Source organism: Patagioenas fasciata, chromosome 3 (genome assembly GCF_037038585.1).
Source record: "Patagioenas fasciata isolate bPatFas1 chromosome 3, bPatFas1.hap1, whole genome shotgun sequence".
Classification (NCBI taxonomy): domain Eukaryota; kingdom Metazoa; phylum Chordata; class Aves; order Columbiformes; family Columbidae; genus Patagioenas; species Patagioenas fasciata.
In genome coordinates, this window is record NC_092522.1 from 76,512,825 (window position 1) to 76,763,508 (window position 250,684).

General features: G+C 39.9%; 3 protein-coding genes and 1 long non-coding RNA gene across 8 annotated transcripts; 3 read left to right on the top strand and 1 right to left on the bottom strand.

The window, feature by feature from the left end:
• Window positions 1–467: 467 nt before the first annotated feature.
• LOC139827743 (uncharacterized) lies at window positions 468–3,552 on the top strand. The gene is made up of 3 exons (XR_011738663.1): window positions 468–793; window positions 1,104–1,249; window positions 3,204–3,552. It is a non-coding gene; the product is annotated as an uncharacterized lncRNA (long non-coding RNA).
• Window positions 3,553–114,366: 110,814 nt separating this feature from the next.
• LAMA4 (laminin subunit alpha 4) lies at window positions 114,367–214,546 on the top strand. Its single transcript, XM_065835805.2, has 38 exons — window positions 114,367–115,014; window positions 137,774–137,875; window positions 147,117–147,241; window positions 151,281–151,361; window positions 156,256–156,470; window positions 158,987–159,082; window positions 160,361–160,512; window positions 160,629–160,739; window positions 163,922–164,033; window positions 166,980–167,147; window positions 167,932–168,125; window positions 170,003–170,119; window positions 172,133–172,281; window positions 174,292–174,433; window positions 175,764–175,860; window positions 176,642–176,758; window positions 177,788–177,973; window positions 180,542–180,681; window positions 181,909–182,082; window positions 183,087–183,229; window positions 183,553–183,715; window positions 185,840–185,973; window positions 187,112–187,283; window positions 190,504–190,635; window positions 191,719–191,861; window positions 194,695–194,830; window positions 195,720–195,857; window positions 197,355–197,488; window positions 198,834–198,998; window positions 199,695–199,848; window positions 200,571–200,764; window positions 202,340–202,529; window positions 203,326–203,481; window positions 204,318–204,477; window positions 205,482–205,612; window positions 209,229–209,322; window positions 210,162–210,281; window positions 211,723–214,546. The coding sequence occupies exons 1-38, from the start codon at window positions 114,814–114,816 to the stop codon at window positions 211,866–211,868; spliced, it is 5,484 nt and encodes a 1,827-aa protein (XP_065691877.2). The 5' UTR covers window positions 114,367–114,813; the 3' UTR covers window positions 211,869–214,546.
• Window positions 214,547–220,027: 5,481 nt separating this feature from the next.
• TUBE1 (tubulin epsilon 1) lies at window positions 220,028–234,150 on the top strand. 5 transcript variants are annotated; one of them, XM_071806624.1, is made up of 13 exons: window positions 220,028–220,186; window positions 220,267–220,340; window positions 222,216–222,268; window positions 223,512–223,587; window positions 224,153–224,268; window positions 225,288–225,409; window positions 226,719–226,906; window positions 227,744–227,919; window positions 228,678–228,818; window positions 230,326–230,466; window positions 231,358–231,532; window positions 232,308–232,414; window positions 232,956–234,150. In XM_071806624.1, exons 1-13 carry the CDS (start codon window positions 220,162–220,164, stop codon window positions 232,981–232,983), a joined length of 1,422 nt encoding a protein of 473 aa, XP_071662725.1. In that variant the 5' UTR covers window positions 220,028–220,161; the 3' UTR covers window positions 232,984–234,150. The 5 variants fall into 5 exon arrangements, with proteins under 5 accessions (XP_071662725.1, XP_065691469.2, XP_071662726.1 ...); XM_065835397.2 differs by lacking the exon at window positions 232,308–232,414 and having other exon boundaries at window positions 220,034–220,186; window positions 223,512–223,569; XM_065835396.2 differs by lacking the exon at window positions 232,308–232,414 and having other exon boundaries at window positions 220,051–220,186.
• Window positions 234,151–234,293: 143 nt separating this feature from the next.
• Window positions 234,294–243,503, bottom strand: CCN6 (cellular communication network factor 6). Its single transcript, XM_065835401.2, has 5 exons — window positions 243,402–243,503; window positions 239,028–239,304; window positions 238,359–238,601; window positions 235,449–235,642; window positions 234,294–235,062 (listed from the first exon to the last, which is right to left on the bottom strand). The coding sequence occupies exons 1-5, from the start codon at window positions 243,462–243,464 to the stop codon at window positions 234,781–234,783; spliced, it is 1,059 nt and encodes a 352-aa protein (XP_065691473.2). The 5' UTR covers window positions 243,465–243,503; the 3' UTR covers window positions 234,294–234,780.
• Window positions 243,504–250,684: the final 7,181 nt, after the last annotated feature.

The window sequence follows — 250,684 nt, forward strand, 5'->3', positions numbered from 1 at the left end:
ATATCACACAAGCCTGGATACTCGTATGCTTTTGTCTCGGAGAGCTGTCAAGAAAATGAATTTATTAGCAGTTGTATCTCCCTTATGCACTGTAGTAAGAATGATGCAGTAAAAACAACTGAAAGATTAAACACACATGGAAGACATGGGAAGGTAGATGCAGAGTAATATAATTCCATGCTCTGTGTGAAGAGCAAGAAAAACCTGTTTACTGAGAGGTTTTGCAACTCTGACACTTCTCTTACATAGGCTTTTTTGCAACGTAACTATCTGTGTAATTCCCAGACTCATGCAAAACATTCACAAGTGCTAAAAATCTTTCAGTTTAAATAAACAATACACGTAAGGAAGGCTGAACAAAGCTTTATATGTATGGATCAGCATTTTTTTCAATTAATATGTGTTAACTATTGCTACAAAACTACTCCCAACTTCATTATTCTTTAATATCTACTGATCATTTTTACAGACTTTACTGTCTCTGGCCAGGGCTCTGCCAGCCAATCTAATCAGAAGATTCACTGACCAGCCATCCACATTGTGCCAAGGCAACAGTGTCAGATGCCTGTCTCGCATACTTTCCTTATTTTGTCAGCTTTCCATCTCATTCAGGAGAGCAAGGGCAACCTATTGATTGACTGATTTCATTTCCATTCTCCTGACATTCTTGCAGCGAAGATCAGGCACCCCCTCAGAAAGCAATTTGGAATTTTAACAAGACTTCAGAGAGAGACAAGCTCAAAACGACATGGACTTCTATCAGCAAACTGATCCCTGAATACTTCTGTCAACTGTAAGTGGAGGCAACATTTGAAATAGGGAAGAATGACCAGTTATTTTTTCAAGAAAAATGTAATCTTCATGGCCATTTCAAAAGCATTTTAGTGTAACCTAAAATGTTCAGCTGTGGGAAGGTTTGGGGAAAAAATAGTTTTTCTGAATACAGGTATAAGAAAAATGTGCTTTGTTAGTTTATAGAGTTTTTGACTGTATTGTGATTAATCAGATTTATGCTGCATATATAATATATGGCCTAGAGTTACAGTATAGGGGGAACCCGTTTAATAAAACACAGTGATTTTATTTATTTTTTTTTTTTTTAGTATTGCAAAATGATACTATTTTTACTGCAATATGCAACTGTGCCAATGGAAAATAGAAGGAAGAAAAAATATATTGTCTGGCACTGGTTGCCATAGCAACAAGCTGAAGTTCAAGGAGAAGTGGAGAATCTGAATTCTGTGGCAAGGTAATGAATTTAGCATCTACAGGAACAGAAATGGATTTACTGTCACAGCCTGTAAATCAACTGCAGGAAACCAACATGCAGGAGATATTTTGGAATGCTTTATATCTACTTCTGATGTATGAAAAGTGCATCAAAATTAGTTCTCACGGTTTTGTCTTTCATGGTCTTCCCTTTCTTTTCAGACTAATGCACTTTAAAACATACTCAATGAAGCTGATGTTTGTTATTGAGACAAAGGCAAAACTCTTGCAGTTTTCTCAGCAGCCCCCTGAAGTCAGGAGGCATCTCACTCCTACAAGAAAACTGTTTTAACACGCTCATTTTTCGCAATGCACCGGTGTTTCAAAGGTCAACCACAAGCTGCATCTTTGGGGAAAGGGAGAAAAAATTCTACTAAATGCAAAAAAATAAAAACAAAAACAAAAAACAAACCATACACATCATAACAATACATTACAGTTAATTATCTGTAAAATTATCTGTAATGGTCTTCATTCCCAGTGAATCATACCCATGTAGTTCAGATGTAGTTCTTCCAAAGTCAGTGAAGATAAAGCAGTGTAAAATCAGTGCGAGCAGAGAATATAGATCAAAATACACTAAAAAAAAAAAACAAGTGATTTCTTATTTGGATAGCTTCTGCATCAGACAAAGAAATGCATTCTGTCCCTGTTATTGTAGAGGATACATATAGAAGATCAATTACCTACATATATTCTCTTTGTCTACCAGCCATTCAATTGAATGCTTACTAAACATGGAATAACAGTTTAGGAGTTAAAACATTTCAGACAATTTTGTATAATTTGCTGATCTTAACCTATTTTTGTTCAAATCCTCACTTCCTTGTAGAGTAAAAGCATAATCATGGGTGACATAAATTTCCCTGGATGTGCATTTTTAACTTTCTCTGAACAAAATATTCTGAAAATTGTGAATTAAAACACTTAGTATCAGAGCTATTTTTTTAGCTTTCATTTTCGTTTAGATTGCAAATTCCAACAGATAAGCCCACCTTCAGCCATCTGAAAGAAAATAAATAGTATTTCCATTCAAACTGCCACATACTTTATTCTGTTTCTCCAGATTCCTGTTCCATTACACTGTGTAATTTTGGCTCATCAGTTGAATTTCAGTGAAATTCACTTTCTCTCAAGTGAAAAGTCTAAACTCACACTTAACTGTTGGGAGGCTTGAGCTTTAATGTAAATGGTTCCAAGTCTTTTGGTGATCTGTGGACATTTGGAATGAAGGGGGAAACACAAAGATACGAATTTCAAAAGCACTTCAGTGCTGGTTTGGAGATCTGTAGAATTCAAGATGTGTTAAATCTCATAGACACAGTTATTCTTTTCTTATTCTTCGGATAGAGATCTCTCAAAAACTTCAGGCTCCTTGTCCTTTTATAAATATTTGAATAGCTGGTAGCTTAAGCTTCAACTCTGTCATCTTTCATTTAAAACTGGAGTCCCTCTGGGCTATAGAACAGGACAGCATTGCCCATCATGTGCTTTGGTACACCGAGCAGGTTTATGCTCAGGAGTCCTTGGGAAGAAAGTCGCTTTGCTGTTGAGATGAATGACTCGAATAACAGCTTGAAGTTTGCAGGATTTCCTTACAAAAATCAGGCATTTGTTCGCCTCTAAAGAAGAGAGTCTTCTGATCCAAGAGAGATTGCTTGTATGCAATAATGCCATACCATGTTTCTGTGGATTTTGCCTGAAACTGTCAGTAAATAGGAAGATAGTAGGAAATAATTATTTCAATTACCACTCCTGCCGTGAATATAAGGCACTCTCTGAGAAATAGTGAGTGTTTTTAATTTACATGAGCTTCTCTCGGAGTGGAAGATAATAAATCAATACAAATAAAGGGACTTTGATTAGGGTTGAGGTTATGAAGTATTAATCACCAATAAAATCTGTTCCATCTTTCTTGCTGTCTCTTCACCTAGGTATGCTGTGAACCACTATAATAAACCCATCTGTACAAGCTGAAAAAAACAACCAGGTACATTTTTTTGTCAAGCCATTTTTCTGCAAGAGCCATTCTTGATGCAGATCACTGTATGGCTGTAGAAATTGGCTTGGATCAACTGCTGGAGTAGTTGAAAGGGTGGCAATATGTGCGATATTGTCACCAAACCCATTGTCACGTCAAATCGTAGCCTCAAGCAAAAGAGCAGAAGATCTGATTACGACCCAGATCTCATCAAGGCTGAGATTTCCAAGAAGTGTGGAGAAGGCTACATGCCTTCCTACAGCAGCTTTGTGAATCAACCCCAGGATATTCTTTACATATCTGTGACAATAAAAAAGAAATAGTTGCATCTGGTTTGGGGTGGAATTTTTTTTTAATTATGTACATTCCTATCAGTCTTAAGTGAAGGTTTTATCACTTTTTTTTTCTTGCTTCAGTTACCAAAGAAAAAGCCTTGTTTATAGAACCTAAAAGATATGTGACCTCTTCTCTGAAAAAATCTGTCTTTGACTAGCTCCATAACAGTTTCCACAGCTCATTAACTCTTCTGTGCAAATTTATTTATGAGCACAAACTATTCCCCCTCCCTATGAGTTCTCTCCAGAAAGTAGAGGAAGAGAGACCAACACTGGAAGGACTCATTGGATGAATGATTGGGGTCTATTTGCCATTTGCAGAAATATAACCTGCATGTTGTGCTGTCCTCATTCATCTGAGAAATATTCATTTGTGCTAGTAATTCCACTGAAGTAATTACTGTTTGAGGAGCCAGAGCACGTTACCTAGCCAATTCCCCTTGCAAGCCGCAATGCACAGCTGCAAAGCTCCAGAAGACCGCTGAAAGGCATCCTGAAACTTCATGCTAGTGGCAGGAGGAAAAGGGAGGACACCTGGCCCTTCTGGCATTGACTGAGGAATGACTGGTTATGTGCAGAGAGTGGGGAAGAGGGAGGAGAAACAGGATTACAGTCAGCTTGTTTATTCTTCCATTTAATCTTCAGTCACCTCTAAGGGATATTCATGATCTGTTGATTTTTTGAGCTGTTGAAGATGGTAAGGAAGCCATGAGTAACTAGTTTTCCTTGTTCCTTTAATGGATTCTGGATGTCAAAGAAAAAGTCTGCTTTCCTTGCTCCTTTCCACGGTTAATTCCTCTCCTCTGAAAGGAGTCTTCTCTACAAGCAGATCGGTTTATCTCCCTTTCCATCAAGAATGTTCCCACTACACAAACTAGTTAAGGCAGAGGTAGTTCAGCTGCATAAAACACAGTACTGTGGTCTGAAGCAGGAGCCAATCTTGCTCCTGAAGATCTCAAAGCCATGCACTTCTTGCCATGCCTGAAAGAGCAGAAGCAGACTGGAAAAGCTCAATGGAACTTTATCCCAGAAATCCCTTCTAAAAGCATCTGTCCACACCAAGTATGCTCTAAACTTCAGCAGAGCTGCACTAGCTTGGCAGAGCCACATCTCTGCAGAACTCATTATCAGCAGTACCACTTGTGACTAGTTAGGACTGCCTTATAATCACTCTTTTAGTTGTCAAGGACTGTACAGAACCATGGCATACAAGAAGGGGGTAGCGACCCAGAGAGATGGTAGATTCCCTGTCCCTTGAAACATTCAAGGCCAGGCTAGACAGACAGGACTCTGAGCAACCTGATCTAGTTGAATATGTCCCTGCTCATTGCAGCGGGGTTGGACTAGATGACCTTTAGAGGTCCCTTCCAACCCAAACTATTAATCTAATATTCTATGACCCCAGTGCTACCCCTGTGGGTTCAGTTCTTCCCAGAGAAACTGAAGAAGGTGATCCAAGACATGCTGTTCAGGTTGTAGAAAACCAACAATCAGAGAGGCAGATAACCCTGACCTACAGATTGGAGAATAAGGGATGGGAAATGTGTGCAGAGGTACGAAGCTGAACAGGCAGCTTCAGTGTTGTCGCTTCCTAACGTTTTAGTATATGGCTTTGAAATAGAACAGTCATTTTATCTAATTCATGTACACAAAGTAAATTGTTGAAGATAACAACACTGTTTGGTGGGGTTTTTTTTGTTTGCTTGGTTTTTTTCAAAGCATCTTCTGTCATAGTTTTAAACAGCATCTCTTAGAAAACAACAAAAATACACCTTAAAATGAGCTTCAACTTCCTAACTCCTGAACTATTGACAACCACATGTGATTCAATGAGAAAAGAGATCTCTGACCAGGTTCCCCCTGTAGAACTCTCTTGATGGTATAACCACTTGAAGCATCAAAAAACAGTAGTCCAGAGAATGACACTCTCATACAAACCCAAAGCAAGCCACGTAGTGAGCAGACTGGTTACATCAAATGATTAAACCATTGCATTAGAGGAGAAACAACACAAGATCCAGGGTATCTCAATCTCTACTTGACACAAAAAGCAAGAGCTATTAGTTTAAATCTACTGGCATAAATCTGGAGCACGTCTGCTTGCTTACTGCTCTATAGACTAATGGACTGCAGCTGTTACCATGTTCTAGGGGAGCCCTGGGCAGAGATCAGAGAGTATGTGTAGTCCCACCAGTACAGATGTTGTGTGCAGTCAGTTGAAACTCTGTCAAATACCTTGTAATCGCTAAAGTAATTAAACCTCATTACTGAAAGTAAACATAACCACCAAAGTTACTGCTCCTGAAGGAGTAACATTCCTCTTTCGTTCACACTGGAGCCAAAAGAGGTCATTAGGGCACAGATGAACTTCAGGCTGATGGGGGAGGACCGCTTGAAGAGAAAGTAGTTACAAGGGGGTAAATTTTACCAGTTTATAGAGTAGTGGCCTCAAAGTAGCTTAGCTCAAAGTCTTTTACTGTTAAACCAGAATTTCTCTGTGCTGTAACTCTTCGGCCAGTCCCACTGTTACTTAGTGAGAAAAGTGAGATATGAGGTGGCATTTTCTCACTGTACTAAACATGCTTTCATGAAAGAAAAAAAAGCCATTTAGGATAAAGACACATAAATCTAATCTGTCCATGTAGAGGTATACTAGTATATGTACACATATAAGTACATATAGGTTCATACATATGTATAAGTTTGTACTTTAAATCTACAACACATACAGAGAAAAATCTATGTATATATACATACATGTCTACATGTATCTATATCTATAATTATACCTATCCATACCTATATACACATCTTTATTTTATGCTACGTGCATAAAGGCCTATGTGTGAATGGACGTGTGTGGGTATGTACATAATGTGAGGTGTGTATCTAAGCTCGTATTGTGATCAACGGAGCTAGGACGAATGCCTAAACATAGCCGTCCATAATGACCTGAGATATCTGCTGGTATCCAAGACAACAGCACAGGTCTGGCAGATGTAACACAGGATCTCTGGGAGATTCATGACCTTGTGGATTGATCCTTCTGGAGGTCATAGACGATTATTTTCATGAGTCTCAAATGGCATCAGATGCATATGTTAGGCAACTAAATCCAGCTCCTAGTTGATTGATTCTTCAAAGCTGCTCAGCTGAGCTCAGAGCAAGTACCATTTATTCACCTGATGACTTCTTGAAACTCCATTGACTGTACTGACTAAATTGCCATTGATTGTTAAGGAAGCCTAGGGAGTCAGCATACATATTGACACTTGTATGAAAACAGTCTTAACCTGGAGCAGAATCCCAGCTGTTAATGCAGGTATGTGAATTCTATTGTAACTCTAACTTGGAAAAGGCTGTAATCATTTGCCCAGCTGCTGACACTGAAAACAGCAGAAGTGGAGACCACTTTAGCTTTGCAAAAACGGTGCCTGCTAAAGCTCTAAGAAGAAAAACAATTTCAGCTATTTTTACATGTTTTTCAGTGATTGACCAGTTACATACCTTGACTGATTTATGTTTACCTATTATAACATGCAGGCAAAAGACAATCATCTTGTCACAGCTGAATTTATCCCACTATTGCCCTATTCTGGATTACTAGTTCTTTCACATCTGTCACATTTTTCACATCACTATGCCTCAGAGAAAGGACCATTTTTGTTTCTAAGAGAAAATGAAGTGTTTTCTGAATACTTTGTTTATGGTAGTCAATGAAGTTGTTGACGTTTTCATATTGAATATTTTCTTGTATTCAAATTCCCTCCCAATCTCAGAAAGCGTTCTTTAAAAAAAAAAAAAAAAAAAAAGAAGAAAATTCAGCTGAAATCAGTTCATTTTAACCATTTATCAAATGTACCACTTAGCATTTGGTGTGGTTAATGCACTAACAGAGGTCAGGGATGCAGTGCCCCTACATCACCTGGAAATGCAGGGCCCAGTTTGGCAGCTGTTCCTGGTGGAAGCAATCCCCACTGCCCCAGAGGCCGGAGCACAGCGCACCTCTACAAGGAGACGTGAATTCCTAGTGCTGAAATGTCACTGTTGCATCTCTGGAATGAACATTTTGCACACTGCCATTTTGCTACTTGTAATATAAAAAGATATGCTATCAGTGCAGGCAGTTCTTTGTTCAAAAAGCAAACTTGAAAAATCACATAATCCTCATGTGATTAAGCTGAATCTGCTTTCATGATTCAACACTGCAAATTTCATACTTGCTAGTTACCTTGCATGGCTGAATCTGAACATTGTCACAGGTTTGTTATATGCTTTCTTTTGCAACAAGTAGCTGGTCAGTTGTGATATCAATCCTATCAATTTCTACCTTCTTTTAAAGTTTACCTTTAAGGACATAGATAAAATTAAGAATTGGTACAGTTTTTGCATTAAAAAGAGCATTATCATGCTATATTCTGCAAGGTAACACACTGAGAAATGCTGTGTGGCTGTTGACACTCTGGCAATGCTAATATCAGCAGCAGAGTCACAGCTGGAAGCCTGCCCAGATTTTCCATCAGGAGACAAGCCACGAGCTTGGTGGCACCTGTGGATCAGCAACACGTGCAGTCCTGTGTGAGACATTAATTTAGCAAACCAGGATGTTTTCATTTACTGTGTTTATCAGCTCTGTAGTTTGGCGTCACAGAGACAAGAACCGGGAGTAAGATAATGTGTTCAAGGAGAGTATCTACACAAATCAGCTACCAGAAATTCCTACTCTAAGGTGGGGGAGATCTCTTTCAGAGTGAATGATAACCAATTAGTAGTTTTTCTTTCCCAGTCACTGTGGTTTTTTTCCCTGCAGACAGAATTCCTTTATCTACTGGTAACTGCAAACTCAAGGATTTTTTCTACTGTAGAAACAGTGCTGGAAATAGATAGTTTAGTTGAATCACTGGATCACCTCAATGGCTGAGCAACAAAGAGAAAATTAAATAAATGCATGAATAATTAATTATCCCTTTCTTGGACTGCTATTTCAGCTTTTTTATTATTATTATATAAATTGAAAACCAAAACAAGTCATTACCCATACTTGCTCAGATGAGATATGCAAGTGGTCAGCAAAACACGAGGGAAAAGAGATTGTAAGTCATTTAATCAGTCCTTTCAGCATTTTTTTCTAAATATGTAGTTCCTCAGCAAACCACAGTTTCGCAATTGAATCACACTGAATTGAGATATTGCCCAAAAAGAGCAGCAGACATGAGGGAGGGTGACATAATCTTGTTTTAATCCATAGCCAGGGCCTTAGAGCTGAGTGCCACAGGCAAAGACTGTTTGCATCCCAGGTTAACAAAGGGCTTAGGGACTGTGAAATATTTAACTGCAAAATACACTGTACTTACAGATTATGTAAAAACATGTAATGTATGGAAATAGTGTCTGCTCCCTGCCTGCTAGTCTAGCTATCTGGTCACTTTTTCTTTTTAGATGAAGTATGGCATTATGATGCCTTGAATTCAGGTCATAAGTCAAAGCAAAGATTTTAGAGCAGTTAGTTACTATGCTCAAGAAAGGGGCTTGGTTTTAGAAGGAAAATATGGAAAAAGGACATGAGAGGGTCTTGCTGCTTATTTGGCCCTTGCCTTTCAGGCTGAGAGGGCTGGTAAGAACCTCTTTTGTAAGGCAATATCTTTTGAGGCTAAAGCATTGACACCTGCCCTCATCAAGGCCCGTGCTGTCCCTCTCTGCTGCATTGAAGAACGTTGACTGTCCACTCACGCTGCTTCATTTGTTTTCTCTGTACCCACTGAGAAGCCTCGAAATCTAAAGATCCCATTTAATTATTTTTAAATGATTGTTTTTTCTCCGTCTTTCAAAAAAAAAGTTATGAAAGCCTCTTTTAAAATTTGTTTGCATTCTACTTAACACATATAATAATCCTTCAATGTAAAAATCCTTATGTCTAAACTGTGAAAGGGATGTAAAATATCAAATCTCACTGATTTTAGTGAAAATTCAGACATCAAGCATTCAGGGTTTTTTTCTGTGCACCCTCTTAATATCTGCATGCTTGCACTCTAGAGCTGCTCCGGAGACAGGAAAAGCAGCACCAAATCTTGGAGGTGGGAAGCAGAGACATCGCAGAGAGTGCACCATATCCTCAAATCCCAGAACCTCAGCACTGTCCCTGGCCCATCTGCACGTCCCTCCTTAAAGTATTTTTCCCAAGCATCTCCTCTGGGAACCACACTCCTGCTGGCTGACTTGATTTGCAGCTGCAGAAACACAGTCCTGGGAAGGGGGTTTGGCAAGCAATCAGCTGCTGGGCCTTCCTGTTGTTGATTCCCAGGGTAGCCAAGTGGCTGTCCACAGTGACCTGAGTTGAATAGTCCATGAGCAGCATCTGTTCTCTCCTTCTGCAATCTGGAATACCCAGGGAAGAACAGGTAGGATAGAGGTGGCATGGGGAGGATTAGGGAAACCAAGTGGAGCAGATAGGCTCAGTTGCAGGCAGTGTTTGTAAAACTCATACGGTTGAGTCCCATCCTACATGCCCCGAAAGTAGGCCTGTACCTCACACACAGCATCATCACATGGTTTCTCTCTGTGACAACACAGAGGAGTCAGGATCTGCTGACTTGTTGTACTTTGAAGCTGGGGCTCACAGAGCAGAGTGGGTCGCTGATTTTTCAGGGATGCTGGGGATGAGCCACCTTGCATGTCTCCCATAGGTGACCTTCCAGGTGTTAGACTTCCCTTGGATCCCTTCCACTCTCATGTACCCATACCTGCTCCTGTCCTCACTGGTGTGTCCTGCTAGCATGGTCCCAGGCATAGGAAAACATTTTCTTTGAATGATCTGCCTGTGAATGCTGATTTCTACTTTTTTTTTTTTCAGAGAATGAGAGTAAAGCAAGGATGGCAAATGCAGGGGATTTCTCGCTGCATGTTGGAACACACTTAAGATATTTTTAGTCTCCCTAAAGATGAGCCACATTGTCAATTGGTTCGTTTGTTTAAAAAGTAGCAATAACAAAATCTCATTTGAGAAAGCAATTTGGCATCAAAATCTTAGAAAGCAGAAGGAGACAGAAGAAAATGCACCAGAACACGTTTCATCTTTCTCCATTGACTTCAGTGATTGCAGCAGCAATATCTGATTCTGATGTAGAGCTTTTTATCCACATAGCTAAAGCATCTCATGAAAATAGGTCCATACATAAAATGAAGTGACTTTCTCTTCTGGTGGTAGATGATTTAAAACGCAGGTGATTCCTATCCTAAGAAACCATTCCCTGGGACTCAGACAAACAGAAGTCAGTCTTGCCCACATCTCAATGAAACTGAAAACAACTTTGCCCAGATTGCCTAGCAAACCCATGCTGGGTTTTGTACAAGACCTGATTCATTTTGCCCCAAGTAATCAGGTATTGCAGTTGCCTATCATTGCCTGGCCAGGAAGTATGTGCTCAGTTATGCATTTGGAGCATTGTACAGATCTGAATATTTCTGTATTGAAAACAGACTTTCTTGTGATCTGAGGGGTGGACTGACCCTAGAAAAGTTGGGTGATCTTTATTTATACAGAAATATAGTAAGCTGCTTACCAGATGGACTTGTTTGCAAGCTTGCCCACTTCTGACACGAATCAATTAATTTACAGGGAGATTTTCTGGAAGCTAGTAAACCCCCCCAAAAAGAACCTATGTGATACCAGTACTGCCACCTTGTGTAGGCTCTGGCCACTGCCGGTGTTTCGTACAGGAGCTTCACATTTTAGTAGCACAGAGTAGCACAAGACTTATTAAGAAAGCAAATACTTCAAATGGTCGCACACTAACATGACACAAAGGATACTACTATCCTGTTACCTTTCCAGAGTCCATCTTTTGATCTAAACATATGCAGGGAAAGAAATACTCTTCAATCTGATTTATAAGTGGACTCTTATATTGTATAGCCACAATTTCAATGCTAAGTATTTGAAATGAAGGAATGAAACACTGCAGGAAAATGCAGAAGAAAAGGAGCTTTAGGGAGAGAGTGGTGCCCCTGGAGGAGAATGACCCAGGCAAAAGGAGCAGAAAGCTAAAGCAGCAGGCAAAATCACCAAGTAAATGTGTAAGAAAGATCAGCAAGCCCAAACCAAACAAAATATCATACAAAAAGGAAATTATAAAGGCTTAAAAATTGATTCATACTACTTCTTGTCACCTTGGGGGTCCTCCTAGGCATTGTTTTTTGCAATCGAGTAGCACCGTTATATCTTATTAGGAAATACTAACACCATCGTGTCTAAAAGCAGAGATGGTGAACAGACTGTTGATCTTCCAAATAAATGTCTGAAGACTTGTTTGCAGGGCTGAGCACTGCTGAGGGACGCAAGAGGGTTGTGTCATTGAGTGACCAGGGACATGCAATCCACATTGCTGCAAAGGTCTGTAACCCTCCCACCCTATCCCTGCCCTACACGCTCACAGGGGTGGGGAAAACCATGAACTCATTGAAGCAAGGCTTGCTGCCAGCCTGGCGCTCCCTGGAGTACTGCTAGAACAGTGTAATCCTTTGTTTTGAAGGGATCATACCAAAATTCAAGCAGGTATAATGAATTCAAGAAGTAGGGAGCATCAGACCATGTTAGTAGGATCGGTGAAAGCAGAAACCAAGGAATAAAAGAGCAATGAATGGATATTCAAAGTTTACAGAAGTTTGAGGGAAGACTGGAAAAACATGATAAAGGAAAGCCCTGGAAATGACCAGATACACAAAAAACATGAGACACATCAAAATTAGCAAAGCGAACTGTCTCACATTCTCCATGCTGACCAGTCTGACACCTCGACTCCAGCATTGCACAAATGCCTTAAGCATAGCTCTCTGAAATCCCAGCAGAAACCTGCAAACAGAGTGGAGTGAGTCAGTCCTCTGAAAAATTAAGATAAATTTACATTTATTCCACTTAACAGAGACATGTTTTCATCATGGGCTAACCTTTTCCATAAAATTTTGAATAACCGTCATCTTAGAAGAATTGTTTTTACTAGTTTTGAATGGAAAGATTGAATATTTTTTCAGAAAATGAATCCCTAAACCATAATTTCACGAAACCTATTTTGGATCTTGCCTCCCAAAACTTCATACAGGTTGTGCCTGGAACCTTCTCACCTTCTCTCTTTCCTTCTTTTGCTTCCTCCCTCCCGGTAACATTGCACACAGACAGCTGCCCTGCTATCTCTTGCCATCCATCAGTCAAACAGGAGTGACACAGTCTGGACAGAAGCTGCCTCCCACTGCAGCTACAAATGTAGTGCAATGATCTTGCTGGCTGTGAGAATGACAGCATAAAAAGAAAGAGTGAGAATCGTGACACCTGCAGTCATGCATAACATTCAGAAACCCGACAGTCACTATCCTGCATGTTCCTGGACAACAGCAAAAATGCTAGGGGAAGCCCACTGTTACCATGGGTTTAGCTTTCAAACATTCTTTTCATCCTGTCATTGTGGAACAAATTGTTTTCTCTTTTGCTTTGGGACTTTTTTTTCTTACTACATTCTGCATAATAATGATCCCCATTACTTCAGTTTTGATTGATTGATGTCTATATATCACAGCGCAGAATTTAATTTAAGCAAAGTAGTCACATTGTGTTTGTCAGTATAATACATAGGGACAAGGGTAACCACTTGGCAAGTCTTAAAGCAGGTTCTTTCAAAAATTTTGTTTTACCGTGCTTTTCTATGGAAATCAAGGGTAACATTTCATCAGATAATGCACGGAAAATAGAAACTTGAGTACAGAGAAAAACAGAGAGATCTACTAAATATAAGTGGTTTTGACCACAGTTCTTAAATTGTGTTCATCTATATTGTCTATGTGTCTGTCATTGCTGTTTAAGAATAAAAGAAAAAAAAAAAAAAAAAAAAACACTATTCTGGAAATATATGAAAAAACATGCTCCAAGTATAAACAAGTGTAATTCCTAAAATATGGAAGTGCTGTCCAGGGACATGTATTTGAATTACTCTTTGAAATTATAGAATTATTGGCATTGACATATTTATTGCAAATGCTTATTTGTTGAGTGCTATTTGACATGTAGAGTTCCAGTTCGGATCAATTTGTTCAACATTACTAATGTGTCCTGCATATACATTTCCTACAGAGCTCCTAGACCCACATAATGTGGCTGCATTGATGGGCAGCAGATTAAGGAAACAAGGTTAGTGTGATGCTAATTCCCAGTGTCTAAATAAATGACTTCAGCTTCAAGACATCAGATGAGATAACAGCCCAGCCAAATTACATCATGCTACAGTATATGTTAGGCTTTTCAGTTTAGGATATAAAAGGAAACAGATGAACATAGTAATGTAATCTAAAAATCTCTGAACATCTATCCTTTAAAAATTAAATTACTATCTCATTTTCCCATTAATCAGTATGCCATATCTCTTTCTGATCTTATAAATCAGATGTACAGTGAGGCACGTTTCCAGGTATCTCTAGCATGAACACTTTATTCTGTGGGAAATGCAGAAACATTTTTCTCTCCATCACAGTCTCTTTTTAGAGATACCCTCGCACTATGTGAAATTACTTTTGTTTGAATTAGACATGCCAGTGCAGGGTAACACAAACACTACAAGCATCTGCTGTGTAGGAGCTAAATCTGTTTGAACCATTGCGATCAAAAAAAGAAAGGTATCCTGTACAGGTCTCCATGACGTAAATTGGAAACATCTTTAGGGGCATATCTAAAAGCAAGAGCTTCACAAAGCCAGTGCAGACTGAAGTATAATATAAAGGATCTCTCACATTCTTTGTTGTTCCATCCAATGAGCTAAGACCACTACAAAAAGAAGTAAAATGGAATCATTAGAGTACCATGCTTGCAATATTTTTTCTTCTCTCTATCTCCAGTTCTCAGGCACCTTTTGTGCCTCCTCACACAATTTAAAACCCTATTAACACAAACAATTGCTGCAGCTTTATTCTAGGAGGATGGTGTGCGGCTGTGAAACAGCTGCTGCACCTGTATTATAATCAGCAAGCCAGTGGGCTGTGACTTAAGCCAGTCCCCTGAGAAAAGGGTTTGAGTGCGGGTCTGTATCCCACAGCTTCCAGCAGGAGCAACTGGAGCTCTGTGCCTCTGCAGCCAGGATGGAGAGTGCTTTGACCACTCTTCATCTTGCCTAATTTAGGTTGTCTGAAAGCGAAACATCTAGCCTGAAATCACTTTCCTAAATTTCTTCTATACCCAGCGGAGAAGGACAGACACCACCACAGGATACCTCACTTCATCCTAAAGTGGAGTTCTGCTACACCCGGCATAAAACACTCTTAGGAGGTTGTAAGTCTGACTATGGAGGAAGCTGAAGGATTGCCTCAGATTAAACCTCTAACCATTAAGAGAAGATGAGATATATCTTCTTCCCCCTGCTCAACTGACCCCCAGAATCTGCTCCTCCTGAATAGAAAAGTTATCTGCAAAGCAGTAGACTAAAAATAATTATAAATCTACTAGAACTGCAGAGCCTAATAGCTTCCATTAGTAAGACTTTATTGATTTACTCTAGCTAAGCCTTGGTGATATATGCCTGACTGAGAAATGGCATTGCATCACAGGGCTGTTTAAAAATCACTGTACGAGCATTATCTGTCAATCTGCCTTTTGTTTTCCTTTGGAATTACTTATTTATTTAGGCACTGCAAAACCCTGCCCCACGGATGGAAACACAGACTCCGAAGTCCAAGCCCACAAAACATGCCACAAAAGATGTCATAGTTTCCTGAAGTACTGTAGCCACATCAATGCAGTTCTGCCCTGAATTAATTTTCTCCATGGAAAACCAGGTCTTGTTAGGCAAAGAATAGTGGCAGACAGAAACAACTATTGTATATTTTGGATTGAGATAACATCTCTCTGTATTGCAGTGGATGGTTGTGCACACATAGCTCATGTTAGCTCTGGTATGAGTACGTTTTCCTTTATTGTAGTCCTTGCACTTGTCCTTTGAAAGCCAGGTTTTCGGGGGTGGGGGGGGAAGACAAAATAAAAACAAACAAAAATAAATAAAAACACAGAACTTGAGGACAAGCACTGCCATATTTATAGTCCTGCATTTCTCTTTATACATTGCTCGCTAGGAATACTGACATAAAATAACAAAATAGTGAAGAAAGGAACAGAAGAATTTTGGTAGTTCACAGCAAACACTTTCTGGGTTCAGTGATCTCACTGTGCTTAAACATGTGCTTTAGTTTTTAACAAACTATGCAAAACCAAATGCAGATTCACGGCAGGGAAAACAGATTAATGTTTCTACAAGAAGGCAGGGAGGCAAAAGAGAGGACAGGGAAGCAATGTGTTATGGCAAGCCAAGACATCACAAAAGCACTGCTGTATTACCTAGCTGCCAAATGTCACAAGGGAAAAGCCAAGGGGAGAGGCTGTTTATGGCCTATCAAGCCACCAAAAAGAAGTATAATTAGTGACAACTACAGAATTAATTGCTCTCCTTTTTCAGCCCCATGCTAGGCAGCACTGAATACATTGCTGTGACTGAGCAGACACAGGGCTAATGAAGAATAAATGTATCAGTGGTTGAAGTTTTTGAATAATCAACACTTCAGGAGTTCACACTTGGAGCCTGTGTTTATATGTGGTAGTTTTGTGACAGTAATTTCTATAGTTTCATTCAAAGTGTTCAGCCCAGATCTCCCAATATATTTGAGTATCTAACTCCTCTTATCATTCAAAAATCCATACTTCATGCCTCTACCTGTCTGCTCTAAGAAACCAAACAACATCCTGTGTGGATCTCTTAGAGGGCAAAGCCTAATTCTCCCTTTGCATAATGTGCATGCAACAGTTAATGAGAGCACAGGATTTGAAAAATACCAGGGAAAGGCACCAAGTGGTCGTTTGGCTCACAGAGCAAATCTTCCTGGCTTATGGACTCCATGTTTTGCAAATGTACACTGTCCAGTAGATTTGAAAAACAGCCCTTGATTTTGTACACTCTCCTGCTACTCACACAAATATTAGAGTAGCTTTGCAAAATGTTAAGCACCATATAGCCAAGAAAACAGTTTCTGAATTACCTCATCTGCTCTTGCTAAATTTCCTGCTTCACTGAAGCAAATATCCTTATTCCATGGGTGGTACCTATACACTGATCTACTGAAGTGGATCTTACTCTTTGAGGCTGAAGTAAAGGGTAGTACATCTGTACTCATGTTGCACTTTCATCAGGTGAAGGTTGCCACAGAAACAGCAGCATAAATATGCATACGACTTACTAATATTACCAGTTAATATACATAATAGTAAGGTCTAGTAAAGTAATAGTAAATCATGATATCAGGACATAATCAAACCTTACAGAGTTACCTCAGCCTTTGACACACAAATTTTAAATCCATAATTATATCCCACAGAACATCCTACAAATTAAAAAATCAACAGGCATGTGCATTATGCATGTCTGGGAAGGAGACCGAATTTCCCTTCAAGCCGTGCTAATGCTGCTCAGGTTCTGTTATTCAGATTGTGTTGTCTCTTAATGTTAGCAGCACAATTCTTTTGTGTTGGACTATAATATTTTTAACTTCTTTTGACTCTTTAGCCTCCTCTTCACCCTCGTTTCCATCTGTTATTCTGAGTTAGAATTGCCCTGGAGATGACAGAGGGAGGAACACAGCAGACTGGAGAGATGCTTCGCTGTTGGAAGCAGAGCTGTGCTGGCCCTGGAACTGTCACGCAGACTTCTGGCAGTGGCTCTGCCTGGCAGTGTTATTTAGCCACAGTTACATAGGCATTACATAGTCACAGTGACATAAGCATTACATAGACACAGTTAAATAGGTATTACATAGACACAGTTTTGGTGTTCAATCCATAGGCTAAAATAAAATAAAAACACTGATCCAAGAGTAGTCCAAGGGCAAAGAAGACTTGCTCCTGTGAAATGCTGAGAGAATCAAAATTCCAGTAGACAGGTTAGAATCATAAATGAAGTAAAAAAAAGATGGCGAAAAGGTCATTAATCACACCAAGAATTTGTATGAAACTGTTACCTCATGCTATTTCACAGAGATGAAGAGGATGAAGCTCAGCTGCTTTTGAATGAATACTTTCAATTTTTGGTGCATTTCTGTTATAAATTAGTAAAAAGGCTCGAGGAGTTCATCATTATGCTTGCTTCAAACTTAGTTTCATTCATCTGCCCTGAACTTCTTCACCAGAATGCAATTTCAAATTGTTTCAAAATCCTGAAATGGGGGAACTGAAGTCAAATCACAGCAAAAAGGTAAAGGTGTGAGTATCACTTTGGCAAATACCATGGATGACCTTTATTTTTTGTACATTTTGATTGAAGATGTATGTCATCTATGGATTTACTATTGTTCTTTCTAGAAAGCTTTTCAGTGCAAAAGAGTGTGTGTATCCAGATCTCTAGAAAATGCTCCCTGTGATTGTTTTCTTAGTCATTAGTTTAGCTGTGGATTCTTCATAATATACAAGTTTCTTCAGTCATTAATTTACAATACTTTCAAAAATGCGCAAAATGGATTCTTGCACGCAACTGCACCAATCATATGTCTTCTGAAAGATCAAAGATAATTTTACACAATAGGTTTGCAGCTAAATTGCTTCCCTTCGAAACTCATGTTTGTGTACTTCGCACTATTTTGATCAGTTTAAATACGATAGATAAAAATTTCCCTTTCTTCTCACTTTATGATCAGAGGGAAAAAATGCCCTTGAAAGAGGTGTAATTCAAGAGGTATTTAGACTGAACTACTAAGCAGCTAGAAATACAGATACAGACATGCTATAATTATAAACTAGAAATGATACATGAGTTATTTTTTACCTAAAACACAACCTAAATTCAAGAAGAAATGTTGTGTCTAAATATACACTTTATACATCCATAAAATGTAGCAAAATCTAAGTTCCTTGTCTGGATATGAATACTGCAGAAGTAATGAAGGGTTCTTATATAGCCTGCAGCATGCTGAATTCCAGTATTATTTTTTTTTCCTATGAGGAATATACCTTGACTTGGCAGTAAAGAGGTGTTTTTAACACCTGCTCTGAAACAAAGCCTACACACTATAAAATTAAAAGGTCATTTCTCAGCTGGAATTACAGTGGCATTTTTGGAAACTTAAAGAAGATCAGCTTGGGCCTTTTTCCAGAGCTCAGCAGCTCCTAGCCCATCCAGGCACCCACAATACTTTTTACCATCTTAGTAAGAGTTGTGGCTCTCAGCTCCTGAACACCTTTTTCTGCAGTTGCTGGTGAGAGCACCCATGACTACACAGTTTGGGGTAGAATTATTCCATCGATTGTATTGTAGAATATAAATAGACTTGTTAGCATGTGAAACCATCATGTCTTTGCAAATATACCTTAGTTCTGTTCTTCAGGGTGTGAAGGGATCTCAGCTGCTGTAAGGGAAACAAAAGGTGGAACCAGGTATTTCTAGAGGATATTTTTGAAGGCATTTTAAGGTAGGCACTAAGAGGAATGGAGGTTCAGAGGGGTTACAGGGAATTTCTGTAGGCACTAGCAATATGTGAATAGACTCAAGTCCATTTTGCACGCAGCAGTTCTTCCTGACTTTGTTATGAATTTCAAAGTGTAATGCTGTGCAGAGATGCCTTGCACAAGAGAAGGGGGAAGTGACGAGTGTTTTGACTGAGAGAAACTCTCTTTAAACTGCCCTGGACCTGCACAATTGTGAGCTGTACAGGTGTACTTATGTATGTCTACTTTGTTTGACACCACATTGTAAAGATGTAGCTCAGGCAAGAAGAAATGAAATGCCATCCAAAAAAAATACAGTAAATTTGCAAGCAATGAACACAGTCTTTTCCAAGTCTGGATGTTAGTGGTATTTCTCAGATTCATATTATATTTGGAATATATTGTCCAAACCTACCTAAATTTTATTTTTACAGCGGTCATGTGAGAAAGATTGAATGAGTTTTGGATTAATTTGCCTGCGTACTGATTGCCAAATGTGTCAGGCTTCTAGTTTTTCCTCGATATAAAATGTTTTATGGTTGAGAGAATACAGACGATTATTTTTCTTTTTGCTGTCTAACTGACTAATACAGAGTGGGAACATAGCATTTTTTTCTTTTATTTTTATAAAATTAAAAAGAAACACTGATGGTCTTTTTGGCATGTTTGTTTCTTTTAATGATATAAATTCCATTCAGTGCCAGTTAAATTCTGTGACCTCATATTATGTTTGAAGTACCTTCCCACTGCTAGTTAATAAAGCTCATGATGAAAGAGAAGTACTAGTCATATCTATTGTTATCATGGAAAAAGCGGGGGAACAATGACAAATAAAACCTCAGATATTATCAGTCGTAGTCTTTATTTTCCATCAATAGACCTGAATGACTCAATATATATGATCCTATGGGTGTCTGCCTATAATTCCACTTCCACCATCCTTTATTGCCATTGCTGGAAAATAGGGATTCACAACCTGAATCACAGATCCTAATTCAACACAGCAAGTAAACACATGTTAGAGAATTGGAGTGAGTCTTTCTTAAAAATGGCCCTTTACAAGAAAGTATGGGCTTAAGTCATGTGGCAAGCAGCAGGGCTGCATGCTTAAAATCAGACTTTTGCACAAAGTATGACAAAACTGATAAACTAGTGCCAAAGATCACAGCTCTCCTTACTTTTTGCCAGGCGTCCATGACACAAGAAACTTGATGTCCTAAATGACAGGGAAAGATTAAAGGTTACATCTCAATGGAACAGTTGTTCCAATCCATTTACAAAAAAAACACTTAAAAGTCAGTGACATTTTTCGAACATAATTTTTATTTCTGTTCTCAAATGAATGTAACATTGAAAGAATTTAGCAGAGAGCTAAGTTGTTATCTAACACATTTCTCTTTCTTGCACCGCCAAAAATTCTCTGTGAAGGAAGCAGCAGAGAAACATCTTCTGAAAATGTTCAGTCCCAACAACTCCAGGTTGTAGATGTGCTAAATATTAGTGAAATACTGAAAGAGTGCATGTGAGTTTTATTTTAGGAAATATAAATTGCAAATAAAATATATATGTTAGGATAAAATTGCAAAGCTTGAAAATACTCATAAAAGGAAGTGTGATAGCAACACCGGGTAACTGAAAAGGCACTGAATTTAGGTTCTCCCCAGCTCATTAATAATTCACAGATTATTTCTAACTAAGTGAGGAACTTGGAGCCATACAGGAGGAAGATACTTATTTGTCAAGTGGCTTGGATGGGTGTTTGTCAGCCAGCAGCCCAGCAGGGGTTGTGTTGCATATTTAGTCATGGGACACACTCTTTGTTCCTCAGCTGGAAAACTGACACTGTAATGGGTGTGAGGAATTTCAAAGAAAAAAGAAACACTCGCAAATTTTACCATTGCTTCAGTGGATGAAATGGGGATCCCTTACAGGGTTCAGTGCTGTTGGGCCTGGTTCATTTGCAACCTTTCCAGTCTCATCTCCCTGAAGCATCAGCCATTCAGCCTGTTCTGATCTTGTCAAAGTATCCGAGGTGGGAAAATAAATACAGGGAGAAAAATAATTCCTCATTCTGGATTTGACAAGAGTAACATGCTGCAGGCTAGTGATGAAAAATATGTATATCTCTCTCACATCCTAGGAAAACTTCTTTGTCAGTAAATTTGGTGGAACATTTTGACTAATGATGTAGTCGTGGCACAGGCACCCAGTAGCTTTAAGGAAAGGTTAGATGAACACAATGAACTGAGAACCACAGAGCATTTCTCTCCTCAATGCAAGGGGCTGGATCCAAGTAGTGCCTTGATCCTTTCAATCCCATCGTTGTTGATTTATCACTAAAAAGGCTTCCTGCCAGAGAGCTGACTGAAGTCCAGTTTTGTATGCAGAGGGAGCTGCAGGGACCAAGCTGTTATTATTCTATTATTGTCTAAGTAGCCTCTGTGTGTCAGTAGATATTTATAATCTGTTATGTTTTAGAATAAGTGTGTTATCTCCTAGAGAACAGCATGTTTGATATAATTCTAGTGGGATACATGAAACACAAGTTTCACATGAATGGCAGAGCCACCAGGGAAGGTACGTGACAAGTTGCGTTTGCTACGCTCAGTCTGTTCAGGAACACACTAGAGAAAATAACCAAACTGCCACCTTGATTGTATCTCTCCCCACTAACAAATTAAACAAAAAAAAAAAAAAAAGATGACATTAAATAAAGCCTTCTTGATGCCATGAATTGTGAGAAAACTACAGTGCCTGCACATGCATGTAAGTATTTGCAGTAGCAAAATCAAGACGGTTTAGTCAGTGCAGTGCCAGTTGCCCTATATAAATTTAATTTGGTCAGGATCACATAACACATTGAGCTGTCAAGAGAGCATAAAAACATCCCTTTTAGGTCATTTTCCTACAACACGAGATTTGCTTTGGCTTTCCACATGCACTGCCACATTCTCACTAGGAGTAAAATGTCATACAATGCACAGGAGAAAATTATCTGACTGTTTACAGCACAATCCAAGGAATGATAAACCTTGTGAAAAGTGAATCTTTCTCTTTCCTTCCTCACTCCTTCCCCCATATCCCTTACTTTTTCATGCCATGATATATATATGTAAGGCTTTTTTTTTTTCAAGCCATCTGTATATTTCCTCCAATAAACAAATGTGAGAACATGCTGTGTTGCTGGAAACACGATAATTAGCTTTGCTGCAATATGAGAGCCTGAGGTGATGCAGTGATAGATTAGGGCACACACACCACTTCCCTTTTCAGCATTCAGATGAGGAAATTATGAAATAAAATACTTCTTCATAGCTCTCTCATTGCAACCAGAGCTCTGTGCCTTTTACTGTACAGTGATGGTATATTTCCTTTTTCCTGCTGCTGAAATGAGTAGCTCCTAGGTGTTACAGTTGGAAATTTCTCTTGAAATGTTTCTATTTCAGTTAAAGCATGTTAACACTTTCAGATAAAGAGAGATAGACACAGCAGCGAGCAACAGCCGAATGTTCATCGGATATTTGAGCAAATGCTGAAGTGTTGTACCAGACCTACTTCAGTATCAGTTTTCTTGCAGGTCAGCAAAAGAACCAAAGACGAAGACAGCACTGAATCAAAACATACAGTTCAGACCAGCTGGAAGCCAAAAAAAGTAAAATAAAACACAGAAAAGAACAGAATGAGACATTTCTCCTTGTAGCTTTGATAGTGAAATGAAGTATCTTCTCTATCGTAGTTTTTTTAGCTTCTGCAGAGCTACCTTATTAAAACATATAACAATAAAGAGGTATGGGGCACTATTTTATTTTCTTGAAAGGTCTTGTTAGAGTCCTATTAAAATATTATTTATTATAACATAATATATATATGAGGGATCCACAAAGGCCTTTTCAGAGTGGAGATGGATGTGGATCAATTTTGGCTAACAAAATCAGTGTCATCATGCCATAGTCCAGAGATTGGGATAGTAAATTGCATAGGTCTAGCATGATAAATTCATTACACAATATCAGTATTTCCTAGGAATCCTAAAAGAACATGCACAAAATTACCTTCAGAGATTACTGACTCTCATGATACCTTCTCATCTCGTACCCAGGTAAAAATAGACCTAACAGTCAGTGTGGAGTTTTAGGAGATATGCAAACTGTTGGCTAATACAGAAAAGTTAAGAATTTCAGAGCACATTCACAGGATAAATTATTCAGCTTCTAAGAAAAGGTGTTGACCCTTCACTGAAGCCAACAGGTTTTGCACAGTGACACTCAAGTAAAATATAAACTGATTGAGATAAAGCCAAAGGTATAATCTCCATTATTCACTGACTTCTCAAAATGAAACATGCTGGACCACCCTCATGCCTTCTGTGGGGTGTTTCCTCACTCAAGAAGCACAAACTACACTTTTCTGTTTGCTTCATGGAGCTCTCACCAATTGAGTCTAGTCAACTTTGAAAACAAAGTAAGCCTTGTAATTTTATTGACTAAAATGTATGCATGGTTTGATATCAGCAGTGGTCTCCAAAGTGCTGTCTTTATACTTTTGAGAATGGTTAGGTTATGGTTTCACGACAAGCAATTAAAAAAAATATGTGTGCTCTGAATGGAATCTATTTGATCTCCAGTGAAAATATTTAAAAATATTTGCAAATCAAAGAAAATAAAAGAAACCTAAAAAACAAACAAAAAACTCATAAGCCTGGAATAAAATATATTTTGGAAGAATGCAGGGAAGAAGCTTGTTGCTAACTTCATTTCATTAGACTTTGGATATCATATCTGGCAGGTGTATGCTTTCCAGCACATACATCTTCTCCAGTAAGTATCCAGTGTAATCTCAGGGTACTTGTTGATCCCAGAGAACACACAGATGAGGTTCAATGGTCTTTCTGCATTATATATCCTCTTATACATATATGTCTTCTCAGTGCTTTCATGGTTTTTGAGAGGATGACGGGAAAGAGAAAAAGGTGAAAGGATATACCTTGGTTTTAAATTATCTTGTGAAATCTTTTTTTTTGATGGAAATTTTATATCCTTTATAATTTTTTCATTACAAACACGGGAGTGTGAAAGAAACTCACCCTACCCAGAGTGACATTCACATGGATGTTCCATCTACCATCAAGTCTCTCTCTTACACTAACTCAGTCTCCCTCTGTCACTCTGTCCTAGAACTGAGCACCCTTAGCAACAAATTTTTAAGTTAATATATTGCTGCAGACATTTCCATTTCCTTGCAGTGATATTCCTCATTAAGAAGGAAAAAAGAAAAAGATGTTGCAAGCTTTTTGAGCATCCCTTAAAAAGATGAAGCTGCATCTTTACTACTGAAAATATATTGTTATGTCATTCTGGAAAATAAGATGTTTCTTTCTTGGAGAAGGTTGTGAAGATGCAGTTTCATTTGTACATGCAGAAATCTTTCTGGAGCTGCTAGATTAAATTTATTCTTTTAGCCCAGGAGTTATATTCACAACGTTGTTGATACATGACTTGGCTGGTGCACAATACGGTAACCCTGACATGTTACACCTCTGCCTTTCACAAAATCAAAAACCATGGATTTTTTTACAAAATTAGATAGTTTCTGAAATACTTTAATATCTTCTGGTATGGGTTTTGTTATATTTTCTGGATTGAATGACAGCCCAATGGAGACCATTAAGTGTCTCATGGATAGTACTTTAGAATCATTTCTCCTTATTTCTATTCAAATCTGTTTCTCTGAGTCCTTCAAGTTGACAGGGAAGGACATGGTTGCAGCACATCTGTCAGGCCAGTTGCATGTCCCTACAACCAGAAACATTCATTTTGGTACAGATCTTTGCAAACCTGATTACTTCTTTCTGGCACTGTTAATACTGTTGTGCAACTGGTTTGATCCCCAAAAGTTTGCCAAGACACCTCTACTTGCTTAAGAAACCAAAGGTGGCCAGAAAATACTTCTTTATGCAACAGCACATGCCAAGATCCACCTTCAGCATAGGACATCACTCTTGACAAGTCAAATATTTACAAGCGTTGGGCAAAGAGTTTTCTTTTTCAGTGCTTTACTTAAGTTGTTTGGGACCACGTAAATGACTAGTCACTTTCTCATGCTTTTACCTAATGTACTCAGAGATATTTTTCTGCATTGTGTTGGTTTCTTCTCCTTTGTTGTTTTGCATTTAGTTTTGCATAGTGCTGATATTGGGGTGTCTGTGCTGTCATTATTACCAATGGTTTATCTCTGAGACTGCTCCCCTTCTGCTCTGCATTTACACATGAATTTTCAATTTGCTTTATCTGCCAACAACTTTTGACAGAGTTAGCGTGGGATGTCTAAGTATTTCTCATTTAAATACCTGCATTTTGCATCCATTTACTAACCTATCGTGAATCAGTTTCAAAATGTGTTAACTGCATGAGTCAGGCCATCAAAACACGCATCCATTGTTTCTGAAATTCTTTATTAGACTCACAAAATAGACACCTCTCTGACTGCTAGTTGAAAATACTTCTAGAATACTTTTAGCACTTTACATATACCCCCTTTATCTGCTCCACACATGGACAAACACTCTTGAATTAGGGAATATATTAAACTAAAAAATGTAAGAATCTAGCTGGGGTCTTTTTGCTTCATTCTATCACACACACGCTTTTCTCCACCCTTTTTTTTCCTTCTTTTATTCTTTTTTTAATTTAGTTTGGTTTAGTTTACTAACCCCATTAGACTAGCATAATTTATCCAGAGTTATCTAAAGCAAGGCCAGCCCACAGACAACTTCAGCTGTGCCTCCCTATATTCACTTAAAGAAATGTAGGTATCAAGACCTGCTCAACCAACCATGAAACAGGAGCCCTCTCTCTAGTGTGGGACAGCTCCTGCCACTGCTGTGGCCTGGGGGAAGAGAAGGGTGACAGCAAGAAGCCAGGCAGAGCCTTCTGCTCTGGCATGGAGAGACACAGAAGGACAGAAGGGTGAGGACAGCTCTGAAGTAACATGCAAGCTCTACTACATCTGCACATGTTGGCAGAAAGGGGCAATCACCACCTCAAAGAGTGACAGGTACACTGGCATCCAGCTCTCATTGCTGCTGACTTCTCCCTACTGTGAGCTAAAGCACATCCACTCACTGAATGCATCACCACCATCTGCTCAGGGACAAGAATGTGACATGTTGTTCAAACAGTCTGCTTCGATGAGATAATTTTTGTTTTCCTGCTTGCTTTGTTTTTAAATAGGCTTTTTGGTGAGGAGGGTTGGAGAAGATTGGAAATACTCATAGTTTCTGATTTCACAAATCTGCAAGAGCCAACTGACTTCTGATATCAGTCAGTGAAAGATGACAGCTAGACAACATCACGTCCCAAGATAACATCTTCATAGACCTTTCTCTATGTTCAGTATTCTTTCCTATCAAACCCTATCCATTGCTTTCCAAGCCAATGGCCCCCTGGAAAGCTTTTTGTGCCAGTCAGCTGGAATGTGGGTGTTAAAGCATTCTGTTTTCCTTCAGAGAATGCAACCTGCGTATGAGATTGGAGAGGGGAAGCGAAGCTGTCAAAGCAGAAATAGCTGAGCTGCTTTTCCATGGTTTGCAACAAAATCCTTCCCCTTGTGCTGCAGAGACCCCTGCCTGGGCTGGCTGGAAGAAGGACAGCCAGATGCTGCAGAGGACACTCAGGCATATACATGTCTGCTCTGTGTAGACTACAAATATTACTAATGCAGTTACTGCTTAGCTGCCAAGCTCTGCATCGCATGTAGCACATGCCCTAAAAAGCAGCCCATATACACAAAAGTATTTCCTAATGTCACCGGTAAAAATATTTACATGCAGTGGGTATCTGCATACATAAAAAGCAACATCAGTAAAACCTGGACAAATTCCTGAGAACCTCAGGCACAGGCAGACTGAAGAAAGGAAGCAGCTAAAGCACCAGTATAGGAAACGGGTGACCATGGCTTGGCTCCAACCTTAGTCACTGTCACCTTCCTCAGCTTGCAGCTTCAGTTGAACTCCATTTGGCCTGGGCCTCTGAAGAGCTAAGGAAAATAAGGGCAAAGTTTACCAGTTCATAAACATGAAAATATAAGAAGTGGCTAGAGCATATAATTTGGATCTTTTTAATCCATTGGAAATCTACCTTCTTCCTCTTTAATAGTGGCAATAATATTCAATTTCTACTAAATATGGCATATACACCTTATTTAAAATAAGTAATGCAAACTTGAACAGAAACAATTCTGTTACAAAAACTAAGCATAACCTAAAAATGAAGGTTTGTCTTCCTTTTCTATTTCAGCTTTCTGTCAAAACTATTCCATTGTATTCCGTATTTCACACTCCTAAAAGCTAAGCAGGGATGAAATATCCAGTGCTAGAACCTGGAAGACGTAAGGACAAACACAGCCCAATCCACAGAGGTTTACTCAGCCTGCTTGCTCCTGGTCTCAGTCCAGTCTCAGCTGCGCGGGGCAGCTAAAACATCAGCTGTGTCTTTCTGAAGTCACACTGACAGATCCCAAATCCCTGCATGGAGGGACTGACCCCTCATCCTTACTTGGATTGAAGGCACAGAGTTCCTCTTCCATTTCTTCCTCCTGTCATAACTACTGCAGGACAGGGCAGGTATCTATCCTCGCCACAAGTGCACCGAGGAGACATGTTACCAGAAGGAGAAAGACCAAAAAGAGTGTGTTCCTATCTCCATCGGGGAGCCCATCTCCTGGCCTAACACTCCTCCACCTCCTCCCCCACCCTTCCACATCCACTCAGTTTCTCCCACTTCCCTCCCATTCCACTCCCAACTGGAAAAGTGCTGATCACTCTTTCTCCCAAAGGGGCAGTGGCACCAATGGAGTGTGAAGGAAAGTAATATTAGGAAAATGTTAATGGAATTTAACTTCTTCTAATGCAATTTAGAGCTGGAAACAGTGAAACAAGCCTGAACGAAAGCTCTCTGCCAGCTCTCCATGAACAAGCAGCCAGTGCTCCCAGGAGCTCTGTTCAGGAACCAGTGTCCTAAGGACAGGAGAGAGGAGGGAGATGGAAAGGGTTTTGGAAAAGATTACAGCATGCACAGGAACTGACTTCCCGGCCTGAGAGCAGCGTTAACTGATGCCAAAGGAAGAAGTAATGAAAGGCATCTGTATTGACAGAAAGAGAAAGGAGCTGACAAAATGACATTCAGAATCTAACCCTGAGGAAAGTGTTTAATGAAAAGAACAAAAATATGTGCTGAGAGACCGAAAGGCCAGGAAGCCAAACTGGGAACGTCCAAATCCTCAGTACTCCCAGAGACTTTGGTAATGTTATTTACAGAAACGGGCGACATTAGCAACTTACATGAGATCTCTGTGAACATAAATGAAGTGCATTTGGCTCTATACATTGACAAGCCTAAGGTTGGAATTCAGATTAATAAAAAATATCAATGAGAAATACCTTTATAAATACTGCCAGAATTAACAGAAGGAGGTACATATGGAAAGAGAGACAATACTAAGGATTTGGTACTAGAGAGCACGTAATACTCGGTAAGTGATAACTAAAAAGCGAAGTGACTCTGAACTTGGTCATGCAAGCACCCTCAAGTGAAGATCCGCATGAAAAAATATTTTGGTAAACTCTTTTCTTTTCTTTTTAGGTTCTGTGACCATCAGAAGTCATGGACATATGTTATCTCAGATGATCTTTAGGAAAACACTTCTCTATAAGGCCAGTGTATGCCTTCAGTCAGTAACTAAAAGTACTTGTAAAATCAGGTGATTTCCCCTTGCCAGATTTTAATATCAGCCAGCTACCGAGAGGTAATAACTATAAATGCAGCACCACTCATAATTGCTGTAGTCTTTACAAAAGTAGTGGATCATATATACCAGACAATCCTTTCCTGTTGCAAGCTGTTGTAAGGGTAAGGTGTGGAGTTATTTCCCATGAAATGACAATACCTTCTGTGGTAGATTATCTACGTTTTGTAACCAGGGCTTGTGCTTTCAAAATTGAGTTGAAACATTAGAAGTAAAACTTTGAAAAAATAGTTGAAATACATATGCCATTGGATTAGATGCTCTTGAAGGTCTTTTCCAACCTTGAATGATTCCATAACTATTTTTGTTCATTTGGTTGGTTGGTTGGTTGTTTTCCCTGGGAGGAAGAGAAGCTGAAGACATTGATTTCTACCCCTAAATAAGTAACTGAGATACATGACAAGATTAACCCCTGAGCTCTTACTGAGACATATGAAGTCAGATTTACTGTGGCAGATACTGAATAGGAAAAGTTGATATAAGTCTAGAAGTTTATCAATGTTTGCATTTTTCTCTTTTCAGAGTCAGAAGATCAGTTTTTCCCTCCACACAGTGACAAGAAACTCAGCATCACAAGGTATTTCTTGGTAGAAAATCCTGTTTCCTTTGCCTCCCTTGCCACTGCCCAGAGGCAGCTGCACCAAGGCCTGTCATCTAAAGAGAGAAGAGGGGGACGGTTATAGCAGAAAACTGTGCTTTGTTGTCACCAAACAGGTGACAGGCAAACCAAACAGGATTCCAGTCTTCAGCTCGCGATTTTATGTAAATGCAGTGGTAAGTTATACTAACTCCGACAACCTATTCTGGTAGGGAATTTGATGACAGATATACACTGATATAGCTCAGGAGCCACCCCAAGTGACTACAGATATTTTGATTTTTTTCAAAATCAATTAAAATCACTTTAAACATCTTTGTCATTATTTTGGGCCTGATGGTAGTCTGTTCCATAAATTCCTTGCCGTAGGAACAACAATTTTTTGACATTCATAAATATCATTGCAAACATGCACTGAACATTCATTTATCATACTGTAGTAGTAGAAATATATGATTGGAAGCAAGATGAGCTGTAGTAACTTCTGAATAGGTTCCATGTTTTTACACTCCTTGTTTGTCGATTTACATCTGCTATACTGAAACTGGAATTTATTAAGGTAGATCAGGAACAAGATGTGGATTCATATTTCAGATTTTTGTGCCATTCTCCCATGTGAAACGAGAATACAAGTGTATAATTGGGGCCGATTATTCCCACCACTGCTTTCTTCGGTTTCACTGATTTCCCAACCAGCTGAGAAAATATTTTGTTGTGAAACATCTGGCTAAGGAATGCTGGAAGATCTGAAATGGCTAGTGCATCCTCTGAAGTAGACAGCTTTGAAGCAAAGTAACATAATTTCAAACAATTCCAATAGACTGAAAAATATTTAACAAAAATTCAGCAGAGACTATCCCAGATCCTTTAGCTATTGTCATAGACTTCTCTGAGTATGTTTCCCTGGCCCATGAAGATATGACTGGGACTGTGGAGATATTATGGGCATAAAAGTACAACCCCAGCAGAAAAGCTGTGAGGGGCTGTATGCTGGAGCAAAGAAGGAATTGTAAAAATAAAGGGAGGTGGAAAATCAAAAGCAAAGAAAATCTGTTTTGTCCAGCTTGCAGTTTTTCTCTTATGAGTGTTTCTCAGAGGTGAGAATTACCCAGGTCTAGCACGGTTACACCAAAACATGATAGAAAATTGTCAGAGAAGTAAAAAATAGTGACTTCTATACCACTTCTGTGTCTAAGTAAAAAATAAATCAATGAGAACAGAAAATAAGTAATTGAAGATAAGTCCAGAATTTATTTCATTAATGATAGTCTTGGGCCAAAAGTTAGGGCAGAATTCAGCCCAGCGCTTGACTGTACATATGATTACAGCATCATCATCCAGGGATGCCTGTTGAACTCCAGGTGTCTGAGCAGCCCCTTCCTGCCCTGTCCCTAGTTAATTGGGCCTGGCTGAAAGAGAGTATTCATCCTTTCTTGAACTCAAGATAGTGATTCTGATTGTTATTCAAATAAATAAATAAATTTTTTCTGTTGTTGTTCTAACACAGGTCCCATTAATAGGAAGGATCAATCATTGTAGTAACTGATCACGTAGAAGCACTTGCAATACAGTGGAATGATCACAGAAAAACTTCAAAGTCAACAAAGGAAGTAAAAAAACTGTCCTGTGAGGTTTCATGAGAGAATAGGTTAAGAAGGAAAAGGATTCCTGGAAAAGGGCACCAACATAAATTACACCACCAAGAAAGAAAGACATGAAATGTTGCAAGGAATTAACTTGGATAAGTGAGGTGTCCTTCGTGTATCCTAAACATCGCAAAAAGTATGAAGACAGGGGAAACAGGGTCAGATTACTAAAGACAAGATTAAAAGTGCAACATGTTGAGGCAAGAGTAGCATGTAGAGGCATGGAAGATGTTCTATTAATTGTCAAGTTTATAAATATGTTCACAGATAAGAGGAAGGGTGAAGAAGAGCTTGATCCACTAAGCAACTGATGTGACAAGTTATTGAGACATTGCTCCAAGAAGGTGTGAAAGTCATCTGCAATTGGATAGAGAGTATAATTAGTCCTAATAAACAAGAAAACACATCTCCCTTTGGTAGGGCAAGAATAGGTTAAAAAGCATTTTTAGAAGACATATTTTTTTCAAATTGACCAGTCTTGACACAATGTTGTCATAGAGAATATTAAACAGCTGGTTGATTGCATCTCCAAGTCATTAGCAGTTACGTTTGAAGAGTAATGGAAAAAGGTGAGATGTCTGAAAACCAGAAGAGCTCAGATATGACATCTACTTTCAAGGAAGAGGAAAAAAAAAAAAAAGGTAATCAGGGAACTACAGACATATCTAGTTAGTTTCTTTTCCAAGAAAAATAATTGAACACCTAAATGAATAAATTATTACAGGCATGTGAATGGAAGCAAAATTTTCAATAATAACTCATATGGATTTTTCAGAAGCAAATTCTGTCAAACCAATCTCATTTATTTATTTCACAGGACAACAGGTCTGGTAAAGGAGAAAAAATAGCTGTGATGTAACTTCACATTGGTTAGTAGTTTGACTACTTTATACAACTTTTTGCCTAAGCAGACTAGGGAAATAGAGCTGAAAAGCTTCATTCTGATGGTACTTTATACATTGAAGACTTAAATGTACAGTCAGCCATTGATGTGATCAAACCAAAGGGTCAAGGGACCAGTGGTTCTATCTCATCTATAAAAGTGGTCAGAGATGGATCCCTGGGGAAGAAAATGGAAAAAATACTGTAACGGTTTAACAGAGTATTTTCCTTGATTAAAAGAGCTTGTGGCTCAGGGATTGTCTAAGCAGAGAGTAACCTCTTTATACTTTTTCCTTGTGAACTGTTTGGTTGCTTTTCTGGACCAGCATGTTTTTATGATCCTCAAAGCATCCTGTGGCAGGAAATACTAGGAACTTAACTTTGCAGTGTATGGCAAACCATGTCCAGTTGTTTTGAATCTGATTCTTGCTATTTAATTTGATTTCCTCTAGTTCTTTTTTGGAAAAGAGAAAAAAAAAAATCTGTTTTCCCATTTTCTATGGTACTTGTGATATGACAGACCTCTACTGTGTGCCTGTTTAGCTACTCTTTTCCTATCTGAAGATTCCCAATAGGATTAGTTGGTTTTCACACAGAAGCTACTTCTGATCATCATCTCTCAAACTTCTCCAGTTGTCATGTACCTTTGTTTTGATGGGAGATTAAATCTACTCTCAGTGCATAGAAGTACTATCAGAATTTATGCTGTTCTGAAGAAAAGCTTTTGAGTCATTGTTAATCAGAAACCGAGCATGAGTCAAACAGGACCTGTTATTGCAGAGAAAGCAAACCCATACAATACGTATAAACAGAGATGTAGCTTGCAAATCATGTGAAGCTGTCTATCCATTCTGCTCTGTTGTGGTCAGGATGTAGCTGCAGCACTCCATGCAGCACTAGTCAATGGTATCAGTGATGGACAAAAACAAGAGGAAAATATGAATCTGCCTGACTAGACTGAGAAGAACTCAGTAAGAATTATTAGAGTCTACACAATTAAACAAGTTGGGAGGAAAGACTAGGGAAACTGCACTTGGTTTTACAACTAAGCATAAACCAGGAGATAGACAGGACAAAATGTCTTCAAACAGACATAGCAAGGAAGTATTTGTGTGTCCATTTCTGCGACAGGCAGGACAAGAGGTAACCCCCTTGCCTTAGAGCAAGGACAAGTCCAGAGACACTAGGAAAAGTTGGTGGGTTGTAAGGAAAATGAAGCTCTAGTGCCTGGAGAGGTTGTGGGACTCCATGAAGAAAGACCACAAGAATAAGGTTAGGCATATATTCATGAGAATAAGAAACCTGATCCTGCCCTGGGACAAGTGGATGGATGGAGAAGACAAGCACTTCAAATTCCTTCCATCTCTGGAGTTTTCTGAAGCCCTGAAAAGTAGGGAAATAAGAGAACAGCTGATAATACTTCAAAGTCTTTTTCTTTAAAACATAGCTAAATTACCTTTACATAAAGTTTGTCTGTCTTATGCAGCTAATGTGTTGAGAGTTTGTTTACATCTCAGCAAAGATCACTGAGAAACTTGCTAACTTAACTAGACACTTCCCATATTCCAGACAACAAAGCCAAATACAGTCTTTCAAGATAAGTAATATTGCTCCCCTTACAATTTGCTCTCTTGGAAGTCATTAATCTGGGTTAGATTATATATCTCATTCAGTACTATTTATAGGACTTTGTATGACTTGTGGTTTCTGCATATAACAATTGTAAATGATCCCACTCTGATATCATGGCTAGCAAAAACATCAGGCTTTGCAGAGAAGGCTCAAAAGCTCATCCTCAGATTTTCAGCTCATATCTGTTTCTAATAATGCATAATTGTTGTTATTGTTTAGGCACCAAAGAGATTAAGGAGTTTAGAGCTATCTAGTAAATCTGTTCATACTTTTATTTTTATCTTCCTCTCCTGACTTCAGTTTTCCCTGGGGAAATCTGATACAGGATACACATATGCTTTCTTTTTACTCTTCAGACTGCTCAGCAAATGAGTGTGGTTTGTTTGTTTTGTTTTTTCTACAAGATTCCCCACCCAGTGTACAATCCATTAATAACTTTTTTAACAAACACACACAAAAAAAAAGCTATTTTTGACACTTAAATCCAGCAGTTTCTACAGAGTAAGGATTAATAGTACAACCTATCTTAACATTTCTTTTTTAGAACTTGCAAGTCCTTGACTAGGGAACATTACAGCTTCATCCAGAAAATAAACACCCTTCGTTTTTATATAATATTTTATATATTCCAGTGTCAAGTAGTATTAAAAAGAAGCACTAGGTGATGTCACAAAGGGGTTAATGGTGTTTCTTGAGGAAAGTGTTGCTTGGGACTTTTCCCACAGCATTTTCCAGCAGTGACAAATCTGGAGGAAAGGGCATTCCTGTGGGATGAGGGAGGGGAGAGAAGAGAACAGAGGATAAAGACCAGGAGGCAGGAGAAGTGTCAGAAATGAGTCGAAGACTTTTCTGGTTAAGTGGCTACATGAATAGCAGTGGGAGTGTAAGCAAACCTGTCCACATGCCCACATAGCCTTATCTCTAGTGTACAACAATGACCCTGAGCAGCAGCATCTGTGCCCTATCACACCTGCCAGATTAACTGACAGATAGGAAACGTCTGGTTTTAATCCTGCTTTATCTGGTTCAGCATTTACTTGTAAGAATTTGTAAAACTGGTCGCAGTCCCTTCAGGCATATTTTTCTCTTCTGAAAAAACAATAGTGGGGGAAGCCTTTAACCTCCTCCTTGGATTTATCATCCTGACAAGCATATGTCAGTAAAGTGTTTGACTCCACACCAGCCAACATAGCGCCAGTAGCTGCCACTGATCCGGCTGAGATCCTCAGAAAGGATTGATGTGCTTTCCTCCTCAAGGTCCTGTGCAGGAGGGAGCTTGAGTTAAGCACAGATAAACACTATCTACCTTTTATTTTATTTTATTTTATTTTATTTTATTTTATTTTATTTTATTTTATTTGAGAAGGAAAGCGTCTACCCGTTTCTCAGCAGCTGATTTGCCTGGATTGATACACACCTCTACACCTGCCCCAACCTGCAGGCAGGACCAAATTGTAATGCCTGTGTAGACATATTCTTAATGAGATTTTCCAAAGTATGTTCTCATGACTTGCCCACTGTGCTTTGTAAGATAGGCTTAACATGCTCCACAGGTAAGGTAAGGTCTTAATGAGGTATGTGTGTATAGCTTTCACCCAGGAGTGAGAAAGCTAAAGGAGAAATTACCTGGCTGCTATTCAATTACACCACATCACTGTGAAACTCATCCATTACTCAGGATCCATTCAAAGCACCTTCAATTTTCATCAGATATTCACTGTACTTCATAAATGTTTGAACAATCAAACAGTCCTTAAAGGAAGGAGGGGAAGCTTATAAGACAAATACTCAAATTTTTAAAACAGCTTGCTACAGAGTTTTTTTGCAAGTACTAAAGGAAATGAGACTCTTTCTGTACCAGGAGATTATACTTTTGCTTTTCATGGTTAAATTTGAAATTAATGGCTCCAAGTAAACATCTGAACTTCGTATGGGTTTGTACTGAAAAAAACAAAATAAAAAAAAAAAATGAAGAATGAAATGTGGATTCATTTACACAATAAAGAACAAGTAAATTGTGCTCTTGCTAAAGGTTACAGGTTTGGACTACTGTGTGAATTTGGAATTATCAGCTTTTCACCACAAATAATATATTTTGAAAAATTAATTATATTATCAACAGTCGTGGAAACCAGCACTCTGTGCTCATAAGCAGTCTGGGCATGCATAGCAGCACCACAAATTTTCACAAATTGCTTGTACACTTCAAAACAGGATGCAAGCATCTGGCTCCATGGGACATGGCCAGACTGCTGAGGCAGATGTTGGCTTTTGAGGCCTGAAAACAATGGTGCCAGTCAAGCAACTCCCATTTGGAAGGATTTCTGTGAGAAGTCCTGAAAGCAGCCCTAAGGAGAAGGACTTGGATGTGTTGGTTGATGAGAAGCTCAACATGACCCGGCAATGTTCAGAAAGGCAACTGTGTCCTGGGATGCATAAGAAGAAGCTTGACCAGCAGGACGAGGGAGGTGGTTCTTCCCCTCTACTCCACTCTGGTGATACCCCAACTGGAGTACTGCATCCAGATGTGGGGCCCCAAACATAAGAAGGACATGGACCTGTTGGAGTGAGTCCAGAGGAGGGCCAAGAAGATGGCCAGGTCTGTAGCACCTCTCCTGTGATGACAGACTGAAAGAGTTGGGGTCCCCAAGGAGACCTTAAAGCAGCCTTCTGCTACCTAAAAGGAGTCTACAAGAAAGCTGAAGAAAGTCTTTTTTCTCAAGGGCATGTAGTGATGGGACACAGTGTAATGGCTTTAAACTAAAAGAAGCTAAATTTAGATTAGATGTAAGGAAGAAATTCTTCCCCATTTGGGTGGTAAGGCACTGGAACAGACTGCCCAGAGAAGCTGTAGATGCCCCATCCCTGGAAGTGTTCAAGGCCAGGTTGGATAGGGCTTTGAGCAACATGGTGTCCTTGCTTATGGCGGGGGGGTGAACTAGATTATCTTTAATGTCACTTCCAACCCAAACCATTCTACAATTCTAAGTCACATGGAAATACTGCTGAGAAATTTGCCCTTACAGGGATCAGAAAAGAAAAAGAAACAAAACTGACCCTCAACAATTTTTCAAAAGCTCTCCAAATTCCACTTTATGTCAAATAGTGACAATTTTCAACTCTATCCACCCACCAGTACTTTCTGTTTTTCAAAAGAGTGGAGGGAAGGGTGAGGGAGGCAAGGGTTGTTTCCCATTCGCATCACTAGCGAAAAAATATTCCTGCAACTTTTATTAGTATCATCTGTGCCTGCTGTATAACTCAAATGCAGATTCATCTCTTCCATTAAATTTAATTTACAAAGCTGCACTACGTCAACACACAAATGGAAGTGGGAGTGGACACTCAACAGCTCCCACATCATGGTATTTCCTGTAGCTACCAAACCTTTTTGAAGAAATTTCCCTGTAACAGTGCCCCAGTAAGCACTGCACTGGCCAAAGGAGTGCAGGAAGGAGATTCTTTACATGTCCAAATTTCTATACCTGTCCAAAAGGTGAAGCTACCTTCATCAGGGTTACTACAAGTGGATTAGTCAATGTGAACCATTGTGTCCCCTCCCCCCAACTCACCATTGATCTTCCAAAGCATATGAAAAAAAGTTTTCTCCAGTGCAATGGGCAACCTAAAAAAAAATTGAAAGATTAATCATTTCAAGACAAACAATATGTTTCGTTGCCCATAGAGGTACATATACCATTTTGTTCTCATAAAATTTAACATTTAAAAGCAATAAACAAGAGGAAAATTTCAAAATAGGATTATTGTCTCAAAAAGTTTTATTTGAAAAATTTTGAAATCAATATTTTCAAGCACCTTTTTCTTCCAGATTAGTCACCAAGTCCAAGCCAACACAATATATGTTACAATAAGTCTTCTAAAGTTCCTTTGCCTATTTTTCCATTCATATTAGCAACTATTTTACATTTTTTTCTGTGTTACCCTCGATAGATGAAGCATGTTCTTCAAGAAGATCTGTACTCTGGCCCCATCAATATCTACATTTTATACTGATGCTTTTAAGAAACTCCCAGTCAGGAATAAGTAGATTCTCTGATAAACAAAACGGAGACAGATGAAATTCTACCGTAATTTAGTGCCAATGCTTTCATTAACTTCAACACATTTAGAATTTCACCCATGACATTTCTCTCATTTCTGATGCATCAGTATATGCTTTTATCATTGGCTCCCTTCTCATCTGTTTTGTATTTTAGTCATTCACTGTACTTATTTTTATGCTTTTTGCTTAGAGATAGGTTGTGTGCCAGTAGTGTCTTTAGAGTCCTGTTGGAACCCTGAAGACATCAGGGCTAATGCATTTGCAGGGTGAGTCTTTGACCTGAAGGCAATTCAGAACGGGAAGCTCTTTTCATCTGTTGCTGTACAGCACTGAGTATTAAGGTTGCCAGATTTCATGAGGACTTGGTTACTACACAAGAATTCATCTACAATATCTACTCTGAACAGAAGAATAGTGCAACTCATAATGCATAACACATAGCACCTCACTAAACCGTCCAACGGGTAGTAATGATGTACAAAGAGCAGGGACTTACTCAAAGTGAGTTTATAGAATCATGGGATCATAGAATCATTTTAATTGGAAGAGACACTAAGGATCATTGATTCCAATCGTAACCTAACCCTGGAACTAAACCATGTCCCTAAGAACCTCATTTACACATAAACACTTCCGGGGACAGTGACTCAACCACTTCCCTGGGCAGCCTGTTCCAACACCTGACAACCCTTTCCGTGACGATTTTTTTCCTAATATCCAATCCGAACCTCCCCTGGTGCAACTTGAGGCCATTTTCTCTTGTCCTATCACTTGCTACTTGGGAGAAGAGATCAACACCCTCCACACTACAACCTCCTTTCAGGTAGTTGTAGACAGCAATAAGGTCTCCCCTCAGCCTCCTTTTCTCCAGGCTAAACAGCCCCAACTCCCTCAGCCATTCCTCATCAGACTTGTGCTCCAGGCCCCTCACCAGCTTTGTTGCCCTCCTCTGCACTCTCTCTAGTACCTCAATGTCTTTCTTGTAGTGAGGGGCGCAAAACTGAACACAGGATTCAAGGTGAGGCCTCAGCAGCACCAAGTACAGGGAGACGATCCCTTCCCTAGTCCTGCTGGCTACACTGTTCCTGATACAAGCCAGGATGATGTTGAACTTTTTAGCCATCTGGGCACACTGCTGGCTCATATTCAGCCAGCTGTCAACCAATACACCCAGATCCTTTTCCACCTGGCAGCTTTCCAGCCACTCTTCCCCAGTCGTGTAGTGATGCCTGGGGTTCTTGTGACCCAAATGCAGGACCCAGCACTTGACCTTGTTGAAATTCATACAATTGGCCTCAGCCCAATGATCCAGCCTGTCCAGATCCCTCTGTAGAACATTTTTACCCTCAAACAGATCAACACTCCCACCCAACTTGGTGTTGTCTGCAGACTTACTCAGGTTGCACTCAGTTCCCTCATCCAGATCATTGATAAAGATATTGAACTGAATGGGCACCCATACTGAGCCCTGGGGAACACCACTCGTGACCGGTCACCAACTGGATTTTACTCCGTTCGACACAACTCTTCAGGCCCGGCCATCCAGCCAGTTCCTTACCCAGCAAAGAGTATCCCACACGCTTACTGGGAATTCCTCATTCATGGGAAATACTTGCAGTTCCCCAGTCCCCATCACAAATGCGTATGATGTGTAACGCACAGTGCATTATGTGCCATTTTATCCAAATCCTCTACAAATTAGACTCCTTGCAGTATAGTATCCAACTTGTTAGCACAAATGGTCTGAATGCTTTTCAGTTATGTCGGTTGTCACTAGCATATTCTGCTGATAAAACTGTTCTGTGATAACAATTAACCACTTTAACTGTAAGATCAAACAAGCAAAAGGAAAGAACAGTTCTAGATCATCTAATGCTTATAAATCTTGCTATTGCTTTGCTTGCTTCTTCTTGCAACACTTTCTAAGTCGGCTCTCATTTTTCACTAGGAGACACCTACTTAATAGGTGTGTTTTCCTCTGCAATATTGAGCTTCAGTGTAAAATAGTTTCCCATTCACTTGTGATCTCCACCTGACACCTCAGCTCTGGCTGCCAGCAAGGCTCAGGTGCCAGGCTATGTACCAGAACATATTCTCACAGGGGCAGATGGGAGAGAAAGGGATCATCGAGTGTGATTTCAGAAGTTATTCTGTGTTTCTTTTAAAGCAAAGTAAATAATAGATTCAGTCATCATTTCAGGCTTGCCTATCTGAGACTTGACTGGTTCTCCAACGAGCAGGGGCTATAACCATTAAGAAAGAAGACAGTTTCATGTCTGTTGAACCTTGCCAAGGTTCAGTAGAGAGAAGCTTAATTAGTAGCAGTAGCAGGTCATTTTACTTTGATCAAGAGTTAATCTTACAGAAACATTTCACTGATTTCAGTGGAATGACTTGCTCCAATGAGGTGAAAAGGATTTGGTCCTAGAATTGTAAAACAGACTTAGATTGACAGACACTTCTGTATTTGCTTTCTGCCTTAATGAAAGCTAAATGATACTTTAATGAGATCACAACAGGGGCAGGTCCAGGGGGACTGGCATGTAGACAGCCAGCACAATTTATTTGTAAGGTTACTTGCCTTCAGATATCTACATATCCACCATACATTACGCAAACAGCAATGAATCTTGGCTCCACATGCTTGGCTCCATAAGAGATACTCTCAATTTTCAAAAGCCAGGAGGGAAAACACGTCTTCCACAAACTACTATTCCTCCTATGCCTGCCTTGTTGTAAAAGGACTGGTGTAATAACCTAATCTGAGACGCTTATTTTCTGGGGCCAGAGCACAATGAAATAAGCAAATCTAAGCTATTACATGGAAAGGTCAGGCATTCTCAATGAAACACGAAGCAAACAGAGGCCTGCCTGAGGACAGGGCAGACTGTAAAAACTTAGAGTGGCACATGGAAATTAAAATGCACCTGGATTCTGCACTCATCATGCACTGACATGGAGCAACTTGCTGAGGATCTCTTTTGGAACTTCTCCAAACAGATAACATACCTGAAAATCAGACAGTGTCAGAAACAAGGCATTCGGAAGCCATCTGCCTCAGTATAGTGATGATGCAGTGTAAAAACCAGTGCTACTGCAAATTAACTGCTTCTTACTGAGTTTGTCATAGTTCTGTACTGTTCTTTAGGGCCTGCTGTGGAAAAGCTGATTTGCCATCTCAGCTTTGCATCTTCTCTGACAAGATGATACCAGCCTGAAATGTGTGAGGAAAGCAAACCTCACCTGTATTCCACCTCTGCCCTGACATGTGTTTCCAGGGTTCATTTTCTCACTCCTACAAGTGAATTGACAAGACATAACCTGTGAATCAGCAGAAAATATGTTTAAAATACCAATAAATAACTAGATTTGAAGCCAAGGATTGGCACAGTGTGCTGGTTTGGAGGCTAATAGATGCCTCTTTCCCATATAGTCCCTTTTTCCTCTATCAAACCATGTCACTGCAAGTTCTCACAGGTTCTCTCTATCTGAACGGGCTAATATTTTATATGAACAGAGCCACCTCTCTTGGGATATGGAACCCTCAGTTCTGTCTGACATCTGTTTCTCAGTATGAATTTCCTCTGCCTTCGTATTTGGATATTTTCTTTAGATCTCCTATTTCATATCAAGCATAATGATCAGCTCCCTCTGAAAACCACTTCTCTCTTTCCAGCCGTTTAAAAGCATCAAGTTCACCACAACTGGTTACTTTCAATAACTCACAAAGAAAGCCCTTTCTCTGCCTATTAATTTTCCCATCAGCAACCTCTTCCTTTCCTCTGTTCTACTGGCTTCAAACCTGTAATTTGTCTCCATGCATCTCTTATTGGTAGGTGCTTTCTTACACAACTGGGTAAGATAGTCTGCTTGTAGCTTCAATATACTTTTTTTCTTTTCCTACTGAATCTTTTTCAGTCCTTCCAGTCTAAAACAGAAACTGATTTCTCATATGATTTTAGTAGATTTTTTTCCATTAATCAAATAAAAATTTTGAAGTAAAAAATGCCTATATAAAACTGTTGCAGGTCAGTAGAAAAATATATCTTATTTTCCATGGGGAAGAAAAAAAAAATAATGTAAGAAAAAACATCTATCTATGTATCTGGTTTTTGTCTTTTTTGTCTTCTCTGTTTTTGTTTTGTTTGTTTGTTTGTTTGTTTTTGTGGGGAAAAACTATTTTTTAAATTACTATTTCATACTTGATAATAGTCCATATCTTTTTAACAAAAGAAAAACACCTGAGATTGCCAAGACACAGCCATCCCCACCTCTCTATTTAGAGTTGCTGTGCCAGGCAATGGAGTGACAGTCCCCACAGTCTTACCTGCAAGTGCTGTTCAGCTCCTCACAGCTACCAGTGGGAGATGCCGCATAATTGTACAGATGTTTCTACTCACCTGTGTATTTTGCTCTTCTGTCCTGAAGCACCGAAGCTTTTTATAGCAGAGGTTGTGCTTTTTCTATGCATTTGAGCAATGTTTAACACACCAATAAAGCACATAGTTTGCTACATTTCAGAAGACGATAGGTTAACCTGACATTTTTTTGCAGTCAAAATTTCACTTTCACGTTCCCAACAAACACTTCTGTCACTGCAAAGATTGCCTTCATCCAAATCCCATGCCACTTGAGGAAAACACAGGGAAATCACATAGAAATAATAATGTAGTTTTCCTTACTAGGTAGCCTTTCAAATTTGTACCTTGCTTAAAACAAAGGGCAGAAGTTCATAGAATAACGCTTCCAGGCTTTACAGAGATGGGAAATTACACTGATGTGGCTCAGAAGATGCTGCACTCTAGGGCAAAGTGTGGACCACTGCATACACAAGCTTAGGACTTGCATTTACATCCCTGTTTCAGTACAGAGCTCGGTAATCACATTGTTCAGACTGAGACTTGATGACCAGATGGTCTGCTATGTCTATGACCCTCACAGTCCCTTTTTCCCACTACCCAAAACTAGCAGTTGCACTTTCCCATCTTCCGTGAGGAAAATGATGATGAACGAAAAAAAAGTCTACTAATTGATTCAGAAAATCTGAGTCTAGCCTGAGCTCCTGTAATGAGACTTATGAGTTGTTCTGTCTCAGCACTATGCTGTGTAGTAGTCAACACTCAAGTAAGCACATGGAGCTAGAGTACCATTGGCTAATTTAAATGGTAGAACCTACTTTGTATAAATGCATAATCTTTATTTTTTTACTCCATTTGAACATGAACTGTTCTGTCAGATCCAGAGTCAGTTTTGAGGAAAGGGAGGAAAAGCAAGCATTCCTGGTCACACCAGTAGGTATTGCCCTGGTTTTGGCTAGGATAGAGCGAATTTTCTTCCTAGTAGCTGGTATAGTGCTGTGGTTTGGATTTAGTATGAGAACAATGTTGATAAGACAATGATGTTTTAGTTGTTGCTAAGCAGTCAAGGACTTTTCAGCTCCTCACACCACCCCATAAGAATAGAGTATTTGGGAGGGGACACAGCCGGGACAGCTGACCCCAACTAACCAGAGGGGTATTCCATAGCATATGACATCATGCTCGGCACATAAAGATGGGGGAAGAAGGAAAAGGGGGACATTCTGAGTGCTGTCGTTTGTCTTCCCAAGTAACTGTTGCATGTGATGGAGCCCAGCTTTCCTGGTGATGGCTGAATAAACACTTGCCTGCCAATGGGAAGTAGTGATTGAATTCCTTGATTTGCTTTGCTTGCATGCATGGCTTTTGCTTCAACTATTAAACTGGCTCTATTTCAACCCACAAGATTTCTCACTTTTAGTCTTCTGATTCTCTTCCTATCACAGCTGGAGGGAGTGAGTGAGTGGTTGCATGATGCTTTGTTGCCAGCTGGGGTTAAACCACAAGAATTATCGTCCCACAACTGGATTATAGATACTGTTCTCATGAGTTTTAAGTAGGGAGCTTTCTGTATTTGTCACCTTTCTCTCACCTTACATTTGCTACTTCACATGCTTCTGTCCAACTTCTATCTGGCCTTGGGCTACAATGAGCCCAAGACCATGCATTTCTGAGTAGGGTCCTGGAACTGGCCCTTTTGCAAACCCCCTTCCCAAAACAATCATGTTTTCTTTTTTTCTTCCATTATAGTCCAAAAACATGGCCATTTCCCAAGCCAAACATCAATGCCAGCTTCCCTGTAATCTGCGAAACTTCCCTCCTTGTGGCAACAAATATACCCTACAGCATGATCCTCTCTCTCTCACTCTTCCAAAATCCTGCAAACACATTTTTTTCCCAAGATAAAACAGCACAATCCCACCAAGAACCACTCATTCCAGCCCTTGCATATTGGAGGTCTGTGGCCAAGGAGTCTGGTGGGACAAAGGCAACTTCATAGAATCATACAGAAATTTTGGCTGGAAAAGATCTTTAAGATCACCAAGTCCAGCCGTTAACCTCGCACTTCAATGCATTTGCCTCCCTGAAATGGTAGAATTCACATTAATGTCTAAATCTGTTCACAAAACCTACAAAGCTAGAAGTATACCTGATACTCCCTCTCTTTTTTTTTTTTTTTTCTCCCTAAAATTCCTGGGAGCTTCAGGTTTGTGGTATGAATACAGTATCCTTCTACACACTTTCCAGCAGATATCTTGCTTCTACCTATATAACCCAATAGAATTGCTGAGGAGAACAGTGACTCCTTCCATTTCTTCTAAATGAGATTCATAGAAAATATCTGCTATCAGACCCCAAGCTCTTACACTACTTCAAAAAGTAGATCTTCTTACAGCCTCTGCCTTGTTCAGTACCATGTACTCATCATAGCACTATGAACATGCCTTCTAACTGGCAGAAATTATCTGCTCAGGAAGTGAAGAGCAGACTCCTACGTCATTTTCAGCTCCCACTTGTTTCATATCTTCCAGAACTTGTTTCTGGTGCTCTTTCATTCGTTTCAGTACATATTGCATATTCCCTGCCAGGGCAGAAGCAGCACAGTCCTCTACATACGCATGTAGCACTCCCAGCCAGCTCTGAGCAGAATGTACACATTCGTTCTTCTCCATATGTCTCCTTGTCGTATTTGTTTTCACTGTGTAAGCAAATAATAACGAACTGTAAACCAAAGTGTCGACCAAAACATGGAGGTTCCTGCCATTCCTCTAAAAAGACCATATTGTTCCCATTCTATTTCCAGCTGAAAAGAGACACTCTAGTCTGTACTATATCCTACAGGTGGTAGGACACAAAACAGAATAAAAAAAGAAGTAATAAGATTTCTACTGAGTATTCAAGAATATTCCTTCTGAAACAGGAGAAAAATCTAGTTGAAATTACTTTCTATCAGTAGATGGGGCCAGAACTAGACAACATACCTCCAACTGTCTTCAGCTCTCAACTGAAAAACTAATCCAGGAGAAAACATATCTTTCCAAGTCTATAGCACTATTTTCACTTAAACAATCTTTCTTATCAATAAGCTGAGTTAACATTTTAGATTTAAACATGCTGAATGGCGGGAACATTTTTATGATCCCAGCTAGATACAGCTGCAATGTGGTCAGAGATGGGCAGTAGTGAATCATCCTGTGTCTATTGAATATCGCCTTGTACAAAATGAAAACATCCATGTTTTGTTTATGCACTCACTGTTAGCAGAAATACTGCAAAATAACTAGCTTTATGTTTAAGATATTGTGTTGTGGCCATTATTAATAAAATAAAAAAACACATGCTCTTCATGACCACAGCTGCACAAAATATTGGTGTGCAGATAACAAAGTTTACATCTCATTCAAAAATACCAAGCCCTTTTTTGTCGTTTTCTTTCTGTTTTCTTTTTTTCTATTTTGCTTTGATTGTATTTGCTCTGACATATTCTGGCTAATTTTTGTGCTTGTACCTGAATGGAATATAAAGTTACAAATACAACTGAATTATTTTTACAGGTATTACATGACAAGTACTGTATACTTGTTTTTAGCAACTATTTCAGAGAATTGTTCATCCACCTAATTCATTACCAGTGATATCACTCAAAAATCATTTCTAAGAAAAAAAATTAATGGGGGGCACTCTAAAATTGCATACAAATTGCAGCCACAATTGACGAAACATATATTTCAGAGACAGACTATATCTCTGGTTAAAATATACTCATAACTTCCATGATGTATGCTAGTAAATCAAACTCAGAAACGTGTGTGCTAGGATTCGAAATGCCTCCATGAATAAATCTATATTCTGTCTGTCTCCACAGTCTAGCTGCCTTTAAAAAATACTTCAGTGAGCTGAATTTATCTCCTTAGGATCAATTTGCTTAGGGGTTAAAGGCCTTTGCCACTGTATTGCAGCCACTGAAACAAGTCAGTGCATCCCACGCATTCATGAGCAGTGAATGAATGCAAGGAGGTGCCTAAGGGAAACAAAAACCTAGAAAGTTTTCTTTACATGTGATGTCATTGTACCCAGTTCTATCTAAACAGAATGGTAGATCTGCGAAACAAGACTTGATGGAGATTTCAAGATGCAAGTTTCTGATTTGTTATCTTATAAAATGATGTGCAGTCAAAGTATTTAGCTTAGTATACAAACTTTCACTAAGGTTAAAGGTTTCTGCATAGAAGATTTTGAGTTTGACCAACACACACATATTGTTGCTTTTCATTTAGTTAATTTTCATTAATAGATTGCAGATACGAGTGCCTTGAAAATCATATATAGTAAGTGCTTGCTAGCATGTTGAGGGAAATGATGATTAGTGGACAATCACTGCAAGCATATCAGAAGCATAAACTTACCAATAAAGGTGTGTCTTTGCTAAAATCAAAGCAGAAAGAAAGTTGATTTAGTCCTGCAAGCAGGTGGGGTCAAGTTTGTGCATGTAGCAGGCTGCTAAGAGCAGTGAAACAGTGACTGCTTATTTCTGCCAATGCTGGAGCCCCAGGAAGCCAAGCTGGCTGGGGTCTGTCCCTGCTCCATGCTGCTTCATCGAGGTAAGGTAGCCTGGAGCAACCAAGACAGGATGAGAAACCCTGCGGTCCCAGGGGGGAAGCATCTCTGCCTCCTCCTCACAGCTTCTAGCCTACACTTTGAAGAAATTTGGAGCCACATTTGGGATGGGACAATGGCTGTGAAAACAGCTGAAAAGATCAAAGAAAGCTCTAATGTCCCAAGTAATGTATATCTGTAGTCACTCTCGCATGACATTCATGTCAAGTCAGCCCATCTTTCCATTTGAAATAAACAATCTGTAGCGGTTCTCAACAGCAGCCAGACATCCCAGGAAAAGCCAAATGTCTTTTAGGTTTCATATTCCATCAGGCACTAAGGTTGGAAACACTTCTTAGCAGCACTGTGATAACAATCAGAATAACTCAGTTAATTACAGGGATTTAGAGAAAGACTGTCCAGCAGCTGACTCTTAACAGAACTAGGGTGTTTCATCAAAGGTAAGAGAGGCTATTTTGAGTACAGTTCTTTAAATACATAGAGTAACTCCCTGTTTGCAGTTAAATAGGCTCAGTGTAGTCATAAGCAGTAGCACAAGATTTAGGAATGGTTTTTGTGATGTTAATGAGAATTCATGACTCAGACACTCTGAGGGCCAGATAAAGTCCTGGCTGCCAGTGCCATGGTTTCTGGGACTGTACCTATACAGAGGTCCTCACTTTATACATGTCCAATGCGGCCTTAAGCACAAAGCTGCGTAACCTCAGTTTTCAGGGGTGAACATAGGTAAGAGGAGCTTGAGTTATCTGAAAAGTCTCTCTTTTTGTACCATTTCAAACCAAACCACCTGAGTCTCCAGTTGTCTGGGGAAATTGCAACTCCTGGACGTTCTGACAGATTCTTGAGCAAATGCCCAAGGAGTGAGGACATGTGTAAACAGTTGACTTAGACAAATGAGAATTAAGGAAAATCTCTTAATGAGGCATCATCGTTCACTTTAAATTCTGTACTGGAAAAGCATTTAGAAACTCAGCACTGCAGCTCAGCGAGGTCCACAGTGAATCATGTCTGACAAGTTTTATTTCTTTGCATAGCTTCTCCACACAGATCCTCACTTTCTCCAGTGTATTCATCATACTGAATGTTTTCTTTTTTGCCTTATACCTGATCCTATAGAGGAGCAATCCCTGCTTCATTGTCTTGTTCTGAATGCCTATGCTCTCTAGTTCAAATAAAAACACATTTATTCTTAGGTTTTGGGAAACATTGCACTGAATAAGTAAGCTCATTTTCCCTAAGTCACATAAGTCACATTTCCCCTATGATCATGGGAGCACAAAACTTGGTTTCTATGATCATTCATGCTCATAGAATTCAATCACAAAATTCTTGAAAGTAGCAAATACTAAACAAGTGGAGAAAAAGTCCCTATAAACTCTCATTTACTTTCAAAAAACTAGTGGCAGAAATGCCTTGTGCGACAACTTCCATCATAACATGAGTATTAATTACCAGAATTGAACATATTTTAATTGAATTTGCTTTTGACCATGACTGCGCCTTTATTATGTTCACCCAAACCTGTAAAATGAGAGTTTGTGTGAGTACATATAGGCCCTGTGAGCACAAAACTCTCATCCATGTGTTGCAAAAGCTGAGAGAAAACATTAACACATGTTGTGATGAACACAAGCAAAAATTTTCAGGTCTGGTTTTTAGTCATCTTTTTGACTACTGAGTTTCCATAGAGATACCAGCCTGTGCAAGACATTATGCTGTAGTCAAACTGTCACTAATTAATCTGGAAATGTTTGGGCTCCAGAATCTTCATTTAGAGGTTGAGACAATACAATAATTGACTGTAAGATTCTTAAATGTAATTCTTAAATGTATGTATCAGAAATTTACTGCTGTTCTGCACTTGTTAATTCAGTTCCTACTGAGAAAACAAGAAATATGTCTCTCCAGCAAGTCACTGCAAGGGAAAATCAAATACTTGGCTTATAAAACGGTGTCACTTATTGATTCCTCTCTGACTTGTCTTGATCTAATTTACTGTTCTGCATTCAGGTCTAACTGCCTTCAGACATTAAACATATTTATAGAAAAAGGAAGGCTACAGATTTTTCTTATCATTTGATTGCTTTAACTGCACATTAACAGATGAAGAGCAAAACAACCCCCACCCTGTGTGCATGTGAGGAAACAACCAATTGTGAGCTGCCTCTGGGCTCAGTGACCTAGAAATCAGGAATAAGGCTCATAAAAGTCAGATGCTGAAGAACAGCATCAGGGACAGCCTCATAAAGGGAAGGATAAATCATTTGACAAGGCCATAAGATGTAAGTGTTTCTGAAATTAAAAAAAGATAGCTCTTCAAAAATATTTTCTAGCTCAGTTTTTTTTCTGTCATTCTTGGCTCTTTGAACATTCTCAGAGAGCCCATCCTGTGCACAAAAACACAGTGAATGTCACGTTTTTCATTGCAGAATTAGGCATTTTGCATATCTCCTCCTAACTCATCTTCTTCCTTTCACACTACCAGCAGTTGTTAATGCACAAAATGCATGAGAAAATCAAGATTGTGGAAGTACACAGAAGAAAGACACTTCGTTGTTTTGATTCAAGACACCATAAGTGGTTCACAAGACAGTTTTCAATCAGTGAGAGTTTCAAGTATGGAAATGGACATACTCCTGTCAGAGACTCTGGAAAACAGAAAAACTAATTAATTTGAATATGAGCAACCAGATTTTAGCTTTCACATAAAATCCTGCTACTCTTAACCAGTTTTGTCCTCTAAGCTGGGTCAATGAGAGATGTTGTCCATAGCAAATGATCTATAGCAGCTGAACAATCATGAACCTCAATTAAACTAAAATAAAACAGAAAAATCATATCATTTTGGTTCGTAATTCAGAAAGATGCATTTCTACAAATACACAGGAAACCTGAGGAGATTGATTTGGAGTTTTGAGATAGTTAAAACTCTGACAAAGACTTCTTTCTAGGCAGGTTTGTCATTTTTGCAGGTGGGAGGTGTCTTGTGATTGCAAAATTTTACACTATTTTAGATGAAAGACCAAGAAAGAATGAAGTAAAGGAATTATGTCAATATGTTGTGTGGGTACTTACTGCTAATGGATTATCTCCTCACTGTAAATTGCTTAGACCTATTATGCATGGATCATCATTAGTACTGTTGAAATCCAAAAAATAATAGTTAATTGACAGGACACAAATGATGCGGTAATGACAACATCATTACTTGAAAAACAGAAAAGCTGAGCAGGCACACTTGATACTGTTTTAGATGTTTCACACACAGTGGTAGCGATGGTGCTCGTTACCAGAAACCCCAGGCATGACTCAAGACCCCACTGTGCTGAGTGCTGCACAAGCACAGAATAAAACAAATTAAGTCGTTCTCACACAGGAGGCAAATCATAGGAAAGACAGTTTTATATCAGATCTTAGCTACACACGTGTCTTTTACATCTGTGTGTGCAAAAAAATACAGGTAAGAAAAATCCAAGGATCTGATGCTTTCAGTTCTAACAGCTTAACAAACCAATTAGATAGGAGCAAATCTCGGTCTTCTGGCATTTTCTCTGTGTGATTCACATTTCTCACCAGCATGTGCTGCACTTAACCTGAAAGAATCAAGCACATTAGGCCATTTCTAAAATGCCCTCCATCATAGCTTTTTCCTGTGTGCTTTGTTTCTGTCCTACCCAGGACAACTTTACACCACAGGAGGTAAGTAGATAAAGGCTCTGGCAAGGTACTGGATAAAGGCTCCAGCTGTCCCAGGAGATTTGCTTTCTTCATCTTATATCACCTTCATCTGAGAAGGTCTCAACAACTGAAACACAACCAGCACTTGTCATCATTCACTGCCATCTTTGTGATTTACACTTTCATCTGCTTCATAGTTCAATTTTCATTTTCTGGAATTTTCTAATATAGACACTATCGTCTGTGAACAGGATGGAGTAGGAATGCAGCCCACAACCTGAACTTATGTCACCTTGCCTTGGCCATATCAAATTTAAATTAAATACATGAAAACAGGAGGAAATATGTAACAAGTGTACCTATATTCTCTTGTTTACAGTAGTTGTTTTAACTGTAACTGTTCTGCAGCTCATCCTGCAGTGTAGCTGTCTGCCATCAGTTCAGTGACGGTGGCTGAGAAGGAAAACTAAGAAGATCAGACCTGCCTCTCCAACCCAGTGCAGACAAGAAGTAGGTCTCTGGAAGGAAACCCAGAATTTCTCAGCTGACATATTGGCTTTGTAACTGGTAATGACATGAAGAACGAGGGGAAAGCAGGAGGGAGAAGTGGAAGAAGGGCCTTTTCTTCTTCACTTCTTTCTGCATCTCCTGGCTTCTGTAACATGACATACAGAACTGTTTCCATTTATTTCATGGAAGGGTTTGCCATGTCTTACTACTGTCTTGATCAAAATCAGCAAGTGTTCAGAGTTTTCAGAAGCAAATTGTTTCAGATTTTTCACCTTGTTTTGCGGACAAAAGAATCAAAACCATTAGAAAGGAGGTCAATAGGAGTTAAGTATGTAATCCGTTTAGGATTTAGCAAAGTCTGCACAGACCTTTTTGCATTTCTAGGCACCTAACTACCTCTGTAAAATGGACCCTGTACAGATTTCTGAAATTTTGGTGCTGAAGAGAATAAAACCATTGACTCACCGAGGTTTATTTCTCTGCTCCTGCAACTGTGGAAAATGTCCCAAGAGACTGGGATGTCTACTGGGTTACTGGGCGGAGAAGTCAAGCAGAGGAAAAGCCTACAGAGACTATGTTGTTTTCAGTGAAGAAGCTGAAGTGTTTCATTCTGCACTTGTAGGATAGCAGTGGCTGTAGAAGAGTATCATAATATAAGTGAAAGAAGGATTTTGTGAGAGATGCTTAAGAAATCAGATGCTGTCATCAGTTTTACTGATCTCACAGTGTCCTCAGATCTTTTCATAAGATGTTGGACTTGGTCAATGTATTAGAAGAAAATAAACATCTGGTCAAAATAATAGCAGTTTGCTATGTAAGAATTACTAAGGCACACTGCTGACAGCTGTTAAATGCAGATGGCACTATCATCACAGCTATGACAATATGACAGTAAGTTATGACAGTAGGTTAGCAGTTATGACAGCACAAATAGGCAAGAGTTTAATCACATTAAAGGAAATACTGGACGGAAAAAAAAAAAAAAGTAGTGATTCCAGGCCCAAGTGAAAACATTCCCACCTGTGTTCTAAAAAATAAAGTCACTTGTACAGACAAGTTAGCGAATAGAAATTATTCTAGTTGTGAAATGACAGCCCGCCCCCAGAGTGCTGGTAAAATCACAGCCCCTGAACCAAGGCACAGGTTGCTGCACAGGGTTATTGGGATCTGCTTTTTAAGTAATCAGAGCCATGGCTATTCCTGTTCTGCTGCTCCTCCCACTGGCTGACTTCCCTGTCTCTATGCTTGGCAGACAACTTCAGTCCACCCACAAAGCCTTGTGTTTTATCAGAGCTTAGCAGACGAAACCTCTGTAAACTAGTGGTTTGGGTTTTGTTGTTTTGGTTTTTTCGTAGGTTTTTATTTGGACGGAGTTCTAGCAGAGCTACAAATCCAAAGCTTGTGTTGGTGGGACACTGCAGCCTGGTGAAGGTCCACCAGCAGAAAGTCAGAGATTTGAGATTCCAGCCTGACTGCCATCCTTGTCTCTGAGGAGCTGCAGTTTACAACACACGAACAAAATGAGTCACTTGATAACTTCAGCTGCAGGTTACAAAATGATAGTCTGTGATGGTTCTTGTTCATGTGAGATTAAAATGTCAACCAGAAGAGGAAAATATTGCTAAAATGGGTATTTTCACTGTACACTGAAATTACCTTGAAGAGTGATTTATATTTCATTTCATCCTCCTCCCCTCCAACCCTCAAATAAATCAAGTTTCTGTTATTTAAAGCTGCTTTTAATGTTATATATGTAAAGTACACATAGAAAGTTCACTCTGCTTGTTTCTTGCACAGAGGTAAAGGCATATAATTCAACATACGCTTGACATTTTTGAATGAAAGACAACCCAGGCAGCTGAAACAGGTCAGAGAGGAATCACAATTATTTTGAGCAGCGCCTCCATAGCATCTGACTAAATGAGCATGGCTACCTTTAACAATATGTCTTTCTTTGCACTAATCTACCTAGAAAAACAATCCCGGCTTTTAGCTGGTCCCATAATGCTCTATATTTGACCACTGTTTGGGTCAAAGAGCAAAGATTAGGGTGAATGCAATATGAACACAAACTTGTAATTTGTTTGGTTCATTTTTGCTTTCTGCATGGAAACATTGAATGAAACTCTGTGGCCTGTCAGACCTTCCTTGTTCTCTGGAGATTTGCCATCATCTGTCTGATTACAGCTATGAAGTGAGAACAGGAGCCACAGTGGCCACTGCATGCCAGGGAAAACATCTCCCATCTTTTGACTTTGCTGGGAGCTCCAGGCTTTGCTATGGACCCAGGAGCTTCACCATTTGCCTGTTAAGAGAACAAGATTTTCTCTTTGATAGCAATCAACTCCTAATTTAGCCCAGACATATTTCTGCTTCTAAGTCCTTCTCAGAGGTTTGTGCTGCCTAATCATAACCAGGGTCTAGTGGCCAAAAGGTCCAAATTTCTATCATGTCAGCATAGCAATTTGACTTCAGGTTGCCCCTGATTGTGTTTAGGTTGAATGGCAACAAAATATTAGCAGCTGCTTATGCTTTGAAGTTGACATCCCTTGAAAAACACACTTTATAAATGGATAAAGGAACTATGTACCCCAATGCTGGTGACATTTCTTTTTTTCCATGTATATTGTATTTACAGCCTAATCAAAAAGACTACCCTCAGGCCATGCTTTGTCAGCACCTGTTCCTTCAGATATAAGTTCACCACAATAATAGTGAGTTAAAGCTCATGGGTAACACAGGGAACGGTCCTGGTAGAGTGAAAGGGTTTCATCTTCAACAAAGGAAACAGAGACACAAACATTTCTTTTGCTGCCAGCAACTAATCAGATAAACTTTCTAGTAATAAGTTTTGAAAGGAAAAACACTGTTTTAAAAGTTTGACAGAAAGCGAGGGCAAGCACAGCAGTTGAATTAGCCATCTACCTGTGTCTTTGTACAAAACTTCTACTGAACTTGAATGTTATTTGTCATTCCCGTCATTGTTAACTTCTGTATGGTGGGTTTGTATTTTTCCTATGAATATATGCATAAAATTGTCTTAATTAATGTTCATGTATATGTTTAGTACGGGAAGGGAGAGACTGTTTATACTGTATTTCTAATGCAGCTAAACCAAATCCGGGTATCTTTCAAACAGAAAAAAGAAATCAAACATTTTAGTCCCCAAAATTTTAGAAGTGTTTTGAGTAAACAAATTATGTGATCTTGAGGATTGCGGTCACAGGGCTACCCAAAAGTTGTTTGACACTTTTGCAAAAAATTATTCTTTTTGACATGGGAATCGACAAATAAATTTGGTCAACATTAGAAACACTTGTAAACATTTAACCAACTCTTTTAAGGCTGCAATAGTATGAACAGAAGAGAATTTCTCTGGGAGCCTGAAGAGTTCTATATATTCTGCTTCTTTAAAAATAATAATAAGAGCAAATTCTGTTTACTTAGACCCTTAATATTGAAAAAAGATTTGATATTAAAATTTTTAAAGCATTTAAGTGGCATGGGAAACTACTCAGATATCAAAAGCGAGATGGAGAGTTTTTGTCTTTTACAATTTTTTGTCTGAAACCCGCATGTATGTGTAAACTGTTTTGACTTGAGACTATACACAGATATTACCACTTACTAACTCCTATTTTTTTCCTTCTGCATCTTGCCAACAAAGTGCTTTACCTATGAGAGACACTGTGTAGTTCACACTGTGACATGAATTCAAAAAGCAGTGTTGCACTCTCTATAATTAAACATTTATTAAAGTTTTAATCCAAGTTAAAAGTAATACTTTATAAAATCTCATGCAAAACATCACATCTGAAAGAAATAATTCCTGTGCTGGCTTAATGGAAAAGAAAATATCTCATGTTAATTTAGTCATTAAGAAACTATTCAACAAGCTTAAAATATAAAAATGTTAATTTAAAATTAAATATTAAGTTAGTGTTTCCAGCATCTGGAGCACATTTAAAGACTGCAATGAGGCTAACCAAGTGAACAATTTAATTCCTTCTGTTATATTCAATGTGATTATGGATTTAAGAGGCAATAAATATATAGCTCACATTACCTGCATAAAACTGCTCTTTTCAGCTGGAGAAGAAAGTAATAAAGTTCAGAGTTACTCAGATGATGAAAAAGGAAAGGAACATATTCCTTTCATAATTCCCTAAAATGGACATGATAATCACTTTAAAACTTTTCTGGTTTTACCTGAGATGCATCTATTGCCTGGGAAAACACATAGTGCTATCATGAGGGGAAAAAAAATATACGTATTTTGTCCACATATTTGTAGAGGAGTCTTTTTAAAATAACCGTTGTTAAGACCATGATATAGAGTAATACGCATCAATACACTGCACACAACATTTCTAGGCAGAATTTGGAGATAGTTTAGTAAAAGCTTTAAACTTTACCTTGAGTCTTATTCCACTTTGTCATCCAATGTCAGGAATAAGTCAAAACCCAAGAACACACTAGGGGAAGGGGCACAGAGCAGGCCATGTGAGCCTGTGCCCCGTGGCGGCTGGGGCTCATTGTTGGGTCCCTTCCATGGGCCAGAGCAGAGCCAGAGCTGGGGACCCTTCCGAGCTTGCTCTGAAACCACCATGGCACTCAGCCGTAGTGACACGTGGGTTTTACTACTTCTCCGTAACTTCATTGTTCTTGATAGGCATCTGGCCCAAACGCACAGTTTGGTCTCTGTCTGACATCAAAAGCAAGAAATAAGGGCACGAGGGGACCGAAACAGAGCTATGATGACAAGCAGTTGCTTTAGGTTGGACAGATTGTGCAGGGTGGAAAGACTTGCTTCAGACTGCTGAAGCCATCAGCAGTATTTGATGGGGCTTCTCCTTGCTCTCCCTTATCTGCCACCTCCTAACTAGTAGGGCCAGTGGAGTAGCCAGGTCATGTGCAGGCATACAGCATTAACCCAATTCCATGTAAAATGGCACAACATTTATCTGCTTTTCTTAGTTGCCATCTGGTGAGTTTATTTGCTGCTCTCCAAGTCAGTGAGATTAAAAGGAGATAAGGCAATGTCTTGGTATTTTATCATTTTGCAATGGATCACTACACCACTGGCAAAGATAATAGTGTTCTGTTGCTTCTAGTCACGTCAGCCTTGTTAGATCACCATGTGTGGCCACTCTGCAGTTCTCTCATCTAATCAAAGCATCTTGTTCTGCCAAAACCAAGCTTTTCAGGCACAGAATCTGCTGTGGATCCACTCCTATTCTACCAAAGCCTCAGGAGTTGCTAAACAGCTCCCATCCTGCCTGGAGACTTCAAAATATTTATGTGTAGATAGGCCAACATACAAATATGGGCCAATAAATGGGAATCTATAAGCAAACAGTTTTGCACTAGTAGTTAATAGCATGTAACCAAGAGAACTGGCTGCAGGCCAGCCAACAGTCTAGAAAGAGGTCCTCTCTGATGTTATATCAAATCCTGGATCCAGACTGAGGTGCACACCATAGCCTTGTGCCCACCATATGCACAGAAATGACTCAGGCAGAGATCTGTCCTGTTCCCTCTCGCACTATCCCTGCTAAATTGCTTCCATAGGAAGGACTTGGACACCTGGATCAGAAAGGAGCCATGGCATATCCCAGCCATATCCCCAGTTCAGAGCATCAGGACAGTACGGTGAGCTCAAGCACGCTGTTGCCACACATTCTAGATGTAATCTCCTGGGCCACATCTGGAGCACCAAAAGAAAACTAATCATCTCTCAGATGTGCTGGATAAAGGAACCACCATTCCTGTCCTCAGAATGAAAGTCAATAAGGCAGTAGCTTGCACTCTGAGAGCACTAACAGTAAAGTCAACCAAATGTTTTAACTACCTTGAAGAGAATATGATAAATTTTCCAGCCCTTCAACTCTTTAACTTGGGAACATGTGTCTTCTTGAGGGGACAGCTCTTGTTCTCATTTCACAGGCTGTTCCTCAGTAACATTTTGAGTGGGACTCTATGAACCATATAAGGCAAAACATCAGGTCCTGCCTGGTCCTACATTTATAAACTAATATATATCGTTCTCAGGAATAATGTCCATCCTCGGAAGAAAGAGACTACAAATTTTTAAAGATAAAGTAGTATTTTAAAAGTGTTGATTTTTTTAACTGCTGTTTCCTTTCCTCTCTACCTCCTGAGGTATCCCAGAGAGCTACACATGGTTCAAGAAGATGGCACATTTCATCAAGAGAGGTGACAGAAATGAAAAACACACCTAGACTCTTCAGAGCTGCAGGGAAAAAAAAAAAAATCAAGCTCATTCCATAAATTTCCCTTCTAGAAGACACCTCTATTAAAATGCAGAAGTGAAGCCATGAAATATTGAGGAAAAGGCAATGAAATGTGGAGGTTACCATAAATTGAGGGATATAAAAATCTTGGAAATACATAGTGCGAGCAAAGTTCAAAACGTATTAATGCTTCTATTATGTTTTACTGTACATTACAAAGTCTGATTTGCAAAATGGACAATTCCGAACCTATTTCTGTGAAGGGCCTGAAGACTGTCCTGGTAAATACGATTCTCAGATATTATGGAAAATGGTTTGCACAGTAACAAATCTAATTTTACAAGTATTTAGTCAAACCCTGGTATAAAGATAGTAACAGTCATATGATCATTTCATTTGTCTGGATATATGGAAGTAAATAAATATTTGGAAGTTACTATTCCTTCAGAAAACCCAAGTACTGATGGAAACACTTGTTATTTTGTTTAAATTCTAAGACAGTACCACGAAGGGCAAAAATCAAATACATTATATTTGTTCAGGTTGTGCTCAAGCAATTCCCTCATCACAATTACCCCTCTCCAAGTTATCACTGAGGCTCATTGCGTGGGAACCATCCATGCAAGACTCATCCGTTCACGACAGTAAAAGCACAGGGAAACTCCAGGGTCTAAAATAGCCAGGGGCGGGCAGGCACCACTTTTGCTGTCAAGTCTGCGTTCTCCCCCACTAATAATCTCATGTAGCAATTAAACAGATTGATACCAAGCACTGTTACCAGTATGACAGCTAACCTTTCCTTTTACAATTACCTTCCATTTGCTTTTTGCATTACGTCTTCCCTTACACGATCTTACATTATTTCCCTGATAAAAGCATGACAAGTCATTGTTCAGAATTAGCCATTGTGCTATAAATCACAGATTTTATCTTTTCTGATATTTTGACTACCTGAGCCCTCCCTAAATAACATTTAAGATTTCTAATCTCCTGGTGACACAAATTTGTGAAATGTCAGTGTTTCCAACATTGGATCACATTGTGAGAGGGGTTGTCTTGATAGGGACTTGACCTCATCAGTCACTAAGGGTGTCAGCTAATGTTCCTCAGCATCGTTATTTCTATTTCATCTGAAATTCTGTGGTAACGAGTCCTTAAACACTGGCAGTGGGGAGGCAGAATAATGTAATTGGTAATTTTACAACTGTGCAAAATGGGATAAACTGTAGAGTATTTTAGGGGATATTCTGATCTCGGTGCACTGGGCTAAAGCAGAACTTTTGTTAACACAGGGGAACATAGAATGCATGGGGCTGAAAATGCAGCTTTTGCAGAACGCCACCATTCTCAGGTGAAAGCCACAGGGCACCAGAAAGACTTGAAAGCGGAAGACAGTGACATCCTCACTGGTGGCACTACTCAGTGTTGCAGTGGTGTCACCATGTCCTACTAGCAGGGCACAAGTCTACAGAGATCCCAGAGAGCAAGAGTTGTTGGCTTTTGGGCTAGGCTGCAAGGTTCCTACCTCCAAGCTCATCCCATTGTGCTCCTCCTCTGGAACTGTTAAATGAGGATGAGCTGTGAAGCTGAAGAAAATTTAGCTGTATCACACCAGCCAACTTCAACAGCAGTTGAACGTGAACCCATCACAAACCTACTGTTTCTAAATTCTGAGAGTATTTGTTATTTGTGTTTTCATGTTAAACAGCTTGCCAGTTGAGGTAGTCAAAATAGTTGTAATTTGTTTGACATAAAGTCAGTGAGGAGGAAATGCCATCAAAAAGGTTGTGTTTATGACATAAATGTCAAAACTGGAAAAATAATATTAGACATTTCCATAACAAAACCACAGTTTCCAGTTCTAACTGGTAGTGATTATATGCATGTAGTGTAAGCTCTTGAATCGTCTTCAATTAAAATAAACAAATAAATAGAAAAAAAAATCTAATTAGCATTAAATGTATTCCACAGATGTCCATTTAGGAATAATCATAGTGATGAGGCTATTAAATAGTCTCTTATGAACTCATTGATTCCAGATATATGAAATATGTTGACAAAGCATCGTTGTGAACTGAAATGTACTTTTCTGTTGTGTCCTTTTATCTGTTTATTGTGAATATTAGATGAAACAATAGATGTGAAATCTTTACCTCAAACCATGTAGCTAAGGAAATGTTTAATTATGTGGTGTTTTAGTTTGGACTTGCCTTATTGTGTCACTGTTAAAGCACCATACACCTTACTATTCATTAGTATTCATGCATTGTTATCTCTTAAGGTTTATGAATATTTCAGCAATGCTTTCTGAATGGCTGTTATAAATGAAGGTGATTGTGGGAGAAACATCTGTTCTGTTTTGGATGCCCTTGCTCAAGAAAGATATAGTCAAGATTAAAAAATCTCCAGATCGGCACAACTAAAACAGTTATTTAAGTTGCAATTACTTAGTCAAAAAAAAAAAAAAAAAGGCTATTCTGACCTATAAATGGGAGAATATTTGACACCCCTCTTCTCCTCTGAATGAACCGTCAAAACTCAGAGTAAAAGTATGAAATAAAAAATGGTGCAGTGCTTGAAAATAGGTCAGTGCAAGAATAACAGAATCACAGAATGTTAGGGATTGGAAGGGATCTCGAAAGATCATCTAGTCCAATCCCCCTGCTGGAGCAGGAACACCTAGATGAGGCTACACAGGAAGGCGTCCAGGCGGGTTTTGAATGTCTCTGGAGAAGGAGACTCCACAACCCCCCTGGGCAGCCTGTTCCAGTGCTCTGTTACGCTCACTGTGAAGAAGTTTCTTCTCATATTTAAGTGGAATCTCCTGTGTTCCAGTTTATACCCAGTGCCCCTTGTCCTACCATTGGTTGTAACCGAGAAGAGCCTGGCTCCATCCTCATGACACTCACTCTTTACATACTTATAAACATTAGTGAGGTCACCCCTCAGTCTCCTCTTCTCCAGACTAAAGAGACCTAGTTCCCTCAGCCCTTCCTCATAAGTCCCTGCACTGGACTCTCTCCAGCAGTTCCCTGTCCTTCTTGAACTGAGAGGCCCAGAAGTGGACACAATATTCCAGGTGTGGTCTCACCAGGGCAGAGCAGAGGGGCAGGAGAACCTCTCTCAACCTACTAACCACCCCCCTTCTAATACACCCCAGGATGCCATTGGCCTTCTTGGCCAGAAAGGCACAGCGCTGGCTCATGGTCATCCTGTTGTCCACCAGGACCCCCAGGTCCCTTTCCCCTACACTGCTCTCTAATACGTCATTCACCAACTTATACTGGAACCTGGGGTTGTTCCTGCCCAGATACAATACTCTACACTTTCCCTTGTTATATTTCATTAAACTTTTCCCCCGCCCAACTCTCCAGCCTATCCAGGTCTCGCTGGATGGCAGCACAGCCTTCCGGTGTGTCAGCCACTCCTCCCAGCTTGGTGTCATCAGCAAACTTGCTGACAATGCACTCTAGTCCCTCATCCAAATCATTGGTGAATATATTGAATAGTACTGGTCCCAATACTGACCCTTGCGGGACTACACTAGATACAGGCCTCCAACTAGACTCTGCCCCATTGACCACAACTCTCTGGCTTCTTTCCTTACGGAATTGTAAAGACTAGTGAGGCAAACCTGGAAACCCAGGTCCCTGTTCATAGAGAATTAACCCCTCCCTTACTTTTACTAAGTCTATTTGTGTGCTAGGCAGTAGGACCAGGCAAGACATTCTTGGAGAGGTAGTGTACATAGGATAGCAGATCTACACTTCCAGTTTCATAGTAAATCAATAGAGATGGGAAAATCACTTTTTCCTTTTTATTTCAGTTTTCTCCAGAGTGACTATTCATCATTATAATTAAGCAGTGCCCAGAGTCCAGGAACAAACCATTAGTAGACAAACAGTAACCAATAGCAGCATGTTCCAGGAAAAACAGGGAACTTTCAGATGTTCCTTGTCTCAGTTTGGAAGGAAAATCACAGCTTTCTGTGAGGGCTGCAGTGGAAAACCAGGACTCTGAAAGAATTTATCTGGCCTGAAGGTCACAAAGCAGTAAACTCAAAGAGGAGTGAATCAGAAGGGAAAAGAGTCAGGGCAGAAAAGAAAAAGCAGCTCAGCTAAGCAGGGGAAAATTTTGGATTTCCTACTGTACCTCAGCTGCAGTGCAATGTTTCAGACTTGCAGGACTTCTGTTTCTCTGACTATAAGATACTCTGTTTTGTGACACAGTTAAGGTCTTTTCTTCTGGTTACCTTATTTTCAAATTAGTTTAAGCAGCATATCTTACAGGTAAAGAAATCACACCCAGTTTCAAAGCCTGCAGAGCTGGTGTCAGGGCCATTAAACTGTGTCAAACAAAGTCAGACCTCATTGAAATTAAAGAACTCTATGAAAGATATTCTTGTGACTTTGCAGAGATTTCTCGCTGTTACTGTTTTGTTTCTTAAGCATAAGAACTAGTGATTTTCCTGGAAAATTCACAAGAGTGGTGATACTGTTGGTGATCCAAGGACTGCTGAAAGTTATCTGTGTTGCTTAATAGCAATTCTCCTTCTAAGACAACCAGTAGAAAGATTACAGTCAAAATTTGCTCTTAGTTTCTAAAAAAAGATGAAGGTCTCTGAAGTGCTAATGCCATACATTATAAAATCCTAAGCTAACTCTATAAAGAGAATTTGAAACAGGCATTAGCTGCAGGATCCTTGTTTCCCAAATCAACTACTCCAACTGATGACCTTCTTCAACAGTTCGCAGATGTGCAAACGTCCCTACAATGTTTTTTACAGTTCCAACCATTCAAGCCTCTCCTGAAGAAATAGCATCCAGTGAAAAAGAAAAATCCAGTCTTTTTGCTTGTTAATCTTTTGCCATTTCCAATGTGAAAGTCAGAGCCATGTCCTAAGTGGATGGTCATGACATGGACATCTATCCACCAGGAACATTTTCTCAACAACACCTTGAGGAGCACAGGGTAGCTTTTGCTGCACACATCACTTCCTGAAGGGATTTCTGATCTATTTCCCAACCAGCAGTCCCTGCAGAGACCTGTTTGACAACAGGCTTTTCCTCCTATTTAGTCATTCCTGAAAGAAAGCATACACTTTATTAAGTAGATCCTAAATTAATCTTCTCATCCTTTAATAGAAAGATCCTAAAGCAACCATCTTGTCTTATAACATAAAGAATCAAAATCTTCTTCTACACCTTCCAGTACAAAATGATCCAGGCTAGAGGGTGAACAGTCCATGCTGAATAACACCCCTGAAAAAAAATAATTGCTATTACTACATAGTTCCATACACAAATTCCTATATGTCAGTCACGTCTTTGCTTAAAAAGAAAAAAAAAAAGTGACTCTTTCAAGAGGATTAATAACACAATTACAATTTTTTAAATTTTCATTAAAAGATTTGTTAGCATCTCAGTTTATTGAAAACAATTGCTATTTTTTTCCCAGATTGCTATTCTAAGTAGCACTTTTAGTAATTAGATTTTTTCACATGTTTTAGAATTTTTGGTTTGGGATAATTAGAATATTCACCACATTAAGAGAAAGAAATGTCTGTCTCTTGGTTGAACAGAAAGAAAAGCCAGCCAACACAAAGATAACAAGATCTTGCTTTCATTTGAATTCCAGGTAATGCAAGCATGATATTACTCTACTGCTACTTGCCCAGGTGAAAAATTGGTAATAAACAGAAGAGACAATGTCCTGTACTTTCCTAGCATTTCTGTCACTTCATGTTCCATTTGAAAAACATAATTCTGAAAAAAACAACAACACTCGGTGTATTTGCTGAGGTCTTTTGGAAAATAACACTTGAGCTGCAACTTAGGGGGCTCAGGAAATCCTCTGGAATTTGAATACTGAAACCACGTTGGACAGTGGCTAACACTAGTTTTCCAAGTGTATCTCCAGATACTTATTTTATCTGATAATGTTTCAAATAGTTTTCAATGAAAAAATCTGACATTAGAAGACACCATAATGTAATTGTACAGCTACCGACTCCAGAAGTCCAGAAGTGTATCCATTTGCGTTCACAGAATTACAGAATGGGTGAGGCTGGATGGGATCTCTGCAGGTCATCTTGTCCAACTGTCCTGCTCAAACAGGGCCACCAAGAGCCACTTGACCAGGACTGTGTCCAGACTGTTTTCTAAGATCTCCAAGGATGGACACTCTGTAGTCTGCCTGGACAACCTGTGTCAGTTCTTTTTCACTCTCACAGTAAAAAGTGTTTCCTGATATTCAGAGGGAACCTCCTCTGTTTCAGTTTGTGCTCATTGCTTGGCCCATTGTCTCTGGGCACCATTGAAAAGATTCTGGTTCCATCCTTTTTCCACTCTCCCTTTAGGTATTTATATAAATGTGTAACGTCCTCCTGGGTCTTCTCTTTTCAAGGCTTAACAGTCCCAATTTTCTCAGCATCTTCTCCTAGAGGAGATGATCCAGTCAATCCATTGTCTTAGTGTCGCTCCACTGGGCTTTCCCTAGTAGCTTCATAATTAAGTGTTTTGATTGAAAAAAAAAAAAAAAAGCTTTTAATTTTAAAGTATCTAATTTGAGAATTTCTTGTTTTGCCAGTCCTTGTTAGCAAAGTAGTCCTACATTTATTTCCTGCCTCTCTTCTCCCTCCATCCTCCTTTTTCAGATGGTCCCTTGCACCAGCTGAAATTGATGAAACACATCACAACCTGGTAAGGAAACTTTTGTTTAATGTCATTATTTCTATACCAGATACTAGTTCAAATGTCAGAAAGTACCAAGAATGAGTACTAACATTTACCAAAAACAGAACTATGAGGATAAACAGCCAAAAAAAAAAAAAATCTGCATGGAAATTTTGAAGCAGCAATTCTATTATGAACATAAATCAAGGTGTGGGAGACAAAAACATGGGTGAAAACAATAATATCCTGGGATTGCCTTTTGCTGAAAGCTTCAGTTGTTGGAACGCAGGAGGCCTTCAGAGTCTCCTACCAGTGATTAAGCTGCTTAGATGGGAGACAGTTTCCTTTGCTGATTCAGCAGTATTGATCTACCGAGCAAAAGTGATGCTTCAGAGTGCGCTGCTCTGCAGAAGCCTCCTCCTTTCCTCCGCAGGGAGCAAGAGGTGCCCTCCCGCGTAATCTCAACGGCTCCCGACAATTACCGCTGGGAACAGGAGCGTGAGTAGAGGTAATTTATGTTATGCACTGCCATCTACTGTGTCTCTGCTCAAACTACGACTTGAAACTCAAGCCTGGAAAATGTGGAATTTCAAACAAAAGTGTCCCTGCATGTGATTCTCGTAGGGGACTGCATAAAGGTACTGAAAACAAATCCAGACCAATGCACAAATAAATACATGTGGCATATATGGCCACTAAAGGTCCCAAGTTGTGCACAGTGAAGGAGACTGCCCATATTTTTTCATTTTGAAAAATAAGGATTTGATGTGTATTATCACATTAACAACTGATATCATACATAAATAAACTAGAACAATCTTCAGTGTCATAACATGTTTGTAAGAATATATGGATGTCTTGCTGACTTTTATCCTATATTCAAATTTATGTTAACCCCCAAGAGTGAGTCTCAGAAAACCTGTCAGATATATTTGTTTATATTCCAGCTCAGAATCTCCCCAGGGCAGTAGCTATACTGTATTTATAGATAACCAGCTAGCTGAAAATCTGAAGGAGCTGGCCTTTTGAAGTGCTAATAGCAGAACACAAAGTGTTACGTGACAATAGCAGAGTGAGAAAATACATAGAATCAGCACAGTGCAGGACTTTGTGAAGGAAACATGAGATTTTTCCAGGAAACTTCAGGACTATCGGCAGCCCTGCCACAATCCTGACAGCTTAAGTAGAACAAGTCATGGCATCACATTCTTCTTTTGCAAAACAGGTACAATCCAGTGGTACCTTGGTGCATTACATTGTAGATCTCATTTGGAAAAAAAAAAAAAAAATATATATATATATATATATATATATATATAAGATCTGTTCATTTAAAAACAGGTCTGTTTTCTATTCAGGTACCGTATCCTCTCCATGCATACTAACATGCATTTATTCCATAACATGATCTACAGCCCCATCTGTTTTTGTTGTGGTTTTTCATTGTTGTTTTGGTTTGGGTTTTTTGTTTTGTTTTCCTCTTCACAGTATTTTTCTCGACTTCAACATTGTACTGCTATATAAAGAGGAAGAATTTCTACTGGAAACCAAAATTTCCTTACCCACACTATCTACTCTGCCTGATTCTAGAAGTTCTCAACCATTATTTTTGCTTCAGGGCAGGAAGGTGCTGAAAGTTGCTTCATCACAAGTCCACATTAGAGATTAATAACTACACATTCAGCAACACATGAAGTTAGAAAGAATTATAATTTTATGTTTATTCATGATTCTTTCTAATATCTCTTCATTATGCCTTGGTACCTTACTACCTGAAGTTTTCTACAGTTTTACATTACTTGCCACTCTTATCAGGGGTATAACTTAATAGAGGTGGGTTGTTCTTTCTTCCCTTCAGTGCAACTTCTATGACCCTGTATGCAATAATATTTCCTATGATTTTGGTGCTTTATCCAGATTGTGGCCCATGATGTTCTCACAATTAACCTGGAGAAATATGAACACATGAAACTACAATCCAAGACTGTAAAATGAACTGGCAAACCAGTTATATGCAGCTACTATCGGGGCGGAGTTATGTATCATACACAGTCCCATAAGATATATCTAGAGTCTGGTGAAACACAGGTTTTTCACAATTGCTCTAGGTGATGGAACAGAGAGTGGGCTTACCACACATGCAGTCATGGGAATACACTGCAAGATATATAGATAACTCAAAAGTATCATGACAAGATACACAGTCCAACAGAAATATAATATTATTCAAAGGAGATGTGCACAATTTGGTGTAGTTAAGTAAGGGCAGTCAGCTGCACAGGTGCTGGATGGTGGATGACTAAGCAGCAATTCTGAAGAAAAGGAGCTGGCGGTTACTATGGATCACGAGCTGAACATGAGTCAACAACATCATGTTACTGCAAAAAAAAAAAAAAGAGAAAAATCACACTGAGGTGAATAAATAGAAATGTAGTCTGCAGCACTGACAGGATCATCTCTCCATCCTACGCAGCAATGGTCAAACTTCAGCTGGAGAACTACACTGGGTGCTGCTCTTAAAGAAAATTTTGAATTTGTTGGTGAGAGTCCAGAGGAGACTGGTGATTGAATGAGGTCTGAAAAACAATCTGGGAGGAAGGAATGAGGGTATTTGACCTGTTCAGCCTGTAGCAGAGAAGACTGACAAGGAACATAAGAACAGCCTGCACATGTAAAACACTGCTTTTTAGAAGGGACAAATTTGTTCTTTGTACCCATGTTGGAGGAAACAGGAGGTAAGGGTATAAAATTTCAATGAGAAAGATTAACATTGCACGCTAAAAATTTATTTCTGACAGTAAAATAATGAAGTGTGGCAGAATTTTGGAGTCTCCATCCTCAGAGATCTTCAAAAATGCATTAGGCAAATCTCAGAGAGATGGCAGTGGTATAGCAGATGCTGATTTATTAGGTCAACATGACACTTTGAAGCTTCTTTGAGCCCTTCTCTGCAGTGGTAGCTCAAGAGAAAAGATCATTTCAAGAAAATAAATGATTGAGAAGTATTTGAAGATAACACTATCCATTAGTAAAAAATAGAAAACAAGAAAAAGTAAACAGTCACTCTCATCAGAGTGCAATCCTTTCAATATAATGGAGCATCAAACACTGCTTACCTTAGAAAGCTTTGCCTTGGAGAAACAGTGAGCAAAATTGAGCGGTTTTGTTGTTGTTGTTGTTAGGGTTGTTATCTGTGTTTGTGTGATTTGGTTTTTGTTTTGTTTGGGGAGTTGGTTGTTTGTTATTTTGTTTTTTAATTCAGGATGAGGCAAGCTGCCTCTGAGGGACGACTGGAGCACATGATAGACAAGGTGTGGCTCAGGGAACTGGGTCTGTGTAAGCCTGGAGAGAAGGGAGCTGTTGGATGACCTAACTGCAGCCTTTCTGTAGTTTAAGTGAGGTTATAGAGAAGATGGAGACACATGATTTAGAGGTACCTGACAAAAGCAACAAGCACAGGCTACAAGAAGGGAAAGGTTTCACAGTGATAGTGGTTAAGTGCAGCAACAGGTCCTGAGGAAAACTGTGAAATCTCCACCCTTCAAGATTTTCAACACTTGATCAAATGAGGCTGTGAGTCAGCAGGCAGTCTAAATGACTTCAAAATCCTGCAGGACTTTGGGAGGAACAGCTCGGTTTCCTCTGAGTTTTGCAGTTGTTTGGTTTAATTTATTTTGGTAAGGTAGGGGAGTGTTTGGTTTTTGATTGCTAAAGAAGAGCTCTGGTGTCAAGAACATCTCTCTCGTAATACAGGAGCTCTTACAATAGAGAGTTATACCAAATTACACAAAGCAAATCTACGCAAACACTAGCTGCAATCATATGCCAGCCAGGGGTTATATTGAAAGTACCTGCTGCAATGCACATGAAATGCTCCCTTATTTCTACCTCAGGTAGTAAGCAATCTTAGCAGTAATAACGTTTTTGCCTTTATCTGTAGAACTTGACACTGGAAAGAATCCACCACATGGGATTTTTCACTCCCTTCAGGTTGCTTGTTTGGGAGTTTTTTGGTTTTGTTCCTGATGGTTTGTTTTGTGAGTTTTTGGTTTGTGCGGGTTTTTTTGTTTCTTTTTTTAGTTTTGTTTGGGGTTTTTATTATTGGTTTGGTTTTGTTGGGGGGGGGGGGGGGGGGGCGTTTTCAGGGGAAGAGGTCTATTTTATCTTATTTACTGCTCTTCAAAATCTTTATCTTTAAAGAAATCTCTTTCTTGTACCCAGGGTATTCAATTCCATTGTGTGCATGCTGCATTCCTCGTTGTCCAGAGTTTCTTCTAAAGACCCAACAGCTGGCATTGATTTTTTTTCTTTTTTTAAGAGCATTGCAAAAATATTTCTTTGTGGGCTGGGGAAAGAACATATGTGAAGAATTAAATGAACTTTAGAAAAATATCCAAAAGCAGTGGTCGCCCAGTGCTGGCATCATACCAACCTTGACACTATCTCTTTAACTCATTGGCAAGCTGTTTGCAGGGATATTTCTGATATCATTTCCTTACATCCATTGCAAAATCCCTTTTTTATAAGGTGTAAGGTTCTATACTGTAGTTCTGGGAGCTATATTAAAGTATCTTGTTATAGTACAGAAACAACAAGGTAGCTAGAAATCTGGTGTGGAAGCTAAACACTTACAGCTTAGAAAAATTTCCAAAGGGATTCCACAGAGATTGTATTTCAATGGTTTAATGTATTGTGTATGTTTAGAAAAAAAAAAATCTGGTAAAGAATTCTGACAAGCATACCAAGCACTATGCCATAAGTGGGCTAAAGAAAAGAAAAATGGAAGTAGTTATGAAAAAGGCAAATTTCTCTGTATAAGCTTACCTCATAGCTGCCACAAGTCACCATCAAATACTATCTTGTACTCACATGTCTGGGCCCAGATTCAGCTCTCTTACCTGAGAGCTGTATAGTACATAGTCACTACAGACTGCTTTATACGAACAGAAAGAGAAGGGCAGCCTCATAGGATCATTTACTTTGAGTGGGATGAAGATGCACATAGATCAAGTATAGAAAGATCCAAGAGAGACACTAAGCTCCTGCTCTAACTGTTGAGTTAGATGCTGACGGGCAGTGAGAATAAACACAGCTAAGAGACCTATCTATTATACAACATACGGAACAGCCTTTAAGGAGAGGACATTCGTGTCTCAGTAAATGCAAACACTTGCATGAGCTAAGCTCTCAACCAGGTTTTAACCAAGCCTGAAGGATACAGTTCAGGTCTTCAAGATGCTGTAAATTAGTGACAAAGAGACACACTTTTTTGGGGTTTTTTTCCCTGTTAATAAGAGGGAGGAAAAATAAATTTAAAAAAAACTCCTCCCCAGACCCACAAAAATAAAATTTAAAAAAAAAATAAAATAAATAAATAAATAAATAAATAAATAAATAAATAAATAAATAGAAGTAGAAGCTAGGCACTTCTATACATTCAAATCAAGGCGCAAAGCAAAGGACAATAACTGTTTCCCTTTGGATTTCCAGCATCCTTCTTCAGCTGTCCAATTGTTTCAAATCTGAGAAAGAAAACCTTCCATTTATTTTTATAGTTACACTGATGCCTGGACTTTCTACAAAACCTCTCCTTTTATTGCCTTTGCATTCCAGCTGGATCTCATTAGTAAGGAATGATACCCCACAGGGCATGTCCCAGCAATGGGGATCCTTCCCTCACATAGCAGAGCCAGCTGCTCTCCTGCATCCTTCCCATGACGGGCATGCTGCCGACTGGGGACATGGTACTGAACTGTGACAACCTGCAAGAGCTACAGCTCACAGTTTTTTCACTGGCCTCGTTTAAAACATCCTCAGCATGGACACAGTACCTCTCTGAGGTAAAATGTGCTGCCAACTCACATAATAATCCTTTAGTTATTTTAGACTAAGAAGACAGACTCTGAAGAGCCTTTTTAGCACTGTTCATGTCTCTTTACACTGTAATTACTGTGTTGTATACCACAGAGCAACTGAAATTATGGAGATACCATCAGAGAAACTGAAAAAGAAATATCAAAGTATGCATTAAAAAAATACACTTGATAAATTTGCAAATAGACTTTCATAACTGTAACATTGGCGGTATTATGATTGTTGACTAATATTAGGCAGTATATGTTTATCCTGAGCAGTATGATCAGAACTAAATACAGCATTTTCTAGAAGGGAAAATAAAATGTGACCACAAAATACATCAGGACAGATTTATCCTGTTTTCAGAGAATGGTTTCAAAGAGGAAAGGCATCAACTTGCAATTGATTTTCCTCATACAGGCTGTTAACTGGTGGGAAACACAATTATTTGGTGTAGTTTGGTATGCAATGGAAGAAAACAAAGATAAGCCACAGACGAAACACACAGCTGGACAGACATCACTCTTGCTCAAGTCAAGATATTAAACCTGAGGGTCTGGGTCAGCAAGGTAGAAGACCAGGATCAGGCATGGCCATCATGAAGTTCAGGCAGGAGCAGCTTAAACACAGCTTCTAAGGCAAGGTGTGGGAAGCTGCCAACAAGATTTGTCTTGGATGAACCTGGACCACATCTGCAGCTGGCAGGCAGAATGCACACTGTACAAGCCTGCTGCAACTGCTGAAATCTCTGCTGTCACAGTAGACAGGGACAGACTGTAGGGATGAGCACAGCATATTGTAGAGGAAGATGAAGCACCTCAAGTTGCAGAATAAAGGTTTCCCAATGGCCAGATCTCAGTACAAATATATTTTGGATATATTTGAGCTAGCATTACTTCTTTTCCTTAGTTTCTTGTGCTTTAGCAAGAAATTACAGTATTCTCAGATACTGCAAGGAAGACTGCTCTGACGCTTTGAACAGCTGTGGAATATATCACACTGTTTTCACAAATGACTTGTCATGGCCTTTGCTCAGAAGATTTGCCAACTAGATTTTGCAATCTCATGGGTCTTTGATAGGTATCAAATCACATAAAAGCTTATCTCTGAGGAGCAGATGAGCCCTTTGATATCAGCCAGTTTATTACCTGATGTAGGATTTGTGGACTACTTCCACAAGGGTTCTCCTCTTTCCTTACTCTAAATGCATTTATATGTCTTTTAATATATAAAAGCTGGGACAAACTGCATAGAAAGTATTTTGCTGCTTCATCTTAGTGAAAAATTTTCAGTCGTCCAAGAATCCTTTTGTCAGTTCCCCAGATCCATCAAGAGGACACAGAGTTTCATCATGACTACTGCTCACCAGGAATCACAGAGTCACAGAATGTTAGGGATTGGAAGGGACCTCAAAAGATCAAGTAATCAAGTAATAACAAACTAATAGGACCAGAAAGTGACACAGAAAATGAGTTATGGAAAGTAAAATTGCTGAAATCTCACGAAAACAAACAAATTCAGTGCAACTCTTCTGCCCTTTGCTGGCCACAGCTTCCATGAAGGCAGAATGGAGGCTTGCATGTAAGAACTGCTTTAGATGATTTTTGAATTTTGGAAATATATTAAGTGTTCGCCCTGTTACTAGCTTTGTTTTGCTAGAGCCGCTGCTGAGTCCTTACCGAAATGTCACTCTTATTTTACTCTTGAATCGAGGGCCTTGCAACCCAGTGATCTCATCTTTCTCTTTGTTTGTCTACATAGTACACTAGCAGATTGGATCAACTGCAACAACTTCCATGTTACTCTTTAGGCTGCTGACAGGTACCACTTTGGTGCCTGTGCATGATAAACTATAGACTTGACAACAAAAGAAGACAAAAATCTCATAAAAGAGAGGGAGGTATTTCAGCAGCATGTCTGATATGACAGCAAGAAGCAAACAGACTCAACAGGCAATTTTCACAGGCTGCTGCTGGTGGGAGTCATCTCCCCAAGCTCTGAACACACAGAACACCAACATCTATGTCTGAGGCGGTCAGTAAGGCTCATACCCTGAAAAAGGTCTAGGTGCTTCCAGAGAGAATCTCAGCTGAATCAATTTACATACTGGGTTTAGGATTAGTTAAATTGCTGCAGTTCCTCAAGATCAGTCCCATTTCATATACCTGAAAACCTGTGCCCTTTTACATTGGTGTACTCTGTGAGCTGGTAGAGGATCCCAGTGCTCCTAAGCAACCCTTGAACTACCGCAGCCAGGACACCACTGTTTGAAACACAACCAGCATTTTGCACATCATGGACACCTTCCCCTAGTTTTCTCACTGCCAGACTCAAGCTGAGATTGCCTAATGCTAGGAACAGGATCATCTCCAGGCATGCCATCCGTGCTTATCAGAGGCATCTACCTTGTCTCTCTCTGGTAGCAAAGGCCTTCAAAACAAAAGCACACTCACAACTCACCCAGTACACAGTCAATTAAGTTGCAGGAATTATCAAAATCTCATATTTTCAGAGCTCATCTATCCATTCTAGCTCCCCACAGAGTCTGGTTCAAAGGTCCGCTCCTGATGGCATCAACCCCACAGACAGCTTTGACAGCCCATCTGAGCACAGCTCCCTTGCCAGCCCCTGGAGCTGTCAGCCCGCCGGGAGATGAGGGATGGAGAGAGGTTCGGTAGCACAGACAGGCACAGGCTGCATGTGAGGAGCTCACTTGCAGACACACATGCCCTCACGTCACAGTGCCCTTGCAGCAGCACATCAATCTCTTGTCCTGCTGTCAGAAATCCACTGTAATTTTTCTCTTAATTCTCACATCTTCACCCTCAAGATTAAGAAATCACTAGTGCTTGGGAATTAGCAGTTAAAGTCACAGAGAGTGTTCCTTAGCTAATGGTGAAGGCTGTCCCAGCAAGACCTTTTCCCTTCCCCAGGACTCTTGCCCTGTCCCCAGTTCCACAGATGCCACCTGCCCCTTCTCCTTCCTGAGGGAGGCAGGACCAAACCTGAAGGCCCCTCCACTCCAAGTTGAGTGCCTGTCAGTACCCTCCCGTGCTTGGACAGCACAGTCCCAGCCTCCTTCCTTGTGTGGATGGACCAAAGACACTGCAGAGGTATAGTCCATACACCCCACTAGTACCAGGATCTACCCACATAACTTGCTAGTGGACCACATGACTATCTAGCCCAACAATATCTGATAGTGCTTTTCTTTCATTTTCAGGCATCATTTCACCTTAATTACTATTCTATTATTTTATTAACAGCAGTAAACCACTTTGATAAAGTCACTTCACATAGTTTCTGTTTTGGCAAAATACTGAAGAAAAAGAAGTCATTAAAGGTTCAGAAGCATCAGCAATTCATGCCAGGGGAAAGTACTATTTCCTCACCTCCCAGTGACTGCCTTTCCCTTTCTGCTGGTGTCTGTTCTGTTATGGCAGACCAATACAGCCTTACACCTCAAGACAGTGCTGTTAGGACACCAGCCTACCTCCAGTTGCAGTAAAACCTAGTAGGCTAGGCTGCAAACTTCACAAGTTGAGCTGCTGGCCTGTAGCAGGATAGCTGCCTCTCCCACTACAGAGGCAACAGCTTCCAGCAAAGAGGCAGGGAAACAGGTAGGGGCCACACCACAACATTTTTAATAATCAGCCAGATTTAGCACAGCTGCCCTGGAAGTTAACAATGTAGAAAACTACAATGTCATTTTAGAAGATACTCAGAAACCACACATTACTACAACTGCCTTTAGTCCTCCTTCTGAAAATAACAACTAATTCAAAACTCCCCTCTAGCAAGCTATTTAAACAAGAGTTTTAATACTTCGCAAGATCTGGGTCACAATTCATGTGAGGTGCCTTTTAAGTTCACTGGTGGTAATTCTATGAAGACAAAAGCTCACACAACTCAGGGTTTGCAGCAGTGGTTCATCTGAGAGCTATAGATCTACAGTCACATACTAATTTTGCATTATGGGAGAGGGGGAAAGAACTCTTGACACTTGCTACTGCTAGGTCTAAGAAAAAAAATGTAAACTGATAGAAAGCCAAAGGAAACACAGATGGCTTCGGTTTAATATGATGCCATATTGCAATTTTAAAAGGTCTTGTGCTGGACTGTGTGACTTGCTTCACTTGGAAATGAAAACTTCTGGATTTCTCTAATTTCCTCTCCTCGAAGCTAATGGCAGCGAACGTTTGAAAGAAATTGCTCCTACTAAGCTTCACTCACTATTAAATTACAGACAATTTGCAATGCAGGTCAGAGCCATGGAAGGTTGTTTCCACGTAGATGTTAGATCTAACACCCAACCAAATGTTGAAAAACTACATCAACAAAATGTTGCAAAATTTATTTTTATTAATTTATCTATCCTTATTTTTTCTGGGGAAAAAAAGAATCTAAGTCCATGCAGAGTCTTTTCAAGGGGAACTAAATCCTTGTTAAAGGCATTCTGAGCTTGGGAAAGAAGAACAGATGAACAAACTTTCTAACAGGTGTTTCAGAACTGGTAGAAATATAAGAGCATTTGCCATGTTTGGAGATTTATGCTCCTGTGCTCTCTGCAAAGTACGCACATTATTTCTCCTGATCTTAGGCAGGATCCACAAGCCAGATTAAAATCTTAATGATGTTTTACTTATCTGTATCCCAGACTTCATAGCTACACTTAGCTACTGCCTGAGATATTGAAACTGCCTTCTCAATGCCTTCCCGTAAGATTTGTTCATGGAGAATATATGCTTGTCCCTAGCTGCTGGTGGTGTGTTTTGTACCTGACCCCTAGAAAGGTTTTTGTGTTCGTGACCCCTCTTCTGTTTTCCAAGGTCCAATCTGCAAGGCATTTTCAGAGTATGACCAGTCATTCGGGACATGCCTACAACACACAGGAGGTGCTGTTGACCACTCTTTCTATGGAGCAGCCCTGTTTATGAAGTACTGACACAAATCAAATAAAACTCTAATGCCTCTTTTGCAGTAGAGATTTTAATAAAAAACTGTTTCCTTATGTTATTCTTCACAAACTAGCAGATAGTTTTCTGCTAGTTATCTACTAGCTGTTCACAGTGCTTCTCAGTCTTCACTGGGTCACAAGCATGGAAATCCAGAGCTGAGTAGTCCTATATATCAGTATGAACTTGGGGCAACTGGTAAAAAAACACTTGAGGTTCGTGTTGAACAAAAAGTTGACCACATGTGTGTTGTGTGGGGTGTGTGTGTGCAGAGATCATAGAATTGTAGAATATCTTGAGCTGGAAGGGACCCACAAAAATCATTGAGTCCAACTCTCTGCTCCTCACAGGACCCCCTAATAATAAAGCATGTGAGTAAGATAGTCATCCAGACACTACTTGAACTCTGACAGGCTTGGTGCCATGGCCACTTCCCTGGGGAGCCTGTCCCAGTGACGGACGACTGTCTCGGTAAAGAACTTTTTCCTAATGTCTGAACTGAACTTCCCCATTTTCATGTGTCTTATCACTGGTCACCAGAGAGAGGAGATCAGCACCTCCTCCTCTGTTACCCCGTCCTGAGGAAGTTCTGGACAGCCATGAGGTCACCCCTCAGCCTTCTCTTCTCCAGGTTTAACAAACCAGGTGAACTTAGCCACTCCTTATAAGTCTTGCCATTGAGACCCTTCACCATCTTGGTCACACTCCTCTGAACACATGCTAATAGTTTGATGTCTTTGTTATATCGAGGTGCCCAAAACTGCATGCAGTACTTCAGATGGGGCTGCACCAGTGCAGTGTAGAGTGGCACAATCACCTCCTTCAACCAGCCAGCAGTGCTGTGCATTGGTTAGCTATGCTAGATGAAGTCTAACCACATACTGTTAGCAATACCATTAGCCAGTAGGTTGAGGCAAGCAATCCATCACCCACCTTCAGCACTTGTGAGAACTCCATCTGGACAACTTTTTTGCAGTTTGGGGCTCCTCTGTGCAAGAAAAACTTTGGTATACTGAGACAAACGCAGTGGAGGCCACCAACATGTTCAGAGGCTGGAACACCCAACAAATGAGAAGAGGCTGAGGGAGAGAGACCTGTTTTCCTGAGAAATACATTGTTTTGGGGAAACTTATTACAGTTTTTACTAACATACTAAGAAGGCGTAGAGAAGGCAGAGCCAGATTCTACTCAGAGATGCACCGGGATAGGACAAGAGACCATGGACACAAGTTGAAACATGGAAATTACAGATGTAGTGGAAAATTTTAAAGGAAACGCTATCTAAATTTTGAAAGAGATTGAGAGAGACTTGGCTTACTTTTTTATTCAGCAGTGAACATTTTGTAAAGATGGAACATCCTCAGCTGAAAACCATGCAGTAGGTCACCTTGGGATATGCAATCAAATCCTGCTTAAGAAAGATCTTCTGCAAAGTAATAAATCCTGTTCCAAATCAGACAGAGAAGGAACTTGAACTCATTACAGTGTCATAGGTGGGCTCTTTAATCCCCAAGGTAAAGGAGGAAGATTTTCTTAAAAGATCAAACATTTCTGTAGGAGACTACAGTAGAATATCAAGGAGACATGCAAAGCTTTGCTACAGTAATTTAAAGAGTAAAATTCATGCGGCATATCCTTTGAAATCAGGAGCAAAACTCAAGTACTAATAGAATTAGGGATGACTTTAAAAGTTACATTGGAGGTTTTATTGTTGAGACTTGGGAGGTTTGTACTTGTAGCACTAGTCATGGTTCTGGAGCATCAGGTTCAGGGTTGAAAGCTTCAGGCTGAGCACTGACACTGAGGGCTGATCTGAGATCAGCCAGACATTAAATCAGTGGAGACAGGCAGACTTCCTGCAAAATAATTCACAGGACAGTGATGTTGCTACTGTTCCTATTCATCCTATTTTGTAAGATTCCAGCCAAGCCAGCTTGGGCTGGGACAGCCCAGAGTTTTCTCCCAGCTCAGTCAGCTAGTGACTTGTCTGCCAGGTTAACGCTGACATTGACTGTCCAGATTTGCTGATAGCTGCAACACTGGGACATGTACTGACTCGGCATAGGTGACTTTAAATAAGAGGTCAAATCCTAACAAATTTTATTAAGACCTTGAAATCTCTCTGGAGGGCAACACCTACATTTGTGAATTTGTGTAAGATTTGTGGGAAAAATGAGATGCTGGTTTTTGAAGACATTTATGAAAGGTCATTAGGAATTTCAGTTATTGAGGAAGTAATTTGACTGCCGAAGTTTGAGAGCATTTCATCAGAGGCAAATAAAGAAGGAATATTCAACATTAGATTCAAATCAAATGAGACCATTTCACACAATAGGACTGCCATTTGACTGCACTCCTAAAGCACTGCTGTGGACAGCTCATCTGAGAGGAATGGCCATAAACCACTATTCACTGAAAAATCTCTGCACCGTGAAAACAAAAGAATGAGTTTTCACCCATAAATGAGAATCATTTGAGAGGCTCCTCAAAATGAAGAGAAGATGGTCTAACGTGGAGGTAACAATATTATGAAAACAACACAACACATTTGGAAAACATTTGCTGATCTGAGGCAGAGAAAGGAAGGGTTACAGTGGATTAACTATGATAAATCAGAACAAACTGGATGACCCGGTCCTCCACTAAATGAAAGAGAAAGATGGTAGCAGATGGCTTTGGGAAGGGCAATTCATTTAGTCCTTTTTTTTTTTTTTTTTATTTTAGACTTTCTGTTTCCATCTTCATTAAGAAAGTAAACTGGGCTCAGATGGCTGACACAATTAACATAAGTGATAATGTGGTAATGGCTCAGGCTAGAACAAAGACAAGTCAGAGATTACTTACCTTCCTTATATGAACAGCCGGTTCCCTTCCCACTATCTCAAGTATACTTAGGGACCTGAATGAATGAATCTTTGGACTTTTCAAAATTAATGGAGAAATGTAGAAGTTCCAGAACAATGCAACGGGCCCACTATAGTGCACATCTTTGAGAACGGGGGAAGGGCACCACACAAAAAAATTTACAATAGCTTCCTTAAATGCCATGCAAGGACAAGTACTGGAAAATATAAACAATCTTTTTCTGGCAATAGGGGGATAACTACCAAGTTGATATATATTTTTCAAGGCCAAACTGTGAAAAGCAAGAGAGTAGGAATACTCGGTAGTGACTGGCAAAAAAGGATGGATGTAATGAATAGTGTAGTAAGTGATTTTACATTTGCACACAGCCTGTACAGAAATACTGCGCATAATGCTGGTATCCATATTTTAGAAAGGATGGAGAAGAAAGGAGAGGGCTAAAAATTTAAAACGAATACAGTAATCTAAGAACTCAAAAAATTTTTTCTACTAAGAAAACTAAGACATTGAATCTATAGAGCTAACAAAATTGCCCCAGAAGACTGAGTTGGCTTGGTCACAGCAAGCACTTTCACAATGACAAATAGCATATTAAAGGGCCCTATGAACCAACAGGAAGGAAGGAATGAGAAGAATTAATAATTGGAAGTTAGATGATAAAATTTTCAGTTAGATAAAAAATGTTTCTAGGAAAGACTCACGATCCTTTCACATCTTCAAATCAAGACTAGTTAGCTCTGGAACTGCCACAATTTTAAAAAATGTAAAAGTATGCTGAAACTCAGTAACTGGTACAGGGAAAAGTATTTTCACTGTGTAATTTTCCCTTCCTTTTTACAGAGTCTCAAAATAAGCTAGAATTATTTAGATAGGAACTTCCTTCATATATGCAAACAAAAGCTTAATTAATTTAGCAAGCATTCGCTGTAAAATTTACTTGGAGATAGAGAATTCAACAACTAGAAAATTAAACAATAACATGAAGTTACCAAGGCATAAGTCAAAGCATCGTTTCTTTGTAAAATACTGTCTCAACACAGCTTTCTCCTCTTCCTCAAATGTTACACCAAATAGTCTTTCATGCCTCAAAACCAGAGTGTTTATGCTCCAAAATCACAAGCTTCATGAAAGGTTTTACACATACACTGAAATGGTTAACCTATTGATTCAGATAATGTTGTACTTGACTTGTAATACACTGGTACCAGTTGAAGGTTTGATGAAGTACAGTATTTCACAGAGTCAGAGTCACATTCTGTTTTTTCTACTGCTACACCAAAAGACAAGACCATAATATATACTAATCAGTGAACTTAAAATTATGCTTGTGGGTTGTATGTCATGATGGCATGGTAATGTTTGGCTTCTTCTGACAAAAGGCAGTGGTATACCATTCAGTTGTACAAGAACCTCATGTAAGCACACACCAGAAAGAATGACCGTGCCTGTGGCAATAAACTACCTGTATGTAAGGGAGGTCTGAACATGAAATGTGTGGCTGTCGGAACAGAGGACATTCCTTTGAGCCCAAAGGCACTAGTGGTATAGAAACATGTACCACATTAGGATATCCATGTGAGTAGAGAAGAGGCTCTCCTCCAACCTGCAAACACACACCATGATAGTGGTCCAGACTTTTAAAGCACTAGATGGTAATGTGAAAGAAAAAGCATAACAGGGATCTTGACAGAAACTAGGGTATGCATGTTTATGCTTTGTCACAGGACAACAAGAGAAAGTGCAATGCTTCCCTCACTGCTCTGCCTCCCTGCCTTAGGAGAAAACTGAGGAACCATCAAAGTAGGTGGGAAATAGAGTGCAGCCTGCACAGTCATGCACACAAATCCCTCTACAAGTCCTATACAGATTGTTTAGTCATTGTAAGCCTGAGCAGGCTTTAGATCGATAAAGTGAATGTCCAAGGTCATTGCCAATCTCCTGAGTGTTCCTCACCCCTAAGAGTGATGTGTGGTCTGAGGGTCATAAAGACTCCAAATAAAACTGTAAGGAGCTTGTAGGTTTAGGAAGTCCATATTCTAGTCCTAGTTCAGGCTTCAGTGTGTGCAGAAATAAAACATGAAGGAAAGAAGAAAAACATGAGGAAAGACAGTGGTGAATTCTGAATCATAGTGATTTCCAGGGTTTTAATTAACAGTAATAAGTTAATTAGACACATTAGAATGAAATTATGCCATTTATTTTGGGGATAATGTAATGAGTAGTTTATTTTAAAGTCTGAAAAGTTATGTAACTGATTTGACATACAAAATCAGTGAAGCAACTGAAGTATTTCCATGCAGAAGAGCAAACATCTTGTATTGTTTCTACTGGTTAGTTCTAGTAGCTCCACAACCACTTATCCCTGGTGTGCCAACACTTCGGCATGGAGAGAGATTATTTTCCTAAATTCAAATTCCAATTAGAAACAGTGAGTGGGTTTATTCTCTTTCCCTCCCTTTTCCCATTTCTTGGTCCTTCACACACCTGAGACATCCGTGTGTAGGTCAGCAGGGGGAGTTCAGCCTCAGAAATAACTCACTCTAGGTCCGCTGACATTCCCAAAGCAGAGCAGTCAGGAAAAAGGTAGTGTTGCACTGCATCCTATAAAACAAATGAAAGATGCTGTTAATCTATAGTACCTATTTATTGGTATTTTAGAAGCCAACTGTGTTTGTAGACCACAATGTCCTTCCTTCAGAGTTTGTGGAGAGGGAAAGAACCTAATCCAGCTCACACAGCAATGCAGACAGAGCCTTTGCTCTGAACTAGAGCAAGAGAAGGTTATTGCACTGTGGGAGCACCTCATGGGAGTGTATGCCTGACCTCCATAGAGATTACCACATGTCCAGATTTCCTTCAGTAAGGTCAGAAGAGCCTGGGATTTCTTGACAACCCACAGCTCCAGGCACACACATCTTAGACTGGGCAGCTAATCATCCAGAAATATCAGGTGGTTTATGGTATGTGTACAGGAGCCATAAAGCACCAAATTTTCGGTACGGTGTTGCACAGTCCCTCCCACAAAGCAGGTTGATGTGCTTGTGTTGCACAACCTGTAACCCTTGTACTCTCTCAAAGTCTCACATGTGCCACAGCACACAGTCTGCTGCTCAGGACCCCCCAGACAGAGGAAACTGTCTTCACTTCCCTCTCCCCCCCAGTAATTGGTGTGCTTTGGTATGAGTTACACCACAGATGGTAAATCATGTACATGCTGAAAACCCGCCTTCCTTCTGCCCAGAAGGGATGTTTCCAAGAAGCTGAGCATCTCTCCAGCTGCCAGATAGCCCTGGGGCTGCAGTCTCTGGGTGGATCTGTCACAAGGCTACACACTTGCTTATTTTCACCAAGTCTTCCAGTCTGTGCAGACTAACAGCTGCCTTCATGGCTCTTTCCAGCATGTTGCTGGAAGTACTGCTTTATTCCATTATGAGCATATTTAGAGCCATACTCATTCTTAGCAAAGGGTTTCCACTGGCTGCCTCAGGCAAAGTTAGCTCTTCCCATGTTAATACCATTACAGCTATCTAGCCAAGAGAGAAGGATAAGTGACAGTCTTCAAACGTGAGCTGGTGTGCAGAGACATAACCTTGAACCAGGGAGAAGAGATAGTGACAGTGAGATGCCATCTGAGTATCATTCTTTGTTCCTCTCTGCCCCCAGTTATCCCTTTCATGAAACCAGTAACATGCTTTAACCTGTCTTTGCAAAGTGCTTTTCACCCAGCTGAGAGGATGCTGTGGAAACCTTAATGGTATGGTTTGTCTGAAAGCACCTACACAGATCATATATCATTTGGGATAGTCTCAGATGAGCTAATATGGAAGACACAGATGACCCATTAAATTGCAGTGAGAGAGGAATGTATTAACGCTTTGACAGACTCCAGCAAACCTTCCTCAACAAGACTCTTGTTTAAACAATAAAGAAGCAGGTGTGAGCACAGGAGTTTGAGACTGAACATGATACAATAAAAATTATTTATTTTGAGCTGTGTGTCCAGTACAAAGAGTGGGAAAGAAAAGCTGAAATCCCGTTGTATTAGGGAGAGTGCTGTTGAGCAGCAAAGGGCATAAATTCAAAGTTATTAAAAAATATTAAGAATACACAGGCTGCAAAAATCTCTCATGACAGAACAGCTGATACAAAACTGTATTTATAACCTAACCACCATCACTTGCATGCCCCCTGTTCAAAATTGCCCATCTCCTCTTCCAAGGAAAGAGTGTAGGTACAGAACCAGCAGCAGAAGCAGAAAGATCAGCTCAGCAGGGAGAAATGGCAATCCATTATTAATTTGGTTGGGCTGTTGACCAGGTCAGAAAACAAGAGAGAAAATACAAAAGGAAAAAAGATCCTTAACACAAATGAAAAAAAAGAAAATATTTAGCAGTTGTCAATTGAAAATCTTCACACTTGCAGATGCAGTTTAAGGAGCTTAAAGAATCTATAGTGCAAATAAATTATTGACAGGTCCATATCTGGGAGCTCTTAAATGAAAACTCAACCCTCGATAGCATAGAAATTAAAGCATGCCAGATGTTACAGGGATTTGATATGGTTCAACAAGGGTGAGGATACAAATTTTTTAACTGCACCAGCTGGTACTGGAGGGTTTACAGTTTTTTATGTGACATATAATTGGTGAATGTAAGCACACAAGGGGCATGAACAAAACTTGTGAAAGACCAACAAAATGAGAACTCGTAAAAGGAGAACTTACAGAAATTTAAGTGTAAGGTGGTGTAATAAATTAAATGAACAGCAGAGGTCCTTGTTAAACTCCCTGCAGCCACAAAAAGATGAAGAAATGCAATTAAGGATCATTTATTTAGTTAGCCAGCAAGGAGTTTTAAAAGCTTTTCTGAATTGTAAAATCTTTTCAAATTATAGCACTTGTAATTAACTCCATCTCCTTTGAACTAAATAGAATATGGGCACTATAAATCTGTCCCCAGCCCACACATCTCTGCAGAAAAGGTCAGGCAGTGAATCTGAGCTGGAGCTTGTGAAGTGTGCGGGGAAGGACTGTTCTCCTGTCATGCTCTGAGGCCCATCCTTAAATCTATTGAGAAAACATTCACATGGATGCTTATATTTAAGCAGTTTTATTAATTAGTAGTGGCAGATATAAGGAATTTGCAACTTTAGATTCACACTTATGCTTTTCCAAAACAATACAAAAACACTTTATGGTGCTTATTATTTTGTGGTTTTGCCTTAGACATTCAAAAAGGGGGGGTAGTAAGGTGGCTGTACTTCAGAGTGGGCAGAGTTTTTCAGTTAGTAGCATTTAGGGCCAGTGGGTTTTGCTGAGGCATACTGCTGTGCAATGTCCTTCAAAAAGTACTTTAATTTAAACATAAAGGGGAAAAAAAAAAAAGAGCATATATTTGTTGGTACTACATAGACTATAATATATTCCATATGTCTACATTTCACGTATGTGCAGATAGATAATTTTTTCATGGGAAGGCATATGTAGGTATATATATTCCTGGCATAAAAGTGCATAAGCCTAGTACAGTACAGAAAACACAAGAAAATTACAGTAGAAGCATAATGAAATTATGCCAGCAGGCTGGAAACCTGCTGCCAGCCTACAGCACTTCACGTTCTGCAGCCTGCATTTTACTTAACTTCTTTGCCAAACTGTCACCATTCAATGTTCAAATTTTACATGCTGGCTGGTATGGCTTTAGGATTTATCCCTCTCAGTCTTTTCTGGGCCAATGAAAGAAACAAGTAACACTCACTCCTGGTAAATTTTGGCAACTTTTTCCACAAAATCCTAAATATCAGAGCACACACTTCACAGCTGGCATTGACAGCACAGCTTGTCTGGGATTGTTTTTCCTACTCAGTGAAAATCTGAACAAATTCAGCTAAGTTATAGACCTTTCAAAAATACAGTTTGCACATGTTCAATAGAAAATATGTTGACTTTTGCATTTCAATGTCATGGTTTTGTGTGCAGTGATTTCTATTATGCTGATACTCTGAAGGGCTAACTAGAAGCAGAGCCACAATATGCTGAGTGCTGTGAGTGGGATTCCTGCTCACAGCTGGATTAATCTGTACCTTAGACACCCACCCAAAGCTAGGCTGGACTCCCTCTAGAGTCAAAGGGAGAAAATACGTACCTCCAGAAGGTGATTTGCTCTACCTCACACAGGAGGAATCACTCCCTGAAGGTACCTGCCTCACCCTCTTGCCTACAGAAGTAGTCTCAGGGACCTGCCTCAAATCAAAGAACCATCTCTTTGACACCTAACAGAGGTGAGCTCAATCCATCTCGGAGAAGCAACGCTCTGCCAAGTCCCTTGTGTACATTTTGTCACTTCACATAATCGACGGTCAAAGGTGAGGCACCCAAACAAAACCAATCACTTTTTCTCCATTGCAGTCAATAGGATCACCCAGAGGCTTCTACCTCCCACCTGAGACAGCTGGTTTGAATTTCAGACTCAATGCTGTGATCATTCATGTTAGATGAAGTAGTGACCTCCCTTCATGTTTTTCTAGAGAATAAAAAAAAATATCATAATCACAACCATCTTTAAAAGTGGAAAACAGACGGCATATGTTCTCCTACTACTGTTGCAACTGCACTACAGTGTAGAAATGCATAAGATAGACTCACACCACCCAGAGAGGTAAAGCTCACAATACATTAACCATCAATTCAGTACACATGGCTGGACCCTACTAAGAACATGCATAAAAGGTCCATGGGTGGCAATGGGCTGTGGGGAGCTAGATACACCTGCAGTATGCTAAAGAGAGGCAATGGTCCTCACACAGCCTGGAAAGGCAGCTACCTTGGACAATGGTAATGGCACATTGCAAAAAGGTGCAGCTCTCTCAGCCTTTCTTACTAAACCTGATATAGGTGCTACAGCTGCATCAGCTCCACTGTGAACACTACATGCTTCAAAGCCCAATTAATCTTTACAAGTTCATCATCAGATACTCTTTATCACTGTAAACCATATGTTAAGAGTCAACCAAAGGTCAGGCTGGAAATTTGGAGCAGAACTCTTCTGCGTGCTAATACCCTCTTTTACAAGGCTGCATCTCCTTTGAGATTCAAATGTGTTTCAGGCAAAGTTCAGCCATACAGATAATACTAGGTATTTTTAGCAGTGTAATTTTTTTCTTTTGTTTTTCTTGTTAGGGGCAAAATATTAGGCCATATGTGACAGCCTAAGAAAGGCCAGGCTGATTCACATCAATGCCCCCAGTTCCAACCAGCAATGAGGCTGGAAATATATTGCCAGTAGGCATGCTTACACTGAGCACACGTGCACATGTGTACACAGTTGGACACAGATCAGACAGACATGCAGAGCACTCATACAAATGCAGACAAAACCAGTGACTTAATTCTATTCCCCTCTCTGGCTGAGCAGGATGGAGATCTGAGAGTGAGAATATATGTTTGTATATATGTGTATGTACACACAGATGCATACGCACAGATGAAGAGTCCCTCTCCCCAGAAAAGGTTAGAAAGCAATTTGGCAAGCAGACAGGACAGGCTACACTGATCCCTGCTATTTTCCCATACTTATTCCTCCCCAAATTACCTAAATCCTTCCCTGGTTCCTCCCTTAAACGTCCCATAATAAGTTCTCTACAATCCTGAAATGCTTTTCCCCAGCATGCCCCAATGTGTTCCAAGTCACTAATGTCCCTCTGTCCCAAAAGTACCCAGGCATTGACTCATCCTGATGGGCATCACACCTGGATGGTGAGGCTGAGGCTCTCCTGAGACAGCCCAGGGATGGACTGGACAGAGTGCCCTCTCCTCTGGGCCTGTAGCCTGGGTTCCCCTCTGCCTTCACCCCTGTGCTCATCTAGGCATATCATAGCTGGAGCTATCAGGGCTGAAGGTTCCTGCCATGAGCCTGGGAGGAGCCAGGGCAGGATGTTATTTGGGCTTCTCCCTCCTGCCATTACCACTCTGTGCCCCTTGGTGGGATTGCAAATGATCTTTTATTCAACAATTCTCATTTCCATTTCTAGGCCCCTTTTCCTTATGTCTTCACTGCTCTCTAAAACATCACCCTGACAGCTGTAAATTTCATAAGGATGTTATTCTCTGCTTTCCAGGTCAGGAAATTTAGAAGTGAGGAGCTAATCCTGACATCAGCCAACTAGATATCTTTTCCCATTTAATACATTGTTCCTTTTACAGCCTTTCTATAGCCAGCTAGCCAGATTTTGATCCACATGATGGTGTTCATACCACAGCTGGTTTGAACTGACTTTGAAATATGATCTAATACTTACAAAAATCCAATTACATTTCAGTTTACAGTCACTTTATTTATTGATGTGGTCATCCTGTCATTAAACAATACTGAGTTTACATGATAAAATGTGTATTTATAATTTTTTACTACTTTAAGGTCATGATCCATTATCATATTTTTCAAAGCATGTCATATGAAAGCATATGCTTATGTTTTCCTTTTTCCCCCCACGTAATGTTAACAGAAGACTTCTCTATTGAAACCATATTTGCACTTCTCATATCCTAGTCCCATATTCATTTCAAGGTGTAGTATGTCATTGGATAAAATGATCATCAGCTGATTCCCTAACAAAATGGTCTCCCAATCCATTCAGACACATTTATGCCTAACTTTGGCAAAGTGTGCAGACCTAGTCCTGAAAAACAGTTTCTCACATGAATTTGAGCACCCATTATTTCAGGCATAGGCTTCATGATGAACCATAGGTGATGATTTTACCAGACTTGCAGCAACTTTTGATAGGGACAAACAAGTTGAGACCACCTTTAGCAAGGACATTTTTGTGTAATTGAACAAGAAATAGTTACAAATTCATTTAACTTTCTTTTTGTTTAATATCATTCAAGAGAGAGAAGAAACATGTGAAGAGTTGGAGTGATATTACACAGGTTTTAAAATATGTGTCAGTGGCATCCTCAACATTCACATTTATCATGCCTAAGTCTAGAAAGTGTTTTATATTCACCCGCACCATATGCTTTCCAGTAGAGAAGTTATGGTGAACTGTCTTCCTGAAGTATCAGCCTCATTGATTACCCAGACAAAAGGAGATAGAATTCAGAACATCTCAAGTATAACTGCATCTCTAGTAAGCAAAAATATGTAACAAAAGGATGGCCATACTCCATCTTTCCTCTCTGTTTGCATATTCTAACTGTGGCCATTAATTCAGTCATTTGTGTTTTCTGCTTCCAAAAATTGTGTCACTCTGCTTTTATATTAAAACCTCACTTAGAAGATATCTTAAGTTTCAGAGTCCTCCCCTGACAATATGCAAATACAGTATTACTATGTGAAAACACCACCAGTGAGTTTTTAACCAGGAACACTTCAAAGAGGATGTAGAGCAAATATGTGAAAACAATTTCCAATTTATCATTGTTTTATGTAATCAAGTGATCGATTGGTTTCCAAGTGAAAAACTAAAGATTTTTGTTCTGCATTTAGTATGGATTTACCACCCCTATACCAATATATGTTCGGCTAACCAATCACATAGTGATTTATGGCCATTACACTTAAACGTCAGAAACTTGCCGTGTACGGTATGTGACCTAGAAAATTTCAGACAGCTTCCCATATAGATTTGTGGCAATCCTTCCAAATATTTTGGGATTATTGAGTTTGAGGAAAGATGAAAATTTCCTGTTTATCCCACACACTAAGGTTTTGCAGAAAAACTTCATCAGCAGCAAACAGTCTTCCTTTGGATTTTGGTTTTCTCTTTCAGAGGTAGATCCATTTTTATATGCAGTACCATTTTCCATACCCTCATTTATCCATGACTGTTTTAAATCACTTCAGTGCCTCCTTATTTAATGTGAGCAAGGATGCATGGTGTAATTTTTCCTGTTTCCAGGATGACTGCTGGAGTTTTCCCCCAGCTGGACCAACGGGAGATGACGCATCCAGCCCTTCCGGGAATTGAATCCCATCCACTGAAACATTTGACGCTCTTTGCCCCACATGTATGGTATTATCCAGACAGGGCTTTCTCCTGTAACTATAAAGCTGTCTGCTAAATCAAGGCAAAAAGGGTCTTCATACAAGCAACTGCATTTATTACCAAGGAGAATTACTCACAAAGGCAGAAAATTCAGTTTGCCTTGGTTTTGTTTTGGTTTGTTTGTAATTTTTGTCTGGTTTTGTTTTGGTTTGTCTTTTTTAAGCAGGTTGCACTGCCACAAACATCAACAACAAGAGCTGGATTTGAATTTCTCCTTACTGTGTCATTTTTTCATCCTTAAAAAATAACCATCTAACACATGTTTTCAAAGAGAACAGATTTTGGTTATGCCACACTGCCAGAGAAATGATGAGAGACTATATTTTCAACTAGATACCAGATAATTAAGGGGGGATAATTTATTTTAGCAAATGGCATCTCTCAAGCAACTAGACATTTATTAGTATAGCTCTTTTTACTGAGCATAATTGAATCAACAAGTCCCCATGTAAGCTTGCACAGCTGTACTGCTTTCCTGCAGTTTCAAATATTTTTATAATCTTGGGTGGAGCGTGGGATACCAGGTGCTTCAGTAACTAACTCTGGAAACAGCTGAATTTTTTTAAACTATGTTATACTCCCAAAGTGGAAATAAACATCTCTGCATTCCCATGACCAAAGAATCCTCTTTTATTCTTTACCAAGCAGCAATCAGAATACAGACTATTAAAGAAATAAAACGAAACAAAACACACTGCAGGGTAGGGGAGGGAATTTTTAATGTTTCCTGGAAATAAATAAGCTAACAATTCTTCCTTTCTTTTCCCTATGTGAATAGAAAGAATGCTGAATTTGAAATTTTTATCATACATCAGCTTCTCCCTTGATGTTAAAAAGAGACACAGGCATTTTAAAGCAAGTAAATATGCTTTCATTTTTAATTAGATCACTCTTCAAAAAGCTCAGTATTTTGGGGAGTGAGAGGAGGAGAAACAAATGAGAAATGGGGAGGGGGGGAAATGTTAAATGATTTTCAAGCTGTTTAAGTCTAAATGTTAATTACATATACCCAGATGGGTTGCAATACTAAATAATACACTGGTAAAGCCCCTCTAGAATTTGCTTTTCATTTCTTGTTAGTTTCTCAAGGATCTCACATTTAAAATAAATCAGTAGCTAAAAATGAAAGAAAAAGAACTGCTAGACACCAAACAGGCTTTTGCGCAGTGTGTGGTAGAAGGGATTACTGTGATGATGGAAGAGAAGATGACACCTTTGCTAACAACAACAAATCAAAGAAATTGAGAAGTGCTGTAAGCATTAGGAGTCAGCTGCCTCTTTGCTACTGGTTTGATTCCCCTCTCAGTAGTGACCACACTATCAGTGACTCCCAGAGTGCACCATGTAGACTCATGCCCATGAATCGTCCCTCGTGAGAAATTTTTGGCAACTCATATGTGACCAAAGCTCAGCTGTCAAAGGCTGGTCTAACAGCATCAAGCACACAAAGCTGTTGTGAGAGTGATGGAGTCATCCATAATTTCTTTTCACATTATTCTTACTGCTCATCTTTGACATTTTCTGTATTGATGCCAAGCAAGATCTCCCATTACAAGAACACACACTCCACCCAAGTCAGCATTTTACCCTGGCATGGGTGGCAGGTGAAGAAGGCAACACTTTCTGTCTGTACAGTAGCAGGCAAATGACCCCTCCTTGACGGATGACTTTGCTGGCTCCAGGATTTCACTCTCACACATTTGCTGCAGACAGCCAGACATCAGTTCGAACAACAGCTGTGCAGCCCCAGGCCAGCCCAGGAGGCAGTTTATGGCCTCATTTGGAGAAGCCGCCAGTCACTGCCATTCCAATTCTGTAGCTACCATCAGACCTCAGCCTTCCTCCACCTCCAGATACCCACAGCAAAATTAGTACTAATAGGCTGCCAAAACCAGAACCTCACAGACAACTGCCGTCAAAGCCAAGTGGTAGAAACTGCTGAAGGAGGCAAAGTTTTACACCATTCACTGCCAAAATCTGGATGCCTAATATCTAGGATTGGGAACATGGTCTTCATTTTCTGCCACCCCACAGAATTAGGGATCTCAGAATGCCAACCCCAAAAACCTATGCGCCCCTGCCGGGACAGGATGCCTACACAAGGGCTGTATGTGTGGTTTGCATTCAACAGTCTCAGAATAAGCAGGGAAAGAAAAAAGAGGAATCAGAGGCTATGGACCAGAAAGCAACTACGCAGCAGAGTCCCTGTCCCACTGGATCCCTAAAGTCATACACTGTCAGCGATTTCTCCTTTTGGCTTCATGTATCTTCCTTTGCCTTCTGTATAATCACACAGCACATTTGGGTATACAGCAGAGACCTGCAGTGCCATGCATGGGTAATGCCCCAGCAGGGTTGTGTGACCTTACTACTTACTCGGCACCTTGAGTCTGGCTCCCTCAGCATGTGTAGAAGATTACACCTCCTGCAAGAGAGAAGTTATAGAGTAATGGCTGTTTGTATTAACAGCTAAAAAACCAAAGCTCTGAGACTTTGCGTTGGCTCACATCAGCTTTTCCTCAATGTGTTCCCTTGTTGCTGAGAAAGTCAGCTTCTGTCACTGAGAAGTTGACTATACAAAGTCTTCAGTTCCAGGTTGTGGCCCAAGAGTAGCCACTCTAATTACTTTGGCTGTGATGCAAATGTAATGTCAAAAAGCCACATCCATCTCAATACCTCCTGTTCTTTAGTTCTGCCATTCTAGACATATGGCTGGCACATCTCTATGCCTTCACTGGGAAGTGTGTCCGAAGTCTGATTTATATCCAGAAAACTTGAAACAAATTAATTTTTCACCATTTATATTTTCTTAAGATTGCTTCACTCATTCATTTTTATCTTTATATGGCCTTGTTTTTTTTAATCAGAAGCTCAAAAGTATTTAGTCCCCATTCTTTTTCAGACCATGGTGGAACACTGCCTCAGTTAGTTGCCACAAGATACGTACTGTAGAACACAGAACTATTGAATTTCCATCTGTCTGTACATTTACCTTCCACCTCCATTAATAGTAACTTCCACCACTACTTCCTGTGGTCCGCTGATAGTTGTGGAACAGTAATATCTCCCTTACCCACAGGAAAGCAAGATTCGGGTGGGAAAAGGGCAAGCTTTCAACATCACCAGGAAGCTTATGTCAGCTTTAATCCAGAAGTAAAACAGCTGACAGAACAAGGAGAGTTTAATTTATAAATCCACTTAGATCTCTTCTGGGTCTGTTCACTCCTGGTTCTTTGCTGAGACGGCTGGACAGCTGGCATCAGTATTTGACCTTTTCCTAAATAGTTACAAAAATACTTATAGATTATAAATGTCATAGGATTCAGCTTCAGAGATGTTTCTAAATCCATCGCTGTTGTATTTACCAGCCTGGGATGTTTTGCAAACACCTCTGCCTATACAAAACACAGTTTAGTTGTATATGGGAACTGCCAGCTGTGAAGAACTCAGTGTGACTGAAGAGGTTTTCTTTACCAACGTAAGACTGATAAATATTCCAGTTAACCTTAGCACATATGATCTATACAGGTCACAGTAGTCACTAGCAGTCTTTTCCATTTACAGAAACCACATCTGCATCAGCCTATCCGTAATGCAATGGGTAGAATGTGAAATGAAATTCTCAGAAAAAACAACTCAGGTGTTCTCAAAACTTCACCTCTTGTGTGTTTTAGAACTTAAAAAGAAAAAGATTCAATATTGATTTTTTAATAAACATCCATCTTACTTTAAGTGAAAGATGTTATCTTTAACATGGGAAATGCACAGGCATGTGCTACATGAAAACACCTCTTTAAGACTGCAAAGTCAAATGTGAATTACCTGAACTTAGTGTATTTCAGCATATCTGTTAGGACACTGCTTCTAATTACAGAAGTGGATAACAAGCTTGTCTATGCTTGTCCAGTACACTAGAGGATGGTGTTCAGTTAATGAGCATCCCACTGATAATTTGTTTTCTCGTCATTATTCACTATCTGGGCCTCAGTTTCATGTACAGCATGCCGTTCATCTGTTCCTTTTCCCAATGGGTTTTTCCACAGGCTTGGCACAGCATCTCAGCAATTTATAAGCAACATCCTTACATGTTGTGGGAACATGGCTGTGTTTTACAATGACAAAGCTGAAACAGAGAGATAGCTACCAGAAAAGTACCTGCTAATTTTTCAACTCTTGCAACTGGAAAATAGTTGCATAAGTAAGTTTTAAATGAAGAAATCCTCTAAGAATCAAGAGGTATCAAATGTCACTGGCTGGTGGCAGCAGTCCTTTGACACATGGTATTGTGGAAGCAAAAAACAAGACAAGTTCAAAATGTGACTAGAAAAACTCAAGGAAGAAAAATCCATTGAGGACCATTTGATACAAAGATGACAACATTGGCTCAGAATATTGTTGAGCACTAATTTTTGGAGACTGGGAAAATACAACAGAGAAGTATTACTATGTGACAGTCTTATTCCTATATTTTTTTCCAAAATGTCTGCTATTGACAACTGCCAGAGACAGGAAACAGGGGGAGGTGGATTATTGGTCCTAGTCTGGCACAGCCATTCCTATTTCTGGTCTTATATAAAACCTGGTTTAAAAACTGTTATGAGTTTGGCCTAAGACTCCACATGGCTCCGTAGAGCAGTATGAACCTTCAGGAGGTTTTTAGCCTAACCAGTAGAAATACGTTTGGCAGGAGGTGGATGGTGTATTTCAAGATGTCACTTGACTTCAAAGAGGCAGCCAAATACTTCTGGTTGTTAAGGTCTTGGCCTAAATGATGTAGGTGACTAATTGACTTTGACTTTCAGAGCTGCTCAGTTTCCTCAGTGACACCTCTGCTTTTGAAAATACTAGGCTTTGGTTTCCTACATAATCCCATAAAAACACAGTAGCTTTCAACCACATAACTGAAAAATTAAACCAAAAAAGGTATACATGAAAATGTCAGCAACTCTTCATGCTACCTGAAAAATCTTTTCAGTACTCCTAAGAAAATAAAACCAATAGATCTAACATATGTAGCTTCTTTTAGGTAAGTCATCCTGATCTCAGATTTTTCCTGTCAGAAGTCACTAGATTTTATTATTATTATTATTTTTTATTTCTTTGTTTGTAGGCAGAAAAGACTTGACATCTAGTTATCAGCATCAATCACACAAGGAACTGAGAATCCATCACTACATGCTGGCAGAGTGATCTGTTGCCATTCTCTTTGAATGTCAGTGTGTTACCTTGTATTTAGGGAAAAATGATTTCGATGCTGTATCTCCTAGTCTGCTTTGAAGCATATATATTTAGGAAGAGCATCTGCATATTTCTTTGTCAGACACCCTTAGAACCTTTGAAGAACAAGGACATAAGTAAAATTTCCCACAAATAGCTCTCTATTCTCTGCAGATTTGTAAATACAATGCAATAAATGTCTGACTTGAAGTGAGAGAGGATTTTCTAAAGACTCAATGTTGTCTCTGTCACTGCTGAGAAACATCACTGTCAAAAGCATGTTGAAGGAAGGATTTGCTGGCTTTGAAAATAAGTTAGTCAAACAAGGTTTATAAGATTCAGAATAGGATTTCAGGTCTGAGAAGTCTCCATCCCAGAATAACCCCGTCCTGGGAGTGAAGAAAGGACAGTAAGGAGACAGTAAAGACAGTAAGTAGCAAGAACAGGAAAGGTCCCACATCCTGGGTAAGACCTTGGATGTGATTACTGCCTAATAGAGCCTTCTCTCCTTTCAAGAGTTCCATACTGTAGAAATCATTAAATAAGCATGGGCCTGAGGAAGCACAGAGACTTCACAGTTTGCTGGTTCTAACTTGTAGAACCCGTAGCAAGTCCAGTTCCTGATCACAAAGGGGAAAGCTAGGAAGAAGGCCTAAACCTAACATTTGGGTGTCCCAGATGAGTGCCCTGATCAGAATTTTGTTTGCTTAGATTGGTCTGAGTAAGGGAGAGAGATTTTGTAGAAAGAGTTTTGGAAAGTCGATTTCTTTTAGCTTTTGAAGAACTCTGAACTGTTTCTGTTTCATTTTTCCTCTGAATGATAGAAGTTAAGAAACCACAGGAAGTCTTGCAAGATGAGAGGAACACCCCCCTTCCACTGGCTTCCCCTATGCCAGATTTCCTCTTCTCTTCTGGGGTCCAGGAGAACATGACATGTCCATGCAGGTTTATACATGTAGAAACCTTTTTCTTGCCTGGAATTCTGATGCCTGGGCACACACACTCATGTTGGATCAGGTTTTGAGATTAATTATAACATAGTCTAGAATCTTTCACATAATTCACATAATTCCCCTCAGTTCAAGAAGGACAGGGAACTGTTGGAGAGAGTCCAGCGCAGGGCAACAAAGATGATCAAGGGAGTGGAGCATCTCCCTTATGAGGAAAGGCTGAGGGAGCTGGGTCTCTTTAGCCTGGAGAAGAGGAGACTGAGGGGTGACCTCATTAATGTTTACAAATATATAAAGGGTGAGTGACACGAGGATGGAGTCAGGCTCTTCTCAGTGACAACCAATGATAGGACAAGGGGTAATGGATTCATACTGGAACATAAGAGGTTTCACTTAAATTTGAGAAGGAACTTTTTCTCAATAAGGGTAACAGAGTACTGGAACAGGCTGCCCAGGGGGCTTGTGGAGTCTCCTACTCTTGAGACATTCAAAACCCACCTGGACACCTTCCTGTGTAACCTCATCTAGGTGTTCCTGCTCCAGCAGGGGGATTGGACTAGATGATCTTTCAAGGTCCCTTCCAAACTCTAACATTCTGTGATTCTGTGAATTTCCACCTGACAGGACTGATTAAGACTTGCCTTTCTCCATCACTAGGAAGAGTCTCACCTTCTCAAGTCATAGCCAGCAGACGTTTCATGTATATGGTTTTAGGACAAAGGGAAGAAAACAAGTGTCCTCAGCTGGGCACACTAATCCTCAAGGACTCATCGGCACCAGGAAAGTGAATGGGGCATGGACCCAGCCCCTGGAGCACAATCATTCATTCTCTTAAATGATTATAAGGGTTCCTGGTCCAATTTAGGCTCACTCGGCACATTTTGAAGGATAGCACAAGTTAAGGACTGTTTTCAATAAGCAGGTTTTATACATTCTCATTATTTAAGGGGAAAATACAAGTCAGTGAATGCAAACTCATTATTGTGCTACATTGCTTTAAGGATGGGACTAAGTCCAGCACTGTTCTTTTTTTGTCTAGAGATAGCCTGTGACCCATGTGATTTGGGATGAGGGGCATGGTTGGCCTACAAATTACTAAATTCTCTGCACCATCTGATAGTTAAGGCATTTTCCTGCAATTTGGGACCTTTAGATATGAGTCCCATCAGGCACAGCAAAAATTTGATCTTAGATCTACTGTGAGGATAAATTCCCTGACCAAGTCAGGGAGTTTGTGCATATACAGTCCTGCAGTCAAAATATTAGCATTGAGTTGTGCCATGTTGAGCCTGAATTAACAGGGGTTTGATGAGTGCTTCCTCGCAGGGCAGGTAGCATGGGATCAGTGACACAGAGCTGACACAAAGACAAGTCTAAGTCAGAGCAATGTAAATGTGTTAATGCCTCATTTTTACTGTCTACAACACTGAATTTTTATTGACGCTGGAGCCCAATGCTGTTACATTGTCACTGGACACTCTCCAGCAATCATTTAATTTTCTGCCTGCATTAGAGACTGGAGTGGATTGCTAAAATTGAGTATGTTATAGCTCTGTTTATGAGCCCTGTGATCACCCCTCCTCAGCTTACCTTGACACGTGAATGTAGTCTCAATAACATGACACTTCTGAAATATGACATGCATAAACTCTGAAGAGCCAAACTGTGGGTTTATTCCCCCACCTGCTATGCTCTCATGCATATGTTGGAGAAGAGCTTTCTTTGTGTTGATACAATAATCCACTTCACAATTACGAGCAGCACAGCAGGTTTGTCTAATTGAAGAGATAATGTCAGTGCAATAGCTTCCTGCTATAAAATATTGTAAACAAAAATGTGTAGATAAAATAGTCATTCTCATATTTTTTTAGTGACAGCATAAAGAAACATAAAGCAGATGATGCTGATTTGTTTTACAAATTGACATTTAGCTGAAATACTGACCCTTTAATAAAAAAAACAGATAATAAAAAATATTTGCACCAGTGGTATCCTTATCTCAAATAAATTTCTTTTGGAGCAACAAGAAAATTCAGCAGAATAAGACCTTGATCCTAGGGAGCTGAAGAACAGTTCCTTGTCTTACTTCTTTATTACCAACAGTGCTATTGAAATCAATAGTTAATCCAGCTGAGCCCAAGCAAAAGCTTTTGCAGGATTGAGAATAAGGTCCAATTTAAGGTAGCCAGAAGTATCAGTTTGACTCTGAAAGAGCAGATGTCATCTCTTGTTATTAAGCTTTGGCAAATTGCCTCTCTTTCATTCTAGGTAGTTATTTTGACAAGGTGACAATCTTCTCCTTAATTTGTGAGTTATATCAAATTTGTGGAAACACACAGCAATGCTGTCACTTTCTGAAATTTTAGCTTCCTGAAGGTCTCATGTAATCCCATTTTTACCAGACGTTACCCACCACAGTCCAAAAATAAATTGAAGTAGTTCTGCACCACATAAGCATAGATGTAAGCATTTGAGAAAGCTTGGTCTTGGTAATCATGTAAAAATACATTTATTTTATTGTTCAGTAATTGTCCTTTTGCCATCTTTTTTCTCATCTATACATTTATTTCTCTTTGTCTAACATCTCACTTGCAAGTTCTCTGGTGTGAGCAGCTACAGACATTAACATCACAGGAAAAACACCATTTAATGATATACGAGCCAAAATTTAAAAGCTGATCCCTGTGGCTTTGTCCCTCTTCTTAGTATTGTGACCCATCAGTGACAGAGACTTTCACTTACTGTAAAGTATGTGCAGGTACTGCAGCTGTTCAGAAGAAAATAAGACTAGCTGTTGCCCAGCCACCTCTTGTCAAGAGGAACGGTGGAATAAAACATTTACTTAAGTGTCCATAACTCTTTCTTGCTGTTCTAAACCTGTTATAATCACTGCCCTGCTGGGGTTGTGCTTACAGTCACGTTACTATTTGAATTTCCTTAAACAAAGGCCAGATCCTGAATATGAACATTGCAAGGACCTTCTCCATCTTTTGTGTGTGTGTGTGTGTGTGTACATATTTTCACAACAATAGTGTAGAATCACATAATCATAGAATAATTAGGTCTTGAAGGGACCTCTGTACACCACCTGATCCAACCTCTGATGCTGGGTTACCTACAAAGTTAGATCAGACAGCTAAGGGCTGTGGCCAGGTGAGTTTGCAGTATCCCCAAGGATGGAGACTCCACAACCTATTCTGGCAACACCTACCAGTGCCTGATGACCCTTGTTTTGAATGGAATTGCCCTTGTGGCAGCCAGTGCCCACTGCCTCTCTCTCTTGTCATTGTGCACCTTTAGGCAGAATTGGGCTTTGCCATGTCTATAACCTCATTTTGACAGCTGAAGACAGTGACTCTCTTTCTCTGGCAGAACAAAATCTGCTCCCTCAATCTTTCTTCTCATGCCACATACTCCTCCTAAATATGTTTCTTGGCTAGACTTCCTCCAGTTTGACAGTATCTTTCTTATACTGGGAGCCCAAAACTGGACACAGCCTGTGGTAATGTAGCCCGAAACACAGCCTTCATTGCCACAAAGGCTGGCTCATGTTCAACTTCTTGTCCACCAGGATCCCAAGGTCTTTCACTGCAAAGCTGCTTTCCAGCCATTCTGCTGCAGTCCCTTTCTCCATCCAGCTCCGTGAAGAGCGTAGCATTTCTTGCTGTCACTGGAGGTTTGAGTGACAAAGCTGGAGAGTAAGGCCAAACTGGAAGATATGTTCCCCTTCTCCCCGCACCATAAGCAATGTCACAGAAGATACAAAAAATGTCTCATTCTGTAGATCGTAGTGCTTTACAGAGGAAAGTGGAAAATGACAGGAAGACCTAGTAAAAATATTTCCTAGCACTGAGATAGGAAGTCCCCAGTTCCATGCAAGAGGGACCTGCTTCCCAGAATGCAAGTGTCTTGGGGGTGGGAGTTGACCAAATCCATATGAAGAAACTGATACTTTTCAGCACTGACGTCTCCACCAATTTTTAGGTAGCAAGGATACTAGCAAGATGTTTGGCCCCACAGCTGTACATACACTCCCTGCTGTCAGAGATCAGGATGTCCAACAGCTGGCATGGGTTTGCTTGCAGGAAGGGTGTAGGCTGCCACACAGCCAGGACTGAGCCACTGGTGCAGTAGCTGAAGTTCCCCCAGGCTGTCTACTGAGATGGTAGGGTCAGCTTGTCTGCACACATGAAGCTGTAATGTAGGAGAGGCTTTTTGGTGATCATTCACAGAGGTATGTTTGTCACAACGCATATAGGTTGGTTTTTCAGATGCAGCAGCTACACAGCTCACTGTACAGCGGTCTGAATCAAGCAGCAGCATCCTTGGTCAAGCAGTCACCGCGGGTGTTGCACTAGCGAATGAACTTCTTGGCACAAACACATCACATGGACATAGGCACCTTGGGGTCCTCACAGCAGCTACTCACAGGCACCATTGAGAGGCCAGTGCAATCCTTTCATATTATTGTGTATATTCTGGCAGTCAACACATGAGAGAAACCACAAAGAGGCAGCTTTCAGTTCATCAGGAAGTATTTGCCCTTTGACTAGGAGCGCATCACATCCACAAAAGGAATGTACCCTTTGCCTGTTTGGGTCTGACCTCTGCCCACCTCCTTCATGGCTCTTCCCCAGGCCCTGCAGTTGCAGGCAGCCCTTCCTCTGGGAGCAGAAAGGCATCTCAGTGCTGAAGTCTCCTTTTTGTGTGAAGCTAATGGAGTCTTTGTCCATGCAGTCCTTGGGGTCTGGATGTCTGCCAGAGTAAGGAGTTCTCTACTGACAGTGAAGACCCAACTCAAAGCCTGTTAACCTAGAAAAGACACAAATTTAGTATGAGAATACCTTTGTCACCACCTGTGGATGAACAAGGGAAAGTGCAGATGCCAAGTTCATCCACATGCATCTCTCCAATTGGGAAAGTGTTACAGAATTGGTAGTGTGCTGTGATTCACCCTCCAAATATTTCACAGCCAGGCAAGAAAAGTACTTTAGCCAAAGATACTGAAGGGAGACCACTTTTTATAGACTTCAGTTGTGTCAGCAGAGATTTTTCCAAAGGTGATGATGTGCTTCTTTTGTCTCCAAATAAAAGTCTTCTCTGTGTTTTCACAGCCCAGTTTTGTTTGTTAGGCAAATTCAGTGCACAAAATCAGGGAAACTTACTTGTTAAAGGTAATCAGTAGCCTTGGGGTCATTCTGGGTAAAGTTGAAAACAGATGTGGTTTTTTAACTTCAAGAGTAAACACAAGATATCTAAACTAAACTTCTGATGCTGCCAGCACTTTCTACTGTCAGAGCTAGACAAAGCAATGAGATCTGCATTGCACAAGGAAATGAACTAGTGAGTCCATGCCATTTTTGTATCCACGAGAGCTTCTTTCCTTCCCTGCCTGTCTGTCTCAGGCATGGAATACAGTATTTTAACAAACCTTTAGTCAAAGTTGTCTACAGTCAATATGCTCAAGTTCAAAGATTCCAAAGCTGACTTCTTACATCGCAAAAAAGAACTTTTGCATCCTTTAGTAAGACATATAAGCCAAAGTATTAGAAAACACCCTATAAATTTATGTTGGTTTTCCTCTCCCTCACAAAGGAAAGTAAGTAGTTAAGGAAATACATATTAACATATTCCTCATTTTGCTTTTCTTACTATAGACTATTTGAAATGGGGATTTTGTAAAGGTTATTAAGAGACCTTTGCCAGCTAGAGACAAGAAAAAGATAAACTACACTCAACATCTAGAAGTCAGTCTGGAATTGCATCATCTTGGAGACCAAAAATATCTACACTATACTACATGCAATCTCTTCCAAATTATTTTAACATGCTGGTAGTTTCTGTGAATGGGTCAACATGTTTCCCTTCCGCATCTCCACTCAACAGCAGGGAAGGAATTCAGAAATATGCAGAAGAATTCTTCCTTGGGAGGAGTAATATCCGTATTTCCCATGGTCTAGGGAGTTAGATGGAATCACTTTTGCCTGAGAGATGTGGGAAAGATGTTTTCAGCCAGTTACTGCTACTTGTTACTGGTATAAAGGACTGCAGCTCCACTGACTGCAGTGAAGCCAATCATCCCCTATCCCAGCATTCCATGTACATTAAATAATGGCCGTTGAGGAGGAGACCTTCACTAAAAGGTGATCAATTCCAGTTCTTGCCAGATCTATTTTCTCTGACTTCACCAGAGACCAGAGAGGAGTAGCAGATAAAGCCCTAACAATGAAGCTATCACTGCACTTGAAAAATGCATCCAAATTCCAAGCCATGACGTGATCCCTCTTAAAAAATTTTAGAGAATGTTTCAAAGGTCATCACACAGGGATAATTTGGGCCTTGAAAGAGCTATTGTGCTTTCAGACATGTGAAGTGTCTTTCTAGTCCAAATGAAATCCGTAGCATTTTTATGTGTTGACTTTTTCCTCTTCTTCCACCTCCTTTCTCCCCCTCCCTTTTCTGGGGGAATTAAGTTGCAATACTGATGAAAGGAAGTGAATGCATTCAGTTGGAGGGGAGAAAAAGATGTAATCCCAGATCTCTGTGATTCTGTACAGGGAGCCTACTGTACAAGAAGAACAGCTGCCAAACACTAAGCCTTTTAAAACTGCAGTGTTGTGTACTGGCACACTCTCTAGAGTGGATTAATACAGGGTGGAAATCAACAATACAGTCTGTTAAGTACTGTGTCAAGCCAGTGTGAAACACAGTTTTACTCTTTTCTTTCTGTTTTTTTGTTTGTCTGGTTGGGGTGTTTTAGTAGAATCATATGTATGCTGAGGCTCCATTGTGCTCTGGCTTTCAGTATTGACAACCAAACATCTCGTAACTCTGAATTTTCCTCTTTTATGTCAGGTTATAGCTTTGATCTTTGAGAGCTCTTCCCAGATTAAGTGTTGGGAAAAATTATTCATATCCAAATTGACACAGTTATGCTAAAAAGGGTGTTTGCTCTCTGCCCAATCAATCACTGCTATGTCAGAATTGACCTTGACAATGTCCCGTCTGAGAAAGGGATCTGTGCTCTTGTCTTGTCATCTCCTTACACATTTTTGAATCTTTCAATGTTTCTTATGAACAAATAAATGTAAGAATACATTAATGCAACTTCTGGGCCTTCTCACCTGTCTCGTGTTGTATCCCAGCAAATCACCTGGTAAAGTCTCTCACTGAAACAGACAATTGATCTAGCAGGTAAAGAATCACACAGGATGCTTCAAGGTGTCACAACTGTAGATATCCCACTACAACATATGGTATTAAGGCACTACTCTGAAAAAAATATTGTTCATTAAATTAAATTTATTAAGATTTTTTAAGATTAATCAAATGCTTGCTAAAGCATTCCTTCCTTCCAAAATACATTTTTTTTATTTGACTTTATATTGCAACAATAAATACATATGTGGACAGTTCAATAGTTTCTGATTTGATTTTAGAGGTTTATCCCTTCTTTTCTGTTTTAAATCCACATGGTGTTTCTGCATCTATGAGTTCCCTTTTATACAAACAAATATATTTACATATTCAAATATATGGCCACTGCAGATGCAGAGAGAATAAATTCTGATTTTCTGCTTTCTGTTGTAAGAGAAAAATATTTGGGGTCAAATCCTCGTTCAAGTAAATCAAAAAACTCTTATAGATTCCAAAGGAGTCAAGACTTCACCTTATCTGCTCATCTGGCAGAACTATGAAATGATGCAAATGACCTGGTTAACAAATTGCAATCTTGTTATATTTTGAAATATTTTAATTCAGTTTTCTTACTGGCATGTGGATAACTCCTAGGTCCATAAGCCAGTTCAGTTATTTGTTTTACATTTTATTTCAAAAGATCTTCCAGAGCAATTTCCTTTTCTTTTTAAGAGTTTTGGGGACTTTTACTATCCCATACAATTGAATAAATGAGATACAGTTATACACATAATATTTAAGATGTTCTAAAGCAGCCTATAGAAATATCCTTATTTTATTTCATGACATCATTTTCTATTCCTGATGACATCATTACAAGTACGTGGCAAATTTGCAATGAAATCTTAAAAGCTTGCTGGTTTGAGTTTTCTGACTTCTTTTTCTGCTGCGTTGAGAAATCAAAGGATATCTTGTATGATGAGCAATGTTAAAATAATCTACTCTGAGAGAGGAGTCAGGCTATAGCATGTCAGACCTGGAATCTGGCAAACGAAAGATTTTTAGATACCTTGATTTGATCCACAGGAAAAGCCTGTTCTGCCTCAGTAAGCACCAAGGACTCACAGTATGAGTCCCACAGCAATTATTTTTGTCTTTCTGCAAATGCAACCAAGAAGGGAAATTTCCTTTGCTTCATTTGATGGTCTGTATGAACAATTGAGCCTTTCATGCAAATCCAGTGTTCATCAGGGACTGTTTCCAAAGCAGTGAAGTGTGATGTTGGCTGCTATGGATACAATAAGTGCAGTCACTGAAGCAGCCAGGAATTCTCCCATCACACAAATGAAATTTAAGAGACCACTGTGCCATCTGAGACAAGCATTTGCCAACCCTGATAAGATCTGGAACTAGGGAAAGAAAATCATGAAAGACTGCCGTAACAGAAAGCAATCTTATAGCTCTACCTGTGCTTGACAACTAAGGAAAACAGAAAATAAAAAATAGGAGCTTGAAGACAGTTTTTGCAGCTGCACATAAGAATTAAACCTAAATGAGAAGTGAAGAAAACTTTCTGGCAGCTAGCAGTAATTTCTCAGCTATGGAAACTAGTGACATTCACTAAAGAAGGTGGTTGGTTTTCTTGGAAACCACAATGGGAATGGTGTAAAAGTGTTAGTGGGTTTACCATTGTCTCCATACCAGGACTTTTGACAGGATATATTTTTTACCATTAGATTAGTGGTGAAAAAAATATTTGAAGTGCTTTGTCTCCTGCACCTTTGGCAAGAGTTACCAGAATGATACAGGCTATACAGGCCTCATTTGGACTTCTCATCAGTTAACAGGGCAATGGGTGATGCTATAGGGACACATTGTCTGTGATGGAATGGTATAGCAGACTCTCAGTCAGGAGGACTGAGATACATCCCCTGGCAATGCTTTTAAGATAAATATAGAACCTGAAAAGTCAGATTATACCTCACTGTGTAGAACTAAGTGACTGGCGAAGTGGCTGGTTTGTTATTTCCTTGCCTCTGTATGGGTGAGTCAACTGTTCCTGAGGGCATCTATGCTGTAGATGGTAGCTTGACTGAATTTGCTTCATTCACACAGCCCAGCACAGCACATTCTCTTCTGTGGGAAGAGAAGGGGAGCATTGAAGCTGGAGTCCACATGGGACCCATTCATGCTTATCATAGGTTGCAAGGCTGTTATGCCAGCCAGCCAGGTAACCTACAGTCACAGACCCACATAGTTGACCCATTTATTAGGGTTTTTAAACACTTTGAACTCAAAAAAACAAGCCTAAAAAACATCCTTAATTATGAAGAGCAATTTCTCAAAAAGGTATTCTCAGCTTAGCCAGAAGAATCATCTGAGCTTGGTGCACAGCTTGGAGAAATCCAAGGAGACATTTCCAAAGGTATCTAAACAGTCCACTATTTCTCCAAATGTCAGGTATTTAGCAGTGTGATCTTGCCAGGAGCCCTGAACTTCCAACACACAATTGAGGAGACATTACAGGAAGTTGTCTTCCAAAGCAGTAGCTTGTACCATCAACAGCAACATGCAGTAGATCTGCACATCATAGAATCAAAGAATCATCTCAGTTGGAAGAGACCCTCACAATCTTTGAGTCCAGCTATAACCTAACCCAACTCTAGCACAAAACCATGTCCCTAAGAACCTCGTCTAAACACCTTTTAAACACCTACAGGGATGGTGAGTCCACCACGTCCCTGGGCAGTCTGTTCCAATGCCTGACAACCCTTTCTGTGAAGGATTTTTTCCTAATATACAGCCTAAACCTCTCCTGGTGCAACTTGAGACCAATTTCTCTTGTCCTATCACTTGCTACTTGGGAGAAGAGTCCAACACTCTCAATGCTACAACCTCCTTTCAAGTAGTTGTAGACAGCGATAAGGTCTCCCCTCAGCCTTCTTTTCTCCAGGCTAAACAGCCCCAGCTCCCTCAACCTCTCCTCATCAGACTTGTGCTCCAGACCTCTCGAGTTTGTGAACAACCTGATTGAAGTCAATAATTTTCTACTACTTAGAAAAAGCCACCAAGTAATGTTTCTGATTCTTGTCAAAGGCAGACAGTTTTTCCTGTTTCAGATAAAGTCTGCCTAAGACATCAGAGAAGAAACAGCTGCTTCTGGTCATCCACAAAGCATGTGTACCTAAGGACAGTGGCCTTGTAGCACTGATTTATTTGGAGTTTTGCAGAATGTCTGTCCGCGTGCGTACACATTCAGATCTCTGATAGCTTAATAAACAGGGACAAAGCAACATGGATTTCCTCCCAGCTATGAAAGTAAGTGTCTAAAATTGAAGGGACTGGCTTGATCTGGAGCTGCCTGACTGCATAGCTAACAGCTTGGCAATTAAGGCGCTACCAGGATTCATTTGTACGTGTGGATAGGCAACTAAATCAGCCAATTTTCAACATGCATGCACACTGCTCTGTCTGTTGGCTCCATTGTGGCTGGCTGCTTTCATAGCAAAACACTTCATGCCAGCTGAAAGATGCTGGTGTCTCCTAAACTCCATTTTCATTCTGCTTTACCTGAAAATGTAGCATGGTTGACGTGTGGTACCACATTATGGAAAGTCACCACAGACAGGGCATGACCCACACACCAGTAATTAAACTTTCTGTGGCACAGGGTCTCTCTCAAAGCAGCCGATGTCCCAAAGCTGCTGTTCTTTTTTCCTCAGATCTGGACAGATGAGGGTAGCACTTACGCAGTTCATTAGCCATCGAGACTCGCTATGGAGCCAGTCAGCAGCTGAAATGGTGTAGCTGTTGCTGTCAGCATTTCCTGGCAGTGGGACAGCAGCCAGCTGCTCAGCCAGCCCTGTTGCTGACAGACAAGGCGGGTTAGCTGGTATTGTGCCTCCTGTCAAAGGGAATTGCTTTGTTATTCTACTGCATCCATCAGTTGTCCAGGGTGAAAATCACAAAAAAATCACTAAAAAAAACCTGAAAACCAGTGTTTATTGCATGTAAAAGTGACTTTCAAACACCGTTGCTGTTGACAGAGGGCATGAAAATCCCGCAAAACTGAGAATTAATTTTTTCACCTTATTACAAGTCTTAGTTTCATACAGATACTTTGGCTTATTATGCAAATTAAAACTCTTTTTGATTGAAGTGAAATCAATGGTACGGTTAGGTTCATTTGTGGTCAAGACTTAAATGTCAAGGACAAATGGGAAGTATAATAAACATAAAAATCTCAAAAAAATCTAATTAACTGTCTTAGTTGGCTGCCTTTCTCATTTAGAGAGCTTCTATTATTCTGATGCCTTTGATTAAGCTCTTTCAGGAAAAAGAAAAAAAAAAAAGAGAGCTCCAGCTGTCCATCATAATCGATGAGCTCAGCTAATTGCATCATACTAGCCAGTGCCCTTCATCAGAGAGTCAAGACTTTCGTTAGCATTTGTTTAGTGCCTGCAGACTTGACATTAACAAATTAAGCTGTCAGGAATACAGGTGGCATAGTGCAATCAAAATTTATTCCTCCTGCTTGCTTACTGGGCCATTCGGGAGAAGTAGTTTCAACATTCAAAACCAATAAGCTAAGATAGAACACATTCACAGCTCCCTCCACTAAAATGTAAATCAGTATTAGAGAAACCAAGGATTCGAAAAATTCCCAATCAGATTACATGGCAGTAGGTGTGGTACAAAAGTCTAGACTTCTAAATGTCCTGAATCTGCCGTGCTGAGCTGTTTATGTTACAGGGTAACATTTATCTTCCCCATCACAGTAGACAAGTTATTAACTGCATTTTAGGTTTGCTCTGCAAGCCAGCTGAGGCTTTCAACTGCTGGCACAGAACAATTTTAAAACTGGTGCAATGCTTAAAAAGGGAATGACTGAGCAAACAGATCTGGCTGCTGTTGAGATGCCCTCCTATGGGACATACAGGGTTGGAAAAGATTGTTCTTGAAAGGCCAAACTGCTACCTCTGCTACATCTAGCACAAGATGACACATTAGTGTGAGTTCAGAGATCAGTAGGGGTACGAAACCCACCTAACTTGCCAGAAAACAAGCTGCACTGAGTGCTTTGATGCCCTGGTTAGATGCTGGTGTTCTCAGTATTACTTCAGATAGCTCTGTTAAGTCATGTTTTTGCTGTTAACTGTATGTGATATACTCCTTTCTCTCCATCAGCATGACTTTGAAATGCGTAGGATAAATTTGAAGGGATCTGAGGCAATTTCTTCTTTGTGCTGACCAGACAGGATCCATGGGAAGCACTTTGGCAGTGAGCTGGAATATCTACTTCTGTGTGACTTCACATCCAAGGCTAAGTTAAGCACTGTTGGATTTGGGAGAGCTGTTAGTATTCCACGGTCTGGGGTTTCGGGTGGGGTTTTCTTCAGTTTTGGAAATCTGTTTTATGGGGACTTCTAGAGAGGATGTAAAGTTCAGTGTGGATTTTTACATAACTCATTTTCTTTAGCCAATGTTCCATTATTATGATCAAGCAACTCATAAGGAAGGGTGGGGAAGCTTCCCTGGAGGGAGAATGGAGAATTAAAAAAAAAATAAAGATATGCAACTTGAATTAGACAAACAAGTTGAGAGAAAAAGGGAAATGTCTGAAGACTCCAGAGGGAGAGGAAAGCGGTCAGTGTAGGTCAAAGCATGATGCAACAGGAAATGCTGCACTGCATAGGAATACAATAATTAAATATGCCAGTTTATCAGGGTGTGAGTACCAAAACCAGGTTGAGGATGACTGATTAGAAATAAAGCAATGAGGGGTTTTGGTTTTGGTTTTTTTGCCTTAATCTTCTTTGGTTTTGTTGTTGTTACTGTAAACTCTTCCTGACTTGACCAGGAAGAGCCACTAGTCCAGCATTTCGGAGGACTCAAGCTAAAAACAAGAAGAATCATTAGACTAAGAGGGTAGCCTCGCAAAGAAACTCTTAGAGCTTTGAGGAATCTATAATAAAGAAATTTTCAGAGGCAGGAAGGACACGAGTAAAATCATAAAGGATTTACAAATTAAGATCTGTCTTTCTGGAGATTCGGAGAAGATTTGCAGGGACAAGAAGAAAGGGAAAAAGATATAAGGAAATTTGAGTTTTGGACATGTCTCCACTTCAAGAGAAGGATTTACCTGAACTGGATCATTATTCACCTATCATTAGTCTGAACATGGTTAAAATGTGCAAAAATATTCCTCTCTTTCTATATAATGGTTTTTCAGAAGTAAATGAGTACACAATTAACAGCAGAAAAGAATCCACCATCCACATTCTAGACTTTCTACTTTGTGTGGGAGTGACCAGTAGTGATTTCTGTCTTCATTTATATACAACTTCAACAATTATAACAAGACACCAGTTCCCTATCTGCCTATAAATAAGGTCAAAATATGTGGCTGTCTAACAATTAATCTCTATCCTATGAGTCTGACTTTGAAGCCCATTCCTATCGATTTCAAAAGAAGCTGTTGACACTTTGTTAGTCAGGATCATCTGCTCTCTTCTGTATGACATGTTGCTGTTATCAATGAGATATATCATAACTCAAATAAACACATTTCTGCTATGCTACAATGCCATGTCTTTCTCCATCAATGTATCTACTCATACTAAGCATCATCCTAATTTATAAGCAAATACAGTTGTCCTATTCCCTCCTAATCAAATTTTCTCCAGACTCACACAAATGTACAAGTATATTCGATAAAATCAGGGACATTTCTGTTGTAGAAATAACATATTTTTTTCTTTTAAATTTCTCACTTATCATTTTATTTTGTTCTAGCAGAAAGTGTCACTTTCCTGACTATAACAGACTGAATTGATTTGTCTTGGCTTATTCTATCTCAAAAGATAAGCAGACATGTCCAGAACTGATACAGGAGACCATCTGGAAATATTAGGTGGTGGATGTGCAAGCCAAGGTGTCAGAGCCAAACAGTGGGTCACAAGAAACTGCATGACTGGAATATTACATTGGTCCTCTTGCCACAGCCAAGATGGTGTGAGAATTATAACAGGAAATTAAAAGATTAAACTGTTTATCCACAGAAGACAGGAAGTACAGTCTTCTGCTTGCACTCTCATCTCTCCAGCCCCACCTCCTCTAGTTCACTGGAGTTCACTTTTTCAGATCACTGAGTCTTCGCTATTTATGCAACACTACATGTGATGGTGATTTCTTTTCTCATGCACCATTCTACAATGGGACTTGGGCTAACATCTCTTACCCAATTCTCATCAATTTGTGTAGAGAGGGTGTCCCAGAAGCAAACAGAACCTTAGGATCCATATGGAATGATGTAGATGATATCATTAATACCATTAATGTATTAATACCATTAATATTGCACCTCTATAGTTCAGACCATTCAACAGGAATAATGATATATCAAGAGTACCAGAAGGTTCAGATATGAGTGACAAAAATTACCAGAAGTACTGAAAGACTTCCATATTAAAAAGCTATGAAAATGGTGTTATTGCTTATTGGTTATTATTGGGGAGAGGATATTGGATTGGGAACCACATTATTCTAAATCTGATTGACTTTTAGCAACTAGTGTAGGCTGGATTTTTCAAGTAAGTTATCCAGTACTACATAATGCTATAGTTCATTTCTAGACTTACAAGGTCCATACAGTTCCTAAGGACAATGCTTTTAGCAAGAAAGACAGGCAACACTTTACGTGTTGCACTCTGGAAGTGGAAACCTTGAGAAATCTTTCTCCACAAACAAGCTTGCCTTTAATACTGTAGTACTAAAGAATAATGGCATTTTTATAAGATTTGCAAGATTTTGGCATGCTTCATTGAGTTTGAAGAGTTTTACAGGGGAAAAAACTTAGGCAATAGCAAGTATCACAGCAGAAAAGAAACACTGTGAGGTTAGTTGAAAGTGTCTTGGAGTCAGACGGATCCAGTGTCACCAGTAACTAAGAACATGAAGGACAGCAGTTGTTGGCTTTAAAGTGTTGTCATGTGGGAAATTTGTTTGATGACACCCTTAACTAGTATGGCAAAGAAGCAAAGAACAAGCTCATGCTTCCTTGCACCACATCTACAACTTGAAAGCTTTGAAGGTATGCTGTCCTTGAACCCCATAGCGTGAATTCTGTCTTCTACCTGCAAACTTAGACTTTTCCTAGCATGACATAATCCAAAACACATCAAATAAGTTAACAAAAGTGCCTTTTTGCTTGTATAACTGAGATTTTATTAGCATCTCTCTCTGGTATAAACTGTGACAGACAAATTATTGCTTGTTGCCCCTCAATTGACATGGATTTCTAGTGCAGATTGTAGATTGCTGATTCATTTGATGATGCATAGATATACTGCCAATTTCTTCTAACCTTTACAAAGGTGCTTTGAACACTGGTTCCAAAACATTTTGGATCACAAACATCAGTCATCTGTCAACATTTCCATTGGACCACCATGCAACATCATCGAATGTTTGACTGGTAACACTTGGCACTAGAGCTCAACAGACAGCTTGCAGATCTCCCACTGGGACCTTGCAAATCACCAGTGGCCCGCATACAACAGCTTGAGGTTGGTTAATTTGGAATATGTTATTTGTAATAAGCCTTCCACTGGATTCTTCCTTTTGTCTTTCACTAATCCTACTGTCTATCACAGTGAATCAAAACCAAATGTTAAAGATGGGGGAAAGAACTCGTAAAAAGAACAGAAGATGATACTGTGAAAACAGAAGGAGAAAATTCTGTTTCTGTACCCTGCCATATTGAAGAAGTCCTGTTCCAAAGCTGAGACTGCTCACATAACACACCCACATCATCTCTGCCAAGGATAAAGAAACTGGAAGTCCATCACAACACACATTTACATTCAGAGGCTTATGTTTTTATGAGTATCTTGTGCATCATTTTAATTTTTCCGATTTTCTATGCAAATCTGGAGTTTTTGAAAAGGAAAAGAATATTTTAAAATATTTACAGTTAAATGTAGGAAACAGCTTCTGTAAGCAGTTGGTGTTTAGCAAGTTATTCCATTGTATAGCAATATTTAGGGAAATTAATATATATATAATATTTTCCACCCAAACATTTTTTGTTATTTTTCTGGTATGGGTCTAATATATATTTCTAGAGAAACTAAGATCTTGTGAGTTGTAATGAGCTGTGCCTTTCTTGATTGCTTGCATTTCATAAGAATAAATTATTTATTACTTAATGATTCTATCTATCATTTGAAGTTATCTGTATTTCCTTCCCTATACAGATTCACAATATGAGATTTTCCAGATTTTTAATGCCTGGGGACTGTCTGAGATTCTTTAAAGGATCTGATTTTCCAAAGACATTTAGAAGACATCCTCCTTTTAAGACTTTGATCTTGAGAATAATTACAATGTTACCTCTCTCAAAGTGCTGTAAATTAACATTGTTAACTCTTTTACAGAGATATTAATATCCTTGTTCAGATTTTACATAAAGAGATGTGATAGGTAGCAATGTTGTTTTCATTTGGCAATTTTGTCCATTTCAAAAATGGTATTTTCTGTTTTCTGTAAATGTCTTTCAGGGTTTTTGCATTACTAATACCCTACAAGAGGGGATGTCTTCATCATATACTGAGATTCATTTTGTTACTTGCTACATATGTGCAATAAAAATCAAGTTTTACTTAAAGAACTTGTTATCTAGGCATCCTTAATGATATTTCTAATGGTATTTCTTACTCTGGTAAAGTAAAGGCATAATTGAAGAAGAAAGTCTCTCATTGGAATGTCTAGAGTGCAGGTGGTCAGTTTGCTGTGCTGGGCAAGGCTCTTGCAGCTCACAGTTGCTCTGGTTGAATAGATCTTATTCAGTACCTCATTCACAAGACTTCCATATTCACTACTGTCCAAGGCAAAACAGTCTTGACTTGAGTCATTTCACATAATTTAGTTTATTGGAAATAAATAAAGAGAAACGGTTAATCAAGAAAAAAAATAATCAAATAAACAATCTTTCCTTCCCTCTCCCCAGGCTCAACTTCTGTTCAACACCTTCCTAGCTCTTTCCTAATCTGCACTCCCTGGGGTGTCCTTGAGCTGCCTGAATCACACACAAGCAGCACTTCCTCAGGGTGTCCCCGCTCTGGTTCACCCTCAGGTGGGCACTCTACCCAGTAACAAGTGTGTCCTTTGAAGACTGCATCACCAGCCACCTCCCCAGCGATGTCACCTACTACACCTCTTTCATTTTGTTTCTCAAAATGCATCTCTTCACATTTCTCCTCATGAGTCCCTTTTTTGCATCCTCATATCTTTCCTTTTATGTGTTCTCAGTGTATCCTCTTGTCTCTTCTCCAGTATCTCCTGCCCCAACAGCAACTGCCCTTTTAAGCATCTGTCTGAGCAGAGAAGCCATGTTTTGGGGCACTGTGGGCTGTTTCCATCCATTGTTGAGCCAGCTGGAATGGCCCAGAGCAACCTGAAACTGCTGCCCCTCAAAGGCTCCCAATACAACGACTTAGTTAAGTCCAATTGTGAAAACATGGGAGGCCTGAACTTTTCAAAGTCATTATGTGACTTATATGCACGATTGTAGGATCTTGATTAAGTATGCATGAATACACTGTTCAACTTCCTTTCACCATATCTGCAATAAAAGGACTTTTAAAAAGAGCAATTATATTGTCAGGGTTTAATAATTCAATTAATTTTAATTCCTTGAATTAATTAAATGGTCAAAACTATGAATCACTCAGCATAATGACTCGTACCTACCACTGGTCTCCAATACCACTTACCTACTGATACTTCTTGTGACATATTCCCGGTCCTAATCTGTACCCAAAACAGGTCACTAGGCAGATGAAAAGACACAAAGAAACCCTATAGCTCTGTGAATCACTTTTTTTGAAAGGAGCTCTTTTAAAGAGTCTTCTATTCTGAAATTTTATTTACTGAAATTCTCCCAAAATGTTCTGAAAGAAATCTTTTATCTCATTGTTACAACGCAATTCAGGAAAAAAAAAAAAAAAAAAAAAAAAGACAATAAATCATAGAAAAACTGAGCTGCACCCTATTTTTGTTCCACTATAGTTAGAAGTCTCATACTCCAGAGCCAAAACCATAACAAGTAATGACTTCTTAGGAGAACTAAAGCTCAGAGAGCTAGGAAAACCCTCAAGCTCAAGAAGCCATTTAACATAGTCCTCCACTTTAAACAATTTCCCTTCTCAGCCTTATGCTTTCATAATTTTCTTTCTTTGATGGTTACGGAACCAAGCTTCTACATATCTTCCTCTCAAACCTATCATCTTTAAAAGTACATCTAATTTTCTGCCTTTACCTTTCAATTTTTGTCTCAATATGTTCTTACTGTGCTCAGAGGTAGTCTCAGTTTTCACTTCCCATGTGCTTCTTTCTTGAGCTTCAGGTTCAGAAAGACCTCACAGTTTGGCCAAATCTTGTCTTTCTTGTGTTTCCGGTTCATGTCATTTCTTTATAGGTCACTTACTTTCTTAAATTCCTTTTTCTACTGGGCAAGAGAACTTCCCTTCCAAGTCTATGAACTTATTGAAGAAAACTGCCAGAAACATTTAGATTTCATTTTCTTGTTCTTCCTATTGAAAGGTTTACAAACTAAGTAATGATTCTCCAAGTTATCTTTCTCTGTTGCTTTGTCAACAGGTCCTCCGTAAAGCCTGGGAACAGACACAGAAAATTCTCTAGTGGTTGTTTTTTTTCCAAAAAAAAAGTATACAAAAAATTGTCTCACATATATTCCAGTAATTTGCTGCACAATTCACTAGGTAGTTAAAAATCTCTATTGCTACCACAGGAGTAGTGATTCTGACACTTACTGCCAAAGGGAACCTTGTGGTTCATGTCTACTACAGGCTGCTCAATCAAGGGGAGCCTACTGATGAATCCTTCTTACTCCAGTTACAGGAGGCATCATACTCACAGACTCTCATCCTGCTGGTGGGGTGTCACCAGAGCAGAGTGGAGGGGCAGAATCACCTCCTTTGACCTGCTGGTCATGCTTCTTTTGATGCAGCCCAAGGTACGATTCGCTTTCTGGGCTGCAAGTGCACATTGTGGGCTCATGTTCAATCTCTTGTCTTCCAGTACCCTCAAGTCCTTCTCCAAAGGGCTATTCTTATTCTCAATCCTTTCATCCCCCAGCCTGTATTGATACCAGGGGTTGCCCCAGCCCAGGTGCAGGACCTTGCGTCTGGCCTTGTTGAACCTCATGAGGTTCACATGGGTCCACTTCTCGAGCTTGTCCAGGTCCCTCTGGATGGCATCCCACCCCTCAGACATGTCAACTGCACCATTCTGCTTGGTGTTTTCTGCATAGTTGCACTTGATCCCACTGTCTGTGTCATTGATGAAGATATTAAATAGTACTGGTCTCATTATGGACCACTGAACGACACCACTTGTCACCAGTATTCATCCAGACACTTCTTCCTTCAAATCTTGGTCCTGAATGTCATATCCTTAGGTTGCACAGCTTTTTCTTCTCTGTTGTTGTAGTACTTTGTCTCACAAGCTTGAGTGGCCTTACCTCCTCAGCTGCAGCACTTCTGAATCAGGCAGAGTTTTTTGGGGGATAACTTCTTTATAGTGACTATATGACATCTGTACAGCATTTATGGGCCCAATTCTGTGCCTACAGTTGTGCGGAAGTTAACAGATCACACTTTATTTTACTCTTTACTGACTGCCTCCTTGATTTATAATATCTTCAATCAGACAGGAGAGGGGGGAGCGAGGGAAAAAGAAGGAATCTGTTCCCAGAATGAAGTCTGATAAGCCAATTTCTGTTAAGATTTAAGAATGAAGCCTGACGGGCCAATGGTGCTACAAACCCTGGCCCACAGGCAGCTGAGGGATGGGAAGCTGATCCCTTAGCTGGAATGGTGCACATAGGTATAATTATACCCTGACTTTGTCCCAAAACCTTGCGAGGGTTACTGTGTTGTCTTTTTGAGATTGTAGTCATAAAATTAAGTCAACTGTGGGCAATATATTCAGCTCGCTTTCATATACACACTGCAAGCCTTGTTACCACGGCCTCACAAAGCATCTCTTGAAAAAGGAATACAAGATGCTCTTTGTAAATAAAAGTTCGTGAGTCTGAGGAATGAAGTAATTTTCCAAAATTGTAGTGAACTATATTCTTTTCCACTAGTCGATGAGAAGCTGAGAGGTGGGCTTGAGGGAAAAGGTCTGAATGAAGCATGTCAGAGACACCACTTAGCCTTATAGCCCATGGCACAGCCAGGCTGTCTCCCTCCTCCTCCTCCCACCCCAGCCTCCCCTCCCCCATGCCAAAAGAAAAGGTTGGTCTAGCATTTTTTTTAAATAAATTTGGCACCTTTCTGCCTTCCACTGAATAAACTGGAGATGTTAAAAAATAAACAGTCACAAGAGTCAATGCTTCGTGTGGAGCGGTCAGATGGAGTTGGGGGGGGTGGCGTGGGGGCTGGGGGGAGGAAAGTGTGACCTCACTTTCTGAACAGCAAAGTTTGAGTGGGAGGGTCTCAACAAGAAAGGTAAAAAAGGGAACGATGTGAACATGTGAAGGAAGCCAGAGCACCGAGCAGAGCGTCAGTCTGTATCCTGACAGGGGGAGATAAGGTGGCTGGGGAGCCAGCGGTGCTTTCCTGGAATACAATCTCTGTTTGACACTCTCTGCTTAAGCACTGCCCATCTGTATGTTATTGAGCTGGAGCCTCTGGGGAAAAATAGGAGCCACAGCCACAGAGAGTGAACGAGGGAGGCAGCAAAAGCGTTTTTCTTCACTTCTTTTACTTTTTTTTTTTTTTACTTTTTTTTTTTCCTCATTTAAATCAGGATCTGGTTAGACGTCCTTGAAGTGCCACATCTGGAATCTGAATGCTGAAAGAAAGTTAAAATAACTGAGGCACCACTAAGCCAAGGGGGGCTGATTGCAGAAGAGGGTAAACAATTACTGAGCCGCTAGAAGACCACTGCTGGATGTAAGGGGAGGAAATGGCTTTGATCTCCGCCTGGCCCCTCGTTTCTCCTATATTATTCTTTTTGAGATGCTTCTCCTCCAGCACAGCCTCAAGTGGGGGAGGCATTTTTCAGTTTGACATTGAAGGTAGCTCAGCGGTCAGCGCGCAAGAAGCCACTGTTATCAGAGGGCAGCAGCAGGCAGTAGCTACTGGAAGTTGGGTGCCTTTTGCTGAGGTACGGTAACTCCCTTCTCTCTCTAGTGTCTGCGCTTTTCTGCTTTCATCTGTCTGTGTTGAAGCTCCCATCTGGTTAACGTTAGTTTAATCATTCGATGCTTAAAGTGATACCGGAGGATTTTTTTTGCCGGGGGTCTGAGACATTGCATTTCGGGACTGGAAAGATACAGTTCAGACTTCAAAACGTACACATGCCCTGCCTGCTGTGAGCAGACAGCTGCTGTACTTTGCAGTGAGGCTGGCTTAGCACGTCTCTGACATCCCTGCCAACATAACTAAACAGGCCTGTCCAAACAGACCTATTTTGCAAGGGTTAATTGTCACAACACTTTTCTGCTTGCCTTGTTGTAGTTCCTGCAATTGTAATTCACTTAAACTTCCAGAAAGAATCTGTCTTTTGGTGGCAAACTCTGTACTGTAGTATTTTGTCTCTGAATGCCACAATCTAAAGTTCCTTTTTGCAATGAGAGCAGGGATAATAAATCAAATGCATGTAGGAAACTGCCTGCAGAGAAAACACCTGCAGAGATTTTAAGACTTCCAAAAAGTATGAGGTTAGGATTAGTGACAAATGAAATTAGAGAGGTCTGAGAAGAAATTTGATGGTGGAAAATTTCCCTGCAACCCTTGTGTTTTGAGATCGGTTGATACTCTTCATTCTAGCAAGGCTGCATTGGGAATAGTGTACTGAAAAATACAGCTTGAGAAAACAATAAATTACTCAAGCATACACTGGAAGAGGGGGACAGTAATGTCTCATGCGTGGGAGATGCAAAGTAGGAGGCAAATTGAGTTACATAAGGTCATGGGAAGGGAAAGAGTAGTTCTTCTGGCGTAACATCTAAAAATGAGGAGAGATTAACACAGCATGTCACTGTGACAATATCAAGATAGCAATCTCTGATATTGCAAGGCTAATTTTCCCCCTATGCTCCAATTGCCAGAACTAACAGCCATGGAAATGAGTGCAAAAGCCCTTCAGACAGACAGGGTTACCAGGGGTCTGGGCAGAGCTCATCCCACCACTGCAGCAGGTCCAAGCAGCTGGGCAGCCTTGGGAAATGCCTGCCAACCCTGCCAGGGTTTCAGCATGAAACATGACCTGTGTGAGAAAACTGGAGGCTAAACCCTGCTCTGCTCAGCACAGGGGCTCTCGGGAGCCATCCCAGGCTTGGATGGGCTCCATGTTGTGGGATGTACAGCTCTTCTCCCCTGGCCTGGGATCAGCCTTTGGAAGCTGCATTGCCACCTGTTGCTTACAGCATGGAAAGTCCCTCAATGAAATGTGTGATTTAAGAGCTGGATGGGTTTTGTAGCTGCCTTTCACAAGATAATGGCCATAAGTGATTATTAGCCTTTCTGGATACGATTGTGTAGTATGGTTTTCCCAAAGACACTGTTCTCAATGCTTCACTTTAATATAGTAGGCTTCACCTTGGCGGAATTCACCAAGGAATGAAACTTTAGCCTCCTCTACCAATTTCAGTCCTCCCTAGAGGTTAATTTGTACAGTCCAATATAACAGACTCACTAACTGGTGTTTGCTCCAGCAGTTTACTTCAGCCCTGGCAATGGCAATATTTAGACTCTGGATCCCATGTTACAAATGAATTATGCTGGCTGCTCTCATCACACCAAGGTCCTTGTCTGCCAGATGTTATGGTTTCATAAGGAAGGAGCCAGGATTTAAGACCCCTTTGCTAGCTGCAGGTTTACCTTACTATTGCATTTCAGGGCCCAACTCTATGTCAATTTCCAAGGAGGCCCAGAGGATGCTCTTTCAGGATAGAGCTGATGGCTGTGTAACAGTGAGAATCTGCCTACCTATTGATCCATGTACATAGTTGGTAAAAAGAGCTGAGGAAACATCTCTAAGCCCAGAGTTTGATGTAGGGGACAGAAAGTGATTGTCTGGTAGTCTCTCAGGCGAGGAAGGAACACTTTCTTTGGTCCTCAGAGAGCTTCCCCCTCCCACAGCCCACCTCTCCTCCCTCAGCCCTGGGAACAGGGTTTGTCCCAGCAGGTTTGAATTAGCCTCTTTCAAAGCCCAAGTTCTTAACCCGCAGCTCACAGTGAACCACAGAGTAAACTCCCTTACACAGTGTGGTTTGATTCAGCTCCTTCATCTAAATATTGACTCAGGCCTATAGCTCTCCCTAGCAGACAGAAGCTGGTAGTCATGTTGAATAGTGCCAAATTATACAAAGGGGGCAGATTTACAAGGCAGAGTTACAGAGCCAGGGATGGGGCTTTGTGGTGGACTGTGGTGCCAGTCAACCTCGACATGAAATATGTCGCTCTAAAGCTGGATCAGGGCAGACAGAAATCATGATGTTTCAGCATGTGGGGCAGGTGCTGGTCAGGATTTACCTCACACGTGATTCTGCTCTACACAACATCTTCAGAAATGTGCAAGGTCTGAAACAGTGCTGGTGGGGGTTTCCAAACTGTAACTGGTGGAATGCTCTTAAATCTTGGTAAGAGTTTGATATTATGAACCTATGGAAGAATAGGAGGTCCCAATTAACGTAAATACATATTAGTGAATATTTCTCAGTTTGCCACTCCTCTTCCTTTCCCATTTTTGGCAATCCTAAACTCAGAGAAACTGTGAGAAGTGGTTTAAAATTTCAGAATTAATGTTCATGTGGAGCTTTTCTGTGCCTTGGATTTGAATGAAACCCTCCTGACAGTGGAGAGGACTAACTACGTTTTCAGTGCTATGCTAATGTACTATACCCACTCACAGAGCAGATCATCGGTTTGAATAAGACTTAAGCAACATCTAGTAGCTTCTTGCCCTGGTTGTTAATCAATATTTGGTCCAGTACACTTAAATTAGGCACATAAACTGTTCCTAAACTTTTTCAAACCAATTCAGGCACTGTGTTCAAGTACAAAAACAAATTCCTCATACTGTAATGGAGACACCAGGTTTTTTAGACCTCTAATTCCTAGCTGTCTTCCCTAGAGGATCTCAAAGGAGCCTCTTCTTCTGTAAAGTGTATGTTGGATACTCTCTTCAGTAGAGCTTTATTAATTAGCTAAACACTGGGGCACAAAATGTAGATGTTTAAAATAACTAGACTAGATTCTACCCAATGAAATGTAATGTTACCTGCAAAATGAGCACTGGTAGTGACTGTCATGGAATAATGTATCTAGGTGTTTGCCTCTGTTTCGAGAAGAATGCTTATAAGTCGACAAAAAATATTCAGCAAAGTATCGTGAGGAGTATTACAATATTAGGAATTGGAAGATAGCTGAGAGATTCCTCAAACCAATCTGCTTAGCTTAGAGGGAGGTTAAGGAAAAACTTTGAACTTATTGAGTAAGCAGATATACAGGCAAATAAAAAAATAATTATAGGCTTGTTAGTCTAACAAAAGAAGGTCTCATCATATGCCACAACTGGAAACTGAATGTGACCCAGTTCAGACAATAAGTTAGTTAAAAATTTTAATTTCAAAGATAATTAAGCATCGGGGACTTTATCTGGTTGTGTTGGATTGTCTGTGAAGAGGCAGACTGATATGAAAAGCACTCTCAAGTACTCAGTTGTTTGCGTGCTATTTAGGATGATTAAGTTCCTTGGCTCATAAAGACAATAAGGGGATGTGTGGCATATGTTACATTGCCGAATCCTGGTGTGTATGGAGAGACAATAAGAAAGAAAGCGCTGGATCAATCTCACCAGCATAACCCAGCTGCAATTGGTGGCATTAATTCAGAGACTGATTTTTCCAAATAAGGATAGATTAAAATATTTTGCAAGGAAGATTCATCAGAGATGGAAGCAAAGGATTTAAAACTGACAGACATATCAAATGAAAGCAAATGACTGAGTGACAAACATCAGAATTCTTTGGTTTGGGGTTCCACTGATTGGACACAGCAGAAAGGAAGAGGGTTGTGAGATGCAGTTTGTCGAGGCTCAGAGTTAAAACTGAAAACCAGAAGTAACTTCTGAGCACAGTTATATTCCACTGTCAAACAGTCAACTTTAAAATAAGAAGCAGGTCATAGATTACCATTTGGGCCTGGAACCTGACACTGTCAACAATTGTGTTTGTAAAATCCACTGACATGATGGTTTTCATTCTATGGGTGTAGAATTTGTTTCCCAGTAGGACGAAAATTCTTTACAGAGACCAAGGTGAGAATAAACAATGGTACAAGACTTCAAGTACTAGAGAGGGTGGCAAGTGATGACCTGTGATTCACACTGTGTAGTCACTCACTTAAATGCAAAATTAATGTAAGGTGACATCCAGAAAAAGACACATTTCATTCTGATGTAAATGACTACATGAGGTCAACAAAACAGCAAAGACAGCCCAATATAGGAGACAAGTGTGGGAAGGATTAGTGGAAGAAACGGAAGACAGATATTCGGTGGACACACTTGTCAAGCAAGGAAAGATAATTTCAAATGTTCTTTGTGGAAAGAAGAAGTGAGGCAAATAGTGCAAGCAAGGAAGCAAACTAAAGCAGGAAGAAGACAAACGAGAGGGGGAAAAAAAAAAAAAAAAGTAGAGCAATAATGAGATAATCAAGAGCCTTAAAAGTAATGAAAAAGATGAAGTAGTTGGGACAGGGCAGGAAGCCAATTCCCAGAGTGAAAGAAGGCATGATGTTATTGGACAGATGGAAGAGGAAAACTGTTTCCAGCATCAGTGTTTTTGGCTAAGGGGAAAGGCAGAGAGGCAAAAGAAGTCCTTTAAAGGAAATTATTATCATAGTCAATGCAAAATTAACCATTAAATGTAAGAGAAAATAGGAGGCAAAAATTATCTGTTGAAGCTCGCCTGTTAAAAGAACATGTTTAACAATCATTTTTCCAACCTGAGTTCTACCAGTAGGTGCTGATCTGAATTTTCAATAGCAAGAAACAGTTTTTGAGGTGCTTTCTTTCTGGTTCTCTAAAGCAATAAACATTAACTAGCACAGGACCTGTGACAAATTCACCTCTCTAAAACAGCTCACAATAAATTTATAAAATGAGAGTAATAGTAAGTCCCAACCACTTCTTAAGAAAGACTCAAGCTATCAGCAAATTGCCTTCACCCCTTTCCTCATGGAGGCTGGAACAGAAAGTCTTACAGAATGTTCAGAGAAGCCACAATTTGATCCTTGCTTGTGGCATTAATCTGTTCAAAACAAACTTGTATTAAAAGAAGAAGCAGAAGACCTAATCCTGAGGTGTGAGCCAAAAAAGGTTTTAGCTTGGAAGAAACCTTTATATTCTTTTAAGCTAATGCATCTACCCTTAAAACAGCAGATCTTTAAATGAATTCATTTCAGATCCTTGAGGTTATGTTAGGTTAACTCCCATAATGAGCAATTTGGATTTCTAACTGCTGGGTTTTTTTCATACAACGGGGCTGTCTTCTGAGAAACGTGTATTAGTGGAGAGGAAGTTTTACTCAGATGTTTGTGATTCCAGCTTAAGTTTCTCATCAAAACTTTAATGAAGATCAGCTGTTTGGAGTAGAGCCTCCAGACCTCAAACCTTTTAAATCCCAGGAAGGTGAAACGAATGGAAACACAGTACAGAACAGATGGATAATGGAAAATGTTCTCCATTTCAAGAAGGTGCATAAAGCAATCACTAGAACAATGCAATTTAAAATCCACTGCAGTGAGTTCCCATGAAGTTTTGGGCAAGTACCAGCAAAGTGCCCCAAAGCTTATTCAGGGCTGTGAAAACAAATAAAAGGCACTTCATGCCCACTCTTATTCATGACATTGAAAGCAAGGAAGGAATTAAAGTCCAGTTTTTCCAGGGAGCTTGAGAAGGAATAAAAGAATTGGTTTCTGAAGGAGAAATTGTGCTGATTTAAACTGATAACAAGAGTGTTCAAGAACTGTGTAAAATGGGTCTAGTTTCTGAGTAATATATAACCAGCCAATGAAAATTTATAAATTGCTTCTGGACTTAGATTTCAAACACTAAAATATAGACACCCTTGTTTTATATTTCAGTTGGTCTTCTTGAACTTTTGGATCTGATCCCAGTTCATTTTCAGACACCACCATGAGCCTGGGATGTTTAAATTATGTATCCTAATGCAAGATTCACCAAATGCTGAATAGTACTGTATACAAAGCTGTTAGAGCTCCACAGTTTCTGAAATCCAATTATTTCTCATTAAATGATCTCAAAGAGATTTCCTTAACTATCACTCAGGATCCATACAGTGTGCATTTGGCAATGCAAACAGAGATTGACTAAAAAACAATAAATGCAATCTGGCTTTGTCATTCCTGTTTAGCTGTATTGTGTAATTCTTTAGATGGTTATTTTCTTAAAATAAATACTTCAGGAATACTAGAACTCCTTTTTTTCTTGTAAGACAAACCACCAAGAAAAAATGCTAAAACCTCAGCATTCAAGAGTTACTGAGACACAAAATGTGAGCCAAATAATAATACTGGGTAGTGAAAAATGCTTCAGAAATGTCTATTCCAAGTTTACAAGACCACAAGAAGAACTAAAATGTTATTTTTTAAGTTATGACATATGGAAGTTAGGGAGCATGGGGAGAACTGGCACACTTGAATGTTAATTTGACAGATAATTTAAAAGTTACTAAATAAAAAACCTCTACCTTTATGAAGAACTTCCAATACGATCTGTAAAAACAACCGTTTTAGCTGAAACTGCAAGGCTCTGAATCAGTGTTTGGCTCTGTCTTTTAAACAAAAAGGAATAAAAATTAACTCCAACCTTTTACCATTGGCTTCAGGCGAAAGAAAAAGCACACAGAACCAGCAACTGTACTGGATCATTTCTGGGCTGTGTTGTACCCTATTACCACCTTAAAATGCATCCTGTTACTGTTGTATGAAAGGCCTTCTAAGCAGCAAGAGATGAGCAGCCTTCTTTTCTGCCAAGGCTAATGCGAGGCCAATATGTTCTAGGGTTTCGCACTGTGGTTTTCCAACATGGAGCCTGGATGACAGCCCATGGGGAGCCACAGAGAGCCTGCCATTCAAGACTCCTTTGTGTTGCGCTCCCGCCTCCTGGCTCCAGGGACCCTTCTTCAAAAGCCCTCTGTGGAAGCAAGCATTTCTTCTGAGAAAATATGCCTCAGTATCCAAAAAAAAAAAAGAAAAAAAAAATCAGGCAGGGCAAAACACAGTGCAGCCCTTCCTACCCCACCTGTTAAAGTCCTACATATCAAGGTGCCCCAGCAAAGCTAATACAGCCTGGTCCATTGAGGGTTGGCAACATCTCCAGAGGACCCGTACCTGGCTCAGATCCATTCAAGCGGGTAGATGGGCAGGTGTTGAAGGTCTAGACATGGTTCAAGGTCAGGGGGATTTTGTGTGCCATACTCAGCTTTTTGTGGGTTTGTGATTTTCTGTGGCTCCCCACTTTCCATCAATGGGGAGGATTGTCTGCAGAGGCTCCACAGCATCACTAGAGCATCAGCTAATTACTTTCAAGTCAGCTGGAAGCAGAGGTTTGAGCAAGGGATTTTTGTGAGGCATGAGGAAAGAGACTGGATTTTTTTTTTCTCTTGATGCACCTACTCTTCACCCTCTTTGAGGCAACAAGAAACTAATTTATTCATTATCAGACCATGCTTGTGATTAAATAAGCCATGGACACAGAGGTAGTGGGAGATCAGGGCATTCTCCCAAGCTCTGGCTTTTCCTCTCTCCTTTCAGAGCACAGCCTCTGTCTGCCTCCATGCTGGAGATAAGGCTTATAGTATAAATGTCGAGCTGTTTCCCTTCCCTCACATTTACAAAGCACTGCCACTACTAAGGGGGAAATCGTGCTGGGAGAACAGCCCAGAAACATTACATCTTCCCATCAGACATCCCCAGCAGCTGCCTGTTTTGTCCACAGTTGTGCCACCCTTAGGATGCAGTGAGGAATTAAATCTCTTTCTCTTATCTTTCAAGTTTTTCATACCATGGTTTGTGTTTCATTCTAACAGGCTTTTAAATTGATGCCTTTGCTGTTGGTCAAGTAGATCACTATATGTCCCCATCACAATTCCAACATTTCAAATAGCTGCAAGATCAAATAAGTAAATACTAGAAATCTGGGCTGGAAGGGGTAGGAATTGCTGTAAAAGGGAAGTCAAAGGAAAATTCAGATTTACTTTCTCAGTTTTATGTGTCCCACAAGCACAGTCGTACCTGCTTTAAAGACCACTTTAATTTTTTATCACGTGAAAATTTTTATCTCTATCTGGAAATCTCTCAGGGAGCACTGTAGTTTGTCAACTGATTATGTGCCACTTATCTGAGGGGCCCAAGAGGAAAAGGCATGACTCAGAACCCAAATCTCATGTGAATGTTTTGTGGGGACTGGGTGGAGGGTAGTTAATGAGGAAACTATGCACAATTATTTATCCTTTCTCCTGCAAAAATGTTCTCTTTGAATAAAGTTGGCATTTTGTTTGAAAGAGGAAAACCAAATAGCTACCTTCCCAGTTGCAAATTTTTTATTTCTAACAGTGTTCATCTATAAAAGTTTTTACTTAGTGTCTGTAGTAATAAGTACATTAGAGCGGAGGGTAGTATTAATCTCTAATCCTTAGCCAGCTTGCAGACAGCTAAAACATTTTAGCCCTCCCCCTTTTTGGATAAGAATGCCTTTTAAGCAGAGGCTTTGTCTCTCCCACTGTATATGGAAAAAATGACTATGCGCTTCTATGGAGAATGCCTAGCTGAGAAATGTTTATGTTGGATCCAACCCCACCTCTGTTGCTGAATGGCATTTTCTTTTCCACTTGGACTGGGGAAGGGGTAGCAGTCTGGAAACATTTTTCAACACAGGAAATTTTTTTAAAATTAAATACAATTACTTAGTCAAGGTACTAGATAATGTTGTTGTTCTGCACAAAGCCATCTGGCTTTCAGATACTCCTTGTTTTTCACGAGTCACTGTTCCTCTGTCACTGCTACAGTGGAGGCGTACACAACTCCACTCAAGGAAAAAATACACAGAGTGACAATGGGATGAAGATGTGGGGGGCAGTCCTTGTCATTTTTCCCTGTTGTCCACACTCCGCTTTGCTTATAGATTTGGGGATTACCCCAGTGCCATTAACCATATTAACTTTCCCTCCATCTCTTAGCTCTGCTACACAACAGGGAGAAACAGAGGTAACTTTTGTTCTATACCTTGCCCACCAGTGGGATTTTACCTAGAACTGGAGCAACTGGTTTAAGTCTTGCTAGTTTTGGTTTTAGCAGTCTCTGAGCTCTTTGTCTAAAACTTGAAGAAGATGGTTTCCATCAGCATAATAATCTGTTCTTTATTATCACCAAAAATAAACTTCTGTTTTGGAAGCTCCTCAGGTGATACATAAATATTCCCAGTTGTCAAGGATAAGAAAACAAATTAAATTTTCAAATTAGGTTATTATTAAGTTAGGACCCACCTCACTTATGTCAATCATAACTTTTTCAGTAAATTCTGAGGAAAACTCAACCTCTTTGTATATCAAAATGATGGAGCTCCTATAGTGTGAAGTTGTTGCTTAACACAGCAACAGTTGGAAAACCAGAATAAATTCAGTCGTCAGATATATTCTTTTGCAGCTGCAGGCTAGTCAGACTGTGTGCACAGCTCCAGACCAGTCATAGCCTTCTGCTTTGAGGCGAGAGCATCACAAGAGACGCAGACAAAAAGGGACAATATTGAGATCCACACACAGGAGATGACAAAAGGACACTAGTAAGAGAAGATAAGGTTTAATTTGTTTCATCACTCATTGAACAGTTCATTTACTTTAAAAGATTACTGATTCAAAACCAGTGTCACTGCTTTTTTTGTTATGTTTGAAGTTTCAGAATACTGAGCTTCACAAAAACACACCACTGCAGCCTTAATGGGCATTTCATATCACTTACCTAGAAAACCCTATTATTATACTAATTTGCTCAGATCTGTGGCAAATGCACTCAGTGAGGCTTTAATTTTCATTGAACCTATCTCATCTTAGAATTTAATTTAAAAAAATAAGTATGTGCAACAATATTGGGGCTTTTCACTGAATGACTATTTCAGCAAGAAATAATTTCCTTTAAATTTGCAAGCTAAATAACAAAACAGAAAGCTTGTTATTGTGTAATTCACATAATTGCTTCAGTTTGTAATCTCATTAATTATAATTAGAATTGAGATACCTGTCAGGATAAGTGGATAAAAAAAGATTACCAGTATCGTGCCCAAAACTCTTCACCAACTTCTGGTTAATTCCTAATTTACAACATCAGTGGAGCACTGGAAGTAATAAATATTCACAGTTAACAATGTCAGAAATTTAAGAGAACAATATGGGAATTTAATGTACTACACCAGGGTGCTTATTATAAAACTATCATGAATATTGATTTGGAGACTAAGCTAAAAAATATGTTCCTCTCAGAAATGTTTACAGTTTTAGAAATAAATCTGAAATTGCAAATGGTTAATTTGCATGAGGTTTCTGTCCTTGAAATGGTGAATACTACAGAAAGTTTTTTTGCCTGTAGACAGTTCTCCAACAGCTGTAGTGTCCTATTAAATGAGGTAATTAACTGTCTATCTATGATGTCACACACTGAATTAATTTATCCAGTAATAATAGAATGTGACCTTTCTAGTTGCACAGAATTTGATACTGTAGACTAGAGATAATGAAGGCTTATAGAAATTATAAATAGAGCTTGGAGGCCTAAGGGGAAGCTGGTGAGCAAGCTTGTTTGTTTTTAATTCTTTAGATTTGTGAGGCTTCAAAACTCAGACAAATTTAGCAAAAATCAATAGAGAAGAAATAAAATTTCACAGTAGATATCTGCTTTTGTCTGCATGCTATGGAGTACCTCACAGTGTAGAGCAAGACTTCTGCCTTTCCTTATAATGGCTTTGATGGTAGAGCATGTCTGGCCAACATGTCAGTTACTAACTTCTAAAAGCCTCATTCTGCAAGGAAAGACAAAGAATATTCTGAAATGTCTCTTCATAGTGATTTATAGGTTTAAGCATGAAGACGGTCTTGAATTTACTGTTACTCAAGGTCTGGGAACTTGAAATCCATTTATTTCTTCAAATGACAACTTCAGATATAGTGAAGTATGACAGCTCTTAGAAAAGGCATCACAAGGACATTTTATTTTTAAAATTAGCTATAGTTTAACACAATGGTTTGAAGAACTCACAGCAACCTCCTCCACAGTCAAGACTAGTCTAGGAAGATGTGTGTAACAAACTAAGATAAATGAGCAGGACAGGTTAAAAGGGAAAGTTATCAGCAGAACTAATGGTATTCGTAGCTTCAGTAAGATTTCCAGTTCTTCAGTTTTTTTTCAAGCAGACGAAAATGGTTTAGTCATTGTATTTAACAAAAACAAATGCCATGAAAGATACTTTTAATTAAAAAAAAAAAAATCTATGTCATATAGATTTTTCCATATTCATATTTTCTTCCTCATGGATTGAAGAAAGCAGATTTTCCTTAAGTATCTTAAAAGCTCTCCCACAAAGATAGTTTCAAGTTTTCATGTGAAATCTTAACACTGAAATGTAATTCTTTCTCCTTACCCTCTTTGACTATTCCTTTTCATATATCTGGTATGCTTTGACAGCAAGTCCTCACAGGTCACTGATAAAAGTTGCCCTCAAATACCAGAGTGTGATCTATCCCTTAGAAAGGATGGAAAAAAAAAAGAAAATGGAAAGACGGGACAACGCCTAGTAGTGCTGTGTAAATATGCAAATGGCTTTAAAACATGGCTGTTTAGCTGGAAGCCAAAGAAGTTGTTTCAGCACCGGATTAAAAATTCTGGAACTCTCAGGTCCAGAAACAGCTTTATATTCACCACAGACATCCGAAGAAAGCAAATCCCATGTGAGTAGATTCATTATTCCTGGTGGTTCTGACTAGTTCCCTTAAAAGATGCAAAGCTGTTGACTTGTGTCACTGCTGTGGATTATGTTGGGTACATCTGGACACAGTCCCAGGCAACTAACTCTAAGTGGCCCTGCTTGAGGTCCCTTCCAACCTCAATCATTCTGTGATTCTGTGTGACTGTGTTCATTATTTCATTTTACAGATAGAGAAACTGAATGAAAGAGTAAGGTTCATGGTCACACAAGAGATGAGCAGAAGCATGAGTTTTGTTGAGACCCAATATCATTGTGAACATAGTTAGGAACAGAGGAGCTCATGCACAGAAAAAAAAGGGTGATGAGTTTCCCATCTGTTCAGTGAAAAGGAATATTTTTCCTTATATTAATTTCAAGTAACATAACAAAATTGTTGCTGTGAAGATGTTAGAAGATTAGAGGTGAAGGGTAGGTCATGAAGTGGGTGAGTGACTAGAACCAGGTGCAGGAAAAGTTAAAGTGGAGAAGGAAAAATTGAAAGCAGGACAGGGAGGACATGAGCATGAGGAGAGAACAAGGCAACAGCGGAAGGGTTGTGGGAGACCAATGAGGGCAGGTGGAGATCCACAACCCATCAAATGCTCCATTAATAGAAACAGCCAAAGAGAAGGACAGAGGCCTCCCCCAAGAAGGGCCAATGAATGATCATCTCATCTGGTTGGCATTTACTGTAAGACTCTAAATGACATTCAAGCCTCATTGCCAACAAGAGAGACATATAATATAGACAAGTCTAAAAGGTAACCTATAAATAAAAACTAGAGTGAATGTGTACTGTAAATATAAACAGAGGAGCCATGGATTTAATCAATACCTCACTATATATAAATTGACCTATTGGAACATGCTGTATCCAGCAAAGCCTTCCTTGCTACAAGTACCACATTTTGTAACGGTACAAATCTCTATCCATATGATTATTCTTTCTCCCTTAGCAAATTTGGGGGACAGGAGAGCTAGAAGAAATCGATAAGCAAATGATTTGCAATTGCATAGTTAAAATTGTAAAAAAGTGGCAGGGATATGAATGACAGTTGGGACAATACTGAAGCTGTCATCAAATACTTGTATATAAAGAGCACAAGCACACCTTCTAGAAATATCTCCTCCTACCTCAAAGAATCAGCAGAAAACAAAGCAGAGAGAACGTAATCAGACAAATTTTACCCCAAGTCATACACTTCACATAGGATCCATTCTTTGTCCACATTGTCTACCAAAGTTAGATCAAATGTAGTTGTAGAGATGGATCCTTTTGGCAGGTTGGAAGAATAACAAAAATCAAAGTGTTTAGATACAGTGATCTGTTATCTCAGCCATTCCAGCTGTTGTGACACAGAGACCACCCTCTCAATCTTCTATAGTAGGTGTAATGGGAAAAAATGCAGAGTTTAGCTCTGTATTTCTTAATTACACACTGCTGGTGATCTTGTGAACAGTTATCTAGTGTTCATGTGTGGAACAGATGAAGATAAAAGCTGTGAAGAAGAGGAAAAATGCCAAATAATTTACAAAACAGCAAATAATATTACAAGCACTGTTTTCACGCAGTTATCACTGCACCCCTATCCTTTCAGAAAACAGGAATCAGGAGTTAGATCATACAGGGGTGTCTGGCAGTGTTTGATGTTCAGTGATTTGTTATCTCCTGGTTATGAAGTGTGGCATGACAGTCTTTCATGGTTAGTTAGGTCAAATAGGAAAGGCAGATTACCTGCTGATGCACACTGCTCGGGTATCTTACATGAGCTGCTGAACCTACATGAGCTGCTGGGCTTGTAAAAGGTACTGTGTCCTGGAGACATAGTTCTAACCTTTGTCAGTTAAATTCGTCCCAAAACTTACTTAAAAAACAGTTTTTTTCAGCTGTAGTCAATATTTGGTACAAAAGTGTTTCTAGCAAGAGCTGGTGAGATAGCGGGAGTTCCTTATCCACACCCTCCAGCATGAAGTTCACCTGAGCATCACACACTGTGGATGAGCAGAATGTTGGCTGGATAAGATGTGAGATGGGAATAAAACGCTTTTGGCAGTTCATCCAGTGCCAGAAATAGGTTTCCATCTCTGTAACTTAAAGGCATGTCTGTGTAGACCATTCAAACTAGAGCATTAATTAATAAACGCCCTATCAGTCTGGTAAACTGACTCTCTGATAGGCCCAGTACAGCTGCCTATGAATTTAGAAAAGGGGGAAATGCATATAAGTTTTCCCATCTGCTGACCCTACACAATAAGTGTAATTCATAGGTTTTCTAGAGAACATGCAAATCCATCCAGTCCTCTGGGATCAGGGCAGCAACCAGCATGGCTGCGTCAGCACCAGGGTGCTGCAGAACAAATATAGCTATATTCTTTTCCCCCACTTAACGCTTGTCCCTCCCATGTACACACACTTTTGAGACTCCTTGCAGTCATAAGATACTCCCAAATACTACACATGTTGAATGGTCAAATCAAAATTTAGTCTCCAGCAGATAAGCACTTTTTCCATGGTCAGTGAGGTGCCTGGTGACTGTATAAGAGGCCAAAGGGCCCAGGACTCGAGTGTGTTGCTCACCAGCAGCACGTGTCACCACTGAGGTGCAGCTGCACACAGTGTGTGCTGTACATCTTTTGGATTTTGTGTTTTGGCAACAAATGGAGAGGGGTTTCTCCTGCAGATCACTAAAGGCAGGAAAGTAAGGACAGTGAAGCGCAGTGTTATCATAGCTCTTTTTGTTTGCATAAAGTTTCTTAGCAGATGGAAGAAGAATTAAATCTTTGTGTCTGTGTTTATGAATAACATGTCTTTGAAATAAGGAATTTGAAATGTCTGTTACTTTGCTCCCAGGGAGCAAGAAATGGTCAAATGTCCCTCAGTCTACAATTGGTAGTCTGGATTTTAAAACCCTGTGTTTAAAGGTACTGGAAGTTAATCATGTCCTGAGCTGAAAAACTGATATAGAAGTCATGTTGGTGTTCTCAGTACTTTCTTGCTGAATGGAACACCAGAAGTAGACTCATATGTCTGTCCAAGGCACAGAAGATTGCTTTCTAGTTAATGCTTTCCAAGTATGACAAGCCATACAGCTTGTGTCTACCCAGAGTGGTTTTAAGCTAGGATGTCCACTTTGTTTACTTACATCCCAGTTTGCCGAAGTAAAAAGTGTGCCTTTTGGAAGGAACCAGGAGGTGTCCTTAGAATGGGGTCGCACTCCTTTCTGTGTTATAGCTTAGCTGCATAGTTATTCAGGGAGTTTTACGCACGTCACCAGCTCTGCAAATTGTCAAAGTCACTTATAGTATCAGAGCTCCTCTTCCCTGCTGTAGCTACAGTGCTTGATTGCAACTTGTGTCAGGAATGAACATGAGAAGACTAACATGACGGCAGGATCAGTTTTGGCCTCTGTAAAATGGGATAAACTTCATCTCACAGGCCTGTGTTAGGACTAAAGCCACCATTTGCAGTGAGTATCTAGTACTTTGGATGACAATACAAAGTCTTAATACTAATTTCTTACAGATTTCTTTCCTAAATATGTTCTATACTGTCCATCAAGTTGAAGCAGGACTGAGCTGCTAGCAGCAATAAAATCAATTTCCAGATAGCAAATGTCCAGTGGTATTTCAAAACTCTTCTAAGAATTATAGCTTTATTAAAGGTCCTACTATATATGTATGCTTTCCACATCCCAAAGCAGGAAAAAACATTTCAGAGATGGGCTGATAAGATTTTGTTTACAGATGTTTGAATGCACAAGTACTCAGTGGGGAAGGTGGGTGATATAATACAGCTCCCTTGGCTGGCTACCTGTAAATATCAGAGGAGACACTATGTGGACAAAGGGAAGCATCCCATGATCACTTTCTGAACTGGCCAGAGTAAACCTAACTCAAATGTAGAAAGAGAATCATTGGGACCTGTCTGACACAAAGGTTTCCATCCCCTTTCTCTACCTGAACATACTGACTGGCGGACCAGACCGTCAGAACCCTTTGCACTTCTTCAAAGGTACAGGAGTGTCCACCAGTTTGGACAGATCGATAGCACAGCAGCTGTAACCTGGACACTTCTACACAGCACAGCACACCTAACATGTGCAAAAGGTTTCATCTCGTCAGACTTTGTATGCAGCACAGGCACGTACACGTGAGATAGCACTCCAATCTCCCCTTTGCAGTCAGTAAAGAGCAATAGGCACAGCTGACCTACTTTAGGCGTGTTATAGAACAGAAGGAATTAAACCATACAAAGAGTGTCTAGCCGGTTTCTTCCCATATGGATATCTCCGCATTGATGACTTCCAGCCTGCTGTGGTTTGGGCTGCCTGCAGACACAGCCCTGCCGTCCAGCTGCAGAGGCTGCTGGCCAGGATGCCCCCGCACCAGCACGGCCACAGCTGTGTTAGCCCAGCGCTGCATCTGGGGCAGGGAGGTCCTCTGGGGTTCTGCCTGGGCCTGTCTTTATGGCTGACATAGACATGCCAGGTGGGACCTGAGGAATGCTGAAAATTTGGTGTGCTTTCTGTGAGTGCTTGGCCAGGGATGGAGTATTTCTGAATGCAAAGACCAGGATGCTCTTCAGAAAAGCACCCTATCTATTCCGAGGAAATCGGAAAAAATGGGAGAACATCAAATGTACAGTAGAGGACTGCTGTCCTAGACTTGTTTGTCTAATGTTCTTATTTCTAATAAATAATTACATAAAAGAAAGTACTGGGAGATATTCAAGCAGGAAAACATCTTTATTTTTAGGAAGGGCAGTAGGCTATTTATCTCAAGTTGGCCTAAGCAAACAATCTTCAAAAAGGCCTCAGAATTGTGGCTGCCAATTCCAAATACTGCTCATAAAAAAAAAATAAACAAAAGCAAGCATGCTTGGGTTGTGCTTGGGAATGTCCCCAAGGAGCAGAGGGCTGTTGTTTCCATGGCAATGCCACGCACTTCCAGCACACTGGTCTCTCTTTTAGACACAGATTTTTAAAACGGGTGAAGGAGGTTTAGAGTATTCGCTCACCCCTGTATAGTAAAAGACGGAGAGTTTCAGGGATTTAGCATTATGTGGAGTACTAAACTTCTGTTTGTTGGAACCATACCTTCTAGAAAAAACATTACTGTTTGATGTGAAACTGTCAAGAAGGCGCATTGCTCCACTCAATGTGTCTGATGGTTTTCATCAACACATTAAAAACTTGGGCTTTATTTACCTGTGTGTCCTACCTTGACAGGTATCTATGGCTGATATGATGCATGTTGTATCAGAGGAGCAACGTTTTTCTATTTTCTTTTCCCTGGGCTTGATAACGTTTAACTAGAGTTTGTTTTCTATTCTTCTTTTCACTCTGTAAGAGACAGTGGGGACTTCTGAGGGTCCCACAGTTCTGAAACTGTTAATCAATCTATGTCAAGTGATAAATATTATTCTGCAAATAATTCATAATATCTGTCACAGTTCCCCATAGACGTTTTGACTGACAGATAGCCTGTCACACCAGACTTTACAGTTCTCAGACTAAAACTCTCTTAAATATAGTTCTTCTGACAAAATTGTAACCACTTTTACAGAACAGGTCAGACTTCAGAAAAATGGAATCTCAAATGTATAAAAATCTTTTCAAAATGAAACTATATGTCCAATGAACTTGCTACACTACCAAGATAAAGCAGGGGAACAAGTTGTGGTGTGTCAGCATAGCCAGAGGTAACCATGTATGTTCTTGACCATCAGCAGATGACAGGTAATGAGAATAAATTTCATTTTCTTCCACCAAAGGCATGATCAGGAAAAGTTATTATGCCTTGGGTAGCATACCACAAGTCATGGTACAGCCACTTATCTAGCCTCTTGGCATATGAAAAAGTAATGTGTGGAGGCTGCCAGAAAAAAAAAAAATGTGCAGTTTTGCCTCTTGGCATCAAAAAAGCACCCTTCTACACAAAATACAGGTGTTTATGACACAGGATATAACTTCTTTGTATTTTTGCAGATAGAATTAGGATATTTGGTTAATTAAGTTCATTTTCATTTCATCATAAGCCCATGAGTTTACAGAATTCAACTGTGCTCAGGTTGCATTCACGTTTACTATCTTTAACAGATCTTTGAAGTGAGAATCTGCTAAGTAATACTGTCATGTTTGATCTTTGCCCTGATGTCTAAACATCCATGCAGCTCACTGAGGATCCTTCTCAGACCTGGAAGGATGCACACCTTCTGACTCTATCAGCAAAGAGCACAACACTGTTGGCCACTACAACCAAGTCTCAGCTGACACTAAAGTTAGCAGTGACTTGGCAGCTGATGTGCCATGACTGCTACTTCAAGTACCGTTCTTCAGATTCAGCTCCCCAACTGCACCAGCTGCCTTCTATTTTACAATGGTCCAGAAGGAAGGTACCATCTTTTTCCTCTGGTTTGTTTTGGATCAAATGTAATGAGATCCCTGGTCCAAGACTGGTAGGCATGAGTATAATGAATATAACAAAGGCTGAAATGTCTTGATGAAGACCATTTAACCCTGTATCTACATCCCTTCATGCACCTCAGCACTCAAGAGTGAACTTTGGAAATAACAAACACTCATGTGAATCCAAGTGAGCCACAATAAAATGTGGAAGAAAGAGACCCTTTGTGTGTTTATATATTCAAAGAAAGTCCCAAGTTCCTGTTCTAACTAAAGAAACATGTCATGTTTTCTTACCATTAGATGAAAGAGTCAATGGCTACATCTGAATTACTGAATAAAGCAGTGTGGGGACCTCCTAGTCAAGCAGCATAACACAGTCCATGTCCACATGCTGAAGTTCTCTCCATGTTTGCCCAAAAAAGAGTAGTCCCATGCAGACTGCCATGTGGGAACACATCCTAACAGATGCCATGCTCTAAGCTATGCCTGGACATTGCTAGGAAAAATCACAGTCTGTCAAAGAGCAAAATCATGGCAGAAAATGAACCATCAGTCAGCATGGATGATCAGAAGCCAGTGCCTGAAACCATGCCTTGCCCTCCTTCAGCTGGCTGATGCAGATGTAACCACAGAGAACACTCTGTGCATGTTCCCAGCACGCCTCTCTTTCTTTGGGAAAAGCAAGCCAGAAGAGGCAGGGTCACAGCAAACATACCCACCCCAGCACAGCCACACCACTACTGCCAACCAGCAGCAGGGAAAGAACAGGGACCTGATTCTGCCCTCAGTTACACAGGTGCAAATCAGGAGCAGCTGCAATGAAATCAGTGGAACTGCTTCAATATAATATGAGAGTAAACTCATACCCTGTGTATGTGGACTGTCTTCCATCTTCAGCCCCATCTTGCACCCATACCAGCAGAAGGGGCTGAAGAAACAGAATATGACTGTAGGCTCAACAGTGCTTTCAGCACTGCAGATGGTTCTTGTTTTCAAGAAATGTAATAATTAAATCCAGATGGAAGGGGAAGGGAAATAAATGCACCACGGGTGTAAAAGATTTTCAAGAGCTCAGCAAGATCCACATCAGATTGGACTTTTTAGCTTGAACTGGATCAAACTTTGTCCCTTGGGCAAAAAAAAATCTAGTAATTGTGAAGACATGATTGCTAATGCAGACCTAGCATTTTGGCCTAGTAATTGTCTTCGCCTTTCAAAAAGAGACAGTGGATGGAAATGTTCCTCACTCAATTGCCCACATAACGATTTTTCAAGGAGGGTATTTCCATTTTGTTCCAGACCTGTTTGTGCTTTGTGTGCAATTATTTTGTACTCCCAGAATATTCGGCCTTTTGAATCCCTCAATTAACTCAACACTCTGACACTTCTTTTTATAAATATGATGTTGGCTCACACCCTGGAACAACTAACCAATCACTCCATTATCACTAGTAGGGCAAGGAGCAACAAAAATATAACAGAATAATTGAGAATGCCTGAGAAAACTCCTGAACCCAAAAGAGAAAATCTGGATCCCATTTTCCCCTCGTTCCCACTTCCCTCATAGCATTGATTGTCAATACCTCATTTCTGGTTTAAATAGATCCAACCCATGGTTTAAAATACTGTATTAAAATGGTAAGCATCAGCACATTCCAAGTTTTTGTGATGATTTAAATAATGTGGGGAAAAAATGTTGCCAGTAAATACCCAGGTGACTTAGGACCCTGCACCTCATTTGCAAGAGAGGCTCTGTTAGCGAGAACAGCAGAGGCAGCCAAAACTGAGGCAGATGTCTGGGGGAACTGGGAAGTGTATCTGCTCAGAATAGGAGGTAACTCGTTCCCAGTGGACTTCAGCAAAGACTGTACAATCCTGGCCATACAGCTGGAACCAGTGAGGTTGCACTGAATTGCACCTGAGTTGCTACTGCGAGTGAGTGGACTAGATGACAACCTTCTCACAGCTGCAATGCAAGCATTCCCTTAGTTAAAGTATGAACGAAGTGATCTTTATGGCTGACAGAAGGATTTACATAGATGCCTTTACATGCACTCAAATATTTCCATTGCTTGTATTCACTCTTGTAAGTAAAAAATTATTCTACTTAGACCTGCAGAACCAAGAAAGCTTTTGGGCAGACAAATGGACCAGCTAGGACCACCCACTAGTTGAGGGCCATCAGAGAATGTAACATGCTTTAGATCTATATGGGTGGATAGAAGTATTGCCAAGATAGATGCTGGGATAAGAATCTGTTTTCAGTTTAAAAACTATCTCCCTTCCACAGTGTGTGGCGTAATCATTCAGTTGAAATCCTCAGTCTGGTGGGAGCCAGTCCTGCAGCTCTGTGTTGAGACTAAGCAAGTGAAAGAAACAAGCAGCACAAATAGATAGCAGTTCTGCTGTCCCAAAGTGGCTATGATATGAAGGCCTTTCCTCCTAGGAGCTATTATGTAAGAAAGTGTTTCCAAAGCAAACCAAATAAAATACTCTGTGTAAGAATGGTAAAGGCAACCAAGTTTTCCATTTATGTTCATCTTAGCTTCTCAGAGCTCTCTGGGATAAGATTGGATTAATGATTCATTTGTAAACCTCATTTTTAAAGCTTGCTGTTAGTCATCTCATAAGACACATTATTTTCTAAACAAGCAGCTTATCTGGCTGGACAGAAGTATCCACCCGCCCTTGAGAATGGAAGTTAACATGCAGATGGATCTCAGGATTGCTGGCTCTTGCTACAAGTGCTCCACAGCTATAACTTCAGCACCCTGCAGATGTACAAGTTCAAGTCCCAGATGCAATATGGCCATAGCACTGTGCAGGGGTTAATTAGCCACAGCCACCAGCAGAGCCATTTGGCAATATTACTCACAGGCTAGTTTTTACACCTAGTGGAGTTATCACTGTGCGGTGCTCTATTTGATGTTGTAGACCTGCTGTTCGTGTCATAAATTACAGTGGGCGTGAGAAGAAATGGTTGGCACAGTGCAGAAAATAAATGATCCTTCATTTCAGGGCAACACAGGAAAATGAGGAAGAGGGGGATACAAAGCAAATATAATCCTAACTAGATCAGCACAATCTAATAAGACTTATAGCTCATACAAATGGAAGAAGAATCAGACCCTCCTGATTCTCTTGATCTTCCCACTTTTCCCACTTTTTGCAAGGGTAGGTGACCTCAGGAGCCAGAGAATACACAAAGTCCTGTAGAGGCAGCACAAAAAATACTCCAGGAGAGCCTGGCATATCTCAGGCCCTGACAGTCACCTCAGGGATAATGTTTGTAAATGCTAGCAGAAGCAGTGTGTGGTAAATAATTCCTGCAGCTCTGCAACAACAACAGTGCAAAAGTTAAGCAAGAGTAAGAGATTTAGGATCCAAAAATTCATGAGTGTGCATGGATCTAACAAAATACATGTGACACAGGGAGGCTGCTCAAGTTGAGCAGGTGCTGTCTGAGTAATGGAGGTTGCTCCTGAGGTCAATCTCTGCATCTCACCAGCTTTGCATAACAAGGTAGAAGTTCCTTAGTGAAGAAAAAGAATTTACACATAGTACATAAAACAAAAGCTATGCTATTTCATTTTATTTTCCAGTCTTAGAGGCGCATATTAATAGCTTTGTTTGTGTTTCTGATTCCTTATATCATTGCTCTAACTAGTATTTAAAAGAAGATGGTTTAGATTTTGACAACCTTCTGTTTAATTTTGATAAGCTTTGATAAGTTACCAAAAGTACTAAATTATATACAGCAGGCACAGCCACACATTTAAGAAACAAGGAAGTTTTATCTTTTATGCAGTCTTTCCCCCTTTATTTATTATGTCACCTGAAGAATTATTGAAGAATGGTTGCACCTCCCAGGGACTGGTTACTTTCTGGAATGATAACAGATTATCACTGGCACATCTTGCCAGTCTCAGACAGACAGACAGCCCTGCTTTGGTAGGCCACACAGCAGCCAGCCAGCCTTCATTCAGAACAGCACTGATCTATGCAGATACGTTTCTGTCTCCTCTAGGCTCTTCACCCAAAGCTCATCAGAGCTGTGATGTAAACTTTTTAAAGCTTTTCTTTTTTAAGTAAAAGTTATTATTTTCCTATAAATACACCTTCTTTTCTGAATGAGGACCATAATTTCTAGTTAAATCATCTTCTACTACAAAATGCCATAAGAATCTGCCAGCTCCTCACCCACAGGCAGGCACCCATTGCTGACCAGGAGCCAGACACAGGCAGGAAAGCTGACAGCTTAAATATTGTAAGGCAAAAAAGCAGCACTAGGGCAGAGAGTGAAAGAACAGACTCAAGTTCAGCAGCATGTGTGTGGTCTGTGATGATGGGGCTGTGCAGTATGCTCTGGGGAGACCTGATGGTTGTAATTCTTGCTTTCCTCTGCCTCTCAGCCAAACCTAACTCTCTGAATACTTATGCATAGGAAATACTTTATTTTTATTTTTTCGTTGCAGAGATGCCAAGAAGGATTTTACCTTACCAGCTCAGGAAAATGCTCTCCTTGCAACTGCAATGGTAATGCAAACAGATGTCTTGATGGATCTGGAACCTGTGTGGTAAGGAATTCTTGTCTTCTCTGCTGATCCCCCACTGAATAACAGTACTTTTTTTTTTTTTTTTTTTTTTTTAATGACATGAACCCTTTCACCTTCTTTCACTCTTGCATGAGGCTTGACATGAAGGAAGTATTTTCCAGGCAAACCCAAGAAACTACGGTCTGACTCTTCTATTAACACCAGTGTTCAATTTCAATACACAGCAAAAGCAGTACCACAGGAGCTTCTTGCTGAAGGGCAATTTTAAATACGGCCAAGATCAATACATTAATAAGATTATCCTGGCCAAATTTCATTCTCACTTACTTAAATAATCTCTGCAGATTCAGAACACTTCCTGCGTGCAGTATTTGTGAGAGTCAGTATGCTGGAGAAAATTTTTAGTCCATCAGAAATATGGATAGAGTTTTGTATACCCCTGGAGAAAAACGTATAAATTCAAACACATTTCATTCTCCCCTTTATGAATACAGTGCTGTATATCATGTAAACAATTTACAATGGTGAGTGACCCCTGTGAGTGTATATACATGTGTTACTCATAGTAATTCTGCTTCATGGCAGCCTCCTGCTGTGAAGGAACAACATGAGGAGGTTGAAATAATACACCAAGGGAAAAGTGTGTTGAACTCTGAGGTAGTATTACGATTTCCCACATGTTTGGTCTCACTCAGTATCAGCTCATACAGAAAGCTGTGACTTAGTATTAGCAGTTGATCACTTGTAGCTCCAGGGCAAAAATCAGTCCAATAAAATTAACCCTAATTACCAGTGGGCAATCAGAGCAGTAATACACTAAAAAAAAAAAAAAAAAAAAATGGTGGAAGTTAACAGTGTAATTTATTTGAAGCACATAGCAGGAGCTAGGCACAAGTGTACTCTTTACAGCCTTGAAAGCAGCAGTAGAGCCCAGAGCTCCTTGCTCTGCCATGTGTTACATTTGACAAGTCATAAATCTTTGCCTTCAGTTTGTCTCTTCATAAAATGGCCTGATAAAATTCTCATACTTTGCATCATTGCAGTCTCTGTCAAGTTATTTTCAGTTATACAAATACATAGAGCCATGTTCCATGGCATATTTCCCACCATTTTTATTCCTGTGGGAGGAAGACAGTGCATGTGACAGCTGTCATGGCTTCGCCAAGGTAGTGTGCTTAGGATTGGCTGGTTTCTGTAGAACACATAATGGCTTAGTGGTTTAATATTAAATTTTAGAAGTGGTTCTACCCTGCCAGCTCTTCTCCATCACATGCACAAGACTTTTGCTCATGGGATGATTGTCCCCTTACTGTCAACTCACAATGATGCCAAAGAGAAAGCACCCAATGGAAGACGTAGGAACAAGAGAGAGAGCTTGACAAATGTCTGTTTCTGGTGACTGGTGAACAGAGAGTTTTTGGAGTATATGAAGTAGTGAAGTGCTTATATTCTTAATTTTCAAACACAGCAGAAGACTTGTTTCCTGTCTTCTACAAAAATAAGGCCAATGTCAAGGGTTTGGGCAAAAAGAAAGGAAAAAAAAAAAAAAAAACCAACACATTACTGTATCAGCAGGAAATAATCTGAAATTTTATGTTCATTCCTGACTGGTGTTTCTCTGGGATACTAAACTCTCAGAATCATCCAGGTAGTAAAGGACAAATGGAAGAGCTAAACTCTAGTTTGAACTTGAGTTCAAATAAACCATTTGATGGCTTATCTGAATGATTTAAGAAGCCATTAAGCTCAGGTCATTTACCTCTGAATAAAGAGGAAGAGTGAAAAGGCTTAAGTGAAACAAGAGTGAAAAAGGAGAGGGAAACAACAGAAAGAAAAGGGGTTTTGAAGCTTTGATAGCACAAAACAGAACCAGAGATGCCCATGGGAACTGCAGTAATGCAACTTTCCTGAGCATCTGGAAATTTCCAGGAAAGATTGGATGCTTGATGAAATCAGTAAACTGCAAAATGTGACTGAGAAAGCCTTGCAGAAGAAACAATTAGAGAAATAAAAATATAACTTGAATTACAGCAGGAAGAAGCATGTTAGATGAATAAATGCAAGTAATTTGGGAAAAGGAGACTTGACGGTTGATAATGTTATTTCTATTAGAATCGGGGGACAAAGCAGCCTTCCCTAAGGACTATTCTGGAGACATACAGGAACGGATCTGGCCAAAGCCTGCTGGGCCTGAGGCTGGGGCAGAAAGGAGTACACACCCATATGAAGGGGAGTTCTTTAGAAGAACCGATGTTGCCCAAAGTTAATAGTTTCCATGGCTGCATGTTTATTCACACAACAGAATGATTTAAACATGAAAAAAAAAAAACATTTTCAAAGTTAACACTGCTATCTATGATGGAAAACAACATGAAAGTAATAATAATACTGTGTTCAGTGGTTAGATGATTTTTTACTAATTTCAATAGTAACTAAGCTATAAGAACCGAATAAATGAATGAGGTAGTATGAAAATGAAAAAGTACTTCAAAAGGGATGGAATATAAGGGTCAGACTCCATACGATGCTCTAAGACCATCATATTATGCAAATCTCCCAAATCAATTTGGCAAATGTAGTTCCCACAGCATACAAATTAATGGAATTTTCATTGGCCCCTGCCCTGAATTTGAAATCAAATAAAATTAAACCCCTACTAACAATACCTTAAAGTACACACATCTTTAATTTCTGCTGACATAAGTATCCATCTTAGGGTTCTGTTTCAAAACTTCTCTCAGCTTATTCATAGAGTGTATATCAAATCCACAAGTCTTTAAAAGCTTATTGAAGGACATAATCAATGAATCATCAATCTCATTAGCTAACAAGACTGAAGAAATTATTGCAGACAGAGGCTTACTTGCATAGACATCCACATAAAACAGGTGCAGAAATCAATCATGTGGTCCTGTGATTAAAACTGAAGAGCCACTCAGTTCATTTTGTTGGTATAGGAAATCACCCAAGTGTTAGAAGAGCAGCCAGCACAATGTAAGCTCCATTTATGACATAATACAAAAGAGATGGCAAATAGTGCTTCATTTCAAAGACATTATTCTTCATGATTATTCCAGACTTCAGACTTTTAATGTAATTTTCTCAGTCCTGGCTAAGGAAATCACTCAAGGGACCTTCTAGCTTTTGATTTTGAAAGCATGCATATATGTGATGTTAATTGGGTAAAACTGTAACAGCCAGCAGTGGCAGTCTGCAGACAGTGATGTGCATTTCTTCTGCATAAAGCTCATTGGGGTTTGCTGCTAATAAGTTATGAAGATATGAAGGGAATGTTTTTGCCTCCTTCACCACCCCTCATACCCTACCCCACCAGCAAACTGTAGCTGAGTTATTTCTTTATAGCATTTCTATTGACAGTTCAGCATTTGAAAAATCAGAAATGGGAGGGGGCTTCAAATGACTTGACAGCTGACCAGAATGTCACAGTGGCCATGATGGTCAACTCTGAACTGAGTGACATATGGAGGTAAAACAGTTTGTCTAAAGCAATGAGTCCTCATACCGTATACAAGTCATATAATGGGCAGGGCTTTATCATACTGAAAATTTGTTCACCTGCACTAGAGAAGGAGTTTGGCTGAGATGTACTGTGGCCCTGGCTCCAGAAGAACACAGTTAAGTGGATTGGAAGGTTGAAAGGATTTAAAAATTATGAAATTGGATATCCAGACAAAATTTTTGTTGGACTGAGTTATCAATGTCCTTTCTGAGGTTTCTACTATTAAGGGAGGTTAGATCTTCATAAATGCATGAAAATGAATAGAGCAGAGTGGCAAGTCTGGAGAGAGCATTATAGCAGAAGGTAAAGTGTAAATTTGTCAGTTCCTACCTAAAAATCTCTAAGTGTTTTGTTATCATCTCAGTACTGTATATTTGATCTGTATGTATATAAGGCATCCAAAGAGCACCCGAAAAATAAATAAATAAATAAATTGTTGCTTTTTGGAACAAGAAATACCAAAGGATCACAGCAGTGGGGAAGATAAAATCCCTGGTATCCTTTCGGCCTTTTATGGATTTTTTTTTTTTTACAATAGAGTGTATTGTGGTGTAAGTGATTTGTGTTTAAGCGTTGGGGTTTACAGCTGAGTGGAAAGGTTAGAACGGATTTGGCAGTTCTGCCCAGGAGGATATGTTCCACATGATTGCCAAGGCAGGTCTGGAGAATCGCCAGTGGATCTACAACCATCCATCAAGTATGAGCAAAAGACAGCAGGGAGCTAGCAAAACTCTCCAGCTTATTAGGTACTTCTGTCTTCACAGATACTTCTGGCTTCACAAAGAGCCTTGCAGCTTACAGATCACTGTTTCTTTCTGCAAAGATGGACCTTGGTGATACATGTCTGCAAAGCCAACCAGAAATATAACAGTTTGGTGCTAAAAAGCAGCTATTCTCCAGAGTGTTTTGGTATCCAGTAGTTGCCTAAAGCATTAGTGTTAAGTCTCAGTGCCTCAGATGTAGATAATCCCCTTCTTTTTGCCTATGTTTTAACTTAGTAGTAGTTGTCCTAACTGTTCTACAATCAAAAACTTGCAACAGTGACCTCAATACTCAACCTCTTCATTTCCCTTCCCTGTGTAGCCAGTATAAGAGGCATGTACGAAGTCAGGACAAGTCTGCGAGGAAAAGCTGCAGTTGCTCTCACGCCTGCACAGTCACATTTCCAACAGTTAGCTAAAACGAGTTATGGTTTGAGAAACCAGAGGGCCAGGTGGCTTTGGCAAGACGTCAGCTCCCACTTCACTCATTATCACAGGATAATTTCAACAAACAAAATCTTTGATATAGAGGCGGTATATTGACACAAACTGGATCAGGAAAGGAGTTTTGTTGCTATTCTCGTTTTTTAGGTTGACAGTTGTCTTTATTAAAAGTCGCTCAGTACTTAGTGGTTTTTTTAGTACTTAATCTTCTTCCAAAAGAAATTCTGAAAACTAACCCTGCATCTCATAGTGGCTGGAGAGAGAAAGCTTGAAATAATAAACCTCAAAGATGAAAAAGATAAACATGTACATCTCCTGCCTTTCAAGTCATTATGCTGAAGTACTCTTTTTGCTATTATTATTTTGTGACAGCAGTGAGTTCTGGCATGCTGGCATGGGCAATGGTATGAAGTTCTGTAACCTCAGATACGAAGGCATATTCCAAATTTGGTGGTCTAAATCTACACCCAAATATTATACCTCAGGCCAACATCCACTGGTTCAGCAACGAATACAGATGGATTGCACGTCAGTGTAGAAGAGTTCCCTCTCTTTACCTATATTTATCCTTGTGCAATCTTTCTGCATTAACAATTGCTGTAAGACTGTCAGAAGAACAAGAAATAAGGGGGGGAAAAATGAAACAAACGGCTCCTGCTGTATTGTAATAATGAGTGTTTTCAGCTGCAAACTTAGAGTAGTAGGACAAGCTAAGGCATTCTCTAACACAGGAAAATACACTCCAGCCACTCCCTCATCTGACAACCTGCTGCTGGTATACTGATGGATGAATTATCGTATGCTACGTCCTCATATAGAAGATCTTAGAAGCCTGGCTGCTATTATGTTTGATTACATTCTCTGAAGCTGTGTCCATGAGGAAGGGACACTTCTCCCTCGACTTTTGCTTTATGAAAATAAAGGTTGTATTAGCATGCCCATATGGAAAGAATTGAACTTAGAATTTTAACTTCCTGTACTTTGAAACATAGTTTAAAAAGAGCAGAGCACTATAAGGTCTAGTTGCAATATTCCTAGCTGCATTGTTCTACCTGTTTTCATGACGTTTACAATGTCTCACTCTGTTCTGTACAAAGACAGGCAGCAATTTTCTGCTAACCTTCAGTGTTTGTTGCCCTGAGATACATTTTCTACGGATTTCTATTTCAGTTTTCCTTGTTTTTCAAAGGATATCAAAGTAAAAACTTTATACTGAATTTCTTCATTTGAAAAAGTAGACACCTATATCAGTAAATGTTTCCGCAATTTTTAAATGCATTTGAAGAAACCACTAAGACAGGGAAGGTTGTGAACAACCATGTCTGATTTATGACATGAACCGTAAATTATGCCTTTCATTCTAAAGCATATATGAATGCTGGCACCAAAAATAGCACTTGCAACTCTTACAGCAAAGCACTTTTTAAAAATCCAATTTCACAAAAATTGCCATGAAAGGAATTCCACTTTTTTTCCTCATCATTACTTCTTTGTCAGAAGTGACCTGTTCAGAAATAGAACACTTTTCTCAAACTAGCAAAGCGGTGCTACTCAGCACTGAGAATCACCTGTGAGCTGCAGGGTGGGTGTCCTCCCTGCCTTCAGACATGTCTCACAGGCTTATTGCAGTCAGCAGTTCTATTGGAGATGCAAACTAATGGAACAAGAAATATAAAGACACTTTTTATCACTGTAAAAATATGATTCAAAATACCCGGAGGAGTTCCAGCTTGTGAAATAAGATAAAGTCACTTTTACATAATCACTAACCAGAGAAAAACTGCTCAAGTGCCTCAAGCACTCAGCTAACAGGGTCTTTGGGGTAAAAGGGCCTTTTAGCACTTCCCTTTGATTTAGAAGATGAAAAACACTGCAGATTTAAGGAGCAACATCAGCTCCCCTATTGCCCTGCTCTGTTCATCACAATAGTATCTGAGCTTTGGAAACCAATAACGAATTTATCCTGATAATACCCATGTGTTGTTTGGCAAGCTGAAGACAAGAGAGATGAAGTGAATTGCTCAGAGCAAAAAAGAAGACCATGATGAAGGCTACGACTGAATGTTACCCACCTGAGGCCTCCACCGGTGCTTCAGATAAAGAATTGCTCTTTTCCTTTGAGCGCTCAGTGCCCACTCTCTCACCTTTCTCTTGTGGTATAGTAAAAACGCTTCTTCATTGAATAATGACAAATGCAGACTATTTTTAAACATCTATTAGCGTTCCAGTGCCTTCTCGCTCACACCATGTTCCTTACAGTTAGTGCACTCTCACCAGAGAGGAGTGAGAGGTCTGGACATCTCCCTGGTGGCTGCTGCCACTCTGCCCTCCTGTGCTCTCAGTTTCTTTGCTCTCACCAAGTTTCTCTCCTCCTCCTCTTCCTCCTAATAAAGCTTATGCATTCTCTCATTTTAGAACCTTTTAGTTAAAATAACCTGTTTTTCTGTATTCTAAATACTACAGTCTGTACAGCAATTATTGCCATGAAAAAACACCTTTAGCACTACAACTATTGGTGTTTAATCTATTTAAAGATCCATGGAAAAATAAGTTGACTTTTTTCCTTTCCTCATCATATGCTACCTGCTGTAGTATTCTCTAGCCAATTTACAGCCTTGTAGAAATAAATAGTTGCTGTGCAATGGGTTCTTGTCGAGGCTTTTGATTGCAGTGTGACAATAAAACCCTGGTAGATGTATTGCTAACCCCCTCTACCCCTTCTCCCCCCATCTGCGCCTCCCTCTCCCCCCCTTCCCACTAAGGACAGTCGATTGGGAGGGAAAGAAGGACAGAGAGAAGAGAGTTGGAAAAATTAAAAATGTTTTACTAATGCTACTGATAAGAATAGAGAAGATAATACAAAATATACAAAACCAATCTTGAAAGTCCCAGCAACTGCAGAGCCAGCACCTGAAGTCCTGGATTGGACTCTGCAGCCAGCCAAAGCTGGATTTAGTCTCTCACTAGGCCTCAGTTCACAGGGACGACTAGCAAGGTCCTCTCCATAAGGAAAAAGGACAAGATCCCCGTGATCTCCCACTTTTATATGAAGTATTCACATGAATGGGATGTTATACTCAGTTGGTCAGTTCCTTGGTCACCTGTTTCTCGTTGCTCCTCTCATGAGATGTCCATCCATTCTTATCAAAAACCTTGCATTCCATTGCTATGTTTACCAAAACATGTATCTGGTTTTCCTTGAAAATCCAGCTAATATGAAGGCTTTAGCTGACAGGCAAATTCACAAACAGAAACTTGTTTTTTAACAAAACCAGGACAGTTCTATATGACTATAAAACATGCAGCAAGATGAGTAAAGTCTTCTAGAATTAAAAAGGGTCTAAGCTAAACTGATGAGTCCTAACTAGGGGATTTAGTGGGATTCAAATGAGGAAAACTGGTTAAAAATAATCAGATGTCCTTTCACAAGGTTGGATGCCATTTACTAAAATGACACTTTTCAATGTAGATTGATAATATCTGGACACATTTATGAAAACAACAGTGTTGCCAGGACAAAGTTCGGCCACTAAAGTTACAGTGTTCACATACGAACTTCATTTAGCAATGCCTGTGCCAGTAAAACTTGACTGTTTTCATTAAATGTCTTCCCTAATCACATTTCTCTCCCTTCGTACTCTTTTCTTCAAAGACTACACCATGGTTGGAATAGAAAGTGAGTTTCAAATCTACAGGGACTGGCTCAGATTAAAAATCGGTGAGCTGAGCACACCCACCCCCAGGCTGGTGATGCTGAAGCAGATCAGATCACAGAGGCCAAGGTGCCCCTTGCCCCATGCTGGGAAGCTCCCTCCCGCTGCGAGTTCCGCCTGATATCCCACAGCCAGCTTCCCTGCTATTCCCAGGAATGCCAGCTGCTGACAGCATGGTGAATTCTGTGATGGGATTAAATGACTACTGGAGATTTAGGGCACCATGGTCATTTTCTAGCACCTGTGTGTGGTGATAACACAACCCTTTGTGCTGTAACTCTTTTAATCTCAGGAGAAAAACATCAGTCTCCGATGTATGTGCCACCATTTGCCTGCAGATTCCCCCAGTGCTGTTTTCCAGCCATCAAGTCCAGGAAGCAGCCTCGCTGAAACCTGTATCTAGGTTGAAATCTGTTGATAGTATTTACCAGCAGATATTTTTCATCTCGTTGCAGTCTCAGTAAAAGGGAATTTTTCTTCCTGGCCCATGCAATTCAAAACAGAGCTGTCCGCTACACCTGAGCACCCCTGACATCTCTGATGACAGGCAGTACTGCTTCTGTTCCAGCACCTGGCAGGCACATATGTCTGTTTTGTCCTGTACCTCACCTTGCCAAAACTTGCTGGCTGGCCAGTGTGTTCATTTATAGCATTGTTATTCGTAGTGGTGCTAGTTGGTTTGGCTTCATCTATCAATGCCTTCAAGGGTCAGTGTCTGGCATCAGCATATATTCTGCTTGGTCGGATCTTCAGCTAAATGATTTCTTTATGAATTAGGCAGCACCTCTGTTTAACTTTCACCACTATCTCTTTTTCCACTTAAGGACTGCCAGAGAAACACAACAGGAGAGCACTGCGAGCAATGTCCAGATGGCTTCATTGGTGACATTGTCGGAGGAGTGCCCACGTTCTGCCAGCCCTGCCCCTGCCCCCTGCCAGCGCTTGCCAAGTACGTACAGTCCTTGCTTCTCTTTGATTTGGGCTGGCTTTGGACCTTTCCAAGGTGGGGTCAGCATCCCTCCCTGGATGCAGGAGACAAACGCTGCTACCCTTGTCAGTCACAGGGAAATGAGGACTACCAGCTGCTCACATTTATAACCACAGGAAACAGTATCTCATTTAGAAGGTGTAGAATATCCTTAAGCACTCATATCAGTTCATATCAGTATTTGACTAAATACAAGTTCACCCTGTTTTACATAGGAAAGAGATTATTCAGCTGTCTAGTTACTTTTAAGAATCCCTTAAAGATGAATTCCCAAGAACAGTGGCATTAGGGATATATGTGGCTGAGACAGACAGAAAGATCAATCCATGACCTCTGGAAGGTAAAACCAACCACAAAAAGCATATCCTGGTAGTCTCCTGAGGAAACAGCAGCTGGATCTGGTTAGTACAGGAACAGTTAAAACCAAAGGGCTGGAGGACACTGTGACAGGTACAGTGCCCTTCAGCTGATTCCTAGATACCTTCGAGTAAGAAACTCTGAAGCCTGAAAGAAAACCAAGACCAAGCCAAAGAGCTCCAGCTGCTACCCACTTAGTGCCTTCAGAAGAAATAAATAATTACAAATCATGACCGGCTGCTAGAAACTGCTAGCAGTACATCAGAAATACAGATGGAAGAAATTATCTGCTTCATCTTGCTTCAGGTCCCTGCCCTAAAACAGAGGCATCTATGCAAATCCCACTATAGAGCACAGAGGAGATGCTAGTAAATACTTGCCAATGGGATAAAACTATTTTTTAGCAAGATATCTACTCCCCTTTTGTTGTTTCCCATTTCACTTTCAGCAGGGCTTCTCAGCAAAGGGGAATTTCCTCACTGTATTTGTTTTCTGTTGCTAAAGGATTACTCAAACAGCCTTAAGGTGGGATGAGCCACATTTTGTTCAGCTGCTCAGCAGCAAAAACTCAAAATGGCAATGGAGCAAAATCTCTCCAGCCAAACTCCCACAGATCATGTCTTGGCTTTCTCATTGAGCTGTAGACATGAGAGGAGGGCCATTGGGTGGAGAACAACTATTGTTGAAAAACTGCAGCTTTGCCTGCATTCCAGAAAAATCCTCCAGAGACAGGGGTAGAACCTGGCTTTGCTCACATGTGAAAAGGTTTAGGAATCAAGTGAGCTCACAAATGAAGCAAACTGCTTCCTCCAGTTTCAGTAGCATCTGTAATGTGTAAAAGTAGAAATATAACAGTTGGAAGCAGTGCTTTTTCCTTTACAAATGAAAGTGAAGGGTTTTTTAACCTGTCAGGCATGGAGCAGGCACTTTGGTGTAAGAAGCAGCTCTCTCAACCACAGCCTGGCTTGCACACACCCAGGGCGCTACCACACAAGACCCAGTCTCTGCTATGCACAGTTAGCCAAGCAAGGTCTAGTCTGTCCTCCCTGCAGAGTGATTTGACCAAGCATGGCTGGGTCTGCATTCACCCAGCCCTCTGCCCAGCCCTACAGCCCACCAGGCTCTGCAGCAGTGTCCCCCCTGAGAGCAAGGACCCGGTCACCCTACCAGTCCAGGAGAGCTTGGTGTGGTGGGACCAACAGGGACCTGAGCTCCTGAGATGCAGGCTGTGTCTGCCAGTGCTATTGGAGATGGGCACAGGGGCCGAAGAGCGTTTCCCACCTCGACATGTTCCATAGCCCTTCTGCTAGGGACACACACCTCTGCCATTCCAGACCACCAGAGCTAAGAAAGCCCTGAACCCAGAAGGACGGCAGCATTGGCTCTGGAAGAGAGAAAAGTTGCAAGGAACCTGAAGGCAGTCACCCTTCAGCTAATTCCCAGATACCTTTGAGAAAGAAACTCTGAAGCTTACATAAAACCAAGACCAAGCATTAGTAGTGATAGAGGAGTTGGACTTGACAATCTTTGTGGGCCCCTTCCATCTCAGGATGTTCGATGTTCTATGATATGTTATCCACTTAAAACTGCATCAGTAAAAATCCACTTCAGTTTTTCAGTCTTCTCTTAGGAAAGTCCTGAAGGTAACAGTTAAAGGGACATCCAGTCCAAATTTGCCTTATATCCCTATTTAAATAACATCCAGGAATTGCCTGTTCAGCTTCTTGCGTGAGAGAGATCTGACCATAGCAATAGCCTTCAGCTGGGGCTGGAACACACAAATAATAATGATTGAGCAACATTCAGCTTTGCATAGCTAAATTCAAAGAACAGGCGTTCTTTTTTTTGAATTGTTTTTCCTCCTTTAATCCTATTCCATTTATATTAAGGCAAAATAGTAACTACCAGAAAGCAGAGAAACATTAAAAGCCTTAAAGAACATCCAGAAGATGTTGGTTTGTACTCTGTTTTACTTTGGAAATAGCCAGTAAATTTATAATAGCTAGACAAAGTGACCAAATCTGCAAACTGACAGACTCATCAGAGAGATACATATTTTTTCTTAGTATTCATTTGTGTACTTCCAGATTTTCTGGCCAGACTATCTTCTTATCTGCTATCCTGGGAACTTTTGGAATAACTTTTGGACATTACACATGAAGTGTAATGTCATTTCTTTGGAATAAAAAAAGGAGGGAGATTGCTTCACAATCCAGCAGATGTTACCTCTTTTCAAACCTGAGGAATTTTATGGACTTTTTTCCCTTAAAAGATCACAAAAAATATAAAACCTCAGGAAGATTTCAGTCTCGTTTCATAACTTAAATCCACAATGAGGTTTTTTCAACTATATGAAGGAATTAGCCTCTGTAAAAGAAGAGGAAGGCTGCCAAACCGTCATGATTTTCTCTATATGTTCTCAAAAAAATGCTTTACTGAAGTTAATTTGTGAATTCTGTGACAAGAATCTAATTTTCTGTTCTCTCTGGTTATATGAAATATTTTGAGACAGTTGCAGATTTATTTGAACTTGGTTGTCTCACCAGCTGGTGGGAACTGAAATTATGGAGAAATTCTTGTCACCTTTGAATACAGCTTGTTCCTGGAAAAAGGAGCACACGGATTGTGCTCTTTCCTATTGCTCTGAGTCTTTGGTCCTCTGTGCAAAAACCTGGCCACAGCTGCCCAGCACCATATGACTCAGGACCTGCGTTTTAGCAGCCACAGACCTTCATCTGCCAACTGCTGCCACTCAGTACCCTGGCTGTGCTCCAGTGCTGGCAGGAATTCCCTGACACGTACTGCAGACTAACTGGAAACATCTTCAGGACTGTATGTCTTTTTCCTGCAAATGTATTTAAGCCATGTCCATCACTGTGTTCGAAGCGTATACAATTTGCACTTTCCACATCTGGCTGCTGATGTTCCTTGGGTCTCATATTTAATTATACATTTGTTAAATCCTGAGAACATAAGAAGAAAATGAATCCATGATCTAGAATTACAGCAGTGCAAACTTCATCCTAAGTCGTTACTGCAAACAGTATCACTACTTGTCATGTTGGTCTTGGAAGAAACACAAGACACTTTCCAGTTTACTCAGAGAGACAGTAGAGCAGCCTCAGTTGTTGTAAATGAGGATGGCATCACTGAGGTCAGGTGTCACCATTTGGTATTTCCAGACTGGCTTTGAGGAGAACGGTAGGATTTGCACAGGAAACTGCTGCACCCATTCGAGAATCTAAATTCATGAGGTGCTCACTGGAGTGTCATTCATGAGCAATATTTCACCTCTTAGAATAAGAGACAGGAAGCAATTAGATTCTCACGACATACACATTTATCCTAAGTCCCTTATCCAAAACGTGTGTATCAAAATTTGCAGAAAAGAACTTATATATGTATCTGCATTTATATAGCTCCATAGTTCTGTACACTAGCTAGTGCTTTCTACACTAATTAAAAAAACTAAAGAAGGGGTATAATGTGAATTACATACAGAGCTTAAGAATACCTATTCAGAAATGAGCAACCAAGAGCCAGAGCTCACACTGACAGCAAATGCCCATAACGTAATTAAGAAATACTCCCAAGTGTTTGCTGTTGCCTGCTATTCTAACTATTTGTTCTAATGAAATTCCAGCTTTGCAGTCTCCTGTTACAGAAAAAGTGGAAGCGTGCGCTGTGTCTGTAAGGAAAACTATGCAGGACCCAACTGTGAAAGGTAAGAAACTGATAGGATGACTTACTGGTCAACACTATCAAAGTCCAGAAGTGTCTGAGTAAATTTTCCCATATGGTGGGGGGGACCCTGTGCATGTGTTTTCACCAGGTTGAATAATGTCTGTTAAACAATCTCATTCACTTCCTACTAAAAGCCCTAAGAACTTACTGTGGAGACATGTCAGGGTAAGACCGACACATACATCTGATGTATTTTGAACAAGTCCTTGCACTTTTTGTACCTTCATGTGGTGATCTTTTCGAAAAGAAAAACAATTTACGAATCAAAATACAGAACACAAATCAGAAACAGCAGCTGAAGTGAAAAATAACCATCACACAGATGATTCTTACAATTCTCTACTCTAAAACATATAGCAAGTTTCTAACAAATACATTTTTCAAAGGCAAAGGAGAAAATGCATTATCTAATAAAATTCTTAATGAGCAGAGGCAGGTTTTTTAGTTAAATTTTAAATGTACTTCACAGACATAGTTCAATAAAGTGAAGCGAATAACCATAGGCCACTGTTACTTTTCAGCTTTCCCTTATACCCATAAACAATTTTCAGTAAATATCTTCTAAATAAAAAGTACACAAATAAATGGAGCTATACAGCAGAAATATAACTTACTCTCCTACTTCACAAAGACCATCTTACTTGCTGTGATGATGTTTCAATGAATGTCAGAGGCCTGATCATAATTCAGAAATTCTCCTTAAGCAGCCAACCAATTAAAACAGCTCTAACACAATGACTGAGGGGTATAGGATGTCTCAGGCACCGGCTTCCTGAATACCTCATTTTGTTTTTACTTAAAGCCCCTGAAATATTTAAGACTTCAGTCCACACTCATTAATGGGCAAGTCTTGCTTTCACATGATATTTAACTATCAGAGAAGGGAGAGAGGGGATGCTTGAAATGCAAAGAGAAATCAATAAGAAATAGGTAAGACGGAAAAAAGATTGAAGGCTTTTGCCCTTACGGATCGTACAAAAACATCAGCGAATTACCTCTGCATCACTAACATGGTGACAGCAATAGTGAAAGACCTTTAGACAGATGGCACAAAAACTAAAAAAAAAAAAAGCCCCACTCTTGTTTCCAGGCCTATGGCTGTAATCTTTTGTTCTTCCAAAATGTCAGATTTATACACAAAGGATAATACAGACAATTAAAAGGTCAGTGAGGTTTCTTAACGGTTATTAAAATGTCAACCTAGCCTACAAGCAATTCAAAACCTACGGAATTAATAGCAGATGCACAGTAACAGCAGAAAATAGCATCGGCTTTGTTTTCTAATAGCCACTACCCAGCCTGACACAGTGCATCTGTCTCGAGGAAGGCAAAGCTGCGTAGATGGGTTAGAAAAAGCTACAGAAAGAAATCAGTTTGTCCTGGTCGCTGTGTTAAGTCCTTGACTAACTGCTGGGGTAAGTGGCAAGCAGTGGCAAATGGGGCTTTCCTTCTGGTAGGCTCATGATTCTACTCCCATTTGTGTCAGAAATGATGAAAAATATTTTGAAGCACCACCACTGCTCCCTGCTCCCTCTGGCAGCCATCGTGCCATCAACCTGCTGGCAGGAGGACTGGGGGATCCTGAACAAGAAGGAGCATTGTCCCTGTCCCTCCTTGCAGCCCAAATAGCATCTCCTGCCCCAAGGAGGGGAAGGCTACATCCTGCTCACTGCCCTGCCTCCTAGCTCTCTGCAGTGGTGGGTGACGGGTGCTCAGGACACCCCTCCATGGGCAGCCCGTGGGATCCCCAGAGCAGCAGACCAGGAGGAAATCTGCTACATTTCCTCTGGCATTCATGTGGGAGGCTTTCTTATGCTTCTCCGGAGGCTTGGTACAAACTGATCCTGTTTATGTTTGCCAGCAAATGGTGTTGTGAAATCACGGAGGCCTTTGCTAGGCACTGGGAAATCCAGCTGCCCAATTCGAAATTTAGGAATGAATCATTTTGCTCCTGGACTCCAGCAATAAAGCATTAAGGTGGCTGCGGATGAAATCCAGGTTTTGATAGTGTCCAAAACGAAAAGTGAAGAAATTGTAGTTTAGTGTCCAAAGTAAATAGAGGCAAAAGGTTCTTTTGGCATTGCCAGGGAAGAGGAAGTTAATTTCTTACTCACCAATAATTACAGGAAGCAAACATGGCTGTAAAATGAAACAAAGACAACTTAGCAGCTTTATTACAGGAGAGGAAATATTCTCTGTTAGCAACAAAGAGCCATTTATTGATACAACAGAGGAAAAGAGATTTACTGCAGACCTTTGCTTTTCCATGCTGTAAAGCAGAGAGATGGAACAGGACATTTCCATGCAGCCGTCTCTGCTCTGCTCACCTGCTACCAGCTATTCAATAGAGGCCAAGTGCAGTTCAGCCCTATGAGATGCACTGAGTGGCAAAGGGAAAGGGAAAGTGAAGGTGACATGTTTATTTTTAGCTCTAAAAGTTTATATTTGTTTTAGACAGCCACTCCAGATGAGGAGAAATGGCTAATAAAAGTGAGTCAGATGGCCATAAAAAGCAGCACTTACAACATATATCTGTGAAGATGTGAGAATTGCCCACCATGTTTCTGGCAAGTGAATTGAATGGTGTATTTCAGAAAAAAAAAAAATTACCTTACCCTGATGAGAGGGCAAAAGTTTCAGGCCTGATGGGAATAGTACACAGTCCTTGGTAGATACTGGCTAAAAGCCACTTTAGACAGATGACCATTTGGAAAATGTCTAACTACAGAAAATTGAAAAGAAACTCTGCAAGATTTTGAGAGTCCAGAATATATTATTTTTATTTATTTTTTTTTAACTCAAAAAGGTTTTTTTCTTGTTCAAACTCCATAGACATACTGAAATTTTAAAATTTGGAAAAATACTACATTCTCAGATTGGTTGAAATATTAGAAAAGTATGGCAAGAATTTCGGTATGACTAAATAGTAGCATTAACCATCACTGCCTTCTCTAACTCCCATGAGAATGCAGAACAACCCCGCCAAAGTCAGCTAAATCACACCGGTATGCTCCATGTAGCATTTGCAGTTCCTTGAGGGGTGCACAGAACTCCAGGTAGCACTTTTATTCTTTACATCTGGGTCACCCAAGTGATAACATCTGTACCAAATATCCTGGCAGTGCTGCAAAGAGACAAGAAGTGTCTTTGCCATTGGCAAAAGCAGTATTTGAGGCAGCCAAGTGGTTTATATTAAGATGCTTAAAATTTTATGTGTTTTTACTGTGGGGGTTCAGGACTGGAACACGAACAAAGCACCACTGAGGAAATTACATTCTTTATTAAAAAAAAAAAAAAATAGCAAATGTAGGAACAGATCAAAACTGGAAGGTCTTATCAGATCTCCCACATATTCATTGTTCAGACATAGCAGAATCTGGATTTGACCGTGTTCAGATTTCAGGAGACAACTGACCTCAGTTCAGGTCTCCAGCCAGAACCTGGGAAAATTTAATTAGACCACCTGACAGTTCATCCTCCCTACCGACAAGCAGCATAACAAACAGTGTCTTAAAACAGGACTTTATGGATGGGAGAAAAGACAAGGACGATAGGGTGATAAAACAGGGTGAAATACAACAACTGCTCTGTACCTAAATCACTGAAACAACTATTCAATCCTCTGATTTCTTCAGTCAGCAGTTGCCATGCCAGCTAGTTATCAACTGCCCTGCAGTAATTCTTCATTCCCAGTTTGGGGGTATGAGTCCCTCATCTCTGTGCCCCAGGCTGTTGGATCATGGACCCTCCTGACACCCTGCAGTGACACGGGGAGTGGTGTGGGTTGCCCTGTCCTGCCAGCTGACCCCACCAGTCCATCAGCAGCTGCTCTGTGCTGCTCCAGCCACCAGCTCCTCCAGCGATGCTTTGCTCAAGGATTTGCTCCTGCGAGGTTCTCCATGTCCAATCTGGTGCTGGGTCTGTTCACCTCACTGGTTGTTTTGCATAGGATTAAGCACATTCCCTGCTATCAGCAGAAAGTCCTTTAACTGAAACTCTCTCTTTCCAAATGACACCGGATCTGTTACCTTTTGCCTTAGCTCAGGGTCACCAGTCAGACAGGAAGGTTAGGTATTGCTGGTTTGCCTAGACTTTCAAAAACCACCACAGTTTCAACATTTTAAGATGTAGCAAGTTTTCCACAGAAATGCTTCCCAGATGTGACAAGACATGAAAAGCAACTTGGAACCATTTTGGGCCTCCCGTGGAGTTCCTGTTACCCACCTGCCTCTCACCCTCTGCAAAACAAGAGAAACCCCCTCCCTTCTGGGGCTGCTCTCAACCTTCTGCCTTCAGCCAGCAGGTTAACATCAAACAGTCTGAAAAACGGAGGCTGTTTCAGTGCCTGTTTTGTTTTGCCGCACCACAGAAGTATTTATACAAACCTTTTCTGGTCAGTATTTTGTTATATGCATTATTATGAAAATAAGGTCTGAGCTTCCTCTGAATTTCACCATCATGAAATGCAGCTTCTTACCCCAGTTTCCTACGTAACACAGTATAGCTAGTGAGATCCAAAGCTGAAAGAGACCAAAATAGACACTAGAGCTGCCCCTCTGCCAAGATCATTCTGTCACAGATTTTAAAATGATGAGGGGAAAAACAAAATTACTGCTAAAGACGCCAAAAAAGTAATGCAAACTGGTGTGATTGAGATACCAGAAATGTTCAAGAGGGAAAAACATATAACTGTACAGACTGAGATTAGAGCACAAACAGCCTCTGCAGGAATACAGCTCCTAATTTGCCTTCTGTCCATTAGCAACTGCAGACCATCATCAATTCCTGGTGACATAAATAAGGTCAGAGAAAAAAATGGTACAGCAGATGGGAATGCCATTGCTCATCATCACTGGGTTTGCTCTTCCTTTCAGGTGTGCCCCCGGTTACTATGGGAACCCATTGCTAATTGGAAGCACTTGTAAAAAATGCGACTGCAGTGGCAACTCAGACCCAAACCTGATTTTTGAAGACTGTGATGAAGTGACTGGTCAGTGTCGCAACTGCCTGCGCAACACCACCGGGTTCAAGTGCGAACGATGTGCTCCGGGTTACTATGGGGATGCCAGAGTCGCTAAAAACTGTACAGGTATTGTCTTTACTTTGGTACAGTAGAGCCAAGCAAAATGCAGCACAGCATGGTCTACGGATGACCTCACGGAGATCACAGATGCCTGAATCAGTTGTCAGACACTTGTGGCCCTAGGAGGCAGGGGATGCTCCTGGCTGCTGAGGTGGTAGAATAAGTTGGATAACTATTTGGCTGAATCATTCCAGGCACTCGAATCATAGAATTATAAAACGTCCTGAGTTGGAAGAGACCCACAAGGATCATCGAGTATAACTCCTCCACTAGTCCTTTTTCCATTGCTCATGAGAAAGTCTCAAACGCCAGAACCACACATCTCAAACACCTGGGCAGGATGAATGAAGACACTGTTGTGTCCTGCATCTTGTTTTAAATAAAGGTCTGTAAGGTTTCCTTGGACAGAGACTTCACTTTTGTGTTTGCTCACACTACACATTGCCCAGCATGACCACTGAGACTGATGCCACTTAGAGACTTGAAAGCAAGTTTTGCGGGGAACGGGGTCGTCCTTCCTGTCCTGACCAAATCCCCACTCAGTTTTGCAAGATTTTGGGCTGATACTGTATTCTGCATTTCCCACGTGTCTTTGCAATCTTGCCGTTTACTGTAGTTCCACACCAGAGATGACTGTACTTTCAGAGCCTGGCAAAGTGCCATCTAGACAACCTTACCAAAACATACATCACAGAATTTTATGTCCTCTAATATAATTATTCTCCTAATTTACATGCAGTTTGATCCAAATGGGAGTTTGGCCTCCTGTCCTTTCTCTCTGCTTCGTCTCTGGGAGACGTCCTCTTTCAAAGCACTGTAGAATTGCCACTGCTAAAGGCAAAATGCAGGTGCTCAGAGCAAGGACCTTGGGGCTCCCTCCCAACCTCTTTGCCAGGGTCCTTCCCTCAAGGACCAGAACACAAGTGAGGTAGATGGATCACTCCTAGCTCTTAGCTGACCTGAAGGTAAGACACAGCCAAACCACGCATCCAACCCAGACGTTTTAAGTACTCCTGGGTCTCCAGATGCAGGGCTACAGGCCTCAGGGCCTTAGTAATGTCTTAGGCAACATATGTCCTTCTTGCAACTCACTGTATGCTGGGACTTTGCATAATTGAAAGTCTTAATTCCCTGCTAAAAATGTTGTACCTCCTAAACAAGTAGATGAAAAATTGTCAGGACTGCTTTTGAAGTTATTTAACTATACGTATTTGTGTAGCAAATTAAGAACTATCCATTTAAACAAGAAGGCACCTTTGATTTTCTTGAGCATCAGTCTCATCCAAATTTTAATCTTGTAACTGAAATCTTGCCACTTGTTTTGGGGACAGCTTAGATCTTGTGATACAGGTAAAGATAATTCTCTGCTTTCAACTGAGACTTTTCTTTCACATCTTAATAAAACAAACAACAAATTAAAAAATTGTGGATCAAAAAGCTGAGAGACATCCAGTTCATACAGATTCTCATGAAGTCAAAATAAATTGCCCCACAAAATTCATAACCAATTTCTGCTCTCACAATGGTACAAAAACTGAATATTTCTATTAACAGTGGTTCAGTTACACAGAATTATTCCAACGTTAGTGCGTCATGCTGACTTGGAAGCTTTATTACACATATTCCCTGATAATTCCTCAAATGTGCAATATGGAATGTAAATACAAGGGTAAGTCACAGAGAACAATGAATGGGCTGCAACAAAAGAGCAATAAATAATTTTGTTATATGATGTTATGCTGAAACCATGAATCACAAGAGAAACACATATTCAAGATAAGTCGCTGCTGTTCTTATGTTCTGCTTGAATTTTTGTTATTCTACCAAAGTGTTCCAAGAATATTTTAATCCTTAGAATAATATATTTTAAAAGGCCAATTAAACCTTGAAAGAGACACTTTCGATTAAAAATTATACTTTTTAAAAGGCCATGTGTGATGGCAGTAAATATGTAGCTTACTCAAGTTTAAAAAATGTAAAACCTCATTTATTCTTCATTTTAAGTGGTAGGACATATTTACATTTTGATGTGCTCAAGCTGCTGTTGGAGTTGGAGCTCACTATCAATCCCTGATGCCTGGAAAGCCTACTTAGTGGCAGCCTGATGGCATTGATAAATTCCACAGGGGTGTGGAGCTATTTGTAACTAATAATGAACTTTAGGTGTACTGTCTTCCTTAGCCCATCTCCTAAACATCATTCTCTCTACATGGCAAAGCACAATGGCCAGCTGGACAAATCTGGCCTTGGTACTTCTTGTGACCAGTTGGAAGCTTTGAACAAATCACTTCAGCACAGGCTTTCTGGTTCTGTTTCCCGTCTCATTTTTTTTTCTGGTCCAATTTGACCACAGTGTAAAGAATACACAAACTGAAACAAAATTCAGCCCAAGAAGCCCTCAATTTTGGTTTGACTACCCACACACAATCCCACGTAGAATTATTTCACTAGTCTTGGAAACAGAAAGACAAGTCATACATTTTGAAGATTCTTCTTTCACAAATCCTTTCTTTTTCCTCCAGAATGTAACTGTGGAGGGAGAATGTGTGACAGCCAGACGGGAGAATGCCTTGCAGACAGTCCTGAAGTTTCTTCTGGCACAGACTGCCCAACTATCAGTAAGAAGACTATCATGATAACACCAAAAATTAATATTTCTCTTATATTTACATGCTTAGAAATACTAACTTAAAAGCTAGGTTCTCCAGTGGGCTCAGCACTTTGACCTTGGTCCCACAGGACATTTAAACACGTGAATATTCATGATGCCCCACTGACTATTTAAAGATGTTCTCACTTGCTTGACTGAGCACATGCATATGTTCAACTCTGTGATACAGACTGAATGCTTAGGTACAAACAGCAGAGCAATAGGGAAGTATCACCAAAGCCACCATAACTTTATCTGTGCCATCTTGCATATCATTTCTGGTTTTCTAGTTGTGCACCTAATATAAATTGTTGCTGTTGACAGTTTGACATCCATCCATCAGTCAGTTGCTTTTCCACTATCAGCTCCGCTATTCTAACTATGGTAAGCCTGGGGAGTTTCCAGAAGCACTATGTTGTAACTACTGGTAACTGCTGAAATTTTTTTAAATGTTCGTATAATTATGTCTGTGGTATGATGCAGACCATGTAGCACACATGGCTTCATAAACCGACTCCCAAGAAGAGGGGTTGTGTGCTGGGAAGTGCAACCAAAAGGAAAACATATGGGAGATGCTGTCATCAGTAATACAGAGTGCACAATACTAAGCAAAAGCTTCTGTAGGAATCTGTGTTTCACATTCACCTAAGTATCCTGTTTTCAGTGGTGGCACCAATGTTGCTAAAATCAATGTGGTTTTGCAAGAACGCAGCAGGGACCAGGATATAGTTTTTCACAAGCATATTCCAAACTTGTTATAACTAGTTTTTTAGAAGCTGCCTTCCTAATCAAATAGACAGCTAAGAGCTCATCTGCTGGGCATCCTTAATTGTCACACCACCAAATTTTAAATACATAGTTCTGGGTTCTGACAAAATTAACTTGGTTTTTGGGGTTTTTTTTTTTTTTTTGACCCACATCTGTTGTTCTTTAGGCCACAAACATGCAGACCCCTAGAGAATATCCAGGAAACACCTCCTCTCTCGCTCCCCACTGATCAGAGCCACTGCAACAGCCTCTCAGAACAGTCCCATCTGGTGCTGCTCAGCTGGAAGCATCATGACTGTCCCATGGGACCTTGGAAGTGGGTGGATGAAAGTGAAAGAAAAATGGGTATCCATCAGGATCCATCAATGACAAAGAGAGGGAAAACCATGGGGCAACAGCACCACAAAGTGAATTTAAGATATTTGCTGTTCACTGATACAAACACTAAAGAAAAATGACACTCTCATTTTCTTATCAGGTTGCGATAAATGTATTTGGGATTTGACAGATGACATCCGGCTAGCAGTTTTGGCCATCGATGAAAGCAAATCGACTTTACTGAGCATTTCTACAGGTGTTGCAGCTCAAAAGCGCTTGAATGACCTGAACATCACAGCCACCCATCTCCAGGTATAAACATTGACAACATTTTATCTTTTAATGTATGAATTTCGGCTCCATTCCTTAACCTCACTAGAGAAATAATTTGTTTTCAGCTTAACTGACTTTTTTTCCCACACACACAGGCAGCAATGTCCGAAAAAAAGAACCATGCTGTCCTTTGGACCATCCAAGTTGATGATGCTGAAGATGAAATGAATGATTTTCTGAGAGAGGCAGCAATACTTGTTGAACAGGTTTGTTTATAGCCCCCTACAAGAGCTCTGAAGGTTTCTAGTTTGTCATATTCACGTACTGGCATAAGACATTAGTATAGAATAGTTCCAGTCAGAACGGACCTACAATGATCACCTAGTCCAACTGCCTGACCTATTCATGGCTAACCAAAAGTTAAATCATGTTGTTAACGGCTTTGTCCAAATGCCTCTGAAACACTGACAAGCTTGGGGCATCGACCAGCTCTACAAGAAGCCCATTCTAGTGTTTGACCACCTCCTTGGGTAAATAAATACTTCGTAACAACCCAGTCTATTCACCAAACAAGACTGGGGGTGCCCTGAAAGACAGCTGGAAGAACTTTCTTTTTTTGATTGCTAAACTTTCTTCTTTAGTTAAGCCCTGAATTAAAAGTGTAAATGACCCATCTAGTCTTCTTCCCAGAAAAGAAAGGATGTGGAGTCAAAGTCTGTTGAATATGTTCAGAGGTTTGTCATTGAGTTCTCACCTACCCCCCAGCACAACATGTACACATTTGATCTGAGATAGACACACTGCCTTCCTATTTGAAATTTTGATTTCTAATTAAGCAAATGCTTAAGTAATTCAGACTGACTTTGGGAGTGTTTGTACTATATGTATTTTACCTGTATGCTCTCATAAAATTAAATTAACCTCAATTAGACACTTCAAAATATGTTACAAAACTGCCATTTTAAAAGGCTTTTTACAGATCCAACTGAGATTGGAGACTGATCAGCACTCAAGATGTGTTTTAACACAATCAGAATCATAAATATTGTATCCACATCCAATTGCCAGGCTATAAAATGAAGGTTCTCTGCTCTCAGCTCACATAGCACTTTTCATTGCATCCCAGATGAATACTGATATGATATATATTTAAAGAAGAAATAAGGTTCAAAATTCCTTCTCATCTATTTTAAACAGACATTACTAAAGATCTTTCTGTTGCTAAGATATAAATACATTTGTGAGGTACATCACTCTATGTTGTTCCCAGAGACATGTAGAGCTGTATTATGACTAGACTATATTTCATGCTTATTGCAAAATGCCAGACTTCATATTCACTTAACAGTTCCTTCACAAGACAAAGTAAAATTATACCTTTGACTAAAACTAAAATACAGGAACAAGTAGCAATAAAAAAAAAAAAAAAAAATTTAAAAAAAAAAAAAAAAAGGAGGAGAAAGAGCTGTATAGAGAGGTAGAGGAGAAAATTTGAGCTTGGGTGTTCTAATCAGCACTTACTTAGCAGAAAGGTCACTGTAGAATTTCACAAACTATGTCTATGTTTAAAAGAAAGGTTTGATTAAATCAGCTCACACTCCCCCACAGTTGTACCTGTGAAAATCTGGCAGCACTCACACCCCTCAGTATCCCTTTATGTAGTTTATAGGCAGGATGATTAAGGCATTAGGTTTTCTAGGAACATCTAGTGAATTTGGGTAATAACATTTTTGTCACTTTCAGTACTACGTGCAGATTCCTTAGCTCAGTTTGACCGTCCCTGAACCAATACATTCAGCATTTCCTCTAGTCTTTTCTCCCTGGTTATTTCTAATGGTTTTCCACATGAATACCTGTGATTGATTGTTAAGGCAGAGAAATAATGACTGCGGACTCTCACAGTGGAAAGAAGACCACAGTAATAACTCTGAATATATTGAACCTTTTGCTCTTTCAAGGCACTTTTATGGAAAATAGGGGCTAGAACCTTGAGTGGGTTTTGCAGAGAAGTGTCGCATCTTCCGTTTAGAGCATTTCACATGGACATCCACCAGTCTGGGGGTCACTGCAGATTCTGATCTGAATTCCAAAGGCAGGATGAATGTATCAACTGCAGGGAAATCCCTCTGCTAAACGAGAATAGCAAATGTGACCTGTAACTCCCTGAATCTGGTTGGGATGAGCTTAAGAGTAAATAGCACACAGCTTGATCCTGAATGTTTGGCAGCAATGTGGGGGAACCAAGCACCTTTCCTTCCTAGACTTTTGGTAAACTGTAGGATGACTCTCAGTACGTTAGCGGAAATTTGAGGTTCCCTAAGAGCATCTCTCACTCATGCTTCTGTTTCCCATCAACCTTATGGCAACCAGCAAGCCTGTCTCAGTAATTCCCCATGTGTACAATAGTTAAAGAAAAAGAAATCTGTCAAGGAAATAGCATTATGTAAAGCAAGTGTGTGTAAAAACAGTAACAAGTTTCTTAAAACAAGAATGAAACTAAGCAACAGAGTATCCCCAAGAAACCCTGATAGCAATAAACAATTAAGAATAGAACTGACAGTGTGTTATACAGAAATAAAATTAAAACCTTTCTATAAACACATTTATTTTACTGGGGTGCACATCCACCTCCATGGTGCTGGCCATCTCAGCCCTGCCTCCCAGCACCAACTGGTGCCTCTGCAAACGCCGAATAAATATCAGGTTTGCGGGTCACAGCCACTGACTGGTGCGTGGTATGGACTTAATACACGTAGACACACATACACATACATACACATAGACATACACACACAGGGTCCAGGAAATGTGGGTGGCACAGCAGTCATTACTTTTCTCCTTTCTGGGAAATATCAATAGAAACTAAAACTAAGGACTCCGAAGGTCAGTGACCTTCAAGGAAAGATGATAACTATGACACAGTAACTCTTCATTACCCTTATATGTAAGGGAACAGAACACAGAGTACAGCCTCCAATGTAATATAGTATAGAACTGTGGCTATTCTCTTCAGAGTATTTTGAATCTTCATGCTGTCTCTTAAGAACTTGCAGAGCTGGGAACCTCACTTGAGGGAGACACTGATCTAAAAATGGCCTATGTGCTTACTCAGGAAATGCCATACCCAGCAAAACGAGCCAGCCCTGCTAAATGCCTTGGAGACTCAGCAGATGGGAGTTTAAAAACTGTACATAATTCATGGCAATTTGATTGCAGCAAATGATGGATAAATATGGGACAGATTTTAATCTCTCACTCTGCAATTCTGAAAAGACCAACAAGACAGCTCTTCATTTCAAACACCTCTGTAAATACCACTTTATATGATAAATGGACTTTCACATGCTCATCAGGAAAAAGCAAAATGTGTGTTTACACTACTCATCCTCACACATGCATATGGATCTGAAAAGAAATCTAATGTCTAACTCACATGGTTTATTCATAGGGAAATGAAGCATCAAGAAGAGGCCTACTGATACAGAGGGAAACCGTAGAGACCAACAACCGTGCTACTCAGCTTGTGCAGCAGCTCGGAAATATGAGGGACAATATTCAAGGTAAACAGATTTCTTACTGGTTCATCTCAATGTCAAGCATGTATTAATGAAACCTTCAGCAAAAAAAATGTCGTAGCACCTGGGCACTCTCACAAAGCAACCCACACACAAGGCTTTTGCAGCCTGCAATTCCATGATGAAAGGTTGTCTCTCAAAAGACAGCTGAAACCACAGGCTGACTTGGTCTGACTCCCAGAACAAGAGCTTCTCTTTCTTTTTTCTCTCTTTGACAGAGCAAAATTATAACAAATAGGTTTACATTAAATAATTCAAGCTAATTCAGCTTGTAGCCTTTGTTTGTTTGAATAGCTGCTCAAGCTACTTATATATAATTGTGGTTAAAAAAGTATCAGATTGGGGCTGGATGAAGCCACACACACAAGCATAGGATGGGGGATGAGAGTGCTCCATGTCTTACTTGTCAACAGTTTCATGCACATGCACTTTTCCCATCCTTATGATAAGTAATGAGGGCCATATTAATAACTTTTTTTAAAATTCTGCTTTCCCTTTTGAACCCATGGCAGTCAGTCAGGTCTGACTAACTCTGGTGATCCCGTTGGCATCTGTTACTTTAAATCCGGTTTTCAACTTCTAGCAAACTGTTGCTGAGTAGGATTGTACTGGTTCATACAACTTCATGTAAATGCCTCTAAAAATAAAAGGATGCTGAATAGTAAATAATTTGGTGAACTCACCGCTTCCACAATCTCAGCATGGCAGATGTTGGTGATTTTCTCCTCAAGCTGCTTATTCCTACATCTGATCAGTTGAGTTTGGGTCCAGACACATCTATGGAGCATTACAGACTAGCTGTTGTCCTCTTGTTTGTTGTTTGGGTTTTTTTGTTTCTGAAATACAGAAGAAGAATTGGAAAACTGCATTTTCATTGCTTTGTTTTGTTTTGTTTTTTCCCCACGAAGAAAGCATGCCCTTTAGTAAAAGTGAAAGGTAGAACTGTAAACCGTGTGGCTAGTGCAGAGTATTAGAAATGGTTATAGTGATGCTGATTGACAGCAGGAGAGTAAACATGATGATGTTGATCTCCTCCAATTAGGGAAAGAGTGAAAACAAAACCTTTTTATGTTAAAATGTAGGGATAAACTGTGAACTATGGTCTCAGTGTCCTGCTCATCTGTCCATTTGATGTGAGGGGATGCAGACAAAACTTATTAAGTTCATTTTTGGACAACATGATAAAGCAATAAAAGCATCTCTAGAACTAGCATAAATTTCAAACATAACTTCACTTCTGATTGTAAAAGTATGTATTTCACAGCTTACCAGATGAAGATTCTTTTTTATTTAGAGCCTGTTAAACGTCCTGCAGCTTCAAGAATTTTTACTGTACTATATATCAAAGGATAAATGACAACAGTGAACACCTTCCCAAGCACAATTGCACTTAAAAAAGGTTTCCTAGTCAGAGATTATCATCTTCATCTGGAATATATATGACATGTCATTATCATGCTGATATATATAAAACTGAGATTAAACCAACTGCGGCCTCTTCTTCTGTACCTACAGAAAGCAACAAAATCCCAAGTGAACGTAATCAGAGGCATCTCTATCCCCTGCACACCTGCATCATGACAGCCTCCATCCTGACATAGAGCACACTGATTTTTCCCAGTCCTTGGCAAAACTAACAGTGTAAGAAAGCTGTATTTGGCACTGGAATAGAAAAGCTGACTGGAAGTTGAGGTCAATTAACAGAAATACTTTATTAACAGACTTGAGCAGTTCTGTCTTAGAGCAATTACTGCAAGCTCTGTGGCAAATTGTGTAAGGAAGAGTGGTAACATATCAACTCTTACCCTTGCTTATCCTTAATTCCATGGCTGCTTCAACTTACTCTATTTCAAAAAAACATAGTTAACATATCCTATCACACAGAGGAGGCAAGCTGAGACCATGCCCATAGAATGTTACATTTGTAGTATCTTCTTACACCTGTGATGCTAGATCACCTTTGACTGTCTGTCCACATGTCACATCTTATTTCTACAGTTATTGAGCAAATGTGTCAGCATGAGCCTCATTGTATGTCACCAGCAATCACTGGCTGACCTCTGTGTGCCAGCATGAGATGGAAAAAGAACTCCATGGAGTTGCTGGTAGTGATTGGTTACTGCTCACTTTGAAGATTTAAAGCTTCACTGATGAGCTGAGGAGCCAGACAGCAACTGCGTACAAAAATGCTCTGCCAAAGAATCAGTTGTGCAACAATTTTACATCTAATTTTTATAAAAATCTTACAGATGGATAGTGCTGGCTTTGCCAGGTCTGGTTATCCACAAAAGAATGAAGGGCATAAAAGAGGAGGTGGTATTTGAGACAAAGGGAGCGAGAAGTGGGTAAACTTTGTAAAGCTTACACTGGGGATGGGTAAATTTAATTTCAGCATCCAAGAGTGTTTCTTGAACTGAGACCAAAACCTTGAAATAGTATCGCTAAATCAGCTAGGCAGTATCAGACCAGAAGCCATATGTCACCTCTTTATGGTGCTTCAAACTTCTTCAGATGGAAAAAAAGGTTACTTCAATCTCCTTGCCATTGTGGTTATTTAATAAACAAAATTTCTGTGCAGAAGCACTTAAAAACCACAATCCTGGACAAAAGCCTCAGCCTGCTACATGCCACAGAATTCAGAACAAAATGATGACTGCAGCCTACAAGTACTGCCAAGCCAAATAATGCACACAAGCCATGCCTGCTTGTTCTCATCCTCTTCTGATGACACCCCCACATATGCCAGAAAGTATGATTTATTCACACGTTTAATTTTAAAACTGGATTAAACATAGTAATTAGCTACTATAGAGTTGAGAGAAACTTTCTTTTGCCATCAGCATGATCTGGAGTCACAAAAGTAAAAGTACTCCACAGTATTTACTTCTCTGTAGCCACGCTGTATTGACCATCTGTTCCTTTTTCCCACAGAAATCGATAGCAAGATGAAATACTACACAATTCAACAAGAGCTGAGCCCTGAAGAAATTGCCCAGAAGCTGAGTGTGGCTGAGGAGATGCTGAAGGAGATCAAACACCGTAAACCTTTCACTAATGAAAGGCAACGCGCCGATGAGGAGGAAGATGCAGCAGAGGAGTGTGAGTTTTAAGCCTTTTTTCCATTCACTCACACATTGATGTGCAGCTGGAGGGGGCCAAGCAGCTCTGGATGTGCTGCTGAGCCCCTGGAGGGGAGCAGCGGGTGCTGGTCAAGCACTGCCTGCCACGCACAAGGTGTTACTGCTTCCAAATCCCTGCCCCAGGTCTCTGCTGGAGCTTGCTGCCCCCATGGCAGAATGGGCAGAAAAATGTGTGTGTGTTTGTGTGTCTGTGCATTTCTGTGTGCCTGTGCATGCCTGTTCACTGCAGCGCCTCAACAATAGCTGCTTAGGGAGGTTGGTGACAGAGCTGGAATTGCTTGTGTGAACATCTTCCTCCCCCACTGCCAGCTCTGCCATGGGGACAGTAAACTCCAGCAGAGAGAAAAACTGCTGGTATGGGAAAGAGCAGCAGCTTAATTCTCACAGCTCAGTCAACATGAGGCAACAACCCTGAGACAACAAGGACTGTTTTCTCCAGAGTAGCCTGGTTAGTTGTGACAATGACAAACAAAGAGCAAGGGAAGCCAAATGCATCTTCCGTTAGGAAAAGCTACTTGAAAGGGGGGATTAACGGGGTTAAAATGAGATGTTAAAATGAGAGGCATCTTTCCTTGTCTAAAGAGGACAGAAAATTAAAATCTAGGTATATAATATCTGAACTGAGCTTTCAACAAATGTGTCTCACTATCCCCTGAGTAACAGCAACAGAAATTGTTGCATAGGTAAGTTTTGTCAGAAATCCAAGCTTTGGATTAATCAGTGGTCTCTGATTCTTCTCCCAGTGCTACAGAAAGTTGAAGAGTTTCACGAGAGGTACAATGACACCAGATCTCTAGTATCTGACGTGCTGGAGCAGCTCAGTGATCAGGATGTGAAGCTGTCAGACCTGAAGGAGGCAATAGACCAAGCGCTTGACCATGTTCTACGAACAGAGGATATAAATAAGAAAAACACAGCCAGTCTTCAAAGGCGTGAGGTACATTGATCCCAACTGTGGTCTGTGAACATTCCATCTCTGCCAGTGCTTAAAATAGCATATTGCAAACAATTTAGATTCAGGAATCACCACACCAAGAACTAATTTCTTGGACCATGCAACAGCATGTGTTTGACTCTCCAGTTCTAAGAAACAAGTTGTGGAGGTGCAAGGTACGATTGCCTGTTCATGGAGTGACAAGAAATGACACGTTTGGGCATGGTATGTCTCAGCAGGCCAAAGAAGAGATGGATACTAATGTCTAAACTAGGTAGATGTATTAAAACAAAATCCAAAAAGCTTAAAATTCCATGTAGAATGGCTGCTACAAATATTGTGGTGGGATTGTTTCACTTATTATGTACTGATTTATAATGTGGAAGGACTTCACGCTCACAAAAGTGATTATATTCTATTAAAACAATTGTTTATAAAGACTCAGCAACTGTGTTCATGCCCTGGGCTGTGAGTGCATTCATACTGTCTTGTCCAAACTTTTTCTCTGGCCTTCTTTAAACAAAATGCATCCCCATTTTTTCAGGAACAGCAGATGATTATCCTTCCATCCAGCACAAATCCATTCTCTAACTGCTCAACAACAGATACATTGAAACTGGATTTCCTACTTGCTGGGTGAACAGCCTAGCTATAAGGCTACAGCAGTTTTCTCTTATGCTCTGTTCAAATGAATAGCTTCAGTATTTTGAACAAAGTGATTACTCCTGGGGAGAGCTCAGAGGAGACCTGTCCCTTACAGTACAGAAGGGGCCATGTTTGTAAGTGGTGGTATTAGATTCAAATCCCATCTGGCTGATGAGGAAATTGAATTTTCAGGTCTCTTATCTCTGAAAAGTACCAAATCCATCAGCCATACAAAAAGAACATTTTTTCTCCTCCCAGCAGTTTTGTGACGCTTTCTCTGTTTCTTTGGTTTCCTTTAAGAGATGCAAAACCAGAATGTCTCATCTAAAACTTTTGATTTATTTTTTCAGCAAGGAAGAAGATGACACAGAGAATAATTTGGGACCATTTGAAGCAAACTTCTTTCGTTTCAATGGCTGAAATTGTTTGGATTCTGGAGGAGAGAAGTTTAGGGAGCAATTTTGTAATTTGAAGAACTATCTTGCAAATTCAGGCCAACCTCTGGGTTTCCTAGCATCAGTGGCTGAGCTCTTGAAATTTGCCACACTAGAAGTTCATGCTGTTGGGGCAGGTCTAGCAACTCAACTGAGAAATCAGGCGTGTTGTTCTCATGAATACTTTTATCAGCAGCTTGGGATCCTTCTGTATAAAGGCTCTTCTGTTGTTCCATTGTTTTGTAATTACAGTGCCAAGCTGCAGCTCATCTCACATTTATGAAGCAAAGCCTAAAGTGTGCAGTTGCGATTGTCCCCTGTTTTTAACCAGTTGGATCTTCGTTATTCCTCACAATGAAGGCAGATGATATACAAAAGATTGTTCACGTTAGCTTTACTATTGACAAGGAAAGGAGACCTCTGTATCGTAGACTTCAAAAACCTCTGGAAAAAACTAGCCTCCAGAACACTACGAAAAATCCATGTTTAATTGGTCTCTGCTGGCAGTGCACTGAATAATGCTTCATTACAATAACTGTTCATGCATTAATAGAAAAAGAAATTAATAAATCTTAAAAAAAAAATTTTTGCACCAAGACAAGAACATGCAAAGAGTCACATTATAATATGCAGCTATTAGAGATATCTGGGAAAAACTTAGACTTCAAATTTTTCTAAAACCTGTTTCAGTCATCACTTCATCTTTCATTTTAACTCCAATAAATTTAACAAAACTGGTAACATTCTATTTTAGCAATGCACAGATGGTTTTGGATGTGATTTAATTATTTTCTTTTCCAGGAACAAGATGGGAAAATAAAAGAGCAAATAGATGAAGTAAATGACATTCTGCTAAGTGCCACAACTATTTTGGCAGGACCACAAAAGGTCAACTCAGAGTTAAGTGAGGTAATAAAGGTAGGTGCCTCCGTGACTTGTTTAAATTATATGTCCTGATTTTTTGAACTTTCAGGTCATGTGTTTAGATCACTAAATAAAAATCTCTCATTTTTTATACGGCTTCAATTAAATGCTGATGAATATTCCACCCAAAAAAAGTATAAATCTTCCTGGATGAAAAGCTCTGTAATTCCATTTTACTGTCTCAGAAAAATAATTCTATTCTAAGGACACCTTATTGTAGGCAGAGGTGAATAAAAGATTTTACTGTAGATTTCTGAATCATTTCATTACAAGCAGCTGCCAAAAGATGCTCTGGTAAAAGACTGAACTATATGTTAAATTCCCTCTTTTGTGCCTGCAAGTGAGCATAGGAGAAGGCTAAACATCCCAGATATAACCAGCCACTGTCAGAATGTAAAACACATAAAAGCAGATTGTCTTAGAGAAATCCTCTTCTGGAACTGTCGACTAGTGTCCAGTGTTTTGAATGAGGCAAGGCGTTGTCAGAGATTTTTTAGAAATTACAGGCTTTTAGACTTTTTATGAAAAATTAAGAAAATAAAACTGCAATTTTGCCAACTGAAGTATTTACCGAAGCTGCTTTTTTAAAATTTTTTTCCATGTTTTATGTTAAAATTTTGAGATAATTAAAGATAAATTGAAATTCTCCACAAACGCTATAGTTTGTGGAGAATTCATTCATAGTTCATGCAAACATTCATAATTCCCACTTCTTTTTTAACACAAAAGCAAATATCAAAAGTCATTAATTTTTCTTTGATAAACTAATTTGAGGAAACAGAAAGTAGACAGCTTGCACTGTAACCATTCCTGTGTGACCAAGCAGTATGATTTTTTTTTCCTCCTGTGTTTTGTGCAAAACAAATTGCTGCAGTTTATCATTTTGAGTTCCCCACTTCTGTGGATCAGTTTACACATAGGGGACGTTCACACTGCAGGGAAGGAAGTAATACGCCACATCATACATCTTCCATCCTCATTAGCAATAAGCATTTTCGTGCTTCACTCATTCATTTTTTTCCTCCCTCCATTTCATCCTTTTTCATGCATTCTGAGGCCACATTTATAATCCTCTAACATATCAGCAAGCTTTGCTAAGGCAAAGGGATACTACTTCTCCTTGCCTGTACATACATATAGGTAGTATTTAGTGGACTGATTCACAAATTAGACTAACCCAAGATGTCTTAGCACAAGGAACATTTCTGTGCAAGGAGACAGAAAGGGATTAGGGCCTGTTTTCTACAGGTCACAGCCATGCAGCTAAAATCTCTGCCCTTCTCCAGCAATCGCCAGATTGCTCCTGGGGTACAGGCACTGCCCTGTGCCGTGCCCCAAGGAAGAAGGCAGGTTTGGGAAGGTGGCAGCTGGTCAGGGCTGAAACCATCCCAGGGACCAGACAGTAATGGGATGATGCACAAGATCACTCACTCCAGCGCTACTTTGTTTACTTGTTCAGATGTCATTTAGAAGTCCAAAATGCTAATTTCTGACCTGTAGTCTTTACAGAGATTAAGTTAAAAACAAGCAAATAAATAAATAAATAAATAAATAATAAAACAAAAACAATTATTAGTTCCACCTCCAGACCTAATCACCGTGAGGACATTTTCACAAAGACCTGGTTTAATTACTTCATCGATTAGCTCTTCACTCTGAAATATTTGTCATTGGCACCATTTGGGAGCAAACATAAAGGATAAGTAGAAATTTCTCAACTATCTTTTTTTGGTATTTTACATATAGCTCTCTAACAACTTTTTAAGGGATTCCTGGAATTTTTGTTGATTTTTATCTTTCTGAATTTGTCTTGTCCTACTGAAATTCATGAGACAGACTCTCTTTGATCTTTCCTCTTTTTTGTCTGTTAAAAATATCACATCAAGGAAATATAACATGATACAAAAACTTTATAATAACATAAAAGGTAAAATAAAACATAATTAAAATACAGACTTGATTTTTTACAATTTTCATCTTCTTTCCTTCCTTCCATATTTTGTCTAGAATGTGTCAGGGTTCTACGCAGAAATAGATGGAGCGAAAAAGGAATTGCAAGAAAAACTAGCCAATCTGTCTCTCTTTGATGATGATTTGGTAGAAAAGGCTATGCAGCATGCACACAACCTAAGAAGACTTGCTGATGAGCTGGACTGGTAAAATTTAACTTCAGCAGACTCTGTTCATACAAATGCTACTGATGGAACAGCTGAATAAACTAAAGGACAAGCAGAAACGAAGTGACATCAGATATACTGTCTGTAAATAGGCACTGAACAAATCACTGTTAAGTCATGTGTGTAAGGACTTGTCAAGGTCCAGAGGGAATAGATGAAGTAGAGCTGAGCAAAATCCATTAATCTTTCCAAAGAATAAACAAATGTATATCTTGCATGACACTGTCCCCTTTCTGATTAGGCATGTTCTTCTCTTCCTATAGCAAGAGAATGGGAAAGGTAGATCACTGAAAAGTAAAATAATACAGGCATATTAACTGGGGTTTGCAGAAACAGCTCATATCAGTAAGTTCATTCACATTAAAAAATGTTTAGCATTATAGTCCAAAAAATGGGATAATTTTTATTCAAGATGTGGTTTACAGATGAAATAGTTCTGATGCTCAATATGTTTTGTCCTAGTGAAACTGGCCCACTGTAACACCAAAACTCACTGTAAGTCTTTCTAGTTTGCTGGAAGATACTGAATGCATCAACTTTCCCCCAATCTACTAAAAAGTCCCTTTTAGACAGATTTGAAATATGACCTGATTTGCAATTGAGTCTACCCATGGAAAAATTATTGTCACCAAAAAAAAAAAAAAAATCCACAAGTTCTAACATAATGGACATATGTTTTTGGAAGATGAGCTGTAAACTACTCTTCAAGTATATTATCTAAATACCGGTTGTTTCTTACTAGTAGTAGGCCCCAGATAGGAGACTAAAACAGAGAAAAAAATAACAGATGGTCTTCTTTTATACAATTGTATAGAGCTGACATTTGAAACTCTGTTCTATAATGCCACACAAACTACAGACAGCCTAAAAATAAACTATGTTCAGTCTGAGACCAGCTAACTTGGGCCAGCAGAATCACTTGAAAAGAATGCCCCATATGGCTAGCCTTCAACCCTTACCAAAATAATTTAAAAACTACTACCAAATCCAACACATTAGGAATTTAATAGAAAGTAAACAGAAATAATTATGAAATATCCAGATGGAAATGTGCTGACACTTTTATTTGTTGAGAAGATTGTCCTGCAGTAAAACTTCAATCCTTTAAAAAATGCGGCCTGTCTTCAAATAATTTTATTTTTATGGGTTTGCGTTATAAGCCTGTTAGGCTTTTATTTGGTAGAGCTTCTTTTGTCTTGGGGAAATACAGCAGGAAATTCTTGCAAGAACGTTGAATCTGGAAACTTAATAAGCTCTCATGCAAACTTTTTGAAGTGAATGCACATGTGTGTGTGTGTATATATAATTCTAGTCTATATCTAACATATAATCTGAATTCTGTTTATCACAAAAATACAAAAAAAAAAATTATTTATTAAAAGTTGCTAACAGCTGAAGGTTGAGTCCTAAACCAACTGTTGCTTGGAGTCTCTCCCGAAGACCAGGCACCTAATATGCAAATCAAGCTCTACCATGCCAGCAAAGCTATCCTATATTTTGAAACCTAACTTTTTGCAAATTTTCACAATCATGGACAGTTCTTCATCTGATCCTCCCTCCTTTCCCACCTACTTTTTGAAAGTATAAACAGCCAAGTGACACAGCTGTCCTGATCCCTGGCACAAAACAGCCTTCCCATTCACAGCCAGGAGTTATCCCTAAGGAAGGACAACCAATAGATGTTATTCTGTTAACTTATGGAATATCTAATTTAGATTTTAGAAAAAGATAATATCTCAGTTGTCACTTGTTGCTGCTCACATAGACATTAAGGGCAAAATCCCCAGAGTTAAATCACTGAGTCTATCCACATAGTTTTCACCTGCTTCACACTGACATAAGCGGTCATACACAATTAAGAGTATACTTAGGCCAAGTGTATTTATGTGCATGATTATGTAATCAGAATTCACAGAATGTTAAGGAAATGAATCCATTTGAAACAACTTTGATTTGGTTTGTTTTCTTCTTTTACTCTCTTTTTAACAGGAATTTGCATGGTGTTGATGCAAACGGGTTGGTACAAAGGGCAATAAATGCTTCAAATGTGTATGAAAACATTGCTGGTTATATCGAAGAAGCTAATAAAGCTGCATTGCTGGCACTGAACACAACAAACCAGGTCAATGATGTAAGTAATTTTTACAATATCAGTTGTTATTTTGTGATGCTTCAGGGACTTTGGACATCTAAGTATAAAGAAAAAACAAGATTTAGCTTAACTGTCAGCATTGAACTTCTCACTGCACATTTTGCTTTATCTGCTATTTTCTGAATTAAATCCTAGGTGGTTAATAGTTCTGCCAGCCTAAAGCCCTCTGGTATTTGAAAAGATGCAACACATTCTTCTGTCCCCAAGTACAGGGTGATGCTGCTCTGTGTTGTCACTCAAATTGAGGCATTTCTGTGAAAGTCCAGACAACTCCCTGGCCCTGCAGGAACCTGAGCTGGCATTTAGCACTTGAGTCCTCCTACTCCACACAGCACCATGTGGCAGAAAAAATGGTCAAGAGATCTAACAGCAGCATTACTCTTTCTCACAGAAAGTCAAGTTAACATGGGGCAAATTGCAGACTCGCACGCTCAGTGCAAGGATGAGGATGCTAATTCTGTATCTGGCCTTGCTGTTCTAAAATATTTTATAGATATTTTTGTATGTATATAGTTTGCAACCTAGATACTTGCTACTTAGCAGCAACTTATTAGTGAGATAGCAAGATTTGGTTACATTACACTGGCCCAAACCCTCAGGAGCTGTGGGATTTTGAGTCCAGCGCTCTGCTTCCAGCACACTACTGGGGACTGCAAGTTTAAGTGTCCATCACCCATCTGGGGTGACAAGAGAACTGAACAGTCATATGCCTAACTAATGTGTAGCAAAAGTATCACATTGACCATACTGGAATTGATAAATTAAGAGGAATTTTGTGCTTTCTGCAACTTCGTTATTCAGCATTGTTGTCTGGGAAAGCGTACATTTCTCCAAACTTGCATTGCAATCTACAGAAAATTTTGTTTTCCGGAGATTATTTTCTAATCCAGGCACCAATCTTAAATGTTAACAAAGCAAATGAAACTGCAGTGTCTTGTTACATTTATATGAAGTAATATGTTCTCCACAATTAAACACAATAACGAGGAATATTTGGTAAGCAACCAATGATAAGACAAGGAGCAATGGGTGCAAACTGGAACACTGGAGGTTCCACTTAAATATGAGAAGAAACTTATTTTCATTGAGGGTGACAGAGCACTGGAACAGGCTGCCCAGGGAGGTTGTGGAGTCTCCTTCTCCGGAAACATTCAAAACCAACCTTGACGCCTTCCTATGAAACCTCATCTATGTGTTCCTACTCTGGCATGGGGATTGGACTAGACGATCTTTCAAGGTCCCTTCCAATCTCTAACATTCTGTGATTCTGTGATTATCCTGACTTTCTTTTTTTGGAACATACTTGCAGGCTGCAGTGGGAATTGATACTCAGATCGTTTACCATAAAGGCAAAAGCAACGAACTTCTCAATCGAGCCATAGAGCTACACCGGACAGCAGATGACCGTAAATATACATCCTTTCTACTTTCCCAGACAGTTAATAACCATGCACATTAAAATAAATTTCAAAAGCACATAGCTAAGACAGAACTACTACTGTAAGAGAATAGTGTATTGATCAAAGTTACCACACAAGGTACTTGAAATGGCCACAGGCCCAGTTTGAGTAGTTCATGTGTTGTCACCCTGCCAGATGCTGAAAGTTTATTTCATTTACAAAAGGACCATTTCAGATATGATCATTGTTTAAATATGTGATTCTTCAAACAGCTGTTCACAGGTAAACGTAATCAAGTAGTTCAACTGAAACCAATTCACAACAGCTGAAGTGTTTGGAAAGCTGGATTTCACCAGTGAAGGATAATAATAAATGTTAAAGGATTTTGGCCTTTTTGCACTGAAAATGAAAGAAAGCTCTAAAATTACAGATATTACATCTTCAACTTTTCAGTACCTTTTGAGTTCCTTAAAACTTCCTGTGTACTTGTTGCAGCTATTCTCAGCAGTTCTGGCAAAGCAAAGAGAGAGCACTGACCGAGACACAGGTCTCCAGATTTTCCTATGAAGCCCTGTGGCAGGCACCTAATGGCTTGGACCTTCAAGGTTGCTTTTTCCTTTAGATTAAGTGAAGTTCAGGATGCTAGTATGCCCTATACTAAAAGAAGCTATAGCATACTGCCTATGGTGTATTAAATGCTTAAAAACATGCTTCCACAGGACAAAACTTAGCTTTTTAAATGCCACTTCAATGCCACTCAACTATACCTCAAATTTTCTCCCCACAGGTAATGATTTAACCATTGCAGACACCAGCCGGCACATTAATGGCACTCTCGACAGAATGAATGCTCTGCGAAGCCAACTGATGAGAGCCATCACAAAAATGCAATCAGCAGAGCCAGGTTGTAAGAGGAACTTCATCTTCACGATGCTTAATCTTTGTACATTTAAGACCATATTTTATCTTCGCGTATGGCCTATGAAGTTGGTATTAATATTTCAACCCCAGGAGGCCTAAAGGAATTTGACTGAAACTACAGACCCAGAGAGCAAACATCCAGCTTTAACACACTCATAATGAAATAGTATGTTTTGGTCACCTGAAGTTATTAACGTTCTTCTTGATCCTCCTTACTATGATTGTCTACTCCCATGTTACGTTTGATCTTTTCAGGGCTCAGATAATCTAAAGATCTGTGGATTTATTGTGTTGATAGTAAAAATCTAATTCACATATACATCACATTTAGGAAGTAGAGTATTTGGGATGTAATTACTGGCAGTCTTGATTGATAAAATCTCACTTTAGGTTTTCAGAAAAGAGACATTATAGAGCATCCAGGAAGTATGTCTGAAGGTGCTCAAAACTGACATGGTTGAGATTTCTTAATTAACTTCAACTAAAAATGGCTGGGTTTTACCTTCAAGACATTATCATCTGCAGAATGCCACAGTTTTTACAAATGCAGAAGTTAGTAATTCAAAAAAAAAAAAAAAAAAAAGCCAGGTATGAAAAAGCAAACCCAAAACCACTTTAGTTCCCTGGGTGTCTGTCCTTCAAAAATAACTTTCATGAAAAATATTCAACAGATACACGCATTTTATTTTAAAAACAATGTATTTTTTCATCTCTCTACCAACTTTCTTAGCCTTATAACACTCATCAAAATCCAAGGACATTGAAAATTTCTAACAATCTAGAATGGAAATGAGAATTTATTAAATTTAAAACTTAACAAAACTGTAGACCAACCACAGGAAGTTTTGAATATTCTCTGGGGAAATAGAGGGAAAAAAAAAAAAAGGCAAGGTTGGGTGCCCATTCCACAGAAGGTAAAATCACCTTAGCCTCACCACTTTCTAAGTACTGGTTATAGCTTGCTTGAATCTTTGAAAGTGTTCCTTTCTTCTCATCCTTCTTTATCCTGTAGTGGAGGCCAGAGAGCGTTTGGAACAAGCTAAACTGAAGACTGCAGAGGCTGTAAGTGCTACCATGACAGTAACACAGGCTACGATCCCCATGGATGAGAATGTGAGGTTGTGGTCTCAGAATCTGCAAGACTTCCAGCACAATTCAGCAGCGTACCACAGTGCTGTGCATTCAGCTGGGGATGCAGGTACAGTGACCTGAATTTTGCCATTCCTTAGCATTAAAAGGTCAAGGAATCTTGTATAAATTGTTTACACTGCACATTCATTGCATATAATCCTCTAACATTTTACCTCCATGAAAACATTTCAAAAATTACCAGTTGTCTAGAGACTTCACTGTACTTTAAAACTTTTGGGTACTTGGGCATCTCCAAAAATAACTTAAACACTTAAGGTCTGAGGTCTTAGTGGCTTTGAGGTCATTTCACCATGGTACCAAGGTCACAATGAACAATAGACAGCTTGTTTAAATATTTCTCGCTATTATGATTGGCGGTTCGGTTATTATTTTTTTTAAATTGAGAGACATTTGCTAACAGGGCTCTTTTGTCCTTGGTAGTACAAATATGAAGGAGAAATCGTGCCTGCCTTGATGAGTCTAAACAAAGGGGGCAAAGAGAATTAGGGAGGAAATATAATATTTAAGCAGGATGACTGCTGGAAAAGCTTGTAAACATCACATTTTCTCTGTTATTATCAAGGAAGGAGGAAAAGTAGAGAAAAAAATCGGAAGATCTGTTATGAAAAAAATAAGGTAAATAAAAACACAAGAGAAACACTGAGGAAGGCTACAAAACTGAAATGAAGAAGGTAGAAAAGAGCGGGAAGAGAGGCATTTAAGTGTCCAGTAAGCTTTATATAGAATATCTAATTACTGACCCTAGCACAGAATGTCTTTCAGGACTTAATCAGAATAACTGGAAAGTCTAAAGTTCTCTATGGACCACTCCTACACTGGACTTGGAAAGTAAAATGTGAGTGAAAAGGGCCACGAAAAGAGAGTGAAAGACTGTGGAAAATATAGCTTTTTACTCTGTCCGAAGAGAAGCAGGACTTGTAGGACTCCCTGGGATCTTCTAACACTCTGAGTTGCTCTGAATGAGGCTGAGAGATGCTTCAGCCTTTAGTAAACACAAAATGGGAAGCACAGGAAAGCGACTGGACTCTTCCTTCTTTCCCTTCCATACATTCTCAGTACCTCTGAGGATTAGTTCCTCCGTCTCTCTGCTGTCTTCTCAGACAAAACTATGAGGGAAAGCACAAATGCAGGTGGATGCAAGTTGGCAACCTCTAAAATATAACTGCAAACCCTAAAAATCTTGTCTTAACCTTTATGGTGAATCCATGTCATTAAAAATTAACTATGAATACTGAATCTTTCTTATATGCATGTAGCTTGTGGCTAAAATCGCATTTCATTATACTCAGCTAGTTGTACCTACATCTAATTAAAGATGAAAAATCATGTGATGTGTAAACATCCTTCAAAGGGCAGCATGTCATTGGAATCTGATGTGAAGAAATTGGATTATAATTAGGGATACTTATTTTTCTTTCTCAATAATTCTTCTGTCTGCTTATCTTTCTGGGAAAGGACTTCTCTTCCTTCGAACACAACAAAGAACCTGCATTTCCCCTTGATAACAATCCTATTTGCACGTGTACCAGAAGACACAGCAGTGAAAGACCAAAGGTCCAGGACTCTGACGACTCGTGGCAGTTGTAGGCAGGAAAACTGAAGAGATTGAGTGCTAACTCATAAGGGCTGGGATGGGTAGTAAGCACAGTTTAGGTGCACATACATCATCAACTGAGGCTCTATACCATTGTACAGTACAGGTCTATAACCACAGTCTGAAGGCAGCGGGTGTTTCTGTCAGCAGAGTAGACTGTAAACCACACACAGACACATCACCTGTGCAGCCATTGCTGCTACCCAGGTGATAACCCTTGGGAGAGATGCACAGATGAGGGATGAAGGAAACAACGTGATCATAGGACGAGAGGAAATGATCTCAAGCTGCACCAGGGCAGGTTTAGATTGGATATTAGGAAAAATTTCTTCGGAGAAATAATTGACAGGCATTGGAACAGGCTGCCCAGCAAAGTGGTTGAGTCACCATCCCTGGATATATTAAAAGACATGCAGATGTGGTGCTTAGGGACACGGTTTAGTGGTGGACTTGGCAGTGTTAGGTTAACGGTTGGTCTCTATGATTTTAAAGGTCTTTTCCAACCAAAATAATTCTGTGAGTCTGTCTCCCCTAAAATGTATTTGAAGAGCTCATGAACCACAGCTCTCAGCTGCACTTCCCAGGTCAGCCATAGATAGCCAGTGAGATGCTGAACAAATAACCTTTCTGCTCCAGTTGCCATATCCGTAAAACTGGGTTTGACATTTACTTGCCTTGAAGGAAGATGGAAAGGTTAAAACTATTAACATTTGAAAAGCTCTTTGAGGAAAGAATTACAGAGGTACAACACCATGGTAGTACCTATGAGTCCCATGAACAAGTGGTCTCCTTTGTGCAAACTTCTTTTCAAAAACTTCTGCGATACTAGATTCTGACAAATCACTACCCTTTCTGATACCACTGCCTCTCACACACCACAGTCAGGAGTTGTTCTTAAAGTAGAAGGAGATAGTTGAGTTAACCTAAGAGGGTAAGGAAGAATTTTCCTGGTGCAAAACCAGTGTTACTAAGAGAAAAAAAAAAAAAAAAAAAAAACTATCACTTCTTTCCTAACTGCAGTGAAGAAGCTTACAGAAGTCTTCCCTCAACTCCTGGACAAACTGCGCAGAGTAGAACAGAAAGCACCAGCAAACAATATTTCTTCCAGCATTCAGCGGATCAGAGAGTTAATTGCTCAAACCAGGAGTGTTGCAAGCAAGGTAAAACTTTTGGAATGGACGTTCAGTTACTAGTGCTAATAGTCAAATGTATCTTACTAGGAGCTTCATTTTCTTGGGCTATGTTAGAAGCCCAAACCTTAACATTATCACCTCCCAACAAATGGATAAACAAAGTAACTGTGGAAGTCATTAAAATCTTTACAGTTGCAGTTAACATTACCATGGTATTCATGGTAGACTACTGTTACTGCAGTAGCAACTTTAATTAAGTAATTGGCAGATTGTTAAAGATGGTTGCACTAACAAAATCATTTAAAGCTAAAACTAATAGGTCATTACTCAGCTGGCAACATTAGTTACAAGCAGTAGTAATTACAGCAATTTAATGCAAACTTTTCTGAGATGACAGTATTTCTTTTTTTTTTTTTTCTTTTGAATTAATTTTCTGTAGGATAAGAGAATCTTTGGTTCATACATATTTAATAGAGAAAAACACTTTCATTATCATACATAAATCATGAGGGATTTTTCTGCTACAAGAACATCAAGGTCAAAAATTAAAACAGTATATTTGAATTCATTCAGAGAAATCAAAAATTCAGTGCATTATTGTGTGTTCATAATGCTGGAATATGCTGTGTACATACAATATTTCAAAAAAAAAGAAAAGGAATAATCAGTATGTGCATGATGCTTGACTGTTCTTTAAACGTCTTTCATCATTCAGGCCTATTGTGCTTAAACGTGAAAGCATTAGTTCAGTTACACTGAAGGCATTTTGAACTAGAATGAACATGTTTTACGATTTTATCAGCATCTCATATATATCACTGTAAATTCAATAATAGAACAGGATTACTCATGAACAGAGAATTGGTCATACTACTCCCAAAGCAAAGAAATAAAATATAGGTAGAAGTTTTACAGCTATGTAAGAATTTCATTATGTGCCATACATAATGCTGTAGCCCTGATTCAGCTGAGCACACATCTGTGTCCCACTGAAATTCAATTTACTTTATGAATATGCTTAAGCACAGTTAATTAGGAGCTTTAAATAATTTTAAAATTAATTCCCTTCAGCTTCTTTATAGTATCTTCCAGAAGTGATTGTTATAAACATACAATTTTGCATGGCCAATATATAGGTGCCAACTCTGCCTTTGCAGTAAGCAAGGCTGCTGGCTAAGTATTCTTGCAAATTTACCTGAAACAATGTCCCCAGGCAGGAATAATGTGTCTCACTTAGCACACTTGCAACTGCAGGTCCAAGTTTCTATGATGTTCCGAGGCCAGTCAGCTGTTGAAGTCAATCCAAAGATCAACGTCGAGGAACTGAAATCTTTCACTTCCATGAGCTTGTACATAAAGCTTGAGAAAGACAACCCACAACTGGCAGCATCTCCAGACAGATTTATTTTGTACCTCGGAAACAAAAACGTAAGAGAATAACACAGTTAATTTTTATATATACATATAATTAAAATAAATAAATAGGTTTGAGGTTTATTCATCCATGTTTCAAAATAAGAAGTGTCTACTATATAACCGTCACTGATTTTGTGACAAGCAAAGAGCAAGGGTTCCTGAGACCCCCTGTTGTTGAAACTTCTCACCCCAAGCAATGAAGGAGTCTCTCTAAGAAGCAAACTAGGCTGCCCACGCAGACTGCCCACACTCGCTGCCTCCACTGCCATTACTGAGGTGCTCTGAAGCAGTTCCTGTCACCTACCTAGCTTTTGTGGGCCACGTTTGAATCAGGTTTACGCTGGTGACAGTGTCAATTCCAAACCTCTGAGGTCAGAGGCCCAAAAGATAAGCAGATTTATTTGCCTGTGGCTTGTGCTGCTGTTGTGCACTTTGTACATTGCCACTTTCACCTTGAAAGGGCATATATTCTCACCACCTGTGATGTGTTGTGAAATAAATGCTCTTCAAATTGTGTTTTCTACAAGAAGAAAAATCACATCTCACAAGCCAGGTATAATCCTAGCAAGCTGTTAGTTGGGAATGGTAAAGAGCCGGGCTTTATTTTTAAGCTTTTCTAAAAAGAATGCCTACTGAATATGAATCAAGAAAAACCCCTCTTGGCAGAATATTTAATTGCAGCGTAATACCTAGGGTTAAGACAAATGTTTCTTCCTATTTCCTGCATATGACACTGCACACTACATACTGATGAACAGCTTCCTATCCAACATGACCAATTTACAGTCAGAAGACCTTTTATTTACCTCAGTCAAAATGGATATAAAGTAAAATATCAGAGACTTTCTCTATATGGTTCTATCTGGTGAAAGAAACCAATTCAAGAATGAAGCATTTGTTTATTAGTTATATTTGAAGATGTAACTTAGTCTATCAAAGCTCATCCTTGACTAATGTTTTGCATTAAATCTCTTTTAATGTTGTAGTTCTGACATCTTTCTCCATTGGTGTTTTAGGCAAAAAATTACATTGGTCTTGCAATTAAAAATGACAACCTTGTGTACATTTATAATCTGGGTGACCAAGATGTGGAGATACCTCTAGATGCCAAACCTGTCAGCACCTGGCCGCCTTATTTCAGCATCATCAAAATTGAGAGGTAAAGTGATAATGTACATTTCCCCCAAATCAAACAGTCAATAGGAAAAAAAAAAAAAATCAAACAGAAAAGACTGGGTCAGAGCTTCTCATCAGGAGTCTTCAGTGTCTGGTTTTGCTGCCGAAATAAATGGAAATTCTCTGTGCTTTTAAACAGCCAGGACCCAAGGGGCCACAGACAGGAAGAGAAAGTGTCTATAGTTTCTCTCTGTTTTCCCCCAGAGTACCCATCTTCTAGCAAGGAAATAAAAAACCTTCCTGGAGCCTGGCCTTGTTAAGTCTAGCCAACACAAAACTCCCTTCTCTTACAATTCCCTTCCACAGGATTGGAAGACATGGCAAAATGTTTTTAACTGTGCCCAGTCTTAGCAGCACAGACGAAGAAAAATTCATCAAAAAGGGAGAGGTTCTTGGTCCTGGATCTCTGCTGAATTTGGAACCTGAAAATGCTGTTTTCTATGTTGGTGGAGTGCCTCAAAACTTCAAGGTTGGTCAGTTAAACACTCTATTTTCAAAATTACATAATGCAGACTTATCTTGCTGGGTTTTCCTTTAAACACAGAAATAGTTAATCAATAAAATATTTTGATTTAGTCATGTATCATCTTATGATTCCATCTTCTAGCCATGGTGAAAACTACTGTTTTCTCTAGCATATCATGTCATAGAGTAAGATGATCAGATTCCTGTTAGCTGTCATTCGAGTTTTCTGAAACGTAATAATAAGAAAAAAGCTTGCTATCTGTTAAGTATTATTCATAAACTAAGGTCTATTAGCCCAGCTTAATAAATTTTGCAGGCTACCAGTTTCTTCAATGCGTATTAGTTTTTGATGCTTACAATTTCTCTTTTACAAATATCACAAAAAAACAAAAAGTAATATCTTGTTAATATTAGGACAGTGTGGGAAACTAGCAATACAGTGATCTGTCTGAATTTAAATTATCATTGGTTTAAATCTAGCCTTACAAGAGCATGAAGAATCACCTGTGCAAAACATGTCTGAAGACCTGTTGGGGACAGTTCCTTCACTCTAGTTCCTCATAGTCAGCATGAATTAGCACCTTACTTACTTGCCTCTGTGAACAAACCAGGTCCTCTTTTTGGATTTAGAAATTGTTATGAATGATCTTGGCTATGAAAATCGCATGGCTGAATGAAAATGTACTTAGAAAGACTTTAGAGAATGATAAATTTTTAAGCTAATTTGTAGGTGCTAAAAACACCCAACAACTGTTCCACAAGCAGCACTCCTAACAATATAAAAACAAAGTTTAGCTCATATGCTTATGTATGATGAGGAGCTTTTGCATTGCTGTGATATATGCTGTGGTTTGAATTTGAGATTACTGAGCCCTGGGTGCAAATTGCCTGGGAATGGGACTGAAGACTGAATAATATTTGCACACACAAACAAAAAACAAACAAACAAACAAAAAGGTAATCCAGCAAATAAATCCTCTAGGTCTATTCCACAGCAGTGCAGAGGAGAAGGAAAAGAGAAAAGTGAAGAAAAATGGGAAAGAAAATGGGAATAAAAGGATTCATGAAACTATTTCATAAGTATATGGGTTTCTTCTCCCCGAGGGATGGACACCTCACATTTTCATTTATTAACATACAGTCTTATTGGCTAAAAGCTTTTACTTTTACTTCCATGTTACGTATTTTGCAAACATGATATGTACCACTTAATCATTAGAAGTCTTATGCTTAACATAATTTAACAGAATAGCAGAAGAAACAAAGAAAAAAAAAAGGGAACATGATCATTTACCAAATGTACCTGCTGCAGTTAAGAACCTCATTTTCTCTTACAGCTACACATATTCTGCACTGCTGTATTACCATTATTATTACACCATAAGCAAAATGGAAATAATGAGAAGCTAAAGAAAAGTCACTAGCAGTGATCAGACTCTGAAGTACAAGAGGTGTTCTTAATATCACACCTGTTCCACAGGGCAGAGTATTTTAATATTAAGAGAATGATTCACAAGCTCTGTCATCTTATTCCTTTGTATTTTTCCCCTCACCAATGTGGCTATTAAAATTTCATTTGCAGTGACCTCTGTTAGAAGAAGGACTTTCTGTATCCTGTTAACTGTTCCAAATAATACCTACTGAGGGTTAGCCACTGATACAGACTTTGAATTCAACTCTCCTGGGTTTAAAGAGCTCTCTCATTTCTCTCTCTTTTGTCATGGTGTGAAGTTATTCTTCTGACAGTGAAGGATGTCTACACATTAGATATGAAATATCAACTGAGAGATTCAAATACATTGAGCAAGATCTGTGATTAGTCAAATCTCAACTCTTTTCCCCTTTTCCAAGTGTGCTCCCTTCAAAACTACAAAAGAAGTTTTTGTTTGCAGTTGCCTTACCTGGCCTATTGTTCTCGCTATGAGACCGTTTACGTGCTCCATTTTAACTTATAGCACAACGGCCACACCATAAGGACTGCAAAGACTATTCCGAGGTCACATCATTCCATTTGTCTCAAAATATGAAGAGCACAGAGATTAAACTGATCCCAGGCACAAATGCTTTCATGATACCCAAAGAAAGAGTGTGACCTTCCTCCTTTTACTTTTCCTTGCTCTCTGCACAGCTCCCCCCTGGCTTAAACCTACCCGGCTTCATCGGCTGCCTGGAGCTGGCTACGCTGAACGATGAGGTGATCAGCCTGTACAACTTCAAGCACGTCTATAACATCGACACCACCACATCGCCACCTTGTGCCAGGTAGGGGACAGTCCCACCGTCACTCTACTGCTCTGTTTTGTTGCAAGTGCCTGTTCCGGTGTGAAGGTGATATTGAGTTGTCCAGAAGGACCTTGGCCACTTTTAAGTTCTGGTTATGTCAATAAGTTGAATTTATACATAAACGGGAGTTGAAATCGATGATCCTTATGGGTCCCTTCCAACTCGAGATACTCTATGATTTGCTGCTGTCTCCATTAACTCTCTCACAGCCTTGCTTACGCCTTTGAAACGGAAACTGCCACGTTAGCTGGGGCATGGTCCAGGCTCCATCCTTATCCCTGCTGCTTGCCTAGGACAGGATTGTTCCTGACTCGAATCCTGTCCCTGCAAGCAATAACAGCCACAGCCTCTTAGCTCCAGTGCGTCCAGTAAACTTGAGTGCAGTCCTGCCCCCAGGTAGCAAAGCCAGTGTGGAAGTTATCTTTCTGCCATACACTCTCAAATCCACAACAGAAATTCCTCAGATAAGCCATTTACAAACTTGGAAAGGCAGCCCCTGAAGTAGAAGTGAACATCAACCGCAGCCTCACAGCAGGCATTTTGTTCATACAACAGGCAGCAACAGCAGAATCTCTCTATACAAAGAACAGGAAAGGAATTTGCAGTTCTCAGTGGGAAGAAATGAGGAGGTGCTGGGACAGAGCAGCTGATTGCTCCCCGTGTCATTCCCATGGGGAGCACAAGCTGCTGCTCCCCAGGACAGTGCAGCAGAGCCCATGCTCAGCTAAAGAACTCAGAGAATTCAAATGGGTTTCTGCAAAAACCAGGAAAACACTGAATAGAAATATATGTGTTTCCTTATAATGAAGAGGTGTTGTAGGCCTGCTGCTTTACAAGGATGAGCAAATTTTCATGTTCCTCTACACACCACACAGAATAAAAGCACGATGTAATGATGAAGGACTTAGGTACACCTTCAAACCTACACATTATTTTTCAGAAAAAAATCCCAGAAAGAATTTGAAAGAAAAAGTCATCATTTCCACCACTGCCAGGAAGAAGCAGCAGTTCAGAACAATTATTTCAACAAAATATTTTAATTGTAAAGGCCTTTAGATTTTCCCCAAATTAAAATGGAGATATGCTAAATATTGCTTCTCTGCTTGTTTTTTCATAGAAATAAGTTGGCTTTCACTCAGAGTCGTGCTGTGAGCTATTTCTTTGATGGCTCAGGCTATGCCTTGGCAAGAAACATTGAAAGAAGGGGAAGATTCAGCCAGGTGACTCGGTTTGACATAGAAGTTCGAACACCTACAGACAACGGACTGATCCTGCTGATGATTAATGGGGTGAGTACCAAATCCTGCTGGTACCCTTTATCCATGAGCACCACAAGCTCCACAGTAGTTACATTCTAATGGAAAAGCTGAAATGCTTATGTCCTCACATTTAATTTCTGGAAAGTGGAAATACTTTGTGTTTGCCTGGTGCATGCATACATTAGAAGGGAACTGGAACTTGCTCTGTAATAGGCCCAGGAAGCCAAAGCCCTGAGCTTGACTCTGCTCTCATCCAGGGACAGTCAGAACTTCAGAGCAGTCATACTCCTGTGATGACATTTTGAGGCAGACTGCAATTAAGCCTAGGAATTGCAACTTTATTTAAATATGAATGCACAATCAAAGCAATAGGAAATTTTGGTTAAGTAACTCCCATTAAGCAGCCACTTTGTGGTAGCTGCCACATTATAACTGTGTCTCAGGGTGCACTAGAGTTAAATATGTATTTAAGTTATTGAAAATAGAAAGTAGCCCTAACAAAAAGGCTTTATCCAGATATCACCAGTTTTTCAGAAATTTGAGGATGATGCTAACTCTGTAAGGGTTTGAAGAAAGTAGACTCCACATGCAAATATCCTCTGAAGGCAAACTAAGATTTTTTTTGTCTTTCATAGAATCATAGAATGTCCTGAGTTGGAATGGACCCACAAGGATCATTGAGTCCAACTCCTGTCCCTGCATATGACAACCCCAAATGCACACCATGTGTCTGAGAGCCTTGTCCAATAGTTTCTTGAATACTGGCAGGCTTGGGGCTGTGACTGCCTCCCTGGGGACCCTGTTCCAGTGCTCCACCACCAGATGTCTTTGGGCATCTCCACATCAAGCTCCCAAGTCATGTGTGAATTACACCTTGGTAAAGCCACAGAAAACATTTTACTATGTAGATGCAATCCACAAGCACATACATGTTTAGACACCTACATGTGCCACCACACTGAGCATTTAGAAGATAAAAAATTCCACTCTCATTAGAAGAGCTACTCTCTACTGTTTGCCTTTAGGATAACTTCCAGAGGCAAGTTGTGGGGAGCAATTTGCTCTGCAGCATAGCATGCCACCACCAACTTTCACTCTCAGGAGGTTTTTGACTAAGCAACTGCTGTTTAAAGTTTAGCAGCCTCTGTTGCAGGAGAGTCATTTTTCTTCCAAGCAGAAGTGCTCAGAGGCTCATTGGAGATGTAGGCACTTCGTATATTACAGTGGAAACTGTGATCAAGCTGGATGTTAGCTATGGAAGACCATGCCCGCTCACAGGCACTTTTAGAAAGACTGTGGAAGATGGCTCATTATTCAATTCTGCAAAGACAGCTCAGAAATATTCTGAAAGTAATCCCTGTTTCATTTTCAAATTGAAGCTGTTCAAGACAAACCCAAGCTGTAGCTTCATTTAAAAGTGCTAGTTTAAAACCTGCTTTTACTACTTTAAGTAATGACTTTTGAGGGTGGACTCATTTCTGTCAGAGATAGCAGTTCTTGCCCTGCAGTAGTTTTCTGAGAATTATTGTTCCCATGTCTCCATTAGGCATGGGAACAACAGCATAAAGGGTAGGAGAGAAGACAAACATCAGCATTAAAACAATTAACCCAGACGCACCATTACTGTAAATTGTCCTTTCTGCTTCTTTATGTTCAGAGTTGGAACACAACTAATTCTATGGTACAGATTTTCATTTCAAGTACTCCCTAAAGATTTTCTAAGGTAGAGCTCCTGTTTATAATGTTTATGTCACCCAGTCAGAGAACAGAAGTCAGAAAATGAAGCAAAAATAGTCAGGAAATCCAGAAACCAAACACACACTAAATACATTCTATCTATTGCTAAGACTTCAGGAAATATATAGGTGCTGAGGGCTGGGAAGAGATACAATCCTGAGCTACTACGGGTGTCCTGATAGAAGCTGCTAATGCAGATACAGCCATTCTCACACAACATTGCTTTTACCAGTTGTACTGGTAAATAAATAAATAACTGCTGATGACACAAAACTGGGACTAGTGGTTGCTACACCAGAAGGCCGTGCTGTCATTCAGTGCGACTTGGACAGGCTGGAGGACTGGGCAGAGAAGAACCTCATGAAATTCAACAAGGGCAAGTGTAGAGCCCTGCACCTGGGGAGGGACAACCTCAGGCACCAGTACAGGTTAAGGGTGGAGCTGCTGGAAAGCAGCTTTGCAGAGAAGCACCTGGGAGTCCTGGTTGACAACAGGTTGACCATGAGTCAACAATGTGCCCTTGTGGCCAGGAAGGCCTATGGTATTCTGGGGTGCATCACAAAAAACGTGACCAGCAGGCCGAGGGGGATTATCCTCCCACTTGACTCTGCCCTGGTGAGGCCGTATCTGGCTAGTCCAGTTCTGGGCTCCCCAGCTTAAGAAGGACAAGGAACTACTGGAGGGAGTCCAGCAGAGAGCTACAAAGATGATTAGGGTTCTGAAGCATCTTTCTTGTGGGGATAGACTGAGAGAGCTGAGTCTGTTCAGCCTGGAGAAGGCTGAGAGGGGATCTTATCAGTGTTTATAAATATCTCACAGGTCGATGTCAAGAGGATGGGACCAGTGGTGCTGGTGGTGCTGCTCAGTCCTTTCAGTGGTGCCCAGCAATAGTATGAGGGATAACAAGCACAGACTGAAGCATAGGAGGTTCCTTCTGAATATGAGGAGAAACTTCTCTACTTAGAGGGTGCCAGAGCACTGGAACAGGCTGCCCAAAGAGGTTGTGGAGTCTCCTTCTCTGGAGACATTTTAAACCTGCCTGGACACGTTCCTGTGCAATCTACTCTAGGTGAACCTGTTTTAGCAGGTGGGTTGGACTAGATGTTCTCCAGAGGTCCCTTCCAACCCCAACCATTCTGTGATTCTGTGATAACATCTGTGGAGCATGTCATATTACTTTGACAGTAAAGAGATGTGTTTGCATTAACAATACTTTGCTGGTAAAGAATATTGGCATTACTGTGCTATCAAATACTATTCCTACAGAGAAACAGTTCATCAAGTCTTCAAGTAAGTGCTGTTTATCAAATAATTATGTGTGCATGTGTATATATATACACATATATTATGTCTATAAAAATAATCTAGAACCGTGTTATAGCTTTGCAAATAGAGATCTTTTCCCAGCATGCTTTTCACAATATCAGACACTCTCATGACACCTTTTACTAATTTTTTTTAAATTGCTGCCACCATCATAGTGCTTTTCTGACTGCTGTTTTGTTTTATACAGAGTATGTTCTTCAGTCTAGAAATGCACAATGGTTTCTTGTACCTCCGCTACGACTTTGGCTTCAACACCGGCCCTGTGCTGCTAGAAGACTCCATGAAGAAAGCTCAAATTAATGATGCCAAATTCCATGAGGTAGAGATGTGGTCACAATCACAGCTATTTGACCAACTATCCCAGCAGCTCCAAAGCAGTCATAATTTGCTCCAACACCAATGAGAACAGCAAAAGGATTAGGGGCCAGGCAATGTTGCAGTAGAGCAGAGTAGAGCACATAGAGCGCATCTGCCTGGTATGTCAAAGAGCACATACCAGTCCCACCACCACTGAGCAGTGAAAAGGGCAGGTTCTCCCTACCTCTTGGTAAATTTGCACTTGTGGACAGATTCTGGTTATTACTAGCCAAAGACAGGACAGTTCACATGGGAGAAAAAGTGTTACTAATTCAAAATGTAATCATATCCAGGACAACTATATCCTTCAAATGCACAATTCTTCTCAACTAAAAACATGTCATTATCCTAACGTGATCACCTTAATTGTTATGCATTGTATTACAAGAAATATTGCATTTCCCATTTTGTTTGAAGGGACAATTAATCAGGTAACAGTCTTTTATATCTGTATAATATTTTAGAGACTTTGGCAAATCAAAAATATCTAGATGTATTTGTTTTAAGAGAATTTGCTTTAAGCTGGTGTAACTGTGAGAGTGACAGTAGCAAATCCCGCTTAGTGGTTTGCTTCTCCTGCCACTTACTTGATGTAAATTCAAAGTCTGATTCCTGATCCACAACTGCAGCTGCAGTTCTATTCAACCTATTTAAGCAGAGTACAATTAAGCCTTTTATGTATTAATAATTAAATAAGATTTTTAAGAAGCATGCCTTAACTTCTTGGATAAATTAAGAAAGCACTCTGAAGTTAATGGAGTTTATCTGTTTGCTGCAGTGCAGAATTTGACATGGGGTACTTTCATGTGGATTTATTCGTAAGTGAAATATCCTGGGTTTTCAGTCAGCGGAGAAATTGCGACAACAAAATAAGCTCCCTACTAGTAATTGTTGTCAGCCTCTCCTGACTTACAAACAAATTTTGATAAATCAGAATAATTTTTCAAACAAAAAGATACAAAGATGTAATCAATTTTACAAAATCACCATGACAACTTACAAAATATGACATTTTGGACACTTCTAAGCATGTTTTTCTTTTCAGATTTCTATTATATACCACAATTCTAAGAAGATGATCTTGGTAGTAGACAGGCGACATATAAAAAGCGTGGACAACGAAAGAACAGCAATGCCGTTCACAGACATCTACATTGGAGGAGCACCTGCTGAGATTTTGCACTCCAGGTTGGTTTACAACTGGGATGTGACCATTATTTTCAAGTAATCACCATATTTAAGTTATGTTTTATGACCTGTGCTCATGGGTTTACAATAAGACATTTTTCTCAGCCTCAACACCTTATGTAAAACAACCCTTCGGACACTCTTTTAAGTGTCTCTCAAAGCTCTGAAGTACCAAGGATTAGACTTAATCCAGCACAGGTAAATTCTGCTGAAACTGGTCTATTTTTAGTAAGGGTAACATAAACTGTTGTCTTCTTAAAACAAAAAGGCATTTTCAAAGAACACATGAATAGACAGAATCACTATTCCTCCTTGCTCTGCAAAAAGTGATCTTTGTAAAACAGCAGTGCACTAGCTGAGGGATCAAAAACCTCTACCAACTGCATCTTCAAATCTAAAGATGATATTTTTTTGACTATGCACTCCAGTCCTAATTCGTCTCAGTTTCTCTCTAGAACCAAGTCAGGTGGCTCTTGTGTGGGTGTGGGAAGAAAATAAGAAGTCTCATTTTCCCATCATACCATTTGACAGAAGCCAAGTTCACTTTCAGTACACTGTATAACTCTCATTTCCTGCAGTGGGAATCTGCCAGACCAGGGTCACTCTCTGGGAGAGAGGGCTGGCTGGCTGAAGAAGGGTACGCTCTTCTGACAGGCAATATTCATTCCCAAGATCAGACAGCAAGGCCAGCATTTTCAGAAGGGCTTCAGCTGCTGTTTCAAGTGTCACAACTTCTAACAGAAAAAAATATAAAGGAAGATAGCAAATGTTGCACAATAGTTTCTAGGAATTAGTGGTACATCTCCTGAAACCTTACTTTACTGTCGAGAGAGCCTGTTGAATTGATAAAGTCTGAAATATAAAACACTTACAGAATAAGCTTTTAAGATAGGGCCAAACTTTGTGTAAAGGAAAATAATGGATTTCAATCCCGTGTTATTATTTGAACAGGCAAACAAAATGGTGGACAAGGGGGAAACAGAGTATATCATTTATCTGGCTTTTCAAATAGTTCTTTACAAAGATCTGTCACAAGGGGCTATTAAGAAAACTAGTGGGGTGGAGCAGGGAAAGGCTGCAGTGGATTAGAAAGCAGTTGGGAAAGAGAAAATAGGACATAGTAGTAACACTTCAATTTTCACAGTATAAAATGTTTGCAGCACATGCCCAAAGCATGTCTCTTAGGGCTTGTATTAAAAACACTAATGCTCTATAAACAAAGGACAAAAGGATGGTGAAAATTACTTTGGTTAATCAAGCCTACAGAACACTGAAAAAGCCCAGAAGGACCTAGAAATCAAGGTAATTGAGAGTTCAATGGCAGATGAGACTTGTTCACAAATGTAGGATACAAGATGAATCACATGAATTATGCTTTCTGGGTGAACTGTGGTTATGCTGCAAAACACCTGTAAGGTATTGCCAAAGCAGGAAAAATAGCATCTCAATAAACAAGTTGTATCAGAAAAAAAAAAAGGTATTTTTAAAATATGGTCAATTATAATATCTAAAAATCCATACAGAAATTATTTAAGAGGAGCTACACCTTTGCCTTTGATATCGTACTCAGCTTTTGTTCTCATGAAAAGAGTAGACAGCAAAAAGTATGGTCCAAATGTGGTGACATCATTCCTTTTTCATAAGTCAACCATAAGTAGGTATTAGAATCTTATAATCTACTACTATCTCTTTACTACTACTACCTGCTATTGATACTGATGTTCCCTTTTTCTAGACAGACTTACATTTAACTGATATTAGGGGCAGCAGCAGGAGGGGGAAACTAGGTCTGGTTTTAGAGGAGGAGTTTAATATTCTCTCAAAGCAGTCTGCCTTACAATGAGGTAGGTCATAGACAACTAGCAAGAAGCAGATGTCAGTGCTGCCAGTAGCATATCATGTGAGGTGAGAAGAATCCCACTGCCAAGCTCCATCCTGTAGAAAGCGCAAAGACCAGTTACAGGTAGCCAGGTCAAAACTCCAGAATTCACATTCAGTCCTTCAGTTTATTTGTTTCACAGTTTTCTCCTGGACTGGTACCCAGTAGATCCCGTGTCATTTCCTTGTCCAGCCACAGACCCTCTGTGATCTTAGGTAAATTTCTTCTTTTTCATGCAGCATGAATACTGAGAGGATAAATTCAATTATATTTGCCCTGTTCCATAATGCTGTGATATCTTGGTGAGCAACAGAGTTGAAAAACTTAGAGCAGTGAGCAGGACGAGTTGGGATACACTGCTTTGCCATCCACCTCAAATATGACATAAAGAGGATCCTGGAAGTCTAACTGCTGCTCTCATCTAGAACTACGTAAACCCACTCATCAGCAAGCAGAATTTACTTACTGACCTCTATTACTATTATTTTTTAAGAAATAGAGATCCATTTGCTTCCCAAGACAAGACTGGAGCTTGTTAGTAAAAGCAAAACACAAAAACTAAAACAAAACTTTTCTAAAATAATAAAAAATTGAGATAGAAATACAGTGATTTTCACTGGAAGTGGGTAGAAATATATTTTTAAATAAGTCTTTTCATTGCAGCAGCTATTTTTATATTTTTAAAGTTACTCTATACAGATCTCCTCTCTGAACTCTCATATTTCCACCCCCACTCCCCCTCCTCCCAGCCTTTATTACAACTGGTGCAACCTGACTTTTCAAAACACATAATGTGGTTAATTACTTGATTTACATAAAGATGTAGGAATAGGGCACTAGTGAGGGAAATGATTGAGGCTTTTCCAGGGTTTTTAGAACACCATGGAGATAAAAGTCTGTTCAGAAACGCAAGGGCTATCTAACTGCAGCTTGCTTGGCATTGTTTTCCAACAGCATTAGTTCACATCTGGCGGGAAGTATTGGCTTTAAAGGCTGCATGAAAGGTTTCCAGTTTCAAAAGAAGGATTTCAACTTGTTAGAAGAACCAGGAACCCTAGGAATCAGCTACGGGTGCCCAGAGGATTCACTGGTAAGTGTAACATCATTTGTGTGCTATATTCTGAAAGGAAATATTCCAATCTAATTCATTTTTACTCAAACACGAAGTGTCTTTGCATCATAATATAGATGTGTGAAATGAAAAAGACAAGAAGATTTTCACCCTTCAAATTACCTCTCCCCTTGAGGCAGGCCAGCTCTTCCCCTGTGATGCACAAACCAACAGCACCAGCATCAACACTAAGAAAATTGCCATTTTGTTTCTGATAACTTCCCTCATTCATCATTTGTTCATCACAATGCAAGGCTGATAAATCTAAAGAGTGTTTCTGGTCTTTCTCCTATGGTCATGTCTATCTAAGCCATGCTGTGAACCTGTAAAGATGAAGGAACCCATCACTTGTAGAACTCATCACACAATCTCACCCCCTGTCAACCCCACAATTTGTCCTAATTTGTTCTACCTCAGACTGGATTTTTCTTCTGAGAGTCAGAGGGTTATATACCACCACGTCCAACATCACCCTCCATCCCCCACTCCAGCAGGCAGTCCAGCTCATAAACTAATGCATCACACATTGGGATGGTGACAGTGCCACACAGCTGAGACTGGGGCTTGAAGCCCCCTCTGCTTCTAGTCTTCATACACACTAACGTCAGCAGACTTAGCATTAGGCCAAGAATGCCATGAAACTGAGAATAACTTGACTTACACTGCCTAAAATGGCTACACTCTCTTAAGAATTTCACAGCATGTGAGGAAAAGAGTATATAAATTACATTGAGACATGCAGGAAAAACTGAAGTTTTTGTAGAACTGAACTGGCTGCATCTTTGAAAAAAAAAAAAAAGGCTCATTCTTTTTGTGATTTGAATGCTTTCTGCAGTTTATTTGTAATTTTGTTTTATTTAATACACAGATGTCCCGCAAGGCATATTTCAATGGAGAAAGCTTCATTGCATCAAGCCAAAAAGTGTCCCTCTTTACTGAATTTGAAGGAGGCTTTAATTTCCGGACACTGCAGCCCAACGGGCTGCTCTTCTACTATTCTGAAGGAGTGAGTACATATTTCTTTACGGTTCGCTTTATTTTATCCTTGGATTGTTTCCCAGGAGAATACTAAGGGAATAACACAATTTCTCACTTCATCTTTTCGTAACAGAGAAAGCAGTCTGCAACATATTATAGAAGTATTCATTGATTACCTCATTTTCACAGTTCACATTTGATCTACAGATGAAAACCAGCAATGCTTAGACTTTATTTTGATGTTGAGAAGAGGATTTGATCAAATGCCTAGAATTAACCTACATCCATTTGTGTTTAATCAAGTCCTTAGGGCAAAAATGCACAGTGGATCTTGCTGTGCTCAGCAGCACTGCAATCCCTATTTGGACCTGTGGGTGCTACCCAAGTACAAATAGTATTAAGGGCCTGATATTTTCCATCCAGAGACAATCCCCTGGAAGCAAAGACAAAGTTTGTTTGAATTAATGAGACGATATTTTGAGCACTGCTGAAATGACAGAAATCAGTCAGAAAGCTCCCTGTATTCCCAGATGATAATTCAGCCTTCATGTGTGATCAGTAAGAGCTGCACTGGATAATGACTCCTTGCATCTAAGGGAAGTCAGGCTTTTCTAAACGCCCCCTCAGAAGTGTGACATCGGCAGATATATGGACTCGCACTCCCAAAATGTTGTGTGAGCCAGAATGATTCCAAGACTATGCAGCCCCAGATGACAGAACATTTGCAACCACCTCCAAAAGTCTGTTCTTCTATACCTGCAGAAGATCAGCAGCAGCAGTGCAGCAGGGCAGGCTGTACGACACTGATAACCACTCTTGAACTTTTACATTTTACAGCCTGGAGTATTACCTTAAATTGAAATCAGTAACCATGTCAGTTATCCACATAATTTGCATAAATGAGGCCTTAGACACACCACTTCTGGTTTTAGTTCAAAAGCTCTAATCCTATGAGCTGCCAAGTGCCCTACTTAACAAATGGAGGTTCAGCTTTTTAGCACTTGACAGAACAAGACAGCATGGTTCCTACCAGCGCACAGGAGCAGTGCTTGCTCTTATAGAACGGATAATATTCCTGCTTTGTGGCACAGTGATCCCGTATGCCTGACCCAGATAGCAGATCTTATCTGAGATAATTTTGAGTGATTGAATGGGTCTGATCAGAGGGAATTAGGAAAAGAAAAAAGAAATTATTGGTCTTATGACAGCAGGAATCTTGCGGTAACAGCTGCTCTATACAGTACCAGGGGTACCACGAACACAAATGAAATGTAAACATCATACATCCATGCTAGTGGAAGGAGCTCATGTGACAGATACACAAGACACAATGAGCAGCAGAATTCCCAGAATTTAGGCTTAAAAAGCAGCAAGAATATCAATTCTAATGAGATCATCTTTTTTGCAAATAAAGCACAAATGGAGAAAAGAGCAAGAAAGAAAAGAAACACAACAGGAAAATGCACAGAAATGTTATTTTTTCTGTGTTACAACTACTTATGAAGATGTCTTTTCTATGTTTCAGTCAGATGTACTGTCCATCTCTATGGATAGAGGTGCTGTTGTATTAAATGCAAGTGGAACCAAAATTCAATCACCAGACCGAAATTACAATGATGGAAAAACTCACTTCATCATTACTTCTGTCACCCCAGAAAGGTAAAGCTGTCCAGCATCTTTCATTCTCTACCTCCAGAATATAAGTATTTATTGTAAAGCACGTTATCATTTAACATACATTTTCAAAATGATGTTTAAGTGAGGAGTTTTAAACTATATTTTTACCTGATCAGTTCAGTTAAAAAAAAATACAAAGCAAAGAATCTGTGATTGAAAACTCGAGAGCTTGGCCTGAGCAGGAGATGCTGGGAACTTTTAGTAAAACTAAAATAACAGTTTTTCTAAAAGCTTGGTTCTTTTTTGTCCTCTGGTATGAAAGCAGTTTAACTTCATTTAAGACTAGCACGAGATTCATTTTGCAGCAGGATTGAATGTTCTGATTCGTTAAAGCAATCCCAGATTGACCTTGAAGTAATTGAGATATCCTCACAAAAAGCATTAATTTGGGATATATATAGTGAAACATGTTCAAAATACTTTTAGCACTGACAGATACAAATGTAGGACTAAATGCAGCAGTTTTAGGGATTTACAGAGGGAAAAAGAATCTCTATGTGCCGCTTAAAAAACTTGAGAGCATTGTTTTATTGTTTTTATTGTTGTTTTCTATGTTTAAAATTTTCTTAGAAGGTCTAGTAATCAAAGCATCTTTCTTCAAGAATTTTGCCTATGCGGATATAACCAGGTCATTTTCAGTTTTCTAATGGAAATGGGGGTTTGTATCTGTGACTTCTGACATCAAAGATACACAGTTTGAAAAGCTGAAGGTGTGAAAAGGTGTCTTGGAATAGCATTGGGGACTGTCATGTTTTGTTGAGTATTTTGAATTCTTAACTTTCCAAACAAAACCAACATCTGATGCTTTAGTTATACTCAGTTTCTTATTAAAGCAATAGAATCCTTTCTGACTTCTGCAGCAATTAATGTGTTGCAGAATGAGGTTAGGTAAAGAACATTGTATAAGCTCAAACATCCATGTACTGTGACGACAGAGAAGGAAAAGGGGATAGGGGCATAAAGAAGAAGAATTAGCACGTGCTTAGATCTTATTTTTCCCAAATGGTGGTTCCATCCATTTGTTAGCAATCCCCAAGTTTGTCTGTTTTCACTGGGCAGACTATGTGGTTTTTTTGGACTTCACAATTCACCCCAGGTTATTATGAATTCCATGGGCCTCTGGACTCAGCTTTGCCAGTGGGTTAATTGCACTGCTGCTTGTTGCACAGCTGGATGAAAGAAGGTCTTCACCGGGCTTTGAGCACTGGGATGCTTGTTGATGTATATACACTGAGAAGAGCATTTTGTTTGTATGTAATATGCTGGTTAACCACTGACATTGATGTCTCTGAAAGCAGACTACAAAATGGATCCTTTGCCTTTTTAGATATGAGCTGACTGTTGATGACAAGAAACAAAGCAAGAAGAACCCAGCAAAGGACAAAGCAGGGAAAAGCCTGGACAGCAACAAGAAGTTTTATTTTGGCGGCTCTCCCCTCAGAACGCAGCAAGCCAACTTCACTGGCTGCATAAGCAACGCTTACTTTACTTGGTGAGTAGCATCCCCCAAAAACACATTACCAGGCAGTCACTGCCTGACAGCTCGAGTAGTAGCTGAAGAGAACTGTTTTATTTTCACAATAAAAATTCCTCTCTATATTTTGTGAGGCTAGACAGTATGTGTGAATAAGTTTCTTACCTGATTTGCCATGGAATCTGTTGGCACAGACCTTCTAGCTTAAGATACTGTTAAAACATTAATAACTTGATGTAAATCAGCTTTCAGTCCTGCACCTGCTAATTCTGCTGGTGCAATGTATAATTTGCATAGCTGTAATTTACATTTATATTATGTAGCTTTCAGCTCTGCCATTAAAACAAAATTATATTAAGGCATCTTGCAGAAGCTGGGCAAGTTAGGAGTTTGGTTATGTGAAAATGGTCAGAATTTGTTGATCTTAATGGCTTTATGAAATGTTCTTATACAGAAGATTTTAAAGTGGTTTTGATGCTGCAGATTCATACTCTGTTTATGCAAGCATGGGTACAACAGACAGAGGTAGTATAGGCTGCCTGCAATACACAAACATTGACTGGTAAATCTGTGCTTTTATCCATGATCCAAGAATGAAAAAAAAGCCCATCCAAACATCGTTTAAACCATAAATGTAAAATTCTGTGATTTTTATGAAGACAATTCCAACACTTGGAAAAAATCTGTACTCGTCATCCCCTCTTTGAAACACAGGTTGGATCAAGAGGTTGAAGTGGAAGATTTCCAGAAGTACTCTGAGAAAGTTCAGGCTTCTTTGTATGGATGCCCTGTTGAATCTCCTCCAGTTGCTCTTCTCCATAAGAAAGGAAAAAACTCATCAAAAGCCAAAGGAAACCGTAATAAAAAGGTTTGCTACAAACTGCCCCAGTACCACCCTAGAATTTTCCACAGTTGATACACAATGTGCCATGTTTGGGAATTCTCCAAATCATGGATCCAAAATGTACCACATGAGGAATATTTCAGATATATGAAGGAAAGGATCCTGTTCCTTTACATATTCGATCACTGCAATGACTGCCCTGACCCAATCTATCTGGCCTACACAGGCATCATTTTCTCTTGCTAGAACTATAGATGTAAATTTATGACATCTTCAAAAAACTACTGCAGAAAGAAGCCTTCTTGATTTCTTCTAATATCCTAAAGGCAATAGGCTTTGTTCTGTTCTCAGCACCTTCTGTGTGGCTCTCTCCAATGTGTACAATTAGCATGTGCTAATATAAATGTGAAAAAACACGTCATGCAGAACTTTTAGTCCAAGCATGTTCTCTTATGCCTGTAATGTAGCTGATATAATCAAAAGCAGAACAGGAGAGATTCAGTTAGGAAAACTGCAAAAGAATTGAACTGTAACTACATTAGCTATACAGCTGTTCAGTTTATCCCTTCTTCTGCCCTAAGTCAGCATCTATAGCAGATCTGTTCAAGGAAAATTTGACTTGGAACCATTCCTGGCATTTTTGTAAGGAAAAAATATATTATTACCTTAGATATAAATCATACTGTTATTTTTATTAAGTCTAATATTAGTTTAAATTTCTGGTTAATGGTTCTCTTTCTGTGCAGGTGGGAAGAGATAAAGACAAGATCTCGCAGCCTTCATCTGGCCTCAAAAAACTGTACCAAGAAGTGAATATGCAAAGAGATCCTCAATGCCACTTGCCCATGAATCCCAAGGCAATTGAACATGCATATCAGTTTGGAGGAACAGCAAACAGCCGGCAAGAATTTGATCACATACCAAAGGATTTCAATGAAAGGTAAAGGGACCTTGGAAATGAAAATTCAATATACTGGGGAGGAGTAATATTTATTTTAAAGAAAAAAAAAAACACCACATATTTCTACTGTTAACCTGGTGGCTTTTTCCTGTATATCTTAGGACAATTTTTGGATAGAGCATGATGAGCATGTTGTTAGGATATACTAAAAGGTGTTTCAGTTGAGTAAGAGCAATAAATAGAATGTGTTTCCAGTTACATTCCTTTTGTAGAATCTTCATCTGCATTGTATATTAACAAAATGCATCTCCTTGCCCATTTGTATGAAGACTTTGAGGATGCTAGTTCTGTACAAGCAATGCACCATCTGTCTCTTGGTGCATGAAGCAATGGCACTAAAGTAGAGCTGGAAAAGAACATGACAGCTCATCCAGAAATGAAGCAGTTATGTGCTGAGTGCACCTTGGCAGCTGTTTAATGGTTAGGAATCTACACAGTCGAGCAGGACATAAAGTTATGAAAAACATGGCCAATTCAAGCTATAATGGAAATACAAGTAATTAATAATGAGTCCAGATATTGTGGACGTTTAATTCTCGAGCTCCCAAAGTATAAACCATATGGCATACTATGACCAACAAAAGATTTTGGTTAAATACTTTCCAAGAAAGACTATAAATTCAACAACACAGCACTTCCTGGAAGCATACCAGACTGCTAACTCAGAAGAGTGAAATTTCCTGACTTAAATAAAAAAAGCATTATGTTCATTTTAATTCAATAGTGGTTTACTTAGGGCAGTCCCAATGGTGCCCATATGAAGAAGGAAAACCCAAACTCTAATATGTCTCTTCATCTCTACAAGAAATATTTGGTTTACAACTGTTATTACAGCTTCATCATTGTAATGTGAATTTAAAAAAAAAAAAAAACCAACAATCACTTGTGATGTTTTAAAACAACCGATATTGGCAAAGGCCTGAGTGCATATGGAATGTACACACACATGCAATGTGGAATGTATAGATCCTTCAGGTAATACAAAAAATGGAAGCTAGGCTAGTCACCTGTCATGAGAAGCAGGACCAATCAGTTCTGGCTTTGCCATTTTTTAGACCCAAAGTAATAATATAAATCACTCAAGAAATCTTCACTATTCACAGTGCCAAACCAAGTCAGTATAACTTGCCATGTTGGCTTGGACTTCACAAGAAACTACAAGGAAGGAGAAACTTAGCAGTGAAGCTGGAATAACATCAAAGATTTGTGAACTGTCAAGTCCCTGTGTCATCACAGTTAAAAAGTCTCCCAATATCGCTGTTCGACAGTAATGGCAATGCAGTGTATACACTGTCAGTTATTGGTGCTTTGTACTGATTTTATTCACTCTGGATATTTTAATTTTTGGAAATATGTTTCTTGCAAGGTAGCTGCTTCTACAATTTTGGCTTCTACTCCAAAAACCATTATGGAATGTCTTTCAGAAACACCACCTCCATAAAGGAGATGTATATTCCTTTGGATGAGATTAAAATCTCAGTCTTCCTCTGCCTGCAGTTTGACTTAAGCCAGTTAAATCTGCTCTAATTTTAACATTGTGTTTTTATGTGCCAGAGCTCAGTTCTCTATCAGTCTGAAAACTCACTCATCTCATGGAATGGTTTTCTATGTCTCGGATCAAAAAGAAAACAACTTCATGGCCCTTTTTGTTGCTCATGGACGACTTGTTTTTATGTTCAATGCTGGTCACCAGAAGATAAGAATTAAGAGCCAAGAGAAATACAATGATGGTCTTTGGCACAATGTAAGTAAAAGAAAGCAATCATTGTGATTGTACATGCTATTACAGCTGCAGTAAAGATACTGCTGATCTGACAGCTCAGGAGTTTTCATTCATGTATTCATAACCACACCTATGTGTTGAGAAACTTCTGCCAAGATTTTTAAATCTTCCATGCGGTATTTTATCAAGTCATTAACTTGGGACAGGAAAGAGAACCAGCTATAAAAATCCAGTAATTCCCAACACTAACAGCTGAACAAAAGTGACAGAAGCAAGCAGAGCAGTGAGGCAATAAAAAGTGAGGTTAGCTAGGAAAGGAAGGACTAGGATAATTTTGTCCAGCAGAATTCTTTGAAGTGCCTAAGCAAGAAACACAGTTATCCTAGATGCCCTCTGTAGACTATGAAAATAAAAAGACAATTTTAGGGTTCAAGGTGAATTTCCCTCTGCAGGTAACTCCCTCTCCTCACTGACTACAGAGGAAGTCTACAGTTACTAAGCTTTTAACTTGGGCACACCAGTGTTTAAAGCAGGTTGAATGAATCCAGACCATAAAACTAGAGAAGACTGTGAAATTGCTAACAGTGGTAGCACTGTAGCAGTGACTCATCTATGCACATAAGGATGGACAGATCTCAGTAGACCTTGTGACACCTCGATTACCTCTGCTTTGTACACCAAAATGTAAGAAATACAGTAGTTTTACTAGCTAGCCTTTACAAAAATGTTAAAAGAGAGGGTTGTCCAGCAGATAATATTGACTGTTAATAAAAGAGATTTGTAGTAATCTTCCAAATTTTTTTTCTTCCCTTTCTAGGTGATATTTATTAGAGGCAAAAATATTGGTCGCTTGATAATTGATGGTCTCCGAGTACTGGAAGAACCTTTCAGCAGTAATGCTAATACCTGGCAAGTCACAGAACCCCTCTATATTGGGGGTGTAGCTCCAGGAAAAGCTGTAAAAAATATCCAGGTAAAGCAGATACCCATTACAACATCCCATACCACTACATACAGCTAATACAAAATCTAACTGTAGACACAAGTTCAGGCAGAAGCATACTGTGGTCTGAATCCACAGTATGCTGAGGAGCACACCACTGAGTTCAGGTGGATGGCAAAACTCCCACAGGGCTGGGCTGGCGGTCACTGATCGAGACTTCCATAGGCTTGCAGCAGCTACTGGAAGGCCAGTGGTCTCTGAGGAACAAAGAAATCCCAGTGAGATCCAAGCTTAGATGAGACAGGTAAAGTTAGGTGAGATCAGTTTTGCCTTAAGGCCTGAGATATAGATGGCTTTTGGAGAGATCTTAGTGTTGTCTTAGTGTTTCTGTTTTAAGACAGTAGCTACAAGTCAGGATTCTGTGCTACATATTGGATAGTGAAGCATATGGAAAAGTGTTAAAGCAAAGTGAACATAACCAAGTGTCCTTCAAGGTAATCTTATTGTTATGTGCCTAACAAGATAGATTCACTACTCAGAAATTTCTAAGTAGACCCGTGTCCTTCCTTGGGGGTATGAGGTATGTATAACAGTGCCTTCCTCTAGCTCTGCTTTGTTTCTCATGGTTCAGTAAGGTTTGTCTGAGAAACAACACAAGCTGGAGTTACCTTGAAGTCATCAGAGAGATATGAGAGGCTACAAGTATTTGTCCTGCTTCTCTTCTCTGGAAACTTTATCAATTCAAAACTGGTGCACCAGACAATCACAGCCTTACAGCTCATAATTAAGTACAAATAAGGACCAAAGAGTTTATTTCCTTCCACAAGCAGTTTATCTACTAATCATGCTTTTTTTTTCCCCCTCAGATTAACTCAGTCTACAGTTTTAGTGGTTGTCTCAGCAATTTACAGCTCAATGGAAGATCAATTACTTCAGCTTCACAGACATTTAGCGTAACACCTTGCTTTGAAGGCCCATCAGAAGCAGGAACATACTTTTCATCAGAAGGAGGATATGTCGTCCTTGGTAATGCAATACTAAACAAATGTATCCCATAACAAGACTGTGGTATTCACTGTGCTTCAGAATGGCATATTTCACTACAGGGTGTGGTAATTTCTGAGGCTGTGAGTTGTAAGGATTATTAGATACAGATTATCATTGTGGTAAGCAGCTGATGTTCACAGGTCACAATGTCACCATTAAACTTAACAAGTTGTTATATAAATACATCTGTATGTATTCCAATTAATTAGAATAATTTCACAATGGAATGGATTATAATGTGGTAAAAATTATTGCAGACATGCAGAAGTCAATGTGGCTAAGACCAAGTATGCCAGCAGTCATCCCTTAGTTTTTTTAATTAATAAAACAACATGTAATTCAAAAATCCTTGGGAAAGGCTTTCTGCATGTCTTGGTACTGAACAATATGACAGAACACATCTTTTCTGTCATTTAAGCCTGCTGTGTTTCAGGAAATGTTTTATGAGGAGTTTTTGGACACACAGGCTCTGATCTGAATAGGAGAGGAAACTGCACAACCCTATTCATTGGAAACACCAAGAAGAATTGATGTTTCTAATTTGCTCCCTGGCCTGCCACCAAATTGTAAAAAGAGGTTTCTTCTACTGAATCATCAAAGCTCAAGTGAATTCCCACTCACTGTAAAACCTGCTGAATGTCTAGTAAATTGCACAATAAGAAACTGCCAAAAAATACGATTTACTTTCTGCCACCCATTTAATTGGTAAGAAATATTTTTAAAGAAAATATTTTTTAAAAATACAGAGAAAAAAAAACAAACCTTTATTAGTACTTCAAGCAAACATAAGCAAAACAAAAGCCGAAATGGGTCATTGATGGCTCACCATGCCATCTCTTCAAGTATGTGTGTACTGGCAAAGGTTCCAATAGTTTTAAAGACAGAACAAATAAGTTCCACCCTGGAGCTTTGAATCTTTGAAGAGATGTCTAATTTCATCACTAACTCAGTACAAAAAGAATGTTCTTCTTTTTCCCTTACAGATGAATCCTTCAGTTTAGGCCTGAAATTTGAAGTTGTTTTTGAAATACGTCCCCGAAGCAGCTCAGGAATTCTACTGCATGGTCACAGTGTGAATGGGGAGTACCTGAACATGCACATGAGAAATGGACAGGTATAATGAAGGTCACATTTCCTCCACTGCTTTGACTGAGTCCTCCCCTACCTGTTTGGGCTCTGCTATTTTTCACCATTTGCCATTAGTTGATTCTTATTCCTCTCTTAAATATATTAATTGTGTAGGTTAAGCAACCCAGATATTTCTTTTAAAATACAAAAAACACCACCTAACACAAAATCAGATCACTTTAATGATACCGACTATAAATGTTCAATGAGCAGCTAAAAAGAAGCAAGAGCACTGACTCTTTGGTGCTGCTCTTTCATCCACCCATTAAAAATGTATAACAGCTACAAGTAAGGTAACTGTTGGTGAATTTTTATTTCATGTTTGTTAAAAGAGAAGTCAGAGTTCCGCTTAGTCTCTTATTTTTTAACATACAGGTGTCTGGTGGGGAGAAGGAGGGAAAGGGGAAATTCTGATTGTTGATCTTGGTTTCTAGAGCCTCTGGATTTTTGTAATGCTGTCAGTTGAAAGAAAGAGGTTTGAAATGAACTTACCAGATAGCTCTTGCTGTTGCTATTTTTTTATTATGAATATGTTCATCGCTAAAATCTGGGTCCCTTCATGCCACACATGGCATGCATACAGAAATAAGTTACAGTTTAAGCAGACAAAACAAGCAACAGTTTAGAGCAGGGGGAAAATAGATCTTTTGCAGAAAATAAACTCAGGGAATAGTCAAGAGACTAAGCAGTGTGGATATTCTTTAACCACTGCAATGCACTACCCAATATCTGTCAACCAAAGTGGAAAAATATTCAAGTGAGGTTGGCTGTACCTCACTTAGAAATGCAACTCCTGAGGAAACATGCTGTCACCTTTCTTATTAGAACAGGAACACAGTGATTCAACCTATCCTAAAGCAGGTGTCTAATATAGGTGAATATATGAGCTGTCAGTCAGAGAATCTGCTTTTCTATATTGACTGTAGACAGGACAACAGGTGCTTCACTCAGGCACCTAACTGTTGACAGCTGATTAGGTAAGATAAAGCCCATTGTCACAGCTGTAGCTGGTCTCTCATGAATTAACAGAGAACTTACAACACACTGCAGCAGTATCATGCCACACTTATAGGTCACATCTGTATATAACTGGTCTAGCAGAGCACCGCTTATGTAAAGATCTGATAGAAAGTTAGCATGTCTGTAAATTTGTCTGGTTTTTCCAGCTGTATCAGTTGGTCTAACAAAAGATATTGCCTCACTTATTGCTTCAAGCCTCACTTACCATATAAAAAATATGCAATTCATAAACAAAATTCACCCTGGAAAAGTTGCTCTTCCCTGCCTGTCCTGCAGCAGGTATGCCAATTAGCTTCTTAGTAAGCACCTCTGGTTTTTAACATCAACTCTCTGCTCTTTTTTGAATGCATACCAAAGACCTGTTTAGTGAGAACATTTCTGCTGCACAAATAAGAACAATTAACACCTATAATTTGTTTTCTAAATGTACACATCTCTATCGGTACAGCTTGTCTGGGTGATTTATTAAGGAGCCACTTTCTCTTGTGATGCTGCATTTGCTTTTGTAGCTCCTATATATTTTCTCCAAGGGTGGATGAAAGAGAACATAAGGATCATTTCATTTATGTTTGCTGGAGTGGTGGATGGATGATGGCAGAGCGGTGGATGTGGTCTTACCTTGACTTCAGTAAAGCCTTTGACACAGTCTCTCACAGCATCCTCACAGCTAAATTGAGGAGGTGTGGTCTAGACAACAGAGTAGTGAGGTGGGTTGCAAACTGGCTTAAAGAGAGAAGCCAGAGAGTGGTGGTCAATGGTGCGGAGTCCAGTTGGAGGCCAGTATCTAGTGGAGTGCCTCAGGGGTCAGTACTGGGGCCAATATTATTCAATATATTCATTAACGATTTAGACGAGGGAATTGAGTGTACTATCAGCAAGTTTGCTGATGACACTAAGCTGGGAGGAGTGGCTGACGCGCCAGAAGGCTGTGCTGCCATCCAGCGGGACCTGGACAGGCTGGAGAGTTGGACGGGGAATAGCCTGATGAAATTTAACAAGGGAAAGTGTAGAGTCCTGCATCTGGGCAGGAACAACCCCAGGTTCCAGTATAGGTTGGGAAATTACATATTAGAGAGCAGTGTAGGGGAAAGGGACCTGGGGGTCCTGGTGGACAACAGGATGACCATGAGCCAGCACTGTGTCCTTGTGGCCAGGAAGGCCAATGGCATCCTCGGGTGTATTACAAGGGGGGTGGTCAGTAGATCAAGAGAGGTCCTCCTTCCCCTCTACTCCGCCCTGGTGAGACCCCATCTGGAATATTGTGTCCAGTTCTGGGCCCCTCAGTTCAAGAAGGACAGGGAACTGCTGGAGAGGGTCCAGCGTAGAGCAACAAAGATGATTAAGGGAGTGGACCACCTCCCTTATGAAGAAAGGCTGCGGGAGCTGGGTCTCTTTAGTTTGGAGAAGAGGAGACTGAGGGGTGACCTTATTAATGTTTATAAATATATAAACGGTGAGTGCCACAAGGATGGAGCCAGGCTCTTCTCAGTGGCCAACAATGATAGGACAAGGGGTAATGGGATCAAGCTGGAACACAAGAGGTTCCACTTAAATTTGAGAAAGAACTTCTTCTCAGTGAGGGTGACAGAGCACTGGAACAGGCTGCCCAGGGAGGTTGTGGAGTCTCCTTCCTTGGAGACATTCAAAGCCCACCTGGACACATTCCTGTGCGACCTCTCCTAGACACTCCTGCTCCAGCAGGGGGATTGGACTAGATGATCTTTTGAGGTCCCTTCCAATCCCAAACATACTGTGATACTGTGATACTGTGAGTCCTTGTGGTCAAAAGTTTAAAAAGTTTTTTAGTTGCAACTATGTGGAAAGTGAGATTCTCTAAAATTAAAGTTGTTTCCTTGCAACGTTTTCAGATAACAAGGTGTCAGATTATCAGGGGCAACCTAGACATTTGAAAAGCCTGAGTGACCAGACTGGTTTTTGGAGTTCTCCAGCATCACCAAATGGGAATCCTGTGCTCTGCAACAGGGACACAAGGCTGCTCTGCCACTGCTCTAGCATTCTCAAACAGAAAAATATTAATCCATGTAACTAAAGCAGAGATGTAAAATTCAGAACTAGGTTCACTTTCTAGCTCTGTCAGAAATTTGCTGGTAAGCTTGAACAAGTAACTTAAAATTCATTCTCAAATTCCCTATCTATTCCATTCTCACATCTTGTCTGTTTATTCATGCTTGGGTTTTTCATTACTGTTTTCTTTATTAAGTGGCTAGCAAGATGCCAAAACCTCATCGGATGCCTTGAAACACTAATTTACCACACAAGAAATTACAGGATAGCAGTACTAGAAAATTTGAGTAAAATTAGTTGTTATCTTTTAATCTCTTTTTGAACACTTCCCTGAGTTCAGATCAGAAATGCTGCAGAATTATTGAATCTTTTAAAAGTCCAAACAAATAAATCTGTGAATTAGGAAGGTGTTTTATTTTAAAGAATTCAATGAAATAATGTTTTCCTTTCACTGACATACTAGTCATGTTTTAAGTGGGAAATATAACATCGTTAAAACTGAAGGAAAAAAGAGAACAGGGCGGGGTTTACAGTGATGACTGCATTATTTTCCTCAGGTTACTGTGAAACTGAATAATGGAATCAGGGATTTTTCAACTTCAGTGACACTGAAACAGAGTCTCTGCGATGGCAGGTGGCACCGAATTGCAGGTCGGTAAAACATGATTGTCCTCTAAGTGAGGTGACAGAGGCCAGCTCTCCCTCCCCAGATATCCATCTCCGTAGGCTAGTGCACTGGGAAGGAGGTTAAGTTTTCAGTTCTTCCTCTTCATCTGTCAAGATGCAAGTTTGTGTGAAAAAGACAGTTGTATCCCTCCCTCAGACACAGGAACTGTAGAGCTTCATAGGAAGAACAAGCAAAGATGGAAGTTCCTTGTTCAAAGAACACCAGAATTGCTGGCAACCTTTCCTACGTTGTATACCAGATGATATTCGCCTTTTCCCAACTAGAGGTCAAATAAGTTGGAAGAATGTAGTAGGCACAAGTATATGTTGCCCTTAAATGTCAAATAACAGGACAGATCTGGGGAGCCCCACAGGGAGATGTCTATAGTCACGATTTTGCCCCTGTGCCAGACAGCCATCCTTTTTTCCTGAGTCTGAAAGTCAAAAAGAATTTCTAAATGTCAGACACTTTGAACTCCCTTACCTCCCTGTCTAGATGCTTGCTTGGGGCATCCCCCAGTGCACATTCAGAATAGACTTGAGTGTGCACCCTTTCTAAGCCACATGTCATTGTGTGCTCATACCCTGCAGCATAGACCCTGCTGTTAGGAATCAAGAACCCCACTCAACAACACCCTTGCTCCCACACTGTATCTTTCATTGGCCCTGCTCTGTGCCAGAATCTGCCCAAGTACTGTCACTGGTATTGATGGCTCACACCCAAGCTAGCAAACACTAAATCAAACTACTCAGATCTGTCTGTCGTAGAAAACTCCTGTGCTACTTCTTACAGTCTTCTTGATCACTGTTCCTTCTACTTTCAGTCATTAGAGATGCTAATGTGGTGCAGCTGGATGTAGACTCTGAAGTCAACCATGTGGTAGGGCCACTAAATCCAAGGGCAATTGACCACAGGGAGCCAGTGTTTATTGGAGGTGTACCAGGTAAGTTTTTGGCAGCTTTGTGGTATGTTGTTCTCAAATTTCAATACAGTTTCCAGAGAAAGCATAGACTTGGATTTAATTTATAAAAACAACAAAATATATCTCGTGTGAACAACGTGTAAAATCCCAAGGCTCGAGAGCTGACCAGAAATGTTCCGCCTCGAGTTCTAAAAGAAAAAAGTGCTGCTTCATTGAAATTAAAACATTCACAGTTGCTGGAGGGTCAAGTATGGGCTCAGTAGAGAAGTCAGCTAGAAAACAGATAGCTTTTTTCCACTTTCCAGTATGGGCTTACTGTTTTTTCAAGAAGTGATTGATGTGTTTATTTATGGGATTGGAAACCCATTGTTACTGGAGTCCCAAGGTTTAGTTGCTACTGAGCTTCCTTCTTCTTCTTCAAGCAATAGCATCTTGGAACAGAAGACAAAACATGAAGATTCTTTTTCTGACTAGTGATTCCTATTGCACAGATGTCTGCTAATGTGAATTTGTGACTCACAGACCATCTGTGTAGCGTGGGCCAAGATTACTACATTTACTTCCCTTATTCAACAGACAGAGCTACTCTGTTGGGCTTCATATACAAACTGTAATCAACACTACATGATTCAATTTTTAAGTCATCTCCTATACATTTCTCATTGGAAACATGCAGCATTATTTCTCTGTGCCTGGCATGTCAATCATGAACAGATCCAACTACAAAATTTAGTATATTGCTTATCTTGGATTAGTGGCTTGAGTGCAAGATGTTCTCATCCATGCCACACTAGCAGGAGGAAAAATGAGCCTAAAAGGAATAATAAAATCTATGTGCAGATGCCTGTTCATTCTTTAAATCCAAACTGGAATTTTACTAGGTCAGAACTTTTCCCAGAGAGGTAATATAAAGTGCTGATTGCAAATGCTGTTCTGCTTCATAATAGAGCCTTCTATTTCTACATTAATTATAGAATATTAAAGCAATGCCATACATTGGCTCAATAATGCTGTTAACACTCTGGCACAGTAAAATCTTATAACGAACTTCACAACAACAAAGATGATATAATGCTAACTAATACAATGTAAATACAGTAAATTAAATGCAAATTAACAAATTAGACACAGATGACAGTACATGTAATGTTAGAAGAAACTACTAACATGCACCCTGGGATTCAGCTAGTCTGTTACTTAAAAGAAAATGTAGTTGTAAAAAAATGCAAGATTGGGCTTCTATTGACTAGTTAGTATCAACCGTTTTACATGAGTATAGGTAACTCGCCATTCTAATGGCCTCTAGGACACTGGCAGTAGTCCAGGCATTCTAAAAGACTCACAGAAGATTCAGCAGAACTGCAGTTAGCAGCAAATTGAAAAGATTCTGCCACCAAACTGACTATTTGGGTCATCATGAGCTCTAATTTTTTTTTTCTTTTTTTAAATCTGCTTATTCCAGAGTCTCTGCTAACATCCAGCCTGACTACACGCAACTCCTTCATTGGCTGCATTCGGAACTTCATGATTGATGAAAAACCAGTGAGTTTTAGTAAAGCAGCTTTGGTTAGTGGTGCTGTAAGCATCAACACTTGTCCAGCAGCCTGATAGTCCACTGCATCCATCCTGTAAAGTTCCTTAGACCACAGAAAGAAAAACAGAACAAAAGAAACCACATTCATCAGGAGAAGAAGAATGAAAATACCAAGGATCAATCTACAGAAAGCAGTATGTTTAGGGGTCACTTGTAATTTCTGCGTGCAAACAAAAATCACTGAAGAATAAAGGGCTGTTGCTTCTGCACTTCTCTTACTATACCACAAGAGTGAGCTTTACTACTTCTTATAGTGTATGTGTGGCCAGTCTGTTACATGAAAATGTGAGATTATAAAAGACATGAAAACTATATTAAATATGTTACTTTCGAGATAGATCCTCTACATCATTTCATTCCATACCTTAGGTCACCCTTTCTTTCACAGGAAAAGATCTGCTAATGCACATTAAAGAATAAAGCTAGACAATAGACTTACATCACAAATAAGTGTATTCAAATATATATGTTTTTTTTTTAATTTTTCATTCAACTCATTTATAGATTCCTCAATTAAAATGGGGGGCAGAGAGCATACCAATTATGTAAGCTTACAAACAATGAAAAACTAAAGTTTTTATTCCACTTCTAGACTTCATTGATATATTCTAGCACAACGTGAAGATAGGATGTACATATTTTAAGACAGACACTTAATATAATTGATCATTTACCTAAACTAGGTAATTTTAGAGCAATACTTGCCTTACATAGGAAGGAATGGAAAAGAGAAAATTCAAAATTTCAGGTTTTTTCTCTGAATTTTTAAATGCACTTATACACAAACACAGCACTGAATCCACAATGTGATTGTAATCTCATTTGCAATAATATAACACAAGCAAGTACAAAGCATAGAAAAGACAATCATAGTCACAGATTCAGGCAAATCCCTTATCACATAAAATCGTCGTTTCCTTGTGAGACTGCTGCAGGACTTCAGTTTACAGCAGTAATTGTTAAACAAGGAACATGTTCCTGTGGAATATATTCCAGAAGATACGGTGCTGGAGGTGAAATAGGAAGATGTAAACAGAAGGCGAAGGGCTGCAAATCTGAGCTATGTTAAAACCATAGAAGGTAGATGTAAATTAATTCTAGGTTTTTGCTCACAGTGGGCTTGAGCATCAGACAGAAGTCACTTGCAAAATTTAGTCTCTTCAGTGATAGCCTACAAGGCATCCAAGACATTTAGCTTCTTTTTCATTAAAGAATAATCTACCGTTGACAGAAAGTTTTACGATTGCTGGGTAAATTATTGTTGGAATCAATATGCAACAACCTCCAGACTAAAAATAAATAGGAGCTCATCTGGAAAACACACAAGTGACAACTGGAATCCAAAGATCTTGAATCTGTGGACAGCTGGAGCAATCAGCAGAATAAGATACATGTGTCAGCACTAATCAGTAGCTTCCCTACTACACTCTCAATAGGAAGTTTTGACAGATTGAAGTCATCTTGGCTCATTCTGGGTAAAGAACTGCAAGCTGTAGACAGACAGGTACAGGGACTTTCTGGCAGATGGGACCACATCGCTGCCTCTCAGCTTCTCTCTGGAGTTCAGTGTTGGGTGGTGAGTGGACGAGAAAAGATAGCGTGCCTCCAGCAGTCACTGCTTAGCCTTCCACCAGCCTTGTCAGCTCTGCTCATGCTTTCAGCCCCATGCCTGTTTTAACTGCCTTCTCCTGGACACATCTTCCATCCTGTTCCCTGCAACTCTTGGGCAATACACTCCCAGGACTGATTCCCTTCTCAATAGCAGAGGGAAGCCCCCTACTTCTGGGAGTGGTATATAGCCCACTCTTTTCATAACTCCGTAGCCCACTGTTCATAGTTGAGAAGCAATCAGTATGAGCACCTATCACTCTGCAGTCTCCCCAAATCAAGCACATCATGGGTCCCCAAACCCAGTTACTTTCAAACACCGTCTTTGTCTCAGATACCAAAACCAGTACGTCTGCACAGCTCCTTCCTGCTCCCAGCTACTACCCAGACTCTGAACAGAAAACATTTAGGGCTTTCGGTTTGGGAACTTTTTATTATTGGGGTTGATGAGTGAGCTGGGTTCCCAGCAGGTACCAGTGGCCACGGTGTCAGCATTGTGCAGTTGGGAGCAGGGATAAAATAGGAAGAATGAAGTCTCTCTCCTTCCAGTGGCAGTGAGTTGTTAGATTGGCTCAATCAATCTCAAGAGACCATAACCTGAGCTAAGCTTCCTCAGGCTCTGGTCTCCAGGACCCTATTTCTGGAGAGGAAAGAAGAGCAGATTCTCTGCTTAGATAGGTTAATTATAAAGATTACTGAAATTCCTTTCCAGGTTGTCTGCAGCTGCTAAGCAGAGATAGCCAGGAATAGCATATGCTTGTGCCCTCTAAGAGCATCACAGTTTAGCAAATTCTGGTATTAAGTGGAGCACTGTATGTTAACTAGTACACACATACTCAGAACATTTTTCCATCTTACACCTACTTCAGACTAAAGTGTATTTTCTCATAGCCGCATCCAAGCTCTGTGAATAAATAATATTTTTTCTTAGATATATTTGCTGCAATGAGATTTGGGTTTATTCAGTGGATTTACATTTAAGAATGACTTTTCTGATTAACCAGTCCTTTGCATACTTTTTATATGGAAAACTAAAAATACAGTAAAATAGTATGTGAATAAAAAACACATGAAAATACATAAACTGCTACCATTCAATTTACTTCTCTTTACTATATCACCAGCTAACCAAATGCAAGATATCTTCCTCAATTTCCCTTTCTAGGCCTCAGAGATGTAGTTTTTTCCTCTGCAGAACAGGGTTTCCAAAGAAAAATATTATAAATCATAGGATACTTGATGACTTGAGAGAGAGGAGAATAATGTAAATTTCTCTGCCCCAAACATCCACATGGGCCTTGAAATTACCATTACATATGCACCAAAGAAAGTCTGTATGTGATGCGTTACATTATACACACCTCTGCATTTATTTCAAAGCTCCTGGTGCTTAAGAGAAGGCAATTGCCTAAGCAGAAATCTTCCTAGAATTCAATTTGTCTTCTGTATCTATTTTAAAACTTACAGCTCCAAAGTACAAAACTCTTCATGTCCAAAGATTTGGGAAAAAAACTCCAGGTTCTGAGGTACACTGTCAGATTGTCCATTTGCATTTTCAATATGAATATAACTACCTCAGTCCTCCAGAAAGCCTACAAAAAATGAGTGCCGACCCTAAGGAGATTATACATTTTCTCTGCCACCTTCAAAGTTTTGGTAAGTACTGTTAGAGCCATTACCTAATTCAGGGCTACAGCTATGCTGTTATTATATCACAGAATGCTCTGAAACTTGACATTTGCATGGTTATATAAGAAAGAAACCAATTTCAAGTTTAAATACTCAACAAATTGCTTCAAAATAGAGATTTTAATTAGAATTTCTGGCCCTTCTGTCTCTAAATTCTGAAAATCTGTAGAGATCTCCCATAGTTAAAAGTTCTTATCAACCTTCCCTTCCCTTCAAGGTTCAAGATTATGGACAATAGCCTGAATGAAAAACGAAAGATGCAGAGTTACAGGTCTGACAGTAATTCCTCAAAAGTCAGCCATTCTAAGGGAAAAAAAAAAAAAAAAGTATGTGAATTAAGCCATGATATAAATCAAAGACTAACATTAGCTCAAATTCCAGTGTATTCTTCCTATAGCAGCATGTGGCCTAAATAGTCAAATGGCTGTCATTAAAAAGATGCTGAAAGCATAACACATGTATTTAAGTTGGCTCTTGTTGTGGTTGGGATTTAAGAGTTATTCACAGATTCACAATGGTCCATGTCAACTCATTTCCTCTCAACAACATACTAAGTTATTCCTACAATTCAATTATTCAATTAGTGTTCCAAAGCTGTGGAATGCTTTCACTGTATAGCATCAACAACATCGAGTTACTGAGAAAATAAGGGTAAGAAACACAGACTAGCGTAAGACTGATGAAATGATTAACATAGGCAAAAAGTCTCTGAGGGGACCCGACTAGATTCATGCATTTACTTTACGGCAGATGAAGTACAGTTTCATCTACAATTTAGATGAGGGGATTGAGACCACCATCAGCAAATTTGCTGATGACACCAAGTTGGGGGGCAGTGTTGACCTGCTGGAAGGCAGGAGGGCTCTGCAAAGAGATCTGGATAGACTGGAAAAATGGGCTGATTCCAATGGGATGAAGTTCAACAAGGCCAAGTGCCGGGTCCTGCACTTTGGCCACAACAACCCCCTTCAGCGCTACAGGCTGGGCACAGAGTGGCTGGAGAGCAGCCAGACAGAAAGGGACCTGGGGGTACTGATTGACAGCAAGCTCAACATGAGCCAACAGTGTGCCCAGGTGGCCAAGAAGGCCAATGGTACCCTGGCCTGTATCAAAAATAGTGTGGTCAGCAGGACAAGGGAAGTGATCCTTCCCCTGTACTCTGCATTGGTGAGGCCACACCTGGAGTATTGTGTTCAGTTCTGGGCCCCTCAGTTCAGGAAAGATATTGAGGTGCTGGAGCGGGTCCAGAGAAGAGCAACAAGACTGGTGAAGGGACTTGAGCACATGACCTATGGTGAGAGGCTGAGGGAGCTGGGGTTGTTCAGCCTGGAGAAGAGGAGGCTTAGAGGTGACCTCATCACTCTCTATAACTACCTGAAGGGAAGTTATAGTCAGGTGGGAACTGGTCTCTTCTCCCAGGCAGTTAGCAATAGGACAAGGGGACATGGGCTTAAACTCTGCCAGGGGAAGTTTAGGCTGGATATTAGGAAGAAGTTCTTTACGGAAAGAGTGATCAGGCATTGGAATGGCCTGCCTAGGGAGGTGGTGGACTCACCGTCCCTGGAGGTTTTTAAACTGAGATTGGACATGGCTCTTAGTGCCATGATCTAGTAAATGGGCTGAAGTTGGACCAAGGGTTGGACTTGATGATCTCTGAGGTCTTTTCCAACCTAGCCAATTCTGTGATTCTGTGATTCTGTGAAATGAAACATGAAGTCAGTGTGTGATTATTTCTTTTATAGTTGAGCTGCCTGTTTCACTAAAGCTCTGAGCACATGCATCAAGACAAACCGGTTACTACGCTTCCACTTCCTGCCCTTGGACCTCCTTTGGAGGCTAAAAAACATTCCCACATGAATATGAATCACAGTTGCATCTCTGATTCACAGTGTTTCCCAGCTCAGTGAGAATAATCACTTTACATTTGCCATCACCGAACTCTTAACGGCATATTGGAAGCCAAAGCACAGGATTTCTTGTTGCAATCTCATGTTCAATGGAGCTAATCCCATTAACTTCAATCTTGATGGGACGTAGAGCACAAAAATTACAGCTAACTGAAAGTACAAGTAGAAAGTGTAGCTAAACTTAAACAAGAAAGCTAGCCAGATACAGTAATATTCCAAGACTTCTGTAGACTCTAAATCAAACTCTAGAATGCTTAAAGCAATGTTGTACTGCTTTTAGCCTAAGTAAGGCCAAAAAGATGTGAAGGGAAACTTTAAGGACATGACAGTAGGCAAGAAGTATATAACAGTTTCACATCGAGCAGCCAGAACACACCACAGGTTTGGATCAGTTCAGGTAAGCAGAGGGAACAAAATCAAGCTACAGGTTACATCTAAACTGTCTGGAGAGAGGTGAGAAATTACTATCTGCTTTCCTGATGAATATTGATGTAGTTTTACACCAGTGATTAGTTTATAAAAGAAGTGTTTGAGGCAGTATTACTCTATGCATGCTAAACTTTCCACCTGCCTGTAACACTGAAGCCATTGGCCTTTTGCAACTTCAAACACAGAGCTTGAGAAAGCTCGAGCCACTTATTACTTTTTCTTCAGAACAAAACAAATTTTCAGTACATGGACTCTTCTCTTTCATTTAAGATTTTTAAAATTAGTCTTGAGATGTATTTCTTGTATATAATGCATTACTGTTATTATATTTACCGCAATACATAGTTAACCTTCGCAGGGAAGTTTTTTAAAATAGTCATTTGGCATAACTTTATTAGAAATGTACAAGGCATCTCTGCTGGAACCTAGGTCATGCCCAGGAGTCAGCACCATGGTTTCTCCAGAGCAAATAAAGGATTAAGATACACTTCACATTTCTATTAAGAAATTAATTTAGCAAATATTGTTTGCACATTGTGGTGGGTTGACCCTGGCTGGATGCCAGGTGCCCACCAGAGCTGCTCTATTACTCCCCTTCTCAGCTGGACAGGGGAGGGAAAACACAACGAAAGTCTTGTGAGTCACGATAAGGACAAGAATAGATCACCCACCAATTACTGTCATAGTCAAAAGAGACTTGACTTGGGGAAATGAATTTAATTTACTATCAATCAAAATCAGAGTAGGATAATGAGAAATAAAACCAAATCTTAAAACACCTTTCAGCCCTCTCTTCTTCCTTGGCTCAAATTCACTCCCAATTTCTCTACCTCCTCCCTGCCAGCAGCACAGAGGGACAGGGAACAGGGGTTGTAGTTAGTTCATTACACATTGTCTCTGCCATTCCTTCCTCCTCAGGGGAGGACTCCTCACACTTTTCCCCTGCTCCAGCCTCGGGTCACTCCCATAGGAAACAGCTCTCCATGAGCTTCTCCAATGTGAGCCCTTCCAACAGGCTGCAGTTCTTCACTAACTGCTCCAGTGTGGGTCCCTTCCACAGTGTACAGTCCTTCAGGAACAGACTGCTCCAGCGTGGGTCCCTCACAGGTCACAAGTCCTGCCAGCAAACCTGCTCCAGCCTGGGCTCCTCACCATGGGTCCACAAGTTCTGCCAGAAGCCTGCTCCAGCATGGGCTCTCCATGGGCTCACAGTCTCCTTGGGGCATCCATCTGCCCTGACGTGGGATCATCCATGGGCTGCAAGCAGGTAGGAGCACCTCCTTCCTTCTGCTCCTCCTTCAATGATCTTGGTGTCTGCAGAGCTGTTTCTTTCACATATTCTCACTCTTCTGTCCAGCTGCAATTGATGTTGCACCAGTTTTTTCTTCCCGTTCTTAAGTACATTATCACAGAGGCACTACCACCCATCACTGATGGACTCAGGTTTGGCCAGCAGTGGGTCCGTCTTCGAGTCAGCTGGCATTGGCTCTATTGGATACGGGGGAAGTTTCTAGCACCATCTCACAGAAGCCACCTCTGCGCCTCCCCTGCTACCAAGACCTTCCTACACAAACTCAATACACACACCAGCACCACAAACAAAATATTTTGAAAAAGCATGTTTTGTTTGATAGTTTTAGCCATAAAACCTAATGAACTGGATTACATAGAAGCACTTTTGTTCTCCCACAAGAAGCAGAAGTGCCATGTGTCACATGAGAGCTCTCTGTGAGTGACTGCTTTGTATATCACACGTCCTTTACATCATTTTGCAGCGTAGCTATGCTGTGAGCCAGTCTCACCATGCTGAGACAATAGCATCTCTGCATTTCCCATCTCTCCTTTTTAGCCCTGAAGTTGCTATGTTTGACACATAAGCTGAAGCAGGTCCCAATTGCACTGTGAACAATCACTTGCAAAAGAAATATGAACCAGAGCTTAACAAAAAACTTAAGTTACAAGCTTGATGGGAGGGTACGTTATTACAGCATTTCCATATGACCATTTTTTCATTTCATCTTTAGTTTGTATTTTCATATCATTTGGCACATTTTACACCATCACTCTGAATAATGTATTTGGGGAAAATAAAACATATCACACATTTTTAGCCATTGGAGGTAATAAACTGGATTGTGTGTCAATTTCTCTGCTCTCCCATGGCCGGATTTCATTTTAGGTCTCTGCCGTGTCTTCAGTACTTGGGCTTTAGCCGAGACCCTGTAGCCCCTGAGAGGTTCACCCTCAAGGCTACACCCGAGTACCTAACCACGTAGTGCCGTACTGCCAGACAGGCGAACAGACAGCTTGCTGCTCCCTCAGCTGCTCTCCAGCGCACACTTATTCTTATACCAAACCTTGAATCTTTTAGAAACAGACGCAACCATCAGAACCAACACCCCAACGCCGCTGCCTCGGACTGGCTGTCGTTGGGCACCGGCCTCAGGCTGCAGGCGAGGCACAGCTGCCCCCGCCTGCCTGCCCAATGGAACGTCCCACTCGGATGGGAAGGCGGCGAGTAGCTTAAACCAACGCGTGGGATGTTCCACCAGCCGGAGGAAGGCGGGGAAGAGGAGTTGGCGCCGTTGGAAGAGCCTTCCCGCCGCAACCGCTAAGGGGGCGCGGCTTCCGGGTGCCGAGTTCGAAAGAGGAGGCGGCGGGCGGCCATCCGGCCATGACCCAGTCGGTGGTGGTGCAGGGTAAGGGGTCGTGGCGCCCAGAGCCCTCCCCTCCCCTCCGCCTCTTCCCCAGCCCTGACCCGTGTCTCTCCCTTTTGCAGTGGGCCAGTGCGGGAACCAGGTGGGCTGCCGCTTCTGGGACCTGGCGCTGCGGGAGCATGCCGCCGTCAACAAGGTAACGGCGCCGCTTCTCCCCGGCCTCGCCTCCGGCCGCGGATGACCTAAGGGGAGCGGAGTGGCCGTTGGGCCGAGCTGCCTTCCGTACTCGGCGCGGGGAGGCTGCGGTGGCCCTTGCTGCGTTCCGTATTCTTTCCTGTGGCTGCGAAGTACTGTACTTGTAAGGCTGCTCTGTTACCAAGTAAACTGTCCCCAGGTTTTTATGCCGTTTAACAAAACGTCTCTAATTGGGGTGTTGATTGACAGCCGGCTGAACACGAGCCAGCAGTGTGCCCAGGTGGCCAAAAAGGCCAACAGTATCCTGACTTGCATCAGTAATAGAGTGGCCAGCAGGACTAAATAAGTGATCGTGCACTGTACTCGGCACTGATGAGGCCCCACCTTGAATCCTGTGTTCAGTTTTGGGCCCTTCATCGTAAGAAGGACATTGAAATACTAGAGAGAGTGCAGAGGAGGGTGACGAAGCTGGTGAGGGGTCTGGAGCACAAGTCTGATGAGGAGCAGCTGTGTGACCTGGGGCTGTTTAGCCTGGAGTAGGCTGAGGGGAGACTGTCTGCAACTACCTGAAAGGAGGTTGTAGCATGGAGGGTGTTGATCTCTTAAGTAGCGAGTGATAGGACAAGAGGAAATGGCCTCAAGTTGCACCAGAGGAGGTTTAGATTGAATATTAGGAAATAATTCTTCACAGAAAAGGTTGTCAGGCATTGGAACAAGCTGCCCAGGGAAGTGGTTGCATCACCATCCATGAAAGTGTTTAAAAGATATTTGGATGAGGTTCTTAGGGACATGGTTTAGTGCTAGAGTTAGGTTAGGTTATGGTTGGACTCAATGATCCTGAGGGTCTCTTCCAAATGAAATGATTTTATGATTCTAATTCAGATCAAGTTTCTCAAGCCTTTCCACCTCAAAAAGCCCAGGGTACCTCCTTAATGGTGGACATTATCAGGCTGAGTCAATGCAGGTTCTTTGCCACTGGCAGCAGAGCACACCAGTAGCCCATCAAAGCCCATCCTTCTTCTCCATGTTAGTGCATTACTGAACAGCTGTGCTGACCAAAACAGCAGCATAAAGAGGGCAGAGGATTGTGCTGAGTACCCTGAACAGAAATGTGCTCTTCTTGCCATGATTGTGAAGGTATTATTTCCTGGTGAACACTGTATGTGAACAGATAATGATGAGCAGACCTTTTCAATACTTTCTGTTGGAGCAGCTGTAACAAGGCAGTGGATGACATTCATATGCATGTGGTGAGTCTCTTGGTTTTAGTGTAGCAAACAGTGACTTCCAAATTCTGCTTCATCAGGTCCATAGGAGTATGTTAAGCAGTCTGTAAAAATAATGATATTGAAGTATTTAAACTTGTCAGGTCTCTAGCTTTGTGGTGGGGTAAGTAATTCCAATGCGGCCCCTCAGCAGGGAGTTTAAGAATCACTGATACAGTGTGATGTGTTTTCCTTTCCACAGAATTTCATGGGCATAAGTGCCATTGGCATGGAGCTGTCCCAGTGTTCTGTCAGTAATGAGCTGAGTCACCTGAACAGTAGCTATTTGATTTAATAATTGAACTGGGATCTTCAGTAAAATCCTGAATCTTTAGAAGTGAAGAAAGACTAGTTGTTTAATCTTGTGCTGAAAAATTAATTCCCTAGTTACATTCTCCTGTCAGTTTTTAATATCAAGTTGGTGCTTCAATGAAATGTTATTTTTAGTGCTGACTAGAGCTAGTTGGAGTCAACAAGAAATTCACTCTGTTTTGAGTGGGAGGTTTGACAGGTGGCCTTCAGAGGTCCCTTCCAACTTAAATTATTCTATGAAAAAGCGCTGAGAATTTCTTATGTTGCACATTATCTAATGTCATGTTGTTTCCTTTTAGAAAGGAATTTATGATGAGGCATTAAGCAGTTTCTTTAGGAATGTAGATACAAGGTAAGTCTTCTTATCAAGCAGCTCAGGGGTTTAACACAGTAGATGAACAATTCTAGTATCTTCTCTTAAGTTACAGTTTTCTTTATTTCAGGTTGCATTTAGTTTGTGCTAGAAAAAGGTTTTGCTTTTTTTTATTCTCCTCAAAACATTATCTCTTCCATTTTAACTATGCTTACTTTGTAGTTAAAGCTGTTGATGTTGGGTCTGTTTTCCTTTCCTTCTGTCCCAAAAGAGGACAGTCAGGTTCTGATAATTTTTGCTGTTGTGAATCATGATCAGGCTGCAAGGCCTCTGAATACCAGCTTAACAGCATTTATTGAAGAGTTGTAAGAGGAATTGTACATAAGGTAGTCAGAAAAGGTCATGTCAGTTTTTAAATCCCTTTTATCTGACTGGTTCATTACATGAAGAATGGTGGCTATGATTTATTAATGCTGTTAAGACCATTCAGTCATCTCTTATCTGTCCAGTTCCAAAAATTCTTGCAGTTTGCAAGAATAAAACAGTTGTGAAACCACCAAATTTATAATGGACAGGTTGGCCGCGATAGAAACATCTGTTTTCCCTCTGTAAAGAGGAGGGACTTACCATACCTAATAATGTAGAAGTTTCCAGGAGGATTTACCTACCTGTGAAACAGAAGAATGATCATACAAATTTCATCTTTTCTTGGAGCTGTTCATTTTCCTTTGGAAACAATTTCCGCTTTTAACTGTAGGCTTGAACCATGATTTAATTAGGGAGAGTCGTTTCAAACTCTTGCTCAGGCTGTGAGGTTTTGGTCTTTTGTTATTGTTGTGGGGTTTGTTTTAGTTTAATGAGAAAGTATTAGTTTATCTCTCAGGTTGGTGAAAGCATAAAACCCTGTGTCATAAAATTGACAAACTTCGGTCTTCTATGTGATGCCATACCACTGTTCAAAATAATGAATCCAGGTGGGTTATTATGTCAGAATGCCTATGGAATTGCCACAGAGCAGAGGCTGTATCGGAGAGTAAACTTTCAATGCTTATCTTTTCAGCTTCTGAAGTACTGGTTAGGACATCTCGCATTTAGATCATGTCCTGTAATGGCATTATATTAGGGCATTATGAGATCTTTCTTAGCTGCATGTTCAGGGTGTTTCCATTTGTTTATATTTTAAGAGTCCTCTGAACACAAAAGATTAAGTAGGGAATCTTACTGTAATATATACTGCCTTATTTTTTATTATGATTCTGAGTTTGATTTTTTTTTTTTCCAGAAGTGGTGGTGATAGTCCTGATATTTACAAAGGAAAAATCTGCTCTTTAAAAGCACGAGTAAGGCAATCTATAAAGGTCATTCATTTTACATTGCAAATTTATGTCCAATTGTGTAGGAATTTTCATAAGGTCCTTATAATTCCATGTGTTTTTAAATACTACTTTAAATAGTAACATTTCTAGTAGTAACTTTCATAGTTTGGTGCAGTAATGCAGTTCACTGCCAGTCGTCTTGAGTAATTTAAATTATAATTTTAATAAAATGATTGCAGACATTACCAACCAAGGCTTTATATGAATTTTCTAAGGAATACATTTATTCGAGCCACCTAAAGTGATTAACAAGCAAGAAAACTTGAAGCATAAAAATGCTTTAACGTATTTATTCCTAAGTACTTAGGCAAAATATTATAATTTTTTTTTTTAATTGCTTTATCTGAAAAGCTGTCCTGTTGAATGACTTGTGGCAAATCAGCCAAGATGAATCCAGTTGGTCTCCTAGTTAACAACTGAAAGAAGGTTTCTCTGGAGCTCAGTAGAAACAACATACCTTTTATACTGTAAATATTTTTTTTTTTGTGTGTGTGATTACTTCGAAGAGTTGTTTGCTTACTGACTGAATTTTTATTCTTTCTCAAAGGCACTGTTGATAGACATGGAGGAGGGTGTGGTAAATGAAATTCTTCAGGGACCATTGAGGGATGTGTTTGATAGCAAGCAGCTTATCACAGATGTTTCTGGTTCAGGAAACAACTGGTGAGAACCTCTTCAGAAAGTGTTTCTTAGCAGTTAATTAGAAGGCATTTGAAAAGGGAAATGATAACAGTAGCTTTCTGGCTCATTCTAGTGCACCTGGGGAGCTGCAGCATATTACCAGTAAACTTTGGAGTCACTGTTGCCTTGAGGAGGGCTTTGAAAAGCCTTTTACAGAAGGATGATTCTGCTGATATATCATTTTATCTGTATTTTATTCCTCTTTTTTTAAAATTTCCTTTTTCAAAAGAACGTGCTTTTTATTTTTGTTTCTTTGGTATTCAGCTGCTTCCATTGCTCAGTCAAAGCCATAATCTACTTTGAGACTGTGTAACTAGTGTGGAAATGAGATATATGAACAAATGCACTTCTGATTTCTAAGGACCACAGAGTCTGGCTTTGTGCATATAAACTACATTACAAAAAAGAGAAATTCAAAAAAAATTAACATAATGAATTCCAGATTTCCACCAAGGACTTAATGCACCTCTAATAATATTCAGTGCACTACAGACTGGAAAGCAAATCATCAGCAAATGTACCAAGAGTGCAATATAGGAAATAAAGCATTGTGTAACTTCACCATATAACAGGCAAGGACTTGTGTTGAAAATGAGCTGTTCTGTTTTTTCTGTTGCTGGTGATAACTGATGCACATAGTACTCAAAGGAAGATCTATACACATATTAGATAAAGATATCTTTATTGTTAAGGGGTGTATAACTCTCAGTTCATAATTGCAATTTGATCATCCAGTGTGGGAGCTTATTTCCTTGTCAGTACACAGTAACAGTGCACGCTCCAAAGCTGTGGCCTTAGTGCTGCTTGCATCCTCAAAATTAGAACTATATCCTGACCACCATATTCACATGATGTAGTCACAGCTTAGCAACTCATACAAATTAGGTGTTTCACCCAGCTCTGCACTCTGAACTCGAAAAATGTCAAATAGGATGAGGTAAAACAAAAAATTGAAAGATTGATTGTTGGATTTTTTTTTAAAGTACTTTTCCTGTCTTCAGGGCTGTAGGTCATAAGCTATATGGCTGTCAGTACCGAGAAAACATTGTGGAAAAGCTGAGGAAAACTGCAGAACATTGTGACTGTCTACAGTGTTTTTTTATAATTCATTCTATGGGAGGTGGTAAGTAATTTTTTTATGGTTAGTATGATTGCAGCAGCCACAGGTGAAAAATAATAACTTGGATCTTGAAAAGAAGATCAATCTAATAATCAACGTCATTCAGAATACAGAATAAAAAAATTTAACACAGTCCTGTTAAATGGACCTGTATTTATTTATTATTTATTTTGTTAGAACATTGAGGAGCCCTAATCATGAACTAAGGTAAGTGCTACCCAGAAAAAAATACAGCTAAAATTTTAGATATGAGGCAGCGGGTGGATCAAGATAGGCACCAAATACAAGGAAACACTGAGGTATTACTGATCAGAAGGAGGGACAGTGGCTTCAGAACAGACATAATTGTTTTAATCAAGTTATTTTTAATAGTGGGGATAGAGTTGTCCAAAAGGCTTTCAAAGAGACTTCTAGTGTTGCTTAACTTTAGAAAAACTTTTGTTTTTCTGTATTCCTTCCATATAATTCTCTTGAATCTGTTCTGGCTACTTTCTTAATAAACCAGAAGCGAGAATCCCTTGCAGTGATAGTTTTGTCATTACTGTATTTGCCACTAAGCTTTTCTCCCTCAGAAACACTGGGTGGGGCATCTCTTATAATTCGTTATGATGTTGAAAAAGGCACAGAAAATAGCTCTAAATATGAAGTAGGAGTTTTCTCAAGGGCCTTTTTTAGTGACCACTTGCTTAATTTGAGAGACCCTGCAGATTTCTGTTGTTGCCAAAAACTGCTGTCTTGTTTATGGATGAAATTGTCTGCTGCTGAGAGTGTTAGCTGCCCAAGACAGAAAAAACACAGTTCAGTTCTGTGATTTGAAGTCGGTGCTACGTGCTTAGTGCTAATGAGGAAAAAAAGTGTGTGTGCTGGGGGAAAGAGGTTATTGTGTTTTGACTAGAGAAGAAAAATTTCTAAAACTCTCACAGGAAAGTAAGTAATTGTTTGGGGCAGTTCAAGGTTTTTAAGCAAGTGTTTTATTTCAAAATTCAAATTAAAGATTTTAAAATAGAAATAAAAACACTAGGTCAGAAAAATGTTGATTGCACAATAGGACTTTCTGGTTTGCAGAAGTTTGACATTGTATACTTCATCCTCTCTGGTATACTATAGGAAATACTTTTATCACTTAATCATTTTCCTCTCTGGGAACAACCTTCCTGCCTTTATTTACATCTGAGTAGCCTCTGCTGTCAGCCAGATGCTTCAGAAAATATTAATATATAGAATTGGCGTTGTATGTTTCCAACATAGGAGACTTAAGGCTTGTGATAACATAGAGAATCTTTTCTCTCATTCTGTCTCCATTCATAATTAGGGACAGGATCTGGTCTTGGAACTTTGGTGCTAAATTTGCTTGAGGATGAATTCCCAGAAGTATATCGATTTGTGACTTCGGTTTATCCCTCTGGTGAAGATGATGTTATTACTTCTCCATATAACAGTGTTCTGGCTATGAGGGAGCTTAATGAACATGCAGACTGTGTGCTACCAATAGAGAATGAAGTAAGAAATAATGTTCTATTTCTGTCAACTTTTTTATTAGACTGTACATAGGAAGTGTTTCTTCCTTCTGTGTATTGATTTTCGTGCCAAGTCTTAAGCATAAAATCATTTTTTAAAATAATAATTGAACTCGTAACTCACTTGCAGGCTTTGAAATTAATATGTGTATGACTAAAAAGTTGCTCAGCACCTTCAAAGTAGTCTAGAGTGATTTTTTTTTTTTTTTCATGTCTATTTCAAGGTAAACAGTGAAAAGCTGCTGTTTACTGAGGCTGAGAGTCTTTTATTCTTTTGACAATAAATTTGTGCATAGTATTAGTAGAGTCATGCAAGGGAAGTGGCTGACCACTCAAATTCTGATAGACTTTACTGACTGGGGATATGGGCATCACGGCCACAACTGACCACACAAACCAGTAGACCTACTTGAATCTAACTTCAATTCTCTTGCTGTTTGCTGCTGGAAAGAAATAAAAAAAAAAAAAAAAAAAGTGAAATGTATTTAGAGAAGATATTTTTGCTTTCACAGGAATGATGAGGATTTAAAATGTAATTTTAGAAGATGAGGGTTTTGAATAGTAGAATAAAATTCAGACTTCTGAATCAAGCTGTGTTCATGTTTGTGACGTATAAGCAACAGACTTTTAGAAACACTTCAGTCAACGGGAATGGGTCAAAAGTTGGACTTATATATATCAAAGGTATAATCTTTGAACTATTGGTAACAGGTCTAAGCTTTTTCTTGAAGACTAATTGAAATGAAAAATTGGGGTACCGGATTTGAAAACTCAGTGCTCAAGACTTTTTATGTGCTTTTTTTTCTTTTCTCTCTCAAAGTCTCTGTTTGATATAGTTAATAAAATTCATCAGATGACCAGTTCTGGGAAGCTGGGGTCAACTGTGAAGCAAAACAGCTTGGTAACGTCAAGTGCGACCAGTACAAAAACGGTACAAGAGAAGCCATTTGATGCAATGAATAATATCGTAGCCAACTTGCTGCTGAACCTGACAAGGTAAAGTTACAGGTTATTCCTCTGTAATAGTAGTATTGTTAGAGGTGGTGTATGCTGCAGGTATGCAGGCCTGCATCAATTCAAAGAGTATTGTTTTCCATTTGATATAAGTCGCCTCTCTTTAAGAGTAACTAAATGTTGAAAGTATTTGGAAGTATTTGGATTGCAGTGGTGTTTCTCTAGCCATGATAGTTTTAGAACTGAAGTGAGAAAACATTTATAGGCAGAAGGATATTGTCTTCCATTAATGCTTAATAGAGCTCAGTGAGGTTTGCATTTCTAGGTCAATTGTGTTATTTCATAAATACCATGAGACCATTGTTGCTCCTAAATTGTCTATAGCTGTGAGAAACTTCTGGTGAAATATAGTTGTGGAGTATTGGCCTGCTTTTCTTTTAAACAGCTTGCCAGGAATGCTAAGTCATGCATGCTTTATTAGAGCCTATTTATTAAAACTAGTATTCAGCAGCTGTGTGCATATACTGAAAAACAGAGCTAAAGACTGCAATTGGGAAACTTAAGGCCTCATTCTTCATGATTAATTGTTCTATAATGAGAAGTATAAGGAAATAAGATATAGCACTGTTACTGCCAAATGTGAAAGCTTAGTAATTATACATGAACTGTTTCTTGAATGGTGTGTTGTTTTACTGTTTTGTTGCAGGGAACAATTGAAAAATAGATTTAATGAATGTTTACCTTATAGAAGTAATTTACTTAGTTTATAACAGTTTTATAATAGTTGGTTAATTTTTCAGCTCTGCTAGGTTTGAAGGTTCCCTTAACATGGATCTTAATGAAATCAGCATGAATTTGGTTCCATTTCCTCGACTTCATTACCTGGTTTCAAGCTTGACTCCTCTGTATACACTGGCTGATGTCAATGTACCTTCTAGAAAGTAAGAAAAAAAAAAATTATGGAAGCTTTACATTTGAAGCTTAATTTCTGATTCTTCCATAGTTTTCATTTTTTAAATTCCATTCTATAGCGAAGTAGAAGTTCTAAAAGTTTTAAGTTTGCCACATTTTCAAATTTATCCTGCATGTTTTGAGAACATCCTTTGTCTCCCTTTTTTCTGTAATGGCTGAACAAGTAAACTTCAAATGTATTTTTGTTCTCTGCTGGGAAATGTTTCTGTTGGAAAAATGTATTACTTACCTGATAGATAGAACCTACACCACAGGTTCTTTTGAGTAACAGTTTGCAGTTGACTCACAATATACTGTAAAGGAATTAAACTAGACTCCTTGGGAAGTAATGGCATCTTACTTCAGTCTGGAGATAAAGTGAGCCTGTTTAACAGCTTATTGTAACAATAAGCTGATGCTCGTCAAATTTTGCGAGATGATTTATCCAACTGAAATGGCAGAGAAATAATAAATTAAAATAGATTTCACTGGTTGTATTGAGTTTAAGTCAGCAAAAGGTCTAAATAGTGATAGAGGCAGCTGAGGGTAAGTGATGAAAGTAGGCAAAATGGAGCAGAGGCCACCCTTTTTCTGTGATAGCAAGCTGTGACAATCAGTTGGATCTCTTGAAACAGTACCCTGAGGAGACAACACAGTGCTGGAGGGAAGGTGGCAGATGCTCAGTCACTCGTGTTTCAGATTAAAGTGGGAACAGTAGTATTTTTGTCTCCTTTATTTAGCTATTTTTTTAATAGGCAAATTGTGTTAGAGGCAATTAAAAAAAAATTGAGATGATAGATCCAGCTAATTTGGAACAAATGGAAAGAATAGCTTAGATGTTATGGGTTCAAAGAGACCTCCTCAAGACTCCGTCTTTGATATCCCACAATACAGTGGAATTTGCTTGAGGAGGTGAAGAGAGGAAGAATATGATCTGCTGTATCATTTTCTAAAGCAGTCATACATGATAAAATTCTAGTAAGTATAGTCTGTCTTTTCCTAACTCTTTAATTAAAATCAATACAGTTATATGATTCATTGATCTTTTTAAATAGTCAAGTGTAACAGACAGATAATCATTTCTGTAGCACTTTGGTGTTCCTGCTAGATCCTTCATAAGCAATGAGATTTTCTTCTCAAATTGTCATATATCCTGAACTTCAAATATTTAAATCATTTTGCGTATTTAAATACCTTGTAACCTTTGGCCCATAATTTCCTTAATAAGGGTCTCTTAATCTGTCCGTTTCTCTGACTTTGGACTCAACAGTGGGTTGTAGCTTGAGGCAAAAATGGATCTGGTCTGTTTTTAAAAACTTCCAGTGCCAATGTATGTACATATAAAGGTTTGAATCTTTTTCTGTCATTCATCATCCCAGGTTAAAATTACCTTTAATTTCAGAATTTTGTGAACTTTTAAACCATGATGGTGGGCATTCTGAAGAACTTTAGCAGCCTGCTTTAGTAAAAGTAGATAACTCTTTTCTTTCCACTCAGGCTGGATCAGATGTTTTCAGATGCTTTTAGCAGAGATCATCAACTAATTCAAGCAGATCCAAAGCACAGCCTCTACCTTGCCTGTGCACTTCTCGTTCGAGGAAATGTGCAGGTTTCAGACCTTCGCAGAAATATTGAAAGGTTTGTAATTCCTCACCAAGTAGTCATGGTACTTGTTATTGAAACTGTTATCAGTTGTCCAGAGCACTCCCACTTTTCACCTGGAGCATTTCTATACCAAATCAGTTTACTCAGAAATATTTTTCTAAATTTCAGAAAGGACAAAAATAATTTGCTCAGTGAGTTAGAATAGGTCACAGCGTTCTTGGATTTCCAAATAAAAGGAGCTGACTAGATGTTGTGTTCTGTTCCTCCCATTCTCAAAAATGCAAAAGAACACAAAGCCCAACCTTCCAGAGGTCTCCTGCCAGTAAGCATGTTGGAGGAATAGGTTCTGTAGTCCAAGTTAGTTTTCTCTGAACAGGAGCCCTCTTTCTTTCATGGTTACTCTTGTGTAGATAGGCAAACATCCCTATTTTAACAACTCTCTATTATTAGCATTGCTTTCTATCTTTTACATTATTGGTCTACATAGGTTATAACAGGAAAGGCAGGGAAGCTTCATATACAGGGTGGATTTTACGGGCAGACAGGGACATGGGGAAAACTTCTGAGAGTCAAGAACAGTTCACTTCTAAACTCTGGGTATACTGATTGTTTCTGCACAGTATTAATCTGTCCCTAAGTCTCAGACTGCTTGCAGTCCCTTCTATAGAAATAACATGCTTCTAACTTTAATGTATCATAGTTTGAAAAGTAGCAAAACAAAATGAGTGTTTGAAGTTTAAATTCAAAATAGATATGCTGTTTTAGTCTGGAGCCTGAAATGTCTTATTCAAAATGCTAGTTAAAACTCTCTGTCTTAGTCCTGAAAACCTTAATGTTAACATTTTCAGACTGTTTGTTAGCTAAGGAATATTAGGCTTTGTGTTATTTACTTTTCTTAGGTAACTATAAATTTTGGTATCACAGGTTGAAACCTTCCCTGCACTTTGTCTCCTGGAATCAAGAGGGCTGGAAAACTGGTTTGTGTTCAGTACCTCCTGTGGGCCATTCCCATTCCCTTCTGGCTTTAGCAAATAACACCTGTGTGAAACCAACTTTTATTGAACTTAAAGACAGATTTATGAAGCTCTACAAGAAAAAGGTATAATTCTCATCACTGTAACATCCATAGCCACCCATCATTAGCATCTCAAGTTATTGGGAAACGAGCTTTATTATTACAAAGGGAGTACTTTAAAGTAGCAACCCAAGATTTTTTATTTGTGTTACCTATCAAGGAATCATTCCAACAGCTGAAGTCTGTTGGAATGATTCTTAAAAAGTAAACCATTTATTAACCTGTACCTACCAGGCAATATGCTTACTTTCTTCAGCAATGAGACAGTATCTGACAGATCTGCCTATGAGTTCATGGTGGATTGACCTTGGCTGGCTGCCAGGTGCCCACTGAGCTGTTCTCTTGCTCCTACTCAGCAGGACAGAGGCAGAAAATATGATGAAAAGCTCCTGAGTCAAGATAAGAACAGGGATGTCACTTACCAGTTACCATAATGGACAAAATAGGCTTGACTTGGGTATTATTAATTTAATTTATTGCCAATTAATAACAGAGTAGGACAGCAAGAAATAAACCCAAAATTTCTACCTTCTCCTCATCCTGAACAGCACAGGGGGATGGGGAGAGGGAGTTGTGATCAGTCCATAACATTTAATCTCTGCCACTTCTTCCTCCTCACACTCTTCCTCTGCTCCAGCATGAGTTCCCTCCCACAGGGTGCAGTCCTTCACAAACTACTCCAACATGGGTCCTTCACACAAGGTTCAGTCCTTCAGGATGAGGCTGCTTCAGCGTGGGTCCCCCATGGGATCACAGGTCCTGCCAGAAAACCTGCTCATGTGTGCACTCCTCCCCACAGGCTGCAGTTCCTGCCAGGAGCCTCCTCCTGCATGGACTCCCCATGGGTCACAGCTTCCTTCAGGCACATCCACTTACTGCAGCGTGGGGTCTTCCATGGGCTGCACTGTGGGTATCTGTTCCACCTTCTCCCACTCCTTCTTCATTGACCTTGGTGTTTTCAGGGCTATTTCACATTTTTCTCACTCCTTTCTCCCACAGCTGTTAGGCAGCTTATCACAGAGGCACTGCCAACATCACTGATGGACTCAGCTTTGGCCAACAGCAGGTCCACCTTGGAGGTGGCTGGCACTGGCTCTGTCCACTCTGGGGCAACTCCTGGTGTCTTCTTGCAAAAGCCACCCCTGCAGTGCCCCCTTCCACTTCCCCCACCTTGCCATGTAAACCAAAGACCCAGTCAGGTGTACCCAAGAAGAGAGAATATAAAAAGATGGATGTCTGAAAAATGAGTAATACCAACTGTGATTCCATGGGGGATTGCTACTAATGTTGCCAAGTATTTAAGCAAGGGAGGTCATGATACAGGTCTTTAAATCTACTTTCTACAGAGCTTGCACTCCCCTCTTCAGTGCAGGCTAAATGATACTTATTAAGCCAAAGGAATTAGGTGCCAAAAAGAAGGATAACACTGAACTTTTTATTCTGATAGGCTCACCTTCACCATTATCTGCATATAGATGGGATGGAGCAAAGCTGTTTTGCTGAGGCCGTATCATCTTTGTCTGACCTAATAGAAGAGTACAACGAACTGGATGCCACAAAAAACGGGCCTAGAACAGATCCACCAAGACTGAAGATAGCTGTTTAAAGAAGGAAGAACTGATTTAAACAAACAAACAAAAAAATCCCTCAAGCAGCCAACAACTTCAGTTAACCAGAATGAAGTGCAATGCACATAGTTATTGTCATTCCAAAGTGAGACTGGGACAGTCTGCCAGCTTCCTCAGCTCTCTGAGAGGTGTCATGTTAAGTGACAGGCCCAGCCTGTAAGAAAGGTTTGAAGGCACCTAATTATAGCAGATATCTGTAAGAGTATCTAACTGTAAATTGACATACTGTACGCTGTGAAGAGAAGAGAGGTTGTAGCAGCCAAAATTGTGGTTCTTTTCTCAGACTTGCGGTTTATGGTAAACTAAAGGCAGGCCATCCTTCAAAGAAGGATCACCATTGCTAGATTTGGTTTTTAGCAAGTAACTATGAAGAGAAGAAAGCAAGATGAAAGCAAGTCTCTGATGAAAATGGTCTCTTAAACTTGACAGGATACTCCTCGCTTCAGAATGTTCTGAGCTATGTTCATAGTTTTAATATTTTTGCTTCTATGTTGTACTTAACTGTATAAGAGTATTCTGAGTTTATATCAAAATTAGCCATATCGTAAAATTCAACGAAACACATTTTGTTTCAAGTATTATACTTGGAGTATTAATTAACACATTATTTTAATGATTCATATTCATGAATGCTGAGTTGCACTTGACAATGAGATAATACAAAATACCTCTGAGCAAAACATGCACTTATTATGAAATTATAATGACTGTTTGAAGAACAAAGTCTATATGCTTAAAAGAATGCAAGTAAAATTGAGTTTTAAATATTTATAATTACAAGGGTAAAGAGACTTATATTACAGTAAGACTTTTTACAAAATAGACATCCAAGGCTGGCAAGCAACTGGAAATAGCTGTACATTCGAAGAGCAGCAAGACTAGTTACAAATCATAATGTATCAATGCGATGATTTCTTAAAGCGTGGAGTTCTAGCAGAGCTGGAGTGGGTATATAAGTAAGGACAATTTTCAATGGATAAGTCCAGGAGTATTCAATAAAACATTTTTATAATATTTGAAAGCATTTTTTTTAAGAAAACATTCTAAAAATAGTCATTTCCTTGAAATTTTGCAGTTCTGTTATCTGCAGGTGTCCACTCATTTGTTCCTTTACAAGCGTGCATTGTTTATATTCACGACACTAGAGGAAGATTATCTGCTGCAAAAAGCAATCTGTTCTTAAAATTGACTTCTCATGTTTGAAACAGCATTTATGCGTTTTACTCTTGCAGATACATAGTAGAAATGTTAATTTGAGAATCAAGAATGATAGATGAAGTATTACGGGGTAATCTTTTTTCTAATAAGCTAGTTGGGGCATCTATGAACTTACATGTATTTGAGGGTAAGAACTTGTTACAGTGGGGTACAAAGCTGTCTTGCTGTGTTTTTGCGATTACCAAAAGTTCTCATTTTGACAATACTAGCATTATATACATACTTCTCAAGAATGTATTTCAATATAAAAACAACTAATTTAAAAAGATGCACTCTTATCTGCATTTTCCATGTGCTATTTAAAAAAATGAGCATTCACATATGTAGTTCCACTGTAAATGTTGCTGTGGCAGGGGTTACGCTAATGCTTCAGGATGTGAATGTGCTGTTGCACTTGTGGTACGTTACAGTCAATGGTGTAACTTGTCATAAAACCGTGAGTTCAGAAAATATATCTCCTGGAGCGCTGCAACTCCTCTGACATACACACGATGTTATCCACATCATCTTCCACTTGAAGAAGCCTTCACTGGGACACTCAAATTCTACAGTGATCATTTTGGACTTACTCGGTATGCAGCACCTCTTGTCCAAGCACACCCCACAGAAAGTTAGTTTGTAGCTTTGAGTAGTTGAGCATCCGGAAAAAACTATTTTTTCTGCTGCAGGAAGCTGAAATGTTGGTTGACATGTTTTTCCTTTAGGAATCTTTAATATAAAAGTAAAGAAAAGCCTGAGTTTTTACACATCAAAACACAATGTGTAAGAAAGTATTGTAACATTTGCATAGAAATAGCTTGAAAATTGCTCCTTCTGAAAGCTGTCTTATTTTTCTTTATCAGCCAACAAATAGAAAATATTTTCTCAGTAAGCATCAGGGCAGCACTTATATTTCAGGATATTATATTTTTTTGAAATTACACTTTTGTACTTTACCATTGAGACCTGAAGACTGAAGGTAGAAAATAGGGAAGAATTATTTTTAAACCCTTAAAAAAGGAATGTCATTTTATGTTAGTAGTTGCTAATTTGTCCATTCTTCCATTCTGCTATTTTCATTTTCTATTAGGAAGTCCTTTTGTATTAGAAAGTACCTTTATTGTCTTCAGTATATTGGTCAGGCAAGGCTGGATGAAGCATAATCTCTTTTCTTTTTTCATTTCACATTTTGTGTTGTCGTTGGTCACTCTGCTGGATACGCCAATGCCGCAGGTCCTAGAGCAGGGTGTCCAGGGAGTCGCCTGTACCAGGCACTTCTTCTTCAAAACTACTGGTAAACTTCTGTAAGCTGAGACAGCAATGTGTTGGTTACACAGCACAACAGCCCCAAAATGATTAATTGAAAATAAAAGAATAAATGTTTTATTTCTGCTCATGAAGGTACTTTTGTAGTTAAGTCTAAAAATGAGGCGTGAACAAAGTTATACGGAAGTTTTAGGATTGAGCTGCCTGTAAACTTTACTGACACTGGGTACTCAGATCACAGCAAGGACTGTGAAGTTGCATGTGTTGTATGACCTTCCAGTGTAACATGATGGAAATGTGGGGAGAGTTATTTATGGAATTTTTATGAAATGCCCTGAATGGAAGAGATATTGAACATTATTGAAGGCCAATCATAGCTTGAAAAGGGGTGCTGAAAATATTAATATTGATTTCTTTGTAGATTCTGTGAAGGGTTGGGGTTTTATATTGAGGAATAAAATTCTCCAGTCACTTCTAGGTATCACCAGAAAGCCTATTTTCCAGTGGATTAGGGCTAGATTGGATGGAAAACACTTGAGAAACAAAATTGCAGTGCAAAAGTTCATGGTGAAACTCTGCAAAAAAACCCATGGAGTGTCTGCATTTAAGTAAGAACATGCATAGAATTACAAGGATACTTGGAAAGTAGACAGCAATTTAAAGATCTCATTGCAGCAAGCAGATTAAAAGCCTGTCACAGATCTGCAACAAATAAAGGGAAGTTAAATGGTTCTTCATACTTCGTGTGTTTTTAAAGTATGATCTACAACATCTCTATGTATCTAAATTAGGTAAACAGAATTGACAAGAAAAGCCAGAAAACAAAGCAAGAGCATGAATGAAACTTAGCACTTATTATCCATGCTAACAAAAAAAAAAGGCTTTTCAAAATGGGTATTGGCCCTTTGAGCCATTCATGCAATTCATACACAAGCTGATGTGGTAACTTGCATTGTGCTGTGAAAGGGAAGGGGGAAGATTTCACTCTCAAGAAAATTTCAAGGTGCTTTTCTTCAGAGGGAGACAGGGTTCTTTTGGGGGTTTTGCACATTTGCAGTTCCTTGTTTTCTGTGTTATCTGCTGTTTCCAAATACTTGCTTGTGCCTAGAGCTTCAGTTTGTTATGTAGCTCAGGAAATCTCGCTGGAGCAGCCATGCCTCTGCTCTGTCTGGGAGCACTGTCCTAGTTAGCTGGACTTCTCCATCAGCTGCATCTTGCAGAAGGAGCAATTAAGTGGGTTTGTATGACCTGAAGAACAGAATAGTGTCTTTGAGCAGGTACAGCCACCACAGGGGCAGGCTGTTGGGTCCCTGAACTGAGTCAAATAGCAAGTGTGCTTTGCAAACTGGATATCTTTTTCTCAAGGTTATGTTGTGCAGTGGATTCAAATTTCTGAATAACACTGTGAGGTGCTGACTTCAGTCTGCTCACTGAAGAAGTTACGTGAAGTTTGGCTTCAGCTTTTGGATCCATTGAAGTGCTACAAAGTAAATGTCTTAATGCTGCTCTCCAGGTACCTGAAATACCCACAAACCCAAATAATGTATTTTATGGGGTCAAATGGTTTGGTTGCCATTGATTTCAATGTGTTATATTTTCTCTTTGATCAGATTAGCATTTGAAGTCAGTTGCCTTACCAAGTGTGTTTTTATATGCATCATTAAGTATATTTCTGTAAAAAGATTTTGATGTTATAGATTTTGTATCGTAATTTTGAAATAAAGATGAGCTTTTTTATTTTTGCTAACTTGCATAGTCATTTCTAGCATGTTAGCAATTGTCCAAACTGAACTTCAGATTTTGTAAGTGGGTCTTTTTATCTGCAGATTGACTTCTGCGCATCTACCTGTTTGCTCAGCAGTCTGTTATGAAGGTTTTCTGATAAGCTTTGCAATCTGTTTTAATTTTATTTTATTGATCCATAATGATGATTCAGGCCATAATTTCCCTGTAATTCAAGTTGCCACCAAGTAAATGGCTCAGCTTTCTGGTACCCATGTTAGTTACAGTGAAGACACTGTGGAAATTTGCAAGTGCACAGGGAAGGAGACAGCACAAGCACAAGCAGCTGTGGCCAGGGAAGGGCCGGGATAGCTGCTTCTGGTCATTATGCTTCCTTAAATTAGAAAAAATAAGTACACTATTAGTAGCAGAGCAAGAATGATGCTAAAGAGAATGTCAACTGACCTTGGCAGAACTGCATGGCTAACGGTTACATTATTTTCTTCAACAGAATAGAGAGTAAATTGAGAGGAGAGTTGTCCTTGCAGTGTCCTGAAATTTTGTGAGTTGATTAAAGCTGCAAGGCAGTCTTTATCATTTTCTGCTTTCTATTTAAAGAAGGGGGCTGCAATGTGTTCATGTATGTATGTGACAACGAAGACTCCCTGCTGCCACAAAGCAGGAGAAAGTGAGACAGCTCACAGGCTGTGAAATGGCTTTTCCACCAGCAGCCCTAATTGGTCTGATCTTGATGAGTAGTAAACCCTTGCAGAAAGATGGGTTGAAGGTAGCTTGGGCCAATTGCCTGGGGACAGAAGCCAAAAGTCTTTTTGCTTTTCATATTCATCAGGCTTAGAGAAAAGAGTCTGTGACCTAAGAGTAAGAGGGGTAATTGGGACAGACCAGTCACTCTGGCAATGGCCTTGAGCAAGAGCTGAGAAATTGCCAGTGCACTGCCAGGCTGGCTGCTGGAGCCAGGGATGCTAAATGCAGCAATATTCCTGTACAGAAAAGTTTACCAGTGTAGCCAGGCACACCTGACATCAATCTGTAGTTTGTTGATTGAAGCTGCTTGTGCTGTCTCAGACCACAGATGAGTTGTCCAGGCTTCTTTCTGTCCGTGACCCTGGTGCAGGGACTTGCTGCTAGTTTTGGTGTGAACACAGGTGTACATCCAATTGCACCACTGACACACAGGCATTTATAAAGTGGGTTAGGTTGGAAGGTCTGCCCGTTAAGATAATAAACTCCATTGAGCTCACATCCTACAGCTATCAGATCTGCAAATGGTAAACAACAGTTACTAATGCAGGAGGAGCATGTGGTTCCTGCTTACAGATCAGCCGTTACTGCACCCACAGCTGTGATTTCTTCCCAGTCCAAACACATCTCTTTTTGTTATGCCCAGTGATAACTATAGCCACCTAACCTTAAATCAGTCATCAAGAGGTCTGCAAATAACAGGCTTGTGCACAATGAACTGGTTTCACTAGCGGATATGCAGGTGAGTCTAAAGACAGTCCCAGCTCTGCTCTCAGATTCTCTGACTGAGCAGTCAGGGGACTAAATTAGTACAAATTGCCTAGCACAGAGCTCTGTCGCACCAGCATGCAGAGTTTTCCTCCCAAACTATTCACCTGTTTGGTCACCCGTGTGGTCCCCACCCCTCCTGGATTTCAATAAGAGAACATGAAAGAACAACTTACATGCACACATGCCTGTTTCATACCTAGGCTTGTCTTCTGAGTAGTCGCAGTAGAGGCCTTTGTGGGGATCACAGATGTCTGCTTCATTGCAGGTCTCTCCTGCCTGCTTGGCACAGACCTTACAGCAGCCACAACCATCCTTCACCAAGCTTACCCCAGGGGTGCAGGTTGGCACATGTGGGCATCTGCATGGCCAGTGACAAAGCTCCTTGCGTTCGCGAACTTCACTGGTTTCTGAAGGTTTTTCTCGAGGCTTCACTGGGGGGCTGTGGAAAAACTTAAGACACAGTGGGATATTTTGAGAGCTGAATGCATTATACATAGCTGGGATAGCATAAAATGAAGTTGAGATGCAAAGAACTGTTGCATGAAGAAACTAAACATTTCTCATTTCACAGGATCCAAAGAGTGTAGTGCTGTGAGATTTAGATAGGAGACAGAGGACCAATTTCATCAGTCACTGTCATGCACTGAGGTGTCATTCTACCAGTGAGCACAGCCTACTGCTTGTTTGAAACACTGTTCAGTGGACTTCCCTTTCAATAGAACAAAACCTGTAGTAGAGCTCAAGTAGGAAAAAAGTGTTTTAAAGTAGATGGTAGATTTATTTTAAATATTCATAGAATTATTTAGGTTTGAAAAGACCTTTAAGATCATTGAGTCTAACTGTAAACACTGCCAAGTCCACCACTAAACCATGTCCCGAAGAACCTCGTCTAAATGCCTTTTAAACACCTCCAGGGATGGTGTCTCAACCACTTCCCTAGGCAGCCTGTTTCAATGCCTGACAACCCTTCCTGTGAAGAATTTTTTCCTAATATACAATCTAAACCTCCCCTGGTGCAACCTGAGGCCATTTCTTCTCGTCCTATCAATTGTTACTTGGGAGTAGAGGCCAACACCCTCCTTGCTACAACCTCCTTTCAGGTAGTTGTAGACAGTGATAAGGTCTCCCCTCAGCCTCCTTTTCTCCAGGTTAAATACCCCCAGGTCACACAGCTGCTCCTCATCAGACTTGTGCTCCAGACCCTTCATCAGCTTCACTGCCCTTCTCTGAACTCTCTCCAGCACCTCAGTGTCTCTCCTATACTGAGGGGCCCAAAACTGAACACAGTATTCGATGTGCAGCCTCACCAGTGCTGAGTACAGGGGGATGATCACTTCTCTAGTCCTGCTGGCCGTGCTAGTTCTGATACAAGCCAGGATGTTCTTGGTCTTCTTGACCACCTGGGCACACTGTTGGCTCATGTTCAGCTGGATGTCGACCAACACCTCCAGGTCCTTTTCCGGCTGGCAGCTTTCCAGCCACTTTTCTCCGAGCCTGTAGCACTGTCTGGGGTTGTTATGACCCAAGTGCAGGACCCAGCACTTGGCCTTGTCAAACCTCATGCAATTGAGCTCAGCCCAAAAATCAAGCCAGTCCAGATCCCTTTGCAAAGCCTTCCTACCCTCCAGCAGATCAACACTCCCATATTCCTTTCCACAAACCTCCTATTAAATGAATTCGCTTTTGATTCCTCCAACTGTTTGATACGCAGCCACTGCCCTGTGTGCCACTTCTAACGACAAACCCCTTTTAAAATAGTAAACTTCTCTGAGCATTACTTAGGCTCAAAAATTTAAGTAGCTGTTTAGGAAGAAGCATTATTGTATTTATAAATTCTCTTGTGCTAGATGGAAAAACTAAATCCTGTGAGTAATAAGGGAACCTAGTACTTCCACTGAGCTTAATAGGTCATTTTCTAAGAGTGTATCCATTTGCATGAGTGTTCATTGAGTTCAGGGCTTACAGAGCAAGGACATATCTCTAAAAGAGATTTGCATCAGCAGTAGGAAGTCAAGATCTAGCTCGAATTTTCCACATTCTGTCTCAGAATTCATGGGCATTTTGTTTGGTTGTTGGTTTTTTTGTTTGTTTATTTGTTTGTGTTTAACAAAAGGAAGTCCTAAGTGATTCTTAATGGGTTTATTTTTCTGTGCCATGGGAGAAGATTGAGTCAGCACATAGTGAGAAAGGATTCATTTGAGATAACTACATTCTGTCTGCTTTTGCAAAAAGCTTCTTCTAAAACATTACAGTTTAGATCTTAGCATTGAATCTTTTCATTCTGCTGATTTCAGCAGAAATGTAAATCGTGATATAGTTATTCATCACGGATGACTGGATCTATAGTGAAGTGGGGGCACGCACAGCGCTTGGCCGCTACTACAATGTAGGGCTTGGGAGCCACTCTCATCAAGCAGCTCCAACTGCCCAAAAAGCAAGAGGGAAAGACAAGATCCAACCCCTCATCAGGTGCCAGTATCACCATCTAGCTTGCAGAAAAAATTTAAAAATATATCCTAGATTTTTTCTGGGCACGTGAAGCCCTGTCTATCAGTTTCCCTCTGTTCCTCCAAACTGCAGGGCTCTGCTGATGCAGAAACAACCTCTGGCAGAGATGCTAAGGAAAAGCTGGAAAAGGGGTCATTCAGCTGAGTTTCCTTTCAGTTCAACTTTCAAATGGAACCATCTGCAGAATTCAGCATTTCATATGTCGTATCCTATGAAAGCTCTCACAGCATAATTGAGCTGGCCTAATTGCACGCAGCAGTAAATGACCTTTTAAAAGGCTTTTTTCTACCACTAATTTCCATTTTTCATGGTCATTTACAACTATACTTACAATATCTTAATCCACAGCTACTAATGAAGCTCCAAAGTAGTAGCTTTCAAATTCCTTTGGCTGAATGATTTTTAAGATGCATATTAATTCACAGAGGCAATTCAGATAATAAATGAATATTAAACAATGTCATCTGGTATTCCATGCAGCACCCTGAAGATATAAATAGTTTCATAAATTTGTTATTTTGTTAATAATTTGCTGGTAAAGGTTTTCTTCTAATCCTTTTTACCTAAATGCAGAAATTATATAGAAACAACAAACTTTACATTTTTTTTAGGCAGCTAAGCCTTTCCTATAAACTACACTGTTAATTTGATGAACATGTGCCTTGGAGTGCAAGGTTTCTTAAAGGCTTGTTCTGGAAACAAGACAAGTGTTACTATACATTTAGCAGCATTTAAGACTGTATGGTTGCCTTAGGAAATTCACTTTCTTAGTGCTTTTTTTCTTCTTAAGCAGAGTAGTATTATTAGGAGTTTGGCCATGTACCAGCTATATGGGGTTATGTGGCTTAAGTCAGGTATCACATTTCAAAATGGGTATGTGTAGCAGGAAATAGTTTGTGCTTCGACCAGTATTTTTAATCTGTATTACAAATTAAAACATTCTTTAAACCTATAGAATTCTACCTAAGCAAGTGATTCTTCTCTCCTTTTTTTAGGGAAATATGTCAAATGAAAGGTGTGAGACTATAAAATTTCCCAGTAAGAAAAAAACTATCAGGCAAATATCTGTGGAATTATTGAGAAGCTTGGTCCATCTGAAAAATCTTCAAAAATCTATAAAGTTACAATGCAAATTTAAAGTTTGCTTCTAAAGTTTACAGGCCAAATATTTTTCTCATTCTTGCTTCCCAAAGTTTCTATATCAAAGCCATCCACCTCACACAAGTTCACTGCATACTTTTTGTGATCCTGTGAGCAGATCAGAAAATTAGACTGTTGTGTAAGAACCCTTCATGTGTTGTTTGTTTTCTTATGTTTTAAAGATTGAACAAGGCCCACGTGGCATAAGTAAGCAAATAGCAAAAGGAGTCAATATATTAGTGCTAATGTTCGCTTATCTTAGTCTGGCTTTAAATATGCAGAAAGTTAGCAGAGGGAGAAAGTAATTTGAAAATTCTCCGTTTGTCATTCATCTTGATTGCAAAGGAAAAATAAACTGTGTACAAATAAAGTGGATTTTCAGTTTTCAGTAAATACATAATGAAATTGGCCTTTGACACAGATACCTTCAGCAAAAGCTATCACTTAAAATTTTCTCATAAGAGATAAAGCCTAACACAGCCCAGGTGCCTTTCTCATTTGTAAAACTAGTCTGAAGTCTCTATATACGTCTCTATATATACACGGAATATGACCATGGACAAATTTTTACTCTCTTACTGCATCAGATAACCATTTCTGCTTCTATATTAAAAAAAAAAAAAGAAAAGTCACTGATAATTTCAGCTTCCCTAGCACTTTTTTTTCCCCACCAAATTGTATTAAGGTACAGATTAGAGAGAAAATAATGCCAAAATCAGAACTGATGCAGTAAATAAGCTGCAAATTAAATTTACTTCAGGAGTAGGGAACATCTCCTTATTCTTTACGATGAATTTGCTTCTCTGAAATTTATTTTGTCATCAAGCAAATAGTAACTTGAAACCGGGACAGGGTGAGGAAGGGAGAAATCTTTTCTTTTTTCTCTTTAATGAACTTACCTGTTGCGTACAAGGGATGATGAAGATGGTGGGAAAAAGGAGCCACCGCATGTTCCTGCACATTCAGAAGTGGAACTGGGAGATAGGGAACAGGCTGAGCTGTGTCAGAGGAAGCACTGAACACAAAGCTCTCCTCTGTCTCCCTTGCCAACCCGACTTTCCCCAGCACATGCACAAACACATACACGCATTCACACTTGAAATTCTCCACTTCATACAGAACCAGCTTCACACTGAAATTTCTAACTGATCTTCTTTTTCTCTGCCCGGCGCTAGAATATAGGTTTTCACACCCTGCTTGGTTTTCACACCCAGCTGCTTCCATAGATATTGCCTGACTTAATTGAGGTCGGGCAGGGTGACATCTGATTCTTAAAATCTTGCTGCTGGAAATGTACTGTTATTTTTAACTTACGTTTAAGTCCATCTTAGAGGACTTTCTGAAATCTGAAGGGCAGAGCCCCAAATACATGTATTTTTTGAGACAGAAAAAAAGCAGCATTTCTCAAAATTTCTAATGTATTGTGCCTAATAAAATCATAGCATAAAAATTAGCACTCTTAATCCATGCTTTCTAAATAGGAAAAGAGATGCTATAGTGTGTTATGACGCTAGTACATATTTTACATTGCTTCTTTCCGTGGAATAATAACGAGCAAACCAAAACTGTAATGTACTTTTCCCTGAAGTGTGTACTTTGTTTTACTGCCATGCCACCCTGCTTAGACACTAGACCGTTCAAATCTTCAAATTTCCTCCTCCCTAATGCTACTGACGTGACGTGCCTGATTTTTAGGCTAAGAAATTAATGTCTACAGAATAAGATAAAAGCTCCAGTCCTGCAACAGTGGTGTTAGTGGTGCCCTGGCAAATTCTCCTCCTTTGCATTTGTCCTCACTCATTCACCTCCTCTGAAGTCCAGCAGCCACTGGGGGAGGCTGCCAAAGCCCACGCTCCCCCAGCAGCCGCTGTGTGTGGAAAAAGGCAGTGGTGGGAGTATCAAATCAAGTCCAGCCTGAGCAATTCTGGTTTTCTGCCTGACCTGGAGCACCACATGCCTTCTGCAGTCACAAATTAATACTGAACTGCCCTTCCAAACTCTTGAGCAGTCAGCTGTAAATCCCTGAAGAACTGTTCTTCTTTAGCACATCCACTTTGTGACATAATTCAACATAAAGTCCAGGTAATACCTAGGCACTAAGTGGATGCTGCGGATCCGTTTATTTCAGTGATGTTACTCTGAGTATAAGTCTGTGCAGACCAGGACACTCAAGCCTTGTGTTTCTCATTAAAAGCTTATAAACATCACATCCAGGTTCCTGAAAAGATCTCTTCTCTGTACTTTCAAAACACAGCTTGTTTTACAAGATTGGAGGATAGTTGAGGTTGGAAGAGACCCAGGAGGTCTCTAGTCCAACCAATGCTCAGGCAGGGTTAGGTCTGAGACCAGACTCAGACCAGCTTATTCAGGGCTCTGTCTATTTGGGTCTGGAAAGCCTCCAAGGGTGGAGACTGCCCAACCTCTCCTGGCAGCCTCTCCAAATGATAAGAATGAGCAATGCAGGCTGTCTGAGGAGATCCCAGGTACAGTTTTCTCCTGCAGACCCAAGGACACCCCTTTTGCTCTCCAGACTGGAAGAAGTGAGGAATGTCAGAGGACTAGAACATCCACTCTCCTCTTCCCAGGGCTGCAAGCATCCTCAAAGCATCCTCACAGCTAAGTTGGAGAGGTGGGGTCTAGACAACAGGATAGTGAGGTGGGTTGCAAACTGGCTTAAGGAGAGAAGTCAGAGAGTGGTGGTCAATGGTGCAGAGTCTAGTTGGAGGCCAGTATCTGGTGGAGTGCCTCAGGGGTCAGTACTGGGGCCAATATTATTCAATATATTCATTAACGATTTAGACGAGGGAATTGAGTGTACTATCAGCAAGTTTGCTGATGACACCAAGCTGGGAGGAGTGGCTGACACGCCAGAAGGCTGTGCTGCCATCCAGCGGGACCTGGACAGGCTGGAGAGTTGGGCGGGGAATAACCTGATGAAATTTAACAAGGGAAAGTGTAGAGTCCTGCATCTGGGCAGGAACAACCCCAGGTTCCAGTATAGGTTGGGAAATTACATATTAGAGAGCAGTGTAGGGGAAAGGGACCTGGGGGTCCTGGTGGACAGCAGGATGACCATGAGCCAGCACTGTGCCCTTGTGGCCAGGAAGGCCAATGGCATCCTCGGGTGTATTACAAGGGGGCTGGTCAGTAGATCGAGAGAGGTCCTCCTTCACCTCTACTCCGCCCTGGTGAGACCCCATTTGGAATACTGTGTCCAGTTCTGGGCCCCTCAGTTCAAGAAGGACAGGGAACTGCTGGAGAGGGTCCATCGTAGGGCAACAATGATTAAGGGAGTGGAGCACCTCCCTTATGAAGAAAGGCTGAGGGAGCTGGGTCTCTTTAGTTTGGAGAAGAGGAGACTGAGGGGTGACCTCATTAATGTTTATAAATATATAAAGGGTGAGTGCCATGAGGATGGAGCCAGGCTCTTCTCAGTGGCAAACAATGATAGGACAAGGGGCAATGGGATCAAGCTGGAACACAAGAGGTTCCACTTAAATTTGAGAAGAAACTTCTTCTCAGTGAGGGTAACAGAGCACTGGAACAGGCTGCCCACGGAGGGTGTGGAGTCTCCTTCCCTGGAGACATTCAAAGCCCGCCTGGACACATTCCTGTGCGACCTCACCTAGGCGTTCCTGCTCCAGCAGGGGGATTGGACTAGATGATCTTTTGAGGTCCCTTCCAATCCCAAACATACTGTGATTGATACTGTGATACTGTGAAGTGAGCACACAGCATTCATTTGGAATGTGTTGTTCCTCTTTGCATCCCAGAAATAAAGCATGTGACCAGTGCCCGGCTAGGAATGCCCTGTGCATGCTGGCAGAGACTGGTCTGTTGGGTATAATTGTCCCCATTCTTGTGTGAAATGGGAGAGAGAAATTCCTGTGGGATTATCCACTTGTTTTATATGGTACATTTTGTTGTAATTCATCTGGAGACCATGCTATCTTCAGGATCAGAGTCAGACTGAATCTAGGGTTTGAGATTCATCTTTTGCTTAATGAGTATAATTAAACTGATAGAAAATGCTGGGTTTGGGAGGACTGGGAGGAATGTTCCTCCCTGAGGAAGACATTCTGGTGGTATAAAACATTAAAATGTGATTTGAAGTGGCTGGATGGTTACCCATGCATGTGCAAAGCAATCATTGTGCTTCTTCAGCTCAGGACGGGCTTGCTGCTGGGAGCAGCACTCCTATTCATAGGACTCAGCTCTCCAAACCAATAATGTGTCTTCACTGCCTCTCCCTAACAAATGCATTAACTGGGGCTGTCTGGAGCTTGCAGTGCCTACCATACTGAACCCTGTCTTTACTAAGGAACCATAAGTCCAGAAAGATGGCAACACTAAGTCTTTTGCATAAATAATGCACCAATGCTTTGAGATAAAATTAGAATCTGTGTGTCTGCTAGTATTGGCTCTGATTTAAATAAATGAAGGTTGTGTGCCCTTTTCCTCTCCTGAGGATCTTTAGCAATCCCCCACAACTTAAAAGTTAATGTTCTTAATGCCATGTCCAGACTCAGCAATAGTTTGTCTTTATGCATCTTTCTTGCCAAATCTCCCTTGCAGATTTAATTACATAAAGCATCATTCACTTCCTGAACTAAACCTGTTCTGTTATCTGGTGCCATTCTAATACTATCCTGAAGGGAAATGTAATTTTGTTGTATATTCAGTGATCTCTACATACACCGCACATTTCTTTCATGCTGAAAAATCATCTTCCTGTCTGTGAAATATGACATGTAAATCCACTATCTTAAGAGACAGAAGAGTATGGGATATAAATCCATGTATTAATATAACCATGCATTCTAACAGGATACCCTGTCTTAGACAAAATGCCAGAATTATTCATTATTGGTATTTGTTATGGGGCAGGATTTTCAATATTCCCTGCTGGGCTTGGTGGAGTTATTGTGACAAAATCCAGCAAAGCCAGGATTGGGTTCGGTCATTCCTAATAACTCAATGTCAGCCTCAGACACACACCAGAGCTGGTGGCTCATCTTTTGTCCAGAATATTTTAACTTGTCTTGTTTTGTTGTTCTTTGTGCATGGATATTAAAAAGAGACTCCTCTGTTTCAGTCAGTCAAATATACCGTCTGTGTCTCTTTGCTCAAAAAAATAGAGTGATAAAAAGAAATAGGCACATTATATGACAACATATTGCCTTTGGCTTACACTGTCTCACATGCAGTTTGCTCACACGGACTTTGCAAACCCAGAAAGGGTTGTTGGGCATTGGAACAGGCTGCCCAGGGAAGTGGTGGAATCACCATCCCTGGAGGTGTTTAAAAGGTGTTTAGATGAGATTCTTTGGGACATGGTTTAGTGCTAGAGTTAGGTCAGGTTATGGTTGAACTCGATAATCCTGAGGGTCTATTCCAACTGGAATGATTCTATGATTCAAAACAACCATGCTCCAAAACTACCAATGGATTTCAGCAAGAGGTACGCAACACAATGATCTTTGCAGAGGAGTCACCCGCCCACCACTGACAAGCTCTTGTGAGGTGTCTCCCTTCTCAGCTAGTCAGCTGCTCAACTTTTGTAAATTTGGACTATTTTTGCTTCTCTTCTAATTTTGTTTCAGACATGAGCTGCATTCAGAAAAGCTCTGTACCTCTCCTGGTGGACCACTAATAACAGCACATTCCTTCATTCAGCTAAGGAACTTCTGAGGTGAGACGGATATTGCCAGTGGGAGAGAAATTTTTCTCATCCTTCATATCCACTTCAACAAGTCTTTGTCCAACACCAAGTTCACTGTCAGAGGGTTAGAAATGCTTTGTACATGGCAGCTAAAATACATTCCCCATAGTGTGCCACTGTTTTCATTTAGCTGTTGCCTACTTCCAAACTGATTTATGAAGCTTCTCAGAGCCATAACACATCACTTGATTTATGATGATATTTACACATTTTTTTAAGATGTCTAGGTCCAGTTTTCAAAACTGACTTATGCAGGTAGTTGTCTGTATCTTATTTTCTTCTAACAGGCCTTAAACACAGAAAAGATGTCACAAAGTGCCTGTATTTCTAAGGATACATCTATGGAATGTTTCATCTATCCGTGACAATCACCCATGTGAAACAAGAAACTCTCAGAATTGTTTAAGTTGAATATTTGTCAGCAAAGAGACACTGAGTTTTCTTTTTTCTTGTTAGCAGTTCATTTAAAAATATCTGTACATATTGAATGGGATCAGTCTGCACTCTGCCCAGCTCTGTAAGGCAGACCCTGTTCCATCAATCCAGAGAGGCACAGTATGTAATATACAGGCCAGGAAGGGTGAAAACGGAGACAGGAATAAAAATGAAGACAAATTGGGGACCCACCAAGCAAGGCAAAGAAGTGTAACTGTGCTGAGCTAACCTATTACACGCTGGAATTGGCCAATTCTGCATACAGTGCAGCAGCTCTGCTTTCTCTTTTTAATTTGATGCTGAATTCACTGTGACAGAATAAATTCAGATCAGCCCAAATCATATTTGCAAAGCAGCTTTTCTCCTCCTAACTTGGCTCCGTGGGCACTCCGATGCCAGCAGCTCCAGCCTCCCCTACCTTTCTGCCCCATGACTTTGTGGACCCGGCAGCTGGTGCTCAGGGAGAAACGCAGTCAGGATAAATATTTGAGCACAGCGGCTAATCCCACGTGTCAGGAGATATGCGAACTTCCACCAAGGTTCATATGATTCTTAAAGGGTTTCCATTGTTAGTTATAGAAGGAAATAGTAGAGCAGCTTCCCAAACTCCCGGCCTATTTGCACACATAGTTTTTGTGCCAGCTAAAAAACATTCCCGATGGAAATGAAAATAAGGTCCCAGCCAATGTCCTACCCAAACCTTCCCGAGGTGAGGGAATAGGAGAGATACAAAAAGAGATTTGTATTTTTTCCCAGACCACTGGTTGAGGATTTTTTTTTTATTTTATTCCCAATACGTACGTTGTTAAACTTTTCAAAAAACATCCCGCCTAAATATTGGTGTATTCCCGCTGCTTATGCCAGATTTATTTTGGCACAAAGTCACCTGAAAGACAAACTCAGCGCTTCAGTCTACAGGGAAAATATATGATGCCATCTGTAGACCCAGAGACACTCATAAATCATAGGGTACTGGCTGGACCTGGTGCCCATTTTGCATGGTAAGTGTCCCAGTGGGTGAGAATCCCCCAGCAAGGGCAAGGGAGGCTGCAGCTGCCCTTCTCCTTCCCGCTGGTGCAGTCACCACCACCTCTCTCCTCTAGCATCCAAGGCAACTGCTCCAAGTTTCAGGGCTGAAAGAATTTGCTCCTTCATTGAATGAGTCCATTAAAAATAGCAGAAGCTGGGGAACTGGTGGTGGAGAGTCCAAAGAGCAAACTCTGGGTGGGCATATCAGATCCAGTGACAGCCCATCTTCAGGCTCTTGGAAGGGAGGATTTCAGAAAGGGCATAAACATGTTCTTGCCCCAGCCCTCAGACTGCCTCTCTCAGGCTCTAAAAAGTAATGAAGTACCTGAAAGAAAAAAGTCCATGCCTCCTTACTGCAAGGGTATGGAGAATAGTGTGAAATTTCTTTATTTTTCTACATAAGAATCTCACCTCAACATATGTGTATGAAAGAGTGCTGAAAAACATGGGAAACTTAAGTTTAAACAGCCATGTTTTGTTTCTTTTTCACTTCTTCTATATAAAAAGCATCAAAATCTACAAGCAAAACCCTACATCAACTCAAACTCTCCAGAGGGCTTTCAAACTTGCTTAACTTGCAAGAAAACATTGCTGAGTTGTCTTGGGTTGCCCACTCCAGCAATTCAGTTGCATAGTTACCCTTCCTTTTTTGTGCCTGCAGAATTCCCTGTAAATCATCAAGGAAAATGAAAATAACCACCTCTGTTGCAGAGCTGTGTCCGTTTACTTCATCCCAATGCTTTGGTTCAAGTAATGTGTCCGCCAACACCAGGCTGAAGTAAGGAGAAGAGATGGCAAACGGGTCAGCTGGTAGGTTGCCCAAACCTCATTTGGCATGTGGGTGGAGCAGGGAAAGAAGAAAGGCAGGAAGAGGTTAAGGCAAAAGTCTTCTAGTGAATGATTGCGCCTGGCTCAGTCATCTCATCATCTGTGATCCCGAAAAGTCCACGGGAGAGCTCAAACATAAACAAGTGAATAATGTGTCTGAGATCCGAG

Excerpts from the sequence above, each read along its gene's own strand:
- CCN6 (XM_065835401.2), bottom strand. The coding sequence starts at position 243,464 with ATGTGCAGGAACATGCGGTGGCTCCTTTTTCCCACCATCTTCATCATC. Across the intron at positions 235,643-238,358 it reads AAACTACAGATTGATGTCAG|CTTACAGAAGTTTACCAGTA; the intron begins GTGTGCCTGGCT and ends TTGCTGTCTCAG. Across the intron at positions 235,063-235,448 it reads ATATACTGAAGACAATAAAG|ATTCCTAAAGGAAAAACATG; the intron begins GTACTTTCTAAT and ends TTTATATTAAAG.
- LAMA4 (XM_065835805.2), top strand. The coding sequence starts at position 114,814 with ATGGCTTTGATCTCCGCCTGGCCCCTCGTTTCTCCTATATTATTCTTT. Across the intron at positions 160,740-163,921 it reads CAGCAATACTTGTTGAACAG|GGAAATGAAGCATCAAGAAG; the intron begins GTTTGTTTATAG and ends GTTTATTCATAG. Across the intron at positions 190,636-191,718 it reads ATGATGCCAAATTCCATGAG|ATTTCTATTATATACCACAA; the intron begins GTAGAGATGTGG and ends TTTTCTTTTCAG.
- TUBE1 (XM_065835396.2), top strand. The coding sequence starts at position 220,162 with ATGACCCAGTCGGTGGTGGTGCAGG. Across the intron at positions 225,410-226,718 it reads AATTCATTCTATGGGAGGTG|GGACAGGATCTGGTCTTGGA; the intron begins GTAAGTAATTTT and ends ATTCATAATTAG. Across the intron at positions 230,467-231,357 it reads CTTCGCAGAAATATTGAAAG|GTTGAAACCTTCCCTGCACT; the intron begins GTTTGTAATTCC and ends TTGGTATCACAG.